The sequence below is a fragment of the Haemorhous mexicanus genome, chromosome Z (assembly GCF_027477595.1).
Source record: "Haemorhous mexicanus isolate bHaeMex1 chromosome Z, bHaeMex1.pri, whole genome shotgun sequence".
In the NCBI taxonomy this organism is placed as follows: Eukaryota; Metazoa; Chordata; class Aves; order Passeriformes; family Fringillidae; genus Haemorhous; species Haemorhous mexicanus.
The window spans coordinates 47,208,186-47,465,485 of NC_082381.1; the positions used below are offsets into that span (position 1 = coordinate 47,208,186).

The 257,300-nt window shown below is 39.2% G+C and overlaps 2 protein-coding genes and 1 long non-coding RNA gene across 10 annotated transcripts in view; all 3 read left to right on the top strand.

The window, feature by feature from the left end:
* Window positions 1-5,261, top strand: part of NFIL3 (nuclear factor, interleukin 3 regulated) — a 14,580-nt gene extending 9,319 nt beyond the window's left edge. For all 3 annotated transcript variants that reach the window (XM_059836906.1, XM_059836908.1, XM_059836907.1), the window contains exon 2: window positions 1,281-5,261. In XM_059836906.1, coding sequence (XP_059692889.1) covers window positions 1,471-2,844 — 1,374 coding nt within the window. In that variant the 5' untranslated portion in view covers window positions 1,281-1,470 and the 3' untranslated portion in view covers window positions 2,845-5,261. The remainder of the gene's footprint in view (window positions 1-1,280) is intronic.
* A 40,117-nt stretch (window positions 5,262-45,378) lies between these two features.
* AUH (AU RNA binding methylglutaconyl-CoA hydratase) lies at window positions 45,379-165,052 on the top strand. 6 transcript variants are annotated; one of them, XM_059873280.1, is made up of 10 exons: window positions 45,379-45,622; window positions 54,720-54,787; window positions 54,885-54,972; window positions 94,948-95,034; window positions 110,969-111,061; window positions 111,984-112,040; window positions 159,268-159,345; window positions 160,750-160,800; window positions 162,585-162,632; window positions 163,552-165,052. In XM_059873280.1, the coding sequence occupies exons 1-9, from the start codon at window positions 45,394-45,396 to the stop codon at window positions 162,611-162,613; spliced, it is 780 nt and encodes a 259-aa protein (XP_059729263.1). In that variant the 5' UTR covers window positions 45,379-45,393; the 3' UTR covers window positions 162,614-162,632; window positions 163,552-165,052. The 6 variants fall into 6 exon arrangements, with proteins under 6 accessions (XP_059729263.1, XP_059729261.1, XP_059729262.1 ...); XM_059873278.1 differs by having other exon boundaries at window positions 159,268-159,455; window positions 163,552-164,744; XM_059873279.1 differs by lacking the exons at window positions 110,969-111,061; window positions 111,984-112,040 and having other exon boundaries at window positions 159,268-159,455.
* Window positions 165,053-170,689: 5,637 nt separating this feature from the next.
* Window positions 170,690-197,337, top strand: LOC132341588 (uncharacterized). Its single transcript, XR_009490271.1, has 3 exons — window positions 170,690-177,313; window positions 177,640-177,791; window positions 196,537-197,337. It is a non-coding gene; the product is annotated as an uncharacterized LOC132341588 (long non-coding RNA).
* Window positions 197,338-257,300: the final 59,963 nt, after the last annotated feature.

A 257,300-nucleotide genomic window follows, 5' to 3' on the forward strand; every position in this document is an offset into this window, starting at 1 on the left:
AAGACAAGAGAAACTGGCAGAATACAATTAATTAATTCTTTTATAAGTTTCTTGACTGATAATGTTAAAATTAGTTTCATTAGTCATTGTAAAAATATTCCAGTAAATAGAGACATTAATCTGAAGTGGCTGATTATTTAATTTTTTTTGTTTGTTTGTTTTCTGGTCGTACAGGCAAGAATGCTGACTCGATAGTCAGTTCTATAAAAGCACTTAGCATACTACATTCTTTTCACCAGAAACTTGATTGACTGTAGAAAATGATATACTGAGAAGCTGTGTCTAAGGTCAAGACAAAGTGATCTTAGCATTTTTGCATTAAAAGGCACTAAATAAACAAAGGCCAATATAAACTCTAAAGTTCAAATTTGATGTTTTAAATGTCTGAAGCTAAAGATTAAACTAATTTTTATTTGTGAATGGTAACACTTATGAGCCTAAACTTTTACTTCAATGCAAATACTGTTTCCTGGAGGTGCACATCCTCAATGGTATTAAACTTTACTTTGACATAACACAACTATTTGTCAAATGCAAATTTTTAATTAAATATTATTTCTCTAATGTATTTTTCAATATGGATTTTAACATTTTCTTTGTAAGATACTAAAAAATTACATAATTTTTGTCAATATTTTTTAGTTAGGTACTTGCCCAAATTATGTGTGTGAACTTGCTAGTTTGAATTAATACGATGAATACAAACACATATATATAAGATTTGTTTTTTTACAGGATTCAAAAGCAGCAATTAAATGCTTAATAGATAAGCATTGGATAATGGTGGTATTTTAAGACAATAGAAAGCACTCCTTCTCTAAATCAGCTTATATTATTTTTAATCCTTGAAGGACCCAAATATATTGCATTTCTAAGTCATACACCACAGCTGTTTTCAGAAGAGATGCTTTAATGTGGAACAGGATACTTTGCAATGCTGCTCCTCAACATGCTTCATGTCCTGCAGTTTAAAGTGTTGGAAGGTTTTAGTTTGGCCAGTGATGTCATGGAAGGTTCCGTGACAGCGTTACTGTAGGGTCAAAACTCAAATATTTTTTAATTGATTCTTCCTTGGATCATATAATATTTGTTTTGGAAGCAAATCTGCTACCTCTAGTGTCATGAAATTTAGAATATCAGTAGTTTCAATGTTGAGCTGTCTTTATATCACAGCAGGTTTAATGAACAAAATTCTTGTCTAAAATATTTGTCAATAGCTACTTTTGTGTGTTTTGATCCAGCAATTCCTAAATAGTAATAACATTCTCTATTTATTTCAGGTTTTTAAGAAGATTCCCACTGAATCTGCTAAGAAAATTGGTTCTAGACAGACATTTCTGTCTGAGATTATGAAAGAAAAGGAAGAATGTGTGTGGATTTAAAATTACTGTATTTATCAAGTCGTGGAGTGAGAAGTACTGGGGAGATAGCTTGCTCTGTTGCTTATTGTAGATCTACAAATTGTTTCTGATGCAGCTGAGAAAAATGCAGACCCTTAAAAAGGAGCACGGACCTGTTGACACAAGTAGCAATGTGGACAAAATCATGGTACTTAAGTCAACCTTAGCAGAAGTATCTGAAGAATTGTCTACAAATGAAGATATACTACTTACTGAAGCAAGTAGTGGAAAAAGCAAATCTTCAGCTTGCCGGAGGAAGCGAGAATTCATTCCAGATGAAAAGAAAGATGCTATGTATTGGGAGAAAAGGCGGAAAAATAATGAAGCTGCCAAAAGATCTCGTGAAAAGCGACGACTGAATGACCTTGTCTTAGAGAACAAACTAATTGCACTGGGAGAAGAGAATGCCACTTTGAAGGCAGAGCTGCTTTCATTGAAGTTAAAGTTTGGTTTAATTAGTTCTGCGGCCTATGCCCAAGAGATACAGAAACTCAGTAGCTCAACAACTGTGTATTTTCAAGATTATCAGAGTTCCAAATCAAATATTAACTCATTTGTAGATGAACATGAACCATCTATAGTTGGTAGCAGTTGTATTTCTGTCATTAAACATTCTCCTCAAAGTTCAATGTCTGATGTATCTGAAACATCAACTGTAGAGCATACCCAACCAAGTCGTATACAAAGCAACTGTAGAAGTCCCGAAAATAAGTTCCAGATTATAAAGCAAGAGCCCATGGAATTAGAGAGAGAGCCAAGAGATGACAGAGGTTCATATAAAGCGTCCATATATCCAAACTACATGGGAGCTACATTTAATGTGTACTCACATTCTCCTCCTCTCTTGCAAGTTAATAGGTCCTCCAGTAATTCCCCAAGAACGTCAGAAACTGATGATGGTGTAGTTGGAAAGTCATCTGATGGAGAAGATGAACAGCAGGTTCCTAAGGGTCCAATTCATTCCCCAGTTGAACATAAAAATGTTCACGCAACAGTTAAAGTTCCAGAAGTGAATTCTTCAGCTTTGCCTCACAAGCTTCGAATCAAAGCCAAAGCCATGCAAGTTAAAGTGGAAGCAATGGATAATGACTATGATGCAACGCAGAAGTTGTCGTCACCCATTGACATGTCCTCAAAAAGACATTTTGAGCTTGAAAAACACAGTGCGCAAAACTTGGTGCATTCTTCTCACACTCCTTTCTCGGTTCAAGTGACTAATATCCAAGACTGGTCACTTAAACCAGAACTCTGGCATCAGAAGGAACTCAACGTTAAAATTCAGAGTGGTTGCAAAACTGGAGTTGTTGAAATAAAAGACAATATCTACAATGTCTCTGAGTCAGAGAATCTCTATTTGAAGCAGGGCATAGCAAACTTATCTGCAGAGGTTGCTTCACTTAAAAGACTTATAACTACACAAATCTCTGCTTCAGACTCTGGTTAATTTACTACTGAAAAAGGCTTATTGTTTCAAAGGATGTCATTTACAGTAGATCAATATGTTTTGTATGATGCTGAATTTTCACTGGACTTGTGATGTCATTTCACTGTAATGTTCACATAATGTCTGATTGGTGTCTTTTTGTGCACAAATTATTATGAAGACTAGGTTGTGCTATGATCACTATGCCTTGAGTATAGTCAAGTAGCCTGTACAAAGGCTGTATATAGTGGACTTTAATTTCTTTTTCTTCTACTACAAAGCGTGCAAGTTACCAGTTACAATAAAATATTGGTGACAAACATAGAACATCTACTCCAGTTCAGTTGATTTTATGAACTTGTAAATAAGTTGTTAATTAAAAACTGGGTTTTTTCTTACACTGTGCTCAACTTCACTTACATTTTTGGTTTTTGCAGCCTAACAACCAAATTACAATTTACAATGTGTGATCCTTCTGGCCACCTTTTTCCTTAACATGTTTTTTAGAAGAGAAGTAAAGTGAATATTTATAAATGAAACAGTACCAATTTATAGCCTTAGCCTTCTTTAACTTATTTTTTAGTAGAAATTAACCAAAAGCCCTGCAAATTCTAACCCAGTAACTAATATCAACAACCTTTTTTTTCTCCTTCAATCTCAACCGAGACAGTAATGAGTTTCCTGAATGTTTTAGTGTGACAAACAATTTTTCAATATTATAACTTGGTGTTTTAGGTGAAATTAGTTAAGTCAGATTTGTGCATCTGCAAAGTTTTCAGAGCCTTGCAGTGACACAATTGGACAGCACCATCTCTGCCAAGGGGTGGCTTGCATCTGCAAGGGGTGCAGGCATGGAAAGTCAACCCCTCTTGCATACCAGCATTCTGTCCATGGCAGACCATGGGCCACCTGTACATGAAGTATAAGGCTACTGGATCTGTAAACTCTGAGCTCAGCTAGGTAAATACTTACACAAAGGCTAGTCAGTCAATAGCAGTTGCAGAGTTAAAGATCATCTGCTATTTTAGTTCCCAGAATGGGACATAATGCAATTATGCATGAAGTAAGTCTTGCCAGCAATTTGTCCCTGGTTTCAATGGCTTAATTAACTGAACTGGAATACCTTGGCTTGCTAAAGGGCATTTTGCAAGAGCTTCTCAGATGTAAAATAGAGGCTGCGTGAAGAACTGCACAATCTAGACACTGCTAGCCCCTTACAACTTGTGCAGATGATGAGTTCTTCACTTGATGACTGGACAGGGCTGTGGTGCTCTTTGTCTTTCAGAAGAGCCATTGAACCATGGAGTCTAGAATTGTATCACATATCCTTGGTTCGGCTTACCAAAAGCTTTCATTTTAAAACTAAAATTAATTCAGAGCATAAACTTGGCAGAGGTTCTTTTCATGATACTTCCCCCTTCTTTTAACGTACTAATAAATCAGACTAACAAATAAGCTTTTTCTGAAAAGGCTTTTTATTAATTGCCATACTGTATAATGAATTGAACCTTTCCATAGGCTTAAAATACTAATTAACAAAACAATATGTAGGTATTGTTTTTTTAAATTAATACTTGACTTGAGTGAGAGGAAGTTTGTCAATTTTTTGGGGATATGAAGAGGAGTCTGAGTTACTCCTGATAGCTCTGAAGCTTGGTCCAGCAGTCAAGGCAATGGCAGAACTCCCTGATGTCAGTGAGGACAGGATTTGATTCTGTGCCTTTTCAGGAACTGATGATTCAGTTGTGTTCTGGGAGGACCTTCGCACAGAAATCACTGGTACTTTCTGAGCTTTTTTGAGCCTTCTAACTGCTGTGCTGTATTTGTGGCATTCAGAGTTGATAAACTGCTATTCTTTTTTCATGCCTTAATAATACAATAGACCCCATAGCTGGGCTCTGTATGTATTTGGTAATTAACATAGATGACATTTCAATGTTACTGAAAATAAGCTCAGGATTATTGCATGAAATGTAAAAATTTGCATTGAATGATGGGGATATGAGACATGAGGCAGTTATGGCTACTGTCTCCTTGCTTGCTAAGTATCTTCTGTAAGCAACAATAAAATTCTTTAAATATTTTGCATATTATTTATCACATGTAATGTGTTCAAGGAGAGGACTTAAAACTCTCAGTGTTGCCATCAGTGTAAGCCTAGATCTATTGGGTTTTTTTCCATTTCTTGTTAGAATTGTTTGTCATAATGGAAGAATGTTGTCCTCTTTCTAGCTCATTATATATTTTGTGTATCTGTTTTGTGCAATTAATACTTAACAGTAATGATGTAGTTAATTTGTTGAAGGATGTCATTGCAAGAAAGTTATAGCATGGAGCTTAGGAGCACAATCAGATGTTATTTATACTCCCTTTATACCTTAGTGTTATGCTTCATTTGAAGAAAGAAATAAATAATTTGTCTTTTGTTCAAAACCAGATCTAACCTACCACATGCTTTTCTATTATGTTCATCATCATAGTCCAACACAGGGGCATTAATTTTGGTTGATGACCGATCTTCCAGCTGAAGTTGTTTTTACTCCATCTTATACTCGGAATATCTTTCACATACCTATTAAAGGTACAAACTGCAAGAGTGTGGGTGGTACATGCGAAGCCCCATTTTTGCCTACAGCTGCTGACTCTGAGCTGCTCAATTGCAGTAACTATTGTGTAGATGGCCTCCTCATGCAGAGCCCTCACCCTGCTTGCCCATCTTTAGCCTGTTTCCCCTAGGGATGTGAAATGGGAAAGATGGAGTGTCACCCTCTGGGGGTGGGGAGGGAGAGAGTGCAGTGGGACTGCCCTGCTCCAGCCCTCAGATGGTACCCAGTTATGTAAGTGCAGAACCAGACAGCTGTGCTCTTCCAACCTGCCTTCCTTGCACTGCAGCTTCCATAGAAAAAGTATCCCTGGCTGGTCATCTAGTCTCTCAATGGGACATCAGAAGGTTGGCTTTGAGCACAAAATGGGCTTTATCTAAGTGTGAATAAAACTGGCATAACATCCTCTAACTTACAAAAGTTGTTGTAGACTCAGCAATTGACAAAACAACATGAAACATGGCAAAAGGGTACTCTTTCTCATTTCAGTGTCTTCAATTACCAATGTTAAGGAAGGCCGCATACAGAAACTGGTAATTCTGAGACTTATCAATATAAATTCTCTTTCATGATAATTGTTAGTGTGAAGGGCTTCATGGAAAGTAAGAGTAGTCTAAAAAATGACTGTTGATTAGCAAGGTAAACTTTTCCCTAGTGATATCAACTGGTGGTTAATTAACAATGCAAAGTGTGAATACATGTTGTTCATTAAATTTGCCTAACTTAAATGGGTATCAACACAGTAATATAGCCCCATGTTCTGTCAATGCCAATATTTTAATAGAGAGGCGAATTGTGGATGTGCCCATACATATACTGAGCCCAAATGTTATGATTTTCTGAATCCTCTCAAATTTTTGTCTTCAGTAAAACTTATGTATTGCATAGGATATATTTAAATTTTATTAATATTCTGTACAGCACAATATGCCCTTGTTGAAGAATAGGAGACAGGTAACTGAAAATTCCTGATTATTCTTTTCTTGTTATTTTCTCCCTAATGTCTATTTGAGTAGTTTATGAGACCAAACCACATCTGTGCAACTTAAATGCAGGATTGTGCAATAAACACATTCCTGGAGTTTGGTTAAAACAACCACTAAAAATCTTTTCTACTTGCTAGAACATGAACATGCTGTTGAAAATTGCATACAGTGAATTTAGCAAGAAACTCTGAGAATCCAATTAATATGGCCTTTATTATTACCATATTGTTTGAAAAATACTTTGATAGCTTATTACACAATACAAGATTGGTAAATACAAGAATGCAACAAAAGAATTTTTGGTATTTCTTACATAAGAACGAGTAACATATTGTTCCATTTCAGTGCCAAATCAAAAGTTAAAAACACCAGGCAGAATCCTCGTGCTTTTAACTCAGTCTCAAGTTCTACATACCTTGATGAAATAGATTTTTTTTTGTGTACAATAAGGCACTCACTCAAGAGAAGTAACATCGCCAGGATAGACACTTTACAGTTCCCTCCTGGCACAAACTCCTACTGATTGTTCTATCTCTAAGGCTACCTCTCATGACAAAACAGTGATCTATAAGTCACTTTATACAAATCACTGGAACTGTAGAGAACTTCCTCACTACGAAACAGAAGGTAGCCAGATACTCAACTATTATTTATTCAGTGACAGTTCTAGAAGGTCTTGGTGAATTAGGAGCAAAAGGTCAGAGTAGAAACACAGTATTTATTTATTTGGAAGAGAAAGCATCAAAACATTTGGTTTCAGGACCCCAAAAAATAGTGGAAATGCTTCTATGCTTTTTATGAGTTGACCAGCTATTACCCATGCACTGATCATAATGCTGTCACTAGAGTTATAGTAATTCCCTCTGAGACACTATGGAGCTCCACAGGATTACAAACCGAAGTGCCTGGGAAGAGCACAGAGATGGGACTTTGCCATGATTTTATGTGGGTTTGTCTCATGCATGCAAGCATCCTCCCTTCTAGTGCATCTGAAAGAGACCTTATCTGAAAAAGCCTGCATCAGTCCAAACATTCTGAGGAAGCCAAATGGCTGTCTAATACTACTGGCATCCAGATAACAAGGTCAATATTTCCTCCACCATCCCTCACTCCCCCGACAAGTCAATGCACAACTCAAAACATTAGCCAGCTGTTAGACCTTTGCATGTTATTCAGATTCTTAGATGTGCAAGTGGGCATCTCATTTAATGACTTACACATATAAAGCAATCCCTGCTATCTGTATGTGCCAGCGTCAGTATCCATTATGTCTACATTCTGAGGCATGATGCTAAACAAGTTGCTGCCAATCTGGACCTCCAAAAATTCTCTTAAATTTGAAATATTGAAGCGTAATATTGTATCACACCTAAGAGCTGAAAAGATGATAAAATGCAATGACAGTCATTGTAGCAGAATACTGTTTTCCTTTCTCTGTGTTCTTGACACTATAGACATGAATAGATAATACACGTCCTCAATAAAAGACTTGGTGACATATGTTCTATAAGAGCATCATGGTTAAAAATATGAACAAGCAAACATAAATATTTGTGTAAGCAAAACTATATTGAACAAGTGACAATAACAGACAACATATATGAACTATCAGTATTGCATGGGACTGGAAGGAATTGTTTACATTTTCTCATTTTCTGTAACGAGATTACTTAAGCAATAACTTCTTAGCTTTTTCTTTAAATAATATTTATGTCACTGAAAATAAACAGGAAGAAGGAAAACACCACTTATTTGATGGTATTGACAGGTATTAGAATGGGATATTTCAAGTTGTCAGGGACCTACAATGATAATCTAGTCCCACTGCCTCACCATTTCAGGGCTGACCAGAAGATAAAGCCCATCATGCAGGGCATTGTCCAAATGCCTCCTTTTAAGGCACTGGCAGACAGGGAGCTTGTTTCAGTGTCTGACCACACTCAGTAAAAAAATATTTTCTTGTGTCCAGTCTGAACCTCTCCTGATGTAGCTTTGAACTATTCCCTCATGTCCCGTCACTGGATCCCAGGGAGAAGGGATCAGCAAACCCCTCTCCACTTCCCCTCCTCAGGAAGCTGTAGAGAGCAGTGAAGTCACCCCTCTGCCTCGTTCCCTCCAAATTAGACAAACACGAAGCCTTCAGCTGCTTGGCATCCCTCTGGCACAGGCAGGCTCTCTCTAAGCAGAGCAGAAATACCAGAACAAGGCTGGATCTGGACCAGCAGGAGGAAAATCTGTGCCTAAGGGCAGTATGATTGCCTTGTCCTGGCTGCTCACCAGCTGTGCAGCCTGATGCACGGGCCAGTCTGGCATTGTCCCTTCCCAGGGTCCGGACTTTACACTTCTCCTTCATGAACTTCTGGAGGCTCCTACCTGGGCAGGGTATGACCCCTGGGTGACAGAGAGAGCAGCACCAGGTCATGGCTCCAGGCCAGGGAGGGAATTGGTTGTGGCTGTAGCGAGGCTGCACTGGGAAGCACGGGCTGGTAGGAGAGCAGAGAACCAGCATGTGGGGCAGGGGCTGGCACTGAAGAGCTCATGAGTGGCCTGGGACGATGGGCTGTGGGGCACAATCTGGACCTGGAGAACCCCCTGCTGGAAATATCTGCCCTGGGGCTGGCTGCAGGAATGGGCCTGTAGCTGGCCATTACATGTCTGGTGGGAGAATAACAAGGACAGAAATGCCACCTGTCTTGTTTGTAACGCTGAGACTTTTTTTGAGTTTCCGTGCATTGATTTTATTTGGATAGCTGGACATGGGGGGCTGGGAGCTCTAGAGGGTTGCATGCCCCAGCTGGTGGCCCAGTCCCAGTTTGGCTAACTCCTGAGGCATCCTCCAAAGTCACAGATGCAGGTGTGGCTGAAGAGTCCCCAGGGTCACTTGCCTGCATCTTCAGAGGTCACCATGGCCCCTAAGGAGAGGGGTCACTGCCCCGTTTGGAAGTGGAGGACCCAGGAACAGACTCCTCTGGCTCCTCCTGGGGCTCTTCTTGCTCCAACAGCAATGGTAATGGGTACAGAGGGGTAGCTTCTGAAATCCCCAACCATGGCAGAGGAGGCGGTGTTGGGCACCTCATCCATGGTGCATCTTGCAGGGCTGTCAGAAGGGCTGGGACCTGGGCAGGGAGGTAGGGCTGGAGGGTGAGCAGATGGCAGGCCTCCCTGCTGCGCTGCCGCACAGCAACACGGATAAGCTGTTGCACAAAGGTCGCGGCATGGTTTTGGAGGGAGACCCCCAGCATCTGGACCAGCTGGTCTTCATCAATTCCATGGTTGGTCAGGATGTCCAGGACAGTGTCCTCCACGAGGTCTGCCTCCATCCAGTTGTTCCTGAAGATCTGCCTCAGCCTCGGTCGGACCCAGAGCACCAGGGTTTCTAGGAGGCATGGGTGGTCCCGGAAGAGTACCATCCATTCCCCAGGCTGGAGGCTGCCCACGGGATGCCTGGGCACTCCTTCTGCAGCCCATGTTTGGGATGCTCCAGAGCAATGGAGGTCACGGTGTCTGGGGTCTCCTCTCGCCTGGTGGACAATGATGGATGGTGTCTCAGATAGTGCAATTACATGCTCCACATAGTCATTTTCTGTCTCCATCGAGTGCAGGATGGATAGAATCCTCCTCTTGCAGAGAGGGCACTTGGGTGTGTTCTCTGCCCACTGCAGGATGCAACTGTAACAGAACTGGTGCAGGCACGGAAATATGTAGCTGATCTCCTTCAAGCTGTCCAGGCAGATGGGACAGCAGGTGTCCATCTCTGTGGCCATGCTCTTCTCTGCAGTGGCCTGAGGGGAGCTGGGGTTATGAGTTGCTCCCTTTCAAGAGCATCATATCAGCAGGTTTTACTCTAGAAGGGGAAGAAGCACTATGGCCATTGCCTGGACCCAGAAAGAGTGATAGAAATGCCCTGATCCATCAGGAAGGAAACCATCTCGGCTCCCCAGTAGGTTTCACCTCCCAGCTCACCTCTGCTGCTGCAAGTGCACCTCCTGGGTGCAGACGTCCCAGATGCCTGAACCTAGCAGGGAGGGGGAAAATCCTTCAATGGCTCTGGAGTTGAACACAGAGAGCTGCAACAAACTCTCCTTGCACAATGAGAACATCAAAGCCTCACTCAACACTCCAAACCTTGCCAAACACTCAGCAGGAGTCACAGATTGATAGAATGATTTGGGCTGGATAGGGACCTTCATGATCATCCAGTTCCAACACTCCTGCCAAGGTCGGGGCACCTTCAATTAGAACAGCTTACCCAGAGCCCCATCTAACCTGGTCTTGAGCAGCTCCAGGGACAACATCTGCAGCATTCACAACTTTCCTAGGCAACCTGTTCCGGTGTCTCACCACCCTCACAGTAAATAATTCCTTCCTAATATCTATTCTACACTTACTCTCTTTCAACTTGAACCCATTCCATCTTGTCCTGTTGCTACATGCTCTTATAAATAGTCTTGCCTCATCTTTCATGTAGGTTCTCTTCAGGCTGTGATAGTCACTCCAAAGCCATCTCTTTCCCTGGCTAATCTATCCCAATTCTCTCAGCCTTTCCTCATAGGTGAAGTGCTCCATCCCTCAAATCCTCCTCGTGGCCTCCTCTGGACTCACTCCAGCAGTTGCATGTCCTCCCTGTCCTGTTGGACCCCAGAGCTGGATGCAGGGTTCCAGGTGGGCCCTGACCAGAGCAGAGCAGAGGGGCAGAATCCCCTCCCTGACCCTGCTGCCCACACTGCTCTGGATGCAGCCCAGGACACGTTTGGCTTTCTGGGCTGGGAGTGCCCATGGCTGGGTCATGTCCAGCCTCTCACCCACCAGCACCCCCAAGTCTTTCTCACAGGGCTGCTCTCCACATGTTCATCCCCCAGCCTGTGCTGGTACTGGGGATTTTCCTGACCCAGTTGAAGCACCTTGCACTTGGTCTTGTTAAACCTCATGAGTTTCCCATGGCCCACTTCATGAACCTGTCTAGGTCCCTCTGGATGGCATCCTGTCCTTCAGATGTGTCTGGGCATGAGCTGACTGGGTGAAACTTGGTGCTCAGCTGTAAGCAGGGAGGGATGCTGGGTCACAATCCATCCCTCAAGGGCATCACAATCCATCTCTAGGTGATACCACAATGAGCCATCAACACCCATGGTACACCATCTCAGTACATACCTCTACACCAATGTCAACTCCATTCCCCATCTTGTCATCTTATACTCACATTGATGTTACAAGACAGTCACTGAGGCCTTGCCTGTGCCTTCCCAGAGTCCTGCCAGTTTGCTCTGGCCATGACAGACATCTCCAGGCACATGAAGCAGGAGGGCTCACTTAGCAACATCTTGTGCCTCCCTGGGAGGCTGCAGGACAAAGTCCCGCAGGCTCTCCACACAATCCACACTGCTGGCCACCCCTTGGGTCTGTCCTGCTTTCTCCTATGATGAGTCACAGGCAGCACTTGGCTTGCTCTGGGATGTATTCTTCTCTATTTGTTCTCTAGCTGGAAGGAACTGGGGTGATTCCCTCTGCTCACCATGTATCAGACCTCATTCAGGCACTGCATCCTCTTTGGGGTCCTGGAGTCAGATTGACCAACAAGACAGGCTCCATCCTTTAAAGTAAGGATGCTCTGTGAAGCTGGGGCTGGTTCAACATGGAACAGACAAGGTGTTGGGACATCTCACAGCACAACCCAGTGTTTCTAAGGATGGGGACATCCCACATCAAAAGGATGGGAACAGATTAATGGGAGGGTGAGAGATGATGGCATCTACTGAAACTAGAGAGTTTCAAACTGGAATAAAAACAAAGGAATAAGGAATAAAAACACAATTGCTGTAAGAATCACGGAGCACTGAAGTGAGTTGCCCAGGTCTTCAAATCTTGAGTGGCCATAACCCAGAGCACAACAGGCACAAGCCCATGAACGGATGCTGGCTGAAGTCCTGGAAGAGAAAGCATTGACAGTAGGAGTAACAGCTTTGGAGAAACAGCTTTGAGAAGTTTTTTACTTTCTAGTTGCATTTGGTTCAGCAGCTTTCACAAATTTTTAGTTAGGAGATAATAGAATAGTTCCAGTTGGCAGGGGCATACAAGACTCATCTAGTCCCATTGCCTGACCAAGAGTTAAAGCCTATTATTGAGGGTGTTGTCCAAATGCCTCCTTTTAAAGCACGACCAGGTATAGGACATCAGCCATCTTTTTAGGGAGTCTTTTCTGGTGTGCAACCACTCTCTCAGTAAGGAAATGCTTCTGAATGTCAACAGACCAGTTCTTCACCCAGCACAGTGTGCACCTGTTCATCTCACAGCTGGACAACTTGTCCAAAAGGATGCTCTAAGTGACATTATCAAAAGCATTATGAAAACTGAAGAAAACCACATCCACCTCTGTCTCTTTACCCACTAGGCAGATGACCTAATTGTAGAAACGTCTCAGATTAGTCACACAGGGCTTCCCTTTGTGAACCCGTGCTATGCCTGATGCTTGTATTTCCCTGAAATGCCTTTCATGATCAGTAGTATCTTCTCCATAATTTTTCCAGGTGCTGAGGTTAGACTCACAGATCTGTAGTTTCCTGTGTCTTCCAGCATACCTTTCTAAATTGCAATGACTGGCCAACTTCCAGTCAGTGGGGACCTCCGCGGACGCCCATGACTTTTGAATGTGGTCCTGCTGTCACATCCAACAGCTCCTGCAATACTCTGGGATGAACCTCACCGGGTCTCACAATGTTATGAACAGTCAGGTGACATAGCTGGTCCCTTACAATTTCTGTGCACAAAGAGAGAGTCACTGTTCCTGCAGTTGTGGTCCTTCAACCCTGAGGTCTTACCAGTATTACTAAGGGCTGAGGGGAACAAAAAGCACTGAATACCTCCAGTTTTTCTTTATTTCTATTTGTCACAGGACCATCTTCAACAAGAATTGGTCCATTGTTTTCTTTGAGCCTCCTCGCAACTAACATGTTTTACAAGTCCTTTCTTGTTGTTGAGCACAACACTGGCCTCTTTCAACTTTTATTGAGTTTTGGCCTTGCATGCCATCTCCTGTGTTTGTGAACATATATGATCTTCCTGCAAGTTCTGATCTTACTTCTAGATACCACCCAATCTTTTTTTCTTCTTGAGTTCCTAGAGGAGTTCCCTGTTAAGACAAACTGGTCTTCTGTCCTCCTTGCTTGACCTGTGACACCATAGGATGGCCTGCTTCCACACTTATCAACAGTGGTTCTTTAAGACTGACCAGCAGCCATAGAGGCCTCCAAAGCATATTCCTAGGGGACACTGCAAAGTAGCTGCTTGGGTAGCTGAGCGTTTGCTCTCTTGAAACTCACAGTAGAAACACTGTTGACCTTTTTTTCTCACTACATTAAGAATTTTGAACTCAAACCATTTCAGCATCACTGTGGTCAAGACAAACACCTACCGTCACATGCATGAGTACTTCTCTATAAACAAATAACATATATAGGAAGGCATCTTTTCTAGTTGGAGGATTTGTGGCAAGAAATTATCTTGAAGCAGCTCCAGGAATTGCCCAGACTTGTTACATCAGTGTGGTATTTCCAGTAAATGTCTATGAGTTTGAAGTCTCCCACAAGGACAAGGACTAACAATCCAGAGATTTCTCTTAATTGCCTACAGAATAACTCATCAGTCCTAGTGTTAAAAAGGGTATGGAAGGGAGGTACAGTCTTTTGGTTTATATATTAATCCATATCAATTTCTGTACCAACAATAAATTTTACTGTAAGTCCTAGCAACACAATGATATATACATGGAAATCAAAAAAGAATGGTTTGTATCTGAGAGTCCACTAGTGAATTTTCTCTTTGTATTCTGAGAATATGATATGATCTATACTTGTATATGATTCATGTAATATCTCTGCACTACTCTCTCCTCATATAAAAAAACCAAACTTGTGGCCTGTAGATGACATTCAGAGGGAGGAAAACCACTTTGCAGTCTGAATTCTTTAGAAACCACTCTGGTTTTTTCATGTCTCTCATCTTCTTAAGAAGTGCAGGTTGAGAAGGAAGATGCTCTTGTTAAAAACACTACAAACTTCTCACTTTCATGTGTTACGTTTGATGTGAATACACCATGTCAGATTGTACAAAAAGTCAGGTTGCTCTCAGAAGATTATAAGTATGATGTCATATAATGAATCCAAGTAGTAAGAAAAGCCTGAGAGCCTCCTGGTTCCATGTTATCACTATCTGTTTCAATCTGTCAATGTGACATTTGTGAATCTGATATTTTCACTCACAAGCTTGCTTCATGCTTTTGTTAATTTTATTTTTCTTCCGATAATCCTGCTCACCTTAAATCCATGTGATAATGCTTCTTAAGGAAAATATTCTCTTTTTGTTCAAGTGTGGCCTCAAGAGATTACAGAAACACTCCAGAGACTACACACCAGCCTACTCTGTCTTCTTCAGTTGTATATACTATGTCTTCAAAATTGATTGGAAGTGGCCTTTTTTCTTAGAAGAGCATTGGAGTCTAGCTGGGTAACAATGGATTTAGACACACTGCTGCCCCTCCAGAGTGATTTCCACATGTCCCACAATTGCTAAGAGGTGTTTCTCTCCTGTCAATTCCTACAGGCAGATCTCAAGAGTTTCTGTCTGTAGCAGTAATGAACTGCCTAAAGCTGTTTCACTTTCCCATCCATTGTAGTTATAAGCTCCATTTTTCTATAAGCTGCTGAAGGTATCTCCTGAAATAAGGAAACCACAGTCATTAGTTCAGTCCCACAAGTAACTGCTGATTAAAATCTCAGTTTAGGCAAAGCCTATTGTCTTGATTTCAGCATCCTCGATCAGTTTGAAATGTTTCATTCTTCAGCTATCTTTTTGGTCCTTATCAGCCTCTCCTCAAAAAGCATTTATGGGTACTAAGCATAAATGAATAATCCCAGTTAAATTTAAAAATTAAAATGTTTACAGTTGATCCTAAAGAGAGCTGACCTCCATGTTTATTCCTGTTCTACAGACTCTATGTCTCAATATCTTGACTATATCAAGCTGAGAATTATGGTGCGTTACATGGACTGCTTTCCATCTATCTCTTCTTCTTTTTTATCTAATTGAATCCTTTAGATGATGAAGAAAAATATGCTCCTTTGAGAGGCAGGTATTCCTTAAAAAGGTACTCATGTGTTTGGACAAAAGGCAGATTTGTTTTTAGAAGGCTGCACACACACACACACATTTTTTTACTCATTCTCTTTTCAAGTATCTCTTACTCAGCTGAAGCCACAGTCCTAAAATATCCATAGTCCAGTTGACTGCATATGGCAAATTGTAGTTTTCCTGAAGTGCAATAGAGTGTCATTGGAATTTCAGTCAGGACTATTCATGGTTACTTAGGTAAAAGAAAAAAGAAATATAACTACAGATGCCAACAGTTTTTATTTAAATTCAACGATGACTGAAAGTCCAAGGGCAGTCTGCAATTCAGTTAAAAGATTACTAAATCTGAGATATGAAAAGAGAGACAGATTACTGGAATAGGAGGTGTTTTTCTTGGAAATAGTACAGTGTATGTGTTTGCCTATCTGTCTATTTATAACATGAAACATGACCCAAGCACATTTTTCCTGTGCAACATTTTATTAAGTGTTGCACGGCTTTTGAATACTTTGGTAATGGTGAAATACACTCAAAAGCTGCTATTATGAACTGACCCAGTTTTCTCTCAAACTTGTCAAAACCCCTTTAGTAACAATAATGATAATTAATAAACCAGTTTATTGTTCCATCAGGTTTTGAACCTGAGTTGAAAAGAGAATGGTGGGGAGTGATTTTTGTTTCACTGAAAGTGCATTTCTGTAGCTCTCCAAGCTATTTTTTCAGAGTTTGATGCAGAAGCAGTGTCTGCTCAAAACTTTTGCTAAATTTATGTCTTTAGTACATTTCTGAAGCATTCACTAGAGAAATGGGAGCTCTGATGTTCTTGTCTGTGACCATTTTACCACTCAAAGGTTATGGGAAAGAACATTAAAACAGGATAAAGAGCAACTGAATTTGCAATGAAATCAAAAGAATTTCCCTTAGTATAGCTGATTAAGTACAGCATCAGGCAGAAAGTTAAGTAAACATACAGTCTGAGAAAAAAAAGGCCCTACACTGGGGAAAAGACTCCTTTGGTTCTTATAAAAAGAATTGCTAGATGGCAAGTCTAATTCTCTCAGGAACTTTGTTACTAACTTTGCTGCAATTTTTGTGCTCAACATTTGGCGCTTATCCTGTTAAATAGAAAGTACAATGACACGCGGCATGAGAGAAACATTTCAGTTTGTATGAAAAATGCCACTTGAACATGGGCTTTGCTTTTAATTTAGAACATTGTAAACACACTAGGGGAAGCTAGTTTTGATCATTTGCCAAATATTGCACAAGTATTTAGACTAATAAATAGCCTTCTATAACAGGAAGTGTACTGTATATTTTATGTGTTCCCACAATTTTTAAGAGAAGACTCATCCCTTCTCTTTCACAGATGTTTACAGAGAAAAAAACCTTAAATTAGATAAAATAGCATATATTATTATCCAAAAAACATTTCAATCATCAGCTAAAAAATTAGGGAATATTAAGAGTATTTTAAAAATAAGAGTACATTTTAACTAGGGGATTTTGCCCACCTAATCTTTCAGACCCCAGGTTAAAGTCTTACTGAATAAAATGAGATAAAATGAGATGTATAGTTAAGAAAATAATCTAGGGGTCTAGGTAGAGTCTAGAGAAATAATCTAGTAGGGTCTATCATCTCATTATTTTCATTGTGAAAATTACAAATTAAGGCACATTCCAGCTGTAAGGAAGACCAACTGGTCTAATTTTCTATGTCATCTTTACAACATGTGGATCAGACCTATGAATGTACACTGAACACTGTGTTCTGTCTCATATTGCTGTTACCAAAGATATGATATAGATGTAGAGCGAGGGGTTTTGTTTTCTAAACTTTGCACTGTACTCTCCTTTTTGTATCCAAAATGTCTCAGGAAGGAAATGAGCCCAAACAACCTCTGTGCCTTCTAGGCTTGACAAAAGTTCTCTTACTCACATTCCCTTACCTTTCATCTTGAAGGGCTGATAGTATGGAAAAAGCAAAAATAACTCCAAACATGTGAAGAATGATTCTACTTGTAACCCTCCAAATTGTGGGGAGGGGAGGGTGGGTCTGGCAGTGTAGGTGTGTGTGGTGCATATTAGATCAAGGAATGCATGGTTATCTCTGTTTGGATTTTCACACAACAAAGATGTGCTGTGGTTAACAGAGGTAACGTCAGCTAAATTCTGCAGAAATTTGGTGTGACTTTGGGGAAGTTACAGAGCAGTATGCAGGCTGCTCAGCAAGTTCTTGGAATGCATTAGTAATAACGTTTTGGTGCAGAGAGTGACGTATGCAGTAGTGAAAGAGAATTAAAACTTCATTTCACCAAGGAGTTTGAGAATGTTGAGAGTGAAAAGCAAAAGGACTGTGGACCATGACATGAGGGCTGATTTACTTTTAAAAAAGATGGTGCAATGTAACATGAAATCAGCAAACTAGGAAAAAAAAGCAGAAATCAGGACATCAAGTCAAAGAAGTAGAAGTTTCAGTAAAACTGGTAAGGCAGTGATACTAAGAACAGAAAGTAGGGAAATGTAGGAAGGGAGCAATTTGCTTAATGATGGATTTCACTGGCATCAAACATGATCAAACCATACCAAAGGTGGAAACTAGCTTCAGGTATGTAAACACATACCTGAAGATGGAGATCTGAGGTAGCAAACGAATGAAATACATCACCAGGAACAAGAATATCAGCACTGTAAGGCTGAGAATTGCTGTTTTGTTGCAAGAAAAAGAAGAGAAAATAATAACAGATAATGCACAAAATTCATGGGTTTCATAGATTTTGATTAGTATTCTCTGACAACATTAAGATAAGCATGAGGCCAAGACAATATCTGCACAGGACAGCATGAGAACAATTCACTGAGCTTGATACTTCCAAACGGGCAGCCACCAAGTATTTCACCTGTTAATACAACTCATTAATAAAACTTAAAAACTAATGATTGATGACATCTTTGCTAAAACAATCATCTGAAGATACCTCAGAATTTGTAGCAGCTGTTCTTGAGTAATGGGGTGAAACCCTGGGGAGAAAAAAAAATAGATTGCTTCTTTTAAAAATGGGAGGCACACTGAAAAATTATGAATCAATCTACTTGCCAACACTACCAAGTTAGTGAGGAAATGGGTGAAAATACACAAGAGTTCATAATGAACACATGAATCTCTCTTACTCTACTACAGCCCCTGATGGCTATGGAGAAGGGAAGAATAAATAGATGGTATATATCTTGACTATTGTAAGGGTCTTTTTTCTCACATGACAGATGCATACTAGGCTAGGGATGTGTGCTCAAGATGAAATTGCTAAGATGGGGATGGCAAAAGCATGTACATGAAAACTCACGGTGAGTTACCAGTTTTTTAATCTAAACAAAACATATGGTATTGTTCAGTAGCCTGCACCTAGTTTCCTATGTCAAGCATTTTCAATAAAATTACAAATTGTAATAATGCACTTATAAAATTTGGAGACAATCTGAAGCTGTAAAAGACTGTGTAAAGTGAAAGAGGTTTAAGACTGAAAATGAAGTTGCCAAAATTGGAAAAAAGGATATGCAAGTGAATGGATGATACTCAACAGTAAACAAAAGACACTTTATTCAAATGAGTATGTTCAGTTGCACAATTGTGTGACAAGCATAAACTGCCTCACGACAAGCCCCCGTGGCTGCGACCTGTGACTTGGCTTACCAGTTGATCATGAGTTGTTAAGTTCACGATGTTGGAAGAAAAGCATATTGGGACATATGAACAGAGGAACAGTTTAAAAGACGTAGGAAAAAAATTCTGCATTATTATGGCTTTGGGTTTTTTCAGTTTTGGACAGTACTTTCAAGAAGAATACAAAGCAAAATTCAAACAATAGCAGAGAACCCAGATTAGGGCTATGAAAAGCTCACCAAATGCAGGACCTACACAAAAAGCTGGGACAACTCAGATTAATTAACCTAGGAAAAAAAAAAAAACTAAGGAGTAATACAGACAAGAATCTTCATGTACATAAAATGTTGCTGCAAAGATAAAGATAATCAGTGTCTATTCAATGGGCTTCAACAAAAGCAAAAAAAGTTAGAATTGCTCAATAAGAACAACTCTTACTAAGAATGTGTTGAAAAGTACTGGACCAGATTAATTGTGAAGGCTATGAAGTCTCCCCTGCTGGACATATATAAAGTCACCTTAGATAAGGATTTGTCAGGATGTTACTTTTTTGGAAAACGGGATAAATAGTTCGTTTCTTGAATCTCCTTTAGACCAACCTTTGTGCAATTCTGTAATCTGTCTTTGCCCTAGTTGCTTATCTCAACTAACCTTTTCTGCCTCAGAATGAATGTATAAAAATCAGTATTTGCAATGTACTTGGGAACAGTGCTAATGAGATTGCTGTTTTATAAGTACAATAAAGAATCAATATTTAGATAATTTTCAAGGAATTCATGCAGTTATCTACAGCTATACAAACCATGAGTGACCCTACTTGGGAAAATAGGCTCAGCTGTGCTTGGATTTACCACTGCCAGCAATGTCATAGACTCACAGAATCACTGGACATCTCAAAAGCTGGAAGAGACACACAAGGATCATGGAGCCCAACTCCTTGTTCAACAAAGAATTACATAAAAATATATGCATGACCAAATTATATGTAGTAGTGGAGATGCCATGGAAGTCAGTGGTATGTAGAAATAGGAATATTCCCAGTCCTTACTAAGAGGGGGAAGATGGTTGTATTGTTGACTGTCTTACACAAAGTGTTAGCATTTTACTTTTATCCCCACCTCCGGTTCATCAATTTTATTTTTGCACTTTATCACTACTGTTATAAACAAAAACTTACAGAGTGAAATTTAGTATAATTGGATGGAATGTAATTTTTTTATAGCATGTAAAAATACATACAGAGCCATTACGATTTGCTCGGGGCCTGATTTTGGGCACCACTGAAAATTTACTGTTCCCTTACAATACAAGAAAATGTCAAACAGTAGTTCAGCTATCTCTGCTCTCTGAATGCTTTCTGAATTGTGGCTCTTTTCTAGAAAAACATGTTGTTTATAAGGATTGCGTGATTTTTATAAAAATCACACTTTTTGAAGGAAGTATTTGATTTATAAATATTTTTCATTATCTTTAAGACTTGTTATTACACTGCATCTGACTCCTGCCTAATGAAATACTTATCTCACCTCATCAATTTCTGTTTGAAATGTCAAATCATTGCTATTTTTTTATTGCATTACAATAAGAATTATACTAGCAAGAAAACCCAATCTCTTTAAAAAACTTTAGCTCATTGGATGAAAATTCACCTACAAATATAAGAAGGAACTTGGTTTGCTTAAAAAATTAAGATAAACAAGAAGCTGTGATAACTCATATTTATAATGTGAAAAAACTGTACAGTCAGTACAGTGAAGGTGTTTTTAAAACATTAGTTAGGCTGTAGTAGTAAAAATACAAAGGAATTACTTTGGAAAATACCATTGTTAAGACAAGGCATTTGTAATACCTTTCACTAGACATTAATTTTTTATTTCCAACTCTTTTCCTTACTTTGATTTCAGATAATGAATCACAGACATCAGCACTGGAAAAATCCAGTAAAGTCACCTCTACCACCAATGCAAAAGGACGTACTCTTCACCATGTTTTCAGGATAATCTAAGAATTGTCAAATTATTGCACTGTTTATATTGTAGAAATGCCCTTACTTGTTTTCATTGACATCAATCTGATTTCTCCAAACACAATTTAAATACAAGTTTTCTATTTCTGACTGTACCATGTACCACTGTAAACACAGATCTACCTAGACTCAGTATCCTTCCTTGCTTTTATGAGTCACCCCTTCTCAGTTACCTTATTATTTAAGGAACATGGGCTTCTCAGAGTGAGGAACTAAAAATTTCTAAAATTAAGACCTTTTTTGTACTCAGATTAAAGCAGTTAAAATCCACAGTCACTTCCAAATGCAGGTGATTGGTAGCGCATTATGTCTTTCTAGTAACACAGTTAATGAGAAAATACATCTAAATTAACTTCAAGGCGGGGGATGCAGAAGAAATATTCATAACTCAGATTAAAATGATACAGAAAAGACTGAGAAAACTTTTTTCCAGGGTGAAATAAAGTAAAATCTTGTCCCTAATGTAGTCATAAGGGATAAAGCCATTCAGTTCAGTGGTACCAGGATCTTTACTATGTTAATACTTTAAACATATTAAATACTTTTAATTTCAGCTGAAAACACTGTGGAGGTTTTCTACAATTATTTTTCAGATAGCTGAATGAATAAAAATGTTATCTTTTATGAATTATCCAACAATAATCCAGTTTCACTTGTCTGATTTAATTTAAACCCCCAAATTAAAAAAAATACAGTCTTTTGTAGTAAAAGTTTCTGATGTATATAAAAACTGAATATATATTCTTTCTATTTAATCAGTTAAAAGAGAACACTCTCTTTTTTTTTTTTTCCTTTCTGTTTTTTCCTTCTCTTCCAATAATGTTTTGTTGTTTGTCTGCCAAGTATTGTAAAAGGAATTACTTTCTTTGGAAATCTTTGGAAACTCCTACATGTATAAAAGAAAATAATTCAGCAGCATTATAACTTACCAAAAGTTATAGCCAGCAATGTTAGTGCATAACTGGGGAATTGAATCTGAGCACACTGTGAAATTTTTTTAGGAGAAAAAAACATTAGCAAAATGCATATAATTTTGCTTGTGTAATTTGTCATTAAGAAGAGAAAAACAAATAGGTCAGAAGTGAAAGTTCAATTTTATGAAAAGTTGTTCCCGTATCTTTAGTGCTTATTAGGAGGGAAAACTGCAGGTCTTACAGTCAGTTTTTGCATTTTCCTGGGAGAGGGTGAGAAATTGTGGGAGGAGACCATAGGGACAATGAGGTGGAGATGCCTTGGGAGGGCACTCCCCCATAGGTGTCAGTCAACTATGGCTCCCTCCCAAAGATCCAGAAAGTTCTGTAGTCCCCCCTTCCCCATTGGCCTGCGTGTTAGTGCCACCCTCTTCCCCTCATTTCATTTGTACATCCCCAATCACTCTAATCCTGCTCCTCCCCTGGTCCCTTACCCCATTGGGTTATTGTACCCTAGTCCCTCCTACCCGCTACAATGTTATAAACCCTGCTCCCGCCCAGTTCCTTGCTCTTGCCGCCTGCTTCCCTTCTGCCGGGTTGTGTTCCTACTTCTCTCCTACCCACCTTGCTCTTCGCCACCTGCTGCCCTTCAGCTTGGTTGTCTCCCTGCTTCTCTCCTGCTTACCCTGCCTGTGATCCTTCCCTGCGCCTTCAATAAACCCTGTTGGACCATCAGCAGAGTGTGCGGAGTCCTCCTTCCATAACTGGTTGGACATCTTTAGGCCATCAGGGATTGAATACGCAAGAGGACAATCGAGGAAACAGCTCTCCTGGGAGTTGGACCACCTGCCCAGGATCCCCTTCAGCGGGAGAAGCTGCTGAGGAGAGTCTTCTCTCTCTCCTCTTCCTCTCCACGAGCGTCCGTCCCGCAGCCAATCCCGCAGCTGGCGCCCAACGTGGGGCCTGGGCAGTCATCGGCTCGTCCAGGTCCTAGAGAGCGACTCCTCGACGTGAGCACTCTGTGAGCAGCCACGACAGGACACAAGCGCCGTTTGGTTCCAGCTCCAGGGGGAGCAGAAGCCTCGATTGTGCAGAGGACTGCTCTGCCTGGCCTGCCGACACCCCTTCGTGCCTCGCTGCAGCTTTAATAGCTCCGAGGGAGCACCAGCGACCCCAAGGGACCGGCAGGAGCCAGCCAGCCCCGCAAGGTTCTTTCTTTTCGCCCGGTGTTTCAGACTGTGGGTGAGTCATTTCTGCGCCAGAAGGGCGCTCCACCTGGGCTCGTTTCTTTTCCTTTTTACATTTGCCTTGTTGGGGGGAGTTCGGGGAAATGGGTCTTAAGTTAACCCGCCCCGAGAAGGAGTTTTATGTCCAAGTTAAGGCTACCCTTGTGTTGGGGAACATTTCTTTCAAGAAAAGGGAACTTAAATCTTTTGTTAAATTTGTTTTTGAACATTTTCCTGACGTTTCTCAGGAAGATGTCTTTTCTCTTTTGTTTTGGGGAAAAGTTGGGAGATGTATTTATAGTGAGCAAGTTAAGGGGAATTTTCGTGCGGGAAAATTCAATGTTATTTTCGATCCGCTTTTTAAGTTATTAAAAGAAAGGGAGAAAGTTGGGGTCCCCAGTTCTCCTCCCCCGTGTTCCTCCCCACACGACCCTAAACCTTTTTCCCCTATGAGTGGGACAGGACCCAGATCCTGCCCAAGGGCACAGGGTTGCTGCCGACTCCCTGCTGCTTCCTGCCCCACTCAGTCCCTACACCAACCTGGGACTGGCCACCCCAGCTTGGACTCTACCCTCACCCCTGATCCAAACACCCATGTCCCTAGTTCGCAGCCTGGTTCTATCCCCAGTTCCAATGTACGAAATGGCGTCGACCTCGTGGCGCCACAAAATGGCTTTTCCTCACCCCCTCATAGTTTTCCCGCCCTTTCACCGGCACCTCCTGCCCCTTTGAACGCTCCTCCCATTGCGTCGTGTTCCGCCCCTGCGTCGGGTCCTGCCCCTTTCAACGCGGCGATGATGTGTGCGTCGGGGTCCACCCCTCCTGCCTCACTTGCACCTCCCTTGGGTGGGCCTCCAGTGGGTGGTTCTCGTGACGTTAGCCTTCCACCTGGCTACGCCTCCTTGAGCCACACCCCCCGGTCTCCTGCCTCTTCCGGTTCCCAGACCGGAACCGGAAGTGGGCCAGACCGGAAGGCGGCCATCTTGGGTTGCCGGGGTTCCAGTCACCGGGACCCTCCGGTCAGCCGGAGACCCAGTGTCTTGGCCTGCGCGGTCTCATCATCCGATGAGGACGGCGCTTGCTACCCTTATGGCCATACCATCAGGCCGGGTAGCAGCTGGGCACGGATCCGGGAGGAGGCAGTCAGGGACGGGGACCTCGAGTTCGCTAAGGACCTCGACCGATTCGTGGCTCCGGTCATCGTGAGCCGGGATGGGAACGCGCGGTGGGAGCAGATACAATACCCCGAAATAAAGGAGTTGCGAAAGGCGGCCAAAGACTATGGGAGGGGTTCCCCTTATTTTAAAAGCTTATTAGATTTGACCTTCACGGGACACACCCTAATTCCCCATGACCTCAGGTACATTATGACGGCACTGTTGTCCCCCACTGAGTTTCTCCTTTGGGAGGCTCAGTGGAAAAAACTGTTGAGACCTCTAATAGACAAACATCAGGTGGATGGGCTGGGGGATGACGCTTTGGATGCCTTTTCGGGAGATGGCGTGTTCGACAGGCCTGAGGACCAAGCCGCTCTGCCGGTGGACGTCTTAAATGACATCAAGTCAGCCGCCCGAACCGCCCTCCTGAAATTGCCGGACAGTTCCACCCCGCTCCAGAGTTTCTCCTCCGTCCGCCAAGGAGTCGATGAGCCGTTCATCAAATTTGTCGATCGGTTGCGAGAAGCCATCGAGCGCCAGATCGACAATGTGGAGGCAAGAGACGAACTGTTGCGGAAAATGGCCATGACCAACGCCAACCCCGACACCAAGAAGGTCCTCAGGGCTCTTCCTCAGGATCCCGAGCCCTCCATCACCCAGATGCTCACCGCCTGCACCAGGGCCACCTCCATCGAGCACACAGTAGCAGCAGCGGTAAGCAAGGGTGTCGGGGAGGCGATGGTCGCACTGCATAACACCCAGTGCTTTAACTGCAAGCAATATGGCCATGTGTACGCCAACTGCCCGTACCCCCTGTCCGACAGTCGCATTTCGTCCTTTGTGCCCTCGCCATCGGCACATCCACCTCCTTCACCACACGCTCCAAGGCTCCAGCATGCCCCTCGGCGGCCGGGAAACGGGTGGCAGAGCGCGCAGCGGCCCCGCGCGATGACACCAAGTGGCAGGCCGTCCCTCTCCACCATCCAGGAAAGCCCGCTGCCGGTCGGATCATCGCAGAGGAGCGGAGCCCCGGCGACGGACTCAAATACTTCCGCAGGACAGGGGCATTAGATCCACGCCTTTGCAGGGTCCTACACAGCTCAGTTCACCTCATGCTGGACGACGAAGAAATCGTCCGGGTCCCTGCAGGCTACTTGCCTCCACCATACCACAACCAGGCCGTCGAAGTACTCCTCTTGGGGGACAACAAGCACACCCCCTTTGAACTTTCCGTCATCCCTGAAGTCGTGACAGTGTGGCCCCACAATGAAGTGACTGTGACTGTTGCGTGCAATTCACCACCCTTCACACTCTGTAAGCACGCCCCTTTTGCACAAATGTACATTCTCCCCGGACAAGACAATGAAAACCATGACCATGACGTTTTTTATTCTCAAGTGCTTACTAGGGAAAGACCTAACATCGGCGCATTGATTTCCTGGAAAGACAGGAATTTTGAGCTTACCATGATGGCAGACACGGGAGCTGATGTCACCATCATCCCCAGGGCGAAGTGGCCTCATGACTGGGAGTTGGTGCCCTCTTGCGGCACTGTCTCTGGGATCGGTGGAGCGGTCAACTCAATGCGGAGCAAACACTTGGTCACCGTAGAGGGGCCGGAGGGGCAGATCGCCACGGTAAGGCCATTTATTACAACCGCGAACGTAGCCTTACTGGGCCGAGACGTCTTGTCTCAATGGGGGGCTCGTCTTGATATCCCTGATGTCACCTGGGATTTTTAGCTTGGGCCACTGCTGAGCGCACCACCCCACCGCTTGTCTGGAAATCACATAAGCCGGTATGGGTGGAGCAGTGGCCCCTTCCTGAAGAAAAACTGAAAGCGCTCAATGAATTGGTTGAAGAGCAGCTGCGCCTGGGACACATTGTCCCTTCCCATAGTCATTGGAACACCCCAGTCTTTGTAATCAAAAAACCCGGCAAAGACAAATGGCGCCTGCTCCAAGACCTCAGAAAAGTAAATGAGGTAATTCAAGACATGGGTCCCCTCCAGCCTGGTCTCCCTTCCCCCTCTATGCTCCCCAGAGACTGGCCGCTCGCAGTCCTCGACATTAAGGACTGCTTTTTTAACATCCCGCTGCATCCCGGCGACGCCCCCAGGTTCGCTTTTTCGGTGCCTTCCACCAACCGACGGGAATCGTATAAGCGATACCATTGGGTCACTTTGCCCCAGGGGATGAAAAACAGCCCCATGCTCTGCCAAACATATGTTGCTCAAGCCCTTTCCCCAGTACGTAAGCTCTTTCCAGAAGCTGTCATCTTACACTACATGGATGACATCCTCGTATGCGCACCAACTGAAGCCTACCTAAAGGCAGCTTTGGACAAAACAGTGGTAGCGGTGGAGAAAGCAGGACTTCAAATCGCCTCCGACAAGATACAGCTCTGCAGCCCGTGGAAATACCTCGGCTTCCGGATCACCGAAAGAGCCGTCGTGCCTCAGACCCTTGCCATCCGGAACGATCCACGCACCCTGCACGACCTTCAACAGCTCTGCGGGATCATCACGTGGATTCGGCCGTTCCTGGGTCTCACCACGGAGGAACTGGCGCCGCTGTTCAACCTTCTGCGTGGCGACCGAGACCTCACCTCACCTCGTGCCTTGACCCCAGAAGCTCGGACGGCCTTAGACAAGGTTGCAGCTGCGATGAAGTCCCGCCAAGCCCACCGAATTGAACGATCCCTTCCACTAGAAGTCGCAGTGTTAGGTAAGGCCCCTCAGTTCCACGCGCTCATTTTCCAGTGGGACGCAAATTCCAAGGACCCACTCCTTATTATCGAGTGGTTGTTCCTGCCACACCAACCACACAAAACAATCACTACACCGCAGGAACTGGTGTCGCAGCTTGTAATTAAGGCTAGGAGTCGCCTCCGGACCCTTGCGGGCTGTGAGCCGGCGTGTTTTTATTTGCCATTCACACTTGATCATTTGGACACTCTCTTGCAGACCAATGAACATCTTCAGGTCGCGCTAGATAGCTATCCCGGACAACTTTCCACCCACTACCCAAAACATAAAATTTTCAAAGATTCATTGCAATTGGCTCCTCGTCCGCTCAAAAGTAACGTGCCACTCAAGAATGCTCTCACGGTGTTCACTGACGGGTCTGGGAAGTCCCACAAGTCAGTGATCACCTGGAGAAACAATGACACTGGAAAGTGGGAATCCAATGTCAGGACTGTTGAAGGATCTCCTCAGATCGCAGAACTTGCTGCGGTCGTGAGAGCATTCAGAAAATTCCAGCAACCGTTAAATGTGGTCACCGATTCGGCCTATGTAGCCGGGGTAGCTGAGCGGGCAGAACATGCCCTGCTGAAAGAGGTCCAAAACGAAAAATTGTTTAGCTTGCTCTCTGAATTAATTTGGCTAATATCCCACCGAGAGCAACCTTACCACATCACGCACGTCCGGTCTCACACAGATTTGCCCGGTCCCATCACTGAGGGCAATCGGAGAGCAGACCACCTAGCCATGGCAGCCGGTTCAAGTCCCACCTTGGGTGTCTCCCTTCACACTGTTCCAGACACCTTTCGCCAGGCTCAATTGAGCCACAAATTCTACCACCAAAATGCCCCCGCCTTAAGGCGGCAATTTAAAATTTCCGTGGAACAAGCCAGAGCAATTATAGCAACGTGCCCCAACTGCCAAGCCTTTTCTTTACCATCGATGTCAGTTGGTGTCAACCCCAGAGGCTTGGGTGCTCTCGAACTCTGGCAAACGGACGTTACCCACTACGCCCCCTTTGGGAGGCTCAAATATATACATGTGTCTATTGACACCTTTTCAGGCGCTGTGTTTGCGTCAGTCCATACGGGCGAGAAGGCACGAGATGTGCTCAAACATTTTTATATGGCTTTCGCTACCCTGGGAGTCCCAAAGACCATAAAAACGGACAATGGTCCAGCTTATAGTTCCAAACAGTTCCAGGCATTCGCCCAGCAATGGGGAATTTCACATATCACAGGCATCCCTCACAACCCCACAGGTCAGTCGATTGTCGAGCGAGCACATAAAGAAATTAAAAGGTTACTGGAACAACAGAATGACCCAGCAGTTACCTCGTCCCCTCCTGAAAAGTTGTGCAAAGCCTTATACGTAATGAACTTCATGAACTGCTCTCAGAGAGAGCCCAATCCCCCTATCCTCAGGCACTTCCATAATAACACCCATGCACAACTCAAAGAGAAACCTCCTGTGCTCGTTCGAGATCCGGAATCAAAAATAGTAGAGGGACCTTTTCCACTGATTACGTGGGGGAGAGGCTTTGCTTGTGTCTCCACAGGATCTGGACCAAAATGGATTCCCGGCAGGTATGTGAAACCATACCTTGATTGCACGCCCGAAGACGCCACAGCCACCGAACAAGTCAACCACGCTCACCATCGAATACAAAGCACCGCCTTCCCCTGGAAGAGGAGGAAGAAGAAGGGGATCTATCCCAACCTTGTCGCGCGGGTCCTGATTACGCGCCGATACATCCCTCCCACAGACTGTACTCAGATATCAGAACTGGACATACCCCCTCCCTTCCCAAGATACTGTAACCCTTCAAGCCCCTTCCAATCCACTACCCTCAGACGTTGACCTCCCTAAGCCCTCCTTCCTTTGACTCTTCCCCACCTGACCCTTGTCCCTTTGCTCTTCCCTGTATTCCACCCCTTTCCCCTTCCTTTTTTCTTTAAATATAAAAGAAGGGGGAGGTTTGATAGAGCCATGGGGAGAGAAAAGATGGGCCCTGACAGTTGATACACGTCTTTTTTCCAGAGCAGGCTTTACAAAATCAGCACCCCCTCCATGATGATCCCGAGACCCTCCCTTGACAACACTGGCATCGCCAAGTCTGCTGCTGCAGGTGCTGCAACCATCTGTCTTCTATTGACCATCCAGGTGGCCAGCGGCTGGATCATTCCACAGCCAAAGCAGAACGTATGGGTCACCTTGGCGAAGTCCCTCCAACAGGAAAATCTATGCATGGCCATGGGAAGTGTGGAGGACCCGCTCTCCACGTGCCTGGTAGGAATCCCCCTGTCGCAAAATGAATATCCCTACGTGGGTAAGAAACCCAACCCTGCAGACTCCTGGGATGATTGGACGAAGATATTCCCGCATGCACCACAAGAGCCCCAGGAATTAGATCTACTGGGCTCCACCAAAGCTACTTACTGCGTCATCTTTGAGCACAGGGTGAAACCGAATTGGCAATCCACCATTAAACCGCAAAGCACAGATGTCTCACCCCATGATAAGCGGTACGATGTAGCGGAATGGTGCAATTACACCAGCACCGTACCATCCAAGTCCATGTCTTATCCCAGGGTGCTCCCGCGGGGAGTGTTTCTTATCTGCGGCGACAGGGTTTGGGCAGGAATCCCCTCTAACATCAAAGGGGGTCCCTGCAGCCTTGGCCAGCTAACTACCCTCACCCCAAATTCCACCTTAATAAATAATTGGAAGAAAAATAAATTGGCCCGCCAAAAAAGATCTTTTGAAGAATTCGACCCTAACTGCGATAGCCAAATTTATAATTGGGGTACAACTAAGAGGGTTGCGGTGTCCATCTTCCTTCCGTGGGTGGCCGCTGCGAAGGCCCTCGGTGAGCTTTCTCACCTGGGGTGCTGGTTGAGTAAGCAGGCCAACGCAACGTCCGCCGCCTTATCCGACCTCTTGGCGGACGAGGAAACCACCAGGCACGCCACACTCCAAAATAGAGCCGCCATCGATTTCCTTCTGCTCGCCCATGGTCATGGCTGTGAAGACTTTGAGGGACTTTGCTGTTTTAACTTATCCTCACACAGCACCTCGATCCAATCTCACATCCAAGGACTGCAAGACCAAGTTAAAACCATCAAAACCGAGAAAAAGACAGCCGACTGGCTTGATAGACTGTTTGGACAATGGGGGGTCCCGGAATGGTTGACTTCCATCCTGAGGAGTTTCTTATGGATCATCATCATTTTAATGATTGTGCTTGCTGCTATTAGTTGCTTTAAGAGGGCTCTACAGAAGAGTATGGGGGAAGCCTTTTTAATAAACAGAAAAGGGGGAGATGTGGGAGGAGACCATAGGGACAATGAGGTGGAGATGCCTTGGGAGGGCACTCCCCCATAGGTGTCAGTCAACTATGGCTCCCTCCCAAAGATCCAGAAAGTTCTGTAGTCCCCCCTTCCCCATTGGCCTGCGTGTTAGTGCCACCCTCTTCCCCTCATTTCATTTGTACATCCCCAATCACTCTAATCCTGCTCCTCCCCTGGTCCCTTACCCCATTGGGTTATTGTACCCTAGTCCCTCCTACCCGCTACAATGTTATAAACCCTGCTCCCGCCCAGTTCCTTGCTCTTGCCGCCTGCTTCCCTTCTGCCGGGTTGTGTTCCTACTTCTCTCCTACCCACCTTGCTCTTCGCCACCTGCTGCCCTTCAGCTTGGTTGTCTCCCTGCTTCTCTCCTGCTTACCCTGCCTGTGATCCTTCCCTGCGCCTTCAATAAACCCTGTTGGACCATCAGCAGAGTGTGCGGAGTCCTCCTTCCATAACTGGTTGGACATCTTTAGGCCATCAGGGATTGAATACGCAAGAGGACAATCGAGGAAACAGCTCTCCTGGGAGTTGGACCACCTGCCCAGGATCCCCTTCAGCGGGAGAAGCTGCTGAGGAGAGTCTTCTCTCTCTCCTCTTCCTCTCCACGAGCGTCCGTCCCGCAGCCAATCCCGCAAGAAATTTCCTCTACCTTTGTAGCAAGCATCTTGCAGCAGTTTTGGGAGTTGTTGAGATCAAGAATACATTTACTTGAGGCCATTTGGCCTCATGGAAACCTTTCTACTGCAATTCTTGCATATAACGTATTCTTAGGGAGGCAGAATAAAGAAAGGTCACCTAAAAATTACCTGAGAAATTTTACAGGTTCTTTATGACTGACTAGCCCAGTCCCCCAGAAAATTAATTGATCTTACACCATATTGCTTGAAAACTTTTATGGGTGCATTTAGACAACAGATATAGAGAGTCAGAGTGAGTTTGCTAATTATTTTTCCTCCATCCTTGATATCTCACATGTAGGTGGCTTTGCCACCTTGGAGCAAAAGGTTTTTTCCACCTTTTAAGTCTAAGCTCAGGCAACCTTTCTATGTGAGAACATGGCTGCAACTGATGCTAATAGATCGATCATACAATGTTATTCATATTATTTTGATAATCTCGCATGAATGGATAACTTCTTCCCTTAGAGCAGTTCTTTGTTCCACCAAGGGGAGAAAAACCATAAATGTGCACAGTCTGTACCTTGTTTTGGTCCTTATAGTCAAAATATAGAAAATGTAGCTTTAAAAGCGCTTTCAAACATATTTAGCAGATATTAGCATGGATTTAATTACTTCTATGATAGTGCCTCAATATTACCATATGGCACCACTTTTCTTTAAGACACACTTGTGTTTTAACATGGCTTATTTCTAAATTTTAGGTCCCTCAAGATGGAAATACTACAACTTAGACTGTTTCCATGACTTTTGACAGAAGGATGAAAAGTCAGCAAAAGGCACATCCTTGGCACTCCAATGATGTCACTGATGAAGTGTAGTAATCTGTAACAAGACATGGAGATGATAAAAGGGCTATCTGGCATGTCTTTCAAGATAATTAATTTCCTGCAAAAATCAGAAATTACTGGGCCATTTGGGTTTAAAATTGGACAAAGCCTGTGGCAGGTATTCACCATACCAAATCTTAGTTTGAATGGCTACATTTATTACAAAAGTAAACTGTTTCATAGTGTGTACAGAGGAACAAATGTAGGTAGCATTGGTTTATAGCATGAAATAGTTTTCTGCTTTTTCTCTTCAAATATGGAAAAGAAACAGTGTGTCTGTAGGAATAGCTCTGTGCCAAAGTCAGCCTCCAAGTAGTCAAATGTCTCTCATCTACTCTGCATCCCACACACAAGTGTGTGTGGGAATGCTTGTGAATTTAATGAAGTGCTGACTGAAAGAAGTTTATGCCTGGCTTCCAATTAAATACTAATAAGATAAGCTTAGGCAGCATAAACTTCTTGTTATTATGAAGATGGATTATGTTAACTATCAGCAACCTCTGACCTCCCAACTTTAAAACATTGCCAATTTTTTTTTCAGTGGGACCCTCCATTGATTCCAGCAAGGTTTGGATTGGTGTCTTAGATGTGCAGCTGTTGCTGTTACAGGGTAAGTATTCAAATAGCACACAAAACCAGTACCAGAAGTGGTTTATAAATTTATCTTGTACAAAAACCTAACCTGGAGGTAGAACAGAAACAAGAGGACATCTAGTCCTTTTTCTTAGATCTCCCAGGTCATAGGTAGCTGGTGATTCTCCATCTATTCAGATCAAGTTGCACATTCCACCTATCTGCAGGCTCCAAGATTAGGCAAGATCTGGGCATTTGTACCTTTTTTAGAAAAGGCACAAAACAAAAAGGGTTTACATTCTACGTCTCCACCTGCACCCTTTATGAGGCCTGCCTGTATGACATATCTTTAATGTAAGCACTTTGGCCTTTGTTACTCTGTACAAACATGATAGAGGTATCATGATAGAGACTATTTCAACACACAACTTTTAGGACACCTAGTTGTACTGCTGGGCTCCACAGGCTTTTGGAACCTCCATGAGGAAAGGTGGACATTTTAAGACTGGGAGAGCCAAAAAAGCAATGTAAGCAGCAAACAATCTAAACTAGCCAATAGGGAAATACTGACAAAATATATTTTAAATACTTCATCCCATCCACAAAGCTGTTCAGTCTTGTTATGAAGAAACAAATTCCTTTGCCACTTACTGGGATTTGAACAAATATATTCAGAAGGCTGCAGTAACTCCTTAATGCTTTTTTTTTTTTCAAAATTGCTGTCTTCAAATTGTGGCAATTATCTGTTTATTACCTTTGTTGTTAGTTTTCTATTAGTAAAAGCGTAACAGCTGGTTACATTCTTCGGTGGGAATGAGAATGTAGCTCACTTGGTGCCACTGAGCATCTTGTAAGCGCATTTTTACTCAAAGACATACTGTATCTGACAAGTCTGACAGACCACATAATATAACTAGCAAGAAGTTTCAGCCAACACATGTAATTGAAGACTTGGATACAGTAAAAATGACTAAAAAGACATGCAAAATCTGATCTTAGAGAAATGTCATTTTGTGAACATACCAACATTAATTTGAATAAATCTTTAAATGGTACTTCAATTAACTTTTCCAGTAATGAAGAAAGAGTATATGTACCCACTCTTAATTAAAATGTATTTATTTTCTAATCATTAACATTAAAAAAACTCACTTAGCATCTTCACTTGTTCATTACTGTGTCTATTTTGTGTACTTATGTTTTGGTATATGTAATAGTTCAAGGTTTGTTACATGATACACTTGTACATGTATTTTATATACAACTCCAAAAAAACCACGGTATTTGAAAGAGAAATTTCCTCCAACAGACTTCAGTAATAAAACACTTACTCTTCGTATATCCCTATGTGCTTTTCCCTTTTAGCTTGTTATCCAAGCTTTACTATTTGAACAATGATTTTCTACTTCTCTAGTCAGTTTTTAAAAAAATATTTGATTGTGTTATGAAGCTCTAAGTGAATTTGGGACATCAATCACTTCCATGACAACAGACTGACGCTTTAAACATAGGATTATGATGAATCCAACACAGGATTGAGTAAAAGGGAAACAAGACCATCAGCAAGCAAGATTTCATTAGACTCATTAGAGTCTAGATTTCATTAGATTTCATTAGACTGTTATAAAAGTGGAAAAAGGAATATAAATGCTGAGTAAACTTCCACTTTTTAGCATTAAAATTCTGTGTGATGAACCATACAGTGGTTATTTATTTCAGATGTTTATAATATTTGATGTGACCTCTGTGGAACTTGGACATTGCCAAAAATTTCAGACACATGCATCAGTCTTATTCGTGTGTTAAGTACACACGAATAAGACTGTGGTTTTCACAACTTGTCACAGTGTCCATAGGCTCAGTAGAGGTGGTAGGCTCTCATCTCCTCTGAAAAGTCATGCTGGGAACCTTTCAGGCTTAACTTTGAAAAACCGGAACACCGGCAACTGTTTAGAAATATGGCTGTAGATTAATTTGTCTTAGTAAGTTCTTGTTAAGAAATTCTGCATGCTTCACATAATGAATCAAAAAGGCACTTATTTTAAAAAATCTTTTTAGTTCAGCACAATCCAATTTACATAATGAGGAAACAAAAAAGGTCAGTCTTCTGTAAATGGCGCTCTCTGTAGCTGAATTCTGGTGTTATGAAGCACCTTAAGTATAATGCAGACAAACACATGGATGTAGATTTCTGTTGGGTCAAATTCCTACTCTTTGTTTTCCAGACTAAAAAGCTACAAGTTGCACAAGAAATTTAAGTAAAAATGTCATTCCAGAGTCAAAACAGACTTCGGTGGTTCCATCTTGTTCCGGCCTCATCCTACAGTGCATGCAATTGAAGCTGTACTGGCAAGGCTCATAGTAACACTGAGGAACCAGAAGCTGTGCTGATATCAAATCTACAAAGAAAACTACAGAAGTTTTATTCTGTGGTGAATTCTAAGTTTCTGTGCAGTGGCTACTGGAAGAATTGTGTAGTCTTGTTCTGCTCAAAGTGCATGAATTCAGAGAAGTATAACATATTCCCTGTGAGTTTTGCTGGCAGAGGTTGCTCAGATGAGATAGTAGAAAGATGCCGAGGATATTCAATACCTCAACTGCAAAAAATATCAATATTAAGTCATGATTAGAGCCTGATTAATACATGGATTAAGAATAATATGTAGAACTGTCCCAATATACCCAATTGTATTAAATATATATTCCAGTTTTCACAGTTTACTAGCTCTTCTGAATATCTCAGGAACCTTTTTTTCACTAAGTAGTTTTAAAATACTGTTTCAGAATATGGAAATGCCCTATTCTTGTTCATACTTTACTTCTTTCATCTATTGGTAGACTGCATCTTCCACAGGATAATGGCATGTCTGAAAGACTTCAATGAAGAGGAAAACCCCATTCTTAACTTTTTTTTCAGGTACAATGTTGAAACAGCACATGTGCTGCAAAGTTTCTGAATGTTAGGGGCCATTTTTGAAACAGAAGGCTGTGGGCAATATTAGTTTAACATACTGACCTAGTGTAGAAAATTTGGTTTATGTATTTCAAGACATGGTATATTGTGTTCTGCTTAGCAGGTAAAACATACTTCACCATGCATAAAGGAACAGGATTATAATTTCACCTCCCAGACATAAAATGATATACACAAAAAGATACACGTCTAGAAAGAAAATGCTAACTATGACTTTGCAAACAGGTGTTGTTATTTTTAAATATGTTTTCTTTAATTGATGTTTAATTTTAAAAATTTGCAAAAATTGATTCCTAGATGAGATCCTCTTATTTGCAGATCTACAAAAACAAATTCCTTATGAAATGCTGTATGAAGCAAAGTGATACAGAGTTCCCAGGCAGGTGCCAAGGAGAGCTGCTTTATTGCAAAAACCAGACATTTTTAAGCAGTTAGCTGGTTATCAGTTTACATAGTTTTAAGGCAAAACCAACCACCATACACCACGATGTGGATACGGGGCAGTCACTCAGCTCATCTCTCACGTCTCTCTACCCCTGTTCCAGTTGAGTCACTCTCCCATACCTTCCTTCTACTTAGCCTAAGTAACAGGCCTGAGCCATGATCTTACAAGGGTAACAAGGCCCTTATTTTATAAGGCTTTACCTACATTCCACAGAATGCGATGCAATTGGAAGTCTGAAAAATGCTGTGTTGAGAGTTGCTGTTCACTGGCATTGGTGAATAACTCTGCATTGATTCTGTGACCAGGCACATAAGTGCACGCTAGCCAGCTAGTGCATATTTTTCTTTGTTTTTCATATACCAATTGTTAGGTTCATTGTTCTTGATCTTAAGGATCCTGCTTTCTTACATAGACAAGTGACTTACAATGAGGTGATTAAATAGAAGAAAGGTTATGATGAATCCATTTTGACAAAGCAGAGTCTGTTGCTCATGTAGTTTCTCAACTCATCTATTCTTGAATACATGCGAGATGTGAAGAATGTGATTATGTAACCTTTGCTCTGTCCGGGAAATTTGTGTCATAAAGTGTCCTGGTTTAGGGCAAATCTGGGAGAAAACCTCCAAAAGGGGGCCCCTCCAGAAAGCAAACCCACACGGCCCCTCCCCCCAACTGGTTCCGGAAGGATTCCTCGGAGAGAAGTAGAAAGAACCTGTTTATTTAACAGGCACAGCCTGTTAACCCCCCAGAACACAAAATGAACAATACTGGGTGACACCACTCTTTCACCGCTCTGAAAAAGATGACAAATTCAGAAAGTCTCTCCTGGGGTGGTCGCTCTGTTATCAGTCCCTCCGGCACTGGGGCAGCTGCTGCAGCCACAAGATGCAAACTCTCGGTGTTTCCCAGGTCCCAGTAAGGAGCAGGTTCAAGTAGATTCAAACAGGAAAGGAAACACAGTCCAGGAAGAAATTTGGACTGTTTAGCTAAGCTAACTAATGAGCAGATGCAAAAAAGCAAGAGCAAGCAGAAGCAAAGCAGAAGCAAGAGCAAGAGCAAAGCGAAAAGCCAAGCAAAAAGCCAAAGCAGCACTATGTACTGTCCCGTCTGTATGTCCCGCTGGCCGTGGGGGAGCAGCTGATAAGAAACCAAAACAAAACATTCACTCTTCAGAGCCAGTCTTGAAGACACAGAACATAATATGCAGCATAAACAGCACATATGAATGGGGATACAAGCATCATAACGTCACCCTAGGATATTCCACCCCTTATCCCCATATTGTCTACATACTACCACACATCATGCATTCAATTACATAAAACTTCCATCTGTTCCCCAAAAATTACAAGCAATACCCATCATGCCCTCATCACATCCCCACACTGGAACACTGAATCCAGGCCCCATACTACAGAGCTGCAGGATTCCCCACTTTCACTTTACTCACTCAAAACTCCATCTTTCACTCGCTCAGACCTTCGACACACATTTCCCTTTATCTCCTGTCTGTGTGGTTTAATGTACAGACAATGTCAGTAACATCCAACAAATCGATCTCACCTAACAATTAGATCTCCCTGAGGTACACATCATGTTGCTCCATCTCTTTGCATTATCCACCATGTGCAACCTGGTCCCTGAGCAAAGACAACCCCACGAATGGGTTCATCTGTACTCAAGGTAGAATTGATCCCTAACAAACCTCTGACATGTATCACTGGGACTTTACCTCCATCTATTACATTCAGGGACTCAGACTGGGCAGGACCTGCTCAGTTGGTGGAACCTCAGGTGTTAACTAACCAGGTGGCCTTTGTTAAATGCTGCTCCCAATTTTTGAAAGATCCCCCACCCAAGGCTTTCAGCTGGGTTTTTAGTAGTCCATTGTACCTCTCTACTTTTCCTGCAGCTGGTGCATTGTAGGGGATATGGTACACCCACTCAATGCCATGCTCCCTAGCCCAGGTGTTGATAAGGCTGTTCTTGAAATGAGTCCCATTGTCGGACTCAATCCTCTCAGGGTACCATGCCTCCAAAGGACCTGCTTTTCAAGGCTGGGATGGTGTTACAGGCAGTAGCATGAGACACAGGGTAGGTTTCCAACCATCCAGTGGTGGCTTCTACCATTGTGAGCACGTGGCACTAGCCTTGGCGTGTCTGGGGCAGTGTGATGTAGTCGATCTGCCAGGCCTCCCCATACCTGTACTTGGACCACCGCCCACCATACCACAGGGGCTTCACTCGCTTGGCTTGCTTGATGGCAGCACACGTCTCACAGTCATGGATAACCTGAGACATACTGTCCATGGTAAGATCCACCCCTTGGTCTCGAGCCCACTTATAGGTGGCATCCCTGCCCTGATGGCCTGAGGCATCATGGGCCCACTGAGCTAGGAATAACTCTCCCTTGTGTTGCCAATCCAGGTCCATCTTTGACACCTCTATCTTTGCAGCCTGGTCTACCTGCTCATTGTTTTGGTGCTCCTCATTAGCCTGACTCTTGGGGACATGGGCATCCACATGGCAGACCTTCACAGGTAGCTTCCCTACCCTGGTAGCAATGTCTTTCCACTCATCAGCAGCCCAAATTGGTTTTCCTCTATGCTGCCAATTGGCCTCTTTCCACCTCTCCAGCCATTCTCACAGAGCATTAGCTACCATCCATGAATCAGTGTAAAGGCAGAGCCTTGGCCATTTCTCTCTCTCAGCAATGTCCAGGGCCAGCTGAACAGCTTTGAGTTCAGCAAGTTGGCTCGATCCACCTTCTCCTTCGGTAGCTTGAGCGACCTGTCGTGTGGGGCTCCATACGGCTGCTTTCCACTTCCGGTTCATCTCTACGATGCAACAGGAACCGTCCGTGAAAAGAGCGTAGCGTGTTTCCTCTGGTGGCAGCTGGTTATATGGAGGAGCCTCTTCAACCCGTGTCACTGGTTCTTTTTCTTCATCTGTGACACCGAAATTCTCACCTTTGGGCCATTTTGTAATTACCTCCAAAATCCCAGGGCGATTCGGTTTACCTATACGGGCGCGCTGAGTGATAAGAGCAATCCACTTGCTCCATGTGGCACTGGTGGCATGGTGAGTGGAAGGAACCTTGCCTTTGAACATCCACCCCAACACCGGCAGTCGGGGTGCCAGGAGGAGTTGTGCTTCCGTGCCAATCACCTCTGAGGCAGCTTGGACTCCTTCATAGGCAGCCAGGATTCCTTTCCTGGTTGCAGTATAGTTGGCTTCAGAGCCTCTGTAGCTTCAACTCCAAAATCCTAGTGGCCGACCCTGAGTCTCCTCAGGCACCTTCTGCCAAAGGCTCCAGGACAAGCCATGGTTCCCGGCTGCAGAGTAGAGCAGGTTCTTCACATCTGGTTCTGTCCTGACTGGGCCAAGGGCTACTGCATGAGCAATTTCCTGCTTGATCTGGGCAAAGCCTTGTTGCTGCTCAGGGCCCCAATGGAACTCGTTCTTCTTGCAGGTGACCAGGTAAAGAGGGCTCATGATCTGACTGTACTCAGGAATGTGAATTCTCCAAAAGCCTATGGCAGCTAGGAAAGCTTGTGTCTCCTTATTGGTCGGTGGAGACATAGCTGTGATCTTGCTGATGACGTCTGTAGGAATCTGACGCCATCCATCTTGCCACTTCACTCCTAGGAACTGAATCTCACGAGCTGTTCCCTTTACTTTGCTCTTTTTAATGGCGAAACCAGCTCCCAGGAGGATTTGGATGATTTCTTTCCTTTCTCAAACACTTCTGTGGCTGTGTTCCCCCACACAATGATGTCATCAATATACTGGAGGTGTTCTGGAGCCTCATCCTTTTATAGTGCAGTGTGGATCAATCCATGGCAGATGGTAGGACTGTGCTTGACAATATTGACTGCCTCCTTAGCAGCAGCCCTGATAGCCTTTCACCACACATAAAAGTACCCTGATACAATTGGAAAATCCATTTTCTACTAGAATTTCATGTCAAATACCTTAAATCAAATGCTGATTACATTAGTCATGTTCTCCTTGGTTTCCGTGCTTCTTGTGCAGCTTTCACTGACCCATCTATACTACAGGAGAGCTTGTCCTGCCTGTTGCCAAAGCCAAGATTCTCTCAGCACAGTTAACATCACTGTTGGCTCTGGGTTTCTTCAGAAGGATACAGATAAGAAAAGAAGTATTGCTTTAGACAAAGGTTTGCCTGATCATGAAGAAAAGAAATTATTTTAACAATCTTAATAGAATGGGGTACATTGACTGTAAGAAAAGTATTCAGTGATGTTAGAGTTGGTTTGCAGTTTGCCTGAATGCATAGTTATTCAGCTGGTTCAGTAAATTTTCTGATGTGTTGAACTACTTTAAAGACACAAGAAAGCTTTTTAAAAGCTTTGCTGGAAGGAGATGTATCAGCATGCATATATTTGGGAGTTGTACCTACATATAAATATATATTTTTTTAAGAATCTTCACTGTCTGTAAATTCTCTGTTTTCAGTATCTGTGTTTGCCCGTCTAACTTCATAAAAACAAATACATTTATTTCATGTCTTTTAGGGATAAATTGTGCACCCTGCCTCAAAGTAAAGCATTATATAAATTTTATTTAATAAATATCTGCTCAATTCCAGTTTAAAGTACCTAAGGAGGGCCTCCCTAGGCTCTGATCTCCCACTATTACAGAGCTGTGGCCCTGCGGCTGCTAGTGCCAATTTACTCATGGAAGAGGCCTTGCTCAGCATGTTTGTGTTCCTGTAATTGTTTTAGCATTATGTCTTGTTTGTGATCTGAAGAGAATGGGCAGGCAATTTTGGGAAGTAGGATTTTAATAAGTCCCTGTAATCAGCTTGCATCTGCCATGCACTTTTCCACTATATTAATGCAATGCAGTTGTCTCTGTTTTCAAGATGAAGGAGTCTGTGCACAAATAAATGGGGCTGACATTATTCAAAGCCAAAATCTGCTCTGTGCTCCAAGACATAGGTAGAGTTCTAAATAACATGTGCTGGAGCTGGGTAACAAGTTCCAAGTAAGCAAGCTTGTAAGGATACCCAAGTAGATTAAGCTTAGTTAAGAGAAATTCCCGAAGAGAAAAAATAAGTTGTAAGAACATCTTATATCTTGGCATTACAGTCTTAAAGCTGCACTGAGAAGAAAGAAAATAGACAATCTAAGGAAACAGCTGCCTGCAAAACATATTGAATAGGCTTAGTGCCAAAAAGGGAATATGCTGTGTGTGCTATATGCTTACTAATAATAAATACATAACAAGGGTTATGTCTTTCTCATTATCAGTTTTAAAATATCAAAAAGATTTTACAAAAAGTTAAAAATCAAGATTTGAAAGGCAAGTGTACTAACTGCATAACAAAATAATCAGAAAAACCCTGCTGTTGATAAAAAGCAAATATGTGAAAACTAGAAGAGACAAATGCTTCTGGTGGGTGGTGTGAAATTGAAACAACCTTTGCAAACCAACTTTAGAAGACGGATAGCTGATGGATCTCACTCTCAAATATCACAGTCCCTTTACAGACACAATTACTTTTCAATTTGCAAGACACTCAAAGGACTTAGTTTGAAAAGTCAAAATTGGGTGCTACATTTTTCCCCTAAAAAGTGCTTCCTTTTTACTTTACCCATTGACACTGCTATTCTCATCCAGAGAAAATGAAAGCATTTGTTACACCTCATCTACATGCATCAATGTAAGGAAACCAGAACAACTTAGAACTAGGTGAGATTTCTTTCCCATATTCCTGCTTCATTGTACATACTGTCTGAACCCTTTCATTGTTCACATTAAAGCTGCATATTTTATAATTATACATGGAATTATTTTTCTGTCTCATTTCAAATAATTAATTAGCATTTTTAATAGAACCAGATCCCCAACTGAACATCTACAAGTAGTTTCACACTCTTTGGTTTTAGGCACTTAATGTAGATCTGAAGTTTAGAGACCACATGCTTCTGTCATACCTAATTAACAGCGAGATTGCTCCTCCAGAAAATGAACCATGGCAGGTGCCATGCACCAACACATGCAGAATAATATTATGAAGAAACTTCTCTCCACAAACCACATAAATTTCTGTACCACCCAATTTCTGTACCTCTCTCCTGTGCTGTGTAAATTGCAACAGTACTGTCCTGACTCCAAGCCCCAACCACCCCCCTCCAGATTATATATCAAAGGCCATAATCAAGCTACAAAAGGGGCTGCACATTTCACCTGCCAGTTTCAGTCCTGTACACTGTAAGAACCTGTATGTGGTGTAAATAAGCTTTCCAAGGCAACTTCAAATGTAACAATAATTGGGTGAAGGACCTTCAAGTTTTTCCCCTTGGATTAGACGATAACTGAGGGACTGCAGTAGAAGTTGCAGCTGAGTACAGAGAATTTGATGAGCTAGTCTCCATCTACACTGGTTCTACTTTTATTCACTGCTTCTCTGGACATAAGGGATGGTGAATCTAGATTTATTATAATCAATATATTTCACCCATCACCAAGTATCAATACTTGGATATTTGTGTGTAGCAGCAATCAGGCTACCAACAGTGATATGTTATTTAGGTGGTTACTTACAACTGTTTTCCAGCTGTTCCATTTTTTAAAATTAGGATATATCCTTAAATAATAATCTCCATGTCAACATACTTTACCTTTCCTGTACTGCTATGACCCCAAAGCTGTGTTTTAGAAGTAAACTACAGTGAAAAAATCAGGGAACAAGAGAATATGGAAATCTCCGAGTCCTCACTTATGCTTGCATGTCAGGGAATGGGAGGAGAGCACACAGTATTACAAAATGCAGCATAGTATTAAATGACTGCAATAAACCACACATATATGCATATCATATCATGCAGTTTTACACATTATTAGAGAAAAAATAAACAGAAATTAAATTTTATTTTCACTGCTTACACAAAGAAAGTAAAATCAGACAGTGGCATGTAAAAGAAAATTGCATTTCCAAAATTCTTTGTCTTAAAAATGACTGGGTGTTTCTACAACAGAGATGAATCTGTTGGCTTGATTGCACTTATTGACCTTTGCTCAAAAATGTGTTCACTAGTTCTTCAGTCTGGGAGCCACTGCATATGACTAAATGTCTGCCTTCAGCTTCAAGACAACATTACGACGTGGCAGTGAATTTAGTTCTGCTTTTAGTGCCTTTTTATCTTCTGCATCTTTTAGAATAGTGCTGTCTCTCTGTTTCTATTGATGTAATTCGATATGATGTTTCAAAATTCCTTCTCATAAACTAAAATGTTCTTCAACTGCAAACAAATTTTTTTTATTTCTTTCTACTGGAAGTCTTTGGCATACTGCGGGCTCTACTGGAAAGGGCTGTGAATCACAAGCTATCACCCTGTTTAAATAGTAAAACATAATAAATGCAAGGTGATAGCCCTCCTATTCCTCCCCCCACATGCACATTTGCCCTTCATGGTGCTCCACACAAACAAACAGGACATTATTTTAAGACTTTTGCTTCTCCAGAAGGAAGGCATGGAGGAGCTGCTGAGCAACTGCATGAAGGAATGCAGTAGCTAGTTCTCCAAAACAAGCACCAAAATGGCTCCATCTGAGCCTCTGCTCAGAAGCAGTACAGCTTTATTCCCCTGATTAAGTAACACTGAATTATGAAAATGGCAGGGGGTGACTCAAAGGCATGTTTTCACTTCTCAAGGCCTAATTTGAAGGAAATAAACTTGAAGAAGACAAACTCCACAGCTTTTAAGAGCCTCTTTACTGACCTGCATTAACTACCATTATAACAACCTTTGCTAGGTCCTGTGTAAGGAAACAAGTCAACTTCTTTTATATATAATGCATGTTCTGGCTCAACTAAATTGTTATGGTATTAACACATGGATTGCTGACATTTCAACCATTTTGAAACAGGTCATAGCAGTCTTAAATCATGTGAATTTGCAAGAAAACATAGCAATTACCTCCTACCTCCATTGTTACTGCTTTTATTGTTTGACTTGTTTCATGCTGGTATGTCTGCTGGTGTGCATGGAGGGCAAGGCAGACACCCTGGCAGCGTTGCTTAGAGACCTAAACTCAACTCTAAACACCAAGCCGTATTTATTTGATCCTTAGTTTTGCAACACAATGGTAATTCTGAGAGGCCCAAACAGGAGCTTTGGCCAATCCAAGCAGTCTTTCATTGCAGCCTACAGAACCATGTGCTACCTGGTTTCTGTTATTGACCATAGTTTCTTGCTTTGTTCAGTGCTGATGCCATGGCTGAGGTGGGGGAAGAAGCAAGTCCTGCAGAGTCCATGACTGCTCATTCTTGTGCCACCACACACAGCACAACAGAGCCAGAGCACGTTGCCTTTAAGGTGGGATGGTCTCAAGTTCACTGCAAATAAACATGCTGCACAACTTCCAGCCGTATCATGGGTATAACCCTGATGAAACTAAACATCTGCTTCTACTGATGAGAAATTTGTCTATGCACTTACATATTTCAAGGACTGTGTGAGAATCACAGAAACACAGAATGTCAAGAGGTTGGAATGGACTTTAAAGTAATCATCCTGTCCCAACCCCCTTCCCATGCCATAGGCAGAGAAATGTCCCAGTAGACCATGTTGCTCAAGGCCTTAATTAATTTCAATGCTGCGAGGGATGAGGCACCCACAGCTTCTTTGGGCAACCTACTCCAGCGTCTCATCCAGTGTCACAGTGAAAGATTTCTTCCCAAAATCTCATTTAAATTTCCTCTCTTCATTCGTACCCATTACTGCTTGTCCTACCACTACAGATCCTGATGAACTTCCTTTCAGAAGGTTGCTATGGGGTGTCCACACAGCCTTCTCTTCTCCATCTCTTCACCAGGCTTCACCAGCCACAACTCCTTTGTAGAGGAGGTGTTCCAGACCAATTATCACCTTCCTGGCCTCCTCTGGACTTCATCAGTTTCCTGTCTTTCTTCTCTTGGGGACCCCAGAGCTGGACGCAGTGTTCCAGGTGGGGTCTGACCAGGGCGGAGCAGAGGGGCAGGATACCACCCCTCTGCCCACGCTGTTTTTGACGCGGCCAGGATGGAGCTGGTTTTCTGTCAAGTTTCAGATCTCTCCTGACTGACGAGCCGGGATGGGGCCGGCGCAGGAGCCGGGACCGGCCGGGCCGAGCCGCCCCCTCCCCGCGGCCCCGGGCGGCGGCGGCGCGGGAAGGGGAGGGGGGAGCGGCGCCCTGTGCGTGCCGCAGCCGGTCACGTGGGCGGCGGGACCGGGGCCGGGGCCGCGAGAGGCTGAGGCGGCGCCGGCAGCAGCGATGGCGGCGGCGGCGGCGCTGGGCGGGCTCGGCCTCTTGCGCGCCCGGCTCAGGCTCGCAGTCGCAGCCGCCGCGACCTCCGCCGCCCTCGGCCGAACCGGCCACCGCGCGCCCCCGCTGCGCGGAGGCGTCGCCGCCGCCAGTGTCCCCTCGGCCGGGAGGAGCTACGGCTCTCAGGCGAAGGAAGAGGAGGAGCTGCGCGTCCGGTACCTGGATGATGAGCACAAAGGTAACGAAGGAAAGGCGGCTCTGCACCTGCTGTCCCGGCCTGGCCGGGGTGACCCCTGCAGGGCAGAGAGAGGGCGGCCCTGGGGGAGCTGCCCCGCGGCGAGGGGCGGGAAGAGACCGCGGCTTCTCCTTCTCCTTGTCACCGCGGCCGGGGTTGCGTCGCAGGGTGCTGGGAACTGCCGGCATGGCGGTGTCAGAACTGTGTCCTTCTTGGTTCTTCACTGCATCGTAGAACGGTTCGGGTTAGAAAGAACCTTGAATAGTATCTGGTTCTAACTTCACCGCCATGGGCAGGGACACCTCGTAGTAGACAGGATGTGCTTAGAGCCCCATCCAGCCGGGCCTTGAACACCTCCAGGAATGGGGCATCCACAGCTTCGGTGGGCAACCTATACCAGTGCCTCACCACCCTCCCAGTAAAGATTTCCCTCCTATTAACTAATCTAGACCTATTTTCTTTCAATTTGAACCAATTACACCTTGTCCTGTTGCTACATGCCCTTGTAGTCTTTCCTCATCTTTCATGTAGATTCCCTTCAGGTACTGGAAGGCTGTGACTACGTTACTTCAAGGCCTTCTCATTTCTAGACTGAACAGTTCCAATTCTGTCAGCCTTTCTTTACAGGAGAGGTGTCCCATTCTTATCATCTTGGTGGCCTCCTCTGGACTCTCTCCAACAGGTCCATGTCCTTCCCCATGCTGGGACCCCAGAGCTGGATGCAGGGTTCCAGGTGGGCTCTGACCAGAGCAGAGCAGAGGGACAGAATCTCCTCCCTGGCCCTGCTGGCCACGCTGCTTTGAATGCAGCCCAGGACACGTTTGGCTTTCTGGGATGGGAGTGCCCATGGCTGGGTCATGTCCAGCCTCTCACCCACCAGCAGCCCCAAGTCCTTCTCACAGGGCTGCTCTCCATCTGTTCATCCCCCAGCCTGTGTTGATACTGGGGATTTTCCTGACCCAATTGAAGCACCTTGCACTTGATCTTGTTAAACCTCATGAGATTCCCATGGGCCCGCTTCATGAGCCTGTCTAGGTTGCTATGGATGTCATCTTGTCCTTGAGGTGTGTCAACAGCATCACTGTTCTTTTCCAGAATACTGCAGCATATGTACTGTGTTTGTGAGGTACACCTCTGTGAACTGGCATCTGTTTGCCACTCTAATTGTGAGAAAATGAAGTTTAGCAGCAAATGTCTAGAGTCATGCTGCTTTATACATCAGTTTTGTGCTTGTGTGCAGGGGGCAGAGTGGGCATAAAACCGATATCCATGTTTTCTGTGGTGGAAGGTATGGCTTCAGTATTCTCTCATCTCATGCCATTCTCCTAATAATCATCTCATCCTCCTCCTTGCTTTTAGTGTTGTCAACTACTACTCACTTTTTTTTCCTCAACTATACCAAGAGTCTTATTTTAACTCACCTTAAAAAAGAAAGAAAATCTGTGCTCCTTAGTGGTGTGCAGCCAGTGCATCACAGCACAGATACTTTGTATTTCCTCTTCTGATGTGGTACTCTCTGGATTTTGGAAGTGTTCCACTTCCTTCCCCTGTGGATGCAGCAGGGCTAGGAATGGTGGAGAAGTAAGTGCAAACTCTGTTCCTGAGGATTGATTTCTCTAGCCATGGTGTTATGCCTGCTTTTACAGAGAGGGCCATAGTGTAGGGTTTTGGTATCTGCAGCACGTGAATCTCTTTGGAAGATATACGGAAGATATATGGAAGATATATCTTGGAACCACCCTGTGTTGAGATGTACAGTTTAGTTTACGTCTTTGAGACGTAACTCAGCTATTTCACACCTGCTGCCAATTAAGGCAAATGCCTGTGAGTTGAGTTGCCTGTACGTAAATATGTATACATATACAGAGAGGTAACTTTAAAACTTTGAATTTTAGTATGAGCTTAGAAGATTATTCTTTCTTTTTCAAGGGAAAACTGGTGCTGTGCTTTCATCTGAGGGCAGGTTTTTGTCATTATTTAAGATTGATAGTAAAGATGATATAATCTGACCGTGAAATTATCTACTGTCTTGTAGTTCTGTTCCCAACTCTTTCCACTTCCTTTAAAATGTACTACTTTAGTCCAGTTTTTCCAGCTGACTGTGGAACTTGGAATTAGTTTAAAATATCTATGCAGATTTTTTTTTTTATTGTCTTAAGTTAAGGAAGAGACCAGACAGGAGCAAATAAGAGTTTGTAAATTGTTAGAAGAGAGTTTTTCCTTGCTTATTTTGTGCTTTACCAAGACGTGGTAGAAAATATCACAGTCTTACATAGTAATCAATTTTTATTTCTATTTTACAACAAACATAGAATTAGGCAGTGTGTTCCAGCTTTTGAATCAGCTAGGAATCATTGTTTTTGTAATGTTATGAAAGTGTTTCATACTGAATATGTAGCCTAGAGCCCCAAAACTTGAAGATAGTATTTGTAATGTTAAAGCAGCTGTTGATATCATAAGGAAGGATTCAATCAGTGTATTTTTAATTAATGAATTCTCTTAAGTGGAATGAATTTTTTTTGGTCTTTCAGAAGGACATAGAAACAAACACTCTTTGTTAGAAAAAGATAAGAACAAAGATATAGAAATAGGCCAGAAGGAGACATTAACTTCATATGCCTTCTTCAGCAGCACAAAGAGCAGGCAACATTTCTACAAAAGAAACATGGCTCTGCTTCCTCCCTGAGGTGCTAGCACACACCCTCCTCCTCACCTTGTATACCAAGTTCATCTATATTTATCTGTTTACAGCATGTAATATCTCTGCCTAATGAGGACACCAGCTCTGTAAACACCCCTGTGGTCTTTCTTGCTCTTTTCTTCCACAAAATCTACTATTTTGTGTCTTTGACTTTCTCACGTGGTACTCTGGTGCCTCCGTGCCCTTTTCACACTATGCCATTACTTACTTATTGACTTCACACATGCTCAGACCCTGCTCTCTGACTACCTTTTATGGCACATGCATGCTTGTTGATGCTGTGGTTGTGCTCTTGCATGTGCCTAGCAGTTCCATGTTGCTCAGAGAGGACTGTGAATACTGGGGAGGAAGGAAAACTGGCTGTACCTGCCTTACGTACAGGCACATGTCTTGCAGCACTAGACAAATCTTTGCCTATTGGCAAAGTAGCAAACTGTTCTGCTTCATATCACTTCCATGTGATTTGCATACCCCACGTCCTGAGAAGTTGTTAAACATGAAGTAAAATGAGACTATGTTTGCAAAGGTTAGTTATTAGAAATTTTATCTCAAGGCTTTCCAGCTTCCAAATTTGAAATTTGATCAGAACTAGAATACAAAAGATGTGAGATTTTTGAAGAATGTGATTGAAAAATACCTGTATATTCTGCCTATATTGCAACTTGTGAAGCTCTTAGCGTCAGTTTTCTGTGAGTAAAGATGACTGTCAGTGTATTAGTTTTTTTAAATGAAGTATATGTCTTTTACTTTGAGATTCTATTTGATCATCCCTAGGGCTGAAATGTGTTGCAGCTATTGACATTTCATAACTTAGCCAAATTGCATTAGTGATCCCATTACAAATTTAAATGATCCTAGTGCTTTGGATTTTTAAGTTATAGGTGCAAATGGTAGAAATATCTTTTTAGTCTTGACTCCATTGTGGCGGTGTCACTTGCTGGAATATGATATAAATATTTTTAAAATTTAGATTTTACACTAGAATGACTCCTTATGGTCAAATTTCCCAGCTGGTTTTGGTTCAGTTTAGACTAAGACAGCTTTTGGTCTTCATCACTTGGAATTTTAATGTACATGGAATGGGCAAAAACAAATACAGTTTTGGTTGAAGTTGTTTGCTCAGATGTTGGAAACTGATAGCTAGCTGATAAATTGGAAAAACTTCCTGTTCCTTTGTCGTGTTTAAAGCAGGGCTGAGCAGGTGAGATCTACTAACTTAAGAAGTGTGGAAAAGCGTTAGATCAGAATTTAGAGGTGAAACAGGCTCAGATAGGGTATTTTTAAGAGTGCTTTGGTGCTTTTAAAAAGTGCTGATTAGTACATATCTGTATGATTTTTCATTTAAATACCTCTTGATAAGATGATTAATGAAAGCCACCAGAAATGTGCATGATATTTTCAGCATATGTTCCTGTATGGGTTGAGAAACTAGTTAGGAATAATCAACATTTAAGTCCACTTGTCTGCCTTGGTGTATCTGAGTAGTTGAGAAACTAGTTAGGATTAATCAACATTTAAGTCCACTTGTCTGCCTTGGTGTATCTGAGTAGTTAAGTGAAACAAGCTTAAAAATAACTTACTTTGATCCCTCTTCCATTTTACAAAGCATAAATCAGACTTTAAAAATATTTTTTTAATTATGGAAAATGATCTGTGTGTATTTAATGCAAATAAATAATAAAATAAATACAAATAAAGAATTCTGCAAGTACTTTGTATGCAGATATAGTGAATCTTTCAAACTCTGGCAAAATGTCTAATATTGGTTTTAAGACAAGATTAATTTTTAAGTAACCATTTAAATGTGTTTCTACCAAACACAGAATTATTTGGTCTCTAAAATGTGCAAGATAAAAGAGATGAAAATCATTATTAAAAGTAAGATCTCCTGTGTGCTGATATAAACAGTAGTTAAAACAGGATCTAATCTCTTCAATTTATTCAAGTATTAAATTTAGTGTATGCTTTGAAACCAGGATGTTTCTGGGAATTCACGGATATTTTCAAACTATCTTCCAGAGATGTATGTGTCTTTATTTCAGTGAAAGGCAGTTCTTGCTTTTACTATGCTTTCATTTTATAATATAACTTTCATTTTTATCAAATAACTTCTATAAGTTTCAATTCCTTTTTCTCTTAAACACTGATAATTATACCACAAGCAGCTTTCTCTTTTGACAGGGGCAACTTGTAAGTAGAGAACATATATGTATGCTTTGCCTCTAACGGTTGGCTAGGAAAGTAGTATACAGGAATATTGATGCTTATATTAGACATCACTGGAAATCATTGTCTCTTGGAAATCCTAGCCAGTTAAGATGAAGTTAGTTTTCAGTATGCAGATGTATTTTTAATGGATGCACATAATGTGCTGAAGTGTGTCCCAGAAATAATGTGGGGATGACTCCAAGGAAAAACTGTGACATTAATATTTGGTTTATCATTGTGTGAATGCTTATTCCTTCTTAGTAGGTCTGTCACGTTTTTGATACCATACACCAACAAAGCAAAGACTACTACTGCTACTACTACTAATTTCTACTTCTATTTATTAATGATTACTTTTTAATATATTTTCTTTTACAAGCAGTGTTTTCAAACAGTTTATTTTAAAGGATTCTGGAAAGCACATATATATTTGTGCGTGTGCGTGTGCGTGTGTGTGTGTGTGTGTGCGCGCGCGTGCTTTAGGGAGAATGAACCTGATTAAATGCTTCAGATGACAATGTAACATGTATTATTGAACAGTCCCGCCCTCAGGTCAAGTCCCCCATGGCTGGAAAAGGGGAAACACTGTACCCATCTTTAAAAGGGACAGAAAGCTGAAGTCTGGGAATTTCAGGGACCCATGAGCCTCATCTCTGTGCCTCCCCTCTGTGAGGAACAGATCCTTCTAGAAGCTGGGCTGAGGCACATGGTGGACAGGGAGGTGATTCAAGACACCCAGAATGGCTTCACCAAGGGCATGTCCTACCTGACCAACTCAGTGGCCTTGAATGACGGAGTTCACTCCATCAGTGGTCAAGGGAAGGCTACAGATTTCATTTATCTGGACTTCTGGAAAGCCTTTTGCAGAGTTCCCCACAACACCCTTTTTTCTGAAGTGGAGAGAGATGGATGGATGGATGGATGGATGGATGGATGGATGGATGGATGGATGGATGGATGGACGGACTGTTTGATGGATGGATGAGAAGTTGGTTGGATGGTGGCATCCAGAGTGTAATGGTCAATGGCTCAGGGTTCTGATGGATGTCAGTGACAAGCAGTGTGACTCAGGGGTCTATACTGGGACCACTGTGATTTAGTATCTTCATTGATGACATAGATGAGGGGATTGAGTTCACCTTCAGCAAATTTTTAGGTGATATCAAGCTGAGTGGTGCAGTTGACACACCTGATGGATGGGATGCTATCCAGACAGACCTGGACAAACTTGGGAAGTGGGTCCATGGGAATCTCGTGAAATTTAAAAAGACCAAGTGCAAGGTGCTACACCACTGGGTCAGAGTAACCCCTGCTATCAGCACAGGCTGGAGATGAACAGATGGAGAGCAGCCCTGTGAGAAGGACTTGGGGCTGCTGGTGGGTGAGAGGCTGGACATGACCCAGCCATGGGCACTTCCAGCCCAGAAAGCCAAACGTGTCCTGGGCTGCATTCAAAGCAGCGTGGCCAGCAGGGCCAGGGAGGGGATTCTGCCCCTCTGCTCTGCTCTGGTCAGAGCCCACCTGGAACCCTGCATCCAGCTCTGGGGTCCCAGCACAGGGAGGACATGGAACTGTCAGAGTCCAGCAGAGCCATGAATATGATTAGATGAATATGATTCACCTTTCCTGTGAAAAAAGTCTGAGGGAATTGGAACTGCTCATCCTTTGGGATGGCCTACTGTGACATTCCATTTTCTGAAAGGAGTCTGTAAGAAATATAGAGAGGGACTTTAAACTGAAAGAGAGCAGGTTTAGTTTACATATGCGGAAGAAATTCTTTACTTTTAGGGACTGAAAGTGATTGCCCAGAGAATCTGTGGATACCCCATCCCTGGAGGTGTTCAAGGCGGTATTGGATGGGTGTCTGGACAACCTGGTCTAGTGCAAGGTGTCCTGGCGGGAGGCTTGGAACTAAATGATCTTCAAGGTCCCTTCCATCTTCAGGATGCTCATATCTTGTAATAATTGCATATCAGAACAATAACGATTCAAATGTGATTGTAAGGCATGTCTTTTGTATATATATCTCTGCAATACCTTTTATACTTTTCCTCTTGCAATTCTTGCTTCATATTTTTTTCATACTTAAATGAAAACAAATGGGTGGGTGCCATCTTTAGCTTTTACTTCTGTAGAAGGAAGCAGAAGTGGTAGTTTTAAGACTTGATACGACACTGCTAAGCAAAAATTGATGTGTATGATTTGTCTTCAAGGATAATTCCTTTGTAGGAAAAAATCTTTAAAGTGCTTTAGTGTTAAGTGGAGCTTCCTTCTGAATACACTATTGTTGGTGGTGGAGTAGCAGTCTTTCGGCTCCAGTGAGGAGAAGAAAAAATTTGTGTCATTAAGTGTTATTGCCATTAAGTGTAACATGCTTTTGAAAAGGATGCTATTTCCTGACTGAAGTATGGTTTGGGGTAATAGCGTCTCTAGTTTATTCAAGCATGGGATTTGTAGTGCCTGAAAATCAAAGTGAAGTCGGGGTGAAGGGTCTTTTTGTCGCTTTAATGGGATGATGCTTTTGCCGAATCTACTTGTGTTGAACATATGGAATATTTGAATTTGGAGTGATCCTCCTCCTGGAGAAGAAGTTGTAACAGCTGAAGAAAAGTGCTACAGCACCACTCTTTTTTGTTTAACAGAATGTAAACAGATTCCTATGCAAGTGCTGACAAACAACCTTTGCAGGTGGTCCTGTATGAGTATCTCCAGCCATAGGTAATAAGTGTGCGAATTCAGGCTTGTAGAACAAAGGAATGAAGGTCATTTGGGTTGACCTGGCTCCACTCCCCTTTTAGGAGGTATCTATACTTAACAATTGACTGTACCTTAAGAGCAAGAAAGGTGTGTGTGCTTTATTACTGCATTTGACACTATTTTGATTTGAATCTTGACAGTGGTAGCTGACAAATGGAAGACTTTGTCTTCAAATTGGTAACTGCAGAAGGAGCAGGAGCTCTTTTAAATCTTGTCTTGTCTGCATGTGTGTGCAACATACACATGGAAGGAGAGGAAGAGAGCTCAGACACTAATGGGTCAGTCCTAAGGGAGGACAGGTTTTCCAGAAATAGAAGAAGCAGTATGCGCTGAGATGACAAGGAAAGATTCAAGAGCATAATTATGTATAGATTGTACATTCAAAGCTGAGTGGTGAAGTAGTAATCACCTGGGCAAACACTGAGTTCCTGGAATTCTGTTTTTTCATATCATAGGTTGGTGGCAATACTGTGGGCATTTTTGTTTGAGACGGAGCTTCCTTTCTGCCTTTCATTCCTGGTCCTGCTCTAATCCTTTCTTCCCCCTTATCCTTGCATTTTCTGCATAAAAGGTCCTGACTGATAAAATGTTATCTGGGCAGGATCAGGACTGTGTGCTGGTGTTTTGAACTCAGGCAGTTCTGTGGGTTCAGGCAGTAATTGTCTAAAAGATTGCTATAATTGTGGTAAACTTAGGCATTGCCAAAATAGACTTTTCAGAATTTTCCTCTTTGATATTCATGCTTGTTAAGGTGAGGGGGTCATAATAAAGAAAATTTTTGTTTCTGCTGCAACATTCAAACCAATGCACAGGTAATAAGTCAGACACTTGATCCGTAACTGGACTAAGGGAGCTGTGAATGTGTCTTTGGAGTGATGTACCAAGCATTGAGCTTGATTTTTGTGTTTCAGGGAAAATTTTTTGTTTGATTTTGTTCCTTTTAAACAAAAATACCAATTTTTCCCATTGGTGGCATTCTTTCTATGTTTTTGACTTCCTTTTACCTGTATCGGAGTTGCTGGTCTTAGCTCTGATAGCACTTCATGCTTTAAAAAGACTCTGGAGATAGTCTCTCTAAATATGGAACTATGTGCTTTACAATTAAGCATCTTTCCTGATGGCATGTCAGCACTTCATGCACAAACATGAAATTTGTGCATGCAGTTGTGTAGTTCTACATTCAACCTTTGTAAGCACTGTTTCCACATGATGATGTTAGGGCCCTATTTTTGTTCTTAAAGTAAGTGTAATTTCTGTTGAGTATTGAAAAGAATAAATAATTTTATTTTCTTTCAGAAACCCAGTAGTGATTACACTAGCATTTTTTTTTCAGTCCTCAATGCCTTTTATATAATTTCAAAATAATAGTAATTTACATAGATGATAGTTATTTCACTCCATTGTAACAATGATGTGATCTTTCTTCCTCTCCAGGAATTGTGGTGCTTGGATTAAACAGATCTCATGCCAAGAATGCACTTAGCAAAAATCTTGTAAAAATGGTAAGTGAAAAGAATATTTTTTACTATAAAAGTGAAGTATTGGAATGAAGCACTTTAAAAAGTGTTTGGTGATTCCCCTTCCTCCTTTTCTCTGTAGATGTCAAAAGCTGTGGATGCTTTGAAATCTGATAAGAAAGTACGAACTGTTGTATTCCGGAGTGAAGTCCCGGGGATATTCTGTGCTGGTATGCAAACTTAATTTTCCTAAAAAGCTGGAAATCTGTATTCTCTTATTGCACTAAAAGGAAAAAAAAAAAAAAAAAAAAAAAAAAAAAAAAAAAAAAAAAAAGGCCCAGATTCCAAGGAAACATGTCTTTTTCATATGTTAATCTCAGTAACAAACAAAACATCTTAAAATTATTTTCCTCAAATGCTAACACAAATCAAATATTGGGTTTATTCTTTCTGTGTCATAAAGTATTTCAAAATATATGAGTTAAACTGTGATAGTGAAAAATCATTTAATTGATCTAGAAACTCTTGCAAGTATGTCAGAATAAGGTGCAAATAATTTGAAACCATAGAAGGAGGCTTTGTAGAAAGCTGTATCAAACCTTCTTTTAAATGCATTAACTTGAACTTTTAATTAAAGAAACATATATAAACTTAAAATTTCATGATGAATATGCATGTTACTGCAGGCTGAATGTGTTCTCAAATTAAAAACAAATCAAAACAAAAAGCACACACCCCAGCCCACACATCCAACAGTACATGCATCTTGCCAAAGTGTTCAGAAAAGCAAGAGCTCTCAACTACCAGATGCTGGGAAAAAGAATTTGCTGACATGTCAAGATCAATTCATACAGCAGTATCTTTTATGAATATCAAGTGAATAGTCTTCTTATTTAAAAATGTTTCAACCATTTCTTACTTTATTCAAATTTAATTTACATCCATTTGAAACAGAAAACAGAAGTAAAACAGTTTGTTCTTTCTAATATATTAATATAACTGTCAAGAAAGAGATCAGTTTTGAAATTTTATTTTTCTGATCATTTATGTAGTTGTTATTCTTGATAGCCCCAAATAATTAGTTTAGTTTTTAATGCAAAGTAGTTTTTCCAATTTTAAAATATGTAATGTACCTAAGCACTTTTACTTGAGTTTAAAATTCTTCTGGCTTTTAGTAAGCCTGTTCTCATGCTGATACAGTTTGCACTTACAAGACTTATGAAAATAATTGTCTTGGAAAAAAAAGGGAAAAATCAATTCAGTGCTTAGTAATACATATAAATAGGTTAAATGTATATGTATTAATCAGCATATTTAATTTAAAGGTTGTATCTGGTTTTAAATCAAGAAGTTATAAGTTTTAGTCATCTCAGAAAAAACCCTGTAGTTTTTAAACTGATGAAGAACGAAGCATCAGAGCAACACATGCAAATGGTGTTTCAAGTTAAATGTTATGTGCTTGAAATAAAAAGATGGCTGTTGAGATTTTTAACTATCTTTTTTATTTTACATTCTTGAATTTTACAATAGTGGTATATTGGAAATAGGAGAGCAGAAATACTGATTTTGAGGGAGAGTATCTCAGGTATGCTACTATTATTGTACTTACGAGCTCCTAGTATGTCTTCAGTATTCTTTGTTAGCTGTCTTTTCCGAGCTGTTCTGATATAAAGATTTAACATACTCATTGCTGCTTCTTTGTCTGGCTTAGAAAACTAAGCAATTCAGAGTATGTATTAAGACGTAACAACAGAAAAGATACCAGGACATAAGGAACGAAAATTAGTCCTGAAAAGAAGACTGTGAAAGACAAGGGCTGGATATCTCTATCAGGATCTTAACCTGGGGAGTAGAGACAGGGTGTGAACTAGGTGGCTATAATTTTAAAAAGGTGATGGGTAAAACAAGTGTCCTAAGAAAGGAGATTCCTGTAGCTAAACAAGTGAAATAAATGATGTTCCAACAATGGTAACTGAAATTTAGAATGAAGCAGAATACCCGAGGCAGAATTTGTAATGAAAATAGACAAAAATTGTACAGTGGATGGATGGATTGCTTCAGTAGGTGACTTTAATGGGTGTCTCTAAAGAGAACAATAATAGAGGAACCCTAGTGAGATCTGGAAAAAACAGGTTGACAGCTTAAGGAAGTAAGATGAGGAGAGGAACATACTGGATGTAGTTTCCTGGAGGGGACTCAGGAAATTCAGTAGAACAGAAGAAAGTGTTTTCAAACTTAAATGTTAAAGGAGAATATGTTACTTCAAGAACATTTAATTTCCTTAAAAAATGCAAGGATCATCTTGTGAAATGTCACATTTTCTTATGCCTTATAGTGCTATTTAGTTAGGCTAAACCTGGAATGTTTTTATTTTTTTGTATTTCCTTAATAATAATGTTCTTGCTAACATATGTGGGAATGTATGTTTTTAAAAATACACTTTTATGATTATTTTTTGGACCACCATCTGATGTTTTACAGACCGCATATTGGGAAACTTTGTCCTAGAATGTAGTTCCCTTTTATGTGTGGAACGAAGTCCAAGATCATTAAATCCTGCCATTCCTTAGCTATCAACACATATCTGTGAAAGCCACAAGCCAAGTGTCTTGTTTCCTTCTAAGGTCTAGTCCACAAAACATGACATCCAATCATTTTTCTCAAAGTAGCAGTGTGGATGATTAAAATATTTAAACTCTTTTGATGACTGATGTAGATTTGGGTATGATTTCAAATTATGGTATTTTCACATGGTGAAATTGGAAGGGGACAAAAATGGAATTATATAAAAGAATTTAGAGATGTGCCAGAAATCATATCCTTTCATTTCTGCATAAAAATTCACTTTGAGTCTTTACCTGCTCTTTTCTTTGTGTCTCCTTTTTACTACTTTATACATCCATGGGGGCAGAAAGCTCCTCATTAATGCTCTAGCGCTGATCAAAAAGGACACCCAGAAAGCAAAGCCTTGCGTTACATCTGTAAGGGCTTCTTGTGCTTCCATTAGAAATGCTCTGGCACTGAGTCACTTCTTGGCTCCTTTCTTTCTACATCTGAAATCAAATAAGTTAAGTATTGGTCTTTCTGAAGTGAGCATGTATGGCCAGTCCTGGCCTATGTGAGCTGCAGAATAGTGTACTAACACTATTCTGCAGCCAAAGTAGGTGAGTCTGTAAAGGAGTCTTTTTATTTCTTGACAGTGTTCCATTCTTGAGGAAGGCATAGGCTTATGCAGGGAATAAGGCAGGTGTCCCATGGGTAAAATATCTGTGATCAAGTAATCATGGGCTGTGCTGTGTTCACACAAGGGGCCAAATAACATTCACATAGGCAGTTTGAATAGCTTGATTTTTCATTATTAATATAATTTTAACATATATATATTATTGATACTGCTGAGGTGCTTTTTGTAAGCAGATTTTTAGGCTTTTTTCATCTTCAAAATATTTCTAGAGGTAAGTTTGCATAATAGTGTTGGATGATACAGTACTGTGAGGAAGAGAGGAGGCAGTACCCACAAGTTTTTGCAAAATCTAATTTTGTGTGGGTGTGTTTGCAGAATGGATGAGGTTGGAAGAGACTTCAGTGATCTGGTCCAACCTCACTGCTCAATCAGAGTCATTCTGGAGACAGTCTTAGAAATTTTTCTAATATTAACTACATGAGGTTAGAAAAAAAGTACAAATAAAATATTTGTTTAAGAGCAGTTTTTTCAGTTTTTAGACAGTATTTAAGAATGGCTTTTGTCTGAAGAATTGAACAAGCTAATATTGCACCTTAAAGCTTTTGTTGTTCAAATTTCTAAGGCTTTGAATAGAAGCTGAGATAATATTTACAGAACTTCTAGTTATTATAGAATTTTACTTTTGGATCTGTTTTGGCTTAAGCTGAAGACTGCTGCATGGTTCTAGGTCTCCTGCTTTCTTCTGGTTTTTTCCCATCTCACCCACTCTTGTCAGTATGTTTGATGATGTGAAATAGGGATTATACTATATTTTGCAATTGAAAACTATGGGCTCAAGTAAAAATCTTTCCTTTTAAACAGTGTTATGTGTTGATGGTTATAGTGATTAAAGAAACAGATTCTGATTATATTTTTTTCCTTCTACCTTTTTGCTTGCTGTTCCTTGTATTGTTGTTTTTCTTGGTTATGTCATATTCCTCCACCCCTCTTTTCATGTCCGGTCAAGAAAGCATTAAAAAGCCATATTCTTCATGTATTTGTCTCAGGTAGTAACTTACTGGCCCATTGTCCATTGGTTCAATTTAGAGCTCATGCTAATAAATAGAACCCCTTGCTACCATTTCACCATTCAGAGTAGTACCTCTGGTGCCTGAACAACCAGGACAGTTGCTTAACTCTTACTGTCCAAGTCCAGTCAGAGATCATTTCTCTTAAAAATTCTATGGAGTTGTCAGTTTCCCTGCATCCATCTGTTCTCTGTTGATATGCAGAAAAAAATCCTACTATTTCCTAAAGGAGAAAAGGACTAGAGGAACATGCTGCTTCTGGATTTTGGTTTGCCTGGGAGAGTTAGGAGAGCTTTCTGTTTGTCTTGGTTTGGATAAGACAGGTGCCTGCTAAAGAAGGCAGGAGCTTCCCCTGAAATGGAGAATGCAAACCCTCCCCACCCCTCCAAATTGCTATGAATTTTAAATTAAGGGGCTCTCAGGCAAAAAAAAAATACGGGAGCAGGAAATAACAGTTCTTTAATAGGGAAGGGGGGAAAAACCATAGAATGATAAAATAAAAACAATGCAGTACACTAAAATGACAGAGTCAGAACTCAACCTGACACCCTGTTGGTCAGGGTGCTGGCAGCAGTCCAGTTGGAAAAGTGGCTGCAGTCCTCCTGAGGTGTCAGGTGTGGTTCTGTTGGAGCAGGGGGTCCTGTAGAAAAAGGGTGATTCTTCCTCCGCAGATCCGTGGAAGAAGAAGCAGCTGCTGTTCCTCTGGTGAATCCAGTGGAGAAGCTGTGCTGGTGTGTCAGAATCTCCTGATTATATCTGGATAGCAATGCTCGGCTCCTCCCTCTGGGCGGAGCATCTCACAATGGGATGTTACAGTTCTTATCAGCCATGCAGTGACATTCAATAGCCTCTTATCACGGGATGCCCCCTGCTGAGGGAGGAGTGATTGTGATCTCGCAGGGAGAGAGATAAGGGGAAATTGCCCACTTAACACCTAGACAACTGCCATACAGATGGTAATAGAATACATCCTGCCTTGCAATCCAGAACATAATCCACCCCTTATTCTATTTCCATCTGCATCACAATGAATCCTTACACACAGTTCTCACTTAAGACTAGGTTTCCCTGTGGTACACAACGGCTTTCTCCATCTTTCTGCATTACCCACCAAGTGTAACCAGGTCCTTGAGCAAAAACAATTCCACGGATGGGTTTGTCTTTGCCTGAGGTGGGAGTAATCCAAACAGTCTTTCCTAAAATACCTTTCATGTGTACAACAGGGACTTTATCTCCATCTACAGTGTGCAGGGGTTCAGACTGGGCAGGACCAGCTCGATTGATAGACCCTCTGGTGTTGACCATCCAGGTGGCCTTTGCTAAGTTCATCTCCCAATTTCTAAAAGTCCCCCCACCAAGTGCCTTCAGGGTAGTCTTGAGTAGTCCATTGCACCGTTCAACTTTCCCGGCAGCTGGTGCATGGTAGGGGATATGGTATATCCATTCAATACCATGTTCCCTGGCCCAGGTGTTGATAAGGCCGTTCTTGAAATGGGTCCCATTGTCCGACTCAATTCTCTCAGGGGTTCCATGTCTCCACAGCACTTGCTTTTCCAGGCCCAGGATGGTGTTCCGGGCAGTGGCGTGAGGCACAGGGTGGGTCTCCAACCATCCCGTGGTGGCTTCCACCATGGTCAGCACGTAGCGCTTGCCTTGGCGTGTCTGGGGCAGTGTGATGTAGTCGATCTGCCAGGCCTCCCCATACTTGTACTTGGACCACCGCCCACCATACCACAGGGGCTTCACTCTCTTGGCGTGCTTGATGGCAGCACACGTTTCACAGTCATGGATAACCTGAGAAATACTGTCTTTGGTTAAATCTACTCCTCGGTCTCGTGCCCACCTATAGGTGGCATCTCTACCTTGATGACCTGAGGCATCGTGGGCCCATCGAGCTAGGAACAACTCCCCCTTATGTTGCCAATCTAAGTCTATCTTCGACACCTCTATTTTTGCTGCCTGATCTACCTGTTCGTTGTTTCGATGTTCCTCATTAGCCCGGCTCTTGGGGATGTGGGCATCTACGTGGCGGACTTTCACAGGTAGGTTCTCCAACCGAGCGGCAATTTCTTTCCATTCCTCAGCAGCCCAGATTGGTTTTCCCTTACGCTGCCAGTTGGCCTTTTTCCACCTTTCCAGCCAGCCCCACAGAGCATTGGCTACCATCCACGAATCAGTATAAAGATAGAGCCTTGGCCATTTCTCTCTCTCAGCAATGTCCAGGGCTAGCTGAACAGCTTTGAGTTCAGCAAGTTGACTTGATCCACCTTCTCCTTCGATAGCCTGAGCAACCTGTCGTGTGGGACTCCATACGGCTGCTTTCCACTTCCGGTTCAACCCTACGATGCGACAGGAACCGTCAGTGAAAAGAGCGTAGCGTGTTTCCTCTGCTGGGAGTTGGTTGTATGGTGGAGCTTCTTCGGCACGTGTTACTTGCTCTTGTTCCTCTTCATCAGAAAGACCAAAATCTTCACCTTCCGGCCAGTTTGTAATTATCTCTAAAATCCCAGGGCGATTCAGGTTTCCAATACGGGTGCGCTGTGTGATGAGGGCAATCCATTTACTCCATGTAGCATCAGTGGCATGGTGGGTGGTGGGAGCCTTTCCTTTGAACATCCACCCCAGCACCGGTAGTCGGGGTGCCAGGAGGAGTTGTGCTTCCGTGCCAATCACCTCTGAGGCAGCTTGAACTCCTTCGTAGGCAGCCAAGATTTCCTTTTCTGTGGGAGTGTAATTGGCTTCGGACCCTCTGAAGCTTCGACTCCAGAATCCCAGTGGTCGGCCTCGAGTCTCCCCAGGCACCTTCTGCCAAAGGCTCCAGGACAAACCATGGTTCCCGGCTGCAGAGTAGAGTACGTTCTTTACCTCTGGTCCCATCCTGACTGGGCCAAGGGCAACAGCATGAGCAATTTCTTGCTTAATCTGGGCAAAAGCTTGTTGCTGCTCAGGGCCCCAGTGGAACTCGTTCTTCTTGCGGGTGACCAGGTAAAGAGGGCTCACGATCTGACTGTACTCGGGAATGTGCATCCTCCAAAAGCCTATGGCACCCAGGAAAGCTTGTGTTTCCTTCTTGCTAGTTGGTGGAGACATTGCTGTGATCTTGTTGATGACCTCAATGGGAATCTGACGCCGTCCATCTTGCCACTTTACTCCCAGGAACTGGATCTCTCGAGCAGGTCCCTTGACTTTGTTCTTCTTGATGGCGCAACCGGCTTCTAGCAGAATCTGGATGATTTTCTTTCCTTTCTCAAATACTTCCACTGCCGTGTTCCCCCACACAATGATGTCATCGATGTATTGCAGATGTTCTGGGGCCTCACCCTTTTCCAGTGCAGTCTGGATCAGTCCATGGCAGATGGTGGGGCTGTGCTTCCACCCCTGGGGCAGTCGGTTCCAGGTGTACTGCACGCCCCTCCAGGTGAAAGCAAACTGAGGCCTGCACTCTGCTGCCAGAGGAATGGAGAAAAACGCGTTAGCAATGTCAATGGTGGCATACCACTTTGCTGCCTTGGACTCCAGCTCGTACTGGAGTTCCAGCATGTCTGGCACAGCAGCGCTCAGTGGTGGAGTCACTTCATTCAAGCCACGATAGTCCACAGTCAGTCTCCATTCTTTGTCAGACTTGCGCACAGGCCAGATGGGACTGTTAAAGGGTGAGTGAGTCTTGCTGACCACCCCTTGGCTCTCCAGCTCACGGATCATTTTGTGGATGGGGATCACGGCGTCTCGATTCGTCCGATACTGCCGGCGGTGCACCGTCGAGGTGGCGATTGGCACTCGTTGCTCTTCCACATTCAAGAGTCCTACTGCGGATGGGTTTTCTGACAGTCCAGGCAAGGTGTTCAACTGCTTAATGTTCTCTGCCTCTACAGCAGCTATGCCAAAAGCCCATCTGAGTCCTTTTGGGTCTTTGTAATAGCCATTCCGGAGGAAGTCTATGCCTAGAATACATGGGGCCTCTGGGCCAGTCACAATAGGATGTTTCTTCCAGTCTTTCCCAGTCAGGCTCATCTCAGCTTCCAAAAGGGTCAATTGCTGTGATCCCCCCGTCACCCCGGCAATGGAAACAGGTTCGGCCCCCACATGTCCCGATGGTATCAGGGTACACTGTGCACCAGTATCCACTAAAGCATCGTACCTTTGTGGTTCTGATGTGCCAGGCCATCGGATCCACACCGTCCAGAAAATCCGATTTTCCCGTGCCTCTCCCTGGCTAGAGGCAGGGCCCCCCTAACCCTGGTTATTATTTCTTCCCTGGGCATACATGGTAGAGGTACCCTCAAGGGGATCTGACGGATCATACTCAGCAGCTCGGTCATGGGAGGTTGAGGCTACCTTCACTTTACTGGAGTTCTCTCGGTTAGTGTTTCCCTCCTTGAGTTGACGCACCCTTGCTGCCAGGACTGAAGTGGGTTTTCCATCCCACTTTCCCATGTCTTCCCCATGGTCCCTCAGAAAGAACCACAAGTCAGCCCGTGGGGTGTACCCTCTCTCTCTAGGTGGAAAATGTTGGGCTCTAACTCTGGGGCCTGTGACTCGCACTGGTGCAATATGGGAATTGTTCCTTCTCACCGCCTCCCTCATCTCCCTCATCTCCTCTCTGAGTTCTTGGACCACGGCAGAGACATGAGCTTGCATGGGGCCATTGATCATACTTTCATAATTTCTAAGTTTGTTTGCCACAGAACCCACTGTCTCTCGGTTGGTATCAGCATTGATCGTTGCAATGAAAGTGGTGTATTGAGATGGCCCCAGATTTGCCAGACTCCACAGCATCTGCCCTGTGCACCTGACCTGGTCGGGGTCATTATCATGCTGTCCATCTCTCCCAAAGAGTACCTCCAATACTGCCACTTCCCTCAGCTGTTGGATCCCTTCCTCAAGAGTCTTCCAGCGCATTCTGTGGTGCTGCTCCTGCATTCTTTCCCTGTGGACAAATCTCTCTCTGACACTTGTTAAAAGCCGCTCCCAGAGGGAAAGGGACCCTGGCTCCCTTACAAAAATCTGATTGATACCGGAGTCCTGAGTTAAGGGTCCCAGATTCCTTGCCTCACCACCATCCAGTTGTACACCTGTACCCATAAGGTCCCAGACCCGAAGTAGCCAGGTTGTATAAGCCTCACGTCCCCGTCGTACAATGTCTTTGTGTAGATTACGGAGACTTTCGTAAGTCAGGGACTCGGTGATGATTGCAACCTCTGGCTCCCCTGTGGGTTGTGAGGGCCCTCCCCTATCTGGGTGCTCTGCTTTTGTTTTAGATCTCCTTGTTTCTACAGGGGCAACTGCTGCTGGCTGTGACTGCCTCTGCAGTTCAGCTGGAACCTGGACAGTTGTAACATCTGTGGGTTCTGCTGCTGCACTATTAGATTCTCTCTCTTCAAAGCAGGGGGAGGGCTCTGCACCAGCTGGGGAAGTGTACTCCTTCAGGATCTGGCCTATCTCACGCATCTCCTTCACCAGACCCCCCACCCAATCTGGGTAGTTCACATCTGGCACGGGCTGTGGGGTAGGAGTAGGCTCTGGGGCAACAGCATCCCTGGACTCTGGTGGCGTGTTAGGTTCTGATGCAGGTGTCAGGGTAGTTATCCAGGTTAGTCTCTCTCTCTCTCTAAATGCTAAATAGAACAGGCCTATCAGCAACACCAGCCACTGTATGATATCATTAATGTTTAGATTGGATCTGAACCCTTCAAAAACTGGTGGGGTGGACCCAAAGAGGTGATTAAAGGGTTGGGAGAAAATTTCCCCTGGTGTAATTTCCTTACAGCAGGTGCCATTATTAAAGTAACCCCAAAAACACATAGTTAAGGTGTGATAGCTGTGAATCCATGTGCCTGCCTTCCAGAGGAAGTTAAAAATCCATGAATTCCTCACCTTATTCACCCATAAAACAAACCGGATAATAGCCACAGTAGCCTTGGTTATAGGACCCATGTTAAGATAAGGGCCTACAAATGGGAGAAATACAGCCATGATCACGTGCCACCCAAACCAGGGTAAACTGGACCACATGGTGTCACTTGATGAGGTTTGTATAGCCACACAAAAATTAGATTACTCAAGAACTGTTATTCCCTTTTTGTTTATTTGCCCTCGAGCCCCACGTTGGGCGCCAAAAATCTGTCTTGGTTTGGATAAGACAGGTGCCTGCTAAAGAAGGCAGGAGCTTCCCCTGAAATGGAGAATGCAAACCCTCCCCACCCCTCCAAATTGCTATGAATTTTAAATTAAGGGGCTCTCAGGCAAAAAAAAAATACGGGAGCAGGAAATAACAGTTCTTTAATAGGGAAGGGGGGAAAAACCATAGAATGATAAAATAAAAACAATGCAGTACACTAAAATGACAGAGTCAGAACTCAACCTGACACCCTGTTGGTCAGGGTGCTGGCAGCAGTCCAGTTGGAAAAGTGGCTGCAGTCCTCCTGAGGTGTCAGGTGTGGTTCTGTTGGAGCAGGGGGTCCTGTAGAAAAAGGGTGATTCTTCCTCCGCAGATCCGTGGAAGAAGAAGCAGCTGCTGTTCCTCTGGTGAATCCAGTGGAGAAGCTGTGCTGGTGTGTCAGAATCTCCTGATTATATCTGGATAGCAATGCTCGGCTCCTCCCTCTGGGCGGAGCATCTCACAATGGGATGTTACAGTTCTTATCAGCCATGCAGTGACATTCAATAGCCTCTTATCACGGGATGCCCCCTGCTGAGGGAGGAGTGATTGTGATCTCGCAGGGAGAGAGATAAGGGGAAATTGCCCACTTAACACCTAGACAACTGCCATACAGATGGTAATAGAATACATCCTGCCTTGCAATCCAGAACACTGTTGTAACTTCTTTAGACTTTTGTGGTGACGGTGTTTAGAACTGTCTCTCTTCAGGATTGTTTTTTCAAAGTGATCTGGACGGTATGATCCATGTTGTGAGGTTGATGGGTTACTTGCTTTGTATATGTGTGCATGCAAAGAGAGCAAGCTTTGGAACAATTTTTACTGTTCTTTGGAGACCTTATTTAAAAGATCTTTGAGACATATCAGAATACAGACAGTTAACTTTTTGCTTTTGTTGTAACAGGCTTTCAAGACAGTTTGAAAAATTTTGGTATTTGAGCTCTTTAAACCACTTTGACCTAAAAGTTACTGCAGCTCGGCCAATATAGTCCTTTCTTGAAAAAGCAGAAGAAATCTCTGTGCCAGAAAAAAAATCACTATTTGAATCTGTGGTATGAGTAAAGCCAACCCAAATGCTTTTCCTGTTGGCATAATTTGTCTGCATCAAAATTTTGCTTCTCTCAGAGTTGAATTGGCTATATGGAGTTTAATTCCCGGCTGCCACTTCCAGCTGGTGCAATTTTTCTGGCAGAAGTTTATGAAGCAGACAAGCCTGGTAGACCAGATCCTTGAAGACTTCTTTGTTTATGAGGTTTTGATATGGAGGAGTAGAGGAGTTTCATAATAGCTCTCAAATACTTGACCTACTCTTATTTTTATAGAACTAGCAGGAATAGTAGGGAGGTATTACTGGGGATGTAATCTCGTTTTTTTCTTGCAGTCTCTGTTATGCAAGCAGAGAGGAGTGTATACTTTCCCAGACCATATTTGGTTCTCCAGATTTCAGCTCCTGCACCAGAAACTGAGAAAAGATTTTTTATATTACTCCACTCTTCCCTCTTAGGCATTCAGATCACACATGAAAATGTTTGAGTGTCTTCTGAATATTTCTGTTGCTGCATGTACCTTTCATTTCCCCAAATAAATGCCTTATGATGTAGACTGTAACTAGGTTCTTTCCTCTTTCTCATTCCAAGCTTTCACCAGTGTTCAGACGCCCAGTGCTGTTAGCTGCTTGTAGACTATTAGACTCAACTACAGTTGCATTTCTCCTAGATCAACATCAGTGACATGAAATACATTAGGTTGGTCAGCCATGTGACTGCTCTGTCTTGTAAGTGTGCGCTGTCATTTGTTACATTTGGGTTCTACAGCTTGCTTTGTCCGATGTAGGTGGTTTTGCTTCCTAATTTTGATATTGTCTTTCTAGAATGATTAATTCCTGTCATTATTTTCTAGAGCACATGTTGGACAACTGAGCCAATAGAGAGTGCAGTTAGGATTGTGGTTTGATCCTCTAGTCTATATGCAGTAAAAAAATCCCACTGGTTTAAGTAAAACTGGTTTAAGCATCTTTCTTTTGGAAGTACCTTAGTCATCTAACTTCAAATGCTCCTCTACTACCTGACAACACATGCTAAATTTCAGAAGTAATTGGAATGACAGTGGATTTTTCAGAGCTAAAAAATGCAAAAAGGAGTTTTCCAGGAGGTTTTTCAGTAAGACTATGAAAATCTAACAATGTTCATTTTTTTTAATTTGCAGAAGACTGGCCCATTCCTGATGAGGAAGCAGGCACAAAGAATATGATAGGAAATTGGGTGAGACTGTACTCAACAGTGCAGTCTTCAAATCAGAATCTAATCAACTAGGAAATTTTAAGCTAAGAATCACTTGTCTGTCTTCTCATTGGTTGGTGCAATGCCTTACTTGAGAAAATGATAGGACTTGGTTTTCATTTGTTCAGCTTTCTGGAAGTTATTCTCCAGATGGGAATAGAGCTTTTAAACTAATGTATTTAGTTCACATGGGCCTCTCTGAGAAAAGATGAGGAGCTGTCCTGGTACTTGACAGAGCAAGCTGCATCCAGTTCCAAAACAAACCTGTGACTGCTCAATGCTGAGTCTTTAAGAGATGCTGGTGGCACCTCTGTTATAATATATATATTAGAAATTGTAAAGAACCATGTACAGCAGCCATGAGAGAGGAGTGAGAAGAAAATGGAAGAGGAACAGCCCTGCAGACTCCCAGATCAGAAGCAAGGAAGGGGAGGAGGTGCTAAAGTGCCAAAGGAGATTGCCTTGCAGCCAAAGACAAAACCATGTCAAAGCAGGTTGTCATCCTGAGCTCATGGAGGACCAGTCTGGAGCAATCATCCACGCTGCAGGCCTTGAGGAGCCCCCATGCTGAAGCAGGTGGACACACCCTGATGGAAGCTGCAGCCCATGAAGAGCCCAGTCAGGAGCAGGGTCCTGGCACAGTTGTGACCTGTGGGAGAGCAGCCTATAAAGGAGCAGATGCTCTGGCAGTTGTGGCCCATGGGGGACCAATGCTGGAGAGGTCTGTTTCTAAAGGACTGTGCCCTGTGGAAAGGACTGTGCTGAAGCGGTGTCTGAAGAACTGTCTCCCCTGTGGGAAGTCCTGGGAAAGACTGTATTGTGTGGGAGAGATTCTATGCTGGGCTGGGGAAAAAGAGTGAGGAGAAAAGAGTGGCAGTGATGAAGTGTTATGGTTGAATTGCAAGCCCCATTCCCCCTCCCTTTTGCTCTTCACTGTGGTAGGGAGGGGTGGAGGAGTTAGTAACAAAGTTAAACCAGGAAAAAAGGAAGAAAGAATGGTGGGGGGAAGATGGGTTTATTTTGGTTTCTCACTGTCTACATTTTATTGCCAATAAATTAAATTTATTTTTCCTAAGTCGAGTCTGTTTTGTGCATGACGGTAGCATGATGGTAGCAAATGAGTGATCTCCCTGTCTTTATCTTGATCTACGAGCTTTAATTGTATTTTCTTCCCTGTCTTACTGAGGAGAGGAACTGGCAGAGAGCCTAAGTTAACCTACACATCCAGTTATTACAGATTTTTCAAAGTAAGATTCAGGGAAGACCTTTATTCTTGACGAGCTATGAATTGAGGGTGTATTAGTTATATAAAGTCTCAGAGGAACTTGTGTAAAAATTAGTCTAAAATAGAAGTAGTCAGGAAGATTTTTCTCCACTTGAATGAGTAGTGACCAGAGATGTGTAATAAGTATGGTATAGAAGTTAAAGTGGAATAACTTCAACAGGAAAATCTGTAACTACTTGGTTCTTTTTTCTATCCCTTACTTGAGGGGCAGGATTTTTTTTCTTTAGGCTTGTGTATGGCTTCTGTTTAGATGACTCACTCTTCCTACCTTGTGTGCTCTGAAGACTAGAGTATGAAATATTGTGTGTCCTTCTCCAGATGTGAAGTTCTCTAATGACACCTTCAGTTCAGTTACTCCTTTAGTATCGGGAGCAATTTATAAAAATACTGTATTTCTGTCTGAGAGGGATTCCATTGTTTCACTGCATACAGTTTGAATTGAAAGTACTTTCAACCAGCGTGTACTTGCCTCCTGTGTCAAAGATTTCTAAGGATCTAGAGAAAGTAAAGACAACTTAATTCATAGCTAATATTACCATAGCATAAATTTTTTTTTTTTTCAAATAAAGTTTCTGGTAATTGGATATATTCAGCTGTAATGCTAGTTGTGGATATTTCCATGCCATTTTTCTTCCTTTTTTGGTCTCGAATGAGCTGTAGACTATAGCTTACTGTGATTTGTTCACACAAATAAAAAAAAATTAAGATCAGGCCATTAACTTTAGAAAGTTAAATTGTGAGCTCCAGCTAGAGAGTCATCTTTTTAGCAGTATTTTTCCTTGATTGATGCAGTTTTGAGATTTGCTTTTTCAAACTGGTGAAACAACATCTGACCATTCCGTCTCTTCTGTGGCTTGTGACATCTGATAAAAAATGGAAATGTAAAAGTTTATTTATTCCAATGATACAAGCATTCTTTGTTTTCCTTCCTCAATAGGATTGAAGTCATCTTGAACTTGAGATCCATGCTATTACTTAAAATTGACTAAAAAGATTGAAATCTGTCTGAGTTGGTTCTCTGGTTGTGTGGTGGGCTTTGCCAAACTGAATCAACTTTTGTAGAGTTACCTAATTTGATTGATCAAGGTAGTGCTTTACTGGTATAATATTTACCAAAGGCTGGGCTCTGTAATACAGTTATGTGGAAATACAGCATCTACTTCAGTCACTGGAAATGTGGGATTATTTTATGGATATCTGTCTTTAGAATCCATTTTGAGCAACAGAAGGCTATACTATATTTGGTATCGTTCAGCTGGTTTATGTGTTCTGGGAAGTATACAAGCAGGATTAAAGTGTATCTTTGGCTATTGGAGAACATAGTGAGGGTGTTTTACCTGCTGATTAAAAATTATATTTTAAAAAAAAATTCTGTTTTAGTAGTTTAACACATTGCCTTGGGCTTTTAGTCCATTAAAAGAAATGCACACAATTAATGTGGCATTTTATAGAAATATTTTTTCCAGTGAAAGCCACCTAAAATACTACAGATATTAAGTTCTAGGTAAAAGATATTTTTCTGAGATAGTGGTATTTGGTTAGTTCTTTTTCCAGAGGGGGGTAACAAGAATGGGAGAGATTTTCCAAAAGCTATGAAAAATTATAAAAGCGTGGGAAAAATTATCAAATTGAATCCCTAAAATTGTTAAATTGAAATATTCGGTACAAAGTAATTTGTTATGTCTGGAGAAGTAGTTACAAATAAATATACCGATGCTAAAAGAAATTTATTTGTTTGGACTCTTTCTAGGGCAGTCAGAATCATGCTCAGGGTATTTGAGTAGCTGTACAGAAAACCTAGGGAGGCAAATATCTGAAGGAAACAGTAAGGCCATTTTGAGGTTGCCGTCCTACATCTTGTTTATATTACGTTGAGTAAAAATTTTGGAGGTGTAGCTTGCTTTTTATGATGTTAACATCATAAGAGGGTTGGAGTCAAACTTTAGAGCTAAGACTTTTATAAGCAAATGACAAAGTCATTTAATGAATGAAAATAAGTATAACCATGTAGCTTACAAATAAGTAAATCAAGTATGATCCTGAACAGCTGGAGAACTTCTTGAGTTTCTTGAGATGCTTGAAATTGATGCAATGCTCTAGATCTTTTGGATTGTTACAGAAATAATAAAGAAGTCTCCAGAGTAGACATTTGTAGTGACTTGTTGTCCAAACTTGACATAGGCAGCAATGGTGAATATCTGGGATATGCAATTTCAGCATATCCCAGAATTTAGATAAAAGTGACGTCTTGATGATTATGAAGCCATGAAAGGTACCTCACCTGACTACCTACAACAGAGAAACACACATACAGACCTTACTTATAATGCTATAATGAGTTTTCAAACAATGAAGTATTTTCTGGAGTGGATATACCAGAATAGACTAAATTAAAATGGATAAGATACCAGATGATGCAGAAGATTTTATATTAGGAAAACTGTGTTCTGCAGTATCCCTAGATGGTTGGGCAACTTGTTTTCCCATTTGCTCTTATAAAGAGGCTGTGCTTTCTGGTTATAAAATATTTAAAATATTTTATGTAAGTATTTTGAGAATAATCAGAAATTATTTTCCTTTGTATTTGTTTGTCTTTTTTAAAATATGCTTCTCAAGGTTTTGCTCCTCTGATGTCTTTGGTGATGTCACTGGCTTGTTGCAGTTTTTGCTGCTTGGGAATGTATCTTTAATGGCTGTGTATGTGCTGCAAGTGCAATGCCTTTCATTTTTGATTAAAAAAAGTTGTTCTATACTATTTCTATGAGGTTTATCCAAACCCAAATTTCCTAGCTTGCATAAGTTAATGAATTCCTATATTTCATATATTTATTACAGTTAGGTTTGACTTTTGGAATATAGTCCTTGTGGCACTGCTTAGGACTGCTTGGGAGTTGTGTTGAATTTCATGTATAGGTACTCACATGCATCACACTTTTTTCCCCCCTCCTTTTTTATTGTGTATCATTGAAGCATGTAATTAGAAGACAGTTGGCATACATGACACCATTTAAGAAATTCCTAAAATTGCTTGCATGTTAGAGATCTGTAGATGAACTTGACTGTCATAAAGAAAGACTTTACTGGAAACCTGCGTAACTATCACCAGACCACTTCTAAAGTTTGTGTGTGGATCAAAGAGAGAGGACTGTGGAATTCAGTGCTGCTAAAGTCTTTGATTTGGTAGGGTAGACTAGTGGACAGGATGCTGTATGTGAACAGTTTTGTTTCCATGGAGGTGAGTAAAGTCTTCTTGAGATTCTCCTGTTCAGAAAAATTCTTAGTATGGTATAATTTGTCATCTTTAAGCTAGCTTTAGTCTGTATCCTGCAGGTGTATTAAATATTGTTGATTTGATATCTAAACCTACAGGAATAACTGTGTAGTCATTGTTGGTATCTTTAAGATCTTTGAAGTCACAAGGCAGTTGAGATGAGTCCTCTTACGATGATATTCTTGTATATATCAACTTTCAGATTTCTGTATCTCTCTGCAGCTGTTTTGAAGTGTGTGAGTTTTTTCCTCTGTGGTTGACGTGAGTACTAACAAATGCATTAATTGCTAGTGGTCTTATCTTTAAAACTTCCATACAGCAGCTTATATGGTGCTGTGTTATGGATTGGTTACCAGAACAGTGTTGAAGAGACACCAGTGTTTTATAGTTATCATTATAGTAACATAGTGAATAGTTCTTGCACAACATCAAGGTCCCCTATGCTTCTCACTGTGCCAGTCAACTGAGGGTAAGCAGGAGGCTGGGGTGGGGCACAGCTGTCACAGATGATGTGAATTGAGCAGGGGGATATTCCGTAACATATGAGATCCTACTCAGCAGTAAAATTGGGTAGTTGTTTTTCCAAAGTAGACCTTGCTCAGAACTTGAGAGACATTGGTCTGCTGGTGGGGAAAGACTGCCTTTGCATAATTAGTTTTCTTCTTTTTTCTCCTTTTACTGATTAAACTGCCTTTATGTCAACCTGCAAGGTGGGTCCCCCTCTCCCTCCCCACTGCTTTTGTGGTTCTTGTCATTTCTCCATCCTGCTGTGTAGTGGGAAAGCAACAAGCAGTACATAACTACGGCTTTGTATGACATGAAAAATGAAATCTGGAATCATTAGTTCCAAAAATGTCCTGTATAGTTATGAATACCAACATTGCTATATTGCTACTGTACTTGTTTTAGTTTTGCTAGAGGGATGCTTGAAGTCACTTTAAGCCTGTTCTAACAGGTGTTACAGCCCAAGAGGGTTATTCTTTTTCCCATTCTATTTTCAGAATACAGTGGTGAATTCTTAATTAAGAACTTCGTATTTAGGAAGATGCTCCTTAGCTATTTTTAATCCAAAAGTACCATTAGCACTCTTCTGGTAGAAACCTGGGTTTTGGAAAAAGATTATTTCTGTACTTCTAGCCCTTCAAGGTTAGGAGTTAGAGAAATTCTGAGAGATGATTTATGGGTATTGTTATTCTCTCTCCTTCACATATTGTATTTTTTTTCTTGGAGTCTGAAGTAGTAGCACCTTAGAATGTTAGGTATTGGATTATGAATTTGAGATATATTCCTGAATCACAAAATATTGTTTGACTGTCTTTCTTTGTAGACCTTCATCAGCAATATGGTTTTGCTTTAAGCCTTTCATTTCAAATCTTGGAATAGAGCAAAAGTTGTCTATATTTAAGATAGAAAGCATTTGATTTTTCACTTTTTTTTTCTTTTTATCAGATCTCTTAAGAGCTGGATTAGTATCATAACTGATATGAAGACAATCCAGGAACTTCATCTTTTCAAATTACTTGCACTTTATGTAATAAAAACATTTTTAAATTTCCAAAAAAACTTTGTATATTTTGAAATAGAGTTTTATATAATTGCCTGGAAAGCACAGAGGACTGTATTAGGTAGAATTCTACATTTTTGTAATAGCATGTTTTTAATGGTTTGACAATGATTGTAACAGATTATTAGGGGTGTTGAACAGTTGACTGAGTCCAGCAAGATCCTGGAGATATTTAGAAGATGTGTAGGTGTGGTACTTTGGGACATGGGCAAGGTAAATGTTTGGACTTGATGATCTTGAAGGTCTTTTTCAGCCTAAACAATGCTCTGATTTCATGATACAAGAGCCATTTTGACATGATTATGGTGGAGGCTAGCTACTTTAGTTAATGTAATTTTCACTGTTCAAATCTTAGTTAAAAAGAGAGCAATGGCATGCTCAGGGATCAGGTTTTTTTCAGATCTTAAACTCACTCATCTATGATCCATATACAATGGTTTAAAAGTTTGTGGTTTTAAAGGGACTAAAACCATGTGAAGATCATTTTAACTGGAAGTTACAGATTATTGATTAGCCCTGATCATACTAGATTGATAAGATAAATTTGGCGAGGCCCTGGTAAATGCATATATTCTTACATGAGGAGCTTAATTCCTCTTTGTTTCTATTATGTACTTCTGAATATTTGACTTTCCACTGCAGTGACTAAGGTCCAGATCTCTTCCATAAATTTTAAGTCAAATTGAGTAGTCACTTCCATTTGAAATGCTCATTTCACATCTGCGGATATTTGTCATGTTGATTTGTGAAGAAAGCATGCTAGTTTTCTTCACAGTTTTCTGAGGCAGATTGTCACAGTATGAGTTAAGTAACGCCTTTTTTCTGGAGTACTAAGTGCCTGTGGCACCTGATTTCTTTATTGGTGAGGGAACTCAGCCTGCTTAGCCGTTTATATCCTTGGCAGAGAAAACCTGCTGGCAAAAATAATCTGATCTCATGTGCTCGGTGGTAGTGTGCTGGAAATAGAATACATGTGCGCAACACATGTCAAAAATAGTTATTACATGGTAAAGAATTCTTTCCCATTTGCTTCTGAAAAGAGTGAATAAAAGTGGCATGTAGCAGAGGTACTTAGACATATCTGAATCTATAACATTTTCATCTTAAGACAGTTTGCAACAGTCAGTTTACATCTGCTTTTATAAATGGCACAGAATGAGACACAATGCAGCTATATACGTGTGTTAATTGCCACAAATATGAAGAAAAAATTCCAATAATTAATTTTTTTTTCTCTCTTCTCTTGTCTTGGCCTGCAGCTGACATTTGTTTACTTTAAGGATACCTTTGTTGTATATTTATTGCAGTAAAGGATTTTTTTGGTGGCATCTAAATTGAATGTGTAGCTCTTGAAAGCTGAAGGAGAAAAAGCCAACTGGATTTACATAAATGGAGTATTGAGTTGCTTATATATATACATGTGTGTAACATCACCATTATAATATGTCCATAGAGTGATGCAGGAAAATGTAGAGACCTGTCCATAGTGAAAATGGTTTGAATTTTGTATGTAGATTTTTTTTAATGTGCAATCCGTGGACATTTATTTTGAACATATAAAAATTTATTAAAACATTAAAAATTCATTTTTAAAAGTAGTACAGGAAGTATGAAAATGAAGAAATTATGAAGTTTCTATTTTGATTTTCTTCTTGTAAAATTTTTACTTTTTTTTGTAGTTAAGCACTGATTCCATATTTGTGATTAATTAATAGGAATACATGCGTGCTTGTCTTTATACAGATCTTTTGTTGTCTTGCACCAAATTTATAAGACAAGTAAAAGAAATGCTGTGACTTCTAGTCAGATCCTGCCTTTTGTAACAAAATGCAGTTCCCCCAAATAAATTTAATGATAAAAAGCTGCATTGATACTTAAGTTGGCTAAGAATGAACTTCTAACACAATTTGAGGTATTAGAAAGCAGGCATTCTTTATTGCAGGTCTGGACACATTTGGAGGATTTTTCCTCTAATTGAATGTGTGTCGTGAAACTTTACAACGGGGTATTTATTCCATCATGATCATACATATTCATTACAGCATACTTCCTAGGTAAAACATAAACATCACTTTTCCTAGAACTAATTTGCATCCATCTGCCTCCTACTGGAAGTCCTTTTATGATCCTAGAGGCTCGTCCATAGGGGTCTCTGGACCTCGTAGTCACTGGGTGCCCCCAATGTTGTAATGCCTTTACCTTGTACTTCTCTTAGGTCATGCGCAGTTCTTTCTTGTTACATAACTTTGCCACAAAAACCACTCATTATGTTCCTCATTATCTGTTTATCCACTGGGTTTCAGCTACTAGTTTAGCATCCTGTATGTCTGCTTTTACATTCTTTTGTCTAATTTCCTAGTTAGAATTTTGAGCTTTATTTTTGCAACTTCCAGGAAGTGAATATTCTCTGTTGTCTGTCAACAGGTTGATAATTAGCTGTCTAGAATTTCCCTCAGCATCTTCCAGTATAATGTATGCAGTTCATATTAATAGTGAGGCATCAGGGTTTTGTAGGATGTAAGAAAATTAGATTTAAAAGAATATTTTTTTTATATTTTAAGATTTCTTTGTGGCGTTCTTGTCACCAGCCGGAACTTACTCAATGCATGTGGATGGACATAGTTTTTAAGTGATAGAGTTCTGGGTGCAAATATCACCTATCTGTGTAATTTCTAAATCCCTTCAGATAGCAGGTAATACTCCTATGTTGGATCTCCTTTTCCCTTCTTTCTCTAAAGTAAGTTGCTGACAAGTCTATTGGATGGTCTTTCACAAATAAAAGAGATCAAATATCTCTGAAGTACTTTAAAATAACAAATCTTTAGAAAATAGAATTCAATTTGCAATATTGGCGCTGAAAATATATTCAGTGGATGGGAAATTTTGCTATTTGCAAGCTCTTTGATTTAGCTTTCTGGGTCAGTTTAAAGCCTTTAAGGACACTGGGAGTAAGGGGAAGTACTGATTGTGAACTGCTTGATTTGGTGTACTGACAAATAGAATTGCAGCTGCTGTTTTCATGTCTGAGTTTTGTGTGAACAAAGGATAATTAAGAGATGTTCCTGTTTATGGCTCAAATACTTACTTATCCTTAGTTTCACGCAGAAGGACACTTTTTACTGTGTAGAATGGGAAGACTTTGTCCTTAAGTGCTGCCCCAGTATTAATTTGAGCCAGAGATGTTTCTGCAGGAATGCCAGCCATTTTAATGTTTTTTGGGTTTGGTTTTTTTTTTTTTTTTAAGTCCAAGATTTAAGTTTTCTGAATAGACCTAGACTGGCCAAAGCTGAGCTCTATATCTTTAACCCAGAAGGTGTTTCTTCTCTCATTTGGGTTTTCCCACAAAAATCTTTGTTCTTCTTACCTAGTGTAGCTTGAAAATGTTTCTAGTCAAACTCAGTTTTCACCTCATGTGGTCTAAGGCGATTACTTCAAGTCTTCAAGTTTGTTTGCAGTCTGATGTATGCAGAGAAAAGTTACTTTGTAATTTGGGGACAACAGAATGTGATTATTGTTGCAGATATTCTTTAGAAGGTGTCTGTATTTTCATATATTATATGTATTATTTACCAGCTTCTTTAAATGTTCCACTGAAAGTATCACTTGCTGCATAGCAGCACAGAATTCAGTGTCATTGAATCATGACCTGTGGGAAGTTTACAGCTAATATACCATCATGACAAATACAGATCATTGTGGGAAAAAAAAATAGATCCAGGGTGATGCCTGCGAAATCAAGGGAAGGAATGAAAAGTAGTGAAAAAGAAGAAAAAGAATTTAACTCATGTCTTTGTCTGCATTCAAGTGATCTAGCAGTTCAAACCATGCTTTTTATCAGGAAAGAATCCTTCTTTGTTAAATAGCATTTATGCTAGAATACTGACTTCAGGACTTCTTTAGGAGAAATTCTTTCTCTTCCACACAGCACACTTCCTCCTTTTCTGTTTACAGCTCATAAAACTGGGTGTGCTGTCAGTAAATTATTTTTGTAAGTATTGCTAATCATAAAAAGATAAACCCATCAGTATCGATTCCTTTTAGTGTTCAAACCCCATATCTGCCATACTCAGATGTACAGTATATGCAAAATATTTGAGTCAGTCATCTGTGACAGTGCCATGAAATGTCTTTTTGTTGTTTACTGAATTTACTAGAAATTGAAGTGGAGCACACAGTTTGCTGAGAATGTTGAGTGTGTTCATAGATTTTTTTTCAGTTGAAAGGCTTATTTGTAAAACTGTGTGTCAGATGTTAGCAGACTTTACTGTAAAGCTGTTGCAATTTATATAAATGATATGTGGTACTATATTAATGCTATATTTTTCAGTGGTAGTGTTAGAATAGCCATATATGATTATTCTATTAAGTAAATTAGTTCAAATTTTTTGTTTGCAAAAACAGCTTTGGTGCTGATCTCTTCAGAGGATTTCGTTTTGGAAGATGTAGCATTAATAAAAATTACAAGTAATAATTGCACCCTTAATTTTGAGGCAAAGTGTAGGGTAAAAATACAGCTGTTGTGGTTGTCCAGCTTGAACTTTGCTATTCTGTATAAGAATTCAGTTATGTTTAATGTAGAAGTTTGCCTAGTGAAGGCTGAATTTGAAAATGAAAGGTTCTTTGGGGAAGTTGACTTTTCATACCACCGCAATTACTAAAGTATTCACTACTTCTGTAATACTTGTTGTAGAAATAACGTAGAAATACAAATGTTATAGGAAAAGCTTTACTTTTTTTTTTTTTTTTTTTTTTTTAAGAAAAGGCTCTGTGTTGAATAATGATTGCCACATGCATTTTTTTTATTAAATGCTGATATTTATCTTTACTATGATCTGAGTTTTAAACTCATGATCTTGTCCTTAGCTGGGATATAAGATATTACTCTAAGCTTGGAGCGTACAAGTTTGTCATTATTTGGTTCTTTTAAAGGTCCATGGTTGGGGGTCCTGGTAACTTACCAGCTGATGTTCACTGCTGCTACCACCATTTTCTCTTTGTTGATCTTCCTCACTGATTCTGTATCCATCTGAGAGTCAAAAATTATGCAGCCTTTGTGCTGGTCTTCTGGTAGTCCTGATTTGTTAGCCTGGTAGAAATCAGTAGAACTGAGACTTAGTACAGAATCAAAAATAATGTCTTAATTTACTATTTGGAAACATGTAACTGTCGTATCGTCATACTTTTGCACCAGTACTGGTGCTGTGGTTTAACCCCAGCTGAGAGCTAAGCACACAACTGCTTGCTCATGTCCTCATCAGTGGATTAAAGAGTAAATTGGAAGAGTAAAAGGTAGAAAACCTATGGACTGACAGTTTAAGTAGGAAATCAAAAGAAACACGAGGCATTCACCACTTCCCATGGGCAGGCAAATGTTCAGCCCTTGGCAGGAGAGCAGGACCACATCAAGTGTGACAGTGACTTGGAAAGAAAAATGGCATCACTCCAAATGTTCTTCCTTTCCTCCTTCTTCCACCACACTATATATCCTGAGCATGATGCCATATGGTCTGGAATATCCCCTTGGTCAGTAATAGTCACCTGTCCTGTCTGTGTCCTATTCCAGGTTCCGATACACCCTCAGTCTCCTCACCAGCATAGCAGTACAAAACGCAGAAAAGGCCTTGGGTCTGTGTAAGTCCTACTCAGCAATAGCAAGAACATATCAATGTTATCAACTCTGTGCTCAGCACAAATCTGAAACACAGCCCCATTCGAGATGAAAAGAAAAAAAACTAACTCTACCCCAGCCAAAACCAGCACAACTGGTCTATTTCATGTTTCATGGAGAAAACTTTAGGTAGTCCTGTTGTAATAGGAGCTGTAAGAGAATAGGGACTGGAGAGTGACTGGATGATGGAAGTTTCACAAAGAAAGCTGGTTGTTGTTTGGGAAAAAATTGACTTTATTTTTAAGAGATGAGGTTTGTATCTTTATAATGATTCTTTTTTTCCCTGTTTCTGCAAGTGAAGATGAATTCAGAAAACATGTGTAAGGTGTAAACTGTCTTCTTTTTTTTTTCAGCTGAAGAGGTTAGCAGGAGGAATATTGCTATATGTGTCTAAATTTAGAACTGGACACACAGGATGGAAAAAGAGCCATCTGACTTTAATCTATGACTGGTCTGAATTTTCATAGGCATTGGAAGAAGATTGTCAGCCCTTTAAATATGAAGGTAGTTATTCATATTCAGGATTCCTGGATTTTAAATGGAAACCTGTGTGAAATAGTACCTGGGCCTTTCAGAAAGTCTCAAAATTCAAAAGCTTAAAGGAAAAAAAAATTAGCCAACCCCTTCCGCTCTATCCCTGAAGTTGTACCTTTGAAATATCCTATTTAGGAGAACTGATATAGCAGATAGTGCTTTACATATGCTGATCTGCGTGTAAATTATTGCCAGATATGTAAGATAACTTACATAAATGGAGCTATAATGCTGCCATTTTACCACAGGGAATGTTTAGGACTGGCATCTTGCCACAGGCTTAACTATATAGGAATTGCAGATATTTTGTTTGTTTTTCACAGTTGAATGGTTCTTAGGAATGTTTCTGTGACACAGAGGGCATATGTGCAAAAACTGCAGCTATCAAGTCATGCTAATAAATTATGATAGCCAGTCTTACATGGAAGAATATCAATATCCATTCTGGCTTAAAAATCATAGCATTTAGATAACTTCAGGAATATACATGAAAAAAATTGGCTTTATTAATTTAAATTACTTTCTTATGTAGGAAATATATGTGGCAGCCTTCATGCCAAACTGTTTTTCCGTCCATTAAAATACTGCAGTTAGCAGTATTCCCATTCTTTCCCATTTAGTTTTGAAATTTAGAATACTTGCTTTTTATCATCATCATCATCATCATATGTAAATGCATTTTCCTTTGTACTCAGTTCAAGTGGGGTTTGCAAAGATTTGTGTCTGTACAGATGTGCAACAGGATTGATGGTTGCTCTTAAGTAAAGCAAATGGCTACAACTGAAAATGGATGGTTACTCTTAAGTCATGAAAGGTGCTTTCTCTTAAGTTATGAAAGATGCTTTAACTATATATTGTGAACTGATTTCTTAGAGAAAGTGATATTTAACAGGCAATTATGAAAAATACGGTTTAAACTCCTTAGTATGTTTGTGTAACAGTACCAAAGGCTGAGAGATAACCCAGTTAGATAGGCATAGGGCCAAGGTCTGTGTTTTCAGCCAGTGACTGTTTATAGCTCTTTGGCACTTGAGAGCCTGATCTTAGTATATTAATTCACTCTTAAAGCTGAATCTTGTGTTAGTGCTCTGGTTTTTCTTTTTTGGGTCCATATGTGTTGAATACTCAAATATCTTCCTAATGCCCATGAACATATGTGCCCTGACTTGCATTAATTTCAAATAATTTTGGATCTTTGCAAGTTGCTGACTTTCTAAGAATTTTGTGCATGTGGAAAATTTAGTCCTGCATACTGTTATGTAACTTTTTAAGTTCTCCATTCCATTTTATATGCGATTTTAAGCACTAGCTTAATATTTTGTGGTATATTACTGATTTCTTTATCATTGTATTTTTTGTTTCCTACCTTTGTTGAAATCATTACCTGGTTTTTGTTTTGGATGGGACAGAATTATTTTCCTCCCATTAGCTGTTGCAGTGCTGTTGTTTGGATTCAGTATGAGAATAATGTTGACAACACACTGATGTTTTGGTTGTTGCTAAGTAGTGCTTACCCTAAGCCAAAGGCTTTGCAGGTGCACAAGAAGCTGAGAGGGATCATAGCCGGGAAGGCTGACCCAAACTGGCCAAAGGAATATTCCTACCATGGAATAGCACGGTCAGTTTATAAACTAGGGGCAGCTGGCTGAGAGCTGCTGACTGCTGTTGGGAGACAGGTAGGGTGAGTGGTGAGCCATTGAACATCATGTGGTTTTTCACCTTAGCCTTCATTTTCTCTCTCTTTTTAGTTATATCAGTTGATATTGTTGTTGTCATTATGAAGACAATTATTCTTATTTTACTCTCATTATTTAATTGTCCTTATCTCAACTCTTTTCCTGATTCTCATTCCCATCCCACTGGCAAGGGAGGTGGAGTGAGTGAGTGGCTGTGTGGTACACTTAGGTGCTAACTTGTGTTAAACCACAACAGAAATGCACTAAAATGTAGAGATCCAAGTCATGTTTGCTACATAGAAGTGGTGTTCATGTCTGTTTAACTTCAAATTAAGAAATAAATATAAAGGAAAAATTAAGTATGAAAACATGTGAGAGTTTGAAGAAACTTAGAATAAATGTTGTGAGATTCTTTCCTCATTGCAAAGTTTCAGGGTATTCTGCAGCATGGGCAAACTTAATGTGAATCTTATTTTTTATCAATCCTTAACGAATTAGAAAACAAAACAAAAGCAAACAAACAAAAAGTTATGCAAAGCCAGGTCTTAACAACAATACATTATTCTTTTACAGATTGTTCTTTGAGGAAATGATCTTTCAATATAAATTTTACATGTTACTTGCACATTTGATTTCAAATCTAAATATAAAATCTCAGAGCACAGAAAAGTAGAGTAAGTTGTACTGCTTTGTAAGATCTTCCTTTTCAGGAATACTTCTAAAAGAAGATGATCCTCAGAAGCAAGGTGCTAGCAGTTCTTTGTTTAGTAGATATTTTGGTATGTTTTTTCACTTTTTGTCCTTAACTTTCAGATCTCTCTCTGAAATGATGTTTCATTTCTTAATGTTCTGAGTTTGTAACTAATTTAGGAGTATTGGTAGAGCCAGTTTGAATCTAATATCTTGAAAATATTTAGAAATACAGTATAGAATATTTAGTACTTTTTAAGTTTATTTTGTGTATTCTTTACCTTTTAAACATTTAGATTTGAATATTCATTTTTATTGTGAAAAAAGAATCCTGTCTTTTAATCTCTGGAATATCCTTTTTATATTTTTGGAGAAGTTGTTTACCCCTTGGAAAATGGGACAGACTTCCAAAACACTCAGTTATGCAGGAATATGTTTAGGATGGAAGAAATTCAGCTGGAGTTTGAACTGTCAGGTTGCAAGAGTAGCAAAAAAAACTCCTGTAGGTATGTTAGCACCAAACATAAGGAAAATGTATGTCTGCAGCTGCACGGGTCTGCTTAATTATGGACAGCACAGTAAAGGTAGAAGTAATTCCATTTTCTCTTTGCTTTGGTCTGCATGGGAAAGTTCAGGTCCTAAGTTTCTATGCCAAGAAACAACAACAAAGTTAACAGCAAAACAGTGTTAGAGTAGGACTGAGTTAAGATCCAGCTGTAGCAGTTGGACACATACACATGAACTGGATTTGGTGGGATGCATCGGAATTGGTCCACCATCTGTCTTATTCAAAAGGTCATTGAAGGCCTAAGTGACTGGGAAGTCAAATATTATACCCATCTACAGAAATGAAAATTTGGGAAAATGCAGAGCTGTCAGTCTCACTACATTTTTGGGGGAAGTTGTGAAACAAGTGTTTATGGAATTTTTTTTTCCAAGAATGTGAAAGACAAGAAAGAAAATGGCTGGGAAAACCCAGCTCAGATTTACCAAGGGTGAATTGTAGTTTACCAACATGATCCTTTCTGTTATGGAACCATTTATTCTGTGGATGAAAGAAGAGCTACAGATGCTCTGTACCTTGACTTTAAAAAGGCACTTGACATGTTGGCCCCTAGTATTCCTGTAGACAAGTTGGTAAATTACAGTTTAGACATATGGACTGTGAAAGGTGTCTCATACCTAGAGATCAAAGGGTAGCGTGATATTAGTGGCTCTAAGTCAAATTGTTAGTGATCCTTGGAGTGGAGTTCCTTTAAAATTGATGCTGGGCCTCATAGTGCTATTTGTAAATATTTTAATGATAGGACTGAACCATGCAGATGACTTCAGAATGGAAGGAGAGGAGATGTCTGGGAAGGAGGAGGAACCATTTGTTCTGAAAAACCTTGAGAGGCTAAAAAATTGGACCAACAAGAATTGCATGAGTTTTAACAAAAATAAATAGGAACTTCATCTGGAATGGAATAAGCCTAAGTAGCAGAACAGGCTGGAACACAGTGGATGAGGTATAGCTCTGCTGCAAAGCACTTGTGGGTTCTAGGGGACAGTAAACTTAAAATGAGCTAGTAGTATAATATGGCATAAAGAAGGCAAACAGTGTCATGTTCTGCATCAGGAGGAGAATCATCAGTGGATCGAGGCATGTGCTTATTCTGCTCAGCACTTCATAGGCCAGCATAATATGATTAGTGGCTTGGAGGTTGCTGAGAGGGGAGAGATAACTGGTCTTCCTATGCCAGGTAGACTCAGAGAAAAATACTGTATTTACAAGGGTTTGTACAATGACAGAAAACGCAGCAGGCACAGGTTGCTCTAGGGGAATACCATGCAAATTAAAAAAAAAAAAAATTCAGTGTGAGAAGATTAATTAAGAGTTAATCATATGAATAGCTTTCCCAGAGAAATGGTTGAATTTCCCTTGCCAAGAGTATTAAAGACTTGGAAGGACCCTGGACAACCTAATCTAGGGTTGTGCATTTGATAGAAGTTTGAGCTAGGTCATTTCTAGAGATTTTATATGAGAAGATAAAAATAAAATCTCCAGGCAAGACTTGTCTATTATTCTGTCATAAATAGGTGAATTTTTTTTTTTGTTACTTCGTGGAATGTGTTCCAGAGTGTCAATAGTTATGACACATTCTGCCTGTCCTTGATTGAGCAGCTTGAACTCATTTGTGTTCAGGGTTACTGTCAGTAATAGCTCTAAGGGTTGCAGATTAATGGTCTGAGTATCCTGGGTTTGGCTGAGCTGGAGGTACAATGGAATTATTACTGGTATGCATGCATATATTGTTGACAAAGCATAAAATGTTTTACTTTTACGTGGGCAAGAGATTTCAGTAGTGACTGACATTGTTTTGTCTGTGATTTGTCAAGCATGTAGCTTTGCACACAGAAAAATGTTAGTTGAAAGCAAAGTAAAAATTGTTAGTCTATATGGCAACATTATTATGATCAATTTTAAATTATGCATTTGTGTGTTTTTAAAAGGATTTTAAGGATATAAATTGGAAGTATATATCAACAGAATAATACTCATGACTTACTACTGTTTTAACAAAGTTCTACTTGTGTTAGACTTGACACTATCTTTAAATAAATCTATTTGTCTCATTTTGGTGGCTAACAGCTGGCTTGGAGGTCTCACAGTTATAGATAACCCTAAGTATATAACTTGATAGTCTAAGCCATTAGGGAGCCGATTTAGGACGTTGGGGATGCAGACAGCTGCATCAGAGTAAGCTGAGTGGCAACTAAATTCAGCCAATCAGGGATAACTGTGTGGGCTTTCGAAAAATATATATAGGTAACTGCACTCAATAAAAGTTGTCATGTGAACCTCGAGTGTTGTGTCGTGGGTCTGTCTCTACTGCACTAAGTGGTGACCCCGACGTGATCGGTAATAGCCAGGCTGTGGGGATGGTGCTGGAGATGGAACCCCAGCGGAGGAGGGCAGCCAGGGAGAGCTGCCAGCAGAGGCAAGGGTCCAGACCGTGTAAATAGAAAAAGCTGCTGGGGACAAGGGGGCACAAGTTTCTACTGAAGAAAATGCTGCTGTACACGTATGGACCCTCTTTTTATGCGAACAGGGGATAACATACGTTTACAAACAGGCTCTAAAAGCCTTTCTGTCATGAGCCATGGAGTGGACACAACTGAGAAAGACTTTTTAATGACCTATTGGCTGGTGCCCGACACCTGAAAACAGATGAGATCTGCAGCTGAGGTGCCATGGGCCCTGCCTGCTGGAACATCCAGCAGGGATGGGGAGTGGGGTGGAATGGCGGCAGGAGTGAATGCCATCTTGGATGTGCAGGCAGGAGGAAGGGCAAGAAGCCGAGGGGGAAGCGACTCTTATCCAAGCTCCGTGTCCCTGTGCTGCTGCCTTGCTGTGCCACTGAAGGTCTCCTGCCACTGCCACTATCGGCAACATCTGCATTGTGAGCAGGTTCGTCCATGCTGTGACTGCCTGACCGCTGCCATTGGCATCAAGTGTGCAGGCACAGTGCCCAGGCTCACCTGTGTTGTGGCTGCTGGAGCCATACGAGCCTTGCTTTACACCCCATGTCACTGTCAATCCTCTCGTCATGCCCCTTCCTGTGGCTGATTGGCACCCCAGCCACTGCTTGGCATGCTCGCCTACAGCTTTGGCGCGCAGGTGGAACCTGGAAATCAAGTGGCACCGAGTGCTGGAAGTGCTGACATGGAGCTGTGCATGCCCAAACCTTGAAGTGCTGGTGGGAGGTTGCTGGCACCCAGAACCAGGGAACACCACATTCTACCATGTCCACCGTCAGGGCTCGGGAAGCCTAGAGAGCACTGAGGCAGCCAGCACTGCTGTCAGTGCCTGAGGGGCTGGGGGACCCTGCTGGCTGCAAGCAGACCCAGGGACCAGCAGAGTGGAACTGCATGCCACCAAGAGTTGCCCTGGAGTGGAGCTGTGTGCCGCCAAGAGCCACCCCTGAGCAGACAGTGAATCACATAACCTAGCAACCTAACCACTGTCTACAGCTGGAACCCACCACAGAGCTCTGAACCAACCATGGCCACACTGAGAGCCACCATCCTGGGAGGGCCCCAAGCAGCCAGCTGCGTGCTGGGACTGGGGAGTGGGACATGGGCAAGCTGTGGGAAGCGGTAGGCGGTGCCTTCCCGGCCACTGCTGCCCACTGTGGCCTGCTCGCCTGTGGTGATGCAGGTGCCCGACACGCAGGGCAGACCTGGAATTATTTACTGAGTTGGGATGCATTGAGAAAGGCTCCTTTGGTGAGGTCTTCCAAAGAATTGATAATCGGACATGGCAAGGCAAGTGATTACCATAAAAATTCTTAGCCAGGAAGTTTCCAGCATTAGAAACATACAGCAACAACCAACGGCTTGCTCAGCTTCATTTTGAAATGCCTGTTATTATGGAATTTAAGGACCCTGTATGTGAGTTGTTAAATACTATTGCTGTTTGCCACGTATTCTTTGATATTGGTATAAAGTTTGAATTAATAAAAACTACCTAGATTTGATTGTGACCTCCACAACTGTAATGCAAATCTGCTTTATTAAATGTGAAATTATCTTGCAGCATTTAACTATGCATGGGAATGACTTCTGATGATTCTGGTGTTTCCTTCTGCTGACTAGTTTTAATATGTACCAACTTGGAAATAAGCTAAAGGTTTTTAAGGGTTCCTTTTTGGAATTGGTGTAAGATCACTTCAGCTACAGATTCCATGGAGGGTTGTTGTTAAGTGTACTGATGTCGCATTTGCAAAATTTAGTAACATCTGACAAAATTGAAATTAAAATCTGTCACCTTGTCTCTTAAGTGTGTATTTTTACTAAGCTTTAGGCTCAATGCCTAGCACACATAGGGATCCTGCCATAACATACTATTTAATGTTACTTGTGTGCATTCTTTTGGTTATTTGTAAGTTATTTATGTTAAGAAACTTCTCCAGTAGATATTAATATAGGTTTGTTTTCAAGATACGTTAGGGAAAACCTCCCAGCCAAGGTCTTGGCTCTGGCCAAACCATGGCCCTGCTGGCAGGGAAAATATGCCATCGAACCCAGGAGTTTCTGTCCTAAAAATGAAATTAAGTCATTTTGAATTGGTCTTATAAAAACTGGACCCACTTTCTCGAGGTAGGCTTGGAGACCTTTCCCAGGAGGGGCTTTCTAAGTCCTTTCTAGGAAAAGGGGCTCCCGAGCTGTGGCAGACCCTGGGGGATGGTAAGCATTTAGGTAGTTTTAGGTAGTTTTAGGTATTTTTGTTCAGTGGTGCTTTTTCTGTTGAAAGTGTTGTTTTACTGTTCATAATGGGATAGGTGCTTATTGCCCTGAACCCCCTTCTGAATTTAATAGGTTGAGTTATGTAGATATTATTAATATATTCAATATATTCAATATATTCAATATATTAATATATTAATATATTAATATATTAATATATTAATATTATGTAGATATTATTAATACTTCTTATTAATAATATAATGATTAATAACATTAGAATTATAATAATATATTATTGTTGTTAATAATAATAATAAATCAATAATTAATAATATTAATTTAATAAGGCTGAGAACAAAAGTGGATACTGATAACCTGAAAACATTTAAGTGGCACTATATACAAAAATGTATTATGATTGATTAGTGCTCACCAGGCCAAGGCCTGCATGAGCGTTGAAACCTTTTAAATGACTCTATTAAAAAAAACTATTGTACTCCAGCCTGAGTACAGTAGCATTCATGTTGGATATAAGTCAGCATTCATGCTGGATGTAACTCTTAAACTTCTTAAAGACGTCTTACGGTATCGAAAGATACCATAATCCAGTGAATTTTTTATCAGTGAGGCTGACTAACCGAATTTTACCTGAAAGTTACATATATTAATCTTGGTAGCCCAAACTATTTATTGTAAGGCTGCTATCACTAACTCACCTGGACCAGACTATGCAGCTGAACATGCGTGAAACAGCTGCCTTGACACTGTTACCTGTGAGGAGAATCTCCTTACCTATAACACTAAAGCTGAACTGAATTTTAACAGTAATTACCTTAATTGTCAAAGAACTAAAACATCAGTGGAGTTCTGATATGTGAACTATTTTCTCCTTGATTGCAGTGGGGACAGCATTAACTATTTCTTCTCCTTGGTAGACTGTCCATCACAATCCATGCCATCAGCAGTGAATCTCTTAGCCTCAAGTTCAGATCAGTAAGATCCAAATGTCAAATAAATTGATTGGCAAAGTTTACAGTGGACAGCTTCTCAAACTTAATTAGAGGAGGTTCACTGAAAACCATTAAATTGTAATAATTCTGGTTAAATTTGAACATGTACTAATGGTCTGCATGTATCAGATGTGCAGTTGTGAAGCATCTATTAAATGCATCTGCAAAAGGTAATTGAGAAAGTAACAAAATTGTCACTGAATTTAAATTCATTTTAGTATCTGCCCTAATGTTCTTAACATATAACTCCCTTCTTTTTGGGACAACTACAAATTTTATTGGGAAAAATATGGCACTAAATTAATGTGCCTTACCACTACAGATAGGGTCTTTTACCTGAACTTAATTCAGTCCATCTCGATTTATGTACCACAAATGAGTGCTAGAGACAGCTGAACAATGTCACAATTCATGTTTAAAAGAAACCAAGCTTTACTAAACAGCAGCTATAGAATTGTTTATATAAAAAATGGAGTAGCATGAGAGCATCTAGTGATTTCTTGTAGGAGCTGCTGGAAAGAATACAAGAAAATGTAATTACAGTACTAACTAAAAGGAAGACATTGTTGAGTGTGCCCATGGTAGTTCAAAATACATATTTAAAAATCAGAGAAGGGGGTGTGTGGGGATGGTATATAGTCCCATGAAAGCCTTGGATGTTCTTAAAATTCTCTATCATGGCCTAACAAACTGACTGTCATCAGATATAGGATGTTGTCAGCAATTGTGGGAAAGTTTGCCCATTGCTTCACTTGAACCTGAAGACTCAAACTCTCAAACTGTTTAAGGGCAAGACTAAGTAGAGGGATATATACCCTTGATATGACAATTTGCCTTTAACTTCCTTTAACTTCAAGAATCGGACATTTAAAAGACAGGACTGCGTAGAAGGATATGTATTTTATAGTGGAAACAAGCAACGCATTACCCCGACAGTTATTGGAATGTTATCTCTTAACAATTTTTTGAATGTTATCTCTGACAGTTGTTTGAGTTATCTTGTTTGTAACTTTCTTAAGTTTGTGTAATTAGGCCATAGATGTCAATAGCCTGTGGCACACTACACTGCAAAGCTGTGCTTGATGACTCCCAGTCCTGCTTATAAAATCTCTTGAAGATATGTGGGATAAACCAATGGCTGGTAAGGTTAGACTTGTTGGGTAAAGATCTTCATTCAACCTAGGTTTATTATTTGTGTCATCATCATTAGTCTGTACATTGTGCCACGTTTGTCATCCCGTCTGCAAGGGCTCTGCAGAGGAAGACAGATGCTGCCTATGTATTTAAAAACAAAAAGCGGGAACTGTGGTGGCTGGCCTGGAGGGCTCACAGTTATAGATAACCCTTATTATATAACTTGACCAGTCTAGGCCAGTTTAGGCTGTTGGGGACACAGGCAGCTATTGACCAGTAAGCCGAGTGGCAACTAGATTTAGCCTAGTGGCAACTAAATTCAGTCAGGGGCAACTGTGTGAGTTTCCGAAAACTATATTAAGGGAGGTCAATAAAAGTTGGCTGTTGTCATGTGAACCTCGAGTGTCGTGTTGCGTGTCCATCTTGACTGCGACATTTCATGAGGTACTGTAGTTTTAAAATTGGGAGCTAAGTTGTCTTAAATAGGCGTCAGGGCTTAAATCCTTTATTTCTGAAGTTCTTTGAAATTTGGAGAAAAAGAAATGTGGATAAATCTTTCTGGCTTTGCATGTAAGTTGACTATAATGTTGTCCTCACATATGTATGTACAGCTTCCTCTTGAGGTATTCTTAACCTCATAGAAGTTTGTTGGTGTCCTGCTAATGATTTCTTGAATTTCTTGGAATGGCTTCTCTAGAAGATTGCACACATCTGCTTTTCAGTAAAGATATTTCCATGTACCTTAATGGATTTCTTTTTCAGTGGTTTAAAGTTAATCTATAATGTATGTCAGAGTTGACCCTTTGCCCTCAGTATTTTATTTAGTTCAGTATGTGTGGAGAAGGACGAATATTAATTCACAGTCTGCTTAAATGCATTGTGTGGGAATAAGATGTGGGTTCATAGGAATTCATAGCATTTTAATCGGTGAGGTTGTGCGTGTTTTGTACTTCTAGCTGAAAGCATTGTAAGTTTCCTTCATAAATTCCTTAATTTGTTTGACTGGATTGGTGGTGCCTTTGTATTTTGCTGTTTGCAGTGTTCTTAGCTCTTGCTGACAAGATATGTAATAATAGGATATAGTATGCAAGATAGTATTTTCTGATACTTCCCAGTGTCTCCTCCTTATTGAAATTTTGGTGTATTGACAGAACTGATCGATCTATGTTTAGTAAGATCAAAGGGCAAGCACACAATAACACTTGCGCTAAGAATTTAATGCTTTATTCTACCTAAAATGCCTGTTCATGTGCCACTTCCTTTCATCTTCTCAGACAAAAGACAATTCAAGCACCTTTAGACACTTGATAGAATAACTTCACTGTTTAATTTTGGTGTGCCAACTTTGTAAAAAACCTACTGTGTAATACAAAGTATTTATTGAATAAAGGGAAATTCTTTAAGTATCACATATAAACCATTACATTTTATGCCTTTTTCATTTAGAGATTTTGGGATGTGTTTTGTAAGTTGCATAGAATAGTGTGTACAAGAAGATTTCTAGGCATTTATATTATTTGGAAAGTGAGGCTTATAGTTGGAATGTATTTTACAAACACAATGTAGAGCTTTTCAACAGTATATAAATTGTGATTAGCAAGTTTGTAAAAATATCCAAATAAGGTAGGAGGCATGGGGTCAGAGTAATCACTGTAAAAGTTGGTTTCCTTTGGTGTGTTCTCTGAGTTAAAAGCCATCCTTGTCATACATATATATAGGTGGAAAATTCTGGTGAATAACAACAATATCCCAATCTTGCTGGACTGCCCTTGGCTTTTTCAAATAAACATTTTCTCTGACATCATTGTGAAGTGGAAGTCAGGAACATGCTGCGATAATTCTCTCAACTGGCAGTGTACTACAGCCAACCATTGAATAGTTGAATATTTGAAACCATGCAAAAGAGAGTTACTACGACAGGGTTTTCATATTTAGAGAAAGTAAGGTAAAAAAGGCAAACAAACTTTTCTTCCTATTTTCTTCCAATATAGGAGGAGGAAAATGAGAAAGTGATGGATCAAAATCCAACAGAAATTTTCTTTTGGATTGACCAACCTCAATAGAAGCGTAGGTAGCATTTAACACAGCACGCATCTTCCTTACGGCAGTTTCAAGAATTGATCTGAAAAGACCAGATCACAGCTGATTGCTAAACAACCGCTGTTGTAGCGGTATTTTTCAAACATAGCTTTTCATTGGAAGTCATCAGGAAATTTCTCTTCTACCAGTTTGCTGTGTAAATTTTGAAGTGATACTTCTGTGAATTAAGTTGATTCAAGAAGAGTGTATTCACAGGTGGCAAATGCTAATATAGCCGTAGGAAGGAGTGTTTGATGGTACTGTCCATATAGTCTTTCTCTGTGGCACTTCTCTTTTGTCCTGCAGTAGCAGCTCATAATTTGAAAATGGCTTTTCACAATCTTTAAGATGTAGTTCATAAAATGTTGGGAGCAGTGAGTTGAGAACTGGGGAGCCGAGCATAACTCCTAAAATCACAGCTTCTATTATTGTTCTGAGTGGATGAAAATCAATTAGTGTGACAAAGCATTGAGATACCAGGAAACTTAATATGGAGAAAACAATGATTCATGCTCCAGTACAAACCGGATGGATGTGGGGGCATAATTACAGTGTACCATCAAAACTGCAACAGTTCATATGCCTCCGCTCCCTGGTAGCTTGGGTTTGCTCTATTCCTTCTCGGGTAGGAGGACTTAGAGGGTTCTGTGTTCAGTGTGGTGGGAAGGAATGGACCCACAGTAGAGTCACTGGAGTCTGTTGGGAGTGGATGTGGGGGAGCAGATAGGTCAAACTGTCCACAGATTTCAGCTGTGGCCCATAGAAAAATCACAGTTTTGTTGTGTCAGGCTTTTTGTGGTTTGAAAACCTTAGCTACTTTGTTGCTCTCAGCAGTTAAGCAAAGACTATTTTCAGCTACTTTGAAGTAGAAAACCTGGGGTGAGGGGGGGGGGTCTTTGTTTTTAGTAGCTGAGAGAGCAGAACTCTCTGGTTCAACTTGCATTCTCCTTCATGGCTGGCTTCAGAAACAAAACCTTTTCTACTTCTAACTAAAGAACAGATTTTGAAGAAATATGTGAACAGTTCTTTGCTATGTGGGTCAGAATTCATCAATAATTCTTTGAGCAGTCAAATCTTATAACAGGAACAAAAGTGTGAAGTTGGTGGCAGTTCCATCTCCTGTGACCCAGAGGATGCCAAGGCGTATGTTCTTTTGGAGTGCAGTGAATGGCTTCTGACTAAAACTCTTCCCTCTGAAAAAGCTTCAGTTACTATTACTATTCTTTGGAGAGCTAAAATAGAAAAAGGGCTACCAAAAGGGCACTTTCTGTTTGTGAGGGAGAAACACATAAAAAAAGGAAATGTTAGTTTATAAAAGTTGTTTAAGGCACTAAGATCAGCTGTGTACTTGAAATTTCTTTACAGTAGTCCATAATGTTAATTTTAAATTAGCAGCTGTATTTTAATCCATTCCTAAACAAGGTTTTTGTTAGATATTTAATCAATTTATGTAAATGTCTTCAAGGAAATGTATATTCTAACTGATGGAAGAAGTCTACAGTGTATTTTTTGTTTTAGAGGAGTTGGTTTCTTTTGGTCAAGTCCATTTTTCTATGCATATATTCTAGTCTGAATAAATCAAACCCTAAAAATGGCTTTAATCTTATATTGACAGAAGATTTTCTTTGCAGTAATGCTGGATATTTTCTTTAAAATGTTTTTCAAGGGAATGCCCAGTGAGCAGGATTTCAAATGTGTGGACGTTTTGAGTCAGATTGCACAGCCAAAGAGGTTTTTGTACATAGAAAGCAAAGTTTCTTACATTGGCAGTGATTTGAACAGAGTTGAAGAAGCTAGATTCAGACTTTAACTGATATCAAGTAAATGATACTTTTTCATTCACATCCTTGCTGATGTGACTTCTAAAGTAATTTACCGTTTAGCTTCTTAAACATGACATTTCAAAAGCTCTTTTTAGCTCCAGAACTCTATATGTAAATGGATTTGTGAAAGTTGCTTGCAGTTTTATTTGACTTGGAGTTCTATCCAGATTTATGGGTGCAAATTTTGTTTGCTTTCTGGGTTCCTGGCAAGATTTCTTTATGCATTGATTGTGAATTACTAAGGTAGCAGTTGCAATTTTTCTGCAGGGCAGGCTTGACTGTAATAATTCCTGTTTTGTACTGTCTGGTCAAATGTGTCCAACTGTCTCAGTTGGGGCACATTATAGAAGGTTGTTTGGAAGTTTTTGGCAAAGTGCCTGGTAGTGTAAATTAGGCTTAACATTACTTAGCAGGAAATATGCAAAATGCAGCCGGGACTGATGCTTGATTGGTTTTATATTGACATATATAGAAGGAGAACAAAAGTCATAGTTAAATGAGGAGCTTTGCTATGACAGAAGAAGAAGGAAAGATGTAGAGCTGCATTATTAGACATGGTACTTTAATGCAACAACTGGATGTCCATCAGAAAATGTCAGATTGAGATACTGATTTTCATGGAGCTAACCTAGAGTTGCTCAGCATTACAACTAATGGTGTTCAACAAAAGTATGTCTAAAACTATGTTTGATGAAGAGGGTCAGAATGGCCTATCATGAGTCCAGAAAGTTAGAAGGTGAAATGAAACCTATGACTGCATAATTAAAAATTCTGAGCTATAGTCTTCACTTTATATTTATGTTATTATTACTATTACTGATAGTTTTCTTTTTTTTGCACACTCATGAGAGAAAATGTCAGCTTTTCCTATAAGTGAGATTTTAAAAAGACATTTGTGTCCGTATCTATGCTTATTCAACAGACTTAATTTTTATATACTCATGAGAAAATTGGTAAAAATTTTCAAGATTTGGGGTTTTTTTGACAAACAAAAAATAATGGTATGTAACTTATTCTAAAATAAATATAAGTAAATGAGCGGAAAGTGAACTGAAAAGTTGGTCCACTGTAGCATTTCTATTTAGATATATTGTCTGTTAATGTAAAACCATGCAATGTATGTATTGTATAACCTACCAATAAGACCAATAACAAGAGTACAAAATGAAAAACATGTATTTATCAGACTTTGTGACACAGTTGGGAAAATAAAATAGTATGACAGATGAAGTGTAAGCAAAAGTGCTTATGCTCTTCATAAACTATTTTAATAAGACAAAAAGAAATGTCACTGGGAAGAATATACTTACTAAAAGTATTTTTATGGATAATTTCATTTTTGTTTGTTTGGGGCTTTTTGGGGTTTTTTGTCTTTCCTTTATATATAGTTCATATTTTCCTTGAAATCTGTGGAAAATTTATATGACCAATTTAAACTCCTTGTTTAGAAGTAGACTTAAAATTTTTATAAATGAAGAAATATTTTACTTTTTAAAATGTATCTACAATACTGTTTATAGTTTGCTAAATATGTATGAAATGTCACTTACAGGTGCTGACCTTAAGGAAAGGGCAAAAATGCACTCAAGTGAAGTTAGTTCTTTTGTCTCCAGAGCAAGAGCAACTATTAATGAATTGGGTAAGTAACCTCTGCCTTGAAAAATGTTAATGTAACTTTAACCTAAGAATGTTAGATCAGAGGAATGACATAAACATGCATAGTTAATTCTTGACAGGTAGTAGAGTATCCCTAACTGTGTAGTATCAAATCACAGATTTTGAATTGGAAAGAATCCATAAGGATTATGGAGTATATTGATAAATATGAATCATGGTGCATTTATTCCTTTAAAATTTTCCAAGTTGAGTTAGACTTTTTAAAGAATGCTAGAGAAGCTAAATCTCAACTGAAATAGAGGTGATTTGCCCTGCTGTTTTCATAAAGGATAGATTGTTCAGTGACATCAAAGTCCTTTAGAACTCAGTTTTTACTGTTGCATTCTTGTGGTTTCTATAATTAGTAAAATCTAATATATTTTAGAAGCATGTTAAACATCAGCTGCTAATATAAATTTAGGGACTAGGATCTTTTAAAATTTTGTTTAATATGTTTTGGTGTAGTAAAACCTGTTTAATAGTTTTGGATTTTATTCAGCTTGTACCAAGTCTTAAGAATAGTCATTTCTCTGTATGTTTTAGTTTAGGAATTCACCAACAGGTAATTTTATTTCTACATCTCCGCCAATCAGTTTAAATATAATTACTTTTCAGTAATAATAACTTTTCAGGTTATTGCCAGTATGATCCATTGAAAAGAGAAGTGAAGTGTTCCATGTTTTAAGGAAATAATTTTCTACATTTAACTCCTAAAATTCATTTAGATGCATTTCCTTAAGAATGCTGTGCAGCATTTTGATTTGTTAGAATGTTATGAATGGATAGTGGGGGTTTTTTTAGGTAAATGACAGCTTGACGAAGAATGAAACTTTGATTAGGTAATTCATGCAGATACTTATGTCCTGAAATGACTGTCATGTCTTTGAAGTGGACACTCAAGGCTGTTTAAATAAGTGAAATCTGTAAAATACCTAGATGACCTGAAGAGATCATTAATTTCCTGCAGCTGATACTATGTGTTATACTAGTACTTGTCCTTTTATTGGAATGCCAAGCAAGTGGCAACAAGTTGTTCCATTCATTCTCTTCATAAGAATTTTGGGAGGCTTATTTATCATTAAGTAATAGTTTTTCAGCCTTCCTTGGCTTGAAGTTACTGGAAATACTTTAAGCTGCTATTAGTGTTTAAATATGAGCGACTGATTTCAAGATTTTTCTTGTTATTAGTAAATATGGTTTTTTACTCAATTATTTTCCAGTTTTTAAGTGAGAATATTTCTGAAGTCTGAAAAAATATTTGGATTTGGCAATCTTCACTGAATGACTGGAAAATATTCAGTTATTTGATGCTTTGTTTTGCCTCAGGGTTGAAACAACCCTGAGAAAAATGTTTGATTTTCATCTTCATTAAAGTTCCTGTGAGAGTATTTAACTACTGAATATGTAAGCAAATTTCCAGTGTTATGTTAAAGGCTTGCAGTGAATTACTTGCCTCAGTCAGTTTCACTAGACTGCTCTCAGAGCCCCATCCAGACTGGCCTTGAATGCTTTCAGGGGTGAAATTATCCACAGTTTGTCTGGGCAACCTGTTCCAGTAGCTCACCACCCTCACAGAGAAGAATTTCTTCCTAAAACCGGCTCTCTTCCAGTTTGAATCCATTAATCTTGTCCTGTTGTTGCAGACTCTTCTAAAAAAATCCCTCTCCATCTTTCTTCTGGGCTCCCTTCAGGTACTGGAAGGCTGCATTTGTGTCACTCCAAAGCCTTCTCTTTTCCAGGCTGAACAATCACAGTTCTCTCAGCCTTCATAGAAGAGGTGCTCCATCCCTCTGATCAACTTGGTGTCCCTCCTCTGGGCTTACTCCAGAGTACACTCACACCAGCAGGTCGATGTCCATCCTGTGATGAGGACCCCAGAGCTGAATGCATTACCCCGGCTGGGGTCTCATTATGCCATTCTCTACATCATGAAATGATAGACTGTTGTCTTAGATGTCATGAGTTCTAGCATCATCATAGCACACGGCTTTCATATTGTCAGAGCTTCATACCTTATTGATGTTCCTCGCAGGCAGCTCCTCTACCCACTGACTGTTCCAGGTCTTTGCAGTAGTAATCTGACTACCCTCACTCCTCTTTCCTTACTCTTATATGTCACTAGTTCTTATTGATTACAGGTGTAGCCTGTCAAGATCAGGCCTGCCTCCAGTCTTCAGCAACTGGTTCAGCTGCAACTCATTGGGGGGGGGGGGACAAGATCACCCTCTACAATCACCCTCTACAGTAGACAATATCAGAAAAATATATACAGGAAGTTAGATTGATTGGGTGCATATGATGTCCCATTGTGTCATGCCCTGATGAGTACAAGTGAATACTAAATTTACAGCAAGTCATTACAAAATATAGGGACATTGTATTTGCGTTTGGTCACTGCAGTTAATCTGTAAGTTGAAAATAATAATGGTATTTTTCTTGCCCAGCAACAACTAGGATGCTGTGAGATAGTTAAAGAGGGGAAACAATTTTCAAATTAATATTTGCCACTGCAGAATGTTATGTAGCTAGGAACAGTATTTCCAATCTCCTATTTTGTTCTTTTTTTCTATACGAGTTTAATACTATAATCCCATTTAAAATGTATTCTACTTATTGCTTTTCAGAACTAGGTCATGTTTTGATAATTGCGTTTGTATTCAGATGTGTGACCTACTAAGGAGTTAATGTCTTTTTAGCTATATTTTCGGAAAGAAGACCATTAAGTTACCTTTATAGACAAATTACAGTAAAGGTTAATTATGTCTTGAACAACTAGATAAACTTAACTTTTTAGAATTAACATTCTTTGGCTTGCTTTAGTTTCTGTCGATGTCATTACATTTAAAATCCTTACACTGGTTGTTCTGTAAAAAGCTGTAGTATCATTTTGGAATATAGCTTCAGAAGGGAATTTTCTGGAAATTAAAAGCATACTGCACTTATTTATATGAGAATAATTTATAACTTACTAAATGTGGGTGAAGAAGTAAGACTGCGGTAAATGTCATTTTGTTTATAAATAAGTACTTAAAAAAAGAGCTGAAAAAATTAAACGGTGCCCCATTAGTTGCAGCGCTTGGAGCTTTAAGTTGGGGAGGGGGAAATGAAAACGGCCTCTATTTTTAGCAGTGGTTGCTTTTGCTAAACTTATACCAGAATAGTGGAGGTTTGTTTGGTGTTTGGGTTTGTGTGTGTGTGTCTGGGGTTTTTTCTACTTTTTTATTTGTTGTTGTTTCTTTTAATGGTAAGAATTATAAGATTACTTGCCCATTACTGTATTCTGCCTGAAGCACTTTGTTACTGATGTAAGGCCATCTTTACCCTAAAGAAATTGGGAGAGAAAAGCCTTAATAGATCTCTTGTAACTATGCACAACAAGACAGGCCTGGCTAAATTAAATCAAATGACAGTGATTTCCAGAAGCATTGTTTTTGAGGCTTTGGGGAGGAAAAAAACCCCATCATTGTGGGTCAGATCTTTAGTGTGTATTTTATGGTATGCCTCTTATTAAATCCATGTTCTTTATACTGGCTGTGGGGTCAGAACTGTGATTGTGTGTATATGTTATCTTTCAGGATTTCAGTTGCAAAACAGACTGAGGCTATGTATGGAGCTGAATGCAATAACCACACTCTTCAATAAAAACACCATATTTAATAAAAATAAAAACTGAAGCTGTAAAAGAATTTTAATTCAGCAAATACATGGAATTACTCAAATTGATATTTAGTTCCAATCTCTATTAAGTGAGAAACGTCATTGACTAGAAAAGCTTTTCCAAAGAATGTAGATGTAAGTTCCCAAATCCCATAAACAGGGAATTAAAACTGGAAACTGACTTTCTTGGTTACTTCTTAAAATTAACATGTGGCCAGGCTTGGGTTTTTTTTTTCCCATTTGGAGACAAAACACCTTACTCATGGCCTGATGGAGCCTAGATCTAAGTTAAGAATTATTTTTTTAATAAAATACTAAGGTTATTTGTTTTTTATTTGTTGCATTATAACAAATCTTACAGGTCTTTGTTGTAAACATTTGATTAGTTTTTATGCATACGTTGTGATACAACTTTAAAAATGGTGATATTTAGTAACTTTGTTTATACGTAGTTCTGTCACATATGGTTAGTTTTAACATAGTCTACTTTGAATTTGAAGGAGATTATCTGGAATGAAAGCACCTTGTGGTCAGTTGCTTGTTTTTTATTATGTGCTTTTTATTTTATTCAGAGCCGATACAGTTCTATATTTACAGATTGTTTTTCCCCTTCTTTAACATTTCTTCTGTTCTTCTGCCTTTCAGTCAACACCAAACTTTTAATTTACCTAAAAGAAAGCAGTTGTTTATCCTTCAGATAAACATCCTGTTTTCAAAAAAGTTCCTGGTTTGACTACTGAAGATTGTGCATGCATGTATTTTTTGATGCCACATTATATGCTACAGTTTGGTTTTGAATGCGGGCTGTCAGAAATTTTTTTCAGAGGTCCCAAGAATGGCACCCAAGATTATAAAAAATTTTGCTTGGTTGCTAATCTGCTAATCCCAGTCTGTTACCCCACCTTCCCATTGTGAAGGCTTAAAAATAATCAAGAATTATCATTGATGAGGTCGGCACAGTGGCTTGTTTTACTATTTGAATCTGTGAGGCTTCTGTGGAGGTTGGTTAGCATTTTAAATTCTGGTTTAGGAGTGGACACTTAACATTTACCAAATTCACCAAATCCATCTGTCTTAGCTGGAAGTAGATCTGGCCATCAAAAATGTAGTACTGTAGTTTGGAAATCCTGTGAATAAGAACTGTGGATTTCTCTCTTAGGGAAGAGAGATACAGGCTATGAGTTGTGTTTACTGGGAAGCTGAATGAAATTTCCGATAGCTATCAAATTTGAAAAAGGACAAATTACAGCTAGCAGAGCCATACTTAACCGCTGGCCTCAGGCATCATGCTCTTTCTATGCTGCTGACACTGAAATATAGACTTTAGCACAGTATTTTGCTTGCTGTGCTATGATGTTGCCTGTTTGATTAAGTGTACAGCCTAACTAATACAGTCCTTGAGTGCCAGTGTTCTGAGTGTGTTGCTAGGCTCTTGGCTGTTTTCCAATGGTAGATTTATTTCTTCTCTTGATATTGAATTAATTTAAGATAGCCTTTGACTAAGTGTTGTCTGATACTGGTTCTGCTGTACAGCCATGACAAAAATCAATATAACCTCAGCAGTAGTTTACTTTTTCTTCTGGTAGTAATTCCTAATGTTGTTCTGGAGGACAAGAGGCTATGCTCTGGACATGGTTCCTTAAGTTTTCTTCCACAAAGATAACTGTACCACAAATAGGATGCTACTCACTCAAATGGTTTATTGGGATCAGCATAGCCGCTGTGTTAAAACAGGCCTCCAGTATCACTTGCTGTCCAGGGCTTCTATTCCCTCTCCCAAGAGCCACACTGTGTTTGATGTATTGAAACAGTATCCTTTCCTCACCCTGTTTAGTTTTGAAACTGCAGGTTTCAATTGCTGAATGAGAAAAAAAAGTTTGTTAGCTCTTTACTTTGCCTGTCTTGGTCTCTGGCTCTGTTTCATATACATTGATATTCCAAGGGTAGCAACTCCTGATATGTACTGAAAGCATAATGTTGCTCTTCTATTGAAGAAATCCTGAGTTCACTGATTAGGCCAAGCATGAGGCTTTGACTTCTAGGTAGGCTCTTACTTGGTATTATTAAGCTAGCTTGTAAAAAAACAAAAAGAGCTTACTGTGAAATGTTAGGGAGTGTTTCTTCTGCAGTGTTCTGTAAATGAACTGGCTTGAAACTATTACTTTGTAAATTATGCTAATTTAGAAATAAAATATTTTAGTACAGACTGGAGAATGTATTGTATCAAACAAGAGTGGTAGTAATATTAGAGTATGTGTTATCTTCATACTGTAAATCAGACAAAAAGACAAAAAAAAAAAAAAAAAAGAAAAGCGTATCTAATTTGATTCTCCTAACTAGTAGACATTATATTAGAGACTATAGTTGTGTGTATATATTTTATAGAAAATAGTTTGAGTTTTATTTTGTGTGCTCTTTTGGGATTCACATTCTCTGAACCTGAGAGAATCAATGAGAGAAGCAGAGAAAAGAATGATCTAAACAGTTCTTGTCTGATTTGCTACTCCTGTGTTGTGCCAAAGTAGAATGAAATATGGAGATTGTTTACCCAAAGTGATGGTGTTTTGTTTCCTTAGCCTATCAGGGCCAAGCACATGTGCAGACTGTTGGCCAGGAGATAGTCCCAAAATTCTGGACACTTGAGTTGGGTGCTTGGGAGATTCAGTTTAGATGTAGTGTAATATAGTATAGAATAATATAGTATGATAAAGTAATTAATTAGTCATTTAGTCAGATGCATAATTTCTCCCTGCCACAGGGGTTGCCTTGATTTCTGATATGCTCTTTAAGAAAGAAAAAAAAAAACTTGCATAGAAGTAGAATGTGAAAATGTGACTGAATTATTTTAACTTCTCTGTGTTTCATAAATCCACTGCTTGATTACATACAATGCTGTTTCTGTGTGGGTAATAAGTCCTTAAATGTATTTAGTAAGAATAAAAATAAATAATTTTTGTTTTTCTTCTATCCGAAGCTTTTACTCTTTTGTACAGAAAATGAATTCTGTTATCTAGGTTTTACTTCATTATTGGCTTATTGAGGGCAGAATGAGACTACAAGATGAAATGTTAGTAAATATGAAGAAACTGAAGAATCTGTTTATCAGACTGAGAGATGATTGAAATATCCAAATTATTTTCTACAGTACAAAAAAATCGTAGAAGACTTGAATACAGAAAACAGTAGCTCAAGGGTTTAATTAAACCCCCTCTTTCATTCTCATTAGTTTCCCAGTTTCTGTTTCTTTTATCAAGAATGTGGAACACACTGTTTCTCTTACCTGTCCCTAATAAAGTACCAAATAGAAAATTTTCAAGTAAAGAATGTAACATTCCTCTATTAAAATTGAAACTTTTTTCAATTCAAAAAACCAGTGTTTCTATGTCATATATGAGAGTGAATGATTAATGGAGGAAACTGGGAAATTAATAGGATTGAGTGAGGTGCTTTAGCCTTTGTCAAAATAAATGTAAGAAAAACTTTATTAATATCTTTTGCCTAATAGTCAGCTGTAATGTGCAGTAACCATTTTCAATAAAAAGCAAAATTTCTTTACAAATACTAAAAAAATGGGGTTTTCTTGTGCACCTCTTTACTGTTATTGATTGTCTGCCTGAACTTTGAAGGTATTAAAGCAAAGACAGTAATGTTCAAGTCTATGACCAATTGTAGTTTATTAAGCTTCTTATCAAAAGCACAGTAATTAAAGGGTTCCTAAAAGCCTTTTATGGTGGTGACAAGCAAATGTATGGCACAGAATTCTGTATTCAGACTTTAAAGTGTGGCCGTTTTTGCTGATGAATATATTTTTGAAACATACAGAGATATATAAATAAATTGAATTATCACTTTGTCATTATTTTTGCACTTATGAGAGGTAAGGCTTTGTAACATTTGATTACTTGCTGTTTGCAAGAGTGTTTTGACCAATCTTCTTTACCCTGACAGTCTCTCTCAGCCATTTTCAAATGTTGATGCATACGCTGGTTGGATTTCTTAGTGTTACAGAATGGATGAAAGTACTTGTTGGAGTATTTTGTTTCTGTTAGCTTTTTTCCCCATAAAAGAATATTTTTTGACAGTAGTGCTTGCAACTGAAAATGAAAGGAAACTCTTGTAGTCACTGACTTGATTACAGATTTTGCAAGGCAAAGTAACTGCCTGGAACAAAACTCACTGCAAAGGTTATATGCCATCACAATGTTGGTCTTCCGGAAAAGGTCCCCAAAAATGAAATCAAGATACTGTGCTGTGTAGTCATTTTTTTCTGGATTTCCTGTGACATAAATTATTTAGTATGTTAAATGTAATTTTGTGATCATAATGTTCCTACTATAAAGAATATTCCAGTTATTAGAACTGCACATGGACTGCCTCTAATTGCCAATCAAGGGGCATAGCTTATGCCTTTTATGTGCCCCCCCTTTATTTTTTTTGAGTTAAAAGATCTTAGTTTTTATAATCAAGAGTCACATGACCAAGAGACCTCAAGAATCTGGGTAGTGAAGAGGTGGAAGAGAGTTTATTTATTCTGAGTTACAAAATAAGAATATTTAGGTATAAACTTAATTATTTTAAAAACGAAGTAAAGATCCATTCCCAGTTACTATGCAACCTAGGATGTAGTTTCAAATAATGTAGTTTCAAAAAGTTTACTGCTGATTCAAAATTCCTATTTATGTCTGTGATCTTTTGAAAATTCTTTTATGACTTGTAACTAGACAACTTGGAGACTTTGGGTTCATAAAGAAATTCTATAAAGAATTTCTTGGGTTCATGAAGAAATTCTGTAAAAAAAAAATCTCAAACCTTTCAGTGCTAGTGTAGGAATTAGCCCATAGACTTGCAGTATTATATGGATTTAAGCTATTTTTAGTTGAAATATACACCAAAGATAAATGGCACGTAAATAAGTGCATTGCTTTGTAATAACAAGACTAAAATTTGTAATTCTTTATTTGACAGTCTCACTCTTAAGATATTACTCTTTTTCCCTCTTTCTTGCTTTCCTAATGGGTGACCTTCAATCATGGATTCTATCTACATATATGCACTCAGTGGTATTTAAACATTTTTGGGAGCATGTGACCATTTTTTAAATTAATTTGAGGTCTCCATCGTTACTACATTTAAATAAATGTACTAAGAAATGTGGAGGAAGCTTTCTTATCTGTAGATTAAAATTTGTCCTTGGAGAGGTTCTGGAACAACTAAACGTGGAAACTAAACTACTGCTGGGCACACAAGGGACAAGAAAGTCATAAGGTGGAGTCAGAGGAAGGAAATGTTGCTTAACCAGTCTGACAACCTATGATGAAATGAGAGGTTTGTTAGCTGAGAAACATTGTTTTTCATTGTTGGTTAGATTGAGAAACATGGATATTGTCTACCTTGACTTCAATAAGGCGTTTGACAGTCCCGGTTGTAAAATTTTTGTTGAGTAACTGGTGAGTTTGGGTTAGATGAAAAAGCAGTGAAATTGATTGAAAGTTGGCTAAATAAATAGTTCCAGGCTGTGCATCTGCAGCATGAAGTCTGCTTGGAGGCCCCTAGCCAGTCTGTATTCCAGGGGTAGCACCAGATTCAGTCCTGTTCGACATCTTTTATGGTCTGGATGATGGGATAGAATGTAGACTCAGCAAGTTTGCTGATGATGTAAAATTGTAAGGAGTGGGTTGTGCTGCCATTCAGAGGGAACTCAGCAAGCTGGAGAAATAGACTAACAGGAACCTCAATAATTTCTACAAAGGAAAATGCAGACAGTCTCATGCACTGGGTACATTATGGGGGTAATGAAAGGAAAAGCATCAGTGCAAAAAAGCCCTGTGGGTCTTGGTAGGACAGCAGGTTGCATGTGAAATAGCAGTGTGCCATTGTGGCCAGGAAGGACGGTGGTATCCTGGGCTGTATTAGGATCAGTGTTACCAAGAGTTGAGGGAGGTGATCCTTTTGCTCTCATCAGCACAGGTGAAGCCACTGCTGGAGTACTATGGCCAGTTCTAGGCTCCTAAGTAAAAGGCAGTGCTACTGGAAACTTCATTGAAAGGCTCTGAAGGTGATGAATGCTCCAGAGCATCTCTTCAGTGAGAAAAGGTTGAGCAAGATAGGACCGGAGAAGAGATGGCTTGCGAGGTGGTCTCAGCAATATATGAGGTTGTTAGAAGATGGTGTTAGGCTATTTCTGGTGTTGTCTATTGACACAACCAGAGGCAGTGGGCGCAAACCAGAACAGAAGAGATTCTCCCTGAGATCAGGAAGTCCTTATTCACTGTGAAGTGACTGAGCATTGATTCAGGTTACCCAGGAGGTTTTGAAGTCTCCTTCTTTAGAGATCTTCCAAAATCACCTGGACATGAGCTTGAACAATCTGTTCAAGGTGATGCTGGTTGAGCAGGCAGGCTGGACAACATGAGCCCCAGAAGTCTCTTTCAGCTTCAGCTATTTTGTGATTTAAGGGTTTCCCATGTGCTGCAGACATATGTAGGCAGATGTTTGCCTCACTTTCTTAATTTGCTAGAGTTAAATAACAAATTGTGGAACTGTTAATCTCTTCCTCAATTTTATAGCACACTTTCCTCTAGTAATCCATGTAATACTGACAGTATGCAAGATACTTTGATGCAATTCATCCTCCTGGCTTTATGATTTATGAAATCCATTATTCAGAAGGAAAAATTACTTGCTGGAAATGCCCCCTGAAGTTGCTTGTCCTAGTAAGCTGTTCACTAATCAACCTTATTTGTCAAATAATCAGAAATGCACATGTGGAATAAATAGCTTGGACAATCTTTTTCTTTGTTCTGTGGCAATTCAGATGTGCTGTTATTTAAAATTGAATTTTGTAGCTACTTCTTGTTTTGAGGCAAGTAGAGTATGCTCATTACTTTCACTTTCATTCTGGGTAACAAGAATTCTTCTATTCATAATTAAAGACAAGTCAGGGTTTTTAATCTGGCTTGGTAGTTACTAGAGGTAGTGACAAGCTTCTGGTTTATAACTGAATAGCTGTTCTTTCTGAAGTTTGGTTGCCAGAGGTCACTGAATTATGATGAGTAAGGAACAATAAGGACCTTTTTTGAATGTTGTCCAGGTACAGGACAACACAGGAATAGCAAGGGAATTTAAGGTGACTGTCTTTTGTTTCATTAATATTTTGTATCAAATGCATAAAAAGGCAGGCTTTAAACTGGGGCTTCACTTGAATGTTTGTAGATACCAAATTCTGACTGCTGTAATTAGTTGAATTGAAAATATTTGCCCTAATCTGTAAAAACTACTTCAAAATTAGAAATTAATTGTATCTAAGTAACTAAGGTATAAGAAGTTTATTAAATCTATATCTCATTATATCTAATTATATCTGTATAGAATTTTTGCATTGTTAGGGCTTGAGTGGACTTTGTTGGAATTTTCTGATTCATGGGAATAATGAAATGGTACTGCCTTAACACTGCAGACCTTTTAATTTCAGAGAAACAGAATTCTATGACTATTAGATTTTATTTCTTTAATGATGACTCCTACATCTTAGCTAAAGGAAGGGAGTACTGCAGGTGTTCTTCAGGTTGATCGCAACAGCTGCCAGGCTACAAATAGGTGATTCTCATACACTTCCTTGGCACTTGAATAGTCTAAATCTCAAAATCTTGTTTCTAGCTCAGGAATGGGTTTTTTTTTCTGTTTACAAGAGTATGTGGTACAGTTGCTTACAGAAAATCATGCATGTATAAATTTGTTTAGCAAGGAGTATACTCCTAGGATGTTGGTCTTTTTGAATTTGATATGTTCTAAATTTGTAGTTATTTTTCCTGGCTGTTAAATATTGTAAGTTAGTCAGCTGGGACAAGTCCCTGCAGGTTGACCAGTAACAGAAATCACAAAGTCTGGAATTCTTCGTATTATTCTTCCTCTGCCTGTTTCAGGAACCCACAGTAAGGGATCAGCATTAGTAATAGGTTCTTCCTTTGAGTAATGGGACACCAGCTAAAGAAAATGGTTTCTTGCCTATTATGTGAAATTTACTGTGTATAATGTTTCATAACAACAAGGCTACTTTAATATGTGAATTGTTGCCATTTTGGTTTTACTGTATGTATTCGTTCTTCATACTTCCTTCATCCTTACTAATTTGGAAAGTAGGTTTTCCTTGTTGATCAGGCCATTTATTTTTTTGTCAGTAATGAGAAACTGAGGTTGTGTAGGAATAAAAAAAGGCTATGTGAGAGTTACTAAGAAAGTGCCACATGTAATCCTGTTTCCTCTCAGCTATTATCTTACATATCTGTAATTTTATAAGAACTTCCTTAATAAATTAGTGAGAAGACTAAACAGTCATTTATGATTCAGGTCAGTAGAATCCAGGCATTTTCTGCTTTCTATTTGGGGAATGTCAGTATCTGCAGTAGTATGACTCAGCTGTGTGGGTGTTATGGCACACATCTGAGAAACTATTTAGTGGTCAAATCCTCCAGACCAGGTGCCTGTATTCATATGCTGGCCTGTTGTTTGTCATATCATGGTCTCTAAGCAAAAGGAAATCCCTTGTTAGTCAGCGGCAGTAAGCATCATGTGGAAAGTCACTTGAAGGTGAAATAACAATTACCTGCCTCGGAACAGCTGTGATTCTTTGAAATTAATTCCAGCACATTACATGTGTTTTTATGTGCTTAATTGCAAAGTGCTCCCCCTGTGACATTCTGTACTCATGGCAAAACGGTGGGAGAGTTTACTTACTCTATTCTACATCTTTCAGTAATGAAGAGTCACAGGAATGGAGGAGGTATCCCAAGAATATAAGATGGTGCTGGTCCACCTAATCTAAAACTACATGTGACATGTATGTTTACCAGGGATGTATTTCTGAAGTTGAGCTGAAAGTTCAGAGCTACTGCAGAATAGGAAGCAGGTTCATTTCTTTATATTGCTGTATGTCGTATTTTCTATTTTGTTTGAGTTGTTCATGGGTTTAGTCGAGGTATCTAATATTACTAAGTTTATTTTCTCTTATTGAAGTTCTTCAGTTTACCTGCTGGTCACTCTGCGTGTATCATGTCTTGAATGGCTAGTAAACATCTTTTTTGCAGGCTTTGTCAACTTCTGTGCTAAGAGATTATTTAAACAACTTATACATAAAATTTATTTTGATTTGCTTGTTCACATTTGTCTCCTCTCCAACTAGAAGTCTCTGCTCTTGTGATCTCGAATATAGGGATGTGTTTCTGTCTTATGTCTGGCTCTGTTGTTGACATAACATAAACTGAATTGGACCCTTCTATTTCTTCACTGTTCTTAGAACCTTACTTTTCTGTAATATAATTAAGCACTGATGTTAAATTAGGATGTGACTATTGGTATTTGCTTGGGGAATGTTTTATGTGTAGAATAGAACTGTATTTACAGAATAAGCAGCATGTTTTACATTAGAATAGAAGTGCGAAGTAATCCTTTTTGAATTAATTGTGTGAACTACCTTATTATTTAGTAGTTTATGGTCCACACTTTGATGTACTATGGTAACCCAGTGAAATTCTCTAATTAAAGTTTAATGCTGCTCATTGCTGCTCTTTTAACTAGTTCTAACAACTTTAATCTTTATATATACACGGTCTACTCTTGTCTCTGTGTTGTACTCTCACATTTAGTTTAGCTAATCTGTTTCTTTTATATATATCTTATACTCCTTTTTTATTTCACTATGAAGCTCATGATTGCACCCTGATAAATCTGTATCGCATCTAGAATTTAGGACTAATGAGTAGTAGTACAACAATTGCCTAAAATTTAGATCTTCTTATTTGAACTGTGACAAAAATGTGGAACGTTAAAGTATAAAACCACTAGGCCTCTTGGCAAAGCTTTTAATATTTTTTTATCACTCATAGCAAATGAGCCTTATCATGTAGAATCTTTGTGGAGATTGACCTGTCTATATGTGTAATTTATTGTTCCTGAAGTTTGAGTGCATACAACTCAATTAAGCCTACAGGGCATTATTTGTCAAACATCATCTCTGCTTTTGTTATGGGCTCGACAGTTTTGGCAGCTGTACATTAAAATCATACAGATAAATGTGATCACGTGTTTCTTATGCTACAAAATACTAATACTCCAGGAAACTTCATCCTTGTTAAAAAGTTCTAGTAGCCTGGAGACTCAGTTTACAATCCCTAGTGATTTCTAACTTTTTTCTACGCTAGTTTTTATAATGCTTCACAATAACATGTTAAAAGGATTAATTTCTTAAATTTGTTTAATAGATACACACAAGGCTATTACAGGGAATTTTTCTTTTGCCTTTCATTCATTGTCAACTCTTGTGCGAGGTGATCCTTTCAAATTAGTATAATTGGGAAGTGATGATTCTAATATTGTCAAACTGCTTTTTATCCCCTTGAATTAGGATTTTTTATTATTTCTTGATAGGAGTTGGCTGTAATTCTTGAAACCAAACTGTTTTATAATACTTATTCTGTAACTTCCATTTCCATATGTAATAGTCTACTTGAATTGCACCATAACTAATTCCAGAAGTTGCTTATCTTATGAAAGTATTCTGCCTTGGAGTACTGCAAAAGCCGTGCAAACAGTGCTCTAGATAGTGTTTGCTAGTCTCTGATAAATGGAACATTCATACAGGCAGTAACTGCTGGAAACTGCAGTTAACAATGACCCTGCCTTCATGTTCAGGCAAACTATTTTTTATTTACCCAAGGCAAAGGCATATTTCTTTAAGAGAAAGGCTTGCTGTGTCAGCTAGCAAAATTGCAAGACTGTTTGGCAAATTGGTTGTGTTGACAGGGTTATAAGTTTCTGTCAGCAACCGTGCCCTGTTGGATATGAGAGTTGCCTTTCCATAAAAACTTAGAAGAAGTAAATAGAGAAAGAACAGATTTTTCTACTATTCCTCGGTCTCCTATGCCTTCTGTGGCAGATGGCAGGTATAATGGATACCTTGAGTTCTTTTAAGTCACTGAAAGATTTCTTGCAAACAGTAATCAGTAGCCTCTTTTGGCACTGAAATTGATTCAGATAATCATTATTAATCATGATCTAAACCAGTAACCCAGGGACTTTGTTTTAAAGCATCTGTTAGAATCTTAAAAAGCATTGCTAAGTTTTTGTTCTTTTTTTAAAGACAAATTGATTTTCATTAGCTGTTTATCATAAAAGCAGCTCAATTTGCAGCTAAAATAACCTTTGTTTAATTACATATTTTGTTTGGTACCCAGTGAGGGACTAGTGCCTTGTATAATAATTGTCATGCTGATGTATACCAATATTGAATTGATTCTTTTGTTGAATGAAATTATCTGAAGTTTATGTGTCAGACAGCAAAAAGGTAAGCTAGGTAGCACAATTTCTAAATTTAGAACTAGCTAGTTCACCAGGAAAAGTTCTAATTATTATATTGAAGTAATAATTCTTGTCATATTACCCCTCTCAGTTTTAAAAGGAAATAAGTATTTTAAAGTCTTTCATGCATTATTTTCATTTATATGTTGGCAGAAGAGTTTTTTCCTCTTCTGTTTCTGGCTAATGAAACTGAATGAACTGGTCATTGAATTAAATTAGCTGAAACATTAAAACAAAGAAAATATTTTTTAACATCTGCAAAAAAAGCTGTTGTCAAGACCTGATTTAACATTTCAACAAGCTGTACACCCAAGTGTCTGACTAATGAATTGCTTTTGGTTATCTTTGAAACTTTAGTAGCAACAATGTACTACTGGACTACTGTTTGAGTATATTTTAAAATTGATAGCTTTTGTTAATTCTTACATTAAACATAATTGAAGCAGTAACATATAGTGTATTTCTAAAATTAAAATGCATTTTTCTTCAACCTTTGAGTTTATGGTGAATAGGGGTGAAGAGAACTTGAATTTGCAGAAGGTGAAAATCAGTACTTTAGGCTGATTGTTTAAATGACTTTCTTATGTTGGAACGCTGATGATAAATTACATACAAACCATGCAATGGTTGCACAGGCCTCTGGAGCCCTGCTAACCTGTTGTGTGCTGGCAGTATGTGTATTTTTTGGTCAAACTGAAGAGTTTTCCACCTCTGTTAAGCTGTAAGCTGCTGCTTTGGAGGAGAAAAGGGGCAATGGTGGTGGCCATTATTGCCAGTGGTGGTCTGAGAATGTCAAGATACAGCTTCTGGCTTTGAAATGTATGACTTTAGAATGAGCAAAACTAATGAAATCACTTTCCAGAGGTCTTCTTTATGAGGTTGGTGTTAATTGGTACTTTCTTTTTCAGCTAATCTGCCTGTACCTACTATTGCTGCAATAGATGGAACTGCCTTAGGTGGTGGCCTAGAACTTGCGTTAGCCTGTGATATACGGGTGGCAGGTAGGTCTGAATACTGCTATGGATTATAGGTATAGCTGGCTTGACTAATCTGTCTGTTGGCAACAGTCTTATAAAACTTACTTTGTATTTGACATTGTTTATAACCCATTATTTTAAAGGCCTTTAGCAGAAACCTGTCTAAGTACATGCTAAGGTTTCATTTATAACAACTTGACTCTGTTAGCTGGATTGGTTTTGTTAAACATTTATGTGATTCTTCTGACCCTAATTTTATCAATCTTGCCAAAAGGGTCATGCAATTATTTCCTTTTTTTTTTTTTTTTTTTTGATTCTTGTGCGTTTGAAGTGCTCTAGACAGAGACTTGATTTTTTCTAAACAGGGTGAAGAGAAAAAAAAAGTTGCTAGTAAGTGTATAATTACGTAAGAAATTAAATTTTATGAGTGACAGCCACTCTTGAAAAGAGGAACCTTGAGCTAATTAGCTGTCAGAACTGTAAAGCCAAATGATGGAAAGTAAATGGATACTTGGTTCTGAGCCAGTAAGTTTGGATTTATAAAGTTGTTTGACTTCAGAGAATATTCTGTCACCTAAAGAATTCAAATAATCAGATACAGAATTCTACCCCATTCTAAGATGCTAAGCAATAACATCCATTTTCTTTTAGTACCTTCCACTTGAAAGCAAGTCTCTGTTACTCACTGTTATTGCTTACTTGCTATGTGAAAATGACTAAAGTACTGAATTTGCCTTGATGGAACTAGTTGGATCTTTCACTAAAAGCAGATCATTTGAATCTATTTGAAGTTTTTTTAATGAAAAAATTCTTTAAAAAGTGATTTATTTTTCTTTTTGAAGAAAACTTAATATATAACAAACTTCTAGGTCATCATTATGTATTTTCCATAGATTTTTTTTCCTTCTACATTAGAGTAAGAACTCCCTTACATTCTGTTTTTTAGCATCTTCTGCTAAAATGGGCCTAGTTGAAACAAAGTTGGCGATCATTCCAGGTGCAGGTATGAATGTTTTGCTTTTGCTACTGCAGATAACTAAATAACATATGTAATTAGTATTAGATTTTGAATTGTTTATGGTGCTTATTCTTATATTTCTATTAAGTAATATAGCACGTGTTACAGCTTATTGCTTGTATTATTTACCAAAATTATTTAAAAAGTGTATTTCTTATCTTCAGGGACAGTAACCTGTATATTACGTTTTTAAGCAAAGTCTTCATTAACTAAGTCAACATTGAGTGATTCTGTAAATGACATTTAATGTCTTGATCTGAAGGCTGAATAATTTTGTGAAGGATCAAGCAAGGAAGAAGGATTAGTTGTCAGTGTACAAAAACAATTATTTGAATTAAGATCCACTTTTGCATAACATTTGGTACTTTAGGATTCAAATTCTCTTTTCAAGCTTCTTGTATATTGGTTGTAAAGAGTTTAAGAATAGAAAGTGTAGCTCTGGATAAATCTGTTACCTTGCCAAGATTTTTTGACTCAAAAACTTCTTTTTTATTTGGAAGGCTGATTTACCTGCTTTTCACAGACTCAAAATGAGTGAAAGTTATGGAATAAATAATTTTCAAGAAGTTGTTAGGAAACCTTATGTTTTTATTTTATGTATAAATAATTGCTAATTGAATTAAGATATTTGCTGCTCTGGGGAAAGGGCAGTGGGTGGGAAAAAAGTGCATCCCTGTGATTTTTTTGCCTTCATTTCTGGGAGTTCTTGGGAAATTTATACTGTTTCTTTGCTCCCATTTTCTTTCTAATGGGTGGAACCTATTTTGACAGAACTATATTCAATTCTAGTGGATACCATTGCATGTTATATAAAAAAAGCAGTAAAATCAGCCGTAATGACAGTAGTGGTATGAACTTTGTGTATAAAACTGTCCCATCCTATGACTAATCTGAACAATTATTGTACTAATATAAATTATTGTAATAATTTCAATTGCTGTATTTTTTTGGTTATTGTTGAGATGTGATTTCAATCAATACTTTCTGTGGTCAGAGCTACATTTTACATGAGGAAAACAGTTATGATTGATGTCTGGTTTCTTTTTTGTGCAGATGATTTTAAAGATGTGTTTACTAGTAGTGGTGTTGTCATGAAATAAGTCATGACAACAAAAGGAAATAAGTCCCAGTAAAGAAAAAGACAGAAGTTTATGTTGTTTATCTTTGTTGTCAGTTTTTGCTCTTTGTCCTCCCACTCCCTCCTTTCCTAAGTAATTCTGTAGGACGATATTGGAAACATACTCTTCAACTTAAGAAATTCAGCTCAAATTCTCCATATATTCTCTGTATTCAACTTTTTGAGGTTGTCTCATTTCCTTGTCTTCAGTTAATTATAGATGTTTCGAACATCTGTGCTCTTACCTTAAAATGCTAGTTAACTGATTTGTTATAAGTTTCATTCAGAATATTTTACTGCTATTCAAAGACTGAGGTTTGAAAAATCTTTTTTTTTTTTCTTCCCTCATCCTAAAATAATGTTTCAGGTGTATGTCTTCAGGTGTATGTCTTTGAAAATGTGACAGATTTAATCTTGTTACATTGACTTTTCAACCTACAACATTTTGGGGTGTGTTCAGTGATGAATTTTTTCCCCCTATTTCTATCAGCCTTTCTGGCAACTATTTTTCTTTAATATATTTGAGCTAATCACAACTTTTTCCTGATCAGCCTGTGCCTGCACCAGTCCTGTTGAGCAATGACAGTGTTTCAGTCCTTTTTGCTTCTTGTCATCCAAATAGTAACTGATTGTGCCTTTTGTGAAAGGCACAAGAAAGAAAGTGAAGAGTGAGTGAAGGAATTTTGGATATATCATTTAGGTAGAGAAGCCAGATGTACACACTTGAACCATAGGCTTCATGGGTTAATGTAACATTTTCTGAGAGTGTTTATTTCAAGCTTCTCTGAGCCAAAACAGTACTGCAGAGTGGAACTACTAGCTGTAGTTCTTAAGAGGCCTACTTAGATTTCTGCTGCCATCTAGTACACTTGAAATCTGCTGCCAAACTGACTTGCTTCTTTGAACTAGGTCCCTGTACTATGGCAAGCTGCTGTTTTTATTCTTCTGTGCCAGCTGCCAAGTGTATGTGATCGATGTAGCTTTAAGTTGGGTGATAATTAATGTGAGTGTTTGAAGCTATATGGAAAACATATTTATACTGTGTAGGTTTGCTTTTTTAATATCCCAGTAATTTATAATCAAAGAACTGTGTTAGAAGATTGTTACTAGAGTTCAACAGAATTCAAATATAGATCCAGGGCATATCAGCTGTTACATTTTGGACCTTGTTGTATATTGTGGTGTATTCCATTCTTAATAAAATGTGGTTGTCAAAAGACACAGTGAGATGCTGTCTGTTGACCAACACAGATTTCCCAGGTGCAAAAAATTTTTCTTTTGAATATGCACAGATGTACTGCAACTTTAAAAAGGCTAAGTTTGAGCAGTAGTTAGTCGAGTTAACCAAAATAAATTGCTCCTTCTAAGTCTGCTGAGGGTCTTGACCACGTAGGCATGTATAGAGTATGTTGTATTGTAGCAGGTTGAATCTCCTCAGAAAATTCATCCATTACAGACAACATAACAAGACCAAGTGGGATGACAGCAGTGCCTCTTTTTATACAATAGCTATGTTCACAGACCTGCTGCTCACATTGTGAAGGAGCAGGATTATCCTTTTGCGTTTGGAAATCTAGATTCAGTTTTTCTGCACTTTGGGAAAAGCCTCAGCTGCTAGAATGTGAACTAGGAAAAGTAGAAAAACTTTCTGCTTTGGCTCTTGAGTACATCCCACTTTCTGGTAAGGAAGGCAAGATTCAGAGAATTAGTTGAAATATGTAACAGAGAGAAAAGCTTGGTAACTTGGTGATGGGAAACTTACTTGAGAATGAATATTGAAGGTTTTGGTTTTCTAAGGAGAGTCTGCCAATCATCGTTGCAAAAGTGGTCACATGCCAACACAAAAATGTGTCATAGAATCATTTAGGTTGGAAAAGATCTTTAAGCTCATGAAGTCCAACTGTCAAATAAGGACTGCCAAATTCACCACTACACTATGTTGCTAAGTGCCACATCTGCACCACTGAAGTGACTCAACCACTTCCCTGGACAGCCTGTCCAGTGCTTGACAACCCTTCTGTGAAGAAATTTTTCCTGATATCCAGTGTAAACCTCCCTTGGTAGAACTTGAAGCATTTGTTACTTGGTAGAAGAGATTGACCCCAGCCTCCTTTCAGGCCATTGTAGAGAGAGATAAGGTCTCCCTTGAGCTTCATTTTCTCCAGGCTTAACAGTCCTCAGCACTTCCTTGTGCTCCCTTCACTGGCTCTGTTGCCCTTCTTTTGACATGCTCCAGCACCTTAATATTTTTTCTGTAGGGATCCAGAACTGGACACATGTTTCAAGGTGTGGCCTCACTAGTGCCAAATTCAGGGTGACAATCACTGCCTGGTACTACTGGCCACGCTATTGCTGCCACAGGACAGGATGCCATTGGTCTTCTTGGTCACCTGTGCACAACTGGCTCATGTTCAGCTGCTGTCAACCAACAGCCCAGGTCCTTTTCTGTCAGGCAGCTTTCCAGCTGCTCTGCCTCAAGCCTGAAGCATTGCAAGGAGTTGTCTCCCAAGTGTCTTCTTTTTTTATGGAGTTCCAGCAAAACTTTCTGTTCAGTCAGGCTGGTCTTCCTTCCCACTGACTCTTCTTTTGCCACGTAGGGATGGTTTGCTCCTCTGCCTTTAGGATTTTCTTCTTGAAAAATGTCCAGCTTTTCTGAACGCCTTAGCCCTTCTGGACTGCCTCCCAAGGGACTGTATCAACTAGTCTCCCAAACAAGCAAAAGTCTGTCTTGTGTAAGTCTGAGGTGGCAAGTCTGCTGGCTCCATTCCTTACTGCTCTGAGAACTGAAAACTATGATTTCATGGTTGCCTATGCCCTAGATGGCCTCTGAACAGCAAATCATCCTTCTCTGTTCATAAATAGCAGTAGGGCACCTGGTCTCTTGGCTCACTCACCAACTCTGTCAGGAAATTATCTTCCATGTAGGCCAAGAATCTCTTAGACTGTTTCTTCTGTGCTGTATTGTATTTCAGAGTGTGTATGTGTTTGTTCATCCCCTCTCTTCCTCAGGTTTCTTCATTGTGAACTCAGTGTCTGTTAGCCTGTTGTGGTATAATTTGTGGTTTACAGGGTAGAGGTTGCAAAAACAAACAGTCCCCAGAATTTTATTAAAAATAGGTGGCCAGATGAAAGGAAAATTGTATTGGCCTCAGATGAAAAGATTTCAGCATGAACTAACCTGTTCTTTGGCATGCAAGAAAGGGCACAGGAGGAAGTTGTGTGTGTCTTAGCTGTGGATTATGTTTCAGTCAGAATACTCATTGTAGTGGACAGCAAGCAGTTTGTATGAGACAGGATTTCATGAGAAACCAGACTCCATTAGCTTTGCAGTTTGAGGAGATGCTTGTTATCAGTCAGAATGACTATTCTCAAGGCTATTAATTACTAAAAGGAGTTACTATTTAGTTATCTTTTAGTTAAAAGCTGTTTAAACAACTTATTTTCTCTGTAATCCTGTGTCTGTACAGAACTTAAAGTAGTGTGGGCAGAATGAACACAAGACAATTCTGTTCATTCTCTTTGTTTTGTTTCCCAAACTGACTTTTAAAAAAGTGCAAATACCTGTCATTAATTGAATGTAGTTTTTGTCTCCCAGCTTGCAAAGGAAGTGTTTTTCAGTGACAACTTTCTCCTCAGCCAAAAATTGTCTTTTGGAGCATTTTTTTTGTTGAAGTCCTTTGTTTTTCTGCTTTGTAACTTTTTAAAACTGTCTCAATTCGTGATTTAATTTGGTTGTTTATCTCTAGATTCTCACAGTGGATGTCATACTAAGCCTGCAATTGATAGATGATTTCTATCTAGTAGACCTTTGATAGATGATTGATAGATGATACTAAGCCTGCAATTGATAGATGATTTCTATCTAGTAGACCTTTCAGGCAGGTCTACTTTTGTTTATTAGTATTGTATTTATATACCAATCAGTATTAGATGTGTTATTGTGGAGATAAAAGGGCTTGTAAAGAACATACATAAACTTCCTACTCTATTAATAGAACAAGATACATCAGTTTCACAAGGGGAAGTATTCCGTGATTGCAAGAAGTAGAAAAGACATATATATATATAATATAATTTGTATTTTCTTTATGCATTTTATTTACACAAAAGATTTAGGTGTAATCTAAATGATGCATTGGCATACATCAACAATTATGTTTCCACCAAAAAAAAAAGTACCTTCATTGAAATTAATACACTTGTGTAAGCAGGTAATTTGACATTGCTAGATAAAAAGTGGCTATTGGTCTGAATACTTACAGCTGTCACTCTTTTTTTTTTTGTTTGTTGTGTTTATAAAGGCATTTTAATTAGCAAGGCTTTGTTAATTTCATCATCATTTTGCCTTTATTCTTCCATGCGTCTCCCAGAAATCCCACTACTTCATTGCCAAGCTGTCTTCCACTGTTTAATATTAAAATAAAAACTAACCAAGCACATAGCCCTGGAATTGTGCTTTCCTTGAGTGCATTCAGATGAAAAGCATATTTTACGAAGAAGGCTTCTTTTAAAAAAAGGAAGGAAACAAAAAGAAATTCCACTAACTCTCTAAGAAGGTCTTTGTAAATAAGCTATATATTCTTTCTATCTAAAAGTTGCTTTTCCAAAGGTGAAACTGAAGCTTCAAGCTGTAGGAGATGGGACTGGTTTTGTCTTTAAAATATAGCACAAGGAAGAGATTAAATACAGCATTTCTCTGTTCTCCCCTTACTTTGGTAACAATATTGTTTTGGCTGTTTTTTTGGATTTTAAATTGTGTTTGGAAACTTATAGAGCTTGCAGATTATAAGACTATAAAATAAGAGATAGAAACACTGAAATATTATGCTTTTTTTGCATAGGAAGAAAACCAGTGTGGGAATGAAAAGTAAATTTAGGTACTCATAGTACATTTTCCTTAATTCTTTGCTTTTAAAAACATCCTTATTGTCTCTGTTGCAGTACTTAGTTTAAAGCTAAAAAAAAAAAAATTCTATTTTGGATGAGGAAGATGTCAAGGGAATTTCTACATGGGAAAAACTCGCACAGAACTACTTCTTGCTAGCAGAAGTAGTTGTCTAATTCAGCCAAGTGTAAAGGTTAACTTGAATGTCAATTTCAAGTTGAAATCCAGTGCACATTACAATGACCTGTTAAGATATTCTTTAGATTTCTGTATTTCAGTTTCATCAATAGTAGGAATAGCATTTGATAAATGCTGAAAAATTGAAGTGTTACTATTTGTCGTATATCAAGATTAAATTTTGGTGTACTGTTTTTACTAAAATTTGTTGTTACAACCTGAGCAATGTTATCAATTACTTTTCTAATTATCATGGGTATATAAGAAAACTTTCATGAGTTGGAAAATTGTTTTATGAGATTAATGGATTGCACATTTATGATGACAGCCAGAAAAATGAAAAAGTGCAACAAGTTATTTGTTTTCTCCCGTCCTCCTTAAATAACGTAGACTGAAGCCCCATTCAGGTACTCTTTCACCAAGCGTGGGTTGTCCTGTCACATCAGTATCTTTTCCAGACCATCTCTATACTGCAAGGAGCTACACATTAAAGGTTTGAAAACAAAGCAAACACACACTTTGCTTTTGCAGCTTGGTTTTTCTCACCACATATATTAAAATAGTATGACACTGAATAGAAATTATGGTCTAGGCCAACTGTAACAATATGAATGAAATTCACACTAGGTTTCATAACACGGGTGCAAAGTAGGTTATATTCACTTGGGGTGCTCATATGAAGAGGATATAGAAAGAATAAAGTAAATAGAGAAAAGAAATATCTGAAATGCTGCTAGGTAAGGAACTTTATATTTTTTCAAAGCCAGTTAAAATAGATTACCTGTGTACACACTTGCACAGAATCAGTTAAATAAGTTTTTTTTTTGACTGATACAGATCTATCAGAGTTCATGAATGCATTTGAAATAATTTTCCCCTTGCATTAAGTTCGGACTTAATTTCAAAAGTTGTACAAAGCCTTTGTACAAGACCGCCCTTTTTTACTTTGTAAAAGACCGACCTTTTGTTCCCCAAACATGTTCTAAAACCAGGAACCTAGTGTCTGTTTCAAGCTCTCTTGTCCACTGGAAATCATAATAGAAACTTCCAACGGCACACTTTCATATGAAGTTTTTTTTAATTATTTTCTTTCAATATCTTATTTCTAAGCTTATGCAAAACCAAAATGAAGACCAAGTAATAGTTGCTGGTGTTTCTGGGGAAAAAATGGGACATGAGAGAAATAAAAATTTGCTGGATATGGAAAATATAATTGCATGAAATTTTCAATTAAAAATTGGTTGTTTAGTTGTTTTGGTCTCTTTTTAAATTAAAAAAAAAATTGCATTTTGGAAGTAAATATTGGACAAATTAAGGACTTGATTCCTTCTGGTGGCCTGGAGGCTAAACCAAAAAGCTTTAGCTTAGATTTCTAGGCACAGCCTCTTCTATAGTCAGCATTTCTGAATGTTAAGGTTCTCTATATTTTCTGACTACCTTTCCAAGTTCCTCTCTAAAGAGCGTCATTGCTACTTCAGCTTGTTGTCAGAGATTAAATATTGTCTCAATAATGTCCTTTATTCCTGCAGCTTCCCTTACTCACTTTATTTTTCAAACTAAAGCAGCTTTTTCTCTATTCTACCTATCTCTACAGTAGCAAAAGTGGTAAGGAGAAAGAGCTCCTTAGGAGTTTTAAGAGAGGTAGAGAAAATGGGCAAGTGAAGTACAGAAAATTATTAAACTTAAAGAATCAATGAAGAATGAAGGTGAAAATGCATAAGCAACTCAGTCTGGGTTTGGAATTAGTTTTCTAAAACCTTGAGGTGATGGGGGGAAAATCCAATTTTATCTTTTAGTATAGAATCAAGCAGATATATATTATTACCAAATTACCAATATATATGCATGAAAACATACCAGGGCAGTAGAAAACAGCAAAATAAAAGGAGTAAAGAAGATTATTCATCTTGGTAATTTTGGGAGGCTTAGTGCCTATCCTGTCTGCATTGACAGCCCTAGAAACAGACTCTTTATTTTAGTTCTTGGTGTGTCACTAAATGAGATGTGTAAAAGCGGTGATGAAAATACTCCTTGTAGTGTTAAGAAGCTTGGTAATCTCTACCACAATAGACACAATTTAGTATAAGATGCTGAAGATGGGACATTGGATGCAAACCCATGTAGCTGATCATACTACATATCGCTTGGTCATTTTCAATATTTTGTGACCAAATGTGCATTTTAGTATTGAGATAAAAAGTATGTGTAGAAAACTTACATGATTTTTTATGGCTGAGATAAGCAAGCTTCATAAATTGGCATCAAACAGCTTATTAGCCACTTTTAAGTGGTTTAAAGTGACTCAGCTTCTGTGGTGCATCCCCCTGTCCCCATGCCTTCCTATTATTTTTAAGTCCACAGCTGACAGCACCTAGTTACAATACTGCCACAACCTGTATGCATAGCTGGGATCGTAGACTACAAAGGCATTGTTCATAGACACACAGACTGAAGGTGTAGAAGAGAAAAAGGAGTAAAAAAATATGCACACTGATCAGGAAGTTATTGGCAGATAAACAAAATGGGTTGGAGATACAAGCATGAGGATTTTGAAAGTTTTTAATATCTGAGGAGAAAGAAGTAAGATGCTGAAACTTTCCTATTGATCTCTTACATAAATGGTTTATTAAGAAGAAAGTTATTTGTATGAGGTTTCATTCTGTTTATTTTTTCCTCATATGCTCCCACAGCATTTTTAAAATTTATGGTATGTGTATGTCCTTCCAAAACTTAGACACCAGTCTTCATGACAGTATTTGCTCAAAATTTCCATTGACATGAGTACTTGCCACAGTAAAGCTTGCAAAAGCTATGATCATCCTTTAGGATTTTTTCAGTAGCAATGAATCCAGGGGGAATCCAGAGGGTAAAAGAAAACCCAGCATTCTGAGGAGATTGAATGGTCAGGGGTTTTTTCAGCCTTTTACATTCTAGACCTCTTGTGTAAGTCATTGCGCAAGTGACCCTCACTGCGCATGGCACGCAGAGAACAGTTGCGGTTTTGTCGTTGGTGTGTGTTAGTAAGAACTTGTAAGCAGGGATTGCTGGGTGAAATTATTGCATTGCATTACTTATGTCACGTTCAAGTCTGACTTATGAAAGAATGTTCTGGGATTTTTACCAGTGTTGTAATAGTTTTCTTACAGAATTTCAGTTTATCTTCTGCACTTTGCTATATTAGTGAATGGAAAGCAATTTACAGAAATCAACAGGCTTTGGAAAGATGAAAAGAAGATGAAGTATCTTTTTACTTTGTGTTGTTATTAAGATTCCCCTCTTCAAAATGTCTTCATCTCAATATAGATGTTACTGGAGGCGAAGGATTGGGAGTGGGGCTCTGGTGGACCAGCTGGAGTGTATAAATGGGGGCTAGTATAGACGCAACAATACTTGGTAAGTTCCTAAAAATTATGTTGACAGCTGTTGAGCTCATCTATGCTCAGTGTGTTTTTTGAAGAGGAGCCAAGGAATTTTTAATCAAGGAAGATTACTGAGCAGATTACTGTTGCTTAAAAATAGACTTACTTTTATTAGTAAAACTTTTTGTTTAAGCCTGAAGTGTTACATTTTTCACTGAAAATGCAAAAGCTGTATTGATTTAAAACAGTATTAAATTATTATGAATGAGATGGAAAGAGATAATGAGATGGAAAGAAGATAATATTTATTCTGTTTAATTGAAGTGTTGTATAGGAATGTCAGCATGAGTAATATAAATGCATTTTAACTTTAGAATTTAATGGATCTCAGACTGACATTTCAAGGGAGACAGGATTTTCAGTGACTTGTTTGGTTGGGAAATGTCTGATTTAAACAAAATTCTTTATGGAATGTTTTTGTGTGAAGTTATTTTGGTAATCTGCTCTCTTAGGTCCAATTGCTAGTCTTTTCCCACACTAATGAAACTAGGTCACTAGTTTTTGGCACTCATCCAAGTTGAGAGATTTATTTGGTGTTCAAGCTCACTGTCTAGAAATAGTGATGCAATGTCAGCAAGGCCACTTTTCATTTCATGAACATCATTTTCAGTGCCCTGGAATTAATATATTCACTGACCTGTTAATAACTGCAATCTGTCACTGGCTTAACAGAGGCTGAGGAAGTGTCTGGAAATAGTCATGGTCACTCTACCAGGTGATCAGTTACAGGACTGCTGTTCAATGTAACATTTTTTGGTTTTGATCATGCAGAAGAGTCTGACTGCTAATGAAAACAAACCAGCAACTTAATCAAAAGGAAAATACATGTAATTAGTAAATATGGGAGAGAGATTGAAGCAGTGGTTTTACCCTGCCTTAAACTGCAGTGTATCTGAGAACTATTCTGGTTATCTTTAAAAAAGTACAGAAATTCAACATCTGTAGATGATATATAATTCTTTGGAAAAGCACATTGTAGCAGTGTTGTCAAATAAAAATAAGCTTAGTAATTTGAATTTGCTGGTGTTTCAAGTTTGTTCTTATCCCCATCTCTACGATGTTTTTGTTGAAATCAGGATTGTCTTTTGCCACAGGCATGGCAGACAGTCGCTTATGGCAGTAGATTACTCTGCAGAGCAAAATAGCTGTTAGCCCTTTTCTACCTCACATGAGCCAGAGCCCTGGAGAGACAAGCTTGATGTTGCCAGTGAGGGAGAAGGGCTCAATGGTCAGAAAACAGTTCTTACTGTGCAGTGACACAGCTGGCTAGCAATTCCTAGCAATGCTGCTGCTATCTTCAGTTTTTCTGCTTCTGATGTAGAGAAGCATCAAACCTAGCTCTACAGGGATCCCCTCACCCCCTGCTGTGTGCATCCTAGCTCTGAGCCTTTTACCTTACTTTAGATCTGAAAATTTCTCCTGTTCCTCATTTACTATTCCCCACAGTACAAGCTGCACAGCATCCTGGCCCTTAATCCACCGTCCTGAAAAATTAAATTTTGCCTATAGCAGTAAGATGGCTCTGATTAGAGTATCAGGCATCATCACTGCAAGTAGTAAACCCTACTCTTGGCGACAAGCTTTTCTAGACTTGTACAAAACTGAACTTTGGGCACAGATTAAAGCTTAATAATGTCAAAGGTTTTTATAGGATTTTTTTGATTTTTTTGTTTCTTTGGTTTGTTTTTGTTATGGGAGGGTTGTGGTTTTGAGGGATTTTGAGGTGTAATTTAATACAGCTGAGGTGCTTCTGAGTTAGAGTACTTCTTGTGATATTTGAGATATTAAATTTCTGATGGAACATACAGCAGAGCATAGTGCTGATCTGCTATCACTGCCATTGCAAGCATGGAAAGAGTGGCCATTTTTTGGTCACGGGTTTCATAATCAGTAGTGGTTTTCATCTGAAGTTTTACTTTCAGATGAAACTTGTGGCCTGAACTTCCATGGCTGAGCAATGATAGTTGAAAACATGTCCCTTCTTCATGGTGCCTTGGAAAGGTGTAAATGATTAGCAATTTTTATTTCTAATCTGATTTTCTCCAGGTCTTGCTTAAATGTCTTAATGGTATTTGAGGATGGAAAAACACTAGATGTCTTTTTTAACAGTTACTTTTATATTAAAATAGAGTATCTTTTAAAATTCCAACTTTATACGGTGTACCTGAACTCTGCTGAGGGGCCAGACATCTTGTTGTTATATCCATTGAAGTATTATCCTATACCTCTGTAGTGCTGGAAGAGAATTTATGAAGTCCAATTTGAAGGCTAGTTGTTTTTCTGTAATTTAATAAGAAATGCATTTTTTTAATTCAAAACATGGCAAAATGGGGCAAAAAATAGCAGCTTTCTTACTCCTGCTAAAGCCAGTATTTACACTGGAGACTTGTATAAAGGGCAGTAGCTACTGCATTCTCCTCTGTTTTGTGATCTTTATCTTATCAGACTGCTAACTATATGATTTCCTTGCATGGAACAAAGAAAGGTCTGGCTGCTTTGCATAGTATCCAGTCTTCTAGTGTATGAAATGCTAGCAAATTTTGATGACTTGTTCCAATGCATCTTTTGATGTCTCCTTTGTTTTCAGATTCTTTCAAGTGACAGTAGATTAAGCTGTTCTCTATTTCCTGCATCTGCTGACTGCTCCCCAAAGCCTTTGTAATAAAAAGAGTAAAAACAAAGTAAATTATTAGTGATTCATTTTCTAATGTGATAAAACATAAAACAAAAACTTGAGATGAACAATGTGAAAGAATATTGTGATCTAGTAAATCACATAGATGCAGGACATACATGGTTTTTTATGCTAGATAGATCAAATGAAAATTATTTGGATACATCTTCCTGTGTTTGAGGCCTGTGTTTTTCTTAAAAACATACTTTTGAAATCTTTTTGGTTGTATTAATTTTTTAATTACTTTTAGGAAAATTCTTTTGGTAGTTTATAATGTTCATATGCTATTACATTATTAATACATAGTGTGGTCATGATTCACATGATTGATTTTTGGGGGAGGGGTTGTTTATTTTTTGTTTCAGCAAGAACTAGAGAAATATGTTTATGTTTGGTGACTTTCTAAACTCGCAGTCGTTTTGACACATTGAAACTAGCAAGTTTGGAAAATCCTTAGCTTGAATTCTTAGTTCACCTGTATTGTAAGATACATAAAATAGAACAGTTTAATCATCCAAACATATATATGAATGTTGTTCTTGAAAATATCAATATGCTAAGGGTTTGGTGGTTTTTTTGTCATTACTGTGACAGAATTTTTGTCATTTTGTTGAGCTTGGCATCTTCTTTATTGAGTGTTTCAAGTGTGTTTCTATGACACTTTTGCCAAATGTCTGCATTTACTAAGAATATAAGCTAAATGCAGTTTTCCTCTTCTGTCATGAGGTCACTTTTTTCACCTTTTTTTTTTACTGGGAAAAGTTCCCTGGAAAGTCTCTCTCTTAACTCTGTTTTCTTGTAAAGAGTCAGCAGGTGATACTTTTCCCAGCAGAGCTGAAGTAAAATTAGGTCTTGCAGAAAGCAGATGAATTAGAACCAATTAAAATACTGGAAGTTTTCATAGGTTTGAACATTTTATGTGTTGAATTTTCACTGTATACTATAAGGCTTTATTGTTGTAACTGCCTCCAAAGTCATCAGGCCATTCTCAGTAGCCTTGCATCTAAAATTTCAGTGAATTCACATGTCGTCTAAACAGAAGAAAAAATTAAAACATCTCTCAAGTCACTTCTTCTAGCCTATATGAATTAGTGAGATGGATAGGTGGATATTTACAGAATTAGAAGAAAAAAATTTCTTGTAAATTCATCTTAGATCACAGACTTCACCACCATTTTTCTGTAGTGGAAGTCTGTCTCAGTGTAGCAATAAACGTGGGAGAAGTTGTCCTCTTAGAAGAGATCAGTGAAGAGTAGCTACTTTGATTGAAAAGCTGGTATTTTCTCTTTCTGGATGAATTAGAGTGTTACCACACCTGGAGTCAAACACAGTCAAGCCAAAGTTAAAGCTTCTTTCCATGTACCCTACTACCTGGTTGGACAATTCTCAATTCAGACGTCCAGTAACTAGGTCAATCTTAATTGTCAGGACAATTGAGATTAAAAGGTACACAATTGCAAAAGGACCTAAGTATTTCTGAGTTTTCATGCCTTGAAGTAGAACCTTTTCCTTCAGGCAGTTCCTAAAAGCCTGTTCTTACCAGCAGAAAATAGAATGTGAAACTCAGTTCCCTAAACATGGTGTCCCTATGCCTTGGAGAGTCTGGTTGGACCTCTGATTACTTCTGTGATCTTGCTGTCAGTGCAGGAGTTTAGAGATACTGTGACATCTAAAAGCACTTTTTTAGCACTCTTAGGTGTGCTAAGTTGAATCCCATGCATGATCTCAGTTTTACAAGGCTTCAAGCACAGAAGGCTTTAAGGGGAGTTTCTTGTAAAATACAGACTGTAAGAGCAAATTGGTTTTATGTTCTTTCAAATGGATGTGTCTGTGTTTGGATTTTTTTTTTTTAATTTCTTTCTATACTTAAAAGGGATAGGCAGTATACAATTTTGTGTGTATGATTTGTTCTGATAACAAACTCATGCAGTTACAGAAGTATACCATAGGTCTGCACATAGCCATTGTAAATCGGCCAAATAAAAGCCTAGAGGAAAAAATGTGCTTCAGAATAAATATTTAGTAAGTGTGTGTTGCATGGCTGTAGCCATTTATTTCCTTTGAATTTTGGTATATAAAAGCTCACATAAAAGATTTTAACAACTCTTTTATAAGTAATAACCCATGAAAATAAAGTAAATGTTCATATTGTTATTATTTTGTTTTCCATTTCAGTCTTTATTTTACATAAAATTTAAAAAAGTTCAGCAGGAAAAGAGTTGATACAGAATTGGCTGCTTCCAGTATGGAAGAGAAATGTGATCATTTGAAGACCAAATGCTATCTGCTATGATAATTCTGCCTGAAAATTAGCTGGTAGCTATTGATCTTTTATTGAAATTCCTAAGCGTGATGCTAGGTTTGTTTGCTAGTTGCCATGAGTTTGAGCAAGGCAATATATAGCAGGTACTTTTAAATTCTTTCACCTTAGGAAATTAATAGACCATTTTAACCCAATTATATTGGGCTATCACTTCCTACAGGACTGAACCCATAGCAGTGAAAGATTTCTTACTGCTTCTTTAAGATTAGAGGCAGAAATGAGTGTCTGAATTTTGATAGTTAAGTTGCTCAAAAGGATGTTTTGCCTGGCCAGCTTTAAAACTACTACAGATGATCAAAAAGTCTTCACGCTGAACACTTTAGAGGTGCCAGAATTCTGGATATTCATCTCTTCAACAGAATAGGAGGTCACCCAGAGCATAACACTGTTGCCATTAAAAAGTTTTCTTTTCTTCAGTCTTGAAGTGAGAAATATAGAGGAAGAAAGAAACACTGGGAGTACAAAAATAATAGTACATGCAGCATAGGAAGCACCTATTGTTGTTCTTACTCATTGTTCATATGAAAAAATAAGCTTCTGTGAATTAAGAAGGATTTAAGGTAGTCTTGGAAATGTTAAAGTTCCAAATAGTGAAAAATACTGATATGTTGTCAGTTCTGTTGCTTCTGCATTTTAAAAGGGGTTAAACCCCAAGTAAATTGTTTCCATGTTCTATAAAATTGGTGTCCTAAATTAAAATATGCAATGTGACTACAGAGTGTATTGTAGCTACAGATTTTGTGATATTTAGGAATTCCCTGCAATGCATACGTAATGTCTCTAGACAGCACCTTTTTTCCAGGTCAGAGGGGTCTACTCTACTTTGGCCTTTACTAAATGTTTATCTTTACAATACCTTTTTTTTTTTTTTTTAATTTTTAAAACCTGAATTTAGTTTGGTATGGTTGAATATCTACAAAGACACATACTTTTCTCTTCCTAGAGAAGAAGTGATTATGCATAATGGAACCAATGATAACAACAAAATTTGTCAGTTGTTTCCTTTTGAAAAAACCCACTGCAGCTTCCCTGAAAAAAAAGCCCCCCAAGCCCCAGTGTTTATTCTTCCAGGAAAATAAGTGTTTATTTAAAAAACAAAAACAAAAAAATCAGTGAATGCTATGTGTTGCATTTCTTGTCCTGGTGGCCCAAATAAAATAATTGTTAGACTAGTATTCCCTAGTATTTGTTTCAGGTTTTTCATGTGCCATGTATTTTAGCAGATTTATGTAGATGTCTGTTAGCTTATCCTGTCATCCAGGAGCTAGCTACTGCATTAGAAAAAATAGATCTTCAGAATTCCTTTATCTAGACATGGTCCTGAACCTTTTCTAGGTGACCTTTAATGAATATTGGACGAGGTGATCACCAGAGATTCCTTCCAACTTAGCATTCAGTGATTCTGTGATTTTAGCGGCTCAATGAAGTATCAAAAAAGACAGTGAAAAACTTGTTCTTTCAGGGTTTGATCTTTTTATTTCTCAGAATCAACATCTTTCCTTCTTGGTACAACATAAAGTAACATGTTAAAAATGTATGTGAATCTAAATCTGGTTGGTTTTTTTTATACTTTCCCCTGCTCCTTGCATAGAAAAGGGAAGTAGTACTTCACAGTGGTGAAGTATGTTGTGTCAATGGAAAAATCATTGAATTTCCTGAAAACATCATTCAAAGAACAAAATCTTATTGCAGTCTCATGCTATTTTTCTGATTTGTTATTTTTTTCATTCTCTTGCTTCCTGATGTAATAGAACTTCATATTATCACTTCTGACAAAACCCCTACTCCAAAGGTTTCATTACATGTATGATTCATACTTTAGTCTTTAAAAGAAAGGAGTTTTAGTCTTTGAAACAATGGTGGTTTTGATTTCTGCCTTCTTTCTTCTTACTCTGTGTGGTGTGGACAATAAACTCACTTTCATGTTCTTCTATTGATTGTAACAGGCTTGCTGCAGATTTTTAGTACACTCCTGTGTAACCAAGGATAAGGTATGTAAGATCAGTGCAGTTACTGAGTTGCTGCCAAAGGGAGTTGGGCTTAAGCTGTTGCATCAGGAAGCCAGCTTGAGTAAGAGGAAGGAAAATGAAGTTATCCTTGCAAACAAATTTAGTGGTGAAGTAATAGTACTGCTGCAGTTGGGATGAATTTGATGATGATGGAAGATCTTTTCCTGCTCTAAAAGTAAAATATGTTCCGAGATTATCTTAAAAATGTCTGTATCTTACTGAAAATGTGGTTATTATTGTGAACAGTCACATTTAAGGAACAAGAGATCCACTAGGCCCAGTGATTCTTGACCCAGAGGATAACAGGACAGAATATATAAAAAGGAATAGGGAGATACCCTGGTACAGCACCTTATCCTATTCTGGTTTGAGTGTCTGTGAGGATATAGATGTGAGGACCAAACTATTGTAGTCGATTTCAAGGTATATCATCAGACTGTAGAGATCCTCCTAAGAAGGACTCAGAGATTGGTGGTGAATTTCTAGAGTAATAGGTCTTTTATAGGCTGAAGAAGTGTTTATCTGAACTTAACATTACTACACTCTAGTGTGTCTCACATTACTGACTGAGTTGCCTTGGGGTGTTTGTTCCAGGTTTTGCTGGGTCACGTTGGGCTGGTTGTTCTAGCATTCGTTTCTAAGTAGAAGCAAACACCAAGTAGGAATCTTTCTTTTAGCATATGTCTAGTGCCTCTGCAGATGCAAAGAGTATATGGAATGATCTTAACTAAAAGGTTATCTTTTGAAAATAATACTGAGATAATTGCTTTGTTTTGATATTCAGGAGAAAAATGAAAGGGTTTTTTTGGTTATATTTGTTTTTTCTTATCAGGGATGTAGTTTAGCTGTCACAATTTTCATCATTCTCTGAAGTAGCCATTGATAGAGGTAAGGTTCTGCATTGCTAAAGAATTGTGGCTGAAATCCATCAAGAATGCCAAAGTAAACAGATATGAAAAAACCCACAACTAATACAAGTGTCAAATTTTCCTTGCTTAGAGGAATAATCTCTTATTTATATGTACATAGTCTAATTAGTCAGGGACAGTGTTACTGTGAGGCATTTACATAAACAGATCAATAAACATTTAGCTTAGGGGAAGTGCATTTTCAAAATCATAGATCCATCATTTCTCTGTATAATGGTGTAGATTTTTTTGTCACTGAGAGAAATGAATGCTTAATAGTATAATAATTATTTCTGTTATTCCTGTAACATTATTATCAGATCACAGGTTTCTGAAAGGATGAGTGTAGATAATATTTTACAGTTAATATTTAGTGTACAGCTGAATAGATGGTAAGGTTACAATAATGCTACATTTTTAGTAGACGAGATAATAATATCATAAGCCAACTCCACAGACCAAGTGTGGAGTTTGGTTGGCTGACTCTACCTGACCAAACATGACTTGGCATTTATTGAGACAGGTCTGGCAGTTTCTGCAGCTGTATACATGGTCTTTACTGTCCCTTTCCTTTGCAATATAGTGGTGCCCACTAAAATGGAAGTAATTTCTGGGGAAAAGTTGAGGTGATGTTGATTTTTCTTCTGGTGCTTCCCTTCTGTATAGAGATTAAGGAGGTGAACATGATATCTTTGAAGAACTTAAGCCATGACAGGTCAGCTTTAACATAGTATAATAACATAGTTAATTTGTTTTAAATTATTGTAGCTATGAAAAATGTTGTGAGTATCTTTAAATAACTTGAATTTTTTTTTGCATAAAAAATGTTACTGATTCATTTTTGATCTTCAGCTATATGTGAAGTAAAGTATGAGTAGGAATTATTTTGACTGTTCTTGAAAATGTAAAATAACTCCAGACCAACCTGCACTGCCACAGAATTGGGATATTGGAACATGAACTCTTCACAGTGTAGCTTATTGATTTTTGAATGTCTTATTAAAGTAAATTACATCAATCACTGAGATGGCAGTGTAGAAATATGGAAGTGATATAATAGTCATAATCATTTCCACAATGAAAAAGTCAGCTTTAAGAATGTGTGTAGGAGGAAATTTTTTCCCAAGAATTACTTTCATTTGAATATCATTTCATCTAAATAGAGCACACCACCATATGACTGATATTTTCATTTCTAGTAATCATTGACATTTTTTGTGAGAGTTGCTTTTGATTCCATCTCTTGAGTATTGGCCTCCTAAGCTTTTGTTTCTCTACACTTAAAAAAAAAAAAAAAAAAAAAAAAAAAAGCCTTGTTCTGATTTTAATTTCATCAAATGATGAGTCAAATATTTTTAGCACTTGCTTGTTAGTTATTTCCATGGTCAGTCTGACAGTTTTCTCTGTCATCTTTCACTGTGATTTACCAAGTATGTGTCTGATTAAGTCAAAATCTTAAAATCTACCGCTTCTAAACACAATCAGAATTAAGCAAGGTACTTATTTCTACAAAATTATTTTCTAAAGATGTTAGGAAGTTTTGTTAAAAATTACTTATTTGTTGTATTTTAGACTTCCAAATACTTAGAAAAAGTTACGAACCTCTCTGCCGAAGTAAGTCAATCTTTTACAATGTGTGAGAAAGGAAAATGCATATTGAGTCAATAATGCACCATGCTCCTTTTTGTGTCTTTCTGGGAAGAAATATTGAATATGAAACTAGATGGAATCTGGCTTCATACAATAGGTAATGTTTTGTTGTTGCAAAGGCTATTTCATGCCTTACATCATACCTGTAGTTTAATACTGCAGAAGCAGAAAGTAACCAATGAAATAGTTCATCAGTTTGAAGATCCTACAGCTTGCAGAAAATGGAGAAGTGGGCTAGAAGTCATCAACTTAGTTAATTATTCTAGCTCCAGTTTATGTTTACAACATCAAAAATATATGTACTTTTAGTCTTGAGTGTACTTTTGGTCTTTTACTTCCATTCTGCTTAGAAACCAGGCATCTGAAACGTCATTAAAACTTCTCAATAGAACTTTGCAGGTAAGATAAGCAAGAATACATATATCTGCTATAAAGTCCATACTGTTTATTTGTTCTTGGTATCACTGACCTTGCCTTGTGATGCTAGGCAAATGCAAATGATTCCAAGTAGTTAGAATGGAATTACAGAATTAATTACAGTTAGAATTACAGAACTAAGGACTCTATAATTTACCTGGAATGAGATTCTAATGAACTATTTAACCTAGGTTAATATGGTAGAAGCTGATACCATAGTTGTTGTATTTTCATAAGTCCAACTAAATGTGGATTTACAAGATAACTTTGTAAAGAAGATATATATGCATAATATTACACTGTATTTAAGTAATTTTAGTTGTTGGATACTGAAGTTTACTCTAATTTCAAGCGTTCCCTGTTTTAGGATTATGCTGTAGGATGCCTAGCTCATTTTACAGACTACTGCTTATTGTACTTGCTCTTTTAGATTACTTTGAGTAGAGGTGATGAAAAGTAGTTCGGTGAATGCTTGGTGAATGCTACAATACAGAATCCTTCAAGTTGGAAAAGATTTTTAAGATCAAGTCTAGTGGTTATTTACTATTGAGTGATTTATTGTAGTAAAGACGGTATGTGCAGAAAAGAAAGTGTAATATATTGTGATTTAGTTAGAAATAGTATTCACTTTGAAGGACAGAGTGTATAAAGAATCTTTTTTTTTTTTTTTTTAATATGGAAGTTTAAATTTGTAATGCCTCTGAATAAAGTTATGTATTGATAGTCCCTTTCACTTAGTATTCTGCAATGGCTCACGCAATACTCTAAATGTGAAGAAAGGATCCTGTTGAAGGGATTGGTACTATATCCAAAACATTTTTATTAATTGTTAATGTAAGAATTAACAGTAAAATAAATTTTTTTTTCACCTTGTGCAGAATGTTATATACCCATGTGTGCATCCATACCACGATGTTTTTTGGTGAATGCAGCTAGTTAATTCACTAGCAACAATTTTCTTTTTTTTTCTTAACTTTTATTTTTGTAGATGAATTTTTGGTTTTAGAAACAGTTTATGGAACTATTTGGAAAAATCTAATTGACAATGACTCCAAAATTCTTATTAAGTGCTTTGGGAAAGAGTAAGCTACCAACGTATCTGTTTGCTAGGAAAGAGAATTGATTTAGGCAGCAAAGGCTTGTAGTGAGCATTATCAACCTCTGCTGACATTGAAGAAGTATAAATAATGTTTTTGTTAAATTATTGACAATTAAACATTCAAAAAGATTAGAAAAGTGTCTGGTTTTGACTAGTCCAATGTGATATTTGCATTTCTTTAAAAGTTTACCTTTGAAAATTTCAAACCTAAAATTGGTGCAAAAGTGATACTGGTGTTCGTTAAACATTGTGGTTTTTTCTTTTTTTCTATGTTTTTAGACTACTAATCATAGTAGTCTAAATCATGCTTTCATTGCATGCAGGATGTTAGTAGTGGTATTTCCATTATTACGACATGCAGCTTGTTTGTTTTCATTTGAGCTGATCACTCTAAGCCAGTGATGTGACATTTTTCACTAGCTTCAGGATTGAGATGTTTTATTCAATGTTTAGTTTTATTAGGGGGAGAACAATTGCCTGGTCTCAACAGGCACCAGCAGTTACCTTACAACTGTTATCACACTTGAAAGATAAACCATGAATTTTTGAAGACCATCAAGGAAGAAGCTCAAAGGGATTTATAGCAATCTCATTAACAACAGAAATTTTTTTTTCGTATTTGAGAAGACCTTATAGATGGAACCTTGAAATGGAGGAGCTGTAAAACTTCTGTTTTACAGTGGAAACGTGGAAAAGAAAAGTGGAACGTTGTCAGCGATGTGGCCATCAGTTAAACATAGCCATTGTGACTGTGTAACCCAAATAGCTGTTACTACAACCCCAGTTTCTTTTATCTTCCCATTCAAAAAAAAAAAAAAGAAAAAAAAAGTTTTATGACTGGCAGAATGAAAAGTGATAAAGTGTTTAGATTTTACTAAATACGTTTTGTGTTAGAGCACTTCTTTGACCCTAGCAAACGTCTGTGTATCAAGTCTTCTGCACAGTTAAGGCTTTGTATCATAGTTTAATCCTTCTTTTATGGAAGAGTTAATGTGGCATAGTTTCTCAGAAGTTTAGAAAATGTCTATTATATGAATCACTTTGTCTCAGTGGAATAAGAGCTCATTGAACTGTGATCCACAGCAGCCTCTTGTTTTATAGTCATGTGAATCAGTGTTTGGATATTATACTATTCATACTGTGAAGCCAGTGCAGTAGAATTAGACTGTTGTGTTACATGTTGGAAAAATATTAGGTATTTGTACCTGAACAATTGTTCTGCTATGTAATGGCAGCAGTGTGTTAATTTGCCATTTACTTTTTAGTTTATTAAACCACTTCAATTTTTAATATGATTTAAAAAAAAAATCAATCCTACCCAAATCCAAATCATTTGCATGTCCTACCTTATCTCTGTGGTATTTAGATGAGGGATTTAAATGAACTTTCCAATTCTTTTTACATTAAAAAAAATGTTTTCTTCTCATAACTGTAAATCTAACACACTAAGAATAGAACTAAGTAATTTTGAACATTTTCTAAAATCTCTAATATCAAAGAATACTTCTAGAATTACTTGGTATCATTAATTTTTACTATTGTAGCGGAATAATACCCTGGTTAAAGATGAGAAGCCTGCATTTTAAGGCAAGTCGCTAAGTGGAAGAAGGTAGTTGCTCCTGATGGAAAACATTTTTAAGTATAGATGTAGAAAAGATGCAATATATTGCTTCAAAAGATAAGGAAACCATGAGACTGTAATATGTCTGATAGGTAATGTTTTGAGTCTCTTCAGTCTTCAGTTTTCTTTAGACATCTGAGTAAAGAAAATTTAAGGCCTGAGTTGAAGAGGATAGTTACTGTGTCCACAAGACTACTCCCCATGAGGGGTGTGAGGGAAGAAGGCGCAATGGTGCTTGTTTCACAACGTTAGAAATGAATGGTGGAGGCTGGAATTACTTCTGTCATTCAAAGAGCAGATTAAATCTCACAGTACAGAGTGAGACTTCATGGACAGATAAAAACCTAAAAGCCTTACACTGATATTTTTACTGAATAGAAGCAGTATAGAGTCAACAAGAAGTGCAAAGAGAGGAATGTCGGCACCAGAAACAGAGCAGAGACAGACTGTCTTTGACATTTAGAGAATGAAGAATTTGCTGAAGTTTCATCCTCCTACACTGATCAGCAAAGGTGTTAAAGATAATTGTATATACTGTAATCTGAACCCATTGTATCTTTCAACAGGACAAGGGAAGAATGCCTTTGACACTCCCAAAATATTCTAGGTGGAGAAAAAATAAACTGTTTTCAATACTCTCTCAATACGTTACTAATTATCTTTATGACAAACTGTTTTGACCTGAAGAATAGTTTTTTGATGCTGCAAAATAAGCTCAGTGGAAGTATGGAAAAAAGGTTTTGAACTGGCAAAGGACTTATAGGAAACTACTAAAGGAAATCAGAGTACATTTGATTGAGTAAATACATCTTGAGGTATGAATCTCCACTGGTTGAGGTGATTGTGCAAACCATTTCATCCCTCTTTTTTCTGTCTGATCCCTTAATGAGTCCCTTAGGGCATAGATGAAGATGTTATTAGAACTTTTGTTTTTGACACAGATTTAGAGTTTTGTACACTTGTCTTGTTTTCTTTATATTGCAAAAAGAATACAATTTAAAATCAAACAGAATTTAAAATGCATTGCTAAAGAAACTGCAATAGACTAAATGTTTTTTAGTTAATTATTTTGTCTCCTGATGTACACACAGTCTAACATTCCTCAACAGTTGATTGGTCCACAGAGAAATTTAAGAAGTAGTTGAGATAAGCTCAGATTTAAACTTTCAAGTACAAGGATGAATAGAGGCTATAGTTTTCCACATATGATTCTCCACTTATGGATGGGGCTTATTTGAGCAAGTGAGACTTGAGAACCAAAGAGCTTGTATCGCATACCCCAAAGGTCTGACTAGTCTCGTGTCTTGTCTCCCACAGGGCAAGTGTCTATAAATGAAACTTCACTTTATTACTTTCCCAGCCTCTGGTTTTTTGATTCAGGGTTTTCTGAGCTGGATGAGTTTTATATATATTTAATAACTCTTGTGGGATTTTGCTTCCATGAATTTGTCTGATCTTTCCTCCCCTTAAGCCCCTGCTTTGTTACAAGCTTTGTTCAGAACTTGTACCACTGAGCTGATTTTGCACAGAGGGATCTGTAGATTCTAATGTAACAGTGACCTGATAGTTAAGTGATTGAATGATCTAAGTACCACTTTTTTTTAAATGACCATTACATCATTGCCAATGCCTGCAACTGTGGATTCTCTGAGCAGCAAGGGAAGTGCTGACAAAACTCATGCATTCTTTTGATTTTCTGCTCTCTTTTAGTTCTTGCTCCTTACCTCACTCACACTAGCTTATTTGAGTCTCTATGTTACCTGACACAGAGCAGTTGTTTTGTTGAATGCTAGCTCTGGAGACCTAGTCATGATGCACTTTTTCCTGATGTGGTTGGTTAAACAATTTGAATAGTTACATGGAAGGGTGTCAGCATATTACAAGCAGCTGTGTCAAGAGATTGCTGCTTGCTGTCATACCCGCAGCTGCGTGTCTTGCCCTCCTGCCAAAGTCATCACCCATTTAGATCTTCTTGTAGAACAGCCTGTTCAAATTCTTCTTTATGATAGTAAAAAAAAAGTCTACAAAATAGCTACAATTTAAGATGTCCAGGCTAATTTTGACTGCAGCATGGAGAATCTGATTCTAAGTCCAAGGATCAGTTGTAGAAGCAACCTCATGGGCATTTAGAGAAGCAGTAACCTCTTTTATTGGAACAGCTGAACCTGTCAGGTTGACTAAGGTTGATGCCATGTAAGATGAATTTCTCTTGTGTATTCTAGAAGGATAGAGTAACTTCGGTTGGGCAGAGACTTTTGAGGACTGTATGCTTCAGTTCCCTGTTAGATCAGTTCCCTGAAGTTAGATCAGGTTGGTCAGGGCCTTGTGTTGCCATTTGGTATATCATAAAGATAGGCAATTTCTCAGCCTCTCTGGGCAGCCAGTAGTCTAATGGTTTAATCCCCCTCCTTGTGAAGACTTTTCCTTCTTTTTTATTAGAATTTATTTTGCTGCAATTTGTGCTTTTTCCATCTGAGTCTTTTGCTGTGTATCTCTGAGATGAGTTGGTCTCTGTTTTTTTTAATAACTATCATTTAGGTGGTTGAGGATAACAAGGACACTGTGGTAGATTGCCAAAAACTCCCTAAATTTGTGGTAAAATTACAGTCTTTGCTCTCCCCTCATCTTTTGAGTCAGCCATCTCACTGTCAGGTTGGTAAGGCACATCCTCTCCTGTGAAATACAAATGACTTCCAGAATACTTTGCTTGACTGCTGTGACCTTTGGAAGAAGAGATTCATATCACAGCGACGTTAGTCAACTTCCTTAGCACCCTTGGATGCATTCCATCTTGTCCCTGGACACTTGGAAATGCCCAATTCTGCATCTGCTCATGATCCTGTCATCTGCTACTGTGTGCAGTACTTCAGCCCCACAGACACCACTGTGGTGCTCAGGAGGAACTCTGATAGGCCAGGGAACAAATCAATGAAAAACAAGGCTAAGAAAGCACTGAATAATATTGGAGCCTTTCTGTGACATTTGCTGTACTTTTTCTCTGTCATTTTTTGCTTGGTCTCATACTTTATTCACCAGAGAACCACATATTTACTTTGTTAAATTTTTTAAGGTGCTAACATGATTAGAGAAGATCTTCTTTTTTCCCTCAATCTCTGTCTCTTTTTTCCACTTGTGCTCATACAGTTGGTATTTCTGTATTGTTCTTAAGCGGACTGTTCCCACTTTCACTTTACATACACTTCCTGACATTCTGGAGTTTTTCCTCATTTTCCTTTGAGTTGTATTTGCTGCATTTATATTTGCAGAGGGAATTTATCGTGAGGCTTTTTGCATGCCCAGTTTTTCTACTTGATGGCTGCAGCTGAAATTTCATTGCATTCAGTTGGAGAAATACTTTGAACAATAGTTCAATAACCTGAAGTCTCTTCTCATGAGTAATTGACTGTGTTCCCTAATTGAATTGCAGCTCCCGCTAACTCATGGGAGTTAATGGGAATGTGATACTAGAAGTATATTCTGAAATATGATAGCTAGGTTGCAGTCCCAAACCATATTATAATTATCAATTTACATAGAAAAGTAAAATCAGATTAACCTTTTTCTGATTTTTAGAGTGGTTGTTTCTGTTTAGTCTGCTCATAAAAAGGACAAAGGCAATTGTAAGGTAAGTCCTCTTGTTCAAACCTTAGGAGTGGCATTCAGGTGTTTCAAGTGTGTATTTAAGCAGTTTTCTGTCTCTTTTCTTTTTTTCAGTATATGAGACATTCCTTTAAAAAATAGGCAGCTCTGAATACCTCCTTTGTAGCTTTTTTTATTAAAGAATCAGTCAGTCATTTTGTGATGAGTAAATTTATTTTTAACAGCAATTCAGAGAATTAGAAAGACAGCTTGTAATATCTTTATTTTAGTGGCTTTAAATGTATATTTAATTTTGTTTCACTGAAAGAAATTTATAAAATGTACTGTTCATGAAGAGTTATCTTATGGCAGTAAAATGCAGAACGCTTAATTACTGCAATCTGTAGATGTAATGGATATGTGTTTAACAGAGTTCAGGGCTCACTAACCAGTTTAATGGGCTTATCATAATTTTCTTGTAATGTTATTGTGTTTGCAGCACTTATCATGTACAATAATTGTGTATTTACATTTTGTATGATGTATGAAGAAGTACAGAGCTTTTTTTGTCAATGTCTTATATTGGGCAACTCTACTGGTTTTTAAACTAGGAGTTTAACTGCATCCAAAGCCATTTAATCATGCCCTTCCTAAAAAGAACACATTCTCTAATATTGTCTTATGAGATGATGACTTGTCTGGAAAGGCAGATTGCGCTGTAAAGCAGTGTAAAGCAGTTTAGAAGGCACTTTTCAAATGGTTTGATTTAATAGTTTACAGACATGTAGGATGTTCAGTGACAGCTTCAAGCTTTATGTGGCAAATTAAAAAGAGTTTTAAACTTTGGTGACTTCATGTTGAACAAAGTAAAATTTCAGCTTTGATCCTCTGGGATGGAATGTGTAGGATGACTCACTTGTGGTTCAGAATATGATGATTTTAGTAACTTGTTGAATGATGCTGCATGTTGGGAAGTCTGTAGGAATAAATGAAACAACTTTTGTACTGTATTCGCAGTTCAAATAATGTTTTAATGGTTAACCTTACCTTCATAATCAGCCAAAATTGAATTTTTTTTTTAATAAAGAAGCAGATATATTATATTTCAAAGCTTTTATATTACTTGTTCTTTTTTGTAATCTACTTAAAAGCACAGGTGTGTTAGACTAATTGTCAAAATCACTTCCTGATGATCTTTCAGTGATAGAGGAACAAAATACAGTAATAAAATTCAGGACAAAATGCAGTGTAACTACTGTAGAAAATTGCATTTGACATGTAACAAAAGCAAAGGAAAAATTTCAGTATGTTGTTTCATTCTTCAGCTTCTAGTTGAACCTAAGATGTAATTACTTGTATGTAGGTCAAAAGCCTCATCTTCTAGGGTTTTTTTTAAGTACCACAAAAATCTCTTTTTGGAAAGTTAATTTTAGAGATTAAATAAGAAAGAAACTGATGACGAAAATATTACTGTTCAGTGGCCTGGTCATGGACTTCTGAATTAGGAGGTAAATGAATGATAAAATACTGACATCTGCCATTACGAAATTCCAGTTTGTTTTTCTATACTTTTAGTCCTGTCACTTTTGAAAAGTGTATCCTTTTTCATTTAAGTTTCATCTGTGAGTTATAGGAATAGTTTTAGAAGTTAAATTCAGACACACAAAATACACTACAGCTAGGACAGTAATGACCAGAAGAAAAATCTTGGACAGATAGAAAATGCAAATAATATACAGCTATCTAAAATGTCCTTTCAGTTTTTGATTTTCTATAGGAACTACCTTTTTGTAGGCAGTAGATGAATATGTGCAGTGTATCTGTTAAAAATCTTAAATGATTGTGGGGAAAGAAATGATGTGTCAGAATTAAAATTAGAATTTGAGAAATCATCTGTGGCATTAAAAAAAACTGCAGCAAATTTATCAGAGAATTGAAAACTAGTACTGGACCAGATGCATCAAAATTTTAGACATCTTAGTACAACTCTGAGTTCTGGATTCTGACAATTCCTTGCCTGAACATCAGGACAAACAGGGTCTCGGTTGTGTAGTATGAGCATCCTGACCTACACTGTGCTGCTAGGGGAGCACTCCTGTACAACTTCACTGAGCTCTGAGATGAGCAATGACATGCAAGGCTGATGCAAGTGAAAATAATGAAATCCTAATCAGAATTGGATTGAAACATAGCAGACCATCAAAGATGCTGCTTTTTTTTTTTGGTTTTGTTTTTTTTTGTTTGTTTGTTTTTGGTTTTTTTCTGGTCAGAGTTTATACACACTATCATATGTTTAGGTGTCCTACCTGCTTGACAAAGATCTTTTCCTTCTGAAGTCTATGTGCTTTTTAAATTCATAGTAGAGTCTGTAAAATTTCTTAGCTCTGCAGCAGGGAGTTTGAATGAATTTAATGTCTCAGCTTAAAAATCATATGCCAAGGCTTTGCAGAGGAATGGACTTTGGAGGCCTTAAGGTCCTTAGTTCAGCCCTGTCATCAATATGAGTTGATTGGAGACTAGGAGGGCTCTAAAGTGCTCCTTGAGTTGCCATTTGAGGGCTTTTGTGTTATTCAAGTGTACAAAAACTAGAGTTAAAAGATGCAAGATAAGCTTCATATCCAAAAGCAAGAGAGAATTGCTAAAAGCCTTCCAGAGACTCTGTGTTTCAAAATGCATGTATTTAAAATCCAGGGGATTTTCAAAATGTTCCTTAATGAAGTGTCAACAGAAGCTAAAAGTTTGAAGAGAAGGTATTTGACACGCAGGAGGGTATTGGAGCATTTAGAGAGGCATGCAGATGGATGACATTTTATCATCAAACTGTGTTGCTGCAGATTGTACTGAATAGGAAAATGAGCTTTGTATAGCTTGTTCTGGAAGATATTTAGTATCTCCTGTTAACGTATGCATCACTATGCCCACAGTTATGTCGAGCTTGCCCTTTTAAGTTTCCGTTTCCATTCACTTTAATAAGAAAATAACTGGAAAGCCCCCAGTGCTGACAAATTCTGTGACACATACAGAATGCAAGCATGAAAGGTTATCATACCAGTAGGTACATGGGTTTTTTACATAAATATATGTCAAGATTGTACTAGGGACATGATATATTTAAGTGTGACGTTAGCATGTGTTATTTTTGTCCTGACTGAGAGAGCAAAACTTTGGTGAATGTTGCTATATGTCAGCTTCAGAAATGAAAGTGAAACAGTTTGATGGATACAAATCTCTGTGTGGTGAAGAGTGAACCTTTCTTAAGTAAGGTTTTTGAGGAAACTGTCTGAGGGACTGCTCAGGAGAGAAAAGGAATTGCTCATTATATTCAGGATTTCTTGCCATGTTTTTAGTTTTCCAGTTGGAATTTCCTCATTTTGCGTTTGAGAACTTTTGTGGTCTAAAAAGTTCATGTTTTGAGGCAGTTCATCACTTTCACTGTGGTGCTCTTGAGGGTGAAAAGTTGTAAAGCTTCAATTCAACAAATTGCTAAGGCAAGTGATTGTTTTGAATATAAGGTACCAACTGATTTCCTGGAGATGTAGATCTATGCATCTCGAACATCTTGTGTCAAACACTGATGTACTTTGCAAATGTAAAAGGTAATAGCTCTTAACAAGTGCAAACATGATGTTACATTTCTCTGTGTAGTGTTCACCAATTTGCTTTAAACATAAGCCATTGTTTGTTTATGAATGTCAATAAAAATTATAATTTCTTCTTGGAACAAAGAGTTTCAGAAAGCCAGAAGGAGCTCTGTACAAACCTAATTGGTAATGCTATCTTAAAGTGACTCAAATATATGTAAATACATAATGTGTATATATTATATATTTGTTGCAGCTGTGATTTTCTAGATTTGGAAAGACAGACACATGCAGTTAGAAAACAAAGTAGATTTTCTAATGTTTCAATGTCACTGTTGTTTCAAAATAGATTTTGAAAAGTACATTACAAGTTGACTAATCTCCTATTTAAATAAATTAAAGATAGTTATTATTCCCTCCATTTTAACTTTTTCTATCTGAAACTATTAAAATTATAGATATGGTGAAATAAACATATATATGAGTTGAGTTGTTTGACAGAATAATGTCTGTTACACTGATTGTGGTTGTAGTGCTGTGTGTGATGAAGAGAGATTGCTGTGTGGTTCAGTTCCATCTCTAAAGAAGTCAGATTATTGCAAGAAACACCACTGGATATGTATTAGGGAACTACTCCATATGGAAGAAAAACCACATAGAATAGCCTTAGTGGATGTTACCTCTCTCTGAAAGCTTTAAGATATTCAGAGGAGGATCTGAGATTCCTTGGAAAGGTTACAAGGACACCTTCCACTAAAATGGGGAGCTCAAAGCTTCATGCAGCCTGGTTTTGGACACTTTCAGTGGTAGGGTATTGACAGCTTCCCTGGGCAACCTGTTCCAGTACCTCACTACCCTCATTGCAAAAAAAAAAAAAAAATTCTTCCTTATATCTAGTATAAATCTACTCTTTTTGTTTAAAGCCATTAACTCTTGTTCTACTGCAACAGGCCCTACTAAATCTCTCTTTCTGGTAAGCCCCCTTGAAGTATTTAAAGGCCACAGTAAAATCACTCCGGAGTCTTCCAGCCCTGACTCTCTCAGCCTTTTCTCATTAGAGGATACTCCAACCCTTGGATTATTCCTGTGCCCCTCCTCTGGAGTCACTCCAGCAGTTCCATGTCCTCCCTGTGCTGGGACCCCAGAGCTGGATGCAGGGTTCCAGGTGGGCTCTGACCAGAGCAGAGCAGAGGGGCAGAATCCCCTCCCTGGCCCTGCTGCCCAAGCAGCTCTGGATGCAGCCCAGGACACGTTTGGCTTTCTGGGCTGGGAGTGCCCATGGCTGGGTCATGTCCAGTCTCTCACCCACCAGCAGCCCCAAGTGGGCAGGGCTGCTCTCCATCTGTCCCAGCCTGTGTTGATACTGGGGGTCTCCATAGCCCAGGTGCAGCACCTTGCACTTAGTCTTGTTAAACCTCATGAGATTTGCATGAGTCCAGTTCTTGAGCTTGTCCAGGTCCCTCTGGATCACATCCCATCCTTCAAGTATGTCAACAGCACCACTCAGCTTGGTGTCACCTGCATCTTTGCTGAGGGTGCACTTGATCCTGATGTCTGTGTCATTGCTGAAGATAATAACCAGCGCTGGTCCCAATACAGACATCACTTGTCACTCATGTCCATCTGGACATTGAACTGTTAACCAGTGTCCTCAGAATGTGAGTGTCCAACAAATTCCTCATTCACCAAAAGGTCCACCCATCAAATCTATCTTTTCGGTTTTGGGAGAAGGATGTTAAGGGGGAGCGTGTCAAATTCTTTACAGAATTCCAGATAAACAATAACTTTCTTTGTCCACTCATGGAGTGATTGGAATAATTACTCATGGAGTAATGATGGAATAATTCCATCATTCAAAGCCACTGGGTTGGTCAGGCAGGACTTGCCTTTGATGAAGCTGTACTGGGTCCCTCAAATCAACTCCCAGTCCCACATTTACTTTAGAGCTTTTAGAAGGATCCATTCCATGACCTTCCCAGGATCAGAAGTGAGGCTGCTGGGTCCCTATTTCCCAGTTATGTACATTGTTTCCCCTTTTCTCACCCACCTCGGACTTCACCTGAATGACATGACTTTTTGAATGTCATGGTGAGTGGTTTGGCAACTACATAATTAGAGAATTACAAAAAGTTCTGAGTTGGAACAACCCACTAGGATCATCAAGACCAACTTTTAAGTGAAATGGCCCATATGAGGATTGAACCCACAATCTTGGTGTTACTAGCACCAGGCTCTGACCAACTGATTTCAACTCAGGGTCTCATCAACCAATTGCCTCAGGACTCTGTAAAGCATTTCGTAAGGTCCCACAGACTTATATGTATGCTCAGATTCCTCAGGTGAACCAATGTCTTACAGTGGAGGAACTTTGGTCCCCCAGTCCTTGTCTTGTGGTGTGTCCACTTCATAGGTGTGGGAGGAGAGGCTGCCACTGAAGACTGAAGCAAAGCAATTGAGTCTTCATGTACTATTTATTTGTCTGCTGCTTCCCAATGACATTTATTTGTTTCTGTCCAGGCCTGAGCATTATTTTCCTTGTATTGAGAGGCTGAAGTCAGGTGCCAGGGCAGAATTCTTAGGCTTTTGTCTGTGCTCTTGGTTACCCTTTTGCAGTGCACACCGTATTACAGTGTATGGATGGATGCAGAGCACCCCAGTGGATATTCACAGCTCATAGGGACTGTATGGGAAGAACACCCAGCTCAGGACCTTTTTAGCAGGAAACTGTACTTCAACAGGAAGCAATATTGGAGAAGAAATGGGGATTGGGAGGAGTTACGTTAGCTTTTTTAGGAGGAGGAAATCGGTAGGTGATCCTGGAACTTAAAGGACAAAGTTTTAAGGAACTAGTAGCTGAGGGAGAGAAAAGCTGAGGGAGTTAAACAGCTGCAACACTGAGGAGGGGACTGGGGCTGATAACTCAGCAAGAAAATGGGAAGAAGGGCTGGGCACAGTGTCCAGATGGTACATCAAAAACATTTGGATGGGAGCATAGCAGAGATGATTGTGCATGCTAAACCATGGTCCCTTATGGAGCTGGGAATGGAGCTAGTGTTTTTTGACATTATGCTGGAAGAGGGGAATCACTTCAAAATTTATTTGTTTTAAGTATTACTTAAGCTGTGTGGCATGGACACAAATGATTCTCACTTAGAATGGACTTAACTTGCTTTATTTTATTAACTTTGAGTTTCCTTGATTCAGTATAAATCAGTCTGATATTTTTGAATGCTCCCATACAGTCATCCTGCAGGTTATATTACTCTTCTGTCATCAGCAGTCCCAACTGCAGTATGTACTGTGCTCTACATGGCATTCAGTGTTGCTGTAGGAAAATTTTACTGTTCTCTTTAGCAGCAGAGAAATCCAGGACCTTGCAGCTGAAGATAATATGCCTTATACGGTTCCTCAAAAAGTCTGCTTTATATGGTTCCTCATACAGATTCTGAAAAAACAGAAACAGGGACAACGCCTTGAAGATTACACAGACATACGTAAAATGCATTTTGGCAAAACTGAAAATTGAAGCACGCAAAAATTAGCTCCTTAGATGCAGTTTTGCACAAAACTGTACTATATAGCTTGTAAAGTTTTAAGCCAGCTCTTCATTCTTTATCCTGTATATTCTTTAGTTTCATGGGCATATATATTGGTGCAGTTCATAATGAGAAATTTTTGAAGACTGAAAATTCCCCAAATACATTGTGCCTCTTGCAAAAGACACTGCTACCAAAGTCAAGCCAAATTTAACTCTGTATTCCAATGTCAAAATGTTAAAGTGACTCAAAATAAGGCTTTATTTTTCTTTCTCTCCCCTCCCTTCCCCTCTCTTTTCTTTTCCTTCCCTTTCCTTTTCTTTACTCTCCTTTCTTTTTTGAGCAAGTCTCATTTTCCTATGAGTTTCATTCTTAGGTACAGCTGAACTTTTTTGGCTGAATTAGGAAACCTGTGAATAGTCTAGCAATATGAACTGATTGCTGGACTCTTTATAATACTTAAAAAGGGAAGAGCTTTTAAAAAACTTGAGAGATTATGCGCAAATAAAAATAACATTTTGTATTGGGAAATTTTATATTATAATAATAAAGATGATGTTACCAGCACTGACTGAATTAGAAATATAAATGCATCATATCACTAAGATTCTTTATATTGTGTTAACTTTTAAATTGATTTTAACTTTTTTAGCAATTAAGAAAAATTAGATCCGTAATAATCTGCTTACACGATTGTTTCATACAAAATAAATTAATATTGGTGTGAAATGAAAACTGCACAATAGTGGAAAGCACAAGATTGTTAGACAATGTAATAAGAAATGAAAAATGTAGCACCTTAATTCAGAGAGCTCACAAAATTCCGTATTTATTTTTGAATCTTGAATTTGTCTTTGGAGGATTAGTTTGCACTTGAAGTAGCTAAATTAAATGAACTGTCAATGTTATCTCTTTGACCAGAGGAGTGTGAGTAGTCTGGATAACTTGATATGTATGCATGGAAACTGAAAGCAAGGAAGACTATTAACTATAATCCCAACAATAATACTAGGTACTATGGTATTGTGCAAGAGATAGTATCATTTCCTGAAACTGAGGAGATGGGTGAAATACAGTCAGAACTCCCTTTGGTATTCTCTTCACACAGAAGCCTAGAAATACTTTATTAAATATTAATAACAACATAAAAGACCTTTGGTCTTATTTTCATTTTAATTAGGCAGGATATATATGCCATTCACTTTGAAGCCAAATGCTACTCCTTTGTATTAACCTGCAGGGGGTACTAGAAAATTGAACCAAGTAGCATTTAGCTATTTCTCCTCCTGCCAGAGATAATTAACATCTACTCTTTTGCAGACTCTCTTACTGTTACCTGATCCCCATATACAGGTTTCATATTCACTTCCAGTGTTTGAGCAGTAGGGTGTGAAATGCTGCCTCAGCCCATTTCTTACAAATCAGAACTCAGGAAAGGTATTAACCTTCAACTTTAACCTGCTAAATTTACAAGGGAAACCTAATCTCATAATTAAATCAGATTGGTGAGACAAAATTGACAGTAATTCCAGGGAGGAAAACAAAGCTGTGTATAATGCACTGAATGAACCCTTTTTTTTTTTTTTTTTTTTTTGTGTGTGTGTGAATGATAGAGACAACTGAAGAGTCTAAGAATGATAGCTGGTATGGCAGAAAGAAGTAGGAAAATTTTTGACACATTAGGCTAAGACGGGAATTAGTAAGACGCAAATGAAATAAAAAGGTAAGAAATTAATTGTATGAAGTCTGTGGGTTTCTAGACTTTTGGCTAGCTGTTTATTCAACCTTTCTACCACATATGTAAATTTTCCATGCCACATCTAAAGCCTGAGAATTATCTTAAATGGGGCCTTGGAGCTGCTGATGTAGCAACCATTGATCCTGGGCCCTCCACTGGGAGAACCTTGAAGAGCTGCCAGGCTTCTTGGCCAGCTTTCTCCTTTGGCTAATAGCCTTGGGCATTCACTTTGGCCAGAGCTTGGTGTACTGCAGTCAACTGTCCAGGTAGCCTCATACTTCTTTCTTCTTAAACCTAACATATTTATCTCAGTCAGTTAACTGCAGAGCTATAGTCCTGCCAATGCTTCAGTGTGGGACTGGACCATCATCTTGGCTAAGCTTCCTCAGAGTGAAGAGTCTGGTGAACTTAAATGAGTTACACCATTAACCGATAGGAAGCAGAGCTGCTTTTACAGAAAACCTACCTGTGTTCTGCTCAAGGAAAAGTATGTCTGAACATTCCACTTATTGGTAAATTCACATTTTCTAATGATAGTTGGAGAAACTGTAAAAAGTTTAACTGTCACTATAATGCTTTTTGAATGAAATTATCTTCTTTGTGCATAAGCATTATGAAACATGATACATTTTTTCACTGACCGCCTCCTTCATAAAGAAGATGTTTCTCCTTTGATCATCTAATACTCAGTATTTTGTATTTTTTGTTTCCTGCTTATGTAAAATTAACACCATTCCCTTTTTCCTTTACATTTTTTAACCTAGGTCTGGGAAAACAATTATTCATTTCTCCATATAAAAAGTACATGAAGGTGATAATGCTTCATCCTACAGGAATGTTATGGAAATAAATTTCAGTAGTATCTATGAGGAAATTGTGTTTTGGTGATGATAAGTAGTTTGCTTTTTCCAAAACTTCTGTGTAGTGAAGAAGTATAAACAGCTTTTTTTTGTTAATAAGGTGAAAATCCGGCAAACATCTTCCTTCATCCCCTAATTGTCCTGACTTTTTAGACACAATTTTAAGTGCGCAACAAAAATACTAATCTCCACTTTTTCTAAATAAACTCACATTAGTCAATTTGTGATACACTGAGGTATTCTCCTGGGTAGTTTGTAAATTTTAAGAGGTATAATCAGATTTGTAAACTTTAAACTTCCACATCTGCTGTAAGATATCATATTAGATTCCACCCCTCTGCTTTTAGAAAAGCCAATTTAGCCTTTACACAGTGACTACCGGACTTGGATTAGTCATGATCACAGAGGCTGCAAAACAGATTCTGATGTGTCTCACTTCCCTTGTTCACAGATATGTATATAATGTGTTAGAGCAAACTGAAAATATTAAACCTATTTTATACTTTTAGAGCAGTTGGTTTGAAAATTTAGCCTTCAAGTGAAAGAAATTTATGTCTTTGCATGTAGGGAGCTGTAAGAGTATGAGCTGTTACTGAGGGGAAGGAAATGGGGAGGAAAAAAAGCTCTTGTTAGTGCATACAAGTTTTGGCACTTTTTTTGTGTCAATAAATACCAAAAAATAGCAACCTTCCCAGCTATTCATTTATGAATATTACAAGTGGACATTTTCTGTGTTCAAGACGCATTACTACTAAAGAGTTTTGAGGCATAGAAGATAGAAAATATTAGGCTAAACTTTTGGTTTTACTACATTATGAATTACTTTAGGGTTTTGAGGAGCAGAAGATCAAAAGTTGTAATCTTTTATTTCAACTAAAAAGAATAAACAAAACCAGCTGATTAATCTTAGAAGATAATCAAACTTACTTGTTTCAGAGGTACAGTAGGATACTCATATAAAATACAGTTATGCGTCATTTATCCTGTAACAGATAAAATGCAATTCAAGTTCAAAAATATTTTAATTATTCTGTATAGTTGCCATCCTGGCAATATAGAACACTGAAGGGTACTTGGAAAACACAACTAAGCCATTTCCTGATCTCTCAGCTAGGAAATGTAAAGATATAATGAAACATCTGACATCTCTGATACTGGAGCACAGCTTGGTAGCTTGTTTTGGCCCCATTTTCAGCTGCCAGGGGATTGACAACTGTGAAGTAAGTTGCATCAATGTGTCAGGCCAACATAAGACAAAACACTGAATTTGGTCTACTTATGGTCAATGTTAAATTTGAAGGAAATTAAAAATATATCTTTTATATCAGTATGAATTGTGTAGCTCTGTTTTAATTGAGTAGTTTACTTATTTGGAGATCTGCCATTACTGAATAAGAGCACAGATTCTAATTATTTCCATTTCATATTCATTTATGACTGTATTATATAAGAAAGAAAAATAGTTTCCAAACTCCTAATGAATTCACTCTTATGTCTGGCATTTTTCTTCAGCTACAGAAAATTCAACAAATGAAATGGCAATTGTGTAGTCTGCCTCAAAAGAACAGCTGCACAAGTTAGTTCACCGCAAAACAAGCTGAACAAAATGATTTATGGAGTACTGTTTCCTTAATTATTTCACAGAACCTTTCTGGCTCTGGAGATTTGTTTTAGCCAGATATTGCAAATCTCTGAATTCCAGAAATAGTAGATTCCTGTCCTTCCTTCTCTATCTCCATTTATTTATCATGAAAACAAAAGCTGTTGATCCTTTGTAACTTTATGCTAATAAGTCTATATTAATATTGTTTCTATTTTAATAAGAAATTAAGATCTGGGAAGACAGTGTTAATCAGATGACTGAGTTAATCTCTGTTTTCTCTTGAGTAATTCTAAGCTAATTCTTGCTCTGGCAGTTTTGTGGAACTGTGAAGAAAACTGGAACAGGGTGCAATGTACTTGACATAGACTTGAGTGTTTTAAGAATTCAGTCTATCAGAAGCCTACCCTGGTGCATATTTTGACATTATTTTGCATCTGAGCCTCAAGAATTGTTAATAACTGCAATGATACTTGATTTGTCTAAATAAAAAGGATGAAGAAAGTTAGTTTAATTTAGACTTTTTAGTTCAATATGCTAATATGAAGAATACCTGATAGAAGGAGTTTCATAGTTCATTATGGATAGAGTGAAATTCTCCTCTCATCTTGGGCCTTATGTGGTCCTCATAGCTTCTTGGCTTCCTTGACTGTGCATGATGAAACACATTTATTGGCCAGAGACAATTTGGATAGTCCTAAGGATTTTTTTCCTAGACATTTCTAGAAGAACCAAGCTAAAGGAAGCCCTTATTTGCCCAGTTTCTAGGAAATAGAGTGGTGATCTTGCACAAAAAGGAGACATTTAGAAGCTCTGTACAGGGTCACTGAAAATTTTTCTTGCATTTACAGTCATCTGTTCTAACTCCCTGGAATTTCAGTCTTACTCCCTACCTTCAATTTCCCAGTGTTTTTACTTGAAAAATGTCTTTCTCTCCATACCCTGCCTTCTTTTCTGTGTGCCTTGAGCATCAGCTGTATGTAGTTTATAATTGCAGAAAACGTTTTTTAATTTTTGAGGGGGAAGTAGTTGTTTCTTTCCCATTCAGCATGTCTTCAAGAAAACACCGTTGCTCTCTTATTTAGGGACTCAAGCCAGAGTATTGTAGGGGATCATGACTGTGTTTAGTCAGAGGAGGGGGAAATTGGGAAATTCAAACCTAGCAGCCTGAGCTCACAGCTGCACCTAGCCCTCTGTTCTGCTATGAACCAATAAGGAGAGGATGTACTTATTACCAGGGCTGGGGAATTATGTGTGCAAAGTAATTAAAATTGCTTCTGTTCAAGGATACTCCACACATTCAGTGTGAGTGCCATGTAAGATCACTGTCGCATTAATGGTCTCATTTTTATTAATTATATTTTATTTTTGTCTGTTCAAACAACTAGAGTTTTCTTTCACACAAGTCTCACTGGTATGAATTAGTACATGGCTTGAGTACAAGCAACAGGTTAGAAGGGAGGGATAAAATTGCTTTAATATTTTTTTCAGGTGTAGGTAGGACTGTTAACATTCAGAGGGTTCAGTTCAATGCCTGCACTTAATTATCAACTGAAAACAAATTGTAAAACTCTAATTTTTTTTTTCAGATTTTTTTTTCTTTTAGAATCTTAAAAAATCTAAAGAAATAGAGATGTATGACAAGGAAATAGATGAGAGAGACTGTGAACAAAGTAGACTGTCTCACAATCATATTTATGTTTTGCAACACAAAAAGTCATAAGGGCATTGCAAGCGTATCTTACATTTGGTATTTCACCAGATAGCTCCATAGGACACGTACAGCTCTCTGTATGACCTTCAATTACATGTGCATGGAAAGATACAACCCTTTTTGACTAGGATTAAAAATGGAGGTGTGATTAATGTTTTCAGTTTCTGACCTGTTTCGGTGATATACTTCCAAGAAGAATAAATGTTACAACTGAGTCTGGATAGGGAAGAAGGCTGGTGGTAACTAGGGTGAAACACATCACAGGCTTAAAATGAAACAAAAGTAGTCAGTCTTTTAAAAAAAATCATTTTATCCGAGAAAGAAAGGGAAAAGAGACTGAGGCCAAGAAGGTGATGTAGGTTCATGCTTGCTCATCAAATTTCTGGTCGTGCAGGCTAATGGACTCATACAAGTCTTGTCATTTAACTTTTTTTCCCCTTTCCATCCTTTCTCTTCAGATTTCAAGAGAAAAGTTTCCTTTATTTAAAGTTTTTTTTTAAATTTTAGTTTCTTGCTCAAATGTCATGTGTTTTCTGAAGGACTTAGGCAGTAATAGAACTTTTGATGTCTCCAGGCTCCAGTAAAATGTTCCTAACCTGCTGAGGATTTGGGAGAGCTCTAGCAATGAATCTTTAGTCAAGCAGATGGATTGCTGCCAGAGAAGGGTCAAAGGATCTGCATGTAGGAGTGCCCTGAGAGATTCAGAAACAAGGAGCCAGCAGCTGGGCTGTAGCCACAAGTAGAAGCACAAAGTGTTCAGCGGTGGACTCTGCTCACTTCAGAATAGTCTTGCCTGAAAAGCAGGATGAAGCCAGCTAGTCAGAAATGAGTGGTGTTCCCTGTCTTGTTGAACCTTATATAGTTTTTATACAAACTATTTTTAATAAGTTATGTTAATTAAAATATATTTGTAAGTTTTTTAATAAGTGCAGTGAAGGGCCCTACAGATGCAGGGCAGCTATTCTAGCTCTTGCTGTTGATAAGGGTTCATTTCTTCATTACCTCATGCCTGTATAGCCCCTAATGTCTTTCTTCCTGGAATTTGGATGTAGGATGTAAGGAAAACAAAATTAGTGTCTAATTTCTTGATCCTTGAAACCAAAAAGGTCCGTTAAATCCAACTCATGTGCGCTTGATTAGGTGACAGAAAAATATAATTAGCACTAGTTTCTTCATCTGTGAGGAAAAGACTTGCCATTGCTAACAATACATGTTGCATTGCATGCTAAAAACAGTGACTTCTGTCCTGTATTGCTATGCCACAGCAGCAGGCAAGAGGAACATAAAACGTATTTTCTTAATGTATTTTATTCCTGTAGTGTTGTAACCATCTGTCAGATGACTAATGGGAATAATTGCTTATTTAGTCTCTTTCTTGATTTCCTCTCACATATTGATTTCTGGGTTTTTTTCAAGAATTTAAAAATATGAAGAAGGTGATGGAAAAGCTGAAGTTAAGGAAACGTGTTTGAGCAGTCCCAGACAATAAAGTGTTAAAATACCAGTTTGTGCTTATTGGAGTAGGTGTCCTGTTGCACAGGAACTGGCTTTAAACTGAAATGTTTATATTAATGTATCTTATGTTCCAATTTATTGGAACAGTTTCCTTTTTGCATTGCATATTGCTTTATTAATGCTTGCCAGTATTGAAGGATTTGGCCAGTTTTTTTGTAGAATCTGTGTTTTCAAAGCCACCCCCAATTTGTTGTAGATATTATGTTATAGCCTAAGTACTTGGTTAGCTGCAGTGTAGCTGTAGTATATCGTTCCTCTGCCTGGAGTACATTTTACTTAAGATGAAAAATGTGCTTTGCATGTACAACTTAATTTGGCATATATTTATCAGTAGAGAGAGTGCTCTGCCTTCTTGGGATTTGGTAGCTGAACCAGGTGAGATTGTGTCCTCCTGCTGTCTCATTGACTTGCTGTTTTCCCTGAGCTTCCATCCAGCTACCAATTCTCCTTTATTTAGTGCTGCTCAAGTCACATGATTTCAGGGATTAATAATTTCAGACATCAATTCTTAGAAAATTATTACTCTGGAAGAATTGAAAGCAGATTAATTTGATAGTAGTCGGGATGGAAGAAAGAATAGAGTTAAGGAATAGGAATTTGTTGGGGGGTTTAACAGATTTCTTTGCTGGGTGGAAGAATAAACTAGTAGATTTCTGTAAGAAAACACTCGAGGAAAACATTCAAGTCACTTGCTTTTAAGCAGTGAAGACTTCAGATTTATTAGTCTGTTTTTTGCTTTGCTTATTGTTTATTCATTTCAGTTCCGTCCACTGAAAACTATAGTAATTGACCCAATTTCAGACTGTGATCTCATTAAAAATATAAGTAAAATAGGATACTACAATGATGATTAATTTTTCTCTTTCACTAGTGATGAAAGTTTTCCTCATGTCTGTTTCTTTCTTGTCTTGATTTTCATATTAAATGAAGTTTAGCTGTCATAGTCAATTGAAAAGTATAAGAATATGGACTAGTAAAAAATTATTTGTTTAAAGTACAAGTTAAATAAAAGTTCTTAATATTACACATAAATCCCACGTGATTTATGAAGTATGATCTTACAGTGCAGCACTGGTCTAAACCTCCTACCTGTTGTTACAGCTGAGTAATGACTTCATAAATCTGTGGGTGTAATTTTGAAACTGGAAAATGCCTTCTTGTGGGCCATTAATATCTATCTGCAGCAAGAAGACTTAAGCTTTAAAGTGTATCATCTACTTCTGAATTTTGTTTAAGGTGACTGATTGCATCATCAAACAAAATACCAAGCTTCTATATGGAGTAACAGAAAGGCACATGGTCTTACTGACTACCTCTGTGTGCTCATGCTTTTTGCACTTGTGTACGCTTAAGTAGAAGTTAATAAGTAGATGAATAGTCTTTGGCATTTCTGGTTTGGTTTTTTTTTTTTCCCTCAAATAATTTCAGTTTAAAAACAAATAATATTGTCAGCTTAATAATATTTTTTGTTTAAAAACAAATAATATTGTCAGCAAATAATATGTGCATTAGCTTTGCCTGGAATTTCAAGTCCTGGATGTCCATGAGGAATAACACAGATCTGTGCTTCTCAAACAGTGTTTTGTCTGACAGTGGGGTTTGTACCATGTTTGTGAGTGAAATGTGAACTGAGCTCCTTATGCCAGGTGCAGAGTCCCTTTTGAAGTGGAGTCCATTTTATAAACTTTGGGTTCCAGATGCAGTTTTTTGGTTCCATCCATTTCACGTACACAGCCATCTGCTAGGAAACCATCTTCTGTTTTCTCAATCTACAAGACAATTACTTATTTTGAAAATAAATTAGTTTTTCTAATTTACATGGCCATTTCATCTTTCAGTACAAAAGCTGTAATTATTTAAGTGCTAGTGAATTCTTAAAGTGTATTTACATTTCCTCTCATGCATCTTAAGCATTCATACATCTTCAAGCCAAGTACTGCATTCTTCTGATTTTAGCTGTCATCTTCAAGCCACCCACACATGGCGGTTTGGTGTAAGTATTTTTCAGATAGGTTTTTAAATAAACCAGTCCACAGATACAGATGAATAGAATGGATTGTGAAAGTTAAGGACTGATTTGAAAATTAAGTGGGCTGTTTTGGAAATGGGGTTTGCCACAGTCAGGCTGGCATATACAGCAAGTTGTCCTGCCTCTTGGACCTCAACTAGGGAGATTGTGTCTGGCATTCCTGTGGAGCTTTCTTTGGCTTGACTGACAAGCCAGACTTGTGTGAGCCCTTTGGGCAACCTACTATGAAATTTTGCTAAAAAAACTTGTTTCCTTAGTCATTACAGACCCTTGAGCAACCTCTGAGTCAGCCTCAGGCCACTGTCTCAGTCTTTCCTCAGATCTCCAGTCTTTTTAGAAACAACGACTTGCGCGGCCGTATATAAGAGTGGCCTTACCTGCCTGCTCTTTGTCATCTCAGTGCTTTTTTTCCTCTTACAGAAATAGTGTTTTGTTTCTTTTCTTCTCCATCACGTTTTCACCCTGTCATCTTTTTGCATCTTTATGGGTGTCTTTCCCAATCTAAGCTGGTTTTGGTTGTTTGTTGGTTCTCTGGTTTGTGCTGGAGAAGGGCTCTTGATGTTTTCTTCTGAGACAAAATTGAAGATGCCTGAGCCCATAAAGATTTATACCTGGATTTAAATTAACTAAAACATATACAGCTTCTCAGGATTGAGACCTAATCTTGGAAATAATCTGTTGGAAAATTTGTGTTAAATGTTATCTAGGTACAGTGTTTAGACTTTTAACATGTTTTGTATTTTCAGAATTTCTTAACTTAGCAACAGATGGAAGATACTTTAAAAGTGGAAGCAATGTTTGTTACAGAGACTTTTAAAATAGGACGTAACATGACTGAAAAGTGTTATACTAAAATAATAACTTTACCCATATTAGGGATTTTTTTGTGGATTTACATTGTTGAGGATTCACTATTATAAACAGTAGCTTTCTGCTTTCCATATTTTTATGAGTTTCAATGGAAGACTGAAAAATCTACCGAGAGTTTTCTGAAAAAAAATCACAAGGATACATTTTACTTCTAATTAAAAGTTTTGTGGATGACTGGTTTTGATTTCGCCACTGACTATTAATAAAATATAAGATGTGCACAGTACTCTGTAAAAGAAGAAAGCTAGAAACCTGTCAGTCTAATTCCTCTGCTGTGAATCAAATTATTAGGATTAGGATTAGGATTAGGATTAGGATAGGATAGGATAGGATAGGATAGGATAGGATAGGATAGGATAGGATAGGATAGGATGGGATGGGATGGGATGGGATGGGATGGGATGGGATGACTGGTTTTTACTTGATTTAGTAAACAGGATTATTACTGACTTAAATTTTGGAATTTTTTTTTGTCAGAACATGATTTTTTCCAATATGTTTTAACAGTGCCATCAGCTATGAGAGACTACTGACTGTAGATATTCTCTGCCAGAATGATGAATCTATTTCCAGTAAGATGGTTGCTTCATCTTGTTGGATATACTCTTGGGCATTTATCACGTAATTCCCTTAATTCAAACCAGTTGTGTAAATATTTTGTAAATGATGAATTACTCACAGTAAATAAATATTCATGCAAAATCAACTATTTGTTAAATTTTAAAAAATACTGTTTAATAGTTTTTGTACCAGAAATTAGCAGTCTTTTGTTTACTGTGTTTTTTGACAGTAAACAAACTTTAAATATGAAATATCGTATCTAAAAATGCTATTTGCAATTATTACAACATTGACTCTATACCGTTTCAGGTAAGACTACATTTACATTGCAACTGTATGTTAAATACTTTTATCAGCACAGTGAGTAATACCAGATCACTAGTCCTTGAAATAACATGTCATTAAATTTGTGAAGATGAAACAACTATTCTCCCATCAAATTCTGCACTGCATTTAGATGAAATGCCTTGGTTAAGTAATGTCTTTGAAGACTGGGTGTTACTTCCTTTAGCTCTGATTATAGTTGGCAGACACTATGTGTTCTTTGTGTATTACCAAAACAGAACATCTATCTGTGGCATACTCCATCTTTTCTTCATAAATGGATGCAACTTCAGTGTGTTGGATGTATTATAGTGTGTTGTTTGCATTTGATTAATTTGGTCTTATAGCTTTTGTGTGTGCAAGTTTGTTACCCCTGCTACTGAATATATATGATTGATGCAGAGAACTGTTGGTTTCTGTTCTGTAAATATTAATCAAAGAGTATGCTCCTCTGCTTAATGGCTTTTCAGTGTAGGAGGCAGCCAAGCAACTATAGTCTGCTTTTTTTTTTTGCTCTTTAATCATTATTGTGTAATACACTGGCAAGAACAGTTTTTTTAAATCTATAAACACTCTTTCATGCTTCAACATATCCATTGTTTGGTCAAAGTTATGAAATATTGTTGCTCAATGAAACTTTGTTTTCAGCATTTCCCGGTAAAGTAGTAATAGAAGAGATAAAACAGTAAAGGAAGGGGCAGATAATTAAGTAAAGAAAAATACTCTGAATACGTGCAAGAAAGAAGCAGAAGATGCAGAGTCAGTAAATACAGGCTCATATGGTTTCAGGTCTTATGATTTGAACAAATAGTTTTCTTTAATCAAAAGCCAAACTGGATGCTTTTCTAGATTCCATGGCTACCATGAAAGGAATAATTTGTGACTAAAATATTCTTAAGAAGAATAAGGTAGACATTTGCTATGTTCCAATGTGTGCTTAAAAGCATGAATGTGTATAAGAATAGATGTTGATTAATGTGACAGCTTATTTGGGTGAGAAATTAAAAGACATTCAATGTTTAAATAAAAAAACCAATAAATGTTTGGTGGGGATGGTGGTGGTGGAACAGCTCAGTATCAGAAGCAGTGATTTTCTTGAAAACACTGCTCACATTTTTCTGGCGTGTAGACCTGGTATAAATTTGATAGATACAGCTTTAGTCATTCTCCGTGAATGTCAGCAGTGAAGCAAGCCAAGGCTGAAGGGAAGGCTTATGCTTCAGGGTTTTTAGGTTTTTTTGGGATTCAGTATGGGGTTACTTTCATGTATGTGCATCCCTTGCCCCTTTCTTAAAAATGTCTCTAAATTGTACTGGTAGCAAAATTTTACCCCTAGCACTGTCACTGGCTTAGCTTTAGAAATTAGCAGAATTAGCAGAATTTATTGAATATCTGTTGCCCTTGACCATTAGGACTGACTTGCTAAAATCCTCTCAAGCACTGCAGGATCATAGAGATTATCACATTATTTGTATCTACTAATGCTTTTATTCTACGGATTTTATTTTAATTGTTACAATAATTTTTTTTCACTCCTCCAGTTTTTGCCTGGAAAATGTAGCTCAGTTTTTGTTATAGGCCATCATCTTCTACTATTCTAGAAGGGCATAAGGCAGAAATCCTCCAAACCATCTACAATTTTGTATTTTATAAGGTGTTCAAAGGCAGATTTGATTTCACGAAAAAGAATACAGTAGTACTGAAGCTTGTGGTTCAGAAAAATAGTAGTTGAAAGCTGAACCATTAAATCACAAAAACTTTTAGTTTGTTTCCAGTCAGTTTATTTATCTTATTATATATTGAAAGTATTTTCAGGAAACATCAGTAAGAGAACTGAATGGCTTGAATAAAATACTGGTGACTTAGTCCACATCATGTAGTAGAAATTAAAATACTTTGTTGAACACACATTTGCACAGTGTTATACCACCCGGCTTTGAACAACTCCTATAAATATTCCTCTTGCGTATATACATATATTTACATTTAAATATATTAGCATGATCTTCCAGAAATAACTATTTGGAAAGAAATTTTTGTTTACAGACGGTTTGTATAAATTGAGTATTTGTTTCAGATCCATGTCAAAATGGTAGACCTTGTGATTTTCAAAATAATTTTTCCTGGATAAAGGCCATTTCCACTGTCTTAATTCATAAAAATGTGCTTCAGTGATTTGAATCTACATCTTCCATTTTGATAACAATTGTTCCCACATTCTCATTGTTTGTTAGTTCTCAAAAGTTAATTGTTAGTCCAACTAAGCAATCTTCATTTCTGTTTAATGTAGTTACTGCTTATTGACCTTCTGAAAATGCTGATAAGTCAAAGAAGTTTTGAATGAGCTAAGAAATGCTAACTGTTAAAAAGTTAGATGCTTTTCTCCACTGATCTGCACCTGTCATTGTTCTTCCCTAGTTTTTGTAATCACACCTTAAGGTTGATTACTCCCTCGTCTTACTCCCGCACCTTATGCGGGAGTAAGACGAGGCAAAACCGTGGCTTCTTAGAGACCTTGTCTAGTAGTGCTTTTAGTTTAGTTTACATGTAAATATTGTCCCTAAGGTGCAAATTCTAGAACAGACTCGTTAAGGTATATTTTCTTTTTAAGTTTAGTCATTTGGAAGAGATGAATTATGTCATAAAAATATGTAGCATTCAAAAGAAACAGAGGGTTAATTACTGTCAAGTAGTTTTTGTTCGGCTTTTGGCTGATATGAGGAAGGTAACTTGTCTGTAATAGAACAGAATCTCTATTAATAATACCTATTTTCATTTATTTACATGTCTTTCTAAGAAACAGGGCAATTGATTTCAAATTAGATGTAGTCTGAAAAACTGAAGAAGGTACTTAATAATGCCTTTGTACTAGTTGAATTTCTATATGTCTATGTAATTGTTTATGGAATTTAAAATGAAAATACTTAAGATGAGCAAGGCATCTAATTTTGTGGTATAGATACATGGAAAACTAATAGTTGCATTTTGTCTTTTTACAAACTCTAGGGGGGACACAAAGATTACCTCGCACAATTGGAGTGTCATTGGCAAAAGAACTAATCTTCTCTGCACGCATTGTAGATGGTGAGGAAGCAAAATCAATAGGATTGATTAGCCATGTGGTAGAACAGAATGAAGCAGGGGATGCTGCATACAGAAGAGCATTAGCTCTGGCGAGAGAATTCTTACCTCAGGTATAACAAATTATTTTGATTTTGGCTTTTAGTTTTTACCAAACAATAACTTTGAAAAAGAAACAGCTTTATTAAAGAAAACTGTCACAAAATTATGTATCAAAAAACTGTGCTAATTATGTAACAAGTAATCAGAAGTTTTCTCTCTTGTATTTAATGGTGTTATTTGGTAATTATTTCATAGTGACGAAAAAACCTCCATCAGTCCTCAAGTTGCTGTGATCTGGTCTGTGTTTTCATTATATATTCTGGCTTTCAAGTTTTAAACCAGAAAAAAAAACAACATAGAGGTTTTATTTTTTAGTATAGCAATTATTTTAATGAATTACTTTGTTCCTGTGGAACTCCTCAGAAGAGAGGCAAAAGGTCCTGGGTAGAATATTCGTAGGAGGCAGAAAAAGAAAATAATTAGTGAACCACTTTATTGGATCACAAGTGTAACAGCTAAAATTTTTCATTGGAAATGTAAAATGTTATAGGTTAGGTATGGCATTTATTGATGGTTATTTGTGTCTTAAGCACCTTGATAAACAATTAAAAGTACAGTAAAAATTTTAACATACAGCAGTTCTGGAAAGTTGATTGATGGTTACAACTTTTATTAGTACTGCCTCATGAGCGTTTGGCTTTTCCCAAATCAGCAGGCCTGAATATCCAGAAGCTGATGCTGATGGATAGGAACAGGACTGAGATGATTCCCAAAGAAACCTTGCAGTTCTGCAGCAATTGGAGGCGAGTGTGGGAATCCCTCTGCTTACTGGGGATCTCAGCCGCTCACGGAAGAGTGTCATCACTTGACCAGAGCAGGCTTTGCAATAGCATACTGTAGGTTTGAAGCTTGCATCAGTTAATTTTGTTTCATGATTACATATTTTCACATGTCTCCATTGTGCAATAGTAGGGATATAGGACTGACCTTGCAAAGACCTATAATGATGCATCTTAAAGTGGCCATTCTGAGCCTTGTTTTGAAGGAAATTGATAAAGCTTGACAAATGTGGACACACTCAGCACCTTTGAAACATAAACTGAACACAATAATTAGGTTCTTTTGAAAATAGTATACTTGTACTTTTTCTTAATATTCACACTATCAGTTTAGAAGCAAGTGTCTACTATAATCGTAAAATCTAGGATATATGATTTACATACTGTAATTTTAACAAAAGTCCAAAGTCTAGGTGGTCCTAATATAAGATTATTGATGTGCAGACTCTTCAAGTTACAAACTCCTGCAAGTTACAAATCTTGTAGGTTTTGATGACATTTAAATAAACTTTTTCTCTCATTTTAGGGACCAGTAGCAATGAGAGTTGCAAAACTGGCTATCAATCAGGGAATGGAGGTAAGGATCTTTACTTTTCATGAGAGTAGGTTGGAAGTCAGGTTAGCAACAGTTGTATTGCAGTGAAATTCTTTTTCTAAAACTGTTTTTATTTTATTTTATTTTATTGTGTAGTCTTTCAAAGTCTGTTTGGTCAAAACTTTCTAAAGAATTAAATGTAATTTTTAAAATCTCAGACTCCTGAGATGCTGATTTCTGTAACAAGGCTTAGTAACCTCAAGGGTAGTGTACTCTGCTAATTATTAATAGTAGAAAGTAAACATAAACTACTATGAACAAATTGTGTTTCAAATCTCAGGTGGAAAAAATTATCAAAGTCATACTCTGTTAAGTCTGTCAAGCTCTCAGTGTTTAGTAACTAATAAAGTTAAAGGCTGAAGGGCATATTATTTTTTTTAATAGTTTAATTGCAGTTCGTGTTAAAGTTGTACCTGGAACCTGATTTCATGTTTGATTATGATTGCCACTCCATTGCCACGCTACTGACCTAGTTCTAAATCTCATTTAAAATCCCATCTGGACACGTGTTTTACTTTAGGTGTACACATCCTAATGCTGAGTTCAGCAGGTTTGTTCATTTTTAAAGTTAGGCTCTGCACCTAAACACCTTGTAGCTCAATCTGTTACAAGGGAAAGAGGATCATACCATGTTTAGTATCTGATTCCAAGAAGATGAATTTGTCCTTTTTTCTTAAAAGTCACAAGAGCAGCCAGTGAGCTCAGCAAAGCATAACACCAGTAGGTGGTGGCCTGAGAATCAAACTCAGATGTCATTGCATAGAGTATGTTAGATTTCCACGGCAAGTAATGGTGGAATTTGAGATTGATTTCTATACCCAAGGTTCAAAATGCTACAAGCTAAGTTATCTGACTACCAGATATAGTGGATTGAAAGGTCAAAATAATTGTGGTTAGAGAATTAGGGATGATAGGGTTAGATGGACTCTGAATGATCATTTCTAGTTCAGTTTTGAGGCCCAAGATATGATCTACTGTATCAAAACCAATCAAGCCAAATGGTTGCCCAAGCTGTTGTTACAAAACTACCATGGCACAGATTTCATGGCTTTCTTTGAATAACTTATGCTATAACTTATCTCCCCTTGAAAACTGCTTGTTGTGTATAGCCATAGTCCTTCCAAAAGGTGGTCACGTAGAGAGCTAGTGAATTCTGTAGCATCTGGTGCTTAAGACAGATGGAAAATTCAGCCTTTTCAACTGTTCAGGACAGCTCACAAAGAAACTAAATGTATTAAAAATAGGTGATGATGATGATGGTGATGATGAAAGTGCAGGACAGATATGGCCCTTCTTATTTTTCTGTTTGAAGTCCTTTTGAACTTGAATTTGTGTTTATTTTGTGGCTTGCTATCCTATTCTTATATGACATTTTAAAAATACATTGTTTCCGAAAAAAATTTGCATAACCATACAGTGCATCTTTTCCTCTGTAGTAAATGAAATTATTATGAATGTACAGGTAGCTAATGGTTTTTACTTAACCAGATGACTTGTAGTAAAGAGCAGACATTTTTCGAGTGTAGTGCATGCTAGTTGTATGGCTAAATAAGGAGTCTGTTACAGAAATACTAACCACTCTAACCACATGTCACTGTAGCATTTATATCATAAAGTAGTGTAGAAGAACTTTGCACAAGTATTTTAGTATGTGGCATATAAAAACCACAATATTTATGTTATCTCTGAGTTATAATTTATATATTAGAAATAATATATAATAAATTAAGAAATTCTTGTAAAAACCATTGTGTTCTTTTCCTCAGGTCGACTTAGTAACAGGTTTAGCAATTGAAGAAGCTTGTTATGCTCAGGTATGTAAATATGATTACGTGAAGAAAGCACAGAAAACAGGCATTTTGATGCCTTTCATGAAACATGCAGAAATTTAACTAGAAATTGCTTTGTGATTTCTTCTGCAAACTTTTAGGCATTTTATTTAAACTTCCATCTACTTGGTCTGATTTTGTAAGGAATTTAAGGGAGGAGGTGTAGTTCAGGACACATCAGTACCAGTACTGTTAGAGTGAAGGTAGTGAAGCAGTACCAGCCATACACCTAGCCAGTCATACACTACCATGCCAGTCCAAGGACTGCCTTGCTTTTGCTTTGTTTTGGTTTAACATGAAAGAATATAAAGGACACTTCACTAACATGGGCGTTAATGGCATATGTGCTAACCAGTAAAAATTTGAGACAAACTTCTTTGCCAGTGAAACATGGGAATGATGTTTTTGAGATTATATGTTCTTAGACTTTGAGACAAGATTTTTATGATGGAAATAGAAGCATCATCATTACATGCTTATTTAAGATGTGGTAATCAGATTATTAACATTCTTCCCCCTCCCAAAAACTCAAAATTAACCCAACCAAAAAACCTCCTAGAAACCCAAACCACACTTTCCCCTCTCCCCAGCCCCCCCCCCCCCCGCAAAAAAAAACCAAAAAACAAACCACAACAAGCCTCAAACCCTATAGAATTTTTTTAACTCATCTATCTGTTTGGAGAAAAGGTACTCCTTCTCCACCCAAATTGTTCATCAACCTTTTTTCATGCTCTTGGAGGGTCTGATACATTCCTATATCTGACTATATAATTTTAATTTTTCTGTTGTATTATAGTTTTTCTGATGCATCTTGGATGCATTGAAGAACCAGTATTCGTATGCAAATATTTTTCTTGGTATTGTTTTTGGTGTCAATAATGAATTGTTACTCTGCTCATTGCAGACTATCCCAACAAAAGATAGAATTGAAGGCCTTCTTGCATTTAAGGAGAAGAGACCTCCTCGCTACAAGGGAGAATAAAAGAATCTGATGCCTTTAAAATACAGGGGGATAAAAGTACTTCTATGAGGACCATTAAGGTGCACTTTGCATCCACACCTGGAATATCACAATCACCAAAGTAACAGCAAATCATACAGATGTTACAACATTTTGAATGTGTCCATACTTGTACAAAGCCAAGACAGAAATATGTGTCAGCTCATGCTCATTACAGTTTCTGATGGTTGATCTGTGTAATGGCAAAGTCACAGGTTCATGCAGCATTTTTAAAATTTCACATGTATGAAACATACCATTCCACAATTGAAAAAGCTCTGTAATTCTTTACATAGACAAAATGTATCTGTGATATGAAGCATAAATCTGCTATATCATTTGATCAAAACAAAAGCAACTACCGAACACCAAAAATAAGAAATTGTACCAAATATGCATTTAAATGATTCTGTATGTCAGTAAAAGTTATATTTGAGTATTCTATCTGAATATCTATATTATTAATAAAGCTAGGGGAAATGAAAAGGATTATAATTTAGAAAATGTTAACCTTTGTTTATCTTATTTCCTCTATCCTAAGAAAAATGAAAATCACTTTAGCACTTAATGGTGTCCTTTTGATAAAGTTGTTGCCATTATATTCATTTAATTGTATTAAATAAAGACATTTCTGAGGCCAGCCTTTAATTACACATTCTTGTATGTTAAACCTGTCTTTGTCTTGCATTTTTCCAACATATAATCTGATCAACACTGTAATGGAACTTTATTTCATTTGCCCCAGTTATTTTAAATTTTTTATGATTGTATTAAAGATGGTTGTGCGGGGATATGACCAATGTGCTGTAATAGAACCTAGAATTATCTTAATCTCCAGAATATTCCTTTTGCAAGTTTTATGAATGTATATTTATATACAACAGAGATGATGGTGAAAGGTTCTTTATTTTGTGTTGGCCTCAGAGTTCTTTTCATGCATTGCAAGAGAAATGCAGTAGGTTTCAAGGTAAGAAAATTTGTGATTCATACTGTGTATTTGCAGTGGATGCAGCATATATAGCAAATGTCTGGAAATAACCTCGTAGAAAGTATTTTTGTTAATTTGACTGGAAAATAAACATGGCTTCGCAGTCCAAGGCTGTCTTTTTATATGAAAACAAATTTATTCCTGCTGGGTTACCATTGGCTCATGAAACTTGTGCATGCTTTGCTGTTTCTGCAACATTAGCTATGGTCACTGTCCATATCTATGATGATAAAGCAGCTCATCAACATGAAATGACAAGAACTCATTTAAATTCATATTTAGACATATCATTACATGTAAATTGATTATAACTGGTAGAGCTCACACTTTGTTGACTGGTAAATTTGCTGAGTCGATCATTTCTTGCACAATAATTTGCAAATAAAGTATTGGTACTTGTTTTGATAGTTCTATAAAGCCTAGAGGGTCATTTTATCATGTTTTTGAAATGCTAACATGTCATTTTCATTTTTACTGACTACAAAATAATTATGTTAATAGGAAAAAAATATTAAGCATTTGCTGCTGAGTTTCTGTTGCATAACTTTGATATACATTCTGCTTATTGAGCTGCCTCTGTTTCTACCAAGCACTGATTAAGTAGCTTCTGTGAATGTCTATTTAAAAACATCTAATAACTTTAAATACTATGTCATATGACTGTATAGATTCATGCCTTTAACTAGTAGTTTTGATCTCAGAAAATAATTTTACTGTCACAGTGGTCTCTGAATTCCTTTTCTTAGGAGAAGACAGTGTCATATCATAGCAATTTGAGTTCCTTCTTTAAAGTGAACAGTTTGAATATTATTACAAAGTAAGTATCAGTAGGACAGTTTTTAAAGGTATTTTGGAGTGATGTTGAAGTAGTTCTGGTGGAACAATATTTTAGCAAAAAATGCGTTAATCACTTACTCTCTCATTTATTGACATGCTATGACGGGTGCAGTGCTCATAATTAATAGTAGTGTTAGAACTCTGCTTCCATGAGAGGATTATTTGTAACAAAAATGCTCATATAAAGGCCGACTTTTCCTTATGAAAGGTGTAATCTGGCAAATCCTCCTTCAAGCACTTAGGTTCAGCTCTCTCAGTTCCTGGTAAAGCCATGCTTTTCTCCATAATACGTCATGGATGAGTGAGCCCTGGTCTACACTGGTTTTCCGAAAGGTTATCTCATAGTCCCTAGACATAAGCAGCATTTTCTCCTGCTTCTGCTGAGCTCAAGTGGATAGTGAGTTCTTCTGTACTTCACTGAGTTGGATATTGAAACGTTATAACAAAGGTAGGTCCATTGCCCATTAATAGTTATCAGCTAATAACTTCTCAAATTTGTAAGTTCAATTTGCTGAATTGCCTAGAAATTCTGTTTCATGCAGAAATTAATATGTGACTTTATATAACACATATGATTTTAGCCTTTAATGTAGCAAACTGTTTATATTTTCAACATTGCTGAAGTAACTCACATTCTTAGTAGTTTTACTAAATTTCTGGATAAAGTTTTCATGATTGTCTGCATGGCTCAATGCTTTTGAGTAGAACACCTGTAATGAAAAAAAGGTGTGTTTTATTTATTCTAATATTATGTAATGATACAGTTAAGTGCTTTTGGAGATGTTTTCTATGGAACCTTTTTATGACATTTGCAGTCATTGGTGCCCAGTTATTGTTGAAATTCTGTCAGTCTATGTTAAATTAGTCATAATCCTACATCTGCATTCCTGTCAATGCTTTTTTAGAACTGCTTTTAATCCACTGCATTTAGAATAGTAAATATCAGGATCATTCTCAACTGCTTCATATTTTACTCAGTCTCTTTTTTAGTCTTTGACACATTTAATCATAGTCATATTTGTTGAAGAGATCACCTCAGGAAAGACCAAAATATCATGCTACTTGGAATCTGGTTTTGGGAAACTTTGGGAGTAAAGTAAGGGGTTTTGGCAGTAGTGTCACTTCACATACCAAACCCAACTCATAGCAAAGTGAAAAGAGTAGTTGAAATCTTAATTTATCACTGCATAGTCTTTACTTACACCTTTTTTCATGCAAGAAAATCCCTGAAAAGATATCTGCTGAGATTAGAGAGGGGACCTATTTACAATTTAAAAAAAAAATCATTGTTCATTTGAGTGGTGTTCATTGAGCTTTCAATGTGCTTTCATGTCTCATTTGTGGAATTTTAGCCTTGTTCTTGAACCTAATGGCACTGCTGAAAAGCTGTAGGGCTTCATTGTCTTCTGAGGCTGATACAGTCTGTGTACTCAAGGTGTGATAAAGTTCATGATGATGTCGTTAAGATGTTATTTTTCCACACACTTCTAGAAAGAGAACTGTCTCCAAAAATGAGAAAACGAAAAATGGCAAGCAGATAAACCAAAAGAAGAGTCGTTTTCAGCTAAAGGTAATAAAATTTCTCTTGTCTACTTTGTGGGATTACAATGACTTTTTTTTTTCTATTTGTGCCCTTTTTTCCTGTTGGCTTTTCTTTCCTCTAAGTCTCAGACATGAATGTGCAGGGAACAGGTTTAAAAATTTGCACAGATTGTTTTCAGTTTAAGAACATTGGTATTTTATAAGCAAAGTTAGTAGAAGTTAAAAAATTTTCATGAAAGTTGTTTGAAAGATGTAATCAGAAATTACTGTGTTATCACTAAAGATTAGGTAATATGCCTTTTTTATTATAGATTTAAATCATGCTCTGTTATGACCTTGGAACACAGTTGAGTAGAAGTTTCTCTAGTTTTGCAGAATGTGCTGTGTCTACAGTGTGTTCATTATGCTTTATAATATATGTGTGTATATACTGGCATGTCTTATGCATGCATTTGTATGTGTATGCACATATGTATGTGTGTACATGTAAATAAAATAAATTATCCAGTCTGTCAGGCAAGACCAAATCAATCCCTCAGGATGTGATACTACTATTCTCCTTCAGGAAGTTTTGAATTTGTTTATTTGATAATAAATTTTTGAATTTATTTGGTTTGCAAGAGCATAACCAGCAGAACAGTGGACCCCACACAGCATGTACCATGACTGCTGCAAGTAGGCATGCTTACCGTGTGTTCTGTAGCACAGCAATTCTGCTGCAGAAGCAGCAGGCAAGGAGTGAGGGTATGCACGTGTCTTACTGTGTATCTGGTCGCGTACGTATGGTAGTTCAAGGCTAGAATAAATGTAGTAGGAGTCAATGTGAGTTCTTAAGTTTCAACAAAGGTGTGGCATCCAGATAGAACATTCCTCCCAGCCTATAATATCATTTGCTCCTGCAGTTTGGAGAGGCCTGCAGCAATCATGAGCAGCTCATTAATCAGCCGCTGTCACAGATTGTACGATCAGTGTCTACCCCCTTTAAATAAGTCTAGACTTAGATTTCATCTTCTGCTTTTATCTAGTAGATAATTCTTCCAAGGACACTCATTCACATGGGGAGAAATATGAAGTATGTTAAAAGAATTTATTACAGAGGGTGTGAACATTCTGTGTCAAAGCTAACTCCTGTTTGCAATACTTGAATTTAAAATAGTACATTAACCCTCTAAGGCATAGTCTGTACATTTATGTTTATAAACTCTTCAAAGTGCTGGCTAGTGAGTACAATCCTTTGATTATAATTTCTGAAGCATATGCTAATAAAGCTTTTGTAACATTAAAGAGCTGAGAATATGGTGAAATTTTTTGTTGCATAATATAACCACTTTCAGAAGAACACAGAAAGTTTGTTATTTTTGTAAGGAACTTATACATCAAATTGTTGCTTCTTTATTCTGGCAACTGCTAATTGATTTAACATTTTCCCTTAAGCATAAGGGACTTTGTGATATCATCTTTGGCTCAATTCTTTTTAGTATGTTAAAAATTCTGATGCCAGTTGTACAAATTTTTTTAAAATGTGTCTCTTCCACGCAGCTTAGAAAGACAAAGTTAAAAAATATGATTGTGAGGACAGAGCTGTGAAGGTTGTGTTTTCAACGACTTATAAATGTTAATAATACATCTGCAGGCTTGCATGAAAAGAGTCTGACTCTCCAGCTTTTGTGTAATAAGTCTTTACTGCTGGGGCTATTGTCTTCAAAGTTGAAGTACTTTTATAAATGCATGTGAGTATCCCCAGCTAGTGACCCCTCAGGTGAATGGTTCATGTTGTCCCATAGTTATCATCTTTTGGCCACTCTGTCCAAGTAGAGGTGTAAGGAGAAAAGAGCCAGGAAGTATGCTTCTAAGAAGCAGTGAGTCTTGGAAGAGTGTATATGAAAGAGGTCTTGCAGGGTGGGTTCAGGCTTCATTCTTAGGTCACAGTTAATTTCAACACAGTAATTTCTATTGTCTTCATGAGCAGCACCACAAAGTAGATCTCTCTGTTGGTTGGTTACAGCTCCTGAGTTCTGTACCCAGAAGACCAGCAGAGATTGTAACCTACCAACAATATTCCTAGAGTGTCTGTGTCTGTATAACATCTGAAAGGAGCCACAAAAACAGTCTAACAAGAAGGATTCTGTGTAAGTTACTAGTTCATAAATAACACATGGACATCAGTTTTTTCCTCTTTGGGTGGAATGAAATTCCTGTCTCCATTTTGGATTTTACAAATCTTAGCTGATATCAGTCCTTTTTTGAAAAAGTGAAGAGAATATGCTATCATGCTTCCATCTGTATAACTAAGTAGTTGAAGGACTCATGAAACACAAAATGAACTCAGTTTCTGCTCTCCCCTTTCACTTAATTGACCTGAGCCAAAATTTCCTACAGTAGTGACCTCTTCACTGGATTCTTTACGCATGAAGAAATTTCTCTGCTTTAATTATTTATTCTACGAGTTAATTTATTGGGATGTAAAGATAATGACATCTACCTAATAGTTTATAGAGGTAAGGCCTGTCTTGCAGTTCCCTCATGCAGCAAGTACCACTCTGGTTTTATAATATATGCTGTAGCAAGGATGGGAGACCTGCTCACTTTGCTCTTGTCCCCATGATCTTCTTTGTACAGACTCCTGTCTGCTAAACATGAAGATCCTAATGAGTCAGACTCCTTAGACGTAGAAGGTTTAATTCATTACTCCCAAAAGGCCTTGGACACAGTACTTTCTAAGTGCAGTTGCCTCATATCATCACTTCCTGATGCAAAATCTCAGCAGGAATTTTGAGAATCTGAATTTTGGACTAAAACACCTATGTCTCTGTATAGAGATGTCTTAGTTTTGTGATTGTGCTTTACTTTAAAATACTTCCTCAGTGTAAGCAAGGGATATCAGAAATCACTTTTCAGACATTGGTACTGTATCATAGATCATATGTGGAACAGAGTTGCTGTTAACAGGTAATAATACTCACAGATACTGGCTACCCCTGTCTACCAGCTCTCCAGAGTAGAAAAGACAGTGACCGAGAAGGAAACACTGGCAAGTGAAAGGAGAAGTGATGTTGGAGCAACAGTGGCATAGCTACATTGGCTGTGCTAAAATAGTTGTATGAAGCTGGTTATTCCAGCTCAGTAGCCTGATTCTGCCATCAGACACAAAGCAGCCGTATACAGGATAGAGCTTTTGATCACTGTGTGTGTGTGTGCGTGTATGCATAGGATATAAAATATATGTCCATGTGTCCACTCTCCTTCCAGCACATAGTTTTAAGGTTATTCATAGAAGCTTTTAAAGCATGGATTCAATTTTTAAAATAGTTCACTCAAACCACATCCCCACAGGTATGTGTGCTGAGAGTTACAAAAACATTTTGCCCTATACATGTTTTTATATTTCGTATAATTACAGCATATTTATCTGAAGTATTTCGCAAGTATAGTTTTGTGTAATACTGGTAGGAGATTAAGTAATAGCTGCTTACTAGCACTATTGCACAAGAACATCAAATGTAATAATGATGTTCTGAGATTTGAGGTACCAAGCATGCTTTTGGCTGCTTTGCTCCTGTGACCTTTATGCTCTTCTGGTTAGTACAGCAGTCCTGTAACGATGCACATGTTTTCCTTTACACAAATGCCAGTAACCACTTGAGCAGGGCACTTGATTCCAGTTTTGATGGGCGGTGCCTATAATGGACAACGGTAGTGTTTCCAAGCCAAGTTGGCTATCTTTGTGCTTTACAGTGCCAAAAACTTCAAAGCTTCTTCCTTTTAGAACTCTAAAGCAATACAAGTTTGTGTTTCTTCATATCATCAAACTTAATTATTGGCAATAAGCAGATGCTGGCAGGAGCAGCACATCACATGGCTCCATTTCTACTTTAGAAAAGGTCAGCATATGGCATAAACACTTTGCTGTATTATGCAGCCTTGTACTCTGATCACATAACACATGCTTCAGAAAGCATTATGCAATGTTAGACTCACTGATTAATGACTGCTTGCACAAGAAGTTTTTCATTACCCCGAATGCTAGCATCCTGGGAATGATTAACTTTGTGACATAACTCTCATCACATAAATATGGAAGATTCAAACATAGCCTCAAAATAACGTGTTTCAGAAATAACTGAACATTTTTGCTGCTTAGTACTGTGTACAGTATTTGATTAACAACTGCTTTAAACCTTCAGAGTTGAATAGAAAAGCCTGTTTGTGAGAACTGAAAACAAGATTTATTTCTAGGGTTTAAAGTTTTACCCAAGATGAATTTTTGCACACAGCAGCATCTCATTTGCAATGTTTTTCCTCTGCTTGTGTAAGTTTGAATTTCCTGAGAAAAATCTGTGCCAACTATTTTCAGTTCAGCCAGTGATTTAAACAGAACAAGTCAAATCTAGCCCTTATTTAGACCAGCAACTGCATGTATGTAAAATGACTCAGTCCAGTGTGTTCAGTAGTACAGTACATGCAGTTGTGTGCTTAAATCAGCGTAGTGATAGCTCATTAAATTCACAATAATTGCTGATGTTCCTGCAGGCAGAATAAGAAAACAAAATGTGGTCCTGAATGAAGTGTCTTGCAAACTTACAGCCTGAACATTGCTACACATTCCTATGTAACATTTTCATAGTCTAATGATTAATCATTCCATGTTCAAATTATGCAGATTCCTCTTTTAAAAACCATCATGACAGTACATCACTCATATTATTATCTTCAGGATGTACAGAAGAGGAAAAACCTATAAAAAGAAATGTTCCTTACTGTATTCCCTCACATATGAAGATTCATCCCTGAAGTAATTGCTACAAGTTATCTATGTTTCAAGAGCTTTATTAAGGAGAAAGTCAGTTTGCCTGCTTGGAAATTCAAGATCAGTGTTCACAAGGAAATATCTATATTAAACTCCCACTTACTAATTTGCCTTTAAATGTCAGACTAAAAAAAAAAAAAGAGACATATGCTTTTTTATGATTCTCTCTCCTTTAAGTAATTCTGCTCATGAACTGCCACATTAAATAAAGCTACTTAAAGTCCTTGTAATGGGCAGGATGGTTTAGGATGTCACCACATTAATGCATATGTGCCATGTCTTCAGAATTAATCTTCTTTGAGAAAAAGTACAGAAGGTAAACAGTCTGACCTTCAGTCTGTTCACTTTAGTTTTTGCCTTTTCCTGCATTCCAACTCCTGCAAGCAGTAGCAAAGGCTAAAGGAAATGGCCTCTGACTAAGCATTAGCTACCAGCATGCCCTCATTATAGCTGAGGGCTCTTATTCTCACTTAGCCTACGTGCAGAGCCAGCTACTCTTTCAGCTGTGATGACGAAATGCCATGCATTTCTTCCTGGAATAGTACGCAGATAAGAGGCCACTTGTTATGCTGAGGTTTCAGATGAACTCCACTAAGGGTTTCAAAACACTCTGTCACAATTATATCAGGTTTCTTTAGCAACCAATTCATTTCAGACACTTTTAAGATAAAAAGGGAAGAGATGTTAGTTTATTTTCCCTTGTGGTTTCACTGTTTAAACTTCTACAGGATATGACTGGATAGTTTATACATGGTCTGAATTTATTAATTTTAAAGAAAAATCTATCAAAACGGCTTCATTTTTCTCTAGAAATTCACATTATTTGTAGTCCCCTATGTGTACCTATAACTTAGGAGAAGAAACAAAAAATCTCATGCCTCGGATATGCTGCTAAAACAATCCTGCTGTGCAGACTCAGTTGCTGAGGGCCTTGAACTTATTCTGGGTCCAGCAAAAGCTGAGAGTTTGGAGAACCTTGCAGCAAAAAAGGTTAATCTTTATCCTGGAGTTGGGTTCAGATTCTAGGACCTGTGTGCAGAGTACGAGCCCAGTTGGCCTAAGCGTTACTTAGCAGTGGTGGGAAAACCTGGTTGTGAGATCTCACAGCCTTGGCACTCATTTAGGTGATTCCATGCATTAACAAAAGCAACTTTAGCAGAATCAAACAAATCACAAAAGTGTCCCAACTGTAAAAGAAGGAGGAATCTATTCAGTCTTTGTTTCAAACCAGTAATACCATTAGAACCAGCAATTACTGTATGCTATTGAAGAAAGGAATAAATTGTCTGGAATAAGGAATGGATCCTATGCAGGTTAAATAGCTTTCTTTGCTCACTCATAGACTCTAATGAAACATTTAGAATCTGTGGTATGCCCCATTTCCACTGTATCTGAATAGCACTTTAGATAGATATAGTCAGCAGGAGGAAGAATCTTATGATGATAAGTCTTGAGTAAATTGCAACCTAAATAGGTATTTAATATGAAAAAAAAACCTAACCCAACCCAAAATGGCATCTCTCCTTTGTCACTTGCCCTGCAATTCTCAACATTTACTAGTATCTCATTAAGTGGGAACTGAAGGCTCAATTCTATTTCCTTTTAAGACAACAAAATTTTCTTTTTCCATTTACATAATGGAATTTGGATCAGGTTTTGCTTCTGTAATCTTACTCTTTAATGCTTTCCAAATAAATGTGTAATTCCCATTGAGATCACTAGGAATCTTGGCTATTCGTAATCTGTTCTTTTTTTTCTGCAACTGTTCTTCAGTAAAGAGGGCTCCCTTTGAAAATGTCCAAAGAACACTAAAGTTTTCAAACCCATTGCTTGCCTTATTTACTTTTTTCTTCCCTTTGTTGGAAAAGTTCCTTTCTTTAGTTAGTGACTACTGACTCAGAAAAAAATAAGAATTATTTTCCTCACAAATAAAGTATTTCTTAATTGTTTACTAGAAATAGATGATTCTTGCAAATTACTTCAAAGACTTCTTCTCCCTGCCAAAGCAGAATATACCAACAAAGCATAAGTTTTTCCATTTTTCTCCTCTCTTTTTGTCAAAATGTTAGTCTAAATACTGTTGCTACAGTGGTCACTAGCAGGTCTTTTAAATAATTAACAACTCATTTCACAAAAATTCTAATCTGCCAAATATAAATATGAATAATGGACATCTCCTTTTTTGAACTGTTTCTGTTGTGAACTTTTATTTTAAATAACTACAATAAGACAAACCTGTTGAAAAATGATATTAAATACTACTTCATTTTGTAAACTTGTTTATTACTCATCCTGTGTGTCACTTAAAGTATCTTGCAGTGTCTTATCTCATTTTCTATTTTAGAAGATTTAGTCTTATTCTCTGAAAAAGACATTGTTTTTTTAACAGAATATCATGGGGAAAAAAACCAAACCAAACTACATTTCTTGAAAATGATACTGAAAAGATAAATGCTCTTCTGTGGTGCAAAACATGGAAATGTTTTAAACTGAAATTACTGCAATTGAAAATTTGTCATCTTTACTGAAATCACAGAACTAGGGAACACCATCCCACCAGCACATATACTAGGGGAGCTGGTTTTATCCTTCTCTTTAGCCTTTGTCACCTTCTGATTGTTCTTTCATACAATCCCTACTCCCGCTTCCCCAGTATTCCCTGCTAAGGAGAGGGGATATGCGCCATCTAATCTTGGGTATGTGCTGTTTGTGTCTGGAGCCCTCACAGAAAGTGTGATGACCAAGTTGCTGAAGTTTTAATTCAAAAAGGAAGTGGAAGAGGGACTTCAGCATGAGCCTTTCTTCTTTCATCAAACCACTTTTCATGGAAAACTAATGGATCCTCCTTTTCCACCTTTTTTAAAGCTCAGTTTATATAGTGTAAGGTTCAAAAGATACAAGGGTCAGGACTGACAGATAGCAATGGTACCATGTTATTTTCTAAGACTATTGATGCATGGGTAGAGCCTAAGAGATAGGGGCTAGGTTTTCTCTTGTTGAGCAGTAAGTCATCCAAGCTGTCAGAGGCACAAATGCTGAGGATGGGGAAACTGCTGACAGGCTTCAGCCATCGAGCAAGTGTCCAGGTCCTGAGCCATCTTGAACTGACGTAGTGATTCATTGTTAGCAGGATCCAAACTAGCTGGATGCAAACAAACTCGGATTTCTTTACATGCATTTGCAAATAATGATAACATGCTAATGGCAGAATAGCTCTAATGGGCATTACCAAAAAAAATTAACATTCCCTACAAATTAGAATCTTTCTCTCCTTAACTAAATCAAAGTTAAAGAAATAAATGTGGAGAGTCTTTATTGTGCTGTAAATATCAGCAGCTTTATTCTAAGTCATAAAAGCCATAGCAATAGCACTTGCTAGTCTGTCATTCATGACAGCCTGCCTGTAAACAGTTTATGCTGGTGATAACTGATAAATAGGTATATTGAACACTTACAGGGGTGTTGTGACCCTGCAGTATTGTTTGATGAAATAAATGATGTTTACAAGTAACGTGACTTTCAATCCTGCTGTGAAAGATCTGAGAGTTGGGAGTAGGCTCTTTGTTCTTATTATCTATTCTTCAGAGAATTATTTAATTCCTAGAAGCAGATGGTGATTTTTAAGCCCACTGCTATTTTGGTGTACTTTAAAAAAAGAAAAGAAGCCCTAAAAATAGACCTAGGTTACCATATCCAGCAAAAAAAAAAATACGTTGTCAGCTCTTTACTCTGGTGTGCTGAAAACAAATCTGTCAGCAATTTCTTTGGGTTAAAGTATCTGAGCACTGTGGGGGGAGCGATTTTTGTAGTTTCCTGATGGGTTTTGGTTTGGTTGGTTGGTGGTTTTTTAAAAAGAAATCATTTAAAGTGGTTTTGTAACAGAGTACATTTAATGCTTTACATAACAAAAAATTACCATCTGTTGTTATAAAAGACACTCTACCAAATTGATGAAACCTATACTCTGGTTAATTTTGTGGATCAACTGCATGAATTAGATTTTAAAGTCTGAATCACTCTGAAATCAACATCTTCAGCTCTGCTGGAACAGACATTAAAAATCAGCCCATTTTCTGTAATTACCAAAATGAAAATGAGAGTGACAGTTATTCATGCAGAAAAAAAAAAAAAACACTGGTAATGCATCTGAGTCAAATAGGGCTCTTATGTTTACCTTATAATTTAATACATTTCTGGTATTAAAAGTGTGGTTTGACAAAGTTACTGAATGGGAAATGAATAAGACTTTTGGATTCCCTGTGCAGGTGATTGACATAACAAGAGACTGACAGTACAGTATTTTCAGGAGTATTTTCAGTATTAGATGATTTTGGCATAACTCTTGGCATAAGTATGAAATATAAGGGTACAGCTAAAAGAATGTGGTATCTGTTTTTTTCTACATCACATGAATGTATTTTAAAAGGATGGACGCAGAAAACCAAAACCAGCTCTCTAAGGTAGGTATTTCATTTTAGTGATCTCAGTGCAAAATATTTTGGCTGGCAGCATTTGTTTCTGAGATACAGCTCCTTAGAGCCAAATCCTGTGAAATGTTAAGCATTCTTACTATCTTTTGGAGATTGGCAATATCAATAATTCCCCAGATCAATACTTTATCTTACTAATTCAGTGCTGTGAATGCTCACTTCCTATCTGGAGGTGCTCAGATAGATGTAATCATGCATCATCCCTGCTGACAGTGTCAACTCCTTTCCATTGACTCCTGAGGAGGCCCCATAGTTTGGTCCTCACTCACACATAAGTTACATGCTTACAGCAAGCAGTGTGGCACTTCTTGTGAGAGTTCAGCATATGCTCTATTGCAGGCCTTTCCTCAAGGCTCCTGAACTTCAGCTGCAATGTTTCAGTTGGAAAAGCTCTCTCTGTAGGTATATTATCAGTAATGTTGGCATCCATGGCACTGCAATGTGGAATCCATTGGGCTGGAAACCAAATTGCCTGAAGTACTCCTGGAGAGAAGCTCTAGAGCATGCAGGCAGTCATGTAAAGGAAAGATGGGAGAAGAGCCTCTAATACACTCAGAGCACTCTGTTGTAGTGCACTGAAGAGTACCCTCCTGTGTAGGTGCTGAAGACCCTGAATTCTGCCCTAACCTATGGCTTCAGCTTTCAGATCCATCTTACACTACCCAGCACTGAGTGTACAGTGCAGTATGAGATCCTACCCAGAGGAGCCTGATGCTGCTTGCTACAAGGACAGGTAGATTGTACGTGCATGACATCAGCAAAGTGGGCTAGGGTCATGGAAGTGCTGTAGATTACAGACCATTTCAAGGAATGGTCATATCTGGTGAGGTATATATATATATAAATACTCTGGTGTCAGTTTGTTGCTCCATGTTTCAGATTTATAACTGTGCAGTAATTGGTGCCACACACATCTGTGTGTTTGCTTATGTTGTGGAATCACACTGTGGCCTGACCTGGATGTGGCCCTGTGCAGAACCCTAAGACTGAGTGGGACACACTGTGAGTTGGGGGTGGGGGGGGGTGGGGGGGTGGGGGGGGGAAGAAACCACATGGAAACAGTCTAATTTCTTTTTAGAGTGGTGAACTAGTAAAATTTTTTCTAAGAAAACCCTTCTCTACCTTCTAATCTTGCATGGGCTTGACAATTTTTGACCACAAGTATCACTGTCTCAGTATTTTCTTCTAAGACTCATCCTGAATCTTCTTATCATCTTCCTTATCCTCCAAACACTGATATTTCTATTGCCTTTCCCTACAGTAACAAATTAATTCCTTTCTCACACCAACTCTTTGGTGAGTATTAAAAGCCTACCTTTCCTACACAGATTTGCTATCCCACAATCCTGAGATGAGAGAATCCGTGGGATGATGGAAAGTGTGAAAAAATGCCTGATGCTGCCACGACAGGCCTGTAATTAACGGTGATGCTTGTGCTGAGGCAAGAAGCAGACCGGTACTTAAGGGTTAACTTCCCTAGGTAAGGACCACATGGTCTGTGGTGATTTTGAGATAAACTTTTGGTTAGGCAGTCAGCCACTGTCTTAGCTGGAATTAAAGAAAAGAGGAAGATGAAGTGTGAAGCTGCTTTTCATGCAAATATTGTCATTCAGATCACCTTAACCCTATGATGCTCTTAGAAGGAAAGAAGTCACTAAACAAACAAACTATTATATTCTTAGCTAGTAGGATTTGCTTTGCAAACTGACCATTTGGCAAGTTTCTACATTTTATCTTCAAGCTGATTTGAAAGCTGACGAAAAGAATTAAAATCAAAGTTGAGGATATTGAGTTGCCCTGGCCTAGCTGAAGTCAACAAGATTTACATGTCTTAGCAGAAAAGAAGGCAAGAGATCTACCTCCCTAAAAAAAAAGGCACAAATATGGGGTTTTAATATTTACAAAGGGGTCTTAATTTGAAGAGAACAGGAAATGAGCAGAAATTAAACTACACAGACCTTATTGTACCAAGTACTTTTTTTGTAAAAAGATGTAGACTGATGATGGGTATGTTGTTTTGTGTGTTTATCTGTGTATCTATATAAGCACAAGGATATGTAAGTGCTTTTCAACAGCTCCAAGTCTCCATTATCTGTCAGTATCTCCAGGTGCATGTAAGTCATCTGAATCCTACAGCCTTAATTGCATAACACAGACATATTACAAAATATTACCACACCAAGATCGTTTACATTATTTCATAACAAAAAGAAATACTATTACAGAACATTTTTACCCTTAAGGGAAAACTACTAATTATTTAAAACATTGTCTGTATGTGTGCTTGTATTTGTTGTGTGGGGCTATATGAACCTTATTATGGAAAAATGTAGGGGTGGATTAAAGCAGGATCCATGGGATACAGCCCCAAGGTCAGAGAAGTTTACAACAGACAAGAATGTCAGAAGCCATGCAGGAAGTACCAGTATGGTTGATTATAATGAGATTATTGGGTTGATGTTGACCACTTAAGTCAAGGGGAAAGCAGTTTTTTTGGAGGGAAAGCAGCTGTGTGAAAGGCATGGTCAGAGGACTTTGGTGAATAGCAGATACTTGTACTCCCAAGTAGAATCCAGACACTAGTGTTAAACATGCATTCTCTAAACTGCAAGTAGATTGCTGGCTTCTGATACAAATTAATTCAGTTACCTGTCTCCTCTGTTCAAATCCATATTTGTTTCTTGCTATATGGCAATAGTACAATTACTTGGCTACTGCCGATGCCTTTCCTTGTTGGTGATTTTTTCAGTGTATAGAATTTTGGTGGTGGTTTTTTTTTCATGACTGGTGAGAAGAAGACCTGTGTTCTTGTTCCTGCTCATATGATTGCTTCTATACTTCATTTAGTGACGAAAATTAAGAACTCATCACCCTCAGGTGGGTGTGCTACCCATCTAGGCTCATTTTTTTCCACACGTGTTCATGCATATCCCATAACCATACCAGTGATTTGCTAGTCACTAGTGCAACTTCAGTAGTTTTGAAAATTCGGCCCTGTAGGCTGAGGCACCACTCAGGATGCTTTCCTGTGAAATGAAGACCTATACCACTTCAGGAAAAGAGGCAGTGACTTATGATTATCCCATATCCCCGGTAAAACACATATCACTTGCAGCTGTGCTGAAAAAGAAAGTGAAGAAGGTGGTGACTATAATTTTTTTTACATCAGCCTGACCCAATGAGTGGAGTAGATGTACACTGACATGTGTCAGGCTCAACCTCTTCAGGGGTTGATAGGAAGAACACCTATTAAGATAAGGGCTTATTAAGATAAGGGCTTGGGCATGAATGAGGTGTCTAATCAGCTTGATTGAGACAGTTTTAAGTTATTCTGGAGTGCAGAATCCAACATAATCCTGTAAGGCTTCAGGTGTTTTCATGGACTAGGGCTGAGCATTTTGGGGTTTTTAGTTCTGAGGATTGTAACATGGATACATAGTTATTTTGTTGTTTCTGAGAGTCACACTTTGCAGGAACAAATGGGATTTGCAAAATACTGAGTTTTATACACACTTAGGCCTAATTCTTTTATAGAATAGGGCTTATTTCTCAATTTCCTGTTTCCTCAGTGAAGTGGTCACAGCATCAAGCCTATCTGAGTTCAGAAAGTTTTTGGACAATGCTTTCAGGCACATGGTGTGGTTTTTATTCTTGGGTTGTCCTACACAGGGCTAGGAGTTGGACTCGATGGTCCTGATGGGTCCCTTCCAACTGAGCATATTTTTTGATTCTGGATCCTAATGGGATGAAATACGAGATGCAAAAGATGATGCAAAGTGCAAGGAACTCTGCTAGAAGACGACAGTGATGGCTGGTATACTGGTGGGAGATAGATCACACTTTGGCAATGCACCCTCAGGATTTTTAAGTTGAAACATGCATCTGGTCTGATAAATATTTTTTTAAAGTGCCTTTTAGGGTATTTTTATTCTTCTCTCTAGAATTCTACATTAATACAAGTGAAACTAAAAAATAAACCCCAAAAAACCAAACCAAGTAGCCCCTACAAGTGATAGTTGGCATCTTCTATCCCTCTGTCCTTGAGATCCTTTATCCCCTGCCATTCTTGGGACCTTCTATCCCTTTCATGGAACACCAGCACGAGGGAGTGTTCTCAGAGGGCAAACCAGACTCTGGATGACAGCCAAGAGAACACTGTCCGCAATCTCCTTTTCATGGTTCCACTGCCTTGAATTCTCACCTGCTGAGCTGGAACCGGGGAGTTAGCTTGATGGAATGGAAAGTTTACTGTTAGTCAGAGGAATTCCCCTCACAGGTCAGGAAGTCCCTTATTGGTCAAGTGTCATAAGGCAACTTGGGAGCAAATGTGTGCTCTGCTGCCATCTTTCTCCTCCAGTTGAATTGTCTGTTGAGAGAGGGGTCTTTATGGTATGTAGATTCGGCCTAGAGCTTAATGACTGACATTAGCAGTTAGTATACACAAGATGTTTCTGAGTTTGCTGTTGCATTGCATATGCAAAAAAAGAGTAATACGTCACCCCGGGATGTCAGGACTTAATTCCTGTATGCCATCTTAAGGCTTTATAATTCAAAGAAAAGTAGTAAGTACTGCTTTAGCAGGGCTGTGCTGGGAAATAGTTTGTGCTTGTGCTCATTTACCTGTTTCCACATAACACAGGCTTCTTGTGAAACACATCAGAAGATGTTATTATAGAAATGCACAGCTAAAAGTTTTGCATGGTTTTGTGGCAGCTAGCACTATCCGAATATTTCCCACACCTCTGATCTACATCTTAAAATAATTGCTACCTTGTGGGTCCCCGTATATCCTTCCTCCCAAAGCTCTTTCCAGGAGCTCACATCTCAGCTAGCTGCAAGACAATATTTGACTGACTGTCCACTCAGAAGACAGGAGGCTTCCATCTGTCTGACTATGCAGGACATATTTTCACTTGGTAGAGGTGGATCAAAGTTGGAACTTGGCCTTACCTGTTTGTCATTCAAGCCTGGTCTATCACATCTTTTTTCTTTGCTTACCCTAAACACAAGCATGCCTCTGCAGAGAGAAGGGAAAATGAAACTTCAGGATTGGTCAAGTTACCCAGAGCTACTAACAGAGAAGTCTTTATAAAGAACTTGCAATTGCAACTGCAGCTGGTAGTCAGCTGGACTTAATTTGTGAGTGATTGAAGGGAGCTAGAGATGCAGCAGCTGAGAGGGGGTCTTGCTTACATAGCACATATGATGTGCCAGCACATACCCACTTCATTACCATTCCTCTGAGTAGTCTTCCCTTACAGTATTCTTTGAACTGACTTGTAGGGCTGCACTTGTTAACTGTTGCAATATTCTAATAGATGACACCTTTTCATACAATTGTTTATATTATCAGAGTTTTTGGCCCTGAAAATGAGATTATAATCTGTGTGCATATTAAAAAATGTCACATAATATACTGGCTGGCTGTGGGGCAATGCCTCTGTCTTTAAACTGTAAACTCAGAATTCACACAAACTTTTGTTTGTGTTCTTTTGTTATCCAAGTCCTTTTTTATTGGAATTATGATGAACTCACAGCTGAAGTTTACTCCCCAGATTATAAAAAGGGTGAAAATAGTTCTTGTGCCAGGTTGAAACTGTATGTTACTAGGCTTCTATTATTGGCTTAGGGTAGCACAGCAAAAAATAGACCCATCTGTGCTCATGTGCTAAGCAAACACTGTTTCACAAAAAAATTTTATCAAACTATAGATGGGTTCTCTGTTGTCATTGTTCTTCGGTTGCAGCCTCTCTGCACAACTCACCAATGCTACAAGAAATGCTCTGTGTGGCATTGCTTAAACTGCTAGCAATACTCTGAAGAAGAGTATCCTGTGCAGTGTACTTGGGTACTTGGGTACATGGGTCTCACCTCTTCCTCTTAGATAAAGGGCCTATTTAAACAGTATAAATGCTCTGTGGAACATCGTGTTTATTAGTTTCAGCAGATATAAATGGCTTTAATGTCTGGAATGGCTTAGTTAACATTAAATATTAAGTATACCTTAAATTTAGCACAAAAATTTTCAAAAGAACAGTCACAAGCATTCTTTGGGTGAGCATTAACTGAGTGTGTACTGAGGTGATGATTACAGAAAGGAGTGATGTATAATTCCGTGAATACATGTGCAAAAGCTACAACACTTCCGTATGTTTAGAATGTCTCTATTACATACAGACATTAATATGTAATTAATGTAGTCACATATATACCTGTGTTCTTATCATACCCTCATGTGTGAAGCTTAAATAAATGTTTTTTATGAGAAGAAAACAGCCTGTGTATTAGACTTTTCAACTATCTCATTAGGAGCAGGAAGTGAATTTGGACATCAGGTGTGACATGTCTAGTGTAATTGCTGAGCCCAGCATCTTCCATCAACACCAAGACTGGCAATACTAGAATACTGGCATTCTAGCTTTGAGGAGCAGCTCTGCCAGTGTGGCACAGCCCTGCCTCTGGGGCTGGAAGAACAGTTTAATTCTCATCATTATCCTTTTGGGCTTGTCTGCTTGAGAAGGGTGCCCAGCAGTGATGCTTTTTGGTCAGGAACTGACTTACCTAATTTGGCTGGAATGGAACAGCAGAGACCTTGTGTATGTGAGTTACTAAGTTCCAGCTAGTGGGCTTCACTTAGACTGACATTTCTCAGGGTTAGGGTGTCTGACTTCTGACTTGGGCCAATCATTTAGCATTTGTAATTGTGATGTCAGCTCATTTTTACTCAAGCAAAACCCCAGTGCATAATCTGGAAGCTGGACTGTCATTTTCAGAGAAAGCATCCTTTTGTCCATAGTAAAGACAGAATACAAAATTTCTGAGTTGTTGTCAGTTTCCTTTTTCACCCATCATCGCTTTTTTGCACTCATATAGTCTCACAATGAATAAAATGAAACTCGTGTTCTTTATCTTCCTGCTCAGAAGGAAGGAAGATCAGGAAGTTGGGAAGAACTGGTATAGAACACAGGGAAAAATCCCTACCTTTGGTTTGAATCAGTGACATAACTATATGGTTTGAATTTGTAGATTCTTGCCTGTCCCCAAAAATAGAACCTGGGGGTAGTGGTGGTGGTACTTTCTGAAAGTAGAGTCTGTACTTCCTAAAAATAAAGTTAATTGATCAGTGTAAGCACTTTGGAGTACCAGCATGTAATCTTCTCCATCTCCACTGGAATTCAGAACTCCTGTCATTGGTCAGAATGAAGCTGTGAAACCCAAGTGGATATATTTAGCAGATTTCAGTAAAATAGATTCTTATAAAACTGAATTTTGCCCTGACAGGGCATTTGATCTTTGTCCTCTATCATGTTGTTTGAAAGACAGAATAAAGGAAATAAAGTGGTTTGATTATTTGTGACGCTAAAAGAAAAAGTAAAGAAAGACAAAAGTTGAATAGAAATCCAAATATACTGAAATAGTATTAATTGTACCTGCACAATATTCTGGCTTGTGTTAGTTATTGAAAATTTTTCCTTCTCTGAAAAGGCTAACACTGAAAAATTTGTCTCATGCAAAAACTTATGCACTATTTGACTTTATGTGACTTGACAAACTGTGGAAACAAAGTAGGTAGGACTAGAATTTTCTTCTGCTTTGTTTAACTCCCAGAATTAAAAAGCATCTTAAGATCTAAAAGTTAATTCATATGACTTCTGACAGGACAGAATGGGTAGAGTTAAGATTAGAGCATAGGTCTTACATTTGTGTCACCTTGTTTCTTTCAGCTCCTCCTTGTATCTTTCTCAGCCATAGTATTGTTCATATCAGTCAAGATGGATTTATCTGTGATTATGCACCTAAGTTCCATTAATAGAAGGATTTTTTTGTTTGCTTGTTTGTTGTAGCTAACAAGATTATATAATTTCTGGACCTAGTCTTTGTGGCACAGTGTATCATAAATGACCCATGCAAAACTCTGTGTTGCAGTGCTAGAAGTTTCTGATACCTGTAAAAACCTGCTTAAAACATGTTAAAGCAGTCAGCAGTACAAACTGGCCTTCATCTGGTTCCCCATAATGGAATATTTTGCAGTGGCTTTATTATTGAAATATGGTTCATCAGGGTTTTACTGATAGATTTTTAGCAAGACACTGTCTTGGTGTTGCTGCTGCCTAGCATGGTGTACTGCCCCTGGCTTCACTTGACCCTGAAGAGACCCAAAGTGTCTTGAAGTGGAAGGCAGAGTAATGCAGCAGCTGACACTGTGTGATACCTGGGACTCTTTTCCGAAGCCAAACTTAGGCTAGTTTTCAGTTTTGAAGGACATTTTGCTCTAGCACCAGAACCATCTTGGAAACAGTGGAGTCCATGAATGTAGTTATTCTTTGCCTTCCTAGTGCTAAATGAGATTAATTTGAAGGCAGGGGAACTGCTGATTCTGCCTTAGGCTGTCTTACAAAGCAGACAGAACTGGTTCCTGAATGCTGCCTGTCTCTGTGGCTGAGGCAGTAGTGCAGGCAGAGTTTTGGGTTACCAGTGTGCTGGAAACCTGTACTTCAAAGCTGATGTACTGGCAACAGTTTAAAACTGAAGTCTAGTCATCTATGAGCTCTCTGAAAAATCAGGGTTGCTTTGATTGCTCTTGTGACAGAGAGCAAGATATTTTTTTATTGCCAACTCTGTAGTTCAAAAAATCAATATTTTCTTCAAATAGAAACTCTTAATTTACCACAACACAGAAAATGGCATTTTTCTAAAGATATCTTACAAAACCAATGAGCTGTGGCTTGTGGCTGTAAAGTCTAAGCTTTTATTTCCTCTAAATATACTCTGTTCTGTTTTCTATGTGTCTGTCATGTTGAATAAGTAACAGGCAGTGGGCACAGAACCAGGCCTTGTGTCCCATGTATCATGTGAAACAAAAGAGGCAGCACTTTCAGTTGTGAGGCTAAGACGCCATCAGGGGGTTTTTCTGCAGTCACAGAGCTCGAATGGAGATGCTGGAATTCTGAGATAGAGCTGCAACTCCTAACACAAGATGTGCTAAGAGTTTTCTTCCTACATATAATATGTACTATTCTAGTGCCTGCTCAGTATTCTCTGTAAAGCAGCCTCACCTTTAAAAATTCTTGCTGTGCTGCCTCAGTTCCTCCTGAGCCATCCTGCAGTCTCTCTTCTCTGTTCCCTTCTTTGCTGTCCTTGATCAGTGCAGCATTCTCCCATCACGTCCAGGATCCTCCTGATCTGCCTGTCCTGGCGCTAAGCTCTTCTTAGCATTAGCCTGGACACTGGTGCACTCAGGTCTGCCACCTGCACTGCTTTCTCTGAGTAGTGCATCAGCCTCTGAGCACTCACACAGACTTTGAGGCACTGAGTGCTCCCTCAGCTAGTTTGCCACTTTGACACCAAGCTGTGTGATGCAGTCACATGGAAGGAAAGGAATGTCATCCTCAGGGACCTGGACATGCTTCAGAGCTGTATCTGCCTGAACCTCAGGAAGTTCAACAAAGCAAAGTACAAGGCCCTGTGCCTGGGTTGTGGCAGTACCAGGCACAGCTACAGGTTGAACAAAGTGATTGAGAGCGGCCTGGAGGAGAAGGGCTTGGGGGTGTTGATTGATGAAGCCAACTATATCCTGGACTGTGTCAAAAGAGGGGTGACCAGCTGGTCAAGGGAGGTGATTCTTCCCCTCTGCTCTGCTCTGGTGAGACCCCACCTGTGCAGTTCTGATGCCACCAAGATAAGAAGGACATGGAACTGCTGGAGCAAGTCTAGTGGAGGCCACAAAGTTGATAATGGCACTTTCCCTATGAAGACAGGCTGAGGAAGCTGGGGCTGTTCCCCTTGGACAAGAGAAGGTTGCATGGAGACTTCATAACAACATTCTAGTATCTGAAGGGGGCCTACTGAAGAAAGCCAAAAAGGGATCCTTCTTCAGGAACTGTAGTGAGAGGACAAGGAGGAGTGGTTTCTAACTGAGAGTGGTTTTAGGTTAGATGTTAGGAAGAAATTCTTTACTGTGAGGGTGGTTGTCCAGGGAAGCTGTAGATGCCCCATCCCTGGAAGTGTTCACAGCCAGGCTGAGAAGTCTGGTCTAATAAGAGGCAGCCCTACTCATATCAGAGAGGATGGAACAAGATATTCTTTAACGTGCCTTCCACCCCAAGCCATTCTGTAATTCTCTGACATTCAGATGCTCATAGGAGCCAATGACTAATCGCATGCTCCACCTGTGTGCTATGTATCTGTGTACTGTGTCTAGGAGACAGAGAGAACAGGATCCTCTGAGTGAGTTAGCTGACTCATATAATTTTCTAGCCTGACATCTTCTCATCAGCAGTAGATTTGAATAATTCTCCAAAGTAATGCTACTACTGCAATTTAAAAGGATTATTTGCAAAAGCTCTCAGATTATTTTGGATCGCAGTTCTGAGAATAGATTAGAGGATTCATTTCATGCTACACCTTCCTTAATTCAGGGCTTATTTTATCTAAATGTTGTGGCCTATATGTTCAAAAGCATGATTTGGCAGCTTTCAAAGTTGGTGTGCCAAACTTTTCCAAATCTGCAATTGAACAGCTATTGCTTTATGGGCTGATCAGGGATACCTTGCTCATGGGACAGATAATGCTTATTGAACCCCTGAACGGTGACCCATGTGTTCATGTCCCACCTCTGCCATTCATGCTGTCATCTGCTGGTTCTGGCAGATAAGAAAATAACTTGCTCTTTTGCAAGAAAAATGCACTTTGTGCATATCTAAAGAAATCAAGATGAATCAAATCATCTTGTGATGTCATCTGCCAAAAACTGATTGAATGTAATGGTTTAGAGGAAATTCTGCGTGATTTTTTTAAAAGATTAAATTATTTTCAGGTTACATTAAAATTACCTACCTGTTGAAATGAAGAAGTACAGCTGATTATTTTCTTCCTAGTTTGTCCTTGCTAAGTACCTAGAGGGTAGTATTTCAGTGAGACTTAACTAGGATACCTTTCAAAATGCAGCTGTTGATCTTTCCCTCTTAAGGTTTCTTTTCCCTGAGAAGTGAATGCCACTTCTCAGATGCTTTCTGTTTTGATTCCTAAATACTGTGATAAATGTTAGGGTCTGTTAAGTTTCAACTTTCTATTTTTATCCATTAGTAAACACTATACCAGATGTGGGTGTGAAGGACCCAGAGAAGCTGGGGGAGTTCTGCTTTATTCAACAATTTTAGCTTTCATAACTGAGCATTTCAGCTCATTTTGTAAGGTTGTGTATGTGCTGTTTTGGGTTTTTTTAAGAGTTGAGAAAAACAGGCTTACGCAACTTAGTTTGCATAAGTGCAGTGAGTCATTCATATTTTATTTTTGCGTGCTTCTCTGTGTGTGTGTGTGTGTGTTGTATCACTTTATATAACCTGTCTTTGAGAAAGTACTACTGTGGATACTAAGAATATCTTTCTCCTATAATGTAAAAAAAGAAATATGCTTGTTAGGAAGGTAGCTGCTTCTTGGTGATATCTCCTCATAGATACTTTTTTCCAGGAGGGCACTTTGGTGATTCTTCCTAAGGCTGTGGTTCTTCAGTGGCAGAGTTTATGATGTGCAAAGAGAAGGCCAGGTAGCCCTATGCTTCCCTTTTTGTGAGCAGAGCTGAGAGTAACTCCACATGCTAATGGTGGTTTTAAATGCACGTACGTATATGTGTGTATACACACACACACACACACACACACACACACACACATATATATATATGTGAGTTTCAAGTGTGTGTAGTCCTTTCAGCAACTGTAGCTTCTGCTTCCTACCATCTAGGGAAGAGTGGAGCTTCCAGAGCAGTGCACCTCTGTGCATTGCTGAAATAAATTTGAGGTTTAAATCCTTCCCATAGCTATCAGACAGGTATCTTTCATCAGGCTTGCTTACAGAGAAGCTGGAAGGCTTCATCTTTTTTGACATTGCTTCTCTGCTTTTTATGATCAAGTGTGCTGTGAACATCTGGCTGCACAGTCTATTGTTTGGAAGGCAGTTACAGGTATGAAGTGTCAGTACTCTTTAAGTACTAGAATTGCTGTTTTATTTTATTTTGTAGTTACATGTTTCAGTTGTGTTTTTCTTTGATGTCTGATGGATGATGCTGTGACTGTGGCATGGAAGTCACTGTTCATTTTCCCCGAAAGGAGCAATGTAGTTTATGGTGCAGAGGTGGTGCCTAGGTCTTCTTGCCCCATGGCTCTTCTGAGTCTTGCCACATTTCTCCCCAGCTCTCAGCCATACCGTCATTTTTCCTGATCTGGTGTGCATCCTCTCTGTCCATGCTAGAAAGCCCTGCTGGCATCAAAAGTTCTCCACAACAGCTTTGTGCTGATTACTTCCATGCACACTCAGAAATCCCTCCACTCTGCTCTATTGCCCTGTGTTTTACCAAATCAGATTGAGGACTTCTTTCTTTCCATACCCCAATTCTTATTTCCATTAACACACATCACAGTTTTTATTTTATTTCAGTGCTATCCTACACTTGATGCAAATAGCATTGTTCATTCTTAAAGGTAAAATTTTAATGACTCCAGTAATCACTAACACAGAGAAACTGTGTGTGCTATCCAATGCGGAGATGTTTGCAGCTGCAAAATAAGGCAATTGCAAAATAAGTATTCTACTACTACCTAGCTGGCAGATAAGAAGTATCTGGGGTCTGCAGAAGTGCCACGAGACATGTGGCTACTCTTTTGAATTGTCTTTGGTAGTGTACTTAAATGAGCATTATACACAAGAATAAAAATTTAATTAGAATCATAGAATGGTAAGAGTTGGAAGGGATGATAAGATCATCTGGTTCCAATTCTCCCTTCCTTGGGCAGGGGCCCCCTCCACTAGACTAGGTTGCTCAGAGCCCAATCCAACCTGATCTTGAACATTTTTAGGCATAGATAACCCACAACTTCTCTGGGTAACCTGCTCCAATGCCTCACCACTTTCACAGTAAAGAATTTCTTCCTAATATCTAACCTCAGTCTACCCTCCACCTTAAGGCTGTCATTCCCCATTTTCCTTTTCCTAAATGTCTTTGTGAAAAGTGCCTCTCCAGCCTTCCTGTAGGCCCCCTTTAAGTACTTGAAAGTTACTCTAAGGAGTTCCCAGAGTATTCTCTTCTCTATGGTAGGAGAGGTGCTCCAGACCTCTGAACAAATCAGTGGCTCTTGTCTAGATCTATTCATGTCTTTTTTCTGTAGGGGAGCCCAGAGCTGGGTGCAGAATTCCAGGTGGGGCCTCACCAGAGTAAAAGCAGGGGGGCAGAATCCCCTCCCTTGTCTTTCTGGCCACACTGCTATGGATGCAGCCCAGGATGCAGATGGTTTTCTGGGCTGTGAGTGCACGTTGTTGAATTACATTGAGCTTTTCATCCACAAACACCCCCAAGTTTTTGTTCCAAGGTCAAGTCTCAGCCCACCATCATTAAGAAATTGGTTTCATGTAAAGAATTGTAGTACCTGCTCCAAGAATATGAGCAGATTTCATCAATACACTTACATGTGTAAAATCAGCCATACACATAGATTCCTTGTTTGATTGATGTCCAGAAGAATAGCAAAACTGGTTTGGTCTTTAATCCAATTAACATGCCCAAAGACAAAAATACTGGGTAGGAGTCATATAGATATAACTGTTTCCTTCAACTGCTCTTGAAAACAAAGCGTCTGTTTCAATCAGCAGATAATAATTGGCATGACATCTGGAAATAAGAAAGATCTCTGAACTTGTAGAACCCTCTACAAATTAGAAAAAAATTCCTACTCACACACACAAAAGCTATAGTTGAAAGTAACTGCATAAATATGCTTTTGCACACAGTTGTGGACAAACTCTACATGGGCATTGGAGTTATTCTCAGCACCGCTTGATTGCTTCAAAAATAACCCCTTGTATGAGTAGGCAAGGCAAATTGCCTGTGCCTTTGTATTAAACTGACCTCAAATGTTAGATGTGAGAAATGGGAGGCTCTTACAAATAAATTACATCTATTTTTTTAACATTTATTTCTTTGTTTCTCATCAGTCCTTTGTCCCCAATGGGTGTTATACTTCTGCACTTTTTTACACCCATGCTGCATTAAGTCAGTTACAGAGTCACATAACAGGTCAGGTTGGAAGGGACCTCAGTGGGTCATCTGGTCCAAACTCCCTGCTCAAGCAGGGCCATCCTAGAGCACATGGCATGGGGTTGTGTCCAGATAGTTCTTTAATATCTTCAATAAGGAAGACTCCATACCCTCTCTGGGCAAACTTATACCCGTGATTGGTCACCTGCACAGTAAAATGTTCTTCCCCAAGTTCAGGTGGAGCTTCCCATGCATCAGTTTCTGCCCCTTGTTCTGTTGCTGGGCATCACTGAGAAGAGCCTGGATCCATCCTCTAACACTTTTTCTTCAGATACTGGCAGACATGAATCAGCTCCCATCTCATTATCTCTTCTCAAGGCTTAACAGGCCCAGCTCCCTCACTCTTTCCTCATAAGAGAGATGCTCCAGTCTTTTGATCATCTTCATAACCATACACTGGACCCCCTCCAGGACTCCATGTCTCTCTTGTACTGAGGAATCCAGAACTGGACACAGCACTCCAGATGTGCCTAACCAGAGCACAGCAGAGGGTCAGAATAACCTCTCTTGACCTGCTGGCAAAGATCATCCTAATGCACCCCAGGATCCCATTGGCCTTCTTGGCCCCCAGGGCACACTGCTGGCTCAGGGACAGCTCATTGTCCACCAGGATCTCCAGGTCCTTCCCCACAGAGCTGCTTTACAGCAGCTCAGCACCAGCCTGTGCTGGTGCCTGGGGTTGCTCCTCCCCACGTGCAGCACCCTGCATTTACCTCCATTGAATTTCAGATAATTCTTTTCTGCCTGTCTCTCCAGCCTGTCAGGGGCCTTCTGAAGAGCTGCACATCCCTCTGGGTATCAGCCACTGCTCCCAGCTCTGTGTCATCAGTGAACTTGCTGAGGAGGCATCTGCCCATTCCTCCAAGTTATTGATGACTAAACAATGCTGGGCCCAGTATGGAACCTTGGAGGACAGCACTAATTGCAGGCCTTCAGCTAGACCTAGTGCCACTGATTACAACCCTCTGAGAACTGCCATTCAGCTGTTTGTTTCTCAATATACACTGTCCATAGAAGTCAATAATCTAAGCCAGCCATCTCAATGTACCACATACAGAACCAGGAATTAAAAAAGTCTTGCCAGAAGGTGAATGTCCACTTGCATTAAAGGGTGGTCCTGTAAATTCTTTGTAGAGTGCAATTGTGTGCACTCTAAACACAAAGATAAGAGACTAGAGAATTGGGGTGGGCTGGGCACACAAGATCATATGATCTATTCAGGGAAATATACCCTCTTTCTTAAAAGTCATTGAAGCTTGAGTTGAAATTAAACATTTGCTTCCTGCTAATGCTGTTTTGCAGATTTTTTTGCATACTTTAGTGAAGAATCAAATATTTTATTACTTACAGAAAGAAATAATTAACAGCCAGAGCATCAAAGGAAAGAATTAAAGCTTTACAAGGTTCAAATTAATCTTTCTCAGTTTTTCTCTTGCATGCTCATCTGACTGCTTGAAAACCAGTCTCTAGAACTAAATTTTTAGCAACTGCGTTTTAGAAATTTTACTGACGTTCATACAAAACAAGTTAACTTTCTGTAACCATCATAAAGTAGCAATAATTACACTTTAAGTGACTCTTATGATAAATTTCCAGATACCTGGAGTAGAAATCTGGGTTATAACTGCACTGAGCAATGATGTAAGACATCAGTACGCTGCTTTATTCCAGATAAGTAAATTGCCCTCATTCTACTGAAGTCAAAGGAGAGATCCTGCTCATAGCCACGAGTATTTTCTGGGCTTGCCTGAACTTTGTCAGTGATATGTTTTCTCTGCATAAACTAGAAGGCTGGTTAAACTTTTTAATACATTGTTTACTTACTGACTTGCCTTTGCCTTCTCTTCATCTTAATGGATTTTTTTTTTTAATATTGCCTTTTATATGGCTGGAAAACTAACTCAATCTATTTTGGATATCAGTGAGTTGAAACTTATATGAAACACTGTGTCCTTCATCTTCACCTCCTCCAACTACCTTGAGAAGTTAATTGCTACTGTTTTTAAAAGTACATGGCCAACAAGTCAGTGTAGCAGAATAGCATGGGGATCAGTCCAGTATTAAAGTTTACTTATAAAGCTTCTGTGGAGAAATTCCAGAGAACCATGAAGAATATCCTGTCAGAATTGAGGAGAAGAGGATTGTTTTCTATATTCTTTGAGTGGATTTTTGGCACTAATGTAGCCTGGGATGCAGAAGCCACCCCATGCCAAGCTGCTGCAAGGTTATCAGATTACATCAACAACATATTGGAAAGCAGGTATATTTAAACCTTACCAGCCTTGCTCTGGGTCACAGCAATAGGCTTGAAATAATGCATATGGAAAATTCTTTTTAGAGGTACGTGGGAGGGCAAAAATAAGCTTCAGCAAGCTATTATTGGAGACTTCTTGAACCATTTTTTTTTATTTCTGGGCCAAATACTGCAGTAATTAAGCAGCAAAATGAAGGAATATGCTTTGCTTTTAATGGAAATTAACATTGGTTTTCTCCAGGCATTCAATCACTTAGCTCAGTTGTCTTTTTATATTATTCAAATATGATACACATTAGTTAAACATAAGTGGTTGAAGAATCTTGTTGCAGAATGCTCTTGAGAGAGAAGTATGTTATAAACATTTCTACTAATGGAATATTTATGTTAATGTAAATTAACTCCATAAGGGTGGCAAACCCTTTGAAAGGTGAATGTGAGGTTCCTGCTGCACAGCGATGCTTTTATTATTTTGTTATTTTACCACAAGGAGTGGTGTACAGGCTTCTGCTCTAGCCATCATGGAATTTTCAAATGCAGATTTAGTGACCCTCAAGAATGCAGGCTGTCACACAATGAAAATATAATGCAGAATCGTGTGATGCTGTAGACAGGAAGGATGTTTTGCACAAATAATTGAAAGAACTGTGATCTGAGAAAAAAATGCAAAACAAACTGAATCTGTAGGAGAGTAGAGCAAAACAAAGAGCTACAGCTAGCAGGTAGCAGATTTACTGAGATTGATAGAGATAGTGATAATTTTGAAGTGATCAGTTGCCAAGAATATTAGGGATAAGAACCTAAGAATGACAAGAAAGACTACAGTGATTGTCATCTCCGTTTCCTGTAATTCAAGATATGAGCATTTCCTTAGAGGTAAAAGGTCTGACAAAAGCTGAAGGGATGCAGGGGACTGGTAGCAGACCTTGCCTGGAAAGCATTTCCATTGATATAGCTGAATTCAATACCCAAACACTTTTCAGGCAGTGGAAGCAATGGCTTTGTAATCCCCTCTGGATAACCTGTCTGCAAAGTCTCAGCTTTTGTATTTTCATCTGTTTATATACATAAACATATATGCATACGGATGTGCTGCACACCTGAACCCTGCTGTGAGGGAGGGGTTGGGCACAAGAGCTTTAGAGACGGTGCACGTCCTTTGGAAGATAGTGCAGCAGGCAAGAGAGCCATGGCAGTTTTAATAGTCCCCAGTACTCTCCCTCTGCTCTTGTGCTTAAGAAAAAACAGAGGCCCTGGAGGTTAGGGAAGGGCAAAGTCCAGTGAAGTTGTGACCATGTGTCTCTGAGCACACGGGGATTTATCCAGCTGCCTTTTTTGAAGTTCCCTATCAAGTGTAAGAGCAACCTGCTAAAACCTTCAAATCTTCTGAGATTTTTTTTGCTTGTTTATTTTTGCTCTATGCAAATTTGTTATTGAAATTATTTATATTGCACAAAGTGCTCTATCAACTGTGTTCTATTAATTCAGGAATGGCAGTGATAAGATCTAGTTCTTTCCAAAGAATTTGGTATGCCACATCTCCCAAATGGGATCAGATTACAAAGACAGTTCAGCTCCCAGTTAGGCTCTTCAGTGAAGTGGTTAGATTTTTGACAGCACTCAGCATCCAATGAGTCTGGTGTTCATTTTGAGGAATGGAAGCTGGTGAGGTCTTCTGAAAATGTAACCTTTTGTACTTAAATATTTGTGTGTTTTCTCCCAATCCCATTTTCCATGAAGTTATGTGATATTTTTTCTTTGTTATTTTCAGAGGGTTTTTTCCTTGCTTAATAAACAAAACTAAATAGTTCTGCAGTAGTCCCACTGCAATTCTGTGCAATGGGATTTTCATATTTTTGTGATTACTTGTTCATATTTTTGTGATTTTCATTATATTTAAACCCCGCATGTTCATAAAAAGTACACAAAAGAAACCACAATACCATGATGAGTTATACAGTAGTGATAACTCCAAGTAAAAATACTAAATTTAAAATGTAAGTTATTATTTGTGTAGCCAATTAACATGAATGACTGATGAATCACAGTAAATCCACAAACACATGCTGAACTGGGATTTTTGCACATGTAAATCCATTTGCCTTAACACCTTGTTCCTTGGATAAATATGGCAGTTTTATGTGACTTACATCTTTCCAAGAACTACACATTACTTTCTTGCAATGGAAATCAGTATGGTGGCCTAACCCACATTCAAGAAAAATCTGGAAGAGAGGAATATTTAAAGATCCTCTCAGTTTCAGGTGTTATGGAAGCTGTTAGCTTCCAATTACTCACGAATACCTGTGAATACTTAAAAAAATGTACATCATATGGCCAGACTTGTACACTGGTGATGCCAGATAAATCCAAGATACCTCTAAATCATTGTCACCAGTGTCATCTTACTTGTCAGATAGTCTCTGTTGTTTCCTTTCCACGCTATCTTCACCCTCACAGCTCTGCTTTCAGTCTTCATGATGCACACCATGCCTCTGGCATTGATGCTGTACGTCTGTCAGGTTCTCCCTACACATTGATGTCATTTGTGAGATTCTCATTTCTATACTTCCCTAAGACCTGCTTCCTATACTGTGGTGAAAAGGCACTTATTGCTCCATTAAATGTTCTCAGCAAGAAAAGCCAGTCTTGCTTTCTCTTGTTCCATTCTCCTTCCTCATGTCAGCTGTCTGACTTACATCACATTACCTTTGTCCTCCCTCTACGTGTCAAGTTGACTTCTGCAGTTTGGACAAATAAGTAGCAACTCTTTTCCTTCTCACTGTAGTGTGTCTGGTGTGTTCTGGAGCCTTAGTTTTGATATAGGTAGTGATTAATAGTTTCAACAATTCATGAATTGCTACTGGTCTGTGTCAGATGTCTTAGTGGTCTCTGTTTAAGTCCTACAAATCACTAGCTTCGCAATAAGCATGGTCATCCTGCTAACAAAGTGAAGGTGAGCAACGAGCTGTGACTTCTTTTTGCTAAACTATTTTTTAAGTGTTACCTCATCTTCCCATGCCACCCCTTCATGTATTCACATACTCATTGCCTTCTCGGTCTGACTCTGAGCTCAGTGTCCCAGGGACTCTTCATGCTGGTATTTACTGCTACACACTACTAAAACAGTGGTTCTGTAGCTTGTGTCCTTGCAGCGTTCCTGATTGTGATGTTAATGGATTGCTATTGAGGAAATAATAATGGCAAAGGTGGCATGAGATGGAGAGGTGTGGAAACATTATGCTGATCTTTTTTCCCTGGAACTGGTGCCTGGTGTAATCAACAGAAAGGGGTGGGTGGGACAGGGGTCTTGAGTTGCCCCATTCTCAGCTGAGCTCTGTCTGTTTCATGTCTGTTGGAAGGATTTCATTCCTCAGGACAGGCTGTCTGTCTGGCCCCTTTTACAAACACTCAGATCAGTTTCAGCACATGAAAAAAGCAAAGGTCTGGTTGCATGGATCTGGGGGAGAGGCAGCAGTGAATAGCTCCAGCAGAAAGCTAACCTTTCCTTCCACCATTCTTCTGCCTTTCCCCCTCCTCCTGCTGAGCCCTGCAGAGAGATTAGCGATCAGACTGTAAATTCCCCAAGTACAGAAAGTAGTAAACCTCCCATCCCCTCCCCAAGAGGACTTGTATGCTGACAACAGCCTCATTCAATCTGACACCTGTTTCACTTTAAAACAGGCCCCTATAAATAGAGTGAATGTAACCCTAGGTGGCATTGCAAAATATTATGGAAAACATGGCTTACAACCCTGAGAAAAAGGGGGAGTAGAGAGAGTGGGGGTGGGCAAAAAGACACTATCTACCATAAAAACCTGGCAGCTTCATGCAAGTGCTGTTGCTTTTAATTTAAATGCTCATTTCTTATTCTATTTTCAGATCCTCTCTGGGATTTTAGGAATGTTGAGACGTGCTGGTTATAAAGCCCTAAGTACAAAATGGTCACGGATGGCTGGAATGAGGCATGTTCTAATGGAAACAAATCACTTGTCAGTAAGCAGCCTTCAAACTTTTGAACAAAAGCTCAAAAGGGTCAGGGAAAAGACACTGTTTGTTGATTTAAAATGGCTGGATGCAGGTCATCAGGAAGGCATAGGCTTCAATATTGTTGAGGTAACTCTTCAGTTCTGTGAGTTTTAAACAAGGTTAAATACTTTGATGGCAACCACAAATGGAATGAGGAACTTAAATTAAACAGAAAGCTCACACATTATAGACTGAAGTGTGCATAATACCAAAATGTAAAGCACGTACACCACTGCAAAGCAGCCGCAGAATGGAGCTCAGCTGTGGGAACTGTATTTAGATACCTAGACATGACTGCTTGTGAGGGAGACTATGCTGTATCTACTGAAATTTAGAAGGGTGACCTGTAGATCCTATTCCTGTAGATGCCTGTGATTCATTGACATTTTAGTTAGTTGAAATAGTGTAGCTCAGCCTTATAGTGATTTGATGATAAATCCAAATCCCAATTCTGTTTATTCACCTTTCTGTCGATTTTAACTCTAAGTGAAATTCTTCAATGCAGTAGTTAATCTTTCTATATTTGCTTGCAAAACCCATAATGAGGTTCATGACCCCTAGAACAACTATAATGAGGGATCAGGTCTTATTTTTCCTGTGTAATATTTTGTGTTGCTCTGTGAAATGAAAAATGATAGTGTAAAATAAATTGAATAAGGTGAATGAATAACAGTCTTTTTGGAACATCATGTTGAATCTCCTAATTCTACCATAGCTTGGTTCCATTAGAAAATTAAGCTTCTGCAATCTTACTTTATAATCAGTCTGTCTGTCTGCTATTTGCCCTTGCAAGCAGCTTCTGAGCTTGTTCATCCTTCAGCTGAGTTTGGAGAGGGTTTGCAATAATTATATTTTGACTAGATTTGTGGAAACTGCTTTCTGTCTAGAATAAGAGAGACAGTGCCTCTGCAGAAGGGAAGGCAGATAAAGAAATTGTCAGCAGTCAACATGGGGCTCTGTGGAACAGTACACACAGTTTTTTGCATAAGGGAACACAGTGAGGACTGATAAGGCAGGTTTGGGCACAGGTGACTGGGGAAAGAAATCTGAAGGGACAAAGGTTTGACCTCCGTTAGTAACGAGGTGTCATTTCAATGTTCATTGAATCCTTTCATTTTCATATGGAAAACAGCAGCAGGAGAAAAGGGAATGACTCTGTTGTAAAATGGTATCTGTGAGCATCAAAGTGCAGGACAGTCTTTTGGTGTTTCTGAGGTTTACTCTGCTAAGTAAACATTATTCTGCTTTCAAAGGGAAGAATCTGAGACATGTTCTTCACAGAGTTTAGACTTGCACAAAGGCACCCAATGACTCAGCAGCAACAAGGTACAGCATAATAGACTTTTAGGTAGCTTAGAATTGTTTAACCACTTAGGTTGGAAAAGATCCTTAAGATCATCAAGCCCAAACATAACCCTAACACTGCTAAGCCCACCAGTAGATCACCACATCTACACATCTTTTAAATACCTACAGGGATGGTGGTGATTTAGCCACTTCCTGGACAGCCAGCTCCAACTTTGATAGCCCTTCTGCTGTAGACATTTTTTTCCATATCCAATCCCTCCCCAAACTCAAGTGCAAGTTGAAGCTATTTCCTCTCAGCCTGCCACTGAAAATCTATGAAAGAGGCCAACACACACCTTGCCACAACCTCCTGTTAGACAGATGTAGACAGTATAAAGTCTCCCCTGAGCCTCCTTTTCTCCTGGCTAAACAACAGAGCTCTCTCAGCTCACAGGACTTGTGCTCCAGAACCTTCACCAACTCAATTGCCCTTCTGGACAATCTTCAGCATCTCAATGTTCTTGTAGTGAGTGGTCCAAAATTGAACATAGGATTCAAGGTGTGGCCTCATCAGTGCTGAGTACAAGAGGACAAACACGGCCCTGGTCCAGGCCAATGTGGCCAGCAGCTTGCACATAACTTCACCCACCATATGTCTAGCTATGCCAAATTCTTCTTCCTCAAGGCCCTCAAGCTCATACTGTTCCCCATTCCTGCTTTTTATGTTGCTCTTTGGGCACTTAAATTTTCATCTGTTACTATTGCAAGAGGAGAGCCTTGCCTATTCAAGCCCAGCAATCTCTTGCCGTCCACAAAGCCTGTTTTATGTGTTGCCATGACAAGGAAACCATCTTCCAAATGCCACTGGTTGGTTTGGTTTCACCAGAAATGAGGCCATGCTGCTGAAGAAGGATTGCAAACTAGCCTGTGGAGATTTCCAGGTAGTCTGGACCAAAGCAGCCTGATACCTGAGCTGGCTTTGTTTGAAGTTAACTTGGGGTTGTCTATAGAATCCCTCTCTGTTCACCTGCCTTAGATATGGCAGCTGATAGTTAATGCTTTTTCATACTTCATGCTCTTCTTTCCTGACCTATCCATCATGTGAAGGACACTCTGAGACCATGGGAGGCACTCCATATTTTTTCTTCAGATGCTACCCTGCCTGGAGGAAAGCTTATTGACAGCTTGGGTGTCTCAGCATTAATGCAGATGGGTTTCCAAACACTTTGTATTTGCATTAGAAATGGCATTACCCTTACCTACAGAGCATTGCTTCGGTCCTGCTGCACCCCTAAAACTCTGAGTTGAAGCCCAGTGATCCATTGTAGACTATTCTGCATCCTGGGGTAGAGGAGACATGAGGCAAAGACTAGATTTGCTTCCACTACTGTGGTTAATTTGTATATAGGAGTGCAGCAGTACTGGGAAAATGCTAAAGGCTGGGATGGGAGGAAAGGCAGATGTACTACTGCAAATTGCTGCTGTGTCTCCCAGCAGGACAAGCAGATTTCTCTTTGCCCAAATAAGTATCAGAAAGGATAAAACACTTTTAGAAAACTTAAGCCTTGATACTACATTCATTTCTGGGACAGAATTATGCCTGCTGCTCATGTGAATTGAATTTAACGTACTTGCGCACGCACACACACGGAGTTTTTGGGTTTTATCACATGGCTGCCAAAAATAACATTGAAACATGTAAGTTAAGCATGCTGTTAAAACACAATGGCACTTTATTACTGTTGAGGGCAGCTCAGGTTTCCTTCTGAGCATATCACCAGCAGGCAGTACTGGAGGAGTACAGAGGGCAAATGAGCAGTGCAACCTCATGGTATTTTATCCTAAATGTCAGGCATGGTCAGCCTTCCCTGGTGAGTTCCCCAGTGTATGGATTTAGCACCTTTAGGAATTATCTCTCATGGTGGTCAATTCAACATAGATATGGTAATATCAAATTGTCTGATTTGATAACTCTCCTGGAGGGTTTTTTATCCAAAATTACAGCAGTTGGCCTTATAAATAGTTTCTCTTCAATCAACAGAATCTCTCTTCCCTCTGTAACTCTTACTATCTTATTTTCATAACTTTCTACTTCTCTGACTTTCAATTAATACTTCATTTAGGTTCTTTACTTAGACACTGTAGGTGTAGCCTTTTGAAATTCTTCCCTAATGCGCTTTTAGTGCTGTCACTTCAATTAAGGGCATGTTAATGACTAACCTCTGCTCCTGTACCTCTGTTGCTATGTTGCATAATGACTTTTCAGAAGTTCTGAATTAATGCAGGTCACTTGATAATTTGGGGCTACATGGCAATATCGTGCCTAGAAAAAAATCCATTTGTAATCTGAAAAATCTTATGGGAGTGTTGCATAACTTGAGGAGTACATTAGCTCATTAACTAGAAGTTGGTAGAGTGAGAATGGGTAAACATGATTACTATCACTAAAAAAAGAAAAAAAAAAAAAGGCTGTATTTCTTAAGTAGTGTTCTCACAATACAACATCATAGTAGCTCCAGGTAATGGTAGATGTTGCAAGGAAACCCTTCTGCTCTGGAGTCCTGTCACCTACTAATGCTCATACTACATGCTGCCACAGCACAACCTCTGCTCTGCATTTCCTTGCTAAATGTGACACGTATGGTCCTGCTGTAGAAATTCTTGCTGTGCCATTTGCTCTATTCTGACCCATTCTACTCACTATGCCACCCAGCAGCTGTCAACAGGCAAAGAAGAAAATTTAAATCATGTGAGGTCACTAGCGAGTTGATTTTTAGGAAGCTGATGGAAGAAAACACAGCAACTAATACCTATAAATTGTGAGTGCATTTTCTGTTTAGAATATAAGGGGGTTTCTGCACTGATAACAAGATACTTATTTTTTTTAGCTCATTATGTAATGACAATTCAAGATGAGATCATGATAGCAAGACCACAGCAGTTACCAGGGAGCGTCCTGAAGCACTGAGTTGCTGGCATGGTGGAGAATGTTGTTATGAAATTGTTTTAATTCTGGAATTCTACCCCGCTTTTTGCTTATTTTAAGATTCGTATGCAATGTCTTGAATGTCCATGTCCTGAATTATGCTTCTAGCAGATCCCCCCAGCTGGTCTGTCCAGTAACTGTTGGCTAATAGTATCATTCTTCCGTGTTAAAACTTTAAAAACAATTTAATGATAGCTATGTTTAGTGACATCATATTAGCACCCATAGGACTTGACTCTCCCTTGCATTCTGCCTGAAACCATACAACAGCTGCGTTGTCCCCATATATGTCACATCACTTCAGGCACAATCAAATTTTTAGAAAGAGGGAATTATACTTTCACTGATTACTGCATCTCTCTCAGCTATATAGATTCACTACACAGATGCTTGAGCCTTCTTTAGTCTTCACAAACCTTTGGAGAAAAAGCATTAGAAGTTTCCTAGAAGATAGTCTGTACCGATTATATTTAATAATAATATTCCTTTTAGGGTGGAGAACAGAAATTTGGAGACAGAGGATTTCTTTTTAAAATACTGCAAGGCCTTTATTGCCACTTAAGTGCTACAGGGCAATATTAATAGATTTTTTCTATCAAGGAAGAGTAGTGTTTTCAAAATAATAGTTGAAAGATCTTCCCACTAGAAAGCTTTTGCACAGAGAATCTCTATTGTTCAGGGACAATTATTTCTGGAAAACTTTGTCTCACTTGTCCTCTCTATCTACCTGCTTTGCTATTTTCATGCTGCTGTGATTTGCTATCACTTTGATGCTAGTAATTTTTTTATAGTAAGATGAAATGCAACGTAGGTACTGGTCAGAATTTGCTCTTAGCTACATTGCTGACATTTCAGGGTAGGTTGGCCAATATCACTGACAGATGCAGTGATATTGGCCTCGAACAGAATTTGTTTGCCTTTTTCTATCAATCAGAGATTTCTTTTTGTCCATTTAAGAATATATTCTTTTCATTTTCCTGTGTAGAGAAATAGTGTTTCTCTTGGCCAACATCACGTTATTTTTCAATCAGTTAAGAAAAGCACTTGCTGCAGATAACAGTGTGATCTCCTGATGTGGGTAGAAGTGTACTCTGTGTAAAATTGAGTGTGATACCTCATGTGTCTCTATCTGGCATGTAAGGCATTTATTTGTATGTCACAGGACAGCTAGTTCAGAGGATGCTGTTGAAAGTTTTACCATATCTTTACCATGGGAGAGATAGGAGAATTACTTTGCTCACTCTTGTTCCAGTTCAGGTATAAAGCTGTCATATTATAGCCTTGAAGTCTGTGTAGCAAAGATGTCTGAGCACTGTCCACTCAGGGCCATGTATGATTTAGCTGTCCCTGGTGTCTCTCCTTTTGAAGTCCAGGTTGCAGAGTGATTTGCTAGGTAAATCTGGCTGTGCTATCAGTTTCATCATGGAAAGCATGATTTTTTAAAGTCTGATTTACATGACAGGCATACTTAAAAAGCCTGTCCTGAGGTCTCTGGTGGCAGGTGACAAAACTGAGGTATTAATAAAAAGAAGAGCTGATAATGCAACCTGTGTGATCAATCCTGTGCTGTGGTCTGCGTCCTCAGAGGGATGAGCAGCAGGCTTCTAAGAAGGCTGTGTGGTCTGCCACAGCTGGCTGCTGGCTCCTTTTCCCATCTTGTTATAGAATTCATTCTGGTTAATAATTTGGTTAAAAACTATTTAAGTAGAACAGCCTGACATAGCTGGTCAGATACAGTATTGTGTCAGAAAGCCAAAAGATGCTTTTGCTCCCAGTTTTCTGTCATGTTTTGTATCAGTCAGCGAATTGCCCATGCCTCCACTCAAAAGGAATCCATTGTTAGTCCTGCTTGCTAGGCAGACAAATTGCTTTGAAAAGAGGCTTTATTTCAGGTGGTTTCTACAATGTCCAGATAGGCCATAGCCAAGACAGGTACCCCTGTCCTGTGTGAGTATTTGTAGCACGTGTCACTATTATGATGCAAAATGAACCAATGTGCCTTTGGATGATGGCTGCCCTTCTCTTTGTAACCTGCAGTAGGTATGCTCATTAAAACCAGTTTTCATAGAAGAAATCGGGTCTTCAGAGGAGAGAGAAGGAAATGAGAGGGACAAGAAGATTGATGCTGTTGCACGAGTTAAGAGCAGTTAACCTGGAGTTAACCTGGAAATATGATGAGATGTGGGATGTGGGGCAGAGCCTGGTTTGAGAGCAAAGGCACAGTGTTTGCAACTGACTTAACATACAGCAGCAATTCTGTGAAGTGGCTCAAATAAAGACCCCAAATGTTTTGCCTGTCCTACATACCCATAGCAATTTCAAGCACAGTTATCTGGGCTGTGCTACCAGGGTTTAGGGATCATCATGTGTGGGGGCTTTTCACTCTTCCCGGTGTGTGACTGACCATGAACACAGAAGAGATTTCTTGCTGGAATTGAACAATCCATGCCTTGATCCCAAGCCTCATGGGAGAAAACTGGAAAGCAGATAATGAATCTGGTTTTCCTCTTGTTTACTGAGTTGTAAATGTAAAGAAATTCAGCTGCAACTGGAGATGGAATATTGCAAAAATTGTGTTAGTGAGAAGAAAATAAGGCTTTTCAGTTTAAGCAAAAAGAAAAGCTGGGCACCTTCATGGGATCATTTGTTCAGTTGCTTTCAAAAATGTGAAGTACATTCAAGAGAAGAGTGAAGAAAATATTTGAATAATATTAGCACTTTATTTCATAGCTACCTTGTTCTCTTGTTGATCCTTCACTAGAACTAAAACTTGGGGAACTGATGGAGTTCAGAAAGTAGCAATGAAAATCTCTAATGGGATGCTGTCATTTGCTTTACTAGGAAAGTGGTTGTGGCTGATGTATACAAAGTGCTCTAAAAGAACCCATTAGCATTATGGATGGAAATGAGATACTAAATCACATGATTAGATTATTAAATTGCCAGATGAAACAAAAACTAAGGTATGTCATATATTAGAAGGTAAAGTGGAGAGGTGAGGAGTTAGTCACATTTATTAACTTTAACAGAATCACTTCATTACATACCTTAATTTTTAAAGGCAATGATTCCAAAAATGTAGGTTAAAAAAAGATACTTTTAATGCTTTGCATAATGGTGATATAGGGCATCAAAGTTAGCATGAGGCACTAGTGAAAAAAGATTAGATGTATCCAGACCAACTGAAGCAGGCATTTGAGTTCCATAAAGCAAATGGACACTGCCGGCATTTATCTGCATTTGTCAATTCTGGCCCTCTGACTGATACTACATGAGTAATTTCACACAATAAGAACAATCAGATATTTTAGTTACTTCAGTCATTCACCTGATTTGCCTGTGCAGCTGTAGCTACCTTGCCAATTGTCTGAGCAGCATTTCTAGGTAAGAAACGCTCAGAGCAGAAACTCCTAAAATGTGGCAGCATGTGTGAAACAGAGCAAAGGACTGACTTTCAGTAGCTGTACTATCCAAGCAAGTATTGTTTCATGGCTTTAGTGGATCACCTACAGACTTCTTCCCTCATATTTGAAGACAGGTTACTTCATGAAATAGGATACTAGGGATTGTGCATGTATCCAAAAGCAACATAAATGCATTGCAGATTGGTTTTGCTGTTTCAGAAAGCATGTTCACATACACAGTCTTGAAAGAAGGTGGGAGCAAAGCCAATGTGGAATTAACCACACTGAATAACTTGCACATTTTCAATGAAGTCTTTCATGTATTCTCTGCTTTTCAAAAGTGAACAAGGGCCAACACCAGCCACATCACTTGGATTTGCTATAATGAACTCCTGCTTCTCTGCAGTCTGAATCTAAGCCACTATCCTACACTTACCACATCATAAGAAACCACTAACCCTAACCATGAGACCAGTACATTCATGTCTCTACAATGCGTTCGTTACACTCACATTAATAAATGAATATAATGTTACAATGCCTGTGCCATTAAACAACACCTGTTCCATACAATGGAAACAAGGCACTCCATCATTAAATATATTATCTTCTTAACAAAGAACTGCACAACTGTTTGGCTAGAACTGTGAAGCAAATGGTCTATTTACATATGAAAAGAAATTTGTGTACATTTGATGAATGACAGAATCATTGCTATATATGGCAAGGAAAATGGAAGTAAAATATTTTGTATACTCATTACTGCTATTGCAAGTAAGTTGGAAAGGCCTTGATGTAGCTGTGAAAGTACCTTTCTTGACCAAGGCAAAGCTTACATGGGCTGCTGGCAGCATCACAAGGATAAGCTTTAATTCTAGGAATCTTAGCCGGAAAAGGTCTGGTACAATGTGTTCAAATCATCCCCTAGAAACACACATAAAATGGGTTTTGTCCACTTGATTTCACAGCTCTGAGATGTGGGTCTTCCACCACTGCACTTAGAAGTCTGGTCTGGATTTAAATAAATTCCTGAGTGTGAATTTTTTTTTCCCATTTTATTTAGCGAGCATTCTTCTTTTTTCTTGTTATTCTCACTATAACTTTTAAACCACTCACAATTATGGGTCTTGGCCCAAGATAGGCAACCCCAGCCCAAACGTCTCTGGTAGAAGTGGTAGAAAGGTTAAAGGGGTAAAGCAGCCCCAAACTGGGTTTTACGCCTCCATCAACAAGCTGCAGGGTAGGGAAAGATATGTGATCAATGGCTTTTAGACAAGATGCTAGATAAAGACAAGGGAAAATGATAATTTTCTACTTCAGTCACCTCTGCTACACACACATCCATGCACATACACAAATGGGAGGAGACTTTTCATTGCAAATTTCCCTTGAAATTGCTGCTGTCAGCAGTTACCTGGAGCTAAATACCAGGCACAAGAGTAAAGATGCTAGCCTTGCTGCAATCCAAATCTTACTAACCTGGTAGGAGGGGAAGATGGCAGCTTTGGTGCAATGCATCAGTGAAACCGTGAGAAATAGCAGGTGAAGAGAAGGACCTAGATGGCTGGGGAAGAACAGTAGGTTCTTGATTTAGGAATATCCATGTTTAGAAGTGTTGATCTGATATGCAGAAATACTAAACCCTCACAGCAGAAACTGATGGCAGTGAGAATCATATTTGGCAAATATAGAGTGCTCTTGAGTACTGAGAATTGGAGCTGGCAACTCCACTGGCCATACAAATTAACTTACAGTATAGACAAATTTAACTTTTTTCTCACTGAAACTCATTTTTTGTGCATCTAAAAATGCTACTAATAACATCACACTTTTAGTAAATGTATTCAAGTTTATTTAAAGGGAAAACAAAAACCAAAACAGGAAACAATGTGAACATATTATGATGTAGAAGCCAGATAAAAGCCTGAGAAAAAGAAAAATTCTCTTTTGCTTGTAGGGTTTGAAAAGCATGCAGCAAATGATACCTGAGATCTCATGCTGAATGAGTAGGACAAACATAAGTATTGAGTAACTGCCCATTCACTGAAAGAAGGCAAGGTTCCAGCAGAACATCTGACCATATTTTATATTATTTACTTGTCTATAGGTATGAAGTGTGTAACTGAACTTGGCCATGTGGTCTGAGCTTGGAGAGCATGGTGGGGGGGCTCAATTAAGAGGCAGAGAAAAACCTTAATCCCGTTGCTTAATTTACACAGGTTCAAGGGCTTGATTTTGTGAGTCTAATTATTCTTTTCACAGTTTTCTTCTCCAGTGCAGTTCATGGGTATGGAAAACAACATGAACACTTTCTGAAAGACAGCTGGCACAGCTGGTTCCTCAGCACACATGACCACAAACCGAACCTCATACTGTCAGTTTAATCTTTGCTTTGGTTTGTTTATATTAATAACCCATCAAAATGTGTCAGTGTATACCAACCTCTGCTTCCATAAACACTTTTTCCCTCTTGTAGCTGATTTTTTATATGCACAGCATATTGCAAGCTGCGTAAATATCAAGCTCCTTGTGGTACATAAGCATACCCAGGAAATAGTGATTGCCTGGTAAAGCGTTTTAGGCTGGCAACTTGGGAGCTCTGTAATGAGATCTTGCACAATGTTTGTTCACTCTTAGAAGATCAGAACGTTCCTTGCCAAACCCTCAACCTTTAAGTGGAAATAGGACACATTGCCCTTCCAAGAAGATACAAATAGGATGGCACAACTCTTCTGACATGGGCAGAGGCAAAGAGACCTAAAAGAAGCAGGTATTTTCATCTAATAAGATGTGTAACCACAATTTTTCTCTTCTTACTGACTCTTGCCAGGAGGTTTGTGCACTTGTGTTTTGGAACATAATGCATAGCAACCATGTGTGGTAAAGCAAGAAGACCTGCCACTATTAGAGCTTTCATACCTGTTGAATAGAACTACAGCTCATAATAATGTGATTTGATCTATTTTCAGTTTTGCACATTATTTTTAACAAAGTACAGTTTCTCACTTCACAATGACAATTCTGATATTTAAAAACACAGCATTTTTATCAAAACTAGGAATTATAGCATACCAGACAAATGCCCTAAATATTAGAAACTATTGAACTGACTTTTTTTTTTCCTGATGTTTCATTTCTATCTCCATTTATCTTTTCAAGAATATTGACAGTGGATAAAGCTAGTAATGGAACAAAGGAGAAGGGCAGCTATTATTCCTTCTTAGATTATCCCCAAATTCTGATCATCACATGAACTGTAGAAGCCAGTGACCCTAGGAAAAGAAACAGGCAAAAGAAAGATTTTTTTTTTTAAAGAATAATAAAAAAAGTAATTTTTTAAACTGTCAAATGATAAATCGGCCCATTGGATTTTTCAGAAGTGCTTCAGATCCATTTTGGAACAATAAAGTTTTAGTATATGGTCATGGATTAAGTAATATTACATTGTGTTGAGATTAGTATCAGACTCAGTATACTAAGTACACTAAACTCCCACTGTCATTTATGTGTGCTTGTCACTGTCAAGAATAATAATAATTTGAAAGAAGGAAGTATTCAGTAACTGGCTTAACTTTAAATGAGATCCACTGCCAGAAAAAGTTACCAGGATTATACGGTTTCTCCTAAAAATGTTATTCTTCTTTTCTACTCTCAGTTAAACAAACTTTGTGGACCTAGTGAAAATACATGGTTTTATTCAGTGGAAAAAGTGTTGGGTATTTTGTTTAACAATAGAAAACATGGTGTTTATTTCTTTAGATCAATGCAGAGATGCAATATCACAAAGTAAGAAAACTTTTGTTGCTTTCTGGCATCTTTGGCCAGTTTTGCCTTAAGCGCACAATTATTAGGAGGTGATGAGGTAACTGTTAGTAAACAAATTAACAGAAAGGATGTCAATCTTAAAATATGCCAAGGAGGCCAGCTAGAGCACAGAAGAGGCATTTTTGTCCTACTTCTACTCAGGCCAGTCAAAACTGAAATCCCAAGATATACATAGTGTAATATCAGATATGCTCAATGCATAGTATGGTCATAGAGCAGTAAGACAGCAGATGTTCTGACAGACAGCCTTCAGCTGAGGTTGTCAGAAATTTATGTGGCATCAAAGCATCCGCATCTCACCAGATGTCCTACTCCATGAGCCAGATAGGCACCTACAAGCTGGCTCCCTGGCTGGCTTTTTCTCTGGGGCCCCAAGCAAAAGACAAAGCTGATTAGCTGGAGATCCAAGCAGAATAGAGTACTAAGCAGAACTGATAAATTAAACTCATTTACATTCTTCCTGTAAAGATTCTTTCTTGAAAAGAAAAAGTTTCAGATGTGTCGTCTACTCCAGACATATTATTACACGTTCCCCCCCCTTCTTCCCCCCTGCCCCAGTTTAGGCTTTCGGTTGAAGAAGAGGTATGTAGCTGGAAAAAGCTAGATCTAGACTTTGAATTACAGTGCATAATGTTGCTTTCGCAAGCAATAAAGACCAGGCACACCAAATTTGGAATGGAAACGACAGCGTGTTTCAACCTCTTACGACTCTTACCCAGCAACAGCCCACTTAAAAGGCTGGCAGAAGGGAACACAGAGGATGACTGCTTTAGAGCAGCATGCACGTGTCTGTCATTTGTAGAAAGTTATGGGTCTTATGTGGCATTGTCATGTACTATATTTTTCAGTCTTTCTCCCCTGTCATTTGTTCACTTGAAAAGGCAGACTACTATTCACTTAATTTTTTACATTGTACGGATGTAGTTTCTTTTCCCCTCCTGTTTCTCAAGGTTATTTAAATAAGATTCTAGTGATTCTAACAGACATGAGAGATGTGATATTGAAAACCCTGACAGTGAAGTCCTGCGTTAGCTTCATTTGTGAAATGATGACACAACAGTGTTTTACACAGGCTGCAGCCCGCCGACCTTCTGAACAGGTCAAGGGCAGGTTCTATGCATTTGAAATTTATTCTCTTTTTCTTGTTTATTTCCTTTTGAACTCTCTTCTAAAGCTGTTTCATGGTTTTGATGCTAATGATGATAATGATGGCACTATTTGTATTACCCTGATACCACAAGCATGTCTCAGTAGGGCATATGTTGTACTCTAGCAATTAAAATGCCAGTCGCTAATGACCAAAGATAGCCTAGTGCACTAGCTAGTACTTTTAAAAGTATGTGTTAATTAGATTAATGAGATCATTTACCAAAATGTAGCCACAAATAAAATTCATAAAAACATATGAATTTCCTTAGCGCCCCCCCATACTAATGCGCAGATACGTACTTTTGTATTCATACAGTTCCTAGTGATGCACTGATTCTTCCAGAGGGCACAGTGGTGGGATAATTGCTTAGATATCTGTTTTCAGTTCCAGTAAATGACAGTCTGTCTCTTTAAGTGTGGCAAGTAAACAGCTTTGAAAGATTTTTATCTACATTAAAAAAAAAAAAAATTATTAGGTTTTTCAACTAAGGAATTAAAAATCCTGACTGTTTTAATGTCAGCTTAAAAAGGGCTGGGAAAGCTGCAAATAGTATGTGCTGTAAATCTGTGCCATGGCAGAAACAATCAGAAGAGTAAAGAGTAATGATTAAACATTTAATCAGAAGCATTATACTTTGTTGTGTTCTCATTGTAGCTGCAGGAAAAGATGCTGTAACAGATCTTTAAATAGAAAACCTGAGGCTAAATTCTACTTCATCCATCAAAAGCAGCTGCTAGGAGATGACCTAATTTTAGTGGCTTATCAATTCCTTAGTGCTTGTTGGTTGATGTAACTTTGATCCTCTGATGCTAGATGACTTTTGTGCTGAATATAGCTAGAATTTAATGTGAATCTTTTGGATGGCTGCCCAGCCAAGCTGCATAATCCAAACAAAGAGAGCGAGCAGTACATGATTCAAGCTACTCACGTGTACAATAATACAAATATATGTATCCTGATTCCTTTGGGCAATCAGCTCCATGTCACCAAGCACATATTTCAAACACAATGTCCTTGTGGGGTTTTTTTGGTCTGGGTTTTTTTTTTTTGTTTCTGTTTTTGTAGGTTTTTTCCCAAACAATGCTCTGCTTTTCATTGGAGAAACAACACAAGATGCAGTGAGACTCAGCTGCTGCCAAGAAATAATGATAGAGTCAATAATTGCAGGACGTTTTTAATGAATGTTTTCCAAGCAAATCATTGCCATTTCAAAGGGCTGTTATTTCTATTTATGTAGAGATTAGCCTACACGTTATCAAGGAAAGGGAATAGCGATTTTTTTTAATCATTAGTTTTTGTAGCATTTTTAACTGTTTTTTTTTTTTTAATAACAGAGAATATCTTTGTCTTTCTTTCTAGCTTACCCTTTATCTGGACTTGTTTTCCTTCTCCTTTCTCTCCTTCTCTTTTTGGCTCTTCACTAAAACCATCTGTGACACACATGCAAGTTGATGGGTGTGTGAGCAATGCTTCACACATATTTACTTGCCCTACTTGGCATTATTTGCTAGTCATTAAAGATTATGCAGGAGTTTTTCATGTCCCATTTTTTTTTATTCTCTTAGCAAATTAAGATAGAAATAAGAGTGTGGTCAGGCTATTGGACAATTTTTTTTTCTTTTTTTATTTTTTCTTTTATTTCTTGGAGAGACTGGGGAGGATTTAGACTGGGAGGATTAGACTGGAAGGATTTCTGGGTTTTCTTCCTGGCACTGACAATCATGCATTGTGTGAGCTTGAGCCAGTCACTTAGGGCCTGTTTTTCACACTCCAGTTGAAATAAATGGAAACTGCATGTGCTCAGCACCTCTGCAAACCAGGTCATTTATCTCTTCTCCTTTCATTTATGCACTGATAAAAATAACAATCTTTGCCTTTGCATATGCAAACTGGATAGAAGGATACAAATATGGGCAGTTAAACATGCAAATCCCTCATTTTGATGCACAACCATCCATTTCATACAACTAGGGATTTCTACATTTGCCTTGGGTCCTCTTTGAAAAAATGGACCATAAATAACAAAATCTATACAGACTTGTCAGGGAGGCACAACTGAAATCAATATGTTTCTGTAGCTTCTTTTCTGTATTTTCACTTCTGATAAAAATACTATTAGCTAAAATAATCATTTTATCCTACTTTATTACTAGATTAAACCATGTTGTCAATGTGCAAATGCCTTGGGCATTACATGCTAATTGTAGGTTATTACACAAGACTCAGTGTTAGCTGTTTGACACAGTTTGGGATTCTTAGGTGGGCTTAATTATCATTCCATGGTACCTGCATTTCTTCAGTGATAGTAAGGATGTCCAAGGGCTATGCAGCAACTCAGGATTACCCCAGTGAAACGCCTATAGTGCCTCAGTATGCCCTCTAGACATATAGTAAGGGCCAAATCTGGTACAAAAAGCAGGAGAAAGTTTGTAATAAGCAGTCAGATTGACATCCATTTTCACTCTGCCTACCACTGCTCCAAAAAAAAAAAAAGGAAGCCAGAAGCACTGAGGTCCTTCTTGCAGTCACAAGGTATTGTCCGCCAGCCTCAATGCAATTCTGCTGCTTTAAAATGATTAAATTTTGGTGAACATAGCATTTAAAAAAACAAATAATATCCTCAGCTTTGTTGCGGAAAAAAGTTTAAATGCTTATGTTTATCCCAAGGTCTCACAAAGATACAAGGGGATACCCTACCTGGGGATGGGCTTCATATCTGGATCCTGCTTGGCTGGGACAATTCTCCTGTCTATACACCCTTATTAGCCACTTTCCCTGAAACCCCACAATGCTCCCTTTGTCATGGGATGGACAAGCCTTGCTGCAACTGAAATGCAGATGGATGCTTATACATCCTAGAGGAAGCCTTTTTGCCCAAGGTGTTGTGTGTTCACGTCTCTGGTGCCTGCATCGGTCACAGGCTGGGGAAATGCTTGAATTTTCCTTGCAGAAGGTACACACCTCTAGTGATGGCATAGACAGAGTGCATACACATGCGTACACAGAGTGCATGCAACCCTCAGCTTCATTTCAGGCTACAGGAACTGTCCTCGCCAGAAGACTGGCCATGCTTGTGGCAGAAAAAAGCTGAGTGCACAGCTGTTGTGTTACTGCCCAAGCCTTCCGCATGTGCCACTCAGCTTCCCAAACTGAACCTGATAATTACAGAGTTGTGTGTAACCATGAGTTTACCAGGAGCCCTCAGTGAAATTGGGCCAGTTTAAACATCTCTGACCCAATTTTGCTCTCACTGGACTGCACCGATTATTAACGTCAATGGAAATAATCTTAGATGCTCTATAAGTGTCAGAGAACAAACAGCTGCTGTCTCTAGAAAGGAACTATGTATTTTGAGAATGGGGCTGGCAGCCAGGCATTCCAGACTCCTCATGCTGGCCTTGGGCAGATTCTGTATTCTTGCTGCCTTGTCATCCTCATGTAGCACAGACAGAATTGTTTTGCCTTCCTTCATTGTGGATGTGTGTGAAGACTAAATAAATAACCTGAAAATTATAAGCATTAAAGTCACTATAACTTTACACAAAAACCAGTAGCCTTTTGCTTCTAATCAGTCCCCTGACTTCTGATGTTTTGGTTAAAAATTCATGCTGGTCGGATGTTTTTTGTTGCATTTATGTCTCTGTACTTAGTTGAGGAGTTTGTAGTCCTTGTTAGTAACTAAGAAAGCTCCTAACTCATGTTCTAAAGATTAATTTAATACTTCATGGCAGTGAGTCAATATTGCAAAAAGCTGGGCTTTACAACTGTCAGAACTGTGTGAGCAATTTGGGCTAATAGTGAAAGTGCCCTCCTTGCCGGGTGAGCTGCGAAGCAGCATCTCCAACTGGCCCGGTTTCCTGGTTTACAGAGGAAGCCAGCTGAGGCAAGGATGGGCTGAGAACCCAGATGCATCTCATTGACCTGGATGTGGCAGCTGTACTCTTCCACCTCTTCTACCTGTACATAACCCACATTCTGGATATCTCTGGATGTGGGTTAACCTATCTGCTGAATATCCCTGTGCATTTTTCAACCCACTTGCTAAGTTTGTGAAAACAATGCAAATGAGGCTGCAGCACTGTATATTACCTGGGTGAAAACAGGCTTTTAGATCCAGGAGTGTCATAGTTACAAGACCAGATGCAATCAAACATGAACCCTGAAATGTTCTTAGGAGGCCAACTTGTTCTACCAGCATGCTTGAACTTTTGCATTTCAGCAGTGTGAAAGCCAGTTTAGACATGAATTACTTGTTATAGAGACATCATCACCGAGTGTTGCTAAATGATCACAAATGAGCAGTCAGCAATTTGAAAGCACTCAAATTCTGAAATGTTTATTTAATGGAACTGATATCCTAACTAATGCTTGTTACAGGTCAAGTGAAAAAATGCAAATACAAAATCAAATAATAAAGATACATACTAAATTCTACCCAGCTTTTAGATTTCTATGCTTATTTTCACTTTACCCATAAAGTGCCATTTACAAAAGCTCATCTTTATAAACACTTGCTCTTTGTAACACTGTAGTTACTGTGGTGTGCTAAAACTGAAAACTGTTTCCCTGTCCAAAATACTATTTATTATTGCAATCAGACATTTGTGCATGGAACAGCAGCATAAAATACTAATCTGCCTTTCCACAAGTGAACAGAGACTTTAGGGCATTTCAGCACCTTCTGAGGAAAAGACATATTCAAGAACCTTCTGGACACAATCCTGTGCCACATGCACTAGGATGGCCCATCTTGAGCAGGGAAGTTGGACCAGGTGACCCACTGTGGTCCCTTCCCTCCTGACCCATTCTGTGACTCTCTGATGTGTGAATAAAGTACCAAACACTGATCACAAGTGTGCAGTCTCTGTGCCAGTAGTCCATAAAGTTCCACCTGTCTAACTGAATTTTTGGGAAATACTTTGAGTAAAAAATGTTGTGGTAGTCAAAAAGGGGACTCCAAGAAACACCTGAACTGCAACACGTGAAACACGGGAGACACAGTTGTTGGTGATGATTTTGACTTAACTGGAACTTTAGAAGCAAATTAATTCATGGCTTTTGCTATAAATGGTGTAACAAATGTCATCAGCACTGATTTGGGCCAAAAACCTAGAGCCTATGGTTCTTCCTGCTGCAATGAGGTGAAATCAAGGAGGGGCAACTGTGCCCTTCAAGAGCCAAAAGAGCTCTGGAGGCACCTGACTTGAGGCTGTGAGACCTCTGGACAGGCCACATAAAAGTTATGCCTCAGTTTGTTATTCAAAATAATTCTGCATGGCTTGTACAGGGTCACACATGATAACCATGTGTGAACATGGTTAACCATGTGATACAGGGAGTGAGCCCAGGTCTTCTTAGGTAATGCACCAGTTTCCTTACCTTTGTCTGATGTTCCAAGGCACAGAAGAAACTGGGAATCAAGAAATCTGTAAATCTGCTATAGCCAGTGTGACTCAGACAACTGTGAATTTTTCTGCTGTCCTGGTGAGATGCTGTGTAAAAAAACCCTAACAATTAACAGTGCTGGAATTACGAGGGTTGTAACAGAGGTAGTTATCAGGTCCAGGTTTTCAAAACTATTTTCTTTAATTTAGGTTTTTATTTTCTTGCCACTTGAGAAAATTCAGGACAGAAGACCTGTGTTATTTAAGAATGCTCAGTGACTTCTTTGGAAGAAAGACCCAGACTGTGCTACATTACCATCAATGGAAATGTGAGTTTGGAGCCTAATTATTTTGCAGCAGGAGAGATTAGAGAATATTGTGAATATCATTTCAGTATATATACTGAGTTTCCCAAGGGTATCTCATCAACAACAACTTCAAAAGTTACTTTTATGCCACTTCCACTCAGCTGACAAGAACACTTGACATTTTGAGAAGGTTTAGAATAGAAAACATTAGCAGTTCGTGTTGATCATGCAACTCATTGGCAAAAACACTACTGTTTAAATATCATGTTCAGTCATCGCTGGATTGCAATCTAATGAGCGTAAAAGATGAGTACTTCTCAAAAGTGACTTCTTCTGTAACTTCTACGGTTACAAACTTGTAAAATGAAAACTGTGGACTTTTACTTCCACCCAAATACTATTTTCAAGATCAGTGTCGTTTGGTGCCTTGGAAACGCATTCCAAAGAGCTGTTAATGAATAGGACCCTGTACTTTTTGCTCAGTGAAGTCTCAATTGGAATTTTCATTATTATGAACAGGATGAGTAATCTTGATAATATAGTATAGTGAACAAGTGTGTTCTAGCTTGTCTTTGAGCACTTCTAGCTTTACAGATGTATTTAGCCCTTTTCAAGGAGTAGCATTCCAGGTGCGTCCCAAATAAAAGGAAATGCAATGTCCTCTGTCTTCCAACTGACATAATCACTGCTTGACTTTTCCTCCAATTGAACCAACTAGTGTTTAAAATTCACTTTGGCATGGATCAAGGAGTGTGACTGTTGATATCTTTAACTTGGTTGTTTATTTAACTTCCCAGTACATAATTGTATAAAAATGACCTTCCCCTAAATATATCTGAGTGGCTATGTTATATTATACTAATGACTGCAACATGCAGAAAGCCAAAACAAGTACTTTGCCAGTATCAACAGAAATTATGAAAATACAGTTTGCAGCAATGTATGAATTATTGCTGCCAGCTTGCAGCTCCCAAGTTAACTCCTGATGAAGTTATAAATTGTGACAATGAGTGCTGTTTCTATCTTGAGTAACAGTATGGCCCAATTTCTGCTGTCATAAATGGAGACTAAATCCATTACAATTGGGTGGTTCTATTTCTGTCCAACTAAACTCAGAGTTATCCTTTCAACAATCAAATAACGATGATGAGAGTTGGACACAGAACTACACAGTAATTTCTTTTGTGTGGTTTCAGCCAGTTCAGGTACAGAGGTGGAAGATAACTCAGTGACTCAGTCTGGGAGTTAACTTTCACCAGGATGTGTGGTTCAGATCTTTGTTCACTAGCAAGGGGGTAAAAGAAATCTAATTTCAAGCTCCATTGGCAATTGAGAGGAAACAAACTATATCTGAGAGATAGAGAGCAAGGAAGGGATAGGGTGAAAATTAATGAGATATAAGGGGTGGGGAGAGGAATGGAATTGTTTATCTGAATCCTCCCTAAATGTCTTTAGAGACTTCATTCCAGGCCATACTAGTTTTAGCTTCTTAAAAACACATCCTCCCTCTTGTTTTAAATAGGAGTAGGCTAGAATTAGAAGCACTTACCCAAGCCATCCAGGCTTTAACTTTCAGGGCTCAGAAAAAATGGGACCTGGAACTGAAACAGCTTTGGTTTGGCTTTTGCAAAGACCAAACCACCCCTTCCATTTCCCCCTATATTTAGGCTAAAGCCTTAATCAGAGAACTAGCAGTGAATGTATAAAAACAGCACACATCAGGAGAACAAAACACTAAACTCTAAAAGAACAACTGCAATTCAGCTGCTTCACTCTATGCACTCTATGTGAATTTATGGGCTACTGAAAAGACAGTAGAACTGTTTCCACCCAGAAGTAACTATGAAAGGAAGCAGGATCTTCTGGGGCTGTATTGATGTAGTAGCAAGGTTTTCTCCGCAGACTTCCATTGATGTTACATCCCAAATCTATCTGTGATAGATAACTTACATCTTGGTTGGGGATATCTGAGAGTCTGAAACATTTCCAAGTATGGTATGTGTACCCTGTTTTACTTCATCACTTTGCTTCTTTACGGGGGTAATCTTCACTCTGTGTGTTTATAGAAAGAACTATAAACTTGTACTTCAGGTTAGAAAACAAGAATTGCTTTCATTGTTGGACTTCTTCCAAGCTTTATCATTAATTATAAATATATCTTCTTCAAATCCTTTTTACACAATCTTTTGTTTGGAAACTTCACTATTTAAAGACCTGTAACATCACAGTTTGCCAAAGGCCATATTATTTGAGGGGAAAGAGTATCCAGGATGAAATGCTTTTCTTCTTTTTCCCCTTGTAAAATAATGCCTCATTACTGTTATTATTTGCAAAAGGGATGATTTTTCTATTATCAGCATATCTTTTTACTGCACTGTCAACATAATAGCTATTAAAAGAAATAAATTTTAAACATGTTTTGTTACAGATGAGTTGAATTAACTCCCTGTCAACCTCTAGAATCTTTGGGATTTTTAAAGTTATTTCCCAAGACTTTTTGAAAAGTTTCTGGAGCACAGAAAGTTTGCCTATTCTAATCACTATGGAAGCATTTTTAAATTAGTATATTCCTTCTGAAGATACATCCACTAACAAAAAAAAAAATCATATGGAAAAAATAAAAGGTATCTCAGAAAAATCCCAGGCAATCCTCGTGCATTTGTCATGAGCTAAATCTCTATTTTATGAGCATTCCACTGATCCTTTTCAGTTCTTTAATCTTCTTTTCTGTGTGTTTTGTTAGAGAATAGTTGCAAACTATTTGTCTTTTCCAGGTAGGACATGGAAGGGTTGTTGCACCTATCCTTGCAGTGCCTTTGTCAGAGTTTTTACTGAAGGGAATGGAAATCATAAATACTGCAGACACTTTCATGCACAAGAAAAACTGGATGCTGTAGCACACATTTTGAAATAAAATTATTGCATAAAATTTTAAGACTTACCTAACAGCAACTTCCTCACCATGGAAAACATCTGTACATGATGATGATGCATACAGAACTGTGATTCAGTATTCGTGTAATTTCCTGTAACAGACAGCCAAATTTTAGGACTCCACGTAGAAGACAAACATCTTCTGCTGACTCACCCTCATCTTGCTCCATATTCAGGTGTTACAGTATCTCTGGTCAGTATCACCTTTGGGTTAATACACATCTGTCCTGCTTTTATTCCCTTCTATGGAAGGAGTTTAGACACAACTTAAGTGAGATGTGAAAATAGGTGAAATTTCCCCCTGCTGTTTTACACCCTTTTTCCTGTGCAGGAAAGTCTGGGGTCTGGGTTGGGTTGTTTTGGGGTTTTTTTACAATTTGAGCTAACATCACAGATAGACTCATGGGTGGGTATATATCCAATATAATATTGCTGTAAGAACAGGTGGGAATAGCTGTGGGGACTCATAAGTTTTACTGTTCCAGTGTTGCTGCCAGAAAATTACATGCTGCTTTTCCCCAGTCCATTTTAACAGGAAGAGCTGCCAGAAGTTTACCCACTGTTTTCACATAAGTAGTATATGATCTGAGAGGTGAGAGTTTTGGGGCGTCACATCCATTCACATCCACTCACATCTCCGACAGACAGCCAAAGGCATTCGGTTTAACCTGGAGAGAGAGGCTGTTCAGACTCACTGGGGAAGGAGTTGCTGCTACCAGTAACAGACATGAGTTCCCTTCTCTGCAGATACACATTTGCTGGAGCCTGATGGATGGATCTGTTCATTTCTTGCTGGTGAATTCGAGGGGAGTGCACAAATGCTGTGTGAAACTACACAGTAGCACTGGTGGTAGGCAGACAGTAAAGTATAGGATTACCTGATGTCTTACCTTCTTAAGAAACTAGGATAACTAAAATGGGAAAACAGTTACTTCAACCTACAAGGGAACTGGCATAGAGAAGAATTGTGAGATTGTTCATATTCCAGAAAGAAGCAAAAGGGACCTCAGACATCTCTGCTATTTCTGCCTATCCTCTTTTTCTGCACTAAGTGCTGGAGCATGCTGTCCTTCTAGCTTACAATGAAATTTCTTCTCAAGTGAAGCATTTCAATCTATGGTGGTGCCAGGGAACAGAATTTCTTGTGGAAACTCTGTGTCATCCCAAGTGAAAAGAGTATAAAGTGTTGGGTTTGGGGACAGGTTCTTCTACTGTTGCTGATGTGTCATGGTGATTCAAATTTCCAGGGAGTTGAGCAGATCCGCTTGCTGGGAGAGCACGCACCATCCTTCTACTGTGCCATTCTACTGGCAGAGTGGCTGGGAGTACTGCCTTAGAGCAGCACTCAGTGACCTGCTTTGTTCCTAGAAAGAAGAACACCTCACCAAGGAAGGATACAAGAGTTTTTTGAAGGATCCTGTAGTAATCTGTGGACTGAGATTATGCACCATGCATACCATAAGCATGGGGTGAGGAGAGAGGAAATGCAAGATGCTGTTGAGTCCTGGCCTAAGAGAGGAAGCGTATGTAGCAATATTAAATTTAGTTTGTCTCTGTGTGTAATGCTCTTTGTTGTGCTAGATCACTTCAAGAATTACAAACTGCCCTTATGAATAACCAAATCAGTGGATTGCTGCAGGCACACTGAGAGCACAATATGTGTATGAGATGCTATATAGGAAATAATGGGATGTTGTCTTCATGATATTGTGGCCACATGCTTTGCATGGAGCACTTAAACATTTACTATACATAAATCCATTAGGAAAGACAATCATTCCCTCATACTGACTTTCTCCGAGCCACTGCAATGAAAATAGGCTGTTTCCTGCTCCAGACATTCCTTTAGAGATGACAGGAACTCCCCCACTACAGTCTTAGTGCAGGAACAATTTGTGTTAGTCTTTCTTTTTGCTAAGAATTTTGGGCTTTGTTGATGTATTGCTGCCATCTTAACATAGATCCCAATGTGATCTTGAATTTAGGGAATGGAAAATCCTGATAAACATCCGGGCTGCTGTGAATGTGAAGGACAAAGCCTTTGTAGTAAAATGCCTCTGACATACGCCCATGAGAAGTGTTTGATGTGCTGTAAAAGACATCTGTCTGAAAAAAAATTGTTTTTCCTCTTTGGCTTTGTTGAGCAGACTGTAGAAGTAAATGACACAAAGTAACCTTCTTTTCTTCTCCTACTGCCCTTCTCTTTGTTTGATCTTGCAGTGATGTGATAATGGTGAGTCTGTAACTTGAAAGTAATTTCTGTAAAGACTTACACCGTGAACAGAGGGGTTTTATTTTCTGCTGCTAAAGGGAGATCAAAGTATGATCTAGAGATTAGACCTGTTTTGAGAGAGAAAACTGAGTGGCCTATTTCTACCTCTGTCACTGAATTGCTGCATCAAACTGAGCAAGTCACTTAACTTCTCTGTGCCCTGGACCTTTGCTGTGTACTGAAGCATTCAGCTCTTTCGCTAATAACAAACATTTTATATGGCTTAATCATAAATGATTGCCTGTGTGCTAATTAGCCACAGTCAGTGCAAAGTTTATTATACTTGTTTTCAACCTTTACACCAATTCAGGGAACGTGATGGCTGGTTTTGATTTCATTTTGGTCACAGCTAGCAGGAAGGAAAGGAAGAAAGCACTGAGATCCACAGAGGAGCTGGAGGCAATGACACAGACTGCAGGCTGATGGGAATTTCGGGGCTCAGGGCTGTACTTTACAAAGGATGCTGGCATCAGAGAAGCATTATTACAGTGTTTTATATTGGTCTGGATGAGTTTAAACAACCAGCTGAGCTACTAGCAGCAATGTACACAGTGCAGACCAACCTTCCAAATAAGTCCCGTGTCTCACACTGACTGTACTTGACTTTTGGTCACCAGATTTTTTCTGTTGCTCAACCCAGTTCAAATAACACTAGCTGAGGTATGCTGACCTCCTGTTACAGCTGTAGTTTGGAGGTAGTGCTTGCTCGTGAGCTCAGACCAGCAAATGAGTAAGTCAGGTCTGCAGTTGCCAGTGTGCTTGCATCTGCACGAATGCACAATCTGCCGAAAAGCACTCAACTGCCCAAGCCCTTCAAATACCAGGGTAAAGCTGTGTCAACAGTTGTCTCCCTGACAACCTTCTGAGCACTCTTACACGTGGAAGAAATCAGTCAAAATTAGTCTGTAAGGAAAAAAAAACTTGTGGAAATCCCTCTGCTTTAAGCAAGGCTGCAGTTTTACCATTTGCAAAAAAAGAAAGATGTCAAGAGTGTCCCAATCTGTGGCAATACTGGAAATTTAATCTATAAGCACATGCAAAGGCAGTGTGATTAAATCAGAGGTACAGCAGCAATACAATGCTATTCTGTGCACAAAAGCAACCTCACATTGGCTCTGCATTTTGTGCACAGGCAGCCTAAGAGAAGAGACTCCATGATTCAAAATGTCTGCAGTCTGCATCCCTGGAGAATCAGTAGGAGCTGAAGAAAACTTCCAAATGTTTTATGTGTATGTCAGGGAAACAAGAAAGCTGCCTTCTCCCAAGGTATCAACAGGGAAACTGAGGAGTAAAGGGATTAACAATTTCTGTGTATGGTGACACATGTTTGGGATTGTTTGTTTTTTTGTTGTTTTTTTCTTTTTAATTTTCTTTTGATCCATCTGAGAAAGCAGTAAATTTCCTCATTTTCTAGTATGACACAGCAAAGCAAAACCCATGAATCCCTGCAGCAGTTGCAACAGAAACTTCATGCCCTCTGTCCTTTGTCCTTCTAAGGGGAAATGTTGGGTGGCATACAACATTTAAAAGTTAATGATAGGCTAGCCAGTAAAAGTGAAGGCTTGCAGCTTTGGGTTGCAGCAGAGAAACAGGAGGGCAGCCTGTTCATACCAAATGCCTGAGAGTACCTTATTCACGGGAAGCACTGGCAGACTATAAAGTACTCTGTTAATTATTGTTGACATTGCATAGAGAGCTTCATGCTGTTCTTTCTCTGCCTGCTTTGACTTAATTTGTTTGAGAAAGTACTTTTTCTGTGCTGCAGATTATGTAAATTCATATACTCTACTGCACTGACAGATGTGTCTTTGTTTTAGAAGAAGCCATTATTTTTTTCAGTGCTGAATGTGAATGGAGCATTTCACACTGGTGGCTTCCAAAAATATTTATAAAGTGAAGCTGAGCAGCTCAAAATATTTTGCCCTCCTACACTGACATTCACAAGCTTTTATAGCAGCATTATCAAAAGCATTTGCAGTGGAACGTGCATGAGTTGGCCACAAAGACTGGGTTAGTCAACAAATGACTGAAGGCACACATTTTAGTCATCTCTACCCCACACAGTGTACAGCAGAGTCCAGTTGCAACTGCAACTAACAGGGCAATTATTTTATATTGTGGGTCAAAGACTAGCTTATAATGTTCCTTTTCTCTCATAACTCCTGCATATCTGAGGAAACAGGATGAAGAAGTAGAAAGTGAGTGAAATTCTCCTTTCTTCCTCTTTCAGCTGGTAAAATGTGGTTTGACTGTGCACCGACTACCTCAGGCAGTGCTTGTTGAGAGGGCTGACAGCTGCTCACGGGTCTGATATCTGACTGCGAGGGGTGGCATTGTTTGCCTTCCATATTTATGTTCCACTTCCACTGACCATTGCCTAGGTGTTCTCCAGCTCACTCTCCCACTCCTTGATTCTTCCTGAACACGCTGCTAGGAAACAAAGCATGCTGCAGCCACTTGGGCAGAGGAAAAGGCTCCCTGTGAGTACGTAAATGCATCAGATTCCCTCTTAGATTTCACTATAAATTAAAATGACCTCTCTGCCAATTGATTGTAATGACTTCCATAGCCTTCACTACTGTATTGAAACCAGGGCTTCCCATACATTTCTTCCCACTAGGAGTTATCCAAGAGAGCTACACCAGCGATCTGTGCCCTCCAGCTGCAGGAAGAAGAGCAGTCTGGCTAACTTCATTAGTATGAACATGTTAAGTGACACACAATGATTTCAATGATAAGACTGGGTGCCCTCCATGTCCATTCTCAGCTTTGTACACTTCCATCTTCGAAGTTTTAAAATATATAATGAATAGCAGTGAGTCCAAGCAATCCTACTCCCTGTCCCCAGGAGTGGGGGCTGTGCACCATGCTTAAACACTCTGATTACCCTCAACAGGCATATGGACAGAAAAGACATTTTAAACAGGGGAAGTCTTCCCACCTGAATTGATACAGGAGCTCAACAGCAGGGAGAGGGAATATTTGTCATACCCCATCCTGTCTCCCTAAATACAATTTTGCATTGGTGAAGATATAGTGAAAATAGTTCATTCAGCAATGAACAGGGACTCCAAATAATCCCCCCTTCTTCACTATTTAGGAGATATCTCTCTAGTATACCAAATGATTGCACACTGCATAGGATGCCATTTAGAAGTTTCTTTCCTCATAATCGTTGCATTCTTTGGACACAATCTTTTTTCAAACATTTGCATTTTTGCATTGCTAGATGTTAATTTTTTAATTCCTGATGAGTGAGTGACCCTTTGCAGTGTATGCAGTGTTAATTCTATGATATTTAAGCATGGCTAAATGAAAAGTGTCTCAGCTGAAGATTATTTTCAGAGGTTTTTTTTCTGGTTAGAAGACAGTTATTTTGGTTTTCTCTCTGCATTTTGGAGGTGTGTGCATTGAAGTTACTTCCAAAACATTGAAACAGGAAAGAATAGCAGACTTTAGAGCAAGTGTTGTCATGTATTTGCTACCCTCTTGCTTATAGCTGGCAGCAGGTGAAAAAGCAGTAATGGGTGACTAAGAATGCAATAAAGGAAAGAAGTCTGGAGAACAGTAACAGCAAACACATGTGGTCTTTTGTATTCTTTTGTGTCCTGTGAAATATTAATTTCCTTTAGTGAATTTGTAGCTTAATTTAAAAAAAACAAATAAAATCAAAACAACAAACAAACTAAATTTTCCTTTTTGCTCAGCAAAAAGTAAGAGAATACTAATAATTTTGATTAAAATATTACTGAAGAAGCTATGACTCTAGTACCTGTGGCCTTGTTTTGAACAGAACAGAGTTTGCTTCTAATGCTACCATGCCAAGGAAAGAGGGAATTGATATGACAGATCATTTCAGACTATATGAAGAACTGGGTTATAGCATGAGGGTTGACAGGGATGTTCTTCTAACATGAGATACCCCTCCAGATGGAGGGTGATGTGTGTCTCTGCAGAATGCACGTGTTTTCGATGGCCAAGCTGCGACTGTGAAGTAGGCTTCCTTTCCTCTGGGACCTTATCTCAGATTACACCAGCTCCTACTGCAAGTGAAGAACACCTTTCTTTGACCTTGACATTACTGGAATAAATGTTTAGAAGCATGTAAAACCTCAAAACAAACACTCCTCTCCTTGGGGAACAGATAAGTGAACAAACACGTGACAGATGATAGCGACGTTTCTTAATGCGTGACCGATTCGCATGCATATTCTGCTCTCAGTGGAGTTGTAAGTGGCCACAAAAGAAAAACAGGTCATGTACCTGGTGTGCCTGGTGCATTAGTGAGCAGGTCCATAGGCGAATGCCTTGACATAGAAGCAATGTTTGAAGATACTGGATTTCCCAAGGAAGCCCTGAACATGATGCAGAAGTCTTGCTAGAGCTTTTGAGTTTTGTAGAAATTCAGTTTCAAAATTCACCTCCCACCCAAAAAGTACAAATGAATTTTTGCAACCAGCTCATAAAATCTTCTCATTGCAACACGGTGACTCTGTCTTGAGAAAGACTTTTTTGGAAAAGTTTACTTGGGATTGCATGGTAGGTGTTCAGTCCTTATGTGAACCACCTTTTATCAAGAACAACCTTGCCACTGCCCCTCATCAGATGGAGGAGACAGACAACAGATGCCCAGCAGCAGCTACAGGTTTGTAATGCTCGCTGAGATGTCCAACTGCATGGAGAGACAGGAGAAACAGAAACTGGTCAAACTGGTTCTGGAGGCCCTGTTAGGGGCTCCCTGATGCTGGGTCTTGCTCAGGCAGGCTATGAAGCCCGGTGTGACAGGGTGGCTTCCACTGGAAAGAGCCTTGCACTCCCATTTTTTCAGTCTTCTCTCACTCCCATTTTTGTCCTAATTCCTTCTCCCCCTTTTACAGCATTTTGTGTGAAAGAATACACTGGCAATGCTGAGCACTGCTTTGGAGGGAGGCCCCAGTTAAACTGGCTCCAGATGTGCTTGAACTGGCCTGGCTGTGTGCTCGGAAGAGCAAAGCCTGCCTCCTCGGCTGGGAGCAGGCACCCATGTGCCAGGCGATGCACGTGGCTGGCTGCCACAGTTACTAACCTAGCATTAACTGCATTAATTGTGGACATAAACAGTGTTTAGTGCCAAGCATGTCACAAGCTGATTATAAAAGCTGTGGTGTAGGCAGAGTTTCAAATTGTGCTTCACTTTTAATTTCTAGCGCCCTTCCCCTCCCCTCCTATCCCCCCTCCCCCTCTTTTTCCCCTCCCCCTCCGAAATTCCTTGAATGTGTCTGTGTATTTACCAAAAATACAAATGTGTACCGAGCGGTAGAGCTATCGTGTTGTAAATACTATGAGTACCTGCTAATGGCCGGGAGCAAATCGCAGGCGCCGGGAGTCAGGGCGGGAGCGCCGGCAGACCCCCGCAAGGGAGAGCCCCCTGCCCGCCCTGACCCGGCCCGGCCCGTTCCGCTCTGCCGCTGGGCGCAGCTGACCTACTTTTTCTGCATTTCTCCCCACACTGCCCCGACCCCTCCCACGCACAAGGCCCGACGGCTTTTAACCCTTGGGAGCGCAGCAGCCGCGGCCGCGGCTCCCCAGCCAGCCCGGGAGCTCGGAGCCGGGGGTGCGGCGCGGCCGGTCGGGCTGGGCTCCCGACCAGCCTTGGCCCGCAGCACCACCCTCCGGGCAGTGTGCGGACACGGGCCGGCCGCGCCGCGCCGAACCACCGCCTCTGTCCGCTCGCCCATGGCCCTACGCTCCCCCGGCACTGGTGTCGACTCGGCTCCCCGTGATTCTCCACTATTTCTCCCATTAACGAACCTTTACCAAAACAAATAATAACTGTAATGAAATGCGAAGTACCTAGAATTCACAGAAATGGCGCTGTTTGCATTTCTGTACCGTGCAGCCCCACCTTCTTGCAAGGGACAGGACATCAAAGCGTTTTGGAGAGGCTCTGCCCTTTGTGGCTCATGCTCTGGCACCTGGTGTGGGAAAGGCTGTGTGATTATGGTGACAAAACACGTCTGACACAGCATACGCTGAATACCGGCTTGGTGTGAAGAGCACATTGTAAGTGCTTTGTATTTGATGTGCTTAATGTGGTCAAATAGTGCTCAGTATGATATTCAGCTGATTAATTGTAACTCACTTTTGGATTGCGCTTTGCCTCCCCATGTTTTTGCTAAAACAGTGGGTTGTCTTTTGCTCTTTTTAGAGGAATATTAGAGGTAAAGCCCTTTAGCTGCACAGAAGTCTGGAAAAGGGGAAGATACTACTTTCACGTTTTTAAATATAATACTCTTTCTAGAAAGGCCAGAAGTAAAATGTTCTGAAATTAAAAAAAAAAAAAAAAAAAAAAAAAAAATTGCATTGTATGTGCACCTTTTAACGTGCAAAAAATCTTGTGTGCATTGAAAGGTGCCTCCTGGGTCTTAGTAATTATTAGACAACTATGGAACTTGTCAGCTTTTCTCACATATGTAAACTCAACTGAGTATACAACAAATTGCATTCAAGTACATGAAGAAAATGGCATGGTCACTTTGTCCGAAAAAGTTGAAGTTTCCCTGGTGCAGCTGGTGAAACTTGGAACAAAAGTAAAACTGCTGGGAAAGGAGTTTCCTAGCAGCATGTATTTCATAGGTTCAGGACCAATGGGCGTCCATGGAGTAATCGAGCTCTGTGGTCACTGTGACCGTGGAGTAACAGCTGTGGGTCACTCTTTTGGCTGTTGTTGAAGGATGGTGGGGATGGGCAATGAACCTTGTTTCTGTTCTAGAGGAAGGCCACTTACACTGTTGGTGAGAGCATTATCTGTGTTTTGAGAATGTGCTTAGCTGCGCTCCGTTGCTTTGACACGTTTCCACTGAGTGGCCACTGACCTATTTGTAATCTGTTTCGCAGAAGTTTTATTTTGAGTGTGGTAAGTGGAGAGTTGCAGGGACATCTGCGCATGATCTTCCCCCTCCCACAAAGGAGGCACCTTCAGTCAAGTTTTGGGCTGTCTAACGGTGTTGGATTATCATTAGCTAATGTCATACTGTCTTGCTCTTAAGGGTAATAAATAAATAAATCCTCTCCTGACTGTCAGGTCTTTCAGCAGCCTTGATAAGAATAACTGCCAGGTGTCTGTGATAAGGCTGTGGTCCTTGGCAGCACTTTAGGGTACTGTTCATGAGAACTACTGGGGTAGTTCCTGGAAAAACTGGATTTTATAGAGGGATTACAGGTATTTGGTAATCTAAATGAAGAGTGCTGCTGGTTCCCCTATGTCTTTCTCAAAACACTGTATGACTATCCGGTTGCAAATGGCTGTCACTCAGAAGTATAAATTAGAAGGACTACAGGGTACTGCCAGTGAAACTCTCTACCTCCTTTGCAGTTGTCTTTGAGTAACTATCCTGGTTACCAGATGGTTCAGTCAGGGTTTGTTTCTCTTGTTTGTTTTCAAAGAGCTGTATGCAAGTTGCAGTTACGTCAAGGGACAAAGAAGTTGTACTTTACACAGGGAGTAAATTTTAAGTACCTATGAAAGCAGAAACATGAAGATTCTGTGAAGTAATTGGTAGGCAAAAACATCTCAGCTCAAATTTAGTGATCAGTTACTATCACAAAGTGATCTTTAGGAGTTTTTAAACAAAAAATGAAGTATTTCTTTACATCATTAATGATTAAGTTGAAAAGTAAGTAATGACTGCAAAAGTTGGTCTTAGTTCCAGAGTTCATAGGATACACTTACTAAGGGGATTTTTTTCCATGTTTTTAGGTCAACCCAGAGAATCTGTGGTATAGGAAGTAAAAACGATGTTGAATGAGTGCCACCAAGTGTCTTCCTGAAGAATATGAAAGCCCAAGTCTTTAGTGGGAGCAAAAGCCAGACTGCTCTGAGTGAGACATCTCAGAGAGAGTAAATTCTGTTAGAGTGAGAGGAGTTGCAATTATTATTCCACTGAAGTGCAGGAGCAAACTCTGGAAAGCTGATGAAGGTGCTTATCTGTAGAAGGGGCAGAAAAAAAGATAATATTGTGTATCCATCCTGTCTGTCTCTCTGTTCCATTTTGCTTATCTTCTGAGTGAGTGCTCAGCCTTGACAGTGGACTATCTGTGTCTGCGCTGTGTCAGATGATGGTATGATACACCTTATCTTTAGCAGGGCTGGTACGTGTCACGGGATGTCCTAACAGGTAACATATGTTACAGATCTGGCTGTTAACAACTCAATTTTGGCCTTTCCTCTGCTACTATTGATCCCAATGCTGACCTTATTAATAGCTCCCATGGGGGCAAGGCTGAGACTTGTGTGTAAGAACATCAGAGATTCAACAGAAGAAACAAGCTAGATGTTGCCAAATGCCCTCCAAGATGGTTTCATCCTGAATTCCCTGTATATTAAAAGCTCCTGAAAGATCTTCAGATATGCTGTTCATACACAAGAGTGGGTCCAAAGGAGGAAGATTTGTATCAGCCTTGCAACTTTCTGAATTTCGGTTTGATTCAATAAATAGATACCCAAGTATGTTGAAACTCCAGTTGCATTTTTTTATGCTGTATGTTGACTTAAAAGACTGACGCCAAAAAGCCATTTTACATTGCACACAAGAATAGCTGCTCCTTGTCATGCTGGAGTTCATTGTCTGAATTTCCTCGCTGCAGCCAGAAACCATGTCCAAAGCAGCTACACAAAGAGTTGTGGTGGGCAGCAAACTTAGTATCTCTCCTCAGAAATGTGACGTGCCTTTTGTTCTGGTTAAACAGCAGAGGGGGAGTGGACTAGGACAAGGGTCTAGCCAAAGAGCCTGTTTATTGCAGGCTTTTGGTAATGTACTTATTTGGACAGAAATAGTTTAGGTCACGAAATGTGCTGAAGCCTGCATACAGAAATTGAACTTTTTTCCCCTGGAATATATTTATTTATAGATCAACTGATCAGTCTGTAGTACATGACACCCATTAAACTTGGAGGAGTGCCAGGGAGCAAAGAGAGCACCATATATTTTGGGGACTCTGGGCAGTGAGCAGGCACAGAGTCTCTGTTTAATCAGCAGCCCATTGTATGTCTCAGGGCCTTTCCACATAAGTTAATGGGTGAACAGACTTCTGCTGGCACAATTTTTCCAACGTAGCACTCTTTGTTCTGCTCTGTTTTTTTTATTTCACTATAAATTAACTTAAAAGAGTCAGGTTTACCATTGTCTGAGCATGCTGTGAAAAAACTCACCTTTGAAACAGTGTATAACTCTGTGATGAAGGGTGGAACTGCAAAGTACAGAGACAGACATCGACATATTGACCTTGAATTATCTGGAAGGACTTCCGCTATTTGTATGGCTGGTGTATGTTTTGTGGTACTATTGTGTCCAAAGGGGGCAGCTCTCAAGGGATTTGCTCTCACTGCATGTAAAATTCATGCTATTGATTTGGTATTTTGCAGGGATATCCTGAGCACCACTGTGTGGTGTGCTGGATAACTAGACTGCTCTCTGTGTGTCGATAGGCAAAGCTAGGTGCTAGATGGATACAAACAAGGTGAGGAGTACCTTTGGAGGCTCAGATAAATGTCTAAGCTTTTGTTTAGTCAAAATTAACTTTCTATACTGAATATTAAGTAATTAGTTGTCCTTTTCCTCTTGTGCCCTTCCCAAGCACAATAGACAAAATTATCTGTATTCTTGCCAGTAATTCACCTATTATCTCAGTTTAAAAGTATTTCATTGTTTCATGGACAGTTTTTAATATACTGGAGAATGTTCCTGTCAGGCTGTGATATCTGGGCATGATCTCATCATTCATTGAAGAGGAAAAATAAAAGCTTCTTCTCTGAAACGGCCAACCTTACTACAGCTTTAAAAGCACTCTTTGGGGAGTTGAATAAAAGCAAATGGCAAACTAAAAAGTGTTGCTAAGGAACAAATCCAGATGCTTCCAGAACTTACAAAAAGAAAAAAAAAAAAAGGCACAAGGACACACCCACTATATTGGACTAATGATTTCCAAAAGAAAATGGTCAGACAGATATTCTATTATCCAACAGCGCTAGTTTACTAAATAGGGAAATAGTAAGAAAACAAGAGCTTTGAGAACCAGTATAATTAATAAACATGAATGAGGAGGCTCTCCAGAGGAAAAGATTTGCACAGGACCTGAATTTATAGTAAACATTCTACTTTAATAAAGTCCACGGAAAATCACTTAAACAAGCTGCATAGTTGATCGGACATGTTGAGTTGGCGAGAATCAGGTGGAAAACCCACAGCAATGGTGTACTTTGACGCAAGGAAATTTCGTGTTGTCATGACAACTAATGTGTGATATGTGCAGGCATGCCCTGCAAGGCAGTCCCACACTCCCAGCCACTTACCCGTAGCAAGAGATGTTCTCAGCTTCCACTTTTCAGTTTTTCAGTAGTTGTAAGAGAATGACCTCACAGCTGTGGCTGTTCCCAGATAAGTTCCTCCTTAATGCACACAGCTTCAGGTGTTTGGTTTTCTGCGTTACCTATCAGCACTTCTTCGTGTTTCTACTGAGCTTAGCTGGTTGATGAGGCTCGGTTTTCCTTCGATTCTTAGTCTTCCAAAGTGTGGGTTTTCTCATTGCAAGTATTAAGGACTGTGTTAATGTATCTTAATATCTGGCTACAAAAGGTCAGAAGTTATGCAGAACAGTTCATGAACAGCTGATGCCCAAATAAGTCCTATTTTTTCGTTTTGTTTTGTTTTGTTTTAAATGTGAAATCTTGTATTCATGAAAACTTGCTACAAGAAATATTTCCCGTGAACAGGTAAATGCCCAAAGATCACTACGTACTATTTGCCAGAGCAGAAAGCTATTGAATACCTCTCAAAATGAAATGGCCAATATGTTTTTGGTGTTGGAAAAAGCTATGGTCACCTTAGGTTTTATTTGATTAAATAACATCTGAATATATTGATTTTATGACTCTATTCTCCCAAGTTTCTCTTAATGCAATTATACTTTTATAAGTCTTTGTAGAATATTTTTTTTCCCAAGACAAATAGTGTATATATTTTATTATGCAGAATTATGTTAAAAGGCAAAATTATCTTAAATAATTACATGACAAAGAATTTCCCTCTTTTAACAATGAAAATACTTCCATTTCTAGCTAATGGCAACAATAAAACCCTGTTTATTTTGTTGTGGACAGCTTTACTAACACCATGCTAATTGATGCTTAACCCAACTTCATTTGAATTATTTCTGCTAAAGGCATTTGGAATGGACTCTGAAATACTGGTTCATATGGAGGAAGATAGTTATTTTGACTTTTTTTCCTAAGGTTTATTGGACATGTCTTTGGCTATAGGGTGAAAAAAGTTGGCGTTCTTCAAAGAGTGGTTTCTTTTTTATTAAAATCTGCAGTCAGGGGAACACAGCTTTCATTGTGCTTTCTCTTATCTGAGTCATGTTCTCAATGGGTGATTGATCAACGCTTTGTCAAGCCTGGACATGGTGAACTACAGAAGCAACATGATGAATGGAATTTAAAATGTGTTTCAAAATAGAGTTCCTTCTTTATGATCAAAATGAAAGAAAATATTCCACCAGCACCTCAGATCCAAAACAAAACTGCCAAGTTAAACACGAAAAAGTTAATTTAAGATTGTATTCTGCCATGTAGACACTGAAGAGAAAAATCAAACAGAACAAGACAGATCAACAAATAGACTAAGCAATATTACCTTTTGATCTCATAATTGCTCAAGCATCTTGAAAAATCAGAAGAAAAGTGACAGTATTTGACCACATTCCTGGACTAAAGTGTGTCCTCTGTCTCTCCTCCTATCATGTACCTCTAGTCCAGATCTCTGTGGTTAGTGTCCAGAAGTAAGATGGGAGTTCTCCCTCCTTGAATGTGAGGGTTTTGATTACTGTGATTTCCTTGTATATTCAATCTTCTGGTTTAATTACATTTTTGTTGATTTTTTTTTTTAAGAAATGGCACCTGGAGATGTCACAATATTCTTCTTCCTTTGAATGCCTTTCTTTTTTTCCCAGCTACTGTCTCATACTGCTTCACAAGGTGACACCCACATTTACCTTCAGTCCTATGTGTGTTCTTGCAATTTTAGACTACAGGGTTTCTGGGATAATTCCTTTCCCAAAAAGCTGGGCAGCAGGATCTTGACTAAGCGCTTAAACATAACAGCAGAGTAAATAATGACTAATGATCAACTTTTTTTTCTTCTGTAATAGAGAATTTGTATTTTAATGTGACTGTTACGTGAAATAAGGATGACAACATTTTACAAAGCTACTGTCAGGAAGCTGGCAGTAAGTAGTGGCCTGACAGCAACACCTTGTGATCAATTCCCCAGGAGTAGCAGTTTCCAAGGTACCCCTGGCAGAATCTCAATGCCATTTTTTAGAACCCATCTTCTGGTTGATGAATTTTGGTGGCCCAGCACATGCTTCTTGTCATCCAACACTACAACTTGGATGTGCTCCTTGTTAGATTGTGTTGTTAATTATGTGCTTGTGTGTGACTCCTCAGCCTGACTGGGCAGGCCAGTGTGCTGCTGGAGGGGTGGAGAGCCCCAAGAGCTCTGTGAGAGACCCTGCTCCATGTCCCCATGGCTGCTGGAGGGAGCCATACTGTGTGTCTGTACGCTGGTCTGTTTCTCACTGAGGGCCAGCCATCCCAGCTAGCCAGCAGGGAGGGGACAGGGTCACCTGTAGCCCTTGTGTTTGTGCGAGGGCTGAGCATGCCTGCAGTGGGGTTGGCCCTGCCCTCATCACACCGGCTACGCTGCGGCACACCGGGTGGTGTCACCCTGACCTCCGCCAGGGTGACACAACAGGGAAAGTCACACAATGCAGCAATTCCAAGATATTTCAGATGTCTTCAAAATAGCATGTCTAAAAGCTTAAAATCCAAATGATGTCCATTTTTACATTTTGTTAGGAATTTTATGTTGCATGCATAAAGTCACTGGAAGCATGGTCTTGTAGTTTGATTAATATCTTTTTTAATGAGTGGAGTTTTGAATGAATGTCAATTGTTTCCTTCTGCATCTTCTCACAGGAGGCTAGGCACAGTTTGCATAGGCTAGCTTAACTTTCCTGTATCCCAAGAAGATAGATGCAAGGAAATCCTTTGATGAAGTTGAAATGCACTTTGTTGTTTTGTTTGGTGGATACTGTTGCCCCCTGGAGGCCATTTCTCGGTTATCAAAATATTAGATTGAAACTTAAATTAAAACTTAGAAATGTTTGCTATGATAAACAAAATATTCCCTTCAGCAATTAAAAATATTGCGACTTTAATTAAAAGGGTTTATGAGCTTATCAGAGAAATAACTTATTTCTTACCATGCTAATTATTTTTCTGCATTTGCTGTTTAGATTTGCAAATTGCTAGAGAGTAAAATTTAATTGGTTTTTAAGGGAGATGAATATTTAATTTGAATACAGTACTTGGGAAAAATAAGAATTTTGTGAATATGTGTGTGTGTGTTTTAAACAGCATAGATAATCAGTCTAGGGAGTGTGAATGTCTCTGCATGAACTGTAGATAGGTTTGTATGCAGTGCTCTTAGAAGTTGCTCATTTTGCTCATGGAAGCTTCTGTTATTGCTTGTATTGCTCACGGAAGTGGAAGGGAAAGGGCAGTGCAGGGCTGTGGCTGAGGGCAGCCCTGGGCCCCACCCAGGCTCTGTAGGTGCTGCATCTCCCCTGCTTGGAAACAGCGCTGGGATCGAGGACAGCTCGCACAGCTCAGAACTCTGCACGGCCAGCAACAGCAAGGGCTCAGCTAATGGACAACAAACTAAACCTCACATCCATCTCCTTCTCCAGTGCATTGCCTCCTCCGGGAAAGGGAGCCCTGCAGGGCTTCGTTCCAGAGGCACATAGGGTGACCTTCTGAAACGAGAGTGGAAATGAGATCCCTGCATTTGTGTGAAAAGCATGTCCTCTTCTCCCTTCATTTCCGGGGCTGCTAGGGTCTTTCAGCTTTTTACAACAGTTTGGCACGTGGCTATCTGCAACTGAGATTCAGCCTGGACAGCAATGAATGTCAGTCACTGACCGTTGGAATAAAATCACAACTACTGACCCAATTCCACTGCTAATAATTATTTAGGCTGCTCGTGGAGTAAGATTTTTTTTATGTGACTACAAGCTTATTTCTAAAAATTTCTTTCTTACTGGCATTTCTGAACATTGTCACTGAGGGTATGAATTAAGTGTTAAGTTATATATGTTAAATTGTTTCGCTTTTGTAATTATTCCCTTGCCTATACGTATAATAGATTTTTTTTCTTCATAGGTGCTGTACCCGTCAGCTGGTGCTCTGATTTCTGCTGCCTCCCCTGCCTCCCAGAACAGTTTTGCTATTCTGCACCAGGATTCCTGCCCTGGTGAGCACCAGAATTTCAGGACACAGCCATGCTGGCAAAGAAATAACCCCATACCAGTGCAAAGAGTACCAGGTCTGTGAAGGGAGCAGAATAAGGGCAGTGCTGGGTATTGCTTCTCCTACATATGGTCTAACCCCAGTATGGCTGATGTATCTGGTGGTTAATGAGCCACACACCAGGACAGACTCCCTGTTCTAGGCCTTTTCTTGGTATTTGGCTGTTTCTGACCATCCTCACACCAATCCCATGTTGCGGGAAGTCTGTCAGCTTTCTGAACAGGCGTGTGGAGGGCATTTGTTTCTCCTTGCAAACTTGTTGTCTGAAGGCTGGAAGTGTCCCTCCTTCTGCTCTTTCTTTTCTTCCTCTCCTCACCATTGGGTTCAGTATTTCATTTTATGCAAAATGTAATCTGGTTTCTTGCACTGAGCTTCATTAGCACTTCATGTAACCTGAGTTATGGCCTTTAAAACTACTGAAAATCAAAGAAAGGGTGCCTGCTAAGGAGTGCAATATCTGGGCTTGAACAGGTTGTTTCTGCCTGTAATGTCAGCACCACATGGAGTAGGTTCAAGTGTCATAATATAGCTGTGTAATATCAATGGATATTATGACTGTTTTTTTCTGGGCACACTTGTGAATAAAGGTTTTACATAATCTGAGATGCCAGGAATTTGTAGTTGAAGCTCTCTTGATGTGCTTCCTAACAAATGAAAATAATTAAATTTTCTGCTGGTGGCAATGTTCAGTCTGTGACATAGCTCAGCAGTGTTGATAAAGTGAAAATACTTAAATTTTGAGGATGATATGATGAATTGAGTCTTATCAAATGAGATTACATTTTTACGCTTCCACCGTGTTTTTACATATCTCTTGCATATATTAAATTTAAAAATTTGCATGTAAACCAACATTAACAGTGTTTATTACTGTTCCTTCCAAAATTCTATCTTTAGAAATTAAGACATACACTGAAATTAAGACAGAAAAGCATTGAGGATGCTCATTACCGTGAATGGAAAAGTCTTTATTCTCCTGCCTCTCCATAGGTTCCTTCTGTTTCTTCCTGCTGGCTCTCTGCCTGCTTCTACATACTTAATCCTCCAGCCAGAATCCTTCTCATGTTGCTTTCAGTAGATATAAATATGCATAAATGTAATTAAAAAAATTCTCCCCAGTTCCTGAATGACCCTAGATGTCAAGTAAATGAGGTTGCCCCACAGCTGCCTCCTGCACTCTTACTGCAGAGGTGCTGGCTCAGCCTGGGCAGATGGGGATCCTGGCTGAGGCCACAGCCCAGGGGATCTGAGTAGCCACTTTCCAGACTGAGGCAGAGAAGAACATCAGAGAAGGAGGAGGATGTAACATGGAAGGAAGGAGAGGACTGCAGAGATTTTCACCCTGTAAAAAAGCCAGTTCAGAGGCAGGTGGGATGTGCAGTTCATCCTCCTGAGAGCATCTGGGACAGACCTGCAAAAATGGGCAGAATAGGTCTGGCTGATGAACCTTAGACTGGGGTATAAAGGGGCTTTTAAGGTGCTCATGATTAAATTTCACCAGGTTGAAAATGGATGAAATATCCATTTGCTATCCTTTTGAAACAGAAAAATATAAATCTATGCATTATTCACAGGCAAGAGGCTTAAAATGATGAGTGAATGTTTTGGTTTCACCTGGGATACAGGTAATTTTCTTCTTAGCAGCTGTGGTTTGAATTCATTACGATACTAATGTTGATAACGCACCCATGTTTTGGTTGTTGCTAGGTAGTGCTAACTCTAAGTCAAGGACAGCTGGCCTGAACTGATAGAATGGCATGCCCAGTGTAAACTGGGGGAGTTGGCTGGGAGCTGCTGATCTCTGCTGGGAGATGGGCTGGGTGTCAGTCAGCAGGTAGTGAGCAACTGAGTTGTACATCACTTGTATTTCTTGGGTTTTACTTCTCTTTCTGTTCCGGTCGACTCCCCTTTAAATAGAGTTAGTGTTATGTTTATGTTATTATTATATTTTATTTCAATTATTAAGCTGTTCTTGTGTAAGCCCACCTCCATTCTCACGCTGGTGTTTAGGGTCAGTGAGTGGCCATGTGGTACTTAGTTGCCTACTGGGGCTAAATCATGTCTGGGAAAAATCATTGTTTTTGCTTTCAAAATGTCATTTTTAACCTTGGTGTGCTTGAGACTTTGATCATGAAGAAATAAAGACTGCACATGAGTGAGGCCTCTTGGGAAAACAAAAGGACTCAGGCCTAGGATTTAAGCTAAAGGAGGGTGACCAAGGTCAAGGCAGATCAACAGCACCCTCTGCAAGATGAGTGTGCTCGGCTTGCTCTCACAGTGAATGTGAACAGAGAGCCTTTACCATAATATTGAACACACAGAGAGTGCTTTCCCAGGAAAGCCTTTGAGAAACCTGAACAGCCATTATGGGGAGGCTGAGGCACAGAGGGAAAATGAGGTGTCTCCCCACAAAGGAAACACGGTCTCAGAGATAAATAATGCTGGACTTCTGCTCTGTTCTCGTTCTGTTGGTTAAAAAGCTGGGGAGGGGGGAAGGTAGATCTTAAGGCCATATTTTTTTGGAGAAGAGAGGAAGTTAAAATACCCACCTCTGCTTGAAATATGCCTCTTTTTCCTGTTAAAACCTCCAGTTTTAGGAACAGAGCTTTAATGGTCACCACAAGGATGGTTTAGGCTAACCATTGTAGCACAGACAGCTAATCCCACTTTCTGTTTCTCCTCTGACCACAAAACGCAAACCCCGAGAGGTTTGTAGGCAGTGACGAGGTGAGAGCTGCCCTGCCTGCACGCTGGGTATTTACAGCTACAGAAATATGAACAAAGTGTGCTCCAGAGGGGCGTTAATTGCCATCAGTTATGAATACGGCAGCAGGAAGGAGAACTAAAACCAGCATGCAACTTCTTTTCTTGATGATGGAGGGCAAGCATAGCTACACGTTGTGGGCTTGTGAGAGAAAGAGTTATTTGTAATTAACAGCAAGGAGGAACTCGAAATTGAAGCAGCTCTGTGGTGACTACAGTGCAGCCCTGGGGCTGCCAGCGCTGCCAGCGTGGCCGGGGTTTGGCTTTGTCTGCTGTGGCAAACGGGTGGATAAATAGGAGATGGCACTGCTGCATTTGTGTGCAGAAAGCAGCTGGCCAATTGGCAGGACTTCTGCCACTTTGCTCCCTGCTGGAAGAGAAGCGAAAAAAAAAAAGCCCCAAAATCAAATAGAGTTACTGACACCAAGAGGTGTTGGGCATTGTGATGCACCAATAGTCCCATCCTTAAAATCCCTGAAAATCAGTAGCTCAGTGTTCTTCTTTCTGGGCCTAAATTCCTCAGCTCAGTAAATTTCAAGCCTGTGCACAGCTGTTCTGGTCTAAGTCAGTGTCACTGACTAGGGGAAAAAAACACACAAGACTTTTGGAAGGTCCCTTCACATAAATTGCTTCCAATGAATTATTTACAGTTTACATTAGCAGCCACACTCTACACGACATCATTAAATTTTACAAGGCTGTGATGAGCAGCTGCATCTTACACAATATTTTTTCATCTTTGCGTGTAAGACACTGGTTCTTTCAAGGTTGTTCCTTAGGCAAGTAGCATTATTTTTTCATTCAGCCACAGGGAAAGCTGCCATTACTTCCTCACAATATTGTACCTCTCTTTACTGTGAAGTATTTGCAGTATTTCTTAAAAGCTGGTTTACTTTGGCCTTACAGGTAAGGGGGAAGCATGCTCTCGAAATAATTCAACAGATGAGTTTATTTCCTGGTTATGTTTACAGCTTACAGAGCTAATGACTCATGGCATAGAAATCTTCTGTAGAATACCTGTGTTGGAGAAAACTCCCTGGCCCTCATTGTCATGTTATAAGCTGTTAGATCAAAGGCTCCAGGTGTTGCCCCTGCTTAGGGATTGGAGATGCTCCAAGCTTGGGCAAATTTAGCCTAGTGGGGTTATGGTGTTGAAGTCAGTTTTGCATACATGCAAGCTGACACAGCACAAGGAGAGTTGGTACCTGGGATCTGACTGGACTTAGGGCACTTTCTGTGTAGAGGGGCTAAGGTAGACAATGGACTACAAAGGAGTCTGTTCCATAGACACACCCAGCTGAAGGTGAAGACCAGTGAGCACAGAAGTAAAATAATTATTTTCCTGTTCCACAGTGTTAAGTGTGGAAATGTTAACTGGAATCTATATATCTGTGTGCCAATGATTGGATAAAGCTGGCAGCAACTGTGGAGTACCTGGAGCAACTCTATACCAGCCACACTTGGGCATCTGCCAGACCCTTAACCTCTCCCAAACTTAAACTAAGAGACAGGGCCTGGCAGTTCCTTCATGTCTTGAAACACCTTCACAGCAGAAGTGACATGCCTGTACTTCCCTTCCCATTCTGGGCTCTCCTTCTTGAAGAGACATGATACAAGGATTTCCAAACCAGAGGAGAGATCCAAAAAGGGCCATGTGTCACTTAGGGGAGAGGATGATAGACTGGAAGAGATGAGCAGGTGCCCCAGGGCACTACTAGCTGTCTTGCACATTTGTAATTTGCTTCTGACTTAAGGAACAACATCCAAGTGTGATTTGTTAATTGATAAATTACAAGATATTATGCGGCTGCTCTTCTGATTTCTCTTCCTTATAAGCAAGGATTCCCATAGGATACCCTCTGCTGCTCAGCAGAAATAAACAATATTCTCTGGGACAAAATGTAGCTTTCCTTTAGCTCTCCATTGCAGTTAGCTCATGGCAGTTAATGCCATTAGTCAGAGACCTCAAGGTAAAGTGTCATAAAATAATAATTATAATAAGGCATTCAATGTCTCTCCCCAGGTGTACCTGCTCAGGATGCTGCTGAAGTCCTCTTGGGCAGGGATTATGGGGACAGAATGAGAAAGATGTTTTATTTGTGCTGTGGAGAAGGTTAATTAGAAAACTTCTCACATTATTGGTGAATCTAATTAATTTGATTACTTTAGAAGAGAGTCCTGATTGCACCTGGAAAAGAAAAGCCTGAAAGCAAATTATGGGTAATTTGATACAAGACTACTCAAGTTTATGGTTACATGGCAACTGCATGTTTTGCTGCCTTTCAAGCAAGAGCAGTGACTAAGACATGGACAGAGGGATCAGCACAGAATGTCCATGGGTCAGAAACTGCCTTGTTCTGGTTTCCTGGAAGGAAGGGGAGGAAGTCCTGATGATTTAAGGCAGTAAAAGAGAATGTTGCCATGGAAAGAGATTCACTGGTTGTTCCCTATTTTTACTAAGAAAATTATCTAGAGATCAACTTTCCAATGATATTATTCATCAAACCTTAGCTATTTGCCCTATGTCTGACCTCTATTACACAGTATTAATAATCTTCTTTCTTAATTCTGTCTGTGGGTTTATAAATAACTAGATTTTGTCAGAGATGTTATGCACACAAACTTACATGAGCTCTAAGTTTCTATGACTTTCAGCCACCCTTCCACACCCATCCTTTGTGAATTTCAAAAGCCATTTTCCCGGCCAGTGGCTGAGCTGTGATGTATGGGATGTCATTAGTAAGGCAGATAGATACAAACTGATGCCTTGGTTGAATCAGCTATTGGAGCTGGAGGTTGCAGAAAATCCCTAGGGATGTGTGAACAGGCACATTGGTGAAACTACCAAAGAAAAGAGCAATATAAATAAAGTCTATATCTTTAATATTTCTCAGAGCTGCAGTAGTTGTCTCAGAGATTAGTCTGGTTTGGGAGCTACTGTCTGAATTTAAAGAGAAGCCCAATCGAGCTAAACTGAGCTAAACACATGCTTTTTGTTTTGCAGCATCTCCTTCCTTATAACACACTTACTAAACCTTGCCTGTTAATATAATAAATATGCTGTTAGACCTGGCTTTCTATTTCCTGTTGCTACGAATGCCTGGGAGGCTGGCAGAGCTTCCCATGGGTTCACCAATGTTGGGAAGTCCTCCTGAGGTTTTTGGGGCATTCTTTCCCTTAGTTGCCAAGCCCAGTCTGGGTTCTGGCAGCACGGGTTGGGGGAGCATGGCCTCCTGGGCATGCACTGTCCCATGCCACTGCAACATGCAGCAGGGCATGGGCACAAGGCCTGGGGTTCTCCTTGGAACTGGGAGGTTGTATGTGAGCATCTGGCTGCCTTGAGTGGTCAAACAGGGGGTCTGTAGTGAAATGAAGGAAAAATGAAACCTCTTCTAGGACCTCTCTTAATACAACAGGGAAGTTTTTTTTTTTTTTGTATGAAGTAGTTTCTTTTGTCTGTGGTGGCAATTATTGGCTTTTTGCCAAATTGATCTTGCATCTAGAGGCTGTGCTATTGTAAATGTGTCAGGCAGTGAATGAAAAGAAATCAAAGCTGCGCTGACACTACCTTTCAACACTGATGAGGAATCACACACAGAAATGGGAGGTAAGAGACTCAAGGCCACATTCTGCTCCAGCTGTGCAGAGACAATATGCCAAAGAACAATAAAGTGGAGCAGTTTGCTTAGAAAAGCCTCTCAGGGGCTGTGGGATTTTGGATATGTGCCCCTAGACTTTTGGAAAGTAATAGCATTAAGTCATGGAGAAGAGAAAGAAAGACACATACACTTCTGAAAAATGGCCTGTTTAGGGTCTGGTTTTCTTTGTATCAGACCAGGAAAAATATTGTGCAATACAGGTGATGGATATGTTGCCTTTACAATAGCAAATTATGAAAAGTCAGTTCTTGCGAAACTCAAACTCAGGTTGGATTGTGTAGCAGAACAGACTTGACATTGCGCATGATCTGATCACGAGTGGTAAGTTGTACGTGTACTTCCATGTTTCTATTCATCAGGGATTGGTAGCAGATTGTATCCTGCCCCATCAAACTTTCATGTGGCTAGTAGAGTTACGTGGTGTGAGACAATTTCTGTCCGGAAGCTTTGACAAGCAGAGTCTTCAACTGCTCTGAGCCTTGCAGCGTCAACCTCAGTGTTTGTGACATGCAGAATTTTGATCTACAAAATTTGAAGTGTTCAGGTTTGCACACAGACTGGCAGTCTTATCTTGTAGCCTTACCTTTATGCCACAGTTTAAATCTTTAAGTAGGATCTCAATAAAAGACAAATGTGAAGTCTTTGTATAAGCATTGTTAGTCTTCATTGCATATGTAATGTATATCTTAAATCTGAAGATACTCTGCCCACTTCAAACTGTCAAACCCATGCCAAAACTTACACTATTTACTTGCTCTAACTGTCCCATACAGACTGTAGTAATTCCACTTTTAATATATTCTTTTCAATGCAGAACTAATATGACTGTAAGGCATTGGTTTTTTGGGTTTTTTTTGGTTTTCTTTTTTATTCAGTTGCTAAAGATCTGGCAGTTCTGTACCTACTAGCAGTACTGAAATGTTTATCATCATGCCAAGCAGTACAGCCAGAAGATGCTCAGGAACACATCCAAAAAAGGGCTAACAGATCTTATTTATTTAGTGGAGAGTATTTCTGTAAACAGAGAAGGAAATCAGGCATGCAGATGTTTGGGAACAAGTTTCTTAATTTATGGAACTCATTGCTGCCCAGTGGAAGTTGGTGAAGCTATGACAGCTCATTCCCTGCAGCAGATCTGCCTTTTGGCTTCTGCAAATATGTCTTTGTATGGGGAATGTGGCACAAACTGAATGTGCCCATCCACAGTGACTAATGTCCTCCCATGGGAATAGAACACTGCTGTCAAAACCATAACTTTTGCAAAGTTACTCTGTGCTGCATAGGAGCTGGTTTCTTTCTGGCAATGCAATACAATGATGCCACAGCCTGCATTTATACTCTATTTCTTACCAGTTTCTTTTTAAAAGCTCTCAAATTACATCAGTGGTAAAGCTCCTCTTGCCTGAGAACTATCTGGCCAAAGCAGAATGCATCTAAAAACTTCAGGATATATCCTTCCAGATAAGAATATGAAATCACCTTTCAAGGTGTTGCCATTGAAGGCCCCAGCATGCCTCTAGCTCTTACTGATTCAGACCTCTAGCAGGAGCACTATTAAATAGGTTCAGGAAAGATTTCAGTACTCATCATCACACCTTTACATGGATTTACTGTTACTAATGGGTTTTCTGAAGCAGATGATTTTGCCAGCATGTGGAAATTAATTTGGCCCAAAAAGAAAAAGGAAAAACCCATAGATGTAAACCAGAACTACTTACAATGTACTTGTAAAGGAAAACTGTTTGCTGTCCCTTGTTCAAAACGCAGTGTAATTTCTCTAAATTGATTTCTACTCATTTTCTTGTCCCTGTTGGTTATGACATGAAGGAACAGAATCAAAGTAAGGGTTGAAAGACTTAAGCAAGGCATTAAAGCAGAGATAGTGAAGTGCAGGGACAGATTCCCTGGAGAGGCTATGGAATCCCCACTGCTGGTGTTTGACGTTTGCCTTATCTAAAATAGGAAAAAGCATTTGTAGGCAATGACAGAGATAGTGATTTTTGTCTTAAGGAAAAGAGTGGATGGCTTCTTGAAATCTCTTCCAGAATCTTGCCATCTGCCCTTATGTATTCCCTGTGATTTACACTTTCTCAAGGTTTCTGCCTACCCTCTCCTATTTTATAAATTGTGTATTATGGAGGACTCACATGTAATTGTTGAATATTTGAGTGTCACAAGCTGTTTTTAATTTTCTTTGATTTTCCAACTACATTTTTGTTGTTACATATCCAAAATAGCATATGGCCTTGTTAAACTGCACTTCAGCAAATCATAGTTTGAAATGAAGGATGCGGGTTTGGATTCAGAGTTCAACAAAGAACAAACCAATCTCATGCCACTGTCCTGCCAAGGAAAGATGTGGTGTATTTGAGCTGAGGGCCCTCAGAAGCTGCTCAGAGATCAGTGAGCCATCTCCCCAGCCACAAAGTATATGGGTTGGACCATAGGGAGGGTATTAACCATGGAATGATCTGGGTGGTCTTCATGCCTCAGCCTGGCTGATTCGGGACTGTGCAAATCTTTACTCAGCAGATGAGCAAGTGAAAAAATGGAAGACTACTTCTTTTCATGTTAGGTAAGCAACATATTTCACTCGGCCCTTCAATCGTGTCACTTGAAGCCAAGTGGTTAAGTAGTGAAGCCAAAGGAACCACTCTATTCCCCTGTGGCACTGAAAAGCTAAATCACATTTTCTAAAAACAGAATTTTGCGGACACATTGGGATGCCCTTTCTTGAGGAATTGTACAAAATTTCCAGAGTAGAATTTTAATGTTATTCTCTCGTTAGAGGACACATACGTACGAATATGGGGCTGTGTCTATGGCTCAGTAGGCCTATAGGCCAGGGTGCTGCAGCTCTTACAGAGATAATACCCTGACTTCATTTAGAATATGTGCCACAGATAAAGCAAATCACCTCAGGAGGACTTACAGATCTTGACTGCACACTACATTCTCAAAGCCTCCAACAGCATTACTTCTGAATACAAATCATCCGTGTGTTTTATCTCACTGAGAACACAAGTGACAAGTGCCATTCCTGCAAGAAGCAGAGCAATTAGATTGTGACAAGGTTTTCCTTCTCACATCAAAACTATAGTGGGCCAGTCTGAAAAACCATCTACTGCTTCCTTGCCACCCTTTGTGCTCTGAGCACCCACTGATGCTGACAGATACTCGTTTAAGAGCTTGGGTACCTTGGTTTAGGACAGGGGACCTAAATACTGGATTTCACATCACAGAACTGACCTTAAGAATCAGCTGTGAAAATAATGCAATGGTTAAAGTGAAGAAAAAGAATACATTGAGGCTATTGCTGTGTATTTGTATTGTGTTCCTATGAAGGAACCAGCACCTGAAACTGGTGCTTGAATGATGGTATATGAGAAAGTGAGTGTGCATGTGTCTGTGGGGGGAGAAGGGGATGGGAGGGGGCAAGGTGTCCTTCTGTTAGTACAGATCAGGACTGCCTTACAAACAGAGGCTGCAAGTCATGATGTCCTGCCATAACCATGTTCTTACTTTGTCTCCTCTCTCAAAAATAGGATTTGAGAAAGTACAGAGACATGTGGTGGATGTTGCAGGTTTTTGGAATTTGCACAAGGTGTACCTGACACCGTAACACAAAGCATGATTGATGGCAGTTTAAAGCAAGCTGGTTTGTTGTTTTGTTCTGCTGTTAACAAAACCTGAGAAGCAGTCCAGAGCTGTGGATCAGCAACCAGCAGTGTGAGGCTGGCTGAGCTGTGTACAAAGGGGGTTTGATTTTCAGCTGATGTCTCAGACACCAAGCCATCAGATCCCTTCCCACATTAGATCACAAAAATAGTTGTGTAAAGTGTTTGTGCAATGGTTCTGGCCTGACAGCAATGGGACTGTGCCCCTTCACTGAGTGGCTTGAAATATCCCACTCGGGCTGGGGCTTCTGTCCAGCAAGACTTCTTCTTCTTCCATGGGATGGCAAGGTTCTTCTGTGTGGGAATGAGAAAGGGAAGAGGTATGTGGGAGTTTTCCCTTCATTTTTGTGCTTATTCCGCACATTTAGAAACTGACATGCTGCTGACATGTAGGTGTGCCACCAGAAGGGGTAGGAGAAGGAAAACAGCAAGGTTGAAGGCTTCTGACTACTTTGAGGGATGGTGTTTGGCTTCAGGAGAAAAAGGACCTGTAGTCAAACCCACAGCTGATGCCAGCTGGCAGACATCAATGATGGCAGCACTGGGAAGATGATTTACACTGTCTGGGCATCTGGCCCTGCAGAAGAGGAGTGTTTTGCACTGCAGAATATGAGAGAATTTGAAGCCTGCACACTCAAGAGTATTTTTAGTGTCAAGATTGCTGTTGGTCATTCTCTTTTTGGTGTCGTGTGTTTCCCACCCATGGCCTTTCCTGGCCTTGCCAGGAGCACAGCTGTCCTTTGCAGAATTTGACCACTACTGACCACCATATACACATATTTTTCAGCTAGTCTCACTATAAAATTCATGCCACAAATTCTTCCAATTTCATTCAAATCAGTGATATCATGCAAAAATGCTGCTTTTGGAAAAAAAAAAAATGTTCTTATGCTGAAGAGGCCTCATGTTTTGTTCAGGGTGTTTCAGACCTGGCTGAAAACTGGTGTTTTTGTTGTTCTTGGCTTTATGGGATGTGTACTGTTAAACTGAGCCAAGAAAATGGGCCAAGCACCACTCCCAGAAAAGCAATAACTGGGCACCTTCAGCAGCAAAGTGATGGCATCGCAGCCCCTTTGTGCTTCTGTTGTGTGACAAGACCTTTGTCACCTGATTTGCTGGCAGACTGAACCTCCCCTTGTGAAGTTCAAATGTGTTGCAGCCACATGTGCACATGGCTTCTGCAATCTTCACTGCCTACAAGAGGCTAGGGGTTTGTTTGTTTATTTATTTCAGAAGAATCTTTAACCACAGCAGATTTTTCCATTTTCTACAAGAAGCACTACAGGACAAGAGTGAGAGTATAAGCAATGACAGGAAAAACTAATAGGTTAATGGAGTGGTAGAATCATTTAGGTCAGAAAAGACCTTTAAGATTATTGAGTAAAACCATTAACCTAACATTGCCAAGTACGCTACTAGACCGTGTTTCTAAGCACTACGTCTTCTAAATATCTCCAGGGAAGGTGACTCAACCACTTCCCCGGGCAGCCTGTTCCACTGCTTGACAACCTGTCTGCTGAAGATAGTTTTACTAATATCTGATCTAAACTTCCCCTGCTGGAAATAGGGGCCATTTCCTCTTGTCCTGTCTCATTACCTGGGAGAAGAGACTGACACCCACCACGCTATACCCTCCTTTCAGGGAGTTGTAGAGAGCAATAAAGTCACTCCTGAACCTCCTTTTCTCCAGGCTAAACAAACCCAGCCCACTCAAACAAACCCAGCTGGTCCTCCCAGGACTTGCTCTCCAGACCCTTCACTGGCTCTGTTGCCCTTCTCTGCTCAAGCAATTCAATGTCTTCTGTGTAATGAGGGGCCCAGAACTGGACACATGATTCAAGGTGCAGCCTCACCTGTGCCGAGGTCAGGGGAAAAATCTCTGCCCTGGCCCTGCTGGCCACACTGTTGCTGCCGCAGACAAGGATGCCATTGGCCTTCTTGGCCACCTGGGCAAAGCTAGCTCATGTTCAGTCGCTGTTGAGCAGCATCCCCAGGCCCTTTTCCACTGGGCAGATTTCCAGATGCTGCCTGAAGTCTGTGGCACTGCCTGGGGTTGTTGTGACTCAAATGTGGCACCTGGCACCCAGCCTTGTTGAACCTCATTCCACTGGCCTTGGCCCCTTGAACCATTGATCTGGCCTGCCCTCACCCTTTTGCAGATGCTTTCTACCCTCCAACAGATCAACTCTCCCATCCAGCTTGGTGTCATCTGAGAACATACTAAGGGTGATCGCCCCACCCAGGTCAGGACTGGCCCTGACTGTGAGCCCTGGAGGACAGCACTAATGACCATGCATCAGGTGGATGTACCTCCACTCACCAGCCTCTGGGTCTGGCTATCCAGACAGTTCTGAACTCACCAAAGAGACCACCTGCCCAAGTCATGAGAAGCTGGTTCCTCCAGAATCTGGGAAATGGTACGAAATGGTGTAAAATGTTTAGCTAATGTCCATGTGGACAACATGGACACAGCCTTTCCATCATCCACGGGTATGTCACCCTGCACAGAAGGAGATCATGTTGGTCAATGAGGATCTGTGTTTCCTGAGTCCATCCTGACTGGGTCTCACCACCTGTCCTGTACTTATTGCATGATGGTACTCAGAATTATCTGTTTAATGACCTTCCCTGGCACTGAGATCATGCTGACAAGCCTATAGCAATAGGCTATAGGGTGACCCTGGGTGCCCCTTCCCACATTTCTTACAGATGGGCATCACATTTTCTAATCTCCAGTAACCTCAGACCTTCTTGCTGACCAGGACTGATTCACAGTGGCTTAGTGAAAGCTTCAGCCACTATTATTTGGTGGATTCCTTCGGGTCCCACAGTCCTGCGTATGAACATCTTGTAGCAGATTGCTGAGCACTGTTCTTTGTATTATAGAGCTTCATTCTGGTCCCCATCCCTTTCTTCCAGCTCAGAGGGCTGGGTACTTGGGGCACAACTGGCCTTTCTATTAAAGACTGAGGCAAAGAAGGCATTAAGCATCTCAGTCTTTTCAACATCATTTGTCTCTATGTTTTTGCCCTGCATCCACTAAAGGATGGAGATTCTCCTTAGCTCTCCTTATGTTGCTGATGTTTCTATGTATTCATAGAAACCATTTTGATTCCCTTTTACATCTGCAGCCAGATAGAATTCTAGTTGGCCTTTGGCCCTTCTAATTTTCTTCCTGCAATATCACACTGAAAAGCAGAAAAACTGAACTGACACTAGAGAACTAACATCACATGAGTTCAGAAGAAAAATTCATCCACTCACACATCCTGCCTCTGACATAAGCTTAGACCAGAAAAAACACATGCTCCTAGAGAATTCTCTGCTATAAGACTTCCTAACTACCAGCCAGGCTCAGAGACTTGCCATGCTGGAGGTTGTTGCCTCTCTTTCTTCAGTAGACCTTTTAAGGACCTTCCATCCCTCGCTTTCCCTAACTGCTTTCTGCAACTTTGTAATTCTGTTACACAAAGCAGCTTGTGGTGGTGAGTTTCTCCATTTCACAAAATGAGGACAGAGTGAGGGGATGGTGTTCCTCAGCCTGCTGCAAGAGGATGGAAGCACAGAGAGCACAGGGAACCCCACTGCATGTCAGCACCAAGCACTGATGTGAAAATAAGAGATGTAAGGTGGAGTGGGATTTGTCTTGTGCCATGGAGCAGCGACATCTACTAAAAAGATATTCTTGCTAGCTTCCTTCCAGGTTAGAATGGTCCAGAGGGCTGGTGCCAGGTCCTGGTCCTAGGTGAGTTCCTGACTTCTAGGATATCAGTAATATTGATCAGTTTCAGTCCAGCAGTACCTAAAGGCCTTGGATTTGATCTGCATTGTTCAAATGCAGCAAAAAGGCAGCTCAACTCACCAGAACTGGCCATCAGAACACTTGGTGAAAAACAGCAGGTGGATTTCAGTGGGTGCTGCAGATACCCCCTGCAATTCTTTTCCTTTTCTATATTTGCTGGATGCCTGATTTGGTGCTAGACCACGCAGGTTTCAAGAGCACCTGTTAGACAATAACCAGAGAAATGAGGAGGACCAGTTGCATTCTCAGCAGCTTAAGATGGACTTTGAAGCAACCTCTGGCCTGGGATGGAGTACAGAGCTTTGTCTGATGTATCTGCCAAATTCATTTCTGCTCCTGATATGCCCAGAAGGTGTTAGTTCAGCCAAAACTGAGACTTTTCTCGCCAGCACTAGACCCTCAGAAAGGCAACAGAAGTGTGTATCTGCATGCTAGCCAACACAGAGCTTCCCTGTGGAGGAGTTTAAAGGGGAGGGTGCCCAGATCACTGTCTTTGTTCTTTGCCTTCTCTGAGATGTTTCAAGTCTGAACTATTGTCTGACAGTGAAGAAAACAGCTTCTCCCTCTGCTAGCTGCAGAGTGTTTTGAAGTAGGTTGCCAATTTCCCTACTAGTGATAGAAACCTAACATTTTCTTTTCTTTTCTTTTCTTTTCTTTTCTTTTCTTTTCTTTTCTTTTCTTTTCTTTTCTTTTCTTTTCTTTTCTTTTCTTTTTTTTCTTTTTTTTCTTTTCTTTTCTTTTCTTTTCTTTTCTTTTCTTTTCTTTTCTTTTCTTTTCTTTTCTTTTCTTTTCTTTTCTTTTCTTTTCTTTTCTTTTCTTTTCTTTTCTTTTCTTTTCTTTTTTTTCTTTTTTTTCTTTTCTTCTCTTTTCTTCTCTTTTCTTCTCTTTTCTTTTCTTTTCTTTTCTTTTCTTTTCTTTTCTTTTCTTTTCTTTTCTTTTCTTTTCTTTTCTTTTCTTTTCTTTTCTTTTCTTTTCTTTTCTTTTCTTTTCTTTTCTTTTCTTTTCTTTTCTTTTCTTTTCTTTTCTTTTCTTTTCTTTTTTTTTTTTTTTTGTCAATAGACCAGAATATGTCTGAACAACCACACACAAATGATAGTTTACAAATACGGATTATTTTCTATAAGGGCGGATGTGATTTAGGAGCTTAAGCTGCATTGAATATCTAAAGGTGTGTTTCTCACAAGCACCTGAAGTGTCATTGATACTCTTGCTTTTCATATGCAAGTGTATTAGTCCTAAAAAATGCTTTAAATTAATGTTTCTCATAAGCCACCTGCAAAAGCTGTGACATGCTGTAGGGGAAAAAAAAGCAGCAACAACTGTGTTTGTACAGTAGGTACACACAAAGGATTTGTACCTTTTCAGACTGAGTTTTAGATCAGAGTTGAAGAGCTGCCAAGAGAGTTCTGCAGGCAGAAAAATCTTGTGGGAACAGGGTGGAAATGGCCCAAGTTGTTGAAACAAGCCAAAACAAGATAATTTATTCCTAGTTAATTACATCAAATCAAGTTTGACGTACATGCAGTTGTGCCTGTGGAGGGAGATAATATAATGTAGCTAATATAGAATAGGAACACAAGACGTCATGAGCAAAATTAAATCCTAGTGTAGATTTAGTGCAATTGGTAGATATTACCCTGCAATGAATATGACTCAGCTTATCATATAAAAATCATATATGACTGCAGCCTTTTTAATATGCATTAAAAAGGTCTTTTTCATATGTTAGTAATCGCTTTCAATAATGCTATTATTAAATACCATATTTTCTAATGAATTAGCTAGTGCATTGTAAAAGCATTTAACTAAGAATTTTTTTTAAAGTCTTGGGAGAGGTGCAGCTTATAACTACAGCATTTTGAAGTAATACCATAGACCATAGTAGGTTCTGAATTAATTTGAGAGAGGATGATTATTATGCTAATATCCCAATAACAAACAACAGCTTCCAAATACAGCCGTAGTGTCCCTAAAACTAAGATTTGAGCTCTGACCAGAATACATTGTCTAGGCTTAACAGTGATTCCTCAAATTAAGTACAGAACTACTGATTGAGTAAAGCTACTCAATCTAAACCAAGAAACAGCTTCACAGAGGCAAAGATTGAGGTGCATCTAGACTATCAGAAGATTTCACACTGGTATTACTGTCAGAGAAAACCAAAGGAGGGAATCATGTTAAGATCAATAATTAAGAGAGGAGGTTGTGCCAGATCTCTCATGTGGGAATTGCTCTTGGGGAGCAAATCTTTTTCTGTCCAGCTAAAGTCTGTTCCAGTCATCACATTGATCCAAAAGGTACCTAAGAAGACATGAGAGTGGTGGCTGAAACTTGCTAAGACAACTGGCTTGCCCTTCTGTTTATGTTTATCTTTATGTTTGTCCCTTTTTTAGCCCACTTCCTCTTACACACAGATTGAGGAGTGTATTGAAGTGGAACTAGGATAAAATTTGGATACTATAAGGAGCTGTACAAGGAAGCCCTGGAGAGCAGTGATGACACAGGTCATGCTTACCATTAGTCTGTACCAAGCACTGCTCATGACCTTGCTTATTACTGATAAGAGCTGTCAGGCTTAGTATGACTACTAGGCAGACTAGCAAGAACATTGAGAAAACATGAAAAATATATAAGTACTCCGAATCTGAAGGGAGGATAGTGAAAATTGCTTATTTCACATTTTTTTAGCCCCCCCTAAACACATAAAGAGTAGAGTGCATGTTTCTATTAAGGAAATAATCCTTGGATGAGAAGTGTGAAAGAAATGCAGTCTAATACTGCTCCGGGCAGCATCACCTTCCCTCCATCCTAGGCCCTCCTCCTTTTCAGCCTCCTGATGGCCGAAGCAGCTGCAGCAGCTGCAGTGTCACCTGTTGGACAGCCAAGGGAGGCAAAGAGGGCGTCCAGCAACCACATGGGCAACATGCCCTGACAGGCAGTTTTCCCACACGGCTCCTGGCACAGGTGCTGTGGGCTTGGCGCCTGTCCTCCACCATCCATCCTGTCACTGCTGGGGACACCTTGGCTCCTGCCCTCATCAGCACAGTCTTGCTCTGCCAGGGCTGGGCATTTCCCACTGCAACGACCACAAAACGTCACCCACCTAGAAAAATTCCCAGGAGAAGGACATTTTCATGTCTGCCCCCCACAGCACTTATTTTCTGGACAGGTCAAACAAGAAATCATCAACACTATCGGTTCTTGGCCTCTGAAAAGAGAGACAGGTGATTTTCACAGACAGAGAAGGAATCTGTTTTTTGTAAATATTTGTTTTTACTAGAGGGATATTCTTGGTAAGGTCAGTGGCTCAGAACAGGGGTAAGAATGGATAATTTCTTCATTTTTTCTGTGGTCTCACAGCCTGGTCTGTCTCACCAGACACCCCAGGACAGTGTAGAAACATAGTTTTCCATATGTTTGTTTTTAAGTAAGACCCTTGAGTTTGCTTGGGATGCACTGAGGCATAAGAGCATCACTTCAGTGCAGGCTTGGCAAATTTGACTTAATTTACTCCTTTGAACAACAATTTGACCTATATGTCCATAAAAGGTTTCCTGATTGTGTATGTGTGTGTGCATGCCTGACATACATAAAAGATGCAGTAAAGAACTGAAGATATTGAAAAGAAATCCCATAAAACATTTTTACACGAAACAGCTGTTTGTCAAGTCTCTTTAGCTTTATGCTAATTTCTGACAAGAATCTTCAAAGTTTTCAGTGCAAAAATCTTGCACTTTCAGCTATTATGTAAAACTTCTCTTTTAAGCCCAGGCATCAGCGTTGCTCTCTTTTCTTTTCTTTCCACATACATCTACATGAGACAGATTATACTTGTTCAGCAAGACAGATAGTCACTGCCTTTCAAACCTGTGCTATGTAACATATTCTCCTTGACTCTCATTTTGAATAAAACTTCATTCTTCATCTACCTGTAGACCAGGAAAAGGACAATTTGCCTGCAAAAAGACATGGTCTGGGATCAAACAGGGTGGGGGAGAGGGGCTTGTGGAATGGGTACAGCTCCACATTTGAGTTTCTGTTCATCTTTTTCTTCCATCATTTGGGGCCTTCTGGGTTTAGCAGTAATCCAAGCAGCTCATTTTGACAGATTTAGAGTGTTTCATACTCTAATTGGAATCTCACTACTTTAATGTCTTCATTCAAACAGTTTTCTGATCATTGCACTGAAAGGGAAGTCTTGTGTTACACATAGCTTTATATGAAAAAAAGGAAGTTTATATGATTATGGTAATACTCTTAAAATCCATCAGACAAAGAATAATTTAGAATTCATTTATTCATAACAGCAGAAGTTAATATTCTTTCCTACAAAAGATTTTCTGACATTAATCTTTTCTTCTGAATTTCTGCTGTTTTTGCAGAGGTTGTTTGGATTGCTTCACCATTACCATAACCCAAATTTCATTTTATTTTCTTTTGGTTTTGGTCCTGTTAGTCTTTTTAAAATACTGTTTTTCCTTAAGTAAATAACATTGCTTCCATTAAGATGGTATCAGAGCTCTCTTTCAGCTTTACTGTGGATTTATGTAAGTATTTGAACAGAACATTCAATTCTGTTCTCTGTTTTGCAGTTAAACATTTTAACGATACAGAATAAATCACTCCCCTGCAACTGAAGGTTTAGGATTTAAACAACTTTGCATATCCTTTCCTAATCTGAAAATTTCGTTAATGGCGCACGCTTACTTAGGCAATAGGGGAATAACGTGTAAACGTGGGTTTATATATGTCATTTCTATTATTTCAGTAGGAGTGATTTTCCTTTGTTTTTTTTTTCTTTCTCTGCTGATCACCCTCCTCTACTTCTTCAGCATCTTTCTTATCTAAGATGCTTCAAACCTCCCTAAATGTCATTTTGAACTGAGCTCATAAAAGGCTGGAAACAGCTTCAAATACTTAACTAGTTACTTGGGACCAAATTGTGTACTCCCTTGGCCTGACTTTGTTGAAAGCCATGCAGTTGAAAGCAGAAAAAATTTGGCATGTAGCCCTGAGAGAATTGAAGAGTGACAACCATAGGAGCAGTGATTCAGATTAGTCTTTGTATTGAATTCACTGAAGCAATACATCTGGAATGTATTAAAACAATTTTGTTGTGTGATCTGTCAGTTCTGTGCTATTATTCTAGGGTCTTTAAAACCCTTTCCTCCAGGTTAAATGAGTTTTGTGATTGCAAAGTGACAGATGACAGGAGTTGCTTTTCCTTTCCATCTTTGTCAGGGGAATCTGATGCATTTCCTCTTAGGCTCAGTACCTTTTCATTATTTTACTGTGGAGTTGAAGATATAGGAAAAATTGCCTGTAATAAAATTTGCAGATGACAACAGAATCAGAGATGTGCTAGAGAAATATGAGTATAGAGAAGGCAGGAAATTTCAGAATCAGGTCTTGCTATTTGCCTTTTATTAATAAGGCATGTTGGCTGGCAAGTATCCCTGACCAGTGATGCCTCTGTGTGCGTGTGTATGCGCGTGTGCGTGTGTGCACGCAGAGACAGAAATAACAGTTCCCTTTTTTGTTAAACTTTGGTCACCTCTGGTGAGCTCCTTGCACACTCACTTCACCCTAGAGCTCTTTGGCTGGAAGAGAGTTTTGTCCTTTAGGTCAGAGAGACATTGGATGAGACACTGGTTGAGGCCATCAGATCTACAGGTGTGTGCCCTGACTTCCCTGTCAGTCTTGGCAGTTTTGGAAACTTGGTTGGTTTGAGCTGGTTTCCTTCATGCCCTTGCTGAGTTTATGGCTGCAGAGCATATCCTGGAGAGCTTTTAAGGAAGTGACCTTTTGGTTTATTTATTGTCACATGCAGACTGTGAGGAACAGAAACAAATAAGCATCATAGAACCAATCTGAAGTGGTTTTGAGTTGCAGGTCAAATAATAATAAAAATAGACATTGAAATTTAGCACAGTGAGTAGCACTTGGCTACTCACTGTACAAGACTTCTTTCTGTGTCCTTTAGCTTCACTTGGTCACCTAAAGCTAGGTGTGTGTTTTTCAATCTAAACTAAAAGGGGAGAAAAGCTCAGCTCAAAACCCAGACTCTGACACAGAAAAGAGTCACCTTTCCAGAATATAAAAGATCCCCACCAACATGAAAACTTGCTCTGCACATCATCATGCCTGTGATGACATCTAGAGCCTAATTTCTTCCCTTGCTTCCTTTACTCAGATAGGTAGACTGGCATTCCTACTGGGAGAGCCACAAAAGTGCCTGTCTGAAATAAGGGAACAGGAAACTATTGATTAGGCTGACCAGAAAGACAGAAACAGCACTGCTACCAGCCCTTCATCTGAGGTTTGCACTGGCATCCTCACACTCTGCCCCTGGCTCATCAGCAGCTAGTGGTACTGCAGAAGAGCTGTGCTGCATGGCTGTGCCAGGGCTGTTGCCACCTCAGTGCAACAGGATCCCAGATCCTGTTCCCCAGCAGCAGCAGAAGGTAGTACCAGGTGTTCTTTGCCATTTCACCATTGTCTGGAGCATTTTCCCACAGAAGAAGACACTTGGCTGGCAGCTCTCCAGTGCCCTTCACACAGCTTACTTAGGGTCAAAGCAGTTTCTCTGGGTGGCAGAGGAATTATGGTTATGGTCAGCCCAATGGCTGAACACAAATGGCCACACAGAAGCAGGGGAGCAGTGAGCATGCAGCAGGATCTGCAAGTTTTCTACCTTGAAATGAGTAGGTCTGAACCAAGTTTGTCCTGCTGCTGTGGGCTTCCTGCAACCAAGAGCAAGACTGGAAGGTACTTGCCTGTTAATTAGTGGTGAGAATAAAATATTTCTGAAATAAGGCATATTTATACATGGTTGCATATTGCTAAGCACAGCTAAAGGAAAATAAATCAGCCAAAGAATTGAATTTAATCTTACACGGGCATTGATTTACAAAATGAAAGACCTTTGTAAAATTGTGCTCTATCACATTGCCTCTACAAACATGGTACTGCTTGCTAGGCTGAACGCTGAGCCCTATTGGTGACCTGAATGTTCCAGACCCAGGTTCCAGCTACTTTAAATCTCTCAGCTTATGAGTAAAAGTGTGTTTCAGAGGTTTTTTTGCAACAGATAAGTACAGTGTCTGTCCTCCTTCCCTTCCCATCCCAACCCACCTTTTGAAGTTACTGATTTCCTGGTGACCTCCAAAAGGTATGCAACAACTGCATCTAGCCAGGACATTTGGGTAAGAAGGAGCAAAGACAGGCTGCATTTACTGGGATAAATAAATTTAAAGGCATTTAAAGACTCCTTCCTTTTCAAGTACATGTCCCAGTTTGTATGACATTGTCAGTGCACGATGTTTATGTCAGGTGAGGAGAGTGCAGCATTTGGGTGTTTTTTCCACAAATGTCTGTTAATGTGCAGTAATCAGCAGGTTCCTGCTGAGGCCTGGGGGCCAAGCAAAGGGACATGCTGGCTTTGTGGGCCTGGCAGCACACCACCACCAAATAAGGCAGTTTTCAAGCAAAAGGTGTAGGTACCACCAGTCTCACAGCTGTCTCAGAGTCCAGTTTTGGTGTGGCATCTGATGTCTTCATTCCTTCTAGCTGCATTTCAAACACACTAAGACCTTTTCATTTTGGGGGAAAGAAAGACAGAGACTGTCCTCAACCCAAGCAAACCTTGAGTGTATTTCTTTGTCCAGGCCTTGGCTTCCTTGTAATTAAATGACTCATAAAATTGCTCACATACAGTTATGCAAACAAACACAGGAATGTGTCATATTATTAAATGTTGTTGGGTTTTGGTGTTTGGTTAGGTTTTTGTTTTTTTCTTTTATATAGCTGGCATGGAAAAAGCTGTGGGAGTTTTGGGAACAAACTGTGAGCTTTGTACTTGTGCTTGTATAGCAGGAGTTCTGGTTTGCATTAACTCGGGTACAATGTGACACTGGAGGGTGAATTTCTGAGACATGATTCAGTCTTTGCTTTTTCCTGTAATCTGACTTGTGTAGTACTCCAGCACCAACAAGAACCACTACTTGTTCTGCTTATTCCTTATAAGTAGAAACCACAAAAAGATGAGGAATGCCATGCTCATTCCCTATGGCAGCTACAGAGTGGACAGACAAAAAGGAAGTCATGGCTGACTGAGGAGTTTAAAAATAGTACCTCACTGCTGCACGCCCCTGGGGAACCAGTAAAACCAGTGAATATACAATTTTAAAATACCCAAAGATATGTGCATCCATGACAGAGTCAACAACACATTTACAGAAGAAAAAGAAAAAAAAAAAAAAGAAGATTTTGTGCTCTAGTGCATCAGAAATGTGCAAAACATGGCGTGACTCCTGAGTGCAAGGTGTGTAGCTGTATGTATAGAAACTGCCTAGTTTGGGGCATTTACTGTCAATAGAGGAAATCCTGCTGAAACAAAATTATATTGATAATCTAGGTTTTTATACCCAGATAGGGGTATAAAGATGTGTCATTACTGGGGAAAATCTGGGAAACATTGTTTCTTTTGGGAAAAGAAACATCAAACCTAGCCAAACAGTCAATTTACATACGCTCCAAAGTAGATTGGGAAAAACACCCCAAAGTGCTGCTCTTTGACAAGCTCAGTGAGCCTGTACCTCTCATGCATTTCTTGAATTCGTGCACCCTGCAGCCATCTCCTTGTTATCTAACAAGATAACAAGCTTTCTTGTTATCTTCTAGAACTATCACTGAAAACCAACACTATTAATTCTTGCCACATTACTGGAGGTGGAACCTGATACACCATTCAGAGAGAA

Excerpts from the sequence above, each read along its gene's own strand:
- AUH (XM_059873278.1), top strand. The coding sequence starts at position 45,394 with ATGGCGGCGGCGGCGGCGCTGGGCGGGCTCGGCCTCTTGCGCGCCCGG. Across the intron at positions 54,788-54,884 it reads GCAAAAATCTTGTAAAAATG|ATGTCAAAAGCTGTGGATGC; the intron begins GTAAGTGAAAAG and ends TTTTCTCTGTAG. Across the intron at positions 95,035-110,968 it reads AGCAACTATTAATGAATTGG|CTAATCTGCCTGTACCTACT; the intron begins GTAAGTAACCTC and ends TTTCTTTTTCAG.